General features: G+C 49.2%; 9 protein-coding genes, 3 long non-coding RNA genes and 1 pseudogene across 35 annotated transcripts; 10 read left to right on the top strand and 3 right to left on the bottom strand.

Moving 5' to 3' along the window:
* The first annotated feature begins 1356 nt into the window (after nucleotides 1-1356).
* On the top strand, nucleotides 1357-17923 carry NECTIN4 (nectin cell adhesion molecule 4). Of its 3 annotated transcripts, none has more exons than XM_019433244.2 (9): nucleotides 1357-1685; nucleotides 9974-10333; nucleotides 12100-12390; nucleotides 13333-13453; nucleotides 14343-14491; nucleotides 14730-14886; nucleotides 15325-15412; nucleotides 15799-15873; nucleotides 16166-17923. In XM_019433244.2, exons 1-9 carry the CDS (start codon nucleotides 1607-1609, stop codon nucleotides 16388-16390), a joined length of 1545 nt encoding a protein of 514 aa, XP_019288789.1. In that variant the 5' UTR covers nucleotides 1357-1606; the 3' UTR covers nucleotides 16391-17923. The 3 variants fall into 3 exon arrangements, with proteins under 3 accessions (XP_019288789.1, XP_019288791.1, XP_019288790.1); XM_019433245.2 differs by having other exon boundaries at nucleotides 1359-1685; nucleotides 15325-15400; XM_019433246.2 differs by lacking the exon at nucleotides 15799-15873 and having other exon boundaries at nucleotides 1358-1685; nucleotides 15325-15400.
* Nucleotides 17924-18823: 900 nt separating this feature from the next.
* On the top strand, nucleotides 18824-34678 carry ARHGAP30 (Rho GTPase activating protein 30). The gene is given in 14 exon segments (XM_053908916.1): nucleotides 18824-19044; nucleotides 24314-24416; nucleotides 26635-26779; nucleotides 27716-27798; nucleotides 27957-28064; nucleotides 28628-28755; nucleotides 29496-29667; nucleotides 29746-29849; nucleotides 29937-30014; nucleotides 30567-30968; nucleotides 31914-32164; nucleotides 32256-33137; nucleotides 33139-33291; nucleotides 33293-34678. Coding segments are annotated over 14 exon segments (3306 nt in total). The 5' UTR covers nucleotides 18824-18947; the 3' UTR covers nucleotides 33893-34678.
* A 960-nt stretch (nucleotides 34679-35638) lies between these two features.
* Nucleotides 35639-41358, top strand: USF1 (upstream transcription factor 1). Of its 6 annotated transcripts, none has more exons than XM_053908919.1 (12): nucleotides 35639-35767; nucleotides 36312-36512; nucleotides 37517-37609; nucleotides 38011-38060; nucleotides 38292-38407; nucleotides 38747-38848; nucleotides 39092-39287; nucleotides 39511-39598; nucleotides 39734-39792; nucleotides 39924-40018; nucleotides 40263-40391; nucleotides 40475-41358. In XM_053908919.1, exons 3-12 carry the CDS (start codon nucleotides 37602-37604, stop codon nucleotides 40664-40666), a joined length of 1035 nt encoding a protein of 344 aa, XP_053764894.1. In that variant the 5' UTR covers nucleotides 35639-35767; nucleotides 36312-36512; nucleotides 37517-37601; the 3' UTR covers nucleotides 40667-41358. The 6 variants fall into 6 exon arrangements, with proteins under 6 accessions (XP_053764894.1, XP_053764893.1, XP_053764895.1 ...); XM_053908918.1 differs by having other exon boundaries at nucleotides 36220-36512; XM_053908920.1 differs by lacking the exon at nucleotides 36312-36512 and having other exon boundaries at nucleotides 35643-35767.
* Nucleotides 41359-41562: 204 nt separating this feature from the next.
* Nucleotides 41563-91272, top strand: TSTD1 (thiosulfate sulfurtransferase like domain containing 1). Of its 4 annotated transcripts, none has more exons than XR_008424530.1 (5): nucleotides 41574-41754; nucleotides 41912-42034; nucleotides 42553-42715; nucleotides 42810-42920; nucleotides 91262-91272. XR_008424530.1 is itself a non-coding variant. In XM_019433254.2 (4 exons), the coding sequence occupies exons 1-4, from the start codon at nucleotides 41679-41681 to the stop codon at nucleotides 42859-42861; spliced, it is 414 nt and encodes a 137-aa protein (XP_019288799.2). In that variant the 5' UTR covers nucleotides 41574-41678; the 3' UTR covers nucleotides 42862-43006. The 4 variants fall into 4 exon arrangements, 2 of the variants coding, with proteins under 2 accessions (XP_019288800.2, XP_019288799.2); XR_008424531.1 differs by lacking the exon at nucleotides 91262-91272 and adding an exon at nucleotides 42964-43006 and having other exon boundaries at nucleotides 42810-42911; XM_019433254.2 differs by lacking the exon at nucleotides 91262-91272 and having other exon boundaries at nucleotides 42810-43006.
* Nucleotides 44045-61027, bottom strand: LOC109257278 (uncharacterized). The gene is made up of 3 exons (XR_002075943.2): nucleotides 60817-61027; nucleotides 60009-60500; nucleotides 44045-44240 (listed from the first exon to the last, which is right to left on the bottom strand). It is a non-coding gene; the product is annotated as an uncharacterized LOC109257278 (long non-coding RNA).
* Nucleotides 61045-85496, top strand: F11R (F11 receptor). 3 transcript variants are annotated; one of them, XM_019433286.2, is made up of 10 exons: nucleotides 61045-61203; nucleotides 80679-80747; nucleotides 80913-81020; nucleotides 81208-81354; nucleotides 81677-81879; nucleotides 82271-82373; nucleotides 82511-82618; nucleotides 82838-82850; nucleotides 83179-83227; nucleotides 83361-85496. In XM_019433286.2, exons 1-10 carry the CDS (start codon nucleotides 61143-61145, stop codon nucleotides 83394-83396), a joined length of 897 nt encoding a protein of 298 aa, XP_019288831.1. In that variant the 5' UTR covers nucleotides 61045-61142; the 3' UTR covers nucleotides 83397-85496. The 3 variants fall into 3 exon arrangements, with proteins under 3 accessions (XP_019288831.1, XP_053764898.1, XP_019288832.1); XM_053908923.1 differs by lacking the exons at nucleotides 82511-82618; nucleotides 83179-83227; nucleotides 83361-85496 and adding an exon at nucleotides 82667-82737 and having other exon boundaries at nucleotides 82838-82856; XM_019433287.2 differs by lacking the exons at nucleotides 82511-82618; nucleotides 82838-82850; nucleotides 83179-83227; nucleotides 83361-85496 and adding an exon at nucleotides 82667-82738.
* Nucleotides 91273-131049: 39777 nt separating the features above from the next.
* On the top strand, nucleotides 131050-161331 carry CD244 (CD244 molecule). 2 transcript variants are annotated; one of them, XM_019433274.2, is made up of 9 exons: nucleotides 131055-131532; nucleotides 149385-149717; nucleotides 149807-150076; nucleotides 151977-152084; nucleotides 152525-152592; nucleotides 155244-155303; nucleotides 157726-157788; nucleotides 159019-159075; nucleotides 160171-161331. In XM_019433274.2, the coding sequence occupies exons 1-9, from the start codon at nucleotides 131475-131477 to the stop codon at nucleotides 160249-160251; spliced, it is 1098 nt and encodes a 365-aa protein (XP_019288819.2). In that variant the 5' UTR covers nucleotides 131055-131474; the 3' UTR covers nucleotides 160252-161331. The 2 variants fall into 2 exon arrangements, with proteins under 2 accessions (XP_019288820.2, XP_019288819.2); XM_019433275.2 differs by lacking the exon at nucleotides 151977-152084 and having other exon boundaries at nucleotides 131050-131532.
* A 2675-nt stretch (nucleotides 161332-164006) lies between these two features.
* On the bottom strand, nucleotides 164007-192488 carry LY9 (lymphocyte antigen 9). Of its 7 annotated transcripts, XM_019433266.2 has the most exons (10): nucleotides 192303-192486; nucleotides 188401-188727; nucleotides 175519-175794; nucleotides 174719-175024; nucleotides 173326-173595; nucleotides 171897-172064; nucleotides 171026-171079; nucleotides 168485-168738; nucleotides 168038-168109; nucleotides 164007-164444 (listed from the first exon to the last, which is right to left on the bottom strand). In XM_019433266.2, exons 1-10 carry the CDS (start codon nucleotides 192424-192426, stop codon nucleotides 164376-164378), a joined length of 1920 nt encoding a protein of 639 aa, XP_019288811.2. In that variant the 5' UTR covers nucleotides 192427-192486; the 3' UTR covers nucleotides 164007-164375. The 7 variants fall into 7 exon arrangements, 6 of the variants coding, with proteins under 6 accessions (XP_019288811.2, XP_019288810.2, XP_019288813.2 ...); XR_002075939.2 differs by lacking the exon at nucleotides 164007-164444 and having other exon boundaries at nucleotides 171901-172064; nucleotides 192303-192485; XM_019433265.2 differs by lacking the exons at nucleotides 164007-164444; nucleotides 168038-168109 and having other exon boundaries at nucleotides 168119-168738; nucleotides 192303-192488.
* Nucleotides 192489-197585: 5097 nt separating this feature from the next.
* On the top strand, nucleotides 197586-198361 carry LOC109257210 (60S ribosomal protein L27a-like; annotated as a pseudogene).
* Nucleotides 198362-206958: 8597 nt separating this feature from the next.
* Nucleotides 206959-208880, top strand: LOC109257318 (uncharacterized). Of its 2 annotated transcripts, XR_008424756.1 has the most exons (4): nucleotides 206959-207696; nucleotides 208002-208267; nucleotides 208566-208610; nucleotides 208720-208880. It is a non-coding gene; the product is annotated as an uncharacterized LOC109257318 (long non-coding RNA). The 2 variants fall into 2 exon arrangements; XR_002075953.2 differs by having other exon boundaries at nucleotides 206959-208267.
* Nucleotides 208881-218412: 9532 nt separating this feature from the next.
* SLAMF7 (SLAM family member 7) lies at nucleotides 218413-234400 on the bottom strand. Its single transcript, XM_019433350.2, has 7 exons — nucleotides 234075-234400; nucleotides 224392-224724; nucleotides 222852-223124; nucleotides 222521-222637; nucleotides 221482-221585; nucleotides 220690-220752; nucleotides 218413-219934 (listed from the first exon to the last, which is right to left on the bottom strand). The coding sequence occupies exons 1-7, from the start codon at nucleotides 234124-234126 to the stop codon at nucleotides 219863-219865; spliced, it is 1014 nt and encodes a 337-aa protein (XP_019288895.2). The 5' UTR covers nucleotides 234127-234400; the 3' UTR covers nucleotides 218413-219862.
* Nucleotides 231888-242437, top strand: LOC109257313 (uncharacterized). 2 transcript variants are annotated; one of them, XR_002075949.2, is made up of 4 exons: nucleotides 231888-233023; nucleotides 233113-233433; nucleotides 233936-234114; nucleotides 242392-242437. It is a non-coding gene; the product is annotated as an uncharacterized LOC109257313 (long non-coding RNA). The 2 variants fall into 2 exon arrangements; XR_008424529.1 differs by lacking the exon at nucleotides 242392-242437 and having other exon boundaries at nucleotides 233936-234125.
* A 7860-nt stretch (nucleotides 242438-250297) lies between these two features.
* CD48 (CD48 molecule) lies at nucleotides 250298-261587 on the top strand. 3 transcript variants are annotated; one of them, XM_019433345.2, is made up of 4 exons: nucleotides 250298-250483; nucleotides 255210-255506; nucleotides 258927-259187; nucleotides 260321-260829. In XM_019433345.2, exons 1-4 carry the CDS (start codon nucleotides 250405-250407, stop codon nucleotides 260497-260499), a joined length of 816 nt encoding a protein of 271 aa, XP_019288890.2. In that variant the 5' UTR covers nucleotides 250298-250404; the 3' UTR covers nucleotides 260500-260829. The 3 variants fall into 3 exon arrangements, with proteins under 3 accessions (XP_019288890.2, XP_019288893.2, XP_019288891.2); XM_019433348.2 differs by having other exon boundaries at nucleotides 250301-250483; nucleotides 260397-260828; XM_019433346.2 differs by lacking the exon at nucleotides 260321-260829 and adding an exon at nucleotides 260842-261587 and having other exon boundaries at nucleotides 250304-250483.
* Nucleotides 261588-279267: the final 17680 nt, after the last annotated feature.

The following is a 279267-nucleotide window of genomic DNA, read 5'->3' as shown; positions in this document are numbered from 1 at the left end:
GAGAAAGCCCCACGGAAGACGTGGCCTGTGAGGGCAGCTTTGAAAGATGAATAAGATTGTGACAGAGTTGGGGGTGTGGGGTGTGGAGAGCACAGTCTAAGCAAAGTGACCCTCCCTTATTGCTCTCGAACCCTGCTTCCTGCCTCCGGCCAGACAAAAGGGTCCTGCTGCAAATTGTAACCTATATATATATATATATATATTTTTTTTTTTTTCCCTCACGTTTAGCTCAGTACTTTTTTCTTTTTCTTTTTTTTTTTCTTTTTTTTTTTTTAGCCCCAGTCTGACAGTGAGCTTGTGGCTCCTGGTCACTCAGTTTTCAGGGAGTTCAGAGCCTGCCCCCGTCCTCTGGCTATCCCACATTGGCCAGCAAGGTCTTGTGTCATTTGGCGGCTATATTGTTTGCATCCGGAATGGAAACCCGGGGGCTTACAGGTAGGAAAAAACTTACAGGGATACAGGGGCAGAGTATTTGAAATCGAGCTTGACCTTGCAAAGTCCAGACATGTGGTCTTGTCCCATGACCGTGGGATAAGAGGGTAAAATGACCGTGGAGTGTTGGGCTGGTGCACTTTGGGGACTCCTGGCCAGGTGACGAGGAGGCCTTGAAGTGGAGAGAGGATCCAGCGAGGGAGGCCAGGAACCCGCAGGGCTCATTTCTTGGTCAGTCCATCAGCTTCCATATACGGTGGCATTGGGGACGGTGTCACTTAAGCTCCTTCTCGGGAGTCTTGGAACCAGCCCCCTGTCTGAGGATACAGGCGTCTGAGAAAACCGTGTTCCTACCTAAGCTGTGTGTCCTCCAAGGCCGTTCCCCTCCCTGGGCCTCTGTTCTCACCTAAAGCAAGAGGTATATAGGCCAGTCCCATACTTCCCAGTTCTGGCCCTTCTCTGGTTCTCAGCTTCAAAGCCGAGCCCCTGCAGGAGACTGGGGAACTTGGCAAGGCCCCCGGGAGGCAGCGAGGCTGGCTGGGGTGTGGGATGCTTGGGCTCCTTTCCACCCACAAGGGCCTTGCCCCTGTTCCTCCTGGCCTGGTGCCTCCCTCTTTGAGCCACCCTGGGCCTTTTCCTGCCCCGCCCCCCGCACCCTGCCTCTCCCTCCCCAGCCCCTGCCACACTGCCCGGTGAAGCCTGGAGCTGACGATGGGATCCCCCCCCACCCCCCCCACCCCCGCCCCGCCGCCACCACCACCACCGCCGGGTCCTTCCCTCCTGCCCTCCCTCCCTGGCGCCCATTAGCTAGCCCAGGCCGTGGGGGCGGTGGCTGGTACGTCTTCGTGCCAGGCCCAACCCCCGGAGACGCACCTGTTCTGACCTGCTGAGCAGGTTCCCAGGTTTCTGCCGTCGTCGTTGGCCACGGCGTGGGAAGCAGCTCTGGGGGAGCTCGGAGCTCCCGATCACGGCTTTTCGGGGGTAGCCGGAGCTGGGCGGGTAGAGGAGGGCTGGGTCCCCAGCAGAGACCCTGGAGGGATAGGCAGGCGAGGCAGTGCCTGAGGACTCCGTGATTTCCTGCCTTCCGGGTCGCGCCCTACCCAGCTCTAGAGCCGGCTCCCAGGGAGAACTCAGGGGACCGTCAGAAACACTGGGCGGCTCTGCCTTTCCACCGATGCCCCTGTCCCTGGGAGCCAAGATGCGGGGGCCCGTGGCCTTGCTGCTGCTGCTGCTGCTGCTGCTATCGTTTCCAGGTAGGACTTGCCCGAACCATCGGGACCCTTGCTTCTGAGCCCGAGCCAGCACAGACACGCACACGCACGCACGCACACGCACACACGGACACACGCACACCTAAACATTCTCTTCCCTTTGACTCTGGACTGAGCAACCAATCTCTCTCTCCCACCCCCACCCCCCCACCGCCGATGGCGCCCCCAGAAGGGCCAGCCTCACTCTTTCCCTTCGCGCCCTCTTCCAGCCCCAGGCCACAGCCCTGCGTCTGGGGGCCCTGCCCGCCTCTGCCACAGCCTTGCCTCAGCCCGGGGAGCGGACGTGTCGACCCAGTGCAGGTGGGGCAGGGAGGTGGCACAGGTGGGGGACCCTCTCACCCCAGGGTTTCCTGGAGGCTCCTTCGCCTGCTCCCGGGGCTCCAGAAGTGCTGACTGGAGCTGGGCTGACTCAGGGCGGAGCTGGTGTCAGCAGTCATCAGGGTGCAGGAAGCCTGATGCCCAGACCGTGGCCAGGGCCCTTCTGTTCCCTTCTCCTTATGAGGTCCTACAGCACCGGCTTTGGAGCACCTGCTGGGAGACAAGGGGGGGAGCTGGGGCACCTTCCCTCGGGCCCCTCTCTTTCCCTGGAGACACTATTTAATGGGGGCGGTGATGCTTAGATGAGGGGAGGTCTAGGGTAGAGTAGCTTCTAGATAGGGTGTGGTCTCCTTTTGTTTATTCCCTGTCTCCTCATTTTCTCATCTGGATGCCTTCGGTTACTCCTGTCTAATGTGTATGTAGTAGATGTAAATTACAGGAATTGACAATCTCCAGAGTGGGGGACAGAATGCGTGTGTGTGCGTGTGTCTAAGCATGTGTAGGCACAGTGACACCACAGTGGGATTCCCTAGGCTCTTTCCAGAGTAATGAGTAACTGGGGAATCTTTGTCCTGGGAAGACAGAGCCCTGTCTGGATAGGCCCAGGAGCAAGGAAGTGTCATTGTCCAGCGGGGCCCGGCAGGGATTCCTTCTCCCTCCGTCACCAGCTGAAGCTGTCAGGAGCATGAGGCACAGATGGGGGGTGGGGGGGGGGGGGCACTGCTCCTGTCTGATCTTATAGTGGAGGGGGGATGCAAGGGCATCGGCCAGTCTCCAGTCACAGGGTCCTGAGCTCCAGCCCCTCTGCTTTCCACCCCTGCCTTAACTCCCATCTTCCAGACAACCCTCCTCACTTGCTCAGGCCCAGAGGGTGGGGTCTGGTCGCTGGGGCCAGAGAACTCGGCAGCCACTTTTCTGGGGGACCTGGCCACCCTTGAAGAGTGGAGCCACAATGTCTCAGGACATGGAAAGGGTCAGAGAGGCCGCCGCTCTAACTGCCTCATTTTACAGACAGCAAAACTGAGACAAACAGGCAAGCGACGTCTCAAGACGACTCAGTGTTAGCAGCAAGACCAGGGCGAGTGTCCAGGGTCTCCCAGCCTCCAGTCTGTTAAAGGCTAGTAGGTCTGAGTGTGCACGGGGCACAGCCAGGGGACTAAATGCTGGAGATGTGGTGGCAAACGGGACGTGGTCCTGCCTTCTTTTTCCAGGACGTGAGGCTGTTCTTTCTAAGAGAAGCCCAGGGAAGGGGAGAGGAGACCTCCTGCAGTCAGGGCATCACCCCGACCTTGCCCAATGCCCGATGGACAGGTGCCGTGGCTACAGGGGCACCCTAACTCCAGAATTATCCGGGGTAACTGGGGCCCGGTGAGCCGCCCCCCCCCCCATGGCTGCGAGGACCTGCACAGAGCTGGAGGGTGCTCTGAGGCCTGCAGCGCGGGCCCCAGGTTCCCAGCCTGACGACCACATCCACTGCCGCCCCCCTTCTGGCTCCTCTCTGTGGAAGCCCCCAGAAAGCCGGAGGTCTTGCCTCCGAAAGAGCTTTGGGCTGGGAGTCCGGAGGCTTGCGTTGTGGCCCCATTTCTGGTCTCCATTTGCTAGGTGACCTTTGGCAACTAAGAACGTAGACTTCGGCAGCCCACGAGGTGGGACCCCGGGATCTCTATGGGCCTTCCAGCTCTGCAGTCCTGTGGCGGTGTGCCTGTCCAGCCGCTGACCGAAGGGGGGTGCTGGGTGCAGGAAGAGGCGGTCAGTCTGGCTGCGGTGATGGCGGGGGGAAGGGTCCTGGCCCATCTCTCAGTGGGGACCAAGGTAGCTTTATGCCGGATGCTGCCTTCCGCCCCTGCCCTGCTGCAAATCAGTGCCCCCCCACTCCTGGGCCATTAGAGCTCTGAGCCCCAGGGCCCTGCCCCACCCCTGACAGGGAGAGGAGCCCAGGCTTGGGAGGTGCCTGACACCACAGTTCTTTGTCTCTCCTTAATGGGATGAATTTCCGGGTAAGGTCCCCTCCCTACTCCCTCCATCTCCTGTCCTGCAGCCGACCGGCTCAAATCTACAGACACCCCTCCAGTGGGATGCTAGTTTCTAGCTCTTTGTCTGGACCCGATTGTAGGGCCAGAGTGTTGGGAGGGGGGGTTGCCCTGAATTCTGTGCCCTCCAAAGATTAGGATCGGCTTTCTACCTGAGGTTAGTTTCCTAGAAAGGGAGGGGCCCCCATCCCTGCTTTTCTGTTCCTGTTTACAGAGGGGGGCAGGCCCTTTCCTGCAGGACCTACCCTAACCCAGGGAAGCCAGAAAGGGAAGCTAGCTTCCCCACCCAAGGTAGCGGGGACTAGGAGAATCACAAGGGAAGCCCCGTGGCCCCAGTGACCTTGGTCCCACCCGGTGTTTCGCGGGAGCTGGGCTCAGAGGACCCCAGCTACAGAGATGGCGGTGAGGAGTTTGTGGCACAGCGCATGGTCCCAGCTTCTGGAGCATCATCTCAGGACCCTGGAGTCCTCCAGGCTGAGGAGGACAGCCACTGTAGGGAGCTAGGCCTCGGGAGGAGAGACTGCCTGGGCTTTCCGGCCGCCAAAGCTTACTCTAGCACTGACCAAAGGCTAGCAGAGTAGAAGGCTGGGGGTGGGGTGGGGAGCTGAGTCAGGAGGGAAGGGAGGACAGGAGCCTAGGGGCTGAATCTAAAACCGCACGCGAAGGTCAAGTTCAGAACTGGGGCCGGGCCACCAAGCCTCGTAGAGGAGGGCTGTGAAGGAGGTGGTTTGGATCGTCTCTCTCTCTCCCTGGGACGGGGAGCCTCTGGCCCCAGGAACTTTTCCCAGCGTTTTCTGGCCACCCCCTCCTCGCTTGCCTTTGTAACTGGTGTCCTGAGAGCTGGGTTGATTTGGGGTCGGGCAGAGCTGGCCCCCACTTTGGGGGGAGGTGGCTGGCAGGATTTAGGGGTGCGGGGTGGCTAAGATCTCAGGAGTTTGGGAGAAGCTGAATTCTGGGTCTCCCACCCACAGTGTGGCTGTTGTCGTGACTCAGCCGGGCTCAGACTCTGGCTCCGGGGGGGTTTAGGGGACTTATCTGTGCTGGGAGCTGTGTCTGGGCCAGAGCCGGGCTGCCTCAAGGCCTGTCCTCCCCCCATTGTTCTCAGCTGCCTTTGTGATTGGTGTGGCCCCCCTCCCCAGACACTAATCTGTGGGTGGGCACTTTGCCCGGGTTGGGAAGCTGTCACTAAGCTGGGGGGCTTAGGACGATGGGGGCCAAGTGAGGGACGTGGATGAAGGCAGACGGAGAGTCTCCTGGTTTTCCAGGCTCCTTAGCACCTCCAAGGCCAAGGTTATGGGAGGAAGGGTGGAAGAAAAAAGGGCTTGCCGGGTGGTTGATGTCACCTGTCTTGAATGGGGGGCTTCAGGGCTCCTCCCAGGTTCTTTCTTACCCCAAACACTCCCACCCATTCCAGCTCAGTCTGGTAGAGGCTGCCACTGTGGGGCGAGGGGAGGCAAGAGTTAACAAAGGAGCCTGAGCCCCTGGACCGCTTGGACCCCTCCCCCTAGCCCTAAGCAGGAGTCCCCCCCCCCCCCCGCCCCCTCCCTTCCCACCAAACCCACACCAGACAACCCTCACCCCAGGCCCGGAGCTAGAGGAGCTAGAGCTGGTTTTTCTGGTGGTGGCAGCAGCAGAGACCTGACAGAGATTCCCAGGGAGAGGCCTCCTGGGGGGCCGAGGGAGGTGGTTGGGGGGTCGGGGGAGGGGGGGGAGTCCTTCTAGCAGGAGCCTGAGGAGCCAGGGGAGGGTGAGCCTCTGTTTTGCTCTGCTGAGGAGTCCTTGACGGCAGTTTCCCATCACCTGGAGGGACAGTGACCTCATCTCTGGGTACCTCCGCCTGAGATGAATCTGCCCTCAAGTCTGGGGTGAGGTGGGGAGGGGTGCCTGGCTCGGCTCCAGACCGAAGAGGGCCGCAGAGGCGAAGGGGCAGAGCCAACCCACCACTGACCACGGGCAGCTAAGACAGACAGACACGTGGAAGCCAGGAGGGACCAGCATCAAAACATTTACCCTGTGTTCAGAATTCCGCGGGACGGGAGCGCGCACGCTTGCACACAGACCACTCCGTGGCTCTTGTCTCTGGAGGCAGGCGAGCACAGACACCTTCCTAACAATAACACGTGAGCGCTTAGAAGTGCAAAACACCCCCAAGTTCAGTAAGGAGTCGGCCTCACTTACACCCCGCCAGGCCCTCTCCCAAAGTGATCAGACATTCACACGCAAAAGACTCATGCACAGACTCGTCGCCAGGACCCCTAGATGCAGGGGATACCGAGGGAGAAAGGCCCCTCACAGAGGAAAGCCTCCTTGCCCAACGACGCTGTTATCTGCAGCTGCTAGCCTCAGTTTCCCCTCCTGAGATCAGAGGCCAGGCCCCCCACACAGAGGAAAGCTGGGACCCAGAGAGCCAACCCAGACCAGGAATGGAGGGCCTGTCTGGGAGCGGGCGGGGTACACAGAGGGCAGGGCCCCAAAGAGGCCCGTGGGGGCCTGGCCAGGGGTGGGGGAGGCCGAGGGCAGGGATCCCGTCTGGCCAGTTGGGCCTGTTCTTTCCTTGCGCAAGGTGATGGCTGGTGGCGGCTGTGGCTGGGCCTGCTGCTCTGTGGCGGCATCTGAATCACCAGGGCTCCTGACCAGCGTCCTGTGCTCCCGGGAGGAGGGGTGGGGACGGTCAGAGGGAGGAGTGCCCAGCCAGCAGAGTCCACCAGCCTCGGCGAACAGTTCGCAGCAGAAGGGTCCGTGGGCTTGGCCCGGCCTGGCAACTACATGCCCGCAGGGTGACCTCACCAGGCGGGCGGCGTGTCTCCTTCGCTCTGGTGACATCATCATGCTGACGCCAGGCGGGCACTGGGTGGGGGAGAGAGGGAGGAGGCAGCGCCGGCCTGCCCTGGCCTGGGAGTCTGGGCTTCTGGGTCCAGTTTAGTCCAGGATGGGGATTCTAGAGCCCAAGTTCTCTCCTCCTTCTGTCGCAGCCCCTGTGTGTGTGTGTGTGTGTATGAAGTGTGAGGGGCTGTTGCCCGAAGCTGTGATGCTCCTGGTGAATAGGGGACTTAGGACAATGGGGGGCTGTGGGAGAGGTCCTGAAGGGGCTCTCCTGTTTTATTGGGTTCTTCATTCTGCGAAGCGTGGGCTTGTTGCTCGGCGGTGGGGATCTTGGACTTACGGGGAGGGACGCAGAGGACCGCGACGCGGGCATATGGTTTGTTGTGCCCTAAGGGAGACATATGTTGGGGAAAATGTGGGCGATGGGTTGTGGAGAGGGGCCGGATGGTTGGCAAGCATAGGGATAGGGATGGGAAATACGCCATCCGACGGTGTCCCGTAGAAGGGTCTGAGTGTCCCAGCGGAGCAGGGCTTGTGACCCCTGTGCCTGCGGAAACCAGTGCTTGAAGCAGAGGATGTGCTGGGGCTGAGCCCCCATCTCCAGCCCACCTCCAGCCCTTCCTTGGCAGCCCTGCTCCCTGCCAAGGAAGGGTGCGGGTGGTGAGCCGGACTCCCAGGCCGGGCTGGGTGGGACCCACACCAGCTTAGGCAGGTCAGGGCCCCGGTATCTGGCCCTGCAGGTCTGTCCCGTCCCGTTTGGGTCCTCCCAGCTCCTGACAGCACCCTCCCTCCCTCCGCCCCGGCTCACAGGGTCATGGGACCCCCTTCCTCTGGCCTATGCTCAGCCTCCCCGGAGCCCTCTGGTCCATCCGAGTGGACCACTTCCTCCCTCCATAACTGCCCCATCCAGCCCCGGCCTTCTCCCTGTGAGCGGTCAGAGCTGTTCCCTCTGGCATCGAACCCAGGTAGCCAGCCCAGCCTGCCTCCACCCCGGGCTGCCATGCCAACCCCCTCCCTGTCTGCCCAGCCCAGCCCAAGGTTCATTCCTGCTCGCTCTACCTTTTCCTTCTTCTCCCTGTCTCTCTCTCTCTCTCATTCATTCATTCATTCCATAAACATTCATCGAGGTCCCCTTATGTGCCAAGAAGGCAGACCACCTGCCACTGAGCCCTAAGTCAGAAAACCGTGTTTCCCTATGTGATGTGAGACCCAGCTTCTTCTCTTGGGCAGCTCCGTCCGGCGGGAGAGGCAGACGGGAAGCGCCCAAATGCAATCCAGGGGGGATACAGTACGGTGGCGAGGTCAGAGCAGGGCGCTAGGGCAGGACGGAGCGAGGGCCCCTCATTCTGCCTGAGGTGGGGGTGGGGTGGCGGAGGAAGCGTTGTCTAAGCGGAGTCTAAGGCTGAGTAGGAGTCATCCCTCCAGACACCGGGAGGAGCACCTCCCGGGAGGGGCCCGGGTGAGCCAGGCATGTGTGGCCAGAGGCAGGGGCTGCGCACTGCGGGGCGTTGCTGGATATACATCCCAAGGCAGAGAGCTCTTGGCTTCCCAGAGAGAACCCTCCCTCTGCCCCCAGCCCTGCGTTTCACATGCCTTATTCCACGAATTTATTTATTCCTCCTGGACCATGAGTTTCCCCAGGCCCCGCCCCCCCCTCTACGTCACTCATCCTGGAACCGGTAGGAGTTGTCTTTGTCCGGCCTCTCTTTTCTCTCTTTCTCTCTCTGGTCAGTGATCAAATCCTGCTGAGGGTCCTCCAGGACTGTCCCCTCCTCCCTGTCCCACAGCATGAAGGGTTCCTAGAGAGTCTCGGGGCTTCAGTCTCCCTGCTTTCCAGCCAGAGGGCACACAGCCACTGGCCTCTTGCCGCAGTGATGGCTCCCCATGAGTTCCTTCCCCTGGTGTGCAAGGCCCAAGCACGCATATCTGTCCTGCTGGATGCACACCGCCTGCCTTAGGTGCATCCTTTCCGCCCTGCTTCCTGAGCCAGCCAGCCTCTCCACCCCTCTGGGTCCCTCACCTGGAATCCCTTTCCGGGGTCTCCCCCTCCTGGTCCTACCCAGCTCATGCACGAGGCCCTCCCGCAGGACGCGGGTCCACGGTGACTGTCCCATCCCCCAAGTGGCCTGCAACACACCCCTGAGCACTAAATCAGAGACCGTCACGCCTTTCCATACACGTCCACAAAATGTGTCTCCAGACCTCAGGTTCCATGAGGACAAGACAGGAAAGGGATCCTTCTTTGAAAACAAGGTGACCTGATAGATGCCCCTGGGTGCTGCGTGCTGTCCTTGTCGATGCACAGAACGCTCGCCCTTCCCCGCTGGTCCCCGTCTCTGCCCCTCTGATTCCGGCTCGCTCGCCACCGTTCTGACCCTGTCGCTGGGTGTCTGCCCTGACCTCATCTCTCTGGGCTTCTGACCTGGGGCCTTTCTGTCTTCAGTGACTTGTCATTCCTGTCTCTGAGCCTCCGTTGCGGCCATTCCTCCCACAGAGAAGGCCTGCTCTCTGGGAATCCAGATCGGTCATCTTGAAGCCATGAAAAGAATGTTCCGAAGGGCCCCTTTCGCCCCCTACGTGCCCCATCCCAGCCGCCAGCTGCCTTCCATCCCTGCCTCGTCTCCCGGCCACACTTCCTGAAAGCGTTCACTTTCCCCCCCGCCCCCGCCCCCTCCTTGGTGGGTTGAACCTTCTGTGAAGGTTTGCCCAGGGCTTCCCCGGTCTCTACGCCCAAAACCCATTTTCGTGAGAGGACTGGGAACTCCCTGAGGGCGGAGGCTGCCTCTCTCCAGCTGCAGCCTCCACACTCCTGGGCTGAGAGAGGGTGTGGTTCTCCCACCCGGTGTCCCCGTGGCCTTAGGCAAGTCACTTCCTCTCTCTGGGCCTCAGTTTCCTCATCTGTCAAATGGCGATAATAACGCCCACCTCGGGAATGCTGTGTGGATCTAATGAGGTAATGGACTGAACGCGCTTGGCAAGCAGAAAGTGCTCCAGGAGTTCCGGTGGCCTCCTCGCCCCCGGGCGTCTGCATGAGGAAGTGCTCCCCCCGGGGTTCCCGCCGCGCCCCTAATCTAGGCTGCTCCTGTCTGCCCCCTGCAGGCCGCTGCCGGGCGGGCGAGCTGGAGACCTCGGACCCGGTGACCGTGGTGCTGGGCCAGGACGCCAAGCTGCCCTGCTTCTACCGAGGGGAGCCCGGCGAGCAGGTGGGGCAGGTGGCGTGGGCTCGGGTGGACGCGGGCGAGGGCGCCCGGGAGCTCGCGCTGCTGCACTCCAAGTACGGGCTGCACGTGAGCGCGGCCTACGAGGGCCGCGTGGAGCAGCCGCCGCCTCCACGCAGCCCCCTGGACGGCGCCGTGCTCCTGCGCAACGCGGTGCAGGCCGACGAGGGCGAGTACGAGTGTCGCGTCAGCACCTTCCCCGCAGGCAGCTTCCAGACGCGGCTGCGGCTCCGCGTGCTGGGTAAGTGGGGTGCCGGGCGCACGGGGCCACCAGGCCCTCGCCCGCGGCTTCGCAGGCGAGAGCGGGGGTGGGGGGCGCCGAGAGGCGTGGGGCAGCGGGCGAGCGGGAGTAAGAGGTGGGGTCCCGTAGGGGTGAGGGAGCCCGGCGCAGCCCATCCTCCCACCCAATCCAGAAATTCCCTCCGAGTGACCTCAGCAGCTTGCCACGCACACAGCGGTCAGCCTGGGGGAAGAGTCCACGTAATAGAACATTCTTCTGTTGACTTGCACCACCCTCCCTGGTCGCTGTCGCCCTCCGAAGCAAGGTGGCACAGGCTCATTCTCTCCTCTGCCCGCGAGCCTTTCGAAGAGCTGAGGACCTTTGCCATTCCCCACGCCCACCCCAGCCCCCAGTCTCCTCTTCCGGAAGTTACACTTACTAGTTCCCGCAGTGGTTCTACCAAAGGCACTGCTTCGCAGCCTCCCTGGCCATCGACGATTTTAAAATGTGGGGCTGAGATATGAACCACGGGGACCCAGCCCCCAACGGGCGTGGCTGTGCCTGACCAGTGGGGCTCATACCTTTCCTGGTCTGGACCTTCAGTGAATGTGGCTGGAGATCACAATCACCTTTTATTTTACCTTATTTTATTTTTAAGTTTATTTGTTTATTTTGAGAGAGAGAGAGAGAGCGAGCGAGCGCCTGCACCTGCCTGGGAGGGGCAGAGAGAGGAGACAGAGAGTCCCAAGCAAGCAGGCTCTGCACCGTCAGGGTAGAGCCTGATGCGGGGCTCGATCTCAGACCGTGAGATCATGACCTGAGAGCCAAAGTCAAGAGGCAGACGCTCAACCAACTCAGACACACAGGCACCGCTCACCATCACCTTTCTTTTTTTTTTTAATTTTTTTTTTTTAACGTTTTATTTATTTTTGAGACAGGGAGAGACAGAGCATGAACGGGGGAGGGTCAGAGAGAGAGGGAGACACAGAATCTGAAACAGGATCCAGGTTCTGAGCAGTCAGCACAGAGCCCGACGCGGGGCTCGAACTCACGGACAGTGAGATCGTGACCTGAGCCCAAGTCAGACGCTTAACCAACTGAGCCACCCAGGCGCCCCCACCTTTCTTTTAAACCACCATTTTGCGCTGTGGGCTCTTGTGGTCGATGGATGCCCTAGACCTATGGTCTACTTAAGGCTTTTGCATTTTGTGCTTGAGCTGTTCATGTCAAGAAGATAGAAATAAAGAACCTTCTTCAGTTTCCCTTGATCTGCGTGGAACTTAGTAACACTAGCCTTGGGGGTGAAAATCCTGAGTGTGAATCTGGGCCCCATCCTCCAACAGCTGACCATCTGGGACAAATCCTCTCACCTCCCCAACGCGCTGGTGTCCTGACTTGTAGAACAGGGGTAGGGATGCCCACCTCGCTGGCCCGCCGGCAGGATTAATGAGACAACATCGATCGAGTGTTTAGCACGATACCCGGCACATAATAAGTGCTCACTAAGTGCTGGCTATTATTATTAGCACAGAGATGTTATCTGGTCAGCTTTTTATTTACTTCATCATTTTTTATTAAAAAATGATCCCTGCTCATTGTAAAAAAAATTTTAAAAATCAAAACAATGGAGAAAGCTGAAAGCCTACCACTCATCTGGTGGTGTCCACGTTGGTGAGATAAGACAACGAACAGGGCCTGGAAATGTTTCCCTGCAAGACCGAGCTGGGACGGGCCAGGGCCTCCGGACGGGTGTGCAGACCGTGACCCCTGCCTCCTCCCCCCTGCAGTGCCTCCCCTGCCCTCACTGAACCCTGGTCCGGCGCTAGAAGAAGGCCAGGGCCTGACGCTGGCAGCCTCCTGCACGGCAGAGGGCAGCCCAGCCCCCAGCGTGACCTGGGACACAGAGGTCAAGGGCACGGCGACCAGCCGCTCCTTCAAGCACTCCCGCTCAGCTGCTGTCACTTCGGAGTTCCACCTGGTGCCCAGCCGCAGCATGAATGGGCAGCCACTCACCTGCGTGGTGTCCCATCCTGGCCTGCTGCAGGACCAAAGGATCACCCACATCCTCCAAGTGGCCTGTGAGTACTTGAACCTTGGGTAGAGACTCACCAGTCTGGCCAGGCTGGATCGTGAAAGGCGGCCTCGTGTGGCCGGGAGACCCCTAGTGCAAAGGTCGAAGACCAGGAGGCCGTCCCGGATGACCTTGACAGATCACTCAGACCTCTCTGGCCTTTGGTGTCCCGTTTACAAAGGGGGTTGTCCTACGCCACAGGGTTGTGGGGAGAATCCGGTACAAACACAGACTTGATAGCACTGTGTGACGCACACGAAGAGAGACAGCTTCGGGCCCCACAGCTTGACCCTGGTTCTGGTCGGACAGGCCCTCTTTCTGCCGTGCACCGGCTGTTAGTCAATCTTGTCCGTCTTCATTTTCCTCCGCAGCAGGAGTATAATTATACGAACTTTACAGGGCTCCGATGGGAATTAGAAACCACGAACGCAAAGCATCTCACACGACGCTGAGTGCTTGAATGGTCCTCAGTCCGCAGCAGATACCGTTTTCCCAGCACTAAGCTCAGAGCCTCTCCGGGCACAGGGCTGTTTTCTATTCATACGAACCCAGCATTTGGCACAAAGTAGGCCCTCGGCAAATGTTTGTCAAGGAAATGTAGAGAGAAGTAGGATGCTTACGTCTTTGGAGAATCAGGGAGCATTGACGGAACACCTGTTCCGCGACCAGCACTGTGCCGGAGGGACCACAGGGGATTCCGAAAAAGCGTGACTCTTTGCTGAGGGACTTCTAGGCTCGTTGCCCGGACAAACCACAGTGGGCTCTGAGCTCAGAGCTCCACACGGGAGCCGGGGGGCCAGGACCCGGCGGCCAGGCTGGGCTGGGCTGGGTTTGGAAGCAGATGAGAAGGACAGAGAAGGGCAGGGTGGGGCCCGAGCAGGGGGCTCCTGGAGGAGCAGATGATGGAAAGCCTCATTCCCCTTCTTCCTCCTCCCTCCTCCCACTCCAGTCCTCACCGAGGCCTCTGTGAGGGGCCTCGAAGACCAAAAGCTGTGGCAGGTGGGCAGAGAAGGGGCTACCCTCAAGTGCCTGAGCGAGGGATACCCTTCTCCCTCGTACAACTGGACACGGTAAGGGCCTGGCCCCGGGGGGAGGGCCTCGCTTGCGGCCAGGGTCCTTCCCTCGCAGGGCTGCCGTGTCCTCATTAGGGGCTGGGACGGTATATTCTGGACCCCGGATAAAGTGGGGCACGTGTTCAGGCCCACTCAAGAATACGTGTGGTCACCAAATATCACGATGGGCTTGCAGCCGGGGGCCCACGATGCACGCGGTCGTTGGGAGGGAACAAGCTAGTAAGTCCTTGGCTTTTCCCCCTAACTCTTCAATCGCGAGACATAGCGCAAGATTTAAATATTAATGTTTTATATGTTTACGTGAGTACCTGAGGCGGAGAGGACAAAAAGGCACTGCTGTGATCTTGTAAGACCCTTGGAAGCACCTTAGAAGTGCCAGCCGCCCGCCTCTGCCGGTTCCTTGGCTTTTTCCCGGGTCTCAGGTGTCCAGGGGGTTGGGGAGGGGTCAGGTGCACACGTGTGTGAGCCCCCGACAGGCACATTCTCACACGTGAGCGGATGAACCGTGCGTGTGGCCTCGTGCGTGCCCCGGGCTCCGTTCAGGTCCCCTGCCGCGCAATGTCGTGGGTGTTGGGGCCTGCGGTCACACTCTCCCAGTCCGTCTGAGCCCAGAGAGGGACGGGGTGTCCTGCGGTGTGGACCTCATACCGTGTCTCCCTGGTACCCAGTGCCGGGTGACGTGTGTGTGTGTGTGTGTGGGGGGGGGTGCCCGGGTCAGCCTGGGCGGCAGGGAGCAGGGGCCTCTGCCCAGACCTGCCCGGGGGAGGGAGGGGCACCGTGGGAACAGCCAGCGGCTCGGGTGACGTCACGGGGGCGGGAGGGGAGAGCTGCCCGGGCACGTTGGGTGGGGGCAGCCTCGGGCCGCCGCAGCCTCCCTGTCGTCCAGGTTGGATGGGCCTCTGCCCAGCGGGGTGCGAGCGGAAGGGGACACTCTGGGCTTTCCTCCGCTGACCCCCGAGCACAGCGGCATCTACGTGTGCCACGTCAGCAATGAGCTCTCTTCGAGGGATTCCCGGGTCACTGTGGACATCCTTGGTGAGCACCGGGGCAGACACGGGGGGGGGGGGCCCGGCCGAGAGCCCAGAGGGGCAACGGTGACAGACAGAGAGGGTGAGCTGGGGGCGGAGGCGGGGGGGGGGGCTGGACCGCGTGTATTTTGCAGAAGGTCAGGCTGAGGGGGTGGTTTGGGGGGTGTGTTGGGAGGACACGGGGGCAGGGTTGGGGAGGGCGGGGGTGTGGGCAGCCCCCCCAGACCGAGGCCTGTCTCCCGCAGACCCGCAGGAGGCCCCCGGGAAGCAGGTGAACCTGGTGTCGGCCTCAGTGGTGGTGGTGGGCGTGATCGCCGCGCTCTTGTTCCTCCTGCTGGTGGTGGTGGTCGTGCTCATGTCCCGGTACCATCGGCGCAAGGCTCAGCAGATGACCCAGAAATAGTGAGTCATGGCTGCTGGGGGGGGGGCGGAGCTAAGCTGGGGGCAAAGCCGGCGGGGCCGAGCGGGAGGTGGGGGCCGGCACCCAGGAGAGAGGGGAGAGAGGGGAGAGAGGGGAGGTGGGCGGGGGGGGGGGGTGGTGCTGATGGCTGGGGAGCTCATGGACCGGAGCTGGGCAGGGTCCTTCGGGGAGCCAGGGGGGCTGGGGCCACAGCTGAGTTGGGGGGGGAGGCCCAGATCCACGTGCCCGGGTATCCCCAAGCACACACACCCTAGCGGGGCTCACGCTCGCTCTGCAGCCACTCACTCACACTGGGAGGCGGGGGGGGGGGGACAGCACAGCCCCCACACCCTCCAGCCCCGGCTCACATAGGCTCTTGGCCTGCCCACCTTGGGAGCCACCAGTACCCTCAGCTCCTAACAAGGGCGTGTCTTTCCCAGTGAGGAGGAGCTGACCCTGACCCGGGAGAACTCCATCCGGAGGCTGCACTCCCATCACTCGGACCCCAGGAGCCAGGTGTGTGCCAAGGTCGGGTGCATCTGGGAGCGGGATGGGGGAGGGGAAGGGTGGGGAAGAGAGGTGGGGGGAAGGGGGGCTCGGGGGGCCCTTCTGCAGACGAGGAGGACAGACAGCCCTCGGCCAGGTCTGGCCACTGACTCGCGGCCTGGGCTGGGGGTAGGGCTGTTTTGGGGTCCACTCTGGGTCCACCTGGCCCCCCTTTAGCACTGGCCCCCGGGGCTGCTCGGGGAAGCCGCCGTCAGCCCTGGCTCCAGGGTGGGGCTGGGTGGGGGGGCGAGGACGGGCGTCAGGGAGAGCAGACAGGCAGACAGGTGGACAGGTCGGGTGGGGGGAGAGGTGATGACGGAGGAGGCTGAGCCCTGTTCTGACTCCTCCCCCATGTCCGGGCCCCACAGCCGGAGGAGAGTGTAGGGCTGAGAGCCGAGGGCCACCCCGATAGTCTCAAGGACAACAGTAGCTGCTCTGTGATGGTGAGGCCCCCCGGCCCCACCGGCGTCCCCACCACTGTCCTCAGGCCCCTCTCCTGCTCGGGGATGTGGCGCGCCAGCCGCCCCTCACCAGACCCTCTGTCTCGGGCCCGGCACCTCGGCTGTGCCTTTGTTCACCTGTGGCTCTCCTTCCCCCCCCCTCTGCGCCTGACGCTCATTCCTGGCCCCCGTGTCTGAGCCCCTGACCTCTGACCCTACGGCTCCCCACCCGGCCCCCCTCCCGTCTGGCTCCCCTGCCTCGGTTCCTGACTTGCCCTCTGCCCTTGGCGTCCAGAGCGAAGAGCCGGAGGGCCGTAGTTACTCGACGCTGACCACGGTGAGGGAGATTGAAACCCAGACTGAACTGCTGTCTCCAGGCTCCGGGCGGGCAGAGGAGGAGGAAGATCGGGACGAAGGCATCAAACAGGCCATGAACCATTTCGTCCAAGAGAACGGGACCCTGCGGGCCAAACCCACAGGCAATGGCATCTACATCAATGGGCGGGGGCATCTGGTCTGACCCAGGCCTGCCTCCGTCCCCTAAGCCTGGCTCCTTCTGCTGACCTGGGGATTTCTGTTCGGGGAGAGGGGGCTCTCTAAACACCCTATTTCTTCAGGAAGATGCTCCCCATCCCGACTGCTCGACCTTTTCCTCCAGCCCCTCTGTTCGACAAAGGGGGGGCTCTGCTGGTTGAGTCCTTCCCTGTGTGTGTGTGTGTGTGTGTGCGCGCACAGATCACCGTGTGCATGTGTGAGCGTTCGCTGACCTTGTGCCTGTGCGGGGGTGATGTGCCCGTGCTTCATGTCAGCCTCCAAGTGAACTGTGGTGGGTTTGCTGGCGTGTCGTGTGGCTGCGTGACCTCTATCTGTAAGCGCAGGTTATCTCCTCGGACCCCAGAGCAGTATTAATGACGCAGAGGTTGGAGGCGAGAGGTGGAGACGGTGGGCCAGACGCAGGTGCACAGGCCAGAGCTGGATTCTGGCCTCCTCTGAGCTGGGGAGCTGGGCTCCCTCCACTTGAAAGCCAGCGGGGGCAAGTGTGAAGGCCAGCTCAGGGGCCTGCCAGGCTAACCCTGTTCGGGAAGAAGCCCCTGGCCCTCTGGTGGCCTCTGGTGGCCTCTGGGCCCTGCTGCACCTGCCTATTTTCTATAAATAGACCCGCTGGGGGAGTTTCTGTAGGGAATACTGCTCCGAATACTGTAATAAGAGACACAAAAATTTGAATTTCTTTCAAATTGTCTTTGAAAGAAAATTTGCGCTGCCTCTGGATGTTGGTTACTGCTTGGACTGCTTGGAGTATGACTAGCCGACAACCCTGGGAGTCAGCCACTGGTCAGCCACCCCCCTCCCGGGAGACCAAGAGACTGTGCTCAGACCCCAGCAGGGGGCCAACGCCCATGGTTCTGAAAGGTGTTCCTGCTAAGACACTTTAATTTAGGCAGCCTCTTGGGAGGGAGCCTGGAGTTGTGGAGTCTGAGTCAACGGTGTGAGCCCCTGGGTCAGGGGCTGCAGGAGGACAGGGTGGGGTCCCTGGCCCTAGAGGCTCCCCGGTCCCTTCCCTACCGCGTCTTTTTTCTTAGTTGTGTCCCCAGTTGTTTGTGGTCCCTTGGGGGGGAGGTGCGGGGACTGGGTGACAAGGGCTCCTGGTTCGGAGTTGGTGTAAGGGAGAAAGGGTCGTGATTACGGACCAGGGCAGAGGGGGGTCAGGTGGGGCAAAGCTGCCGCTGGAGGCAAGAATGTCTCCTTTCCCCCAGGGGCCTCCGGGCCACTAGCCTGGGGCTCTTTTGGCAGTTTTGGGGGGGGGGTGCTGGGGTTAGATACGGTCCACCGTTGCCTTGCCCACCCGAAACACACTCAGCCAGAATGCCTAGATTTTGTACCCAAGCCCCACTTGGCCCGAAAACAGCTGGATTTCACCCCCTGCTCCCTGGCCAGCTCAGGACTTTGGATGTGGAGCCCAAAGATCTGGGGTCCTAGTGTGTACATTTTGTGTAAATATGTGCATATTTGTATATAAAATGATATTCTGTTTTTAAATAAACAGATAAAAGCTGTTCTGCCTGGTTCCTGTCTTGCCCCTGAGCTGTGTAAGCCTTGAACAACTCGATTTTCCCTCTGCATCGTCCTCCCTGCGGCCCCGAGTAGGGCAGGAGGAGAGAGCATGTCTGTGGCTGGGAGGTAAAGGGGAAAGACGTGTCCCCGCCAGACCCTCTGCCGTCTCCGAGTCCCCGGGTCCTTCTGGGACAGCCGGCGCCCTTGTGCGCCCTGTTGTCAATCCTGTGTCGTGCCCCAGCGTCACCAAAATGGGCCTGGGAGGCAGAATGCTGTGCACGCTCTTTCCAGACAAAGAAGCTGGCCCTCCAGTGAGTTCCGTGGAAAGAGCTGGAAGGATTAGAGATCACCTAGTTCACCCCCTTCCTTGTCACATGTGTGGAAACAGGCTCAGCGAGGTAATGTGACTCGTCACAGGCCCGCCAGGGGCCCAGCCTGGCATCCACCTGGGGGCTCCGCACGGCCCTGTGCCACCTCGCTCTCAGGCCGGCCCCCTGTCTCCGCCTCGGAACCCCGAATTCTGATCTCCGAGGGTGTCAGCCACCTGCTCACGCCCCAGGAGCCGCCACCCCACCCCGGGGCTCTGACATCACCTCCCCTTGACCAATGAGCGAAGTCCCAGCGCTGGGTTGAGGATGTGAATGTCGGCTGCCTCCCCCACCCCAGGCCCTGTGGTTGCAAAGATGCTCTAACAGGAAGCGGGTTTGAGGAGCCACACGGCTTCCTGCTCCCCCAGGGCTGAGCAGGGCCGGAGGGGCGAGTGCCAGCCTGGGCCACGAGACACAACTTCTTGCCAGGGTCCTGGCGGCTTCCTCTTCCACGGCCGCTTCCGTGTGGCCGGGGCCCCCAGAGGCGCGAGCTGCGGCCCGTGGCCCAGGCCACCCTCCACCCCGCCCTGGTTCGGAGCCCTGCCCCCTGGGGCCGGGCCAAGCCCAAAGACTGGCTTGGGATCCTATGGGGGACCGGTAGTGCAAAGGTCTTGGGGGGCAGAGAGGTGGCTGGGCCAGGACCTGGGGGCTCCAGCCATGAAGTCTCGGCAGAAAGGGAAGAAGAAGGGCAGCTCCAAGGAGAGGGTGTTTGGGTGCGACTTACAGGAGCAGCTGCAGCGTTCCGGCCAGGAGGGTAAGGAGGTGGCTCAGGGCTGCTGTTGGGTGGGGGGCCTGGAGCCTCTCCAGCCCGGTCCAGCCTCAGGGACGGAGGCAGCTCCCAGGTGCCTGTGGCGAAGGGGCAGTGGCTCGGGGTCAGCGCCCAGGCGGCTGTCAAGCAGGTGCGGCAGGAAATGTGGCTCGGCGGCCGAGGAGACAGGGGAGCCCCCTTGTGTAACTACCTGTGGGTGGGGAGGCCGGAGAGCTGGGAGACCGAGAGGCGTAGGCAAGAGAGAGGGGAAGGCATCACTGCTGGGGACGGGAGGCGGCGGGACAGGGCCAGGAGACGAATGGCGAAAGGGCCCATGGACGGGCCTTGGGTCTGAATGAAAGGGGACAGGAGAAGGGTGCCAGGAGAGTTTGAGGGTGGCGCTGGGGCGCACGGGGGTTTCCTGGTTGGAGGAGAGCACCCCAGGGCCGTGGTCGCAGGGCTCGGGGCCCTCTGCAGCCTTGGCGGGCCGCAGGTGAGGGTGTGGGCTGGCACCTCCCTCTGCCAGTCTCTGTGACTCTCCCTGTGCAAAGGAGGAGCGGGTTTGGGTTGGGAGTGGAGGGGCGAGGGCAGAAGCGGCTGAAATGTGGGCTGCAGGAAGGGTCAGAGAGATGCCCCGAGGCTGGTCGGAGGGCAGGGGTGCAGGGTGCAAGGAGGTGGGTGTGGGGCCTGTCGGCTGCCTCCCTGAGTTCCCTGGAGGGGCTCGGAAGCCAGCAGGACGGGGGACCACTCGGGGCTCATCCCCGCATGGAGTGGCCACTCACAAACTTCGCCTTGATTTGAAATTGAACACAGGTATCCCGGCTTGTTTGTGCCCCTCCGAGCTCCTCCCAGAGAAGGGCACGATTTCCACCCCCCCCCCACCCTACCCCACCCCAATCTGTCATTTCCTCTTCTCCGCTCTGGGTTGTGGTGCCTTCAGTCTGGGAGGGTGATGGTGGTTCCCGGCTCATTTCCTGCTCTTAGCCCCGCCCCCTCATCCCCAGACACCTCCTTCCCCTTTTCTCCTCCCCCAGGGGCCCCCATCCCCACCGGCCTCCGTTCAGGGAAACTCAGGGCCCCAGAGAGTCTTAAAGAGCTGAAGTCCCGAAGGCTTTGCTCTGCCTTTCTCTTCTCACCGTGAAGAGCCTGACTGCCAGCACAGGGCTGACTCCTTTACAAGGGATTCCTCTTGAGAATGATGACTTCTGGGCCAAGCAAGGGCCACATGATCCAATGGGGCTGATGTGCTTCCAGTTCTCTGCAAACCCTCAGTTCAGTCTCCTCATCCTGGGGCTGCCCTTCCCCGTGGCCCCCCCCAGCGCCATGTTGAAACATGGAACCCCCAGCCGGCCCAGACCCCACTCCTGTATCCCCTCCTGGCCTGTCTGCATTCCCAGCAGGTGAGGGGCATGTTCTCTAGAAGGTTGCTGGGGCCTGGTCCCAGAGGAGGAGAGGAGCACCCGCTTCCCTTCCCCAGCACCTCACCTGAGCCCAAGGGTGGAGTGATCTCGGGCCCCTCTCCCTATCCACCCCTTCCCTGGGCACAGACAGGTGGACAGTGAAAGGTCAGAGAGAGTCTGGTGATGGCTTCTCTCTTCAACCCAAGACTCATGGTCTGTGTTTCTGCTTCATTTATCCTCCCTGAGGATCTTGGTTTTCTCCATCTGTCTTCACTCTGTCTCAGCACCCTCTCCCAGCTCCTTGCCCCGGGGGCCATCTCTTCCTTCCCCAAGCCCTACCTCTACTGAGTTCTTTCTTTTCCTAACGTTTAGCTCTTTGCTACCCTGGTCAGGTAGCACTTCTGATCCTCGAAGTCTCTAAATTCTGGGCCCTCCTCTCGGACCCCGCCTCCGTTCCCCGAGGTCTCCAGCCCTTGACTCCATCACCTCAGCCCTGTCTCTTACTTTCGTCTCTGATGCCATGGCTCTGATCTCTATTTCCTTGACGCTCCCCCCGCCCCGCCCCGTCTCTCGTCTCTCGGCCTGTTATCTCTCCTTTCATCTCCATGACCCACCTCCTCCGTGGCTCTGACTCCTTAGGCTCTCTAATACCTTCTTTAAGGGCCTTTTCTGGAGATTCAGAATCAACAGAGAAGGGCAGGATGGGGAGGATCTGGCTTGGATGTAGTTCATGTGAAAAGGACCTAGGCCTTGGGTGACAGCGGACTATCTATGAGTCAATGGAGTAATATGGCGGCCAAGAGAGTTGGTGTGGCACTAGGCACCTGAGGAGGGTCCACCCCATTTCTTCAGTGCTGGGAACCTGAGGTCAGGGGGCCCTGGCAAATGGGCACAGGTCGTGGAAGGATAGATGGTGAACTGTAGGGCCAGGACTAAGGTGAGGCAAGAGAGGTGACCAAGGCGCAAAATTTAAGGAAGCCCTCGACCTAGGGCCACCACAGTACCCAGGGTGCCCCTTTCTTTGTCCCTCCCCCTTCCTTCCTTCCTTCCTTCCTTCCTTCCTTCCTTCCTTCCTTCTTCCATCCTTGCTTCCTTCCTTCCTTCTTCTGTCCTTCCTTCCATCCTTCCTTCTTTCCCTCCTTCCTTCCTTTCCTCCTTCCTTCCCTCCTTCCTTCCTTCCTTCATTCCTTCCTTCCCTCTTCCTTCCTTTCCTCCTTCCTTCCTTCCTTCCTTCCTCTCTCTCTCTCCCTCCCTCCCTCTTTTAAAAAGTTTACTTATTAATTTTTTTAGTACTCTCAATGTGGGGCTCGAACTTATGACCCCGAGATCAAGAGTTCCATGCTCTTCTGAAGGTCGTGTTTGTGCACAGTTGGCACTTGCACAGGTCTAGGAATGGGTGCTTCCATAAATTCTGCACCTGGGTCTTCCTTGTCTCACCCAAGTCCTGGCTCTGGGGTGGGGATGGGGGACAAAGGGTGTGGACACCAGGCCACATGAGGAGGGTTTACAATAGTGAATAATGGGTTTATTGATTATTTCCTTCACTCTATATTTCTCTAATTAATTACTTCATCCCACCAAGAACTTGGGATGGATGATTCCAAAAGCTAACACTTTACAAAAACATAGAATAAAATGACCGAGGGAATTGGGTTGAAGGGGGAATGAGAGGAAGGTCAAGATCCGTGCCCAGAAGCGCGTATCGGGTGATTCTACACGGTTTCTAGATGTGGGCTCTGAGCTTCCTGGTAACCAAAGAGGTGAACATAATCAGGTCTAAGACTCATAAAGCCCAGAAGGAAAAAAAAAAAAAAAAAGGAGAGACAGCTTTTCGTGACACTGACACGGGAGAGGGATTTCTCTAGAAAGTCTTGGTGAATCGAACTTAGTCTTTTGTCTTGGGCAATATTCTCTAGTTCAACCTCCAGGGGATGTTAGTCATCCTCATACCTGATGGCTTTCTTTCCCAAGTCGTCAATACACCATTATCAAGCACCTGCTGTTTCCACCCCGTGCTAGATGCTGGGGAACATGTCACTGGTTTTCAGAGGTGGAGACACAAAGGAAACCAGTGATAACGAAGTGTGGTAAGTGCCATGATACAGATACAAGCAAGGGGCTCAGAGTTGGAGGTGATCTTTGAGGCGTGTTTTGGCGAACGCATCGGAGTTCACCCGTCAAAGACAGAGGGAAGGGTATTTCCAGGCAAGGGAACGACACGAGTTACGGGGCCAAGGCGTGTTCACGGAGCAGCAAAAAGCCGGATCCTAGGGCTCGTCGGAGAGGCAACCGGAGCCGAGGCTGGGAGAGCAGCTGGGCCCGGCCTTTGCAGGGCCTTATGCACCAGGCTGAGGGGTTTCTATTTTATCCTCCATCTGTAGGCCGAGCAGTGAAGACTGGGCTGAAGCAAAGTGTTTATGGAGCAGAAGATTTAAGGCAGGGAAAGCTTTCGCAAGAGAAATACACGGCCTTCTGGAGACAGGGTTTCACACAGGGCGTTGGAAGATTTCCCGAGTCTGAGACATCATGTCAGAAAACATGAGGGATGTCGGGGCGCCTGGGGGGCTCAGTCGGTTAAACGTCCGACTTTGACTCAGGTCATGATCTCTCGGCCCGTGAGTTCGAGCCCCGCGTCGGGCTCTGTGCTGACAGCTCGGAGCCTGGAACCTGCTTCCCATTCTGTGTCTCCCTCTCTCTCTCTGCCCCTCCCCTGCTCATGCTCTGTCTCTCTCTCTCTCTCTCTCTCTCTCTCTCTCAAAAATAAATAAACGTAAAAAAAGAAAAAAGAAAACATGAGGGATGTCAAAATCAGTAACATTCTGTTTGGGCCTCAGAGAGGGTGCACACACACACACACACACACACACACACACAGAACAGGTCGCACTTAGATCTTGTCCTTCCGGAGCTTACGGTCTGGCAACAGGGGAGGGGGCCCAGGGTGGGAAAGAGAACGCGACTTTTGGCACCCCTGGATGGGAATCCTGGCGCTAGCTGGTAATGCTGGGCACTCGTTACTTCTCTGACCCTCTGCAGAATGGGGACTAGGATACCTAATGCACAGAGCTTGGCACATCGCTGCTTCTCTCCTGCCCCGACCTGTGTGCAGGTTTGCCGCGATCTTGTGCGCCTTCCTATGACAGACCTACTACGCACGCGCTGGCCTCCTGGCTTGACAACAGTCCCCGTCAGCCCTGCGCCTTGTGGGTCCGGACAACTCATGCTCCTTCATTTTCTATAGAGTGTTAAATAAACGTACTTTCCTTGTTTTTTTAAGTTTAGGTATTTCCTTTGAGAGAGAGAGAGAGAGAGAGAGCAGGGGAGGGGCAGAGAGAGGGGGGAGAGAGAGAATCCCAAGCGGGCTCCACGCTGTCAGCACAGAGCTCGATGTGGGGCTCGGACTCACGAACCGTGAGATCGTGACCCCGGGCCGAAATCCGGGGTCAGACCCTTCCTTGACTGAGCCACCCGGGCGCCCCTAAATAAATGCACTTTCGAGACCCGTCCTTTTACTCCGAGTCTCCTTCCAAGCAGACTGCTGCCCCTTCGAAGATTCTGGGGTAGCAGGTAGTAATTACAGAGAGACAGATTTCAGCTCAACAAAAGGCAGAACTTTCCAGCAGGAGTGGGCGGTCTGGACAGGCAGTGTGCTCCCCCCTCACCTGGGGCATTTTTGCAGACGCTCTGGACCCAATGGACGGAGAGACCGGGGGCTGAGGTCCTCTGAGCCTCCTTGCGACAGGTTGCTATTCCGCGAGCTCTGCCTTCGGTCTCCCCCAACCCCCGTCCCCGATGCTTCCAGCTCTCAGATCCCCTGCGGTCTCTGTCCTCCCAGACCTGCTGATCTCTCTTCTCTGTGTCGTCTGTGTCCCCAGTGCCACAGGTGCTGAGGAGCTGTGCAGAGTTCGTGGAAGAATACGGGGTAGTAGATGGGATCTACCGCCTCTCGGGGGTCTCCTCGAACATCCAGAAGCTCCGGTGAGTCAGGCAGGGAGGGGAGGGCTCCGTGGGCCCGGAGGGGCGAGGGAAGCGGGGAGAAGGAAGCGTGGACTCTGGAGTCTCCTCGGGAGGTGCATGTCTCCACTCCCATATACGCCCACCCAGTTCTAAAAAATTGCATATAACTCGTACACCATAAAACTCACTATTTAAACGTGTACGACGCAGGGGCGCCTGGGGGGGCTCAGTGGGTTGAGCGACCGACGTCGGCTCAGGTCATGCTCTCACGGTCTGTGGGTTCAAGCCCCGCGTCGGTCCCTGTGCTGACAGCTTGGAGCCTGGAGCCTGCTTCCGATTCGGTGTCTCCCTCTCTCTCTGCCCCTCCCCCGCTCTCTCTCTCTCTCTCTCTCTCTCTCAAAACTAAACAAAAAAAATAATTCTAAAAATAAATACGTATGACTCAGCGATTTTTAGTACATTCACAAGGCCAGGCATGCCACCATCACCACTCATTCCGGAACATTCATCAACCCCCAAAGCACTCGCTCCACATTTCCCCTTTCCCGCAGCCTCTGGCAGCCACGGGTCCACCACCTGGCTCCGCGGGCTTGCCCGTTCTGGACGTTTCATACACACGGAACCGTATTACCGTCCCCTTTTGCGTCTGGCTTCTTTACGTGGCGGGCCGGCAGGGGCTCTCGTGCACGTTGTCGCACCTGCCGCTACTTCATCTCCGTTTCCGGCTGAGTAAGCCGTCCGTGTGCGGCTCGACCACATTTGGTTCATCTGTACATCGGCCGATGGGCAGTGCGCCTCTTGGCTGCGAGCAACGGCGCGGCCTCGAACGTTCGCCCGCCGGTGTTGGTGCCGACGTGCGGCTTCGGTTCTCTGGGGTAGACACGTGGGAGCGGGCTTGCTGGGTCGCATGTCGAACTTTTTAAGGAGCTGCCGGACCGTTTTCCGTGGCCGGGCGTCAGTTCGCACCCCCAGCAGCCGGGCACGAGGGCTCCAATTTCCCCGCATCCCGCCGGCCATCCCAGCGGATGTGAAGTCATGTTTCACCTGGGTTCGCATCTTCCCTAACAGCCAATGACGCCGAACATCCTGTGTGCTTCTCGCTCACTTGTAGATCTTTTTATTTTTTAATTTTTTTGAGGCTTAGTTATGTTTGAGAGAGAGAGAGAGACAAAGTGTGAGCAGGGGAGGGGCAGAGAGAGGGAGGCACAGCATCCGAAGCAGGTTCCAGGCTCTGAGCCGTCAGCCCAGAGCCCGACGCGGGGCTCGAACTTACCAGCCGAGCTGTGAGATCGTGACCGGAGCTGAAGTCAGATGCTTAACCGACTGAGCCAGTCAGGCGCCCCTCCCTTGCTCGTTTTTTGTTTTTTTTTTAAGTTTATCCATTTACTTTTTGAGAGAGAGACAGAGAGCCCAAGTCGGGGAGGGGCAGAGAGAGAGGGAGAGAGAGAGAATCCAAAGCAGGCTCTGTGGTCAGTGCGCAAACCCGGACGCAGGGCTTGAACTCACGAAGCCATGAGATCACCACCTGAGCCGAAATCAACAGTCAGATGCTCAGCTGACTGAGCCACCCGGCCACCCCTCCCCCCACCTCCCGGCCTCGCTCATTTTTAAATTGGGTTATTTGTTTCCTTTGAGCTGTAAGGATTCTTCATACGGTCCAGATACTAAACGCTCCGGCAAATCTATGCTTCGCACATGTTTTCTTCCGTTCTGTGGGTTGTCCTGGCTTTCGTGACACTGTCCTCTGACGCCCAAAAGTTTGTCACGTGACGCTCCGTGTATCTGTTTGTCCTTTGGCCGCTTGTGCTTTTGGCGTCTTATCTGAGAACCTGTGGGCTGTAACCACGAAGGGTTACACTTACGTTTCCTTCCAAGATCTGCGTCCCCTCCACCTTTTCACGAGCCCAGAAGCACGTGCAGGCGCACCCCCCCACCCTTACTGGCTCGGACGCCCCCCTGCCTTGCCGCTCACCCCCCCGCGGCTCCATCCCCGACGCGTCTCCCTGTGCCCGCACGCACGGTCCCTTTCCCTACCCACCCGGCCGCCTGCACACCCCCCGGGCACCGCGACAGGTGCCCCTGCGTCTGCTGCCTTACGGACACACACGCCCCAACGTCCTCCTCCCAAGTCCCGAGCCTGCTGACCGCTGACCCTGCCTGGACCCACCCGCACAGCCCCCGCCTCTCCCACTGCCCCCGACCCCCCTTCCCCCACGCCTCACACTCCGCACCTCCCCAGGCAGGAGTTTGAGGCAGAGCGGAAGCCGGACCTGCGAAGAGATGTTTACCTGCAGGACATCCATTGTGTCTCTTCCCTGTTAAAGGCCTACTTCAGGGAACTTCCAGACCCTCTGCTCACTTACCGGCTCTATGACAAGTTTGCTGTGAGTTGAGAGGCCGGGGGGGGGGGGGGGGGGGCGGAGAAGACGAGGCTGAGGGGTGATCGTCCTGGCGCCGATGTCCCAAGTGGGTGTTCACGGCCGGACAGAGTGCTGGTGATCCCGAATGACAGAGACCACGTGAAAAGGAAAAGACCCCCCCGCTCCCGCCTATCTCCCCCCTCTTCTCTTCGCCTCCCCTCCTTCCCTTGGGGCCTGCGGCTCACGCACGGTGCAGGGACGAGGCTGGGGGACGTAGAACCCAGGCGGAGAGCAGAGGGCCCTGGGAAATCACCTGGGCCAGAGCTTCCCTCCGTGGGAGAGAAGGAGAACCCTTCTTAGACGTCAAAACTTGTCCCGGAGCGCGCCTCCACCAGCGGACTGGATGCTGGACAGCTTTTGAGTGAGGGAACCCGGGACAAAAATGCTATCTTGAGTTCAGTAGCATTTAAACAGTGAGTTGCATTTTGTCGAGCACGATAGGGTTTTAGGGGCCGGGAGCAGCGGCCCACACAGTTCAGCCCACACCGGCCAGACCGCGTGGGCGCAGGCCTCCCTGGGCACCTCGGAATAACTCCACGGCCCCTGGAACACCCGCAGGGAGGGACCACGGAGGTATTCCTGTACCGGAGCGGCACCGGGGGAGGAGGCCAAGGCAGAGCGGCAGGGAGTTGCTCGAGGTCACAGAGCTCTGGGGTGGCGGGGCTGAGACCCAGCAGCAGGTGCCGTGGGCCCCCCGAGCTCTGGGCTCTGTCTGCTCATCGCGTGGCTTCCGAAGAGCTGGGCTGGGGGATGGGGTGGGGTGCAGCACAGGCTCTTTCCGACGGTTGGGCTCAGTGCTCCGAGGAGTAAGCAAGGGCGGCGCGGGCCGGCTGACCTCCGAGGAGTCAGCAAGGGCGGCGCGGCCGGCTGACCCGGTTCTTGAACCTTCCTCCCCACCAGGAGGCCGTGGCAGTGCAGTTGGAGCCGGAGCGTCTGATCAAGATCCTCGAGGTGCTTGGAGAACTCCCTCTCCCAAACTACAGGTGCATGGGGTTCCTCCCTCCCCAGAGGGCCGCCCCGCGCCCCACGCAACCCTGGGGCGTCGATTTGTCTCTTCCCTTCCGGCTCCCAGACCTCAATCCGACCCCGGCCCTGGGCGTCCCCTGTGTGACCCCCGGCCCACAATGCCCCCCTTCTGCAGGACCCTGGAGTTCCTCACGCGGCACTTGGTGCACATGGCCTCGTTCAGTGCTCAGACCAACATGCACGCCCGCAACCTGGCCATCGTGTGGGCCCCCAACCTGCTGAGGTGGGCACATGTGCGAGCAGCCTGGGGGGGGGGGGGATCCTGGCAGAGCCCAGCCCCCAGAGGCTGCCCCAGGAGCGGGCGTGGCTGTGGGGGTGCCCTGGGGAGGGGGGTGGGGCCTCCTAGAGCCCGGTGAGAAACAGGGGGTTTCCCAATTACGTTGAGCGGGACGGGGCTTACCCACTGGACACGAGGACTTGTTCCTCTGGTGCCGTGTCCCCGAGCTCAGAGTCCTTGTTGAAGGTGTGTCGAGCAAACGTCTCGCGGTCTATTGGAGATCTGGCCTGTATATCACCCCCCGTGGTGTAAGGCAGACCATGAGAAGTCCTGAGAGTCATTATAACGAGGCACCCTCGCGTGCAAAGGTTAGAGATGAATTCTGACGGGAGTAAATTCCCAGAGGGCTTCCTGAAGGAAGGCATTTGAGGCTTGCATCACGCATGTGGTTTAAGAGGTGGGGACGAGGTTAAGGGCACGCAGGGGAGGGGGGGTGGGGGCATTTTTAGGGAGAATTCAGACGGGGAAGTGTGGTGGGGCTGGAGGGGAATAATTCCACGTCTCCACAGGTCTAAGGACATAGAGGCCTCGGGCTTCAACGGGACAGCAGCCTTCATGGAGGTGCGGGTGCAGTCCATCGTGGTCGAGTTTATCCTCACGCATGTGGACCAGCTCTTTGGGGGCGCTGCCCTTTCCAGTGAGTGTCCCTCCCAGCCACCACACCACCACCGTCTGTCTGGGGAGTCATGTCAGGGTCACAGGGGGCCTCAGAGGCTACCTCGTTCAGTCTCCCCGTTTTGCAGATGAGACAGCTGAGACTCACAGCTGTGGTCACACGGGGAAGATCCTGGAGAGGTGATGGCCTAGTCCGTCCTTGAGCAAACCTCTCCTGCATAGCCTGACCTTCTAATCACCATCCTGGCTCTCGGGGCCAGTGACCGATCATTCCTGCCCCAGCCCACCTGGCCGGTGGGCTGGGATCTCCTGACCCTTGTCCCCGAGGACGCCCTCTTGAGGAGCCAGACACAGAGGGTCTGTCTCCCAAGGCCTCTGAGTATATCCTTAGCCTGGCGGTCAGTTGGTGGGTGGGAGGGTGCTACAGGGAGCTGAAGCCCTCTTTCAACTCTTTTTAAAAAAAAATGTTTATTTTATTATTTATTATAATTATTTACTATTAAAAATTTTTTAATATGTATTTATTTTTGAGAGCGAGAGAGCGAGACAGAGTGTGAGCAGGGGAGAGGCAGAGAGAGAGGGAGACACAGAATCCAAGGCAGGCTCCAGGCTCCGAGCCGGCAGCACAGAGCCCGACGCGGGGCTCGAACCCACGAACCGTGAGCTCATGACCTGAGCCGAAGTCGGATGCTCAACCGACTGGGCCAGCCAGGCGCCCTGTCATCTCTGTTCTTGGCCGGCCAATTCCTCTTCTTTCCCTAGGTGGTGAAATGGAGAGTGGATGGCGATCACTTCCAGGGGCCCGGGCATCAGGCAGCCCCGAGGACCTTATGCCCAGGTCCCTGCCCTACAATCTGCCTAGCATCCTGCAGGCTGGTGATGGACCCCCGCAGATACGGCCCTACCACACTATCATTGAAATTGCGGAGCACAAGTAAGGTCTCCTTCCTGGCCCTCCTCCCCGACATTGACCGCCAGGCTCCAACCCCAATGATTTCTCCATTCCTTCCAGGAGGAAAGGGTCTCTGAAGGTCAGGAAGTGGAAATCTATCTTCAATCTGGGTCGCTCTGGCCATGAGGCCAAACGTAAACTTCCGCGGGGCGCTGAGGACAGGGGTGAGTCTGGAGGGAGGTAGTGGGGGTGGGGGGTGCTCTGCTGAAGGCGAGCAGGACCCTGGCCCTACAAACATTCATGTCTTGCAGAGGACAAATCCGATAAGGGGACTTTGCGGCCAGCCAAGAGCATGGACTCACTGAGTGCTGCGGCTGGGGTCAGTGATGGTGAGTACAGGTGTGCACGTGGTGTGTGTGTGTGTGTGTGCGTGCGTGTGCGCGCGTGCATGCAGAGGCTGGCGAACACCTGCGTGTGCGTGTGTGGGTGTCTCTGCAAGGGAATAGCAGTGTTACGGATGAGACCATTGTGTGTGCACTCCTGCGTGTTTGTCTGTCTGCACACGTGGCTGTGTGCTCGCTAATTTTAAAGAAAAATATACACGTAATGCGTGCTTATTATACACCAGCCACAGTACCCGATGTTGGGTTTACAATAGTGAGTTGATCATCTGATCAACAGGTGTGTTCAAATGAGCGTCCAAAGGGGGAGAGAGCGGGGTGTGGGTTTGTGGGGGGGGGCAGGGACGGCCGGAGGGACGGGGGGGGGGGGGTTCCTAAGTAAGTGTCACTGTGGAAGGTTCACAGCGGTGGCCAAGGGAAGCCGGGCCCGGTGCCTTCCAGGCTGTCCTAACTCTCAGGCTTGAGAAAGCAGGGCCCGCTCTCCAGAGCCTTCCTGAGGTGTCCGGGCCCCTCTGCCGCCCTGCGCTCTCTCCCGCACAGAGCCGGAGGGGCTGGCGGGACCCAGCCATCCCCAGCCGAGCGCGTTGCTGCAGGACAGCTTGGAGAATGACTCCGTGGAGGCGGCGGAGGGTGACCGGGAGCGGGAGCCGGAGGCGCTGGGCGGCACCAACTCTGAGCCTGGCACGCCGCGGGCGGGCCGGTCGGGGATCCGCGCCGGGAGCAGCAGCCGAGCAGAGCGCTGTGCTGGAGTCCACATCTCGGACCCCTACAACGTCAACCTCCCACTGCACATCACCTCCATCCTCAACGTGCCCCCAAACATCATCTCCAACGTCTCCTTGGCCAGGCTCACCCGCGGCCTTGAGTGCCCGGCCCTACAGCCCCGGCCAAGCCCTGCCTCTGGCCCGGGTCCTGGCCCCGGCCCCGGCCCCGGCCCCCCAGGTGAGGCCCCGGGGATTTCCCAGGCCTGGGAGAAGGGACTAGAATTCCAGGCTGAAGCTCTGATGCAAGGTATCTGTCCCGAGAATGGCAGACGCCTCAGTCCTCAGGCTCTGGGTGGTCACCTTCGGCTGCCTCCCTGACTTCCAGGTTGGGGGAGGGGGGGATCCGGTAATATTATCAGGTTCTGTGAAATCCACAGAGAGAGGACCCCCGGCAGTCTTCAGATCACTGATATACCCGAGACTGGGAGTCCGGGTCAGACTCAGACAGTAGGGATCACGGAGTACAAGGCGGGGCTGTGTAATAGACGCTGGTGGTAATATAGGATTAACACCAATCGCTAACATTTATTGAAGGTTTACTGTATGCCCTGTGCTGTGTTAAGGACTTTGCAGGCATTCGCTTGTTTTCTTCTTTTGCGATCTTACGACACCGTCATTGTTGCTGTGCTTCTGTCACAGCAGTGGGACTGGAGACCTAGGTTAAGTTATTTGCCATGGAGTTAGTTCAGAGGTTCTGAAGACTCACTGATGAGAAGTATTGAGGCAGCACAGGGCAGCGGGGAAGGACTCGGGCTACAGAGTTAAGTAGACTTGGGTTCAAAATTGGGCCGTGCCACTCACTGTTTGCGTGACCTTGGACAGACCTCTCTGGGTCTCGCTTTCCTCGTGTGTAAAATGGGGACAAATACCCTACATTATCGGGCTGTGTCGTGGGGGGAAGAAATAAGACAGCGCACTGTAAAACGTACAGGATGGTGCCTGGCACCTGGTGGGAGCGATAAGCCAGTAGGTAGGGATGCTGGTCTGAAAGCATTGGCCACGGACCAAATCTATGCCGGGGGCGTTGGTCCCGATACGGTAGCAAGGCTAGGAAGATCCATTTTGTAAAGGGTCAAGGCTGGTCTTGACCTGTGTGTTCCTGGGACTACCTTTCTCTCAACAGATGAGAAGTTGGAGGCAAGTTCGGCCGCAGGTCCCCCGGCGGACGTGGCCCCTGCCCTGGAGGACTGCCTGTCCCAGGAGGTGCAGGATTCCTTCTCCTTCCTAGAGGACTCAAGCAGCTCAGAGCCCGAGTGGGTGGGGGTGGAAGATGGGGAGGTGGCCAAGGCAGGAACTGCAGGAGCAGCCTTCTCCCCTGGGGAGGACGACCCTGGGATGGGCTACCTAGAGGAGCTCCTGAGAGTCGGGCCTCAGGTAAGAAGGAGCTGTGCTGGGTTTGGGGTGCCGGGGAGGCCAGAGGGTGGGCAGGGCCCCCCGGTCCTGAGCCACGGTGCTATGCCCGCAGGTGGAGGAGTTCTCTGTGGAGCCGCCCCTGGATGACCTGTCTCTGGACGAGGCACAGTTTGTCCTGGCTCCCAGCTGCTGTTCCCCGGACTCTGCGGGCCCCGGGCCTGAAGGAGAAGAGGAGAGTGGGGAGGAAGTCTTCCTGAGTGCCTACGATGACCTAAGTCCCCTTTTGGGGCCCAAACACCCAAACTGGGAGGGTCCAGGGAGCCTGGAAGAAGAGGCAGCAGGATGCAGGGGACGGGGGGCTCCAGGGCAGGCTGAGGGAGAGCAGGCCTGCCGGGAAGGTGGGGAGGACCGGGAGGCTGAGCCTGAAGGCAGATGGGACGTCCCAGAGGAGGCTGAGGGGAGTCTGGAGAGCGAGGTGGAGGATGGAGAAGCAGGTGAGGGAGGAGGGAAGGCTGGGGAAAGCCAGGAGATGATGGTCAGTGTGAAGGAAGGGGGTGGGGAAGAGCCAGAGGCCAAGGAAGAGGAGTCCCGTGGTGAGCAGGAGGAGGGCAGCATGGAGGAAGCTAAGTGTGCGGTGGGAACAGGAGGAGAGCAGGGTAAAGACGAGGAGAAAGAAAGGAAGGAGGGAGGGGAAGAGGCTGAGGGAGGAGAGGAAGCCCAGGTACAAGCCAGAAGGGACCCGGAGTGCGGGGCCCAGGAAACCCAAGTTGCCGAGGGGAGCTGGGAAGCTGTACACAAACAAGAGGCTGACGGAGGCAGAGAGGATGAGGCCAAAGGACAGCAGGGGCCTGAGAACCAAGGGGCAAGAGAAGCCCAAGGAGGTGGTGAAGACGGCAGAAGCCCTGAAGCAGCAGCTGGAGGAGGAGCAGGGAAGGTCAGCGAGGGACAGGAGAGTGGGGACGGGGAGCGTGAGGGAGACCAGAGTGCTGGAGGTGACCGTTGTAGAGAAGGACGCCCTTCCTGAAGGGTCACACGCAGAGCCCCTGGAGGTTGGCAGTGCCGAAGAGGGCAACCCCCAGTCCTCTGAGGCAGAACAGGCGGTCCCGCAGCCACCCCGGCCACAGGAGATGGAGCCCGGGGGGGCCGCTCGGTCCAGAGGGCTGCAACCCGTGTCCCTGTCCTCTTGGCTCAGCTGGTGGTGTGGGCATGCGCCTGGCTTCCAGCCTGGTCCAGGTCCAACAGGTCCGCTCTGTGCCTGTGGTGCCCCCCAAACCACAATTTGCCAAGATGCCTAGTGCGATGTGTAGCAAGATCCACGTGGCACCTGCAAACCCATGCCCGAGGCCTGGCCGGCTTGATGGGACTCCTGGGGAAAGGGCTTGGGGGTCCCGAGCCTCCCGTTCCTCTTGGAGGAACGGGGGCAGTCTTTCTTTTGATGCTGCTGTGGCCCTGGCCCGGGACCGCCAGAGGACTGAGGCTCAGGGAATTCGGCGGACCCAGACCTGTACGGGGGGTGGGGACTACAGCCTCGTCCCCAGAGCCTCCCCGTGTAGTGTGATCCCTGCCTATTCTCGGCCACTTAGCTGCCTGGAGCTCCCACCCGAAGAAGACACAGAAGGGTCTGGACACCGGAGTCGGCTTAGTCTGCCCCCCCGGGAACCCCAGCCCCCCGACCCTCTTCTGTCCCCCCAGCGCCGATCATATGCGTTTGAAACACAGGCCAACCCTGGGAGAGGTGAGGGACTGTGAGTAGGACCACAGTGCTGGGCAAAGGGGACAGTAAGTCGTCTTGAACCTCCAGATTCCCAGACCGGCTGTTTCTCCTGCAGCCTGAACGGCTGGAGTGTCCAGCACCATAGGCTTTGACCCTCCAGCTTCTCTTTTCGACTGTGGGAAGCATTGCCTCCGTCGGTTTACTTGAGCTTGTCTCAGACACAAAGCACTTATCCCTTAGGATATTCCCAAGGAAGTCACCGAGGTCCTGTTACCAAGGAGCGGGGGTCATTGGTCAAAGGGAACAAAGAGTAGGCAGAAAACTTAAGAGGTTTCTCGAAGTGAAGAATGAAGAGGGAACTCCAGCTAAGTTCCTGCCTCCTCTGGGGCCGGGCACTTCCCTTCATGGAAGCCCAGGGTGGAGGAGGGGAGGGTGGGGCCAGGTCAGAGGCTCTCACACATCAACACTTCCGAGTTGCCCATCCTTATTCTGCTCTTGGACCCTTGGGTACCTCCTGACTCTCCTAGCTCCAGATTAGGAGGACCACGTCAAGGAAGCTCTCTGAAGTCCTCAAAGTGTGTTGGGAGGGACTGGCTCCCTCTCCAGCATCCCCACCCTCTGCCTCCAGTCACCGTTAGGAAGAGAGATCTTCTGCAGATCTCCCTGGCTTCTCCTTTTTCCTTTGGAATAACTTCCTCCTATTTCAAGGAAGGGGAATAGCATAACTCAGGCCCTGGGACTGCTTCTCCAGACAGGCTGGGAACAGATGTTCCATCCCAGTAAGAAGCAATCTCAGAATAAAAGTTGTACTTTTATACCTACACAGCGTGAAGCCTCGTGGTTTTTTGTTTTGTTCTTTTTTTTTTTAACTAGAGTCTTAGGTGACGGGTATTACATTTTCATATTTGGCAAGATGTCTTCTTGCTGTTGCTGTTAGGGTGCTCTTCCTCAGTTGTTGTCATGGAGACCTGTGGCTAGAAACTAGAGCTGGGTTCATGGTGGTCAGGAAATGGGGAAGAGAAACTTTTATTTACATAATGCTCATGACCTACCAGTAGAGGCGAGGTATTCTACGAGCATAACATCTATACCCTTGATTTTACTTAGTCCGTATAACGATTCGGTAAGTTTGGTATTGGTGTCTCCATTTTACAGATGAGAGAACTGAGGCTAATTAAGCCAAAAGGCTTGCCAATGTTCTCAGCGGTAAGAAGCGGCAGAGACAGGTTTGAGATCCGAGTTTGGCTCCAGAGGCTAAACTCTTCTGATCACACCACACTGCTCCAAATCCATTAAGAGTAGGTCTTAACTAAGAAGGAATGGGAACCAAGATCCCTCTCACAGAACCTGAGGGCCTCACAAAAACTGGAAGTTCTGGGGGGGTCTTTGGGTGAGCAACTGCTGACGCTACTACAAAGGAATATACCCCAAATCTATCTTCGTCTCCAGTGGACACCAAAAAAGCGTCCCGACCCAAGATGGCCTCCCAAGTAGCCCTTGTTAAAGATGGCGCCTCCGTCCGACGTCTCCTCCCTTGATCTAAGCCAACCTCCCTCCCTTCTGCCCCTAAAAACGCCTTGTCCAGCAGAAAGATGGAAGCACGCATCAGTCGTCGTTCTCCCGTTCTTGCCGAATGCCGCAAATACTCCAGTGTTACTCTCCCCGGGCCCCAGGAAGTGACTTCTTCTATGCCCCGGCGACAGCCCCACCCAACCCGCTCCTTTCCTCAAGCGGCCAACGACCGGAAGTGGGGCCGCTCAGAGCCTGGGCGGGTCGAGAGAGACACTTCCGCCCCTCAGCAACATGGCCGCAGGCCGGGAGTGCGCATGAGCAGCCGTCCATGGAGCTCTCCGAGTCCGGAGAGGGAGAACACGGTCGGGGGAGATCGGCGGCTGAGGCCCGCTTGGCCGGTGAGTTCGGGACGGGACGCGAGCCGGGAGTCTAGGGGCTGGGTGGGCCGGCAAGGCAGGGCAGCGTGGGTTTTGTTCCCGTTTTCAGGTGGCGGACCTCCCGGGGAGGAAGCCTTTGTTTTGCGGGAGGGGGCCGAGCCCGGTTCTTTCTCTCCCGCCCCCCTTTGTGGGCCGAGCGCACTCCCCGCCCCCGAGCGCGCGCGTCCCCGCCCTCCTGCGCTGCCTGCCGCGGGGCCGGGACCGCGGGCCCGCCGAGCCCCGCGCCCTTTCCGGGCCGCCGAGCGCAGCGCCGGGCCGCCGGGGGAGCGCGGCGGCCGCCCGGGCTCGCGGGCTCCCGGGCTCGCGGGCTCGCGCCTGCTGGCTGCGGGGCCTGCAGGGACGCGCCGCGTTCTTGGGCAAGGTCGGGCGCCCGACTTCTTTCGGGACTTGGTCGTTCTCCCCTTTGTGTCCAGACGTAGCAGGGGCTCTTGCCGGGCCCCGCTGGCCCGAGCGTGCACGCCACAACATCCCGCCCGCGTTCCGTGTCGCATCCCCTAATGCTCAGGAAATGCTTCCGGATGTCCAACTAAGATTTGAATAAGCGGCCTGACCCCGTTGCTGGGTGTCCTCCGAGGCTGCCCCTGGCTGACAGCTGTGGGCGATAGAGACGCCTCCTGTGCCCTGCCGTCTCTTCCATCGCCTCCTCCTGCAGTCAGCGCAGCAAGCCTCGGAGGGGCACTTCCTCCGTAGGTTTGGGGATGGACAGGTAGGTGGTCCCGAAACCCTGGTCCTACTTCCCTTAGGGACTGGGATCTTCTCGCTGCGCTGCTTCCTCCGGACACTTTCGCTTTCGGTTCTTCTTTTTTTTTTTCTTCGCCCTTTGTTTTTGTTTGTTTGGTTGGTTGGGTTTTTTTTCTTCTCTTTTCGGTCAATACTTTCCTTCGATGCGGGCTTTTCAGTCATCCGCTGAAGATTTCCCTTGGGTAGGAGAGGTTTGGGGGACCTTTGACAAAAAAGCTTACCCTCTCGTGCGGGGATCGTTTTGTCGTTTTGTACGTGTAGCTGTATCTTTCTGGAGACATTTGTCTTCTCCGCTCTTTGTGTTTCCTGCCCTCCGGCCGGGTGTCAGGATCCTAAGGCGGGCCACCTTGCAAATGAGTTCCTTTTCCATTGTCTCTCCTTCCCGAACCTTGAGCCTGGAGTGTTGTTTTTTTTTCTCCCCCTTCTTGCTGGGATTCAGTTGATCTGGAGTTGTCATGGCAACATTTTAGCAACCCTGTTGTTCCATGGGAAGGCTTGGTGAAGAAAACAGAAGGGGCTTGTAGATGACACACTTGGACTCTAGGGTCTTGAACAGATGACACAAATCTGGACACCCCGAAACAAGAGCCCAAGGGGCTAAGCAGAATGAGGCCCAGGGGCCACGGATGTTCTTTATGGTTCAGGGAGGTTTGCCAATAGCAGTGGATTTCAGGTGTCCCCTTCCTAGATTTGAAAACAAATTTCTTGGTACAGAAATTTCTGTGGCCGAGAAGCGGGAAGAAGCATCAGTGCCCACGTGACTTGGAGTGATCGTGGAGGGCCGAGGAGCACTATCTGTAGAGTTACTTTTTCAAATACTGTAGCCCACCTCTCAGCATCAGAACGGGGGAAACTGTCCCCTGTAGATGACTGCGCTTTGTTCCTGGCTGAGTCTTCATGGAGCCTGGCTTCTTGAAACAGGCTGTTCAGTTTCCTGGCCTCACCGCAAACTCCCTGATTTTCTACCAGGACTTAACACTCTGGCCTGTGAGGCGGGAGATACAAAGGCTTCCAAAGAAGGACCAGCTCCTTGGATGTGCCCCCTTACAGAGAGATGAAGGGGTGAGTGGAGAAGAGGTAGGGTCTGGGGCGGGAGGTGGGAGGCCGGGGAGGACGCACAACGGCTGAGAGCACTGGCTCTGGAGTCAGGCAGACCTGGATTCCGGTCTCAGCTCCATCACCTACTAGTGTTGTGATCTGGCTCCCCATCTACAAAACGCAAGTGACGCTGCTTAGCTCATTGTGCTGTTCTTAGTATGAGCTAAAATAACGCGTGTTCAGTGCTGAGTTCGGTGCCATGCACACACAATAAACACTCAGTAAATACCAGTTAGATTGTTATTCTAACCTAACCCGGCATCTGTTGGGAAGGCCATGGGAGTTTGGGAGCCACATGTAACTGGGTCAGTGAGCTTTTTATTCACTTCCTGCCTTATTCCCCCCCCCCCCCCCATCACAAACAGGCAGCAGAAAACAGCTGAAGCGGAAGAGGGGACAGTGCAGATTCAGGAAGGTGAGTGGTAGAAACAGACCTGAGACCCAGAGCCCATCGCGGCCCTTCCCCGCCCCCCCCCTCCCCCTCCCCCTCCCTCCCCCCCTCCCCCTCCCTCCCCCCCCCTCCCCCCTCCCCCTCCCTCCCCCCCCCCCCCCCCCGCGGGCGCACCTCCTGTGCACCCTTGTCCTTCGTGGAACAGGGGGAGAAAGTCCATACCTCGCAGAGTTTTCCTTCGCTCTTTTAATTCAGGAGCGGTGGCAACTGGGGAGGACCCCACCAGCGTGGCCATTGCCAGCATCCAGTCAGCTGCCACCTTCCCTGACCCCAACGTCAAGTACGTCTTCCGAACTGAGAATGGGGGCCAGGTAAGGGAGGGGGCCAGGCGCCTGCAGGTGTTACCTGGGGTTGGGGTTGAGGGAGGTAATCGAACCCTCAGGGGGAGACCTGGCTTGGAGGTGGGGGTGGGGCGAAGGTGTGGACCCCTGCGGGGTAGGGAGGGGCTTGGAGGATGAGGTTTGGAGTAGGGATTGGGGGCGTGCTGACACTTCTGGGGAAAGAGGGGAGAGTGGCTGAATCTCTGTCTCTGACGCACTCTTGTTTTGGGGCATTATCTGAGAGAAGCTTTACGAGGGTCCTGGGGTCCCCAGCATTTACTCTCCTGCTCTCTCTCCCTCCCCACCGCTTCCCTTTCCTCCTGCTTCTAGGTGATGTACAGGGTGATCCAGGTGTCTGAGGGGCAGCTGGATGGCCAGACTGAGGGGACTGGCGCCATCAGTGGCTATCCTGCCACTCAGTCCATGACCCAGGTACCAGGGTACGGGCTGGGGAGGGGGCCCAGGGCTCCGTGGAGGAAAATGAAGCTGAGCCCATGGGCTGGGGCTGGGGCTGGGGCGGTGAGGCACCTGGGGCTGCTTTGTCCCAAGGTGCTAGGTTCTCCCTTTCTCGATATTTCTCCCTCCTTCCTCTCGGGGATAGGAGCTGTGCAGTGAGTAGTTCGGTGGGAAGTACCCGACTGTCGTTGAACTTTGTTCTCATGTTCCCTTTCCCAGGCGGTGATCCAGGGTGCATTCACCAGTGACGATACGGTTGACGCCGAGGGGACAGCTGCCGAGACGCACTACACTTACTTCCCCAGCACTGCCGTGGGCGATGGGGCCGCGGGTACCACCTCGGGGAGCGCGGCCGCGGTTGTCACGACGCAGGGCTCAGAGGCACTGCTGGGGCAGGCGACCCCTCCCGGCACCGGTGAGACGTGTGAGGGTGCGGCTGGAGGGACAAGGCTGGGGGCAGGGGGCCTTTCCTCATGACCCCCTAACGATCGCTAAGACCCGGGCAGGCAGTGAGTCTGGGGCTGCCCTTCCAGCAGGAGGAAGTGTGTCCTTCTTAGAGGATCCTAGGGCCTTGGCCTCAGAGCTCGATGAGGTTCCTGGTCCCACGTCCTGACAGAACCGACCCCGCATCTTCACAGGCCAATTCTTTGTGATGATGTCGCCACAAGAAGTGTTGCAGGGAGGAAGCCAGCGCTCCATTGCCCCAAGGACTCACCCTTATTCCCCGTGAGTGACCCCTGGTTCTCCTCGGCTGCCGTGGTGTTCTTGATCCCCGCCAACTCCTGTGTCGTCCCCTAACCCCACCTCCAATCTTCTCTCTCGTCCTTCCCTTACCCTGGCCGCCCTGGGCTCTGTCGTCAGGAAGTCAGAAGCTCCGCGGACCACTCGGGATGAGAAACGCAGGGCTCAGCATAATGAAGGTGGGTACTGCTTGGTGGCATCGGGGACAGCGTGGTGTCTGAGCGAGAGAGCTTGGGGAGTTGGACAGGGCCGGGGGTGGGGGTGGGGGCGGTTCTCACAGAGTCGCCTTGACCTCCGCTCTGCCCCACAGTCGAACGCCGCCGCCGAGACAAGATCAACAATTGGATTGTGCAGCTGTCCAAGATCATCCCAGACTGCTCCATGGAGAGCACCAAGTCTGGCCAGGTCACGGGAGGGCCCCGGGAGTGGGCCGGATGCCTGGGTTCTGTCTCCTGGTATCGCCTGCAGAAATGGTGGCGAGGGCACCCGTGGCAGGAACCCGTGCTTCTCTCTCTCTGAGGTTCCCCGTGTCCTTGTGAAAGGTTACCCCGCCGTCCTTAGGGGAAAACGAGGCCCAGGGTGTGTGTGCGCTTTAGGAAGGCCAGGCAGGGAGCACCTTAGTCCTCATTTTGTTGGCTTCTTCTTGCAGAGTAAAGGTGGGATTCTCTCCAAAGCCTGTGATTATATCCAGGAGCTTCGACAGAGTAACCACCGGTTGTCTGAGGAACTGCAAGGGCTTGACCAGCTGCAGCTGGACAATGATGTGCTTCGACAGCAGGTCAGACCCCTGTCCTCCGTACAGCCCTCCTCGACTCCAGGGCCCCCGAGCCAGTTTGGGACTCCCTCCTTTGGTTTCCATAGAGCGGGCCTCATCCTCTTCCCCTCACTAGTGGATGCCTGAAGAAGGTCAGAAAAGTGCCAACTTTTCTATTTACTCTCCTCATCGCCTCCTTTCCGCGTCAGGTGGAAGATCTTAAAAACAAGAACCTGCTGCTTCGAGCTCAGTTGCGGCACCACGGAGTAGAGGTCGTCATTAAGAACGACAGCAACTAACTATGGGGACTCCGGGGCTTTGGGCCCTACAGCCCCTTTCTGAGAACTACAGATAGCCCAGGAGCAGCAGGCCAACCCCGTGCCCCTTTCCTTCACTGCCCACTTCTGGCGTGGGACCAGGGGGAGTCAGAAGGCGTGGCTTTGAACTGAGGCCCTGTGACCGAGCAGCCTGCAGTGGCCTGAAACACACGCGTGGGCGGGCGCGGACAGCCTTGCCCGGCCCCGCGCCATGCAGCCCCTGGGCCCTTGTGCCCCTCTTGCGCATGCATGTGCTGTCTCCGTGCTGGATACTGGACACACAGAACCGGGGGTGGGGGGAGCTTGCCCCGTGCTCGCTTAGAGTGCCAGCAGAGGGTCCGCTAACGAGTGATGCTCTGGCCTGCCCCAGGACTCTGGCGCTCTCTTCCACTGGTTCTTCCTCACCCTGGAGCTCAGATGTGCACCTGAGGACTCTGGGGAACAGGCTTTAGCGAGAAGTGGGGAAAAGGATGCTTAGCAGCGGCCGCTGCCCCCAGGAAGAGGAGATTGGCCGGCAAGCATCTAAGGCCTATGCAGAAGTCTCTGGAGCCTGGGAGAACAACAGACAGGGGCCCACTTGGGGCCTTCCCCCTTGTGGGGACGGTTTTTCTTTTACTTTCTTTTCTTTTCTTTTCTTTTTTTTTTTTTTTAAAGATAAAATGTTCAGAGCCACATTTCTCTCCTGGTTTTCCTTTTTTGTGGGCCCCAGGGCGGAAGGGGGGGGGGGCACATTGCACTTTGCCCAGTAAGGGTTGGTCGGCCCAGGTTAGGGTGGGGTGCCACTCCCGTGTTCATGACTCTGAGTCCCGGTGCCTGGGCCAAGCCTGACCGTCCGCGCCGGGCAGTCGGGCAGTCGGGCAGTCGGGCAGTCGCAAGAATCTCGGGCCGGCGGGGGTATCAGCTGTACCGCGCGCGCGAACAGGTGCCGAAGGGGCAGTTCGGGAGGCGGTGCCTTCGCTTCCGGTTCCGGTCCCGGCTGCGGGAGGCGGGGGAGATGCTGCGGGCACGGAGGGGGCGGCCCGGGGCCGCATTCCTGCTGCTCGCCGTCGCGGCGCGCGCCATGGCCGGAGGTACCTGCGGGGAGACGTGGGGCCTCGCCCCGACCCCCGGGAGCGCGCGGAGCCCCCGGGAGGAGGCGCGGCGGCGGGGGGCGCGGAGGTCCGCGCGCTCTCGCTCCCGGGCTGGGGCGCCGCGCTCCGCTCCAGGCTCTCGTGCCTCCCTCCTCAGCGCCCACGGTCTCGCTCCCTGAACTGCGTTCGCTCCTGGCCTCGGGCCGGGCCCGGCTCATCGATGTGAGATCTCGGGAGGAGGCGGCAGCGGGGACCATCCCGGGGGCGCTCAACATCCCGGGTATGGGGCCGAGGGGACGCCCGCGCGGGTGGCCGAGAGGCCGTGCAGGAGGGGCGTCTAGGGCGGCGTGGGGGAGACACGGCTGCGGGGGTCCCGCCTTGCCTTAAGCCGCCCGCATCCACCCACCCACCTACCCGCCCACCTCCCAACTTCCTGGAGAAACGCTGGTGGGAGGCGGATCCTGGCAGCGCAACCGGCCCTTCCAGTTTGAGCCGATCGCAGGCGGCGAGGAAGGGGCGGACCCGCTGCTCCGCGCTTGACCTCCCCGAGGCCGGGCGCCCGCCCGCCGCTCCTCCTCGCCGCAGGGGAGGTGGCCCCCGTTCAGCTGTGTGCGGCCGCCTTCCCGCGCGGGCGGGCCTGCCTCGTCCTTGAGGTTGGGGTGTGGCGTGGTCACCGGGTGTGGTTTGGGGGCGCTCCGGAGACGCGCTCGGGCCGCGGGAGCCAGTCCTGCCGGGCCCGGTGTGAACCTGAGATCGCCAGCTGCCGGCTTCCCATTCTGTCCCCTCGACTCCTCCCAGTGTCTGAGCTGGAAAGTGCCCTGCAAATGGAGCCCGCCGCTTTCCAGGCTGTGTACTCCGCCGAGAAGCCGAAGCGGGACGATGAGAATCTCATTTTCTTCTGCCAGATGGGCAAGCGGGGTTTGCAGGCCACGCAGCTGGCCCAGGGCCTTGGATACACAGGGTACGGGGGAGGTGCGCATCGCCAGCTGGGGGTGACTGGGGACTGCCTCCCGGGCCTGTCCTTCCCTCACCCCCTCCCCCTTTTGTCTCCACAGGGCTCGCAACTACGCAGGGGCCTATAGAGAATGGTTCCAGAAAGAAGGTTAGGTAGAAGGTGGCTTACTGATGGCCCCCTCTCCCTCCCCACCGCGGCCACCGTAACTGCGGCTGGTGGAGGGTCTGACTCCCCAGCTGGCGCACTGCTTACAGTGCTCTGCGCGCAAAAGCATCAAATAAAGACCGTTTACTCGAAGCATTGGAAGCAGTTTGTCAGGTGCACTGCGAACACTCCCAATCTTGATCTAGACTTCACTTCAGCCCTGGGTCCTTCTCCAGCATTCTCTGTCCCCCACCCCCACCCCCACCCCAACCTCCCAACCCCCTGCAGTTTCCTGAGAGGATGATTCTCCTGGAACAACTGTTTTCAGCTCAGGATGCACATCAGAATCAACTGGTACCTTAAAAAAAAAAAAAAAAGTTTGGGTCCCCTTCCAGATTTGGAATCTTGCGGGTGAGACCTGGGGAGTGGTGGTTTTATGAGCCCCCGAAGTGATTTTTTTAAGTGTTGTTTACATTTCTTTTGAGAGAGAGAGCGCGGGAGCGAGAGCGGGGGTGGGGGGGGGTGGGGGGGATGGGAGTCCCAAGCAGGTTCCATACCAAGCGTGGAGCCCAATATGGGGCTGGATCCCGCGACGCTGGGATCACGGCCCAAACCGTGAAACCAAGAGTTGGATGCTCAAACGACTGAGCCACCCAGGTGCCCCTCTCCCCCCCCTACCCACCCCCCAAGTGATTCTAATGTGCAGTCAGGGACCAGAACCACTGCTCCAGAGGGCAGCCGACTGGGGCTTGGCTTGGCCTTGCTGCCATGACTGTTCTTTCCACGTTGTCTGTGACTGCTTTTGTGCAAAATGGCGGCATTGTTGTGACAGGGACTCTATGTTCTTCCAGTCCTAACATTTTTACTATCTAGTCCTTGATGGCCATAGTTTGCCTGCCCCTGCCCCTGCCCTTCGGGTCCCCAGCCCCCACCTCACCTCCCTCCGGCTTCGTCACTGGGTTGAGGAAAGGAAAGGGCAGCTCCAGGCAGTGAGGGACTGAACAGATGTCACCCTTCATGCCTACAGGTGTGTCAAACACAGGTTACAAGTGTGAGGTTACACCAAAGACAGGCCCCAGCTTCTAGCAACACCGTCCTTTGATCCCACGCTGGACTGAACAAAATTTAATTGGTTAAGGAAAATGAGAAACACACACTTGCTGACAAAACTCAACACGGTGTGTTTGTACCTTCCCTCTGGTGCGGGGCATAGTTTGATGCATGTCCTTCCAGACCTTGCAAATATTTTCATGCCAGAGTTCCAACTTCCTAAGTTTGCTGTCTTAAAATTTTATTCCTTGAGGCGCCCGGCTGGCTTAGTCGGTAGAGCCTACAACTCTTGATCTTGGGGTTGCGAGTTTGAGCCCCACGTTGGGCGGGATGATTCCTGAAAAAAAAAAAAAAAAAAAGAAAACTTAAGAGGAGTGCCTGGATGGCTCGGTTGATTAAGCCTCCATTTCGGGATTTCGGCTCAGGTTATGATCTCCTGGTTGGTGAGTTTGAGCCCCACATCGAGCTCCGTGCTGACAGCTCAGAGCCTGCTTGGGATTCTCTCTCTGCCCCTCCCCTGTGCTCGCTCGCTTGTGCGCTCTCTCTCTCTCTCTCTCAGAATAAACATATTTAGTTACAGAGAGGAAGGGAGGCAAACCCTAAGAGACTCTTAAATACTGAAAAACCTAGGGTGGAGGGGGTGGGGGAGACGGGAAAGTGGGGGATGGGCACTGAGGAGGGCACCTGTTGGGATGAGCACTGGGTGTTGTATGGAAGCCAATTGGACAATAAATTATATTTAAATATAAACAATTTTTTAAAATGAAAAAAGATACAATCTTAAAAATAAAAAATAAATAATACAATTCTGTTCCTTTATTGGTGGAAGAGGAAGTTGGACCCAATTTTCTGATTTTTCAAGTTTCTGGAGAAATGCCTTCAATTCCCTGCATTCCTTGCCTTCCTCTCCCTCCTTTTCTCTCCCCTTCTACCTCCTGGGCTGTCCCCAGCCCTTCTGTGCCTTATGTCACAGCCTACCGTGCACCTCCACAAGATCTGTTCTTCTGGGTTCTCCAGCTTCTCTGTCATGGCTCTCCCATTCTCCCTGGGCTAACCACAATTCCTTCCTTCCTTCCTTCCTCCCTTCCTCCCTTCCTCCCTTCCTCCATTCCTCCCTTCCTCCTTTCCTCCCCTCCCTTCCCATGCTTCCCGCCCTCCCTTTCCTTCCTTCCTTCCTTCCTTCCTTCCTTCCTTCCTTCCTTCCTTCCTCCTTCCCTTCCCTCCACTCCTTCCTTCCTACCTTCCTTCCTTTGTTCTTTTTTTCTTTTCTCTTTTCTTTCTTTCATTAACGTTTACTTATTTTTGAGAGACAGAGACAGACAGTGCACCAGCGGGGGAGGGGCAAAGAAGAGAGAGGGAAACACAGAATCCAAAGCAGGCTCCAGGCTCTGAGCTGTCAGCACAGAGCCCGACTCGAGGCCCGAACCCATGAACCATGAGATCATGACCTGAGTGGGAGTCGGATGCTCAACCGACTGAGTCACCCAAGTGCCCCAACCACAGTTCATTTCTGTCCGCACTTAGCTGGACAGCGTTGGGTCTACAGATAACAATCGAAACATGTGAGTCTGGGCTAAGTTCTGGCAAATCGTCCCTCAAACACCCACCTCCCTTTGGTTTTCAGACTGCTTGGAAGGTTTTCCTGGGGTCTAATTTCCCTCCTTGTTTGACTCTCAACTGCTCTAGTGTTCTTTTTTTGCCTCCTCAAATATTGTAATTGGATTATAGCATTTCTTTCTTCCTTTTTTTTTTTTTTTTGAAGCATAATTTACCTCCAATAAAATGCACAGTTCTTAAATGTACAGTTCATTGAGTTTTGGCAAGCGTATGCTCACTTGTAACAACCACCCTGATAAGATCTAGAACACTGACATCCCCGAGGTTTTTCTGGGGCCCCTTTGCAGTCAGTTCCATCCTTAATCTTTTTCTAGGCACCATTGTCTATCTTCTATAGCCGTAAACTAGTGTTTTAGCTTCCTTCTCAGCCTGCCAACCTACATTATTTGCTTTCTTCAGTTTAGCTGATGAGGGTCAGAGAGGGCCCCGGAAGTAAACTGGCCTGCGCTCCATGACCGACCATGCCCCCTGGCTTGGTCATCATGAAGAGATCTTTCCTCTTTCTCCCTCATTAACTGTTTGGTTCATAAACTTGATAAGGCTGTTCCAACCCATTCCTTTGCCCTTTAAAATTCTTCCCTTTCAGGGGCGCCTGCGTGGCTCAGTCGGTTGAGCATCCGACTTCCACTCAGGTCACGATCTCATGGTTCGTGGGTTTGAGCCTCGAGTCAGGCTCTGTGCTGGCAGCTCAGAGCCTGGAGCCTGCTTTGGATTCTGTGTCTCCCTCTCTCTCTCTCTGCCCCTCCCCAGCTCGTTCTGTGTCTCTTTCTCTCAAAAGTAAATTTAAAAAACATTAAAAGGTTGTTTTTTTGTTTTTTGATTCTTCCCTTTCCTCATAGCTAACTATTTCAACAGGTGAGGCCGGGAGCTCGAGCGGACCAGCTGTCTGTCCCCTTGCCTTCTGCCTTCCTTTCCAGACTCCACTGGGCTCCTCCCTCTCACCAAATTTTGCCCCACGTTGTGTGGACCAATACCTGTGTCATATCTGTCACCCTCCATTTTTGTTGTGAACTCCTCCCAGTCGGTTTGAGCTCCTTAAAGACAGAAGTGCCCCAAACGAACGCGAGTTCTCAGTGGGTATTTGTGGAGCCTCACTACCCTGCCAACGTTCAGAATCTTCTGACTTCAGCCTTTTGGAAACACCGCTGGCTGAGCAACCTTAAAATAACATTTTTGGGCGCCCAGCTGGCTCAGTCAGTAGAGCATGCGACTTCCCGACTCAGGGTGAGGAGTTCAAGCCCCATGTTGGGTGTGCAGCTTACTTAAAACAACAAAACAACAACTGGTTCCTTGGGGTGTGTGGCTGTGGCTCAGCTGCAAGACCATGTTGCTCTTGATCCCAGGATTGTGAGTTCAAGTCCCACTTTGGGTGCAGAGATTGCTTAAAAATAAAATCTTTTTTTTTTTTTAATTTTTTTTTTTTTGTTGTTAATGTTTATTTTTGAAGGAGACAGACAGAACGTGAGTGGGAGAGGGGCAGAGAGAGAGGAGACACAGAATCCGAAGCAGGCTCCAGGCTCTGAGGTGTCAGCACAGAGCCTGACAGGGGGCTCGAACTCACGGTCTGTGAGATCATGACCTGAGTGAACTCAGTCGCCCAACTGACTATTTTTCATTTAAAAATAAAATCTGGGGCTCCTGGGTGGCTCCGTCGGTTAAGCGGCCGACTTCGGCTCAGGTCATGATCTCATAGTCTGTGAGTTCGAGCCCCGCGTCGGGCTCTGTGCTGACAGCTCGGAGCCTGGAGCCTGTTTCGGATTCTGTGTCTTCCTCTCTCTCTGACCTTCCCCCATTCATGCTCTGTCTCTCTCTGTCTCAAAAATAAATAAACGTTAAAAAAAAATTAAAATAAAAATAAAATCTTTTAGTGGCAATTGGGTGGCTCAATCGGCTGAGCGTCTGACTCCTGATTTCGGCTCAGGTCGTGATGCCAGGGTTGTGGGATCAAGCACCGTGTCGGGCTGAGCTTGAATTCTGCTTCGGATTCTCTCTCTTCCCCTCTACCCCACTGGTGCACTTTCTCTCTCTCTCTCTCTCTCTCTAATATAAAATAAATAACTAAAAATAAATTCTTCAAAAAATTTTTAATGTTTGTATCTTTTATTTTTGAGTGAGAGAGAGAGCGTGCAGGCATGCAAGTAGGAGAAGGACGAGAGAGGGGGACAGAGGATCAGAAGTGGGCTCCGTGCTGACAGCAGCAAAAGCCCGTGTGGGGCTCGAACTCACGAGCCATGAGGTCATGACCTGAGCTGAAGTCGGTCGCTCACCTGACTGAGCCACCCAGGTGCCCCCGAAATTTTTTTAAAAATTAAAAGGGGGCGCCTGGGTGGCTCAGTCAGTTGACCGTCCAACTTTGGCTCAGGTCCTATCTCACGGCTCGTGGGTTCGAGCCCCGTGTCGGGCTCTGTGCTGACAGCTCGGAGCCTGGACCCTGCTTCGGATTCTGTCTTCCTCTCTCTCTTCCCCTCCCCCCACAATAAATACATAAATAAACATTAACAAAATTAAAAAAATTAAAAGAATAACATTTTATCTTATCAGTCAGAGTCGATAATTTTACAAGAAGTCCTTGTTGCCTACTGGCTCGGGCACGCATCGTGGCCCGGCCTTCTGAGCAATCTGTAGCCTAGATCTGGCGTCACCCTGCCTTTGCAAACTTCCTCTTCAGCACCTGCCCCCACCAGGCTGGATTTTTTTAGGGGACTAAGCAGCCTCTACTCCCTCCTCCCCGTGGTGGCGCCTGCTTACCATTTCCCCCCGTTTGGGAAGCTTCCAGGCTCTTTTGTGATTACTTTGAATTTCACAAGAATTGGAAGAATGTATTTGGCAGGACACTGGCTGTCCTCATCCAGAGGGCTTTAAAACTAAAGGAGGAGGGAGGAAAATAAGTAGATGATACTGTATCACTGAATTCCACAAAGGCCATGAGACCAGGAGGACAGGGAGGAGGCACGCACTTCTCATGCTGTGTGATAACTTGCATGGATGGCTCGTTGCTTATGTTGACTCCATTTTTGTGTGGCCAACAATTCAACCAGCACCTGGCTCGGAGGAGGTACTTCCATAAACGTGGAATTTTTCCTGAGGTATTGAGTAACTGTCAGAGGGAAAAATGCAAGGGGAGAAAGTTGGGACTAATACTCATGAAGGGTAGCACGTTTTTCTGTAAAGAGGAAAGGCTAGTGGTCACCGCTAACTACTTTTTAACTATCCCAACCCTCACTTTCTTTATCTGTAAAAACGGGGGTTAGAACACGTCTCTTTGGATAGTCGTGGAAGTTTATTTATTTATTTATTTAATGTTTATTTTCGAGGGAGCGTGTGAGCGGGGGAGGGGCAAAGAGAGAGGGAGACAGAGGATCCAAAGTGGGTCCTGCGCTGACAGCAGTGAGCCTGATGCGGGGCTTGAACTCGAACCGTGAAATTATGACCTGAGCCGAAGTCAGATGCTCAACGGACTGAGCCACCCAGGTGCCGGGTTGTGGAAGTTGATTAAGATAACATATGTAGGGGCACCTGGGTGGCTCTGGTCTGACTTCGGCTCAGGTCATGATCTCACAGCTCGTGGGTTCGAGCCCCGCGTCGAGCTCTGTGCTGACAGCTCAGAGCCTGGAGCCTGCTTCGGATTCTGTGTCTCCCTCTGTCTCTGCCCTTCCCCTGCTTGCATTCCCTCCTTCTCTGTCTCAAAATTAAATAAGCATTAAAAAAAAAAAATATTTTTTAATGGTAACACGTAAAGTACCTGCCATGTAGAAGGTGTGGACATATATATGAATAATAAACACAAGAAGGTAAATAAAATTGCGTAGGTATTTTGAAACTTGATGGAAGGGAACATGTGACAGGCCGTGGGAAAGTATGTCATATTAAAAAGAAAATATATTTAATAGAACAGCCAGACTTCATAAGCGTGCAGCTGGATGGATTTCTGCAAAGTGAACACCCTCATTTTACCACCCCTGTGCTCAGAAAACATACATTGCATGGACAAACTTAAACTCTGTTGTGACTGGCTTTATGGCCAATTGTGTGGTCAATTTTTGTAGATGTTCCATGAACGCTTGAAAAGAGGGTACAGGGGCACGTGGGTGGCTCACCCGACACTTGGTTTTGGCTCAGGTCATGATCTCACGGTTTGTGGGTTCGAGCCCCGTGTTGGGCTCTGTGCTGACAGGGTGGGGCCCGCTTGGGATCCTGTCTCTCTCCCTCTTTCTCAATAAACAAATTTAGGGGCGCCTGGGTGGCTCAGTCGGTTAAGCGTCTGACTTCAGCTCAGGTCACAATCTCGCAGTCCGTGAGTTCGAGCCCCGCGTCGGGCTCTGGGCTGATGGCTCAGAGCCTGGAGCCTGCTTCAGATTCTGTGTTTCCCTCTCTCTCTGCCCCTCCCCCATTCATGCTCTGTCTCTCTCTGTCTCAAAAATAAATAAACGTTAAAAACAAACAAACAAACAAAAAAAAAAACAAATAAATTTTTAAAAATTATTTGCAGGGGCGCCTGGGTGGCTCAGTCGGTTAAGCGGCCGACTTTGGCTCAGGTCATGATCTTGCGGTCCGTGAGTTCGAGCCCCGCATCGGGCTCTGTGCTGACAGCTCAGAGCCTGGAGCCTGTTTCAGATTCTGTGTCTCCCTCTCTCTCTGACCCTCCCCCGTTCATGCTCTGTCTCTCTCTGTCTCAAAACTAAATAACTGTTAAAAATTATTTGCAAAAAAAAGAGGGTATATCCTGCAGTTTGGGGGTGCAGTGCTCTCTCTATGTCCGTTAGGTCCAATTTATTAATTATAATTATATTTATTAATTGATTATTAATTAATAGATTGTTCAAATCTATTTATGTCTCTAGAATTTTCTTGTCTACTTGTACTCTCAGGTTCTTACAGAGGTATGTTTAAATCTGTCACTATGATAGGGATTTGTCTATTTCCCCTTTAGTTCTGTTACCTCTACTTTGTATATTTGGAGACTGTGGTATTAGATTGTACACAGAACTGTAACGCTTCCTCCTGATTGGATTCCTTTCTCATTAGGTCCCCTTCAACTAGTTTCAAAGTCTGTTTTGTTTCATATCAGTGCAAATATACCAGCTTCACTACAGGAAGGGGCACCCGGGTGGCTCAGTCGGTTCAGCATCCGACTTCAGCTCAGGTCATGATCTCACGGTCTGTGAGTTCGAGCCCTGCGTGGGGCTCTGTGCTGACAGCTCGGAGCCTGGAGCCTGGAGCCTGCTTTGGACCCTGTGTCTCCCTCTCTCTCTCTGCCCCTCCCCCACTCACACTCTCTCTCTCTCTCTCTCAAAACATAAACATTAAAAAATTAAAAAAAAAAGAAGTGGACTCTAGGAAAGCAGATTTTAAAACTGAAAGAAAACATAAATTCATTGCTAGAGACCCCAAAAAGAATATGAGTCAGGAAAATGTCATCAGGTTATCCGGAGGGACGTCCTTCCCACTCATTCACTCTGCTTCCTATTCCTATTCCTATTTGTCACCACGTTCCTCAACCTACCAAGTCATCCAATTCATCGACCTTACCAACATTTTGCTATTTATTAATTTCCTCATGCCTTTGTATTCCTCCTAATGCAGTAGATTCTATGCATGGGTCATTGCTATCACCGTTCCTTTGCAGAACCAGGGATAAACTTATCAAGAAAGCTCAAGCTCAAGTCCATGGGCGCCTGGCTGGCTGAGTCGTGGAGCATGTGACTTTTTTTTTTTTTTGAGAGTGGGGGAGGGGCAGGAGAGGGGAAAGAGAGAATCTCAAGCAGGCTCCATGCCCAGTGAGGAGCCCAAGAAACGTGCTCTCTTCTCTCTTTCTCTCAAAAACAAAAACAAACAAACAAACAAACAAACAACGCAAGCAATCAAAAGCCTTCTGCCTGCATGGCAAAGACAGGCAAACATCACAGAAATCAAGTCAAAAGACAAGCAGCCAACTGGGGGGAAAATCAACTCAGTGTGTACACAAAGGTCTAATTCCTGACTATATAAAGAGCCCTTACAAACGGATAAGAAAAAGACAATTACTCCAATAAAAAATGAGCGAAACATATGAAGAGAAATGAAAAACAAATGAAGAGCTCACAGAATACACAGGACTCTTGAAGTTATGGGGATGCTCACTTTGAGATACACAAGTTACACTAAACCCCGGGGCGGCTGGGGGTTCAGCCGGTGAGGCGTCCAACTCTTGATTTCGGCTCAGGTCCTGATCTCAAGGTTTTGAGATGGAGTCCGCATTGGGCTCCATGCTGGGCTCGCAGGCTGCTTAAGATTGTCTCTCCCACAACAGATGCTGGCGAGGATGCGGAGAGAGAGGATCTCTTTTGCACTGCTGGTGGGAAAGCAAACCCGTGTAACCCCTCTGGAAACAGCATGGAGGTTCCTCAAAAAAATTAAAAATAGAGCTACCCTACGACCCAGCAATTGCACTACTAGGCATTTATCCAAGGGATACAGGTGTGCTGTTTCAAAGGGACACATGCACGCCCATGTTTATAGCAGCTCTATCAACAATAGCCAAAGTATGGAAAGAGCCCAAATGTCCTTCGATGGATGAATGGATAAAGAAAATGTGGTATGTATATACAATGGAGTATTACTCGACAATCAAAAAGAATGAAATCTTGCCATTTGCAACTACGTGGATGGAACCGGAGGGTATTATGCTAAGGGAAATTAGAGAAAGACAAATATCATGTGACTTCACTCATATGTGTAATTTAAGATACAAAGCAGATGAACAGAAGGGAAGGGAGGCAAAAATAACATAACAACAGGGAGGGGGACAAAACATAAGAGACTCTTAAAGACAGAGAACAAACTGAGGGTTGCTGGAGGGGCTGTGGATGGTAGAATGAGCTAAATGGGTCAGGGGCATTAAGGAATCTACTCTTGAAATCATTGTTGCACCATATGCTAACTAACTTGAATGTTAACTAAACTAGAAAAAAAAAAAAAAAGACGGTCTCTCTAAATAAATAAATAAATAAATAAAAATTAAAAAGATAGAATGTCTCCCTTAAAATGTCTCTCTTAAAATTTTTTTAAACGTTTATTCATTTTTCCATAGAGAGAGACAGAGCGTGAGTCAGAAAGGGCCAGAAAGAGAGGGAGACACAGAATCTGAAGCAGGCTCCAGGCTCTGAACTAACAGCACAGAGCCTGATGCGGGGCTCAAAGTTATCACCTGAGCTGAAGTCTGACGCCTAACCGACGGAGCCACCCAGGCATCCCAAAAATGTCTCTCTTTTTTAAAAAAAAGACACACAGGGCACCTGGGTGGCCCAGTGGGTTAAGCCTCTGACTCTTGATTTCCCTTCATGTCATGATCTCACGGTTCCTGAGTTCAAGCCCACATCTGGCTCTGCCCCACTCTGCTGGCACTCTCTTTCTCTCTCAAAATAAGTAAATAAATAAAATTTTGAAAAGACGCTAAAAATGACACGAAAAAACTAAACTCATTTTACATTAATCAGGTAAATGCACTAATGTAAATTGTACTTCAATTTACATTGATCAGTTTAGCCAATATTCAAATGTCTGAGAAAACTCTCTTTTGCAAGACTGTGGGAGAACAGATATGGTAATAGTTATGTCGGGGCACCTGGGTGGCTCAGTCTGTTGAACATCAGACCTCAGCTCGGGTCATGATCTCAAGGTCGTGAGTCTGAGCCCCACAAGGGGCTCACTGCTGTTAGCACCGGAGCCCGCTTGGGATCCTCTGTCCCCCTCTCTCTGCCCCTTCCCCGCTCACTCTCTCTCTCTCTCTCAAAAATGAATAAACTTTTGGGGCGCCTGGGTGGCTCAGTTGGTTGAGTGTCCGACTTCAGCTCAGGTCATGATCTCACAGTCCATGAGTTCAAGCCCCGCGTCAGGCTCTGTGCTGACAGCTCAGAGCCTGGAGCCTGCTTCAGATTCTATGTCTCCCTCTCTCTCTGACCCTCCCCTGCTCATGCTCTGTCTCTGTCTCAAAAATAAATAAAAACATTAAAAAAAAAAATGAATAAACTTTTAAAAAAATAAAGTGAAGATTGAAAAAATAGATTACGTACATACAAATTGGTACACACTCTATGGGAGGGCTCTTTGTCAGTATCTGCATATACCCTTTGACCCAGCACTCACATTTCTGGAAGCTTTCTGGAAATAAGCTTCCACCCATGTGAAATGACACGTGTACCTGTTTATTCATTTCATTACTTACGTTAGCAAAAGACTGAAAGCAATCCAAGGGTCTCTGAGTGAAAACTGGCTGAATCAACAACATTATAAGCAAACAACAGAATATTGTGGAACTGCAGAAAAGAACGAGGAAGCTCTCTGTGTACTCAGGATCTCCCAGATTCATTGTTAAGTGGGAAAAAAGGTACTATGCTATCTTTTGTGTTAAAAAAAAAAAAAAGTAGCTCAGTTGAGCGTCTGACTCTTGATTTCGGCTCAAGTCGTGATCCCGGGGTCATGAGATTGAGCCCCAGGTTGGGCTCCACGCTGAGCGTGAATCTGCGGAAGCCTGCCCCTCCCCCCGCCAATTTCCAGGGATGTGCACACAGTGAGCGCGTGCCCTCTCTTTGAAAAAAGGCTTTTCGTTACATGTTAACGAACTTGAATTTAAACAAAATCTTGAAAGAAAAAAAGGAAGACAATATGGACATGCGTTTGTGTGTGTATATCCACACATTTACTTATTTATTTGCTTACTTATGTGTAATTGCTTATGTTCGCAAAAGGAAGGCTCGGAAGGACACAGAACTAGTAAGAACTTGTAAGAGATGGAAACCCCTTCTGCATCCTTGCTGTTGTCTCCATCCGCTTGCTTAGGAAAAACCCAACTATGGTCAAACCCAACGGCTTACTCCTTCCCTGCAGTCAAACAGCTGGGGTAAAACTCACACCTGTGTGAAGGATCTCTCTTTAAATCTGTGTCCGAAATATCTAGTAGGCAGTTGACACAGCTCACTAGTCCCGATACACTTTCTTAGTGTGTGTTCAGTTCCTGTCTCCACTTCTCCCCACCCTGTATTTTTTAATTTTTTTAATGTTTATTTATTTTTGGGAGAGCGAGCAAGCACGAGCAGGGGAAGGGCTGAGAGAGAGGGAGACACAGAATCTGAAGCAGGCTCCGGGCTCCGAGCTGTCAGCACAGAGCCCGACAGGCGGCTCGAACCCATGAACAGTGAGATGGTGACCTGAGCCAAAGTCAGACGCCCAACTCATTGAGCCACCCAGGTGCCCCATTTTTTAAAAATATCTTTAATTAATTGATTGATTAATTTTTATTTATTTTTTTAACACAAGATTCTATTGTCTTCAGAATAAAACAAAATGAGGATTGGAATTGGATCACAGGGCCCTTCCTTTTCTTATCTCCTCACAGTTCAAAATGTTCACATCTTTTTTTTAAAATGTTTTTATTTATTTATTTTGAGAGAGAGAGAGAGAGAGAGGTGGGGGGGGGGGCGGGTAGAGAGCAAGCAGGGGAGGAGCAGAGAGAATCCCAAGCAGGCTCCCCGCTGTTAGCTCGGAGCTTGACAAGGGGCTCGAACCCATGAACTGTGAGATCATGACCTGAGCTAAAACCAAGAGTCTGATGCTTAACTGACTGAGCCACTCAAGTGCCCTCAAAATGCCTGTGTCTCTTAACAGCCAGCATTCTCTTAGATTTGCATCTGGTTTCAACACCTTCAAACCTCAATGCAAGCTGCTTCGTACTTTTACAGCCTTTTACTGGAAAATGATCTTAGTCTGCCCGCTGTGGCCACCCTGCTTCCTGTCATTATGCCGCTTGCCCTGAGCCTACAGAGGATCTTTTGCCTGTCTTGTCCTGTGTCACTTTGTGGGCTGGCGCTTCCCACACTTCTCACAGAAAGCCTGGCAGGTTCTAGGAAGGCTCACCATGCTTGCAAGGGTGCTACCTGCACAGGAGGTCCCCCCACTAGTTAGATCCCCTAACCTTCCTTTCCCCTGTGCATTTGTTGCCAATGACTTTGCCTCCTACTGAACTGAGAACAGAAGTCAGACGGAATTTCCATCATCTTCCCGTAGACGAGTAACGGATGACCAGCTGTACCGATCAATTCCCTCTTGTCACGGAGGATGGTTGGCTCTGTTCCTTTTTAACACCCACCTTGAACCCTGGGTCCCATCCCCTCTCTCCTCAAGAACTCGGAAGTGCCGCTGTCCCCTCTTTCTCACACGGCGCTGATTTTTTTCTTTCTGCTGGATCATTGCCATTAGCATAACAGTGTTTCCATGCAAAAGTACTAGCTCTGCCTTCCTCCAACAGCCCTCCAGCTGCTGCTTCTTTTCTCTGCTGCCCTCTCAGCAAAATCTCAGTTGACCTGTCTGTAGCCACTGTCTTTATTTCCTCAATTGACAGAGCCCAAGGCAGGGACTGAATTCCCGAACCGTGAGATCACGACCTGCGCGGATATCAAGAGTCGGAGGCTGCACGCATTGAGCCGCCCCAGTGCCCCCGGATAAAAGATTTTTCAAAAAATATGTCGAGGTAAAGGGAAAATTGAAGAGCATACTCAGGATAGTCAGATGAAGTCAGATGGAGTCAGGAATGCGTATCAGTTTTTGGACTTGAATTGCCAATTTGGATTTGGTCTTCCTAGAGACTAAAGCAAAATGACTAACAGGAGTTGTTATAAAATTCAAGGTATCCATTAGACAAATACGTGGCAGAAACACGGTGTCTCTCAGCAGGAACATTTGGGAATATCAATACCTAGAATGCTAACAGTGCCAGCTTGGAAAGAGGTCACTTCAGGATTCCGTTTTCAACTCTGTCCTCGTTCAATATTTTTTTATCAACCTACTGGGTTAGGCCACAGAAAGCACGTTTATGAAACTTGCATAGAACACAAATTCAGGTGCAATTGCTAATATATTGGATGACGCGATCAAGATTTACGTTTAATAATCCCTTCCAGTTTTCAACTTTGCAGGCAAACTCACCAGCCTGACGTTTACAAATCTGTTCCTTTTTAAAGAGACTATAAGAATCGAATGTCAGGGCGTCTGGGTGGGCCAGTCGGTTGAGTGTCTGACTCTTGATTTCGGCTCAGGTCATGATCCCAGGGTCATAGGATCGAGCCCGCGTCAGGCTCTACACTGTGTGTGGAGCCTGCTTAAGGTTTTTTCTCTCTCTCTTTTTCTCTCCCTCTGACCTCTCCCAGCTCTCTTTCTCAAATAAAAAAACAAAATTGAAAATTAAAAAACAGAAACAAATGTCAATGACAATGAGATTCATAAACTGGTTTATATAAGCAATTTTATGAGAAAAATAAATATATGGAGAATAAAAAATCATTCGCATGCCGTAAAATTACGTTCATGCTTTATACTTGTATACACAAATATTTTGTATAGAAATAACTGGGATGCATACTGTTTGTATTTCCTTTTTTTCAATTAACATTAACCATTAACATTATCTCATGTATACTTTTGTATATATGAATATTTCATTTTCAAAACAAAAAAATATGAACTTGAATGAGGTTAAATGCAAATGTACCATAGTTAAGAAACAACTGTTGGGGCGTCTGGTTGGCTCAGTTGGTTAAGCGTCTGACTTCGGCTCAGGTCACGATCTCACAGTTTGTGAGTTTGAGTCCTGCGTCAGGCTCTGTGCTGACAGCTCGGAGACTGGACCCTGCTTCGGATTCTGTGTCTCCCTCTCTGCCCCTCCCCTCCTCATAAATAAAAGAAAACATAAAAGAAAAAAGAAACAACTGAACAAGTACAGGATGTGAGAGACCTGACTTAATAGTAGTCCAATGGAAAATAAAGGCTCGTAGCACTATCGACAATAGCCAAAGAATGGAAGGAGCCCAAATGTCCATCGACGGATAAATGGATAAAGAAGACGTTGGGGCGCCTGTGTGGCTCAGTCGGTTAGGCGGCCGACTTCGTCTCAGGTCATGATCTCGCGGTCTGTGAGTTCGAGCCCTGCGTCGGGCTCTGTGCTGACAGCTCAGAGCCCGGAGCCTGTTTCAGATTCTGTGTCTCCCTCTCTGACCCTCCCCCGTTCATGCTCTCTCTCTGTCTCAAAAATAAATAAACGTTAAAAAAAATTAAAAAAAAAGACGTGGTATACACACACACACACACACACACACACACACACACACACACACTGGAGTATTACTCAGCAATCAAAAAGAAAGAAATCTTGGGGCGCCTGGGTGGCTCAGTCGGGTAAGCTTCCGACTTCGGCTCAGGTCATGATCTCGCGGTCCGTGAGTTCGAGCCCCGCGTCGGGCTCTGGGCTGACAGCTCGGAGCCTGGAGCCTGCTTCTGTTTCTGTGTCTCCCTCTCTCTCTGCCCCTCCCCCGTTCTCGCTCTGTCTCTCTCTGCCTTTCAAAACTGAATAAATGTTAAAAAAAAAAAAATTAAAAAAAAAAAGAAAGAAATCTTGCCATTTGCAATGACGTGGATGGAACTGGAGGGTATTATGCTAAGTGAAATTAGTCAGTCAGAGAAAGACAAAAATCATATGATTTCACTCATATGAGGACTTTAAGACACAGAACAGATGAACACAAGGGAAGGGAAGCAAAAATAATATAAAAACTGGGAGGGGGACAAAACATAAGAGACTCTTGAATATGGAGAACAAACAGAGGGTTACTGGAGGAATTGTGGGAGGGGGGATGGGCTAAATGGATAAGGGGCATTAAGGAATCTACTCCTGAAATCTTTGTTGCACTATATGCTAACTAACTGGGATGTAAATTTAAAAATAAATAAATAAAATTAGAATAAAAAAAAAAAAGGTTGGTTAAAGCCCGAATGTTAGGAAAATGTAGATGAGCTTATGACAACAAAAGTTATTATCTATGTAAAAAAAAGAAGAAAAGCCTTGTGGGTTTGACTTTGCCACAAGTTGGCTGTAACTAACTCAGCGGTGTAATATGGCTATTATATTTTGTGAATGCATTCTTGTGCTGTAAGTTCAAGTGATGGAAATAGCCATCACCCCAGTGCTTAAAATGGACCAGGTGCTGTGCTTAGCATATTGTGTGTGTTATATTATTTAATCCTTGTTTTTGCTGTAAGGTATTATTGTCATCAGAACTACCTTCTGGATGCAGAAAGTTTCAGAGGGATGTGAGCTGGCCAAGGACTCGCTAGAAACTGGGGGACCGGATTTGAACTGAGATCTGTCTGTCTCGTGGAGAGATGGTTTCTCCCGTGCCTGGCGGGGGGTGAGGGGGGCGGAAGATTGCGAAACCATGCCATATGAAGACTCTTGAAGGATTTAATGATGTTTAGCTTGGAGAAGGAAAGACTTAGGAGGCTCATAATAAGTATATTAAAATACTTGAAGGAAGGGCTGTCATTGGCAAAGAACAATGACATTATTTTGCGTAACTCCAGAGAGTAGAGGCTGGAAGTTACCAGTAAGCAGATTCCAGAAAGTATATATACATACTTTTTTATGAGGGGTGGTAGGGGCAGCAGGAGAGAGAGAGAGCATCTAAAGCAGGTTCCATGCTCAGCGTGGAGTCCTACGGAGCGCCGAGGAGCCCCACGGATCCCCACTTGGGCTTGAGCTCACAACCATGAGATCATGACCTGAGCTGAAATCAGAAGTTGGATGCTTAACTGACTGAGCCACCCATGTGCCCCCAGAAAGGATATTTTAACAGTTAAGAGCTGTGCAAAAAAGCAGAATGGTTTGCCTCGAGAATTTTTATTAGAGTTTAAACAGAGGATGTATAAACTCTCTGTGGTTGGGCACCTGGGTGGCTCAGTGGGTTAGGGGTCCCACTTCAGTCAGGTGATGATCTCACAGTTCATGGGTTGGAGCCCCTGCATCGGGCTCTGTGCTGACAGCTCAGAGCCTGGAGCCTGCTTCAGATTCTGTCTCCCTCTCTCACTGCCTCTCCCCTGCACATGCTGTGTCTCTCAAAATAAATAAACATTAAAAAATTAAAAAAAAAAAAAACACTCTGTGGTTGTATGAGCCTTCCTATGTAGGGCAAGAGAATGAACTAAACGACCTCTAAGATGACCCTTCCATCTAAAGACTTCTGACCAGTATCAGAGTTCCTTTAACTGCTGCTCAAGTCCCCCCGCCCTTAAAGTTTTCTCTGACACTCGCAACCCTGAAGTTGCGAGTTGCGGGTCCCTTTTCCTAGCTCATCCCTCCCCTTGTATCTGCCTCTGTCTCCAAGACCTTAAATTCCTTTGAGGGTAAAGAAGAGAACTTTGCCCCTGGCAGGCACGGAACATTTGTTTCAGTTCAGTAACATGAAGTTTCTTTTGGTTACATAATATCTTGTTTCTGTATCAGTCTTGGGAGTAGATTGTCGGTCATGTGAAGTCAGAGACTGGTTTATATCGATCTGTTTTTCCCTACAGCATCCACTAGGTGCTTAAATAACCATTGCTTCAGATTGGGTGGGACCAGAAGCGATGTGGACAAAGGACTGAGAGCAACAGTGCAAGAAGCAGAAGGTCAAAGAATGCTACCTACCGGTTTGCAGAAAGGTGTGGACTTTTCACTCAATGAAACCATGTTCAGGAAGTTTTCCACTTGGCAAGAACAGTTAAGATGAAATCACGGTAAAGCAAAAGCTAGAAATAGTAAAGGTGGTGAGCGTGAGTTTCAATTAATAAAAAAAATGACACAACAATATAAACATTAACAGAAAGCTCGAGTGTTAACATAGTCTATAGCAAGAGGGGCTTAGTCAGCACCCGACTGTGAGTCACAGAGAGAGGATAAACAATTTTGAAACGTAGCGTTTCGCTGACACATCGGACGTGCGTAAAGGGCAAATCCTGGCTCTCACGGTGATGTCTGCGGGGCATCTGCCTGTGGGTCAGCTTGTATTATCCGGGTGTGGGTGACCCCATCGGATGTTTAAAGTTCTTGAGAGAAGGTAATTCTGCTTTTCCCGCCTCGGAGTTGAGGGCTCCCTTCCCTTTCCTCCTCTCCGCGCGCCCCCTCTCGAAGCTTGTGATGCTGCGGATGGGGCGGACGGAGGATGGCGTTTTGGGGCTCGCGTCCTCTTCTCTCCGGGTCCCTCTGCCCCCCCCCCCCATATGAATGTGTGGCTTTCACCTGCCAAAGGACGAGGGCCAAGGTTCCCGCAGCACCCGGCGATGTACCCGCAAACCCACACCCAAGCCACGGAAAGCAAACCCAGCCGGGTGTCCACGAGGCCCGCAGCACAACTCCCTCCCCGCCCTCCCCCGGGCTCTCCCTCCCGTCCTGACTCGGAAGCAGCCAGTCAGAAAGTCCCTACTTGAGGAACGCCGACCAATCAGGGCGTCCTCACCTGCAGAAGGTGCGCACTGGTCCCCGGACGCGACGGGCCCGCGGGCCAATCGGAGGCGGCTCGGGCTTGGAAAGGCGCCAAGCGCCGGGGGGCGGGGAGCCGGGGGCCGAGGTCGCACCTGGCGACGGTGAATCACTCAGCGGGAGCGGCGACTCCCTCCGCCAATGGGAGCGCGCAGGGGCGGGGCGCCGGCCAATCGCCGTGGAGGGCGGGGCCGGGCGGGGCTCGACCTGGCGGCTGGAGTTTTAGTCCGCGGGTGGCTGCGGGGGAATCTCTGACTCTCTCCGGGGCTGCAGCGGCCGCGTCGCGTCGGGGTCCTGATCGCCATGGGGACCGAGGCGAGAGCCGGGAGGAGACAGTTGCTCGTCTTCACGTCGGTCGTCCTGAGTAAGTTCCCGGAGTTTCGGGGGGAATCGGTGGGTCGGGTCAGAGGTTGGAGGGAGGCGCTCCCCACGCCCCTCGCCCGCGGCAGCAGAGGCGTTGAGAAACCCGCCAGCCTCACCCAGCGAGTTGCCTTTCCACGCCTGGCCCTTCCCTGTTTCCCCTCCCCCTTCCCCCCCCCCCCCCGGCGGGTGGCCGGCTCCCCTCCCCCACCCCCTGCCCCGGCACCCACCGGGAGGGGGTGGCCCCGCTTTTCACAGCCTCGCTTGCCGGCGAGGGCCCTGCACGCCTCTGCCCAGGCGCACCCCTCCGCCCGCGCCGGGGCGGGCCATCCTGCCCCGCAACGCGCACCCGACACCCGCGCCCAACCCGGGAGAAGCCCCGAGCCCCGCACCCCTGACTCCTTTGGCCCCTGGGTGGTCTGCTCCTCAAGGGTCGGCAGGGCAGACCTACCGGAGGTGAGGTGGGGTGGGAAACCACCGGGAGAAGTGTCTGGGTGCAAAGTCCGAAGAAGAAATCCATTCGAAATCTGAACTTTCTCAGCACACAGCACTTCAAGTTCCTTTCTGGAGTAGCTACCTTGAGAGCCCTTGGTGGCTGTTGTTGACCGAGGGACTATTCCCAGGGGAAGGACCTGCGTGTCGGTTGGCTGGAGGCTTCCCAGAGCCAGGGCTCTGCCCTCCCCCTGGCCGCCTCTGAGAGTTTTTGTTTCCTTTGTAAACTCCCTTTCCTGTGGAACAATGAGACTCACTTGCTGGGGCTTGCCTCCGTCCAGAGATAGGTTTGGGCCTATGGGCCGGGCTGCGTGGATGCTTTGGGCCTTAGTTCAGGCGACCCGTGTCAGCAGCTGGACGTGGTCCGCCAGGGTCTTGAGGGTCTGTGCCTCTGTGGGTCGTGGTGCGGGTATGCGATCTGTGGGGGGATCTTCGTTGGTCCCTTGAAGAACGCAGCTTTAGGAAGTGTGAAGGGAACGAAAATTAAAAACAAAAATCAGCATCGGTGGTTATACGGTGGTTCACTTTGCCCAGTTGCGAAGCGTGGAAATAGGTTCCCTGCCCTTGGACGGATGGATGGACAATTTCTTTGTCCCTCATCACAAAAACATAAAAGCCCTTGGGGTGCACTGGACCAGAGGCAAGTCTAACCCTCGCCCTATTGTACAGACAAGGAAACAGGTCCGGAGAGGGGAAATGACTTTTCCAGATGGATGAAAGGACCTGGGAATGGCACCAAAATCTCCTGAGTCCCTTTCCTTTTCCCACTCCCGGGTCCGCGTCTCAAGCACCCTGTGGCACGGGAACCGCGACCTCAAACATCAGCCTGGGATCACGCTCCCGGGTCCACCCTCTTACCTTTTCAGTTCCCACTAGAGTCTTCTCTCACTTGTCTTCTTCATTCTATGTCTCCATTTTCCTTTTTGCCTCACTTTCCAGTCTTTTCCTACTCTTCAGCTTTTTCATTTCTGCCTGGGCCGTAGAACTGCTTGTGACAACCATGCCGGTTCCGTGTGGGGCTCCTACTGGTACTCGGCCTCGTGCTGCGCCAGTGCTCCCTTCCCCAGACCCAGAAGTTTCTCAGTGGTGACTCTATTTGTGACAGAGTGTGTCGGGTTCACAAGCTTGCTGGAGCCACAGTCTTCTTCCTCTTCGTCTTCCCTTTTCTCTCTTCCTACTGTTGTGCGTCGTGACATCCCCCAATAATCTCATACTGGCACTGAAAGAATTGTGGTAGCACCGTCCTGAGCTGGGGGACGTCCTCCAGTCTCTTCAGGGATTCAGGTGGTTTGCAGGGAACCTGATGTGATGTTGCATCAGCTTGACAGGACTGTGGGTCCTGGGAAGTAACATGTCCGGGGGATGGGGGAACCGACCATGTCACATTAAAATTTTTTTTTTTTTTTACATTTATTTTTGAGGGACAGAGAGAGATAGAGCATGAGCAGGGGAGGAGCAGAGAGAGAGGGAGACACAGAATCCCAAGCAGGCTCCAGGCTCTGACCTGTCAGCACAGAGCCTGACCTGGAGCTCAAACCCACAAACTGCAAGATCATGACCTGAGCCAAAGTCGGATGCTTAACCCGCTGAGCCACCCAGGCACTCCATTAAAGGCTGTTTTTCGGGTGTCTGGTCTGTCCTGTGACCCAGGGATGTCTGCATCATATGTGGGTGCCCACATGCTCTGTCTTCCATCAGGGCTGCTGCCCATCAGAGAGGAAGAAGAAAAAGGGCAGGATATTATCCAAGTCAAGCAAAGGTCCAGCCCCAGCCTGGGGAGCTCAGCGGAGAGAAAGGCCCGGGCTGTTGGCCAGGGATTGGAGCCCAAACACTGAGGGAACTGGGCCTGGGGAAAAGCCAACCAGTGATGGAGAACACGGTCTCCCTCTCCCTGGGGAACCTGCACTTAGAAGTTTCCAGCCATCTCCCAAGCAGGGAGGGAGAGGCATTTCTGCTTAGCAGGGTCCTGTGTGACGAGGATGACTTTTGGTGTCACCACGGGGAAGAAAGGGGAACCTGGGCTGGAACCCTGGTCCTTCCTCCTCACCCCTCCTTGAGGGTGGTGTCCCCACTGAGCCGTTCCCGGAGGGAGGGGCTGCTGGCCCCCTGTGTCTGGGTCCACCTGTGAGCGCTGGTGTTCTCCAGGGACGGTTCCCGCCCAAGCCCTTCCAGCTTTACTGTTGAGCTTTGCTAGCTTTACCTCAAACTCCACGTCGATGAGTCACTTCTCCTTTCCCCTCCCTCTGCCTGCCAGTTGCTACTCCCAGGAAAGAATTGTTCCCTGGAAACCTGAAGCCTAGTGGCTGATGGCAGCAGGAACTAGGAACTAGGAAATGAGCGGGGCTGGGATTGCGGTGTCTCTGCCTCAGTCTTCACCTCCGGGCCCCAGGACACTTTCACTTCACCATGTTTCTGTCTGGTTTCTTTCACTGGTTTGCCAGGGATCTCCGGCCTGGTTTTGGTTCGGGGTAGAGCTCCTGCAACGAAAAGGAACAGGTTAATACATTGTTTGAGAATCAGAAGGATGTAGAAGGTTCAGTCCATGCCCCACCCCACCCCCCCCCACCTGATTCTTATGTCTCTTTCCAGTGTTTGGTTTTTTTTTTTAATTTTAAAAAAAAATTTTTTTTTTAACGTTTATTTATTTTTTGATACACAGAGAGACAGAGCATGAACGGGGGAGGGGCAGAGAGAGAGGGAGACACAGAATCCGAAGCAGGCTCCAGGCTCTGAGCCATCAGCCCAGAGCCCGACGCGGGGCTCGAACTCACGGAGTGTGAGATCGTGACCTGAGCTGAAGTCGGACACCCAACCGACTGAGCCACCCAGGCGCCCCTCCAGTGTTTTGTTACACAGGCACAATTACATATAAATATGTATTTGTTTCTGCCCTTTCTTGCACCAAATGAGGCAGACTACAGATTTTCTACTACATCAGGCCCCTTGTTTCATTCGCTTTGGGATACCCTGGAGATCTTTTCCTTTTGGGTGCCGTGGCCTTGGTCATTAGGACCCACCCTCCCCACCCCCCCCAAGTCCACCGGGTTGAGGGCCACCTGTTCTGTGGACACTGGCACCCTTGCTCAGAGATAGGTTTAAAAGCTGGAAATGGTGGGCCTGGTTTTTCGCCTCTGTTAGCATCGAGGAGAGGAGACCTTGGGGGCCTCCCGACTCAGACGAGCTTCCTTTGCCGCGGTCCAGGAAAGATGTGGATGACGGCCCGTCAGATGTCATTGTGGACGAGGGTGCGGCGTTGTGAGGGGGCTGGGGGGGGGAAGCCGCGTGAGTGGACGCACGCTGGGCTTTGCCAGGCATTGAAAACTCAAGAGTTCATCTGTCTGGGACTCCCTGATAAGCAGGGTTTCTGTCTAAAGTCCGGCTGTGGTATTTGTTTTGCAATGTGGGGATAGGACAGGAGGAAGCAGCTGGCCCGACCGGGAAGTGTGATGCCAGGCCCCTGGAGGGAGCAGCCCTGGGTGGGCGGGCACAGCCTTGTAATGGGGAGATGGGTGGGGGAGGGGAGGAGCCCAGCAGGTAGAACTGGGAATGCTGCCGAGCGAGGTCGGGAGGGAGCCTTCCAGTGAGAGCTCTCCTGTCCCACGCTGCCCGCCCCACCTTCTGCCCTCCTGAGGGCCCACCGGGCCAGCCACTGATGTCACTCTAAGCGCAGCCAAGAAGGGCTGTTTAGACTTAGCCCAGCCTGTCGGGCTCACAGAGCCTTCCTCTTGCCCCTGCATTCCTTATCCGTCCTGCCCTAACCCCCAGGAGCGAGTTCCGTCTCTACAGGGTGGCCGGTGGGGAGGAAAGGGCAAACCGGGGGTGGAAGCCCTAGGGCCAGGTCCTGATGGTATATTGCTTTGTCAAGTTCATTTGTTAATCCGGTGAACATTGGTGTCTACCGTGTTCCAGCCCTGTGCTAGAGAGTAGGGACAAAGCAGAGACCACACCTGCTATCTAGAAGTTCTGAGGCGATGGGGCGCCTGGGGGGCTCCGTCGGTTGAGCGTCCGACTTCGGCTCAGGTGATGAACTCGCGGTCCGTGAGTTCGAGCCCCGCGTCGGGCTCTGGGCTCGGAGCCCGGAGCCTGCTTCGGGTTCTGTGTCTCCCCCTCCCTCACTTGTGCACCCTCTGTCTCTCTCTCTCTCTCAAAAATAAGTAAACATTAAAAAAATTAAAAGAAAAAAAGTTCTTAGGAGAGCTGGGGGTGTTGGAAACAATTGGCTCACATCAGGAAACCCGGGAGTAACCTTTTGGAGGTAAGGGCTCCCCCTCATTCTCCAGCTCCTGCCACCCCCCCCCCCCCCCCACCTCCCGTGGACCTCATATGCCTGGAGGCGAAGATCGGAGGAATTCATAGAGAAGACCAGAGAGACTGGCTGGCTGGTTTCCCTCCTTTTTCTTCCTTTTATTAAAAAAAAAAAAAAGGAATTCAAACAAACTCATGGCAGAAAAGCAACTTAAGGAACATTCTAATGGACAGGATGCGTAGAGGAAACAAAGTTTTCTTTCTTTCTTTCTTTTTAAGTTTATTTATTTATTTTGAGAGGGTGGGGAGAGGCAAAGAGGGAGAGAAAATCCCCAGCAGGCTCTGCCACCAGCTGCACAGAGCCTGAGGCAGGGCCTGATCTCTCCGACCCTGAAATCATGACCTGAGCCGAAATCAAGAGTCAGATGCTTAACCGACCGAACCACCCAGGCGCCCTCAAGGTTTTCTTAATAAAGTAGTAGAAGGAGGGGCGCCTGCCTGGGTGGCTCAGTCGGCTGAGCGTCTGACTTCGGCTCAGGTCGTCAGGTCATGATCTCGTGGTTCGCGAGTTCGAGCCCCGCATCAGACTCCGTGCTGACAGCTCAGAGCCCGGAGCCGGCTTCGGATTCTGTGTCTCCCTCTCTCTCTGCTCCTCTCCTGCTCACACTCTGTCTCTCTCTCTCAAAAATAAATAAAGATTAAAAAAAGAAAAAAATAAAGTAGTAGAAGGAAGTAGCTTTTCTGTGGCGGATCTCGTCTACATGTACAGGGATGCTTGCTGGCTTCTGTTAGCTGGAAGCCTCCGCCCTCTGTGACCACCTTGTCCTCACAGCGTGCTTCAGTTAGGGGTCATGGAGCATCTTCGCTGGCAAGGCACCGTGCTAGGAGCTGGGGACCTACAGATTCTCTCCTCCAGGAACTACAGACGTAGACTGACGAGGGGGTGCCAGCGGCTGCACTCAAAGTACAAAATGGGGAGCATAAAAGGGAAGAGATCAATTTTTCAAAACAATAAATTTTTATTAAGAAACAATAGGGGTGCCTGGGTGGCTCGGTTGAGCGTCCGACTTCAGCTCAGGTCATGATCTCACAGTTCATGAGTCCGCACATCGGGCTCTGTGCAGACAGCTCTGAGCCTGGAGCCTCTTCAGATTCTGTGTCTCCCCCTCTCTCTGCCTCTCTTTCTCTCTCAAAAATACATAAACATTAAAAAAATGTACATATATGCTTCTTAAAAAAGAAGAGAGAGACACGATATGTGCTCAGTGTAGAAAAATGGGAAAACAGGAATATGGAAAAAAGAAAATCACACGTAGGCCTATTATCAAGAGATAAATACTTACTGTTCGTGTTTAATTGTAGTCTTTCCTTTATGAATAATGTAGTATCTGTGTATATTTAAGCAAAATATGCTTTAAACAAAATCCATTCTATCGTATTCTACTGTATGGCTGTATCATAATGAACTGTTCACCTTTTGTTGGACTTTGAGGTTTTCTTTTTCTTTGCTGTGCTAAATAACATGAAATTGTTCCATCTTTAAGCTTAACTCTTGAGTGTTTTCTTAGGCTACATTCCTAGAAGTTGGGGAAGATTAATTTTGACTGGGAAAAGTCATAGTGGGGCAAGGGGCATTTGAAAAGGATCTTGAAGGATGAGTAGACTTTTCTTGCTTGTCTGACGGAGATGCTCTGTAGCATCATAGTTTATTATTATGATTATGATTATTATTATTTTGAGTTTTAATGATTATTTAGTTTTGAGAGAGACAGAGCACGAGCAAGGGAGGGGCAGAGAGAGGAGACACAGTCCGAAGCAGGCTCCAGGCTCCGAGCTGTCAACACAATGCCCAATGCGAGGCTCAAACTTATGAACTGTGAGATCATGACTTGAGCTGAAGTTGGATGCTTAACTGACTGAACCACCCAGGTGCCCCTTTATTATTATTATTTTTTAATGTTTATTTATTTTTGAGAGAGAGAGAGAGAGAGTGAGCGGGGAAGGGGCAGAGAGAGAGGGAGACAGAGGATCTGAAGCGTGCTCTGTGCTGTAAGAGCAGAGCCCAATGCAGGGCTTAAGCCCAGGTACCATGAGATCATGACCTGAGCCAACTAACTGACTGAGCCCCGGTAGTATCATGGTTTTAGAGCCTCGGAATTAGGCAGACTTGGGTTAAGATGCCCTTCCCACCATGGAGCACCTGGCTGGCTCCGTTGGTAGAGCATCCGACTCTTGATCTCCAGGTTGTGACTTTGAGCCCCATGTTGGGCGTAGAGATTACTTAAAACAACAACAACAACAACAACAACAACAACAACAACAACAACAAGATTCCCTTTCTACTTTGCTGCTTATAGCTGTGTGATTTGGAGCAGCCGTTCTAAGCTCAGTGTTCTCATCTGGAACATGGGATGGTGACAATAGAACTTGTGTCTCATGGGGTTTTTGCAATTAGAATCTAAGGACACAATGCATATGGCACCCACCTTCATGGGAGGGCTCACTGCGTCATTTCTCCCATTACACTCCATTGGTCGAAGCAGTCACAAGACAGTGCCCAGATTCAAGAGGAGGAAACCTAGAATCTACTTCAGTCACAATGTAAGAAAACCAGGTGGGACGAGATAGATCCGTGCGTCTGCTTCTGGAAAATAATAACTTGCCACGGTTGTTTTATTATTCAGATACATGGTGGTTTTCAAGAATTGTATCCTCAGTCTTACAGATTTCTACGCCACCGACTCTCTTCTGAAGCATATGAAAACATGTAGGGATTGATTTAAGTATTAATGGCTGCATCACTATCTGTCTCCCCTTCTCTTTATCCGGTTCACTTCTCTTCCCCGCTCCCACCCCCTTGAGCCACTCCTACCGCCTATCTACTTCCCCATTGTCAACTACAGTGTCTCCAAGTCGCCTTTGCTCTCCTTACCTCCTGCCCTTTTTCTCTCCTTGAAATTTATCAGACTCACCTGCACTGTCCAGGATCCCGATGGTATAGTACTCTCATATTTCTTTCTCATCTATTACCTCATTTCACCTTTAAAGTTTTGTTTAATCAGGGGCGCCTGGGTGGCTCAGCCGGTTAAGCGCCAGGCTTCGGCCCAGGTCATGATCTCACGGTTTGTCGGTTTGAGCCCCGCGTCGGGCTCTGTGCGGACAGCTCCGAGCCCGGAGCCTGCTTCGGATTCTGTGTCTCCCCCTCTCTCTGCCCCTTCTCGGCTCACGCTCTGTCTCCCTCTCTCTCAAAAATAAATAAACGTTAGAAAAAATTAAAGTTTTGTTTAATCAACGTTTTTGCCTCTCCCTTTTGGCTTTGTTTCTTCTTCTCTGCTTGTGATCTGATTTTCTTTTCCCCCTTTTTCATCCCCTTTCCCCCGCGTTTTCCTCTAAATTAAAACACTTAATCCCGTGCTTGCTGATGACACAAATATAGAACATAGAGAAGAAAAGCTGCCTGCGGTCTCAGGTAATATGCACTGTCTAGTGCTTGGAATCTGTTCTTAGAGATTTTGTTATGCATATACTCAGATTGTTTTTATTATTTATAAATATAGGGTCATATTCTACATATTGCTTGTACATTTTGGACATACTTCTGATCTACTTTGACCTTTGAGATGGCAATATGTATTTCTTACATAGTTTTTGATAATGTATCATACTGGAGCCAGATTCCCAGGGTTAGAATCCTACTCTGCCACCTATTAGCTTTGTACTTGAGCAAATTACTTAATTTACGTGCCCCAATGAACTCATCTGGAAGATGAGGGCAACAGTAATGTTTATTTCATGGCATCATGGCAAGGATCAAATGAATTAATCCTGTAAAGGGCTCAGAAGAGTCCTGCCATGTGGTGAGTATTCGAGAAACGCTAACTGCTATTATCATTTTATTCTTGCTCCTATGTTATTCATTTGGTCATGGTCAGTAATGTGTGTCTAGAATTTAGATATGATTACAGTTGACCCTTGAACGACGCATGGGTTTTGGGGTCTCAACCCCATGGAGTTGAAAATGTGTGCAGGGGAGCCTGGGTGGCTCAGTCAGTTGAGCAGCTGACTTCGGCTCAGGTCGTGATCTCGAGGTTCATGAGTTTGAGCCCCGTGTATTGAGCTCTGTGCTGACAGCTCAGAGCCTGGAGCCTGCTTCGGATTCTGTGTCTCTCTCTATCTCCTGCCCCTCTCCTGCTCACTCTCTGTCTTCTCTCTCTCTCTCTCCTAAAAATAGATACACATTTTAAAAAAAGAAAGAAAGAAAATCTGTGCATAACTCTTTGACTCCCGAAAAACTAGTAACCTACTACTGACTGAAAACCTTACTGATAACGTAAATAGCTGATGAACACGTATTTTGTTATATGTATTATATAGTGTGTTCTTACAATAAATTAAGCTAGAGAAAAAAATGTTAAGATCATAAGAGACGATACATTTACAATACTGTACTGTATTAAAAAAAATTTGTGTATAACTAGACCCGTGAAGTTCAAACTTGTGTCATTCAAAGGTCAACTGTAATTGAAAGTATAGGACAAGTCTTATAAAAAGGTTTTCAGGAGTTCTGTTGATTCTTTCCTTTTAATTATTTATTTATTTTTCTTGTTGACGTAGCCTTATATTAGTTTCAGATACACATCATAATGATTCCATATTTCTATAGATGGTAAAATAATCACCACAGTAAATCTAGTTAACATTCATCCCCATACATAGTTACAGAATTGTTTTTTCTTGTGATGGAAACTTTTTTAAGATCTACTCTCTTAGCAACTTTCAGAGATATAATACAGTGTTATTTAAAAAAAAATTTTTTGACGTTTATTTACTTTTGAGAGAGAGAGAGACCGAGCACAACAGGGCGGGGCATAGAGAGAGGGAGACACAGAATTGGAAGCAGACTCCAGGCTCTGAGCTGTCAGCACAGAGCCCGATGTGGGGCTCAAACCCATGAACCGCGAGATCGGGACCTGAGCCGAAGTTGGATGCTCAACTGACTGAGCCACCCGGGCGCCCTGCAATATAGTGTTATTAACTATAGTCACTATGCTGTACATTACGTCTCCATGACTTACTTACTTTATAACTGAAAGTTTGTAACCTTCGACCCCCATCAACCATTTTGCCACCCCCCATCCCCCACCTCTGGGAACCACCAATCTGTTCTCTGTATCTGCAAGCTTAGTTTTGTTTTTAATTTAACCTTTATTTATTTTTGAGACAGAGGGAGACAGAGCATGAATGGGGGAGGGTCAGAGAGAGGGAGACACAGAATCTGAAACAGGCTCCAGGCTCTGAGCTGTCAGCACAGAGCCCGACGCGGGGGTCGAACTCACGGACTGCGAGATCACGACCTCACGACCTCAGCCGAAGTCAGAGGCTTAACCGACTGAGCCACCCAGGCGCCCCAGTTTTGTTTTTAATTTAGATCCCACATATAAGTGAGGTCCTATGGTACTTGTCTTTCCATGTCTGACTTATTTCATGTAGCATAATGGCCTCGAGGTCTACCCATGTTAACACAAATGGCAAGGTTTCATTCTTCTTTACGGCTGAATAATAAACTGTTACATGTGTGGACCACATATCCTTCATCCATTCATCGATGGACACCTAGGTTGTTTTCATATCTTGGCTATTGTAAATAACACCGCAATGAACATGGGGTGCATATATCTTTCGTAAGCAGTGGTTTTCTTTTCTTCAGATAGACACCCAGTAGTGGAATTTCTGGATCATACGGTATTTCTATTTTTAATTTCTCAAGGAATGCCCACACTATTTTTCATAGTGGCTACAGCAGTTTACATTCCCAGCAGCATGCACAAGGGTTCTCTTTCCTCTATCCTTGCCGGTGCTTGTTACTTCTTGTCTCCGATAATAACGCGTGGTGAGATCTCATTTTGGTTTTGATTTGCGTTTCCCTGATGATTAGCGATGTTGAACATCTTTTCATGTACCTGCTGGCCATCTGGATGTCTTCTTTGGAAAAACATCTATATGGATCCTCTGCCCAGTTTTTAATTGGATTGTGTTTTGTTCTTGTTGTTGTTTTATTAGTGAGTTGTGAGTTCTTTGTATGTTCTCAATTTTCTTGGATATTAATCCCTTATTAGATAAGTGATTTACAGATATTTTCTCCCATTCAGTAGGCGGCCTTTTCATTCTGTTGATGGTTTTCTTTGCAGAGCAGAACGTTGATTCTTCCATTGTGTGGAAATGTCATCATAATTACCTAAGTCAAGGCTGTAGTTACAGGGGATTCAGCCAGAATGTTCACTGCTGATGTCCAGCTGAGACCTTTCTATTCATCTGCTTGGGCCATGGTCACGATGTATCACAGACAGACAGGGATGGGGAGAGTGAGGGTGGGGGCTTAAACAACAGTGACTGATTTTCTTACAGTTCTAGAGGCTTGAAGTTCAAGACCACTGCGGTGTTAGGGTTGGTTTCCTCTGGAGGCTCTCTCGTTGGCTTGCAGGCAGCCACTCTGTCCCTGGTTGTCCTCTGTATGAGCACCTTGGTGTCTCTTTGTATAAAGGACACCAGTCACACTGGATTAGGGCGTGTCATACGGGCCTTATTTTAATGTAATTGTCTTGTGACAGGCCTTGTCTTCAGATACAGTTACATTTTTTTTAAGTTTCTTTATTTTGAGAGAGAGAGAGCCTGAGTGCAAGCATGTGAGTGAGCATGAACAGGGGAGGGGCAGAGACAATTCCAAGCAGGCTTCACTTTGTAGCGCAGAGCCCGATGCAGGGCTCGAACTCAGAACCCAAAAACTGAGATCATGACCTGAGCTGAAACCAATAGCTGGTGGCTTGACCGACTGAGACGCCCAGGCGCCCCGATACGGTCACATTTTGAGGTACCAGGGATTCAGGCTTTCACATAGGAGCTGAGGGAACACCATTTGGTCCATGACAACCGTAAACCGTGTTGAAGATACCTTTGCAGTGAGAGCAATGCCCTACCTGGCCAAGGCTTCTTCCCCAGCTGACTTGAACCTGCTTGGAGTTCCCTGTTGTGGTCATGAAGACAGTGGGGATTTTTGTTGTTGTTGTTTATTTTTATTAAAAAAAAATTTTTTTTTTTTACATTTATTTATTTTTGAGAAACAGAGAGCGTGAGCAGGGGAGGGGCAGAGAGAGAGGGACACACAGAATCCGAAGCAGGCTCCAGGCTCCGAGCTGTCAGCACAGAGCCCGAAGCGGGACTCGAACTCACAGACCGTGAGATCATGACCTGAGCCGAGGTCGGACGCTCAACCGACTGAGCCACCCAGGCGCCCCCAGTGGGGATGTTTTCAATGGATTCACATCCTTCCCCCACTTCATGCTGCTGGTTTAGACCTTGCATCAGAAAACCTCCTGCAACTTCCTCTTTTGTCTCTGCACACCTCCCTGGATGCAGGAAAGCAGTCTGTAAGCACTGCGACCCACGCGGAGAAACGAGTCCCTCGGGGCGCCTGGGTGGCTCAGTCGGCTCAGGTCATGATCTCACCGTTCATGAGTTCAAGCGCCGCATGGGGCTCTGCACTGACGGTGCAGAACCTACTCGAGGTTCTCTGTCTCCCTTTCTCTTCCCCTCCCCCATGTGTACTCTCTTTCTCTCTCAAAAAAAATTAATAAACTTAAAACAAAATTAGTCCCTGTTGCAAAATGCCACTTGGAAATTGCTCATGTGCAGAGTACTCTGATTGTATTCCAAAACTATGAAGCAAATTTAAAAACACTTAATTTGGGGGCGCCTGGCTGCTCAGTCAGTGGAGCGTGTCTCTTGCTTGGGGCTGTGAATTCAAACCCCATGTTGGGTGTAGAGATTACTTAAAAATAAAAAAAATCCTGGGGTGCCTGGGTGGCTCAGTCGGTTAAGTGTCCGACTTCGACTCAGGTTGTGATCACACAGTTCATGAGTTCGAGCCCCACACTGGGTTCTGTGCTGACAGCTCAGAGCCTGGAGCCTGCTTTGGATTCTGTGTCTCCCTCTCTCTCTGCCCCTCCCTTGCTCACGTTCTCTCTGTCTCTCAGAAATAAATGAATGTTGAAAAACAATTAAAAAAAAAAAAAAGATCTTGGGGCGCCTGGGTGGCTCAGTCGGTTGAGCGTCCGACTTCAGCCCACGTCATGATCTCGCAGTTTGTGGGTTCAAGCCCCGCGTCGGGCTTTGTGCTGACAGCTCAGAGCCTGGCACCTGCTTCAGATTCTGTGTCTCCTCCTCTCTCTGCCCCTCCCATGCTCATGCTCTGTCTCACTCTGTCTCTCAATAATAAAATAAACGTAAAAAAAAATTTTTTTAAATCTTTAAAAAACCCCACAATTCTTAGGGTGCCTGGGTGGTTTAGTAGGTTAAGGGTCCCATTCCTGGTTTTGGCTCAGGTCATAATCTCACGGTTCATGAGTTTGAGGCCCACACCAGACTCCACGCTGACAGTGTGGAGCCTGCTCTGGATTCACTCTCTCTTCCTCTCTCTCTCTCTCTCTCCCTCAAAAATAAACTTAAAAAAAAAAACCACTTAATTTTTATGTTCTGAAACTAAGTTTTTACAAAAAGATTGATGGAATAGTCATTCCCCGCCCCCCCCCCCCCCCGAAGGTAGAATAGTTTCTTAAACTTTTAAAAAGATAGAGCTTTGGATCAAATTTGTTTTTTCCTCATTTGGGCGTGCCCCATCTGCCAGAGTGAAAACTGGGGTTATCTTTGTAGATAAACCTTAACAGTAGATGTTATGGTGAATGGTCTGCTAGGACCTAATTGTTTAAGGCTCCGTGTTGTTCAATGTCAAGTTGTACCAGGCATTCTGCTGAGCGCGGAGTACTCAGAATAATAAATAACACCTGGTCCCTGTTCCCTGGGGGGTTAACTGTCTGCTAGGGGAGACTTATGTGCACAGATGACGTCATTATAACGTGGGAAGTACTTCACCCGTGTGTTGCATGGGGTAGTTCAAGCCTCCGGAAGAGGTCTGAAGCTGGCTCTGGTAGGATCGGGGGTTGGTAGGTCATTTCCTGGAAAATAACGTGGATGAATAGCTGACCAGAGGGAGAAAGAGGGGAAAGGGTGTTCTGCAAAGCTGGAACGGCAGGAGCAAAGCAGACGTTGTGAAATGGCTCTTTGCTGGGAATTTTAAGTCCTCTGTACTGCTAGAGGGGAAACACGCCAAGAGTAGACAGCCTTTCAGAGGGTCCGGTACTGCTGGGCCTCTGCCTTGATGAAGAATTTGGTGTTTTTTTTGTTTTGTTTTGTTTTTACTGTTTATTTATTTTGAGGGTGAGGGGTGTAGGGGGGGAAGGAGAGAGAATCCCAAGCAGGCTCTGTGCTCTCAGTGCAGAGCCCAACGTGGGCTCGATCCTATGAACCATGAGATCGTGACCTGAGCTGAAATCAAGAGTCAGGTGCCTAACTGGCCGAGCCACCCAGGCGCCCCCAACACGTTGAATTTTATCTGAGAGGCAATGTGGAATCCTTGAAAGCTTGAGGCGAGTGTCAGATTGGCATTTTTAGGAAGGCTGTGTGGTGGATTGGAGCAGAGCACAGCCCCAGGAATTGCCTGGATTGGAATCAGCACCAGCACTTTGCTGCTCGGGGCCTCAGTTTCCCCGTGTAGAAAATAGAGGTGATGGTAATAAACAGTATCGCCCCACTCCCAAGGTGGCAGGGATGAAGAGACAGACCATACAATATGCTTGCAGCACTGCCTGGCACAGAGCAAGTGCTCAGTAAATACTAGCCCTTCCTCCGGCCCTGGGATGGAGGGTGGATCTGAGTGGGTTAAGATTAAATGAGGCAGAGACACCCGAGTGTGCTTGAGAGACGATGATGGTGCTAAGAAGTGACGGTCACAGTTTGAGGGAGATTTGGGAGGGGACGATGCCAATGCTTGCTGTTTGAGGAGGGGAGACGTGGTGGCTGCTGGAAGGCTTCCAGTTTGACGGACAATGACGGATGGAATACATGGGAATACACCGTGACACCACCACCGACCTGGGGGAGGAGGAGGAGGAGGAGGAGGGAGCAGGCGGCAGACGGGGAGGGGTGTGGGGACTCCGGTGATGAGGGCAGGAGCTCAGGTGGGAGGCGGGGACTGGAGGTGGCCGCGTGTGGGTGCAGATGAGTTTTGGGGTGGTGTTCGAGATTTCCTGGAGAGAACGTGGACAGGAGAAAAGGCCCAGGATAGAATGCTGGGGAGCACTCATGTTAAGGGATCCACAGAGGAAGCACGGTTCAAGGGAGAGAATGAGAAAACTCGTCAGTGGTGGGGATGACCAGAAGGGCGGCACGCAGAAACCAAGGGGCGGCGTGACTTCTGAGGAAGGGAGTGGTCGGCGGGGCCAGGCCTCTTACAGGGGCCCCTGAAGGGAACTGAAAAAGCCAATTGTGGCTGTCCTTAATTCTAAGACTACTTCAATGTTTTGGAAATTGGGATGCGACGTACAGCCTAACTATACATTTAATATGATGTCCCCACCCCCCAAGGAGCTGTTATTAAATCGCTGTTCTATCGTATAATCAGGGCGTCGTAGAGTTGAGGAGCGAATGACTGGTGATCTTAGTAAAAGCAATTTTCATTCCAAGGTGAGAGCCAAAGACATATTGCGGGTAGGTTAGGCGGTGATTGAGTGTGTTGGGCTGGGAACTGTGTGTAGACGCCTTCTTTGAAGAAGTTTGCAGAGGAAGGGCACCCGGGTGGCTCATGTTAAGCGTCTGACTTTGGCTCAGGTCGTGATCTCAAGTTCCATGAGTTTGAGCCCCTCAACGGGTGAGCACAAGCCTGGCTTTGGGTAAAAAACATGAGCCTCAGGTGAGCCCCCCCTTGTCTGTCTGTCTGTGTCTCTCTCTCTTTCTGCCCCTCACTCGCTTGTGCCCTCTCTCTAAAACAAACAAACAAACAAATAAATAAAAGTTTGCGGAGGAAGGGAGGAGAGGAGTCCCTCTAGAGAGGTGTGCGAGATTGAGTGCAGGTTTTCTGTACACAAAAGGGTCCAAAATCTGTTGATGCCTTTGACTTTGTGGCTTTTCTTACTGCGAACTTGTAGTAAATTAAGCATCGTGGTGAAAGGGTGAACTTTCCTTCTATTTTGGTTTACTGTGTGTGTCATTGAGCCAAGTATAGGTCTGGGGGGTGGGGGGATGAGGAGGCAAGGGAAATACAACATAGATGAAGGCCATGGGCAAGAGCCTGGGTGTCCTGATGGAGATGGGGTGCAGTGAGGGGAAGCCCTCCGCTCTGCTGGTCTACCTGGGAAGGTTCTAGAGAAGAGTTAGCTTTTCCAAGACAATTGCAATGATAGAGGAGAGGTGGTTTGGTGGGCTGGAACATAAGCATTTTTCAGGCAGTGTTTATATTTATTTATATGTCTTATTGAAGAAAGTTTTAAAGTCAACAATTAAGTGTGTGGAGAAGAACCTATGGGCAGATGATGATGATGATGATGATGATGATAATAATAACAATGATATAATAGTTGTTTGCTGCTTCCTGTTGTAAAGCACTTTATTTGTATTAGCTTGTTTAACTCAACCACAGCCCTTTGATGTAGAAACTGTTATTATCCCCACTTTACAGATGGGTGAACTGAGGTTCAAAGCGACTTAGGTAGCTTGCCCAGCCACACAGCCTAGTAGGTACCGGAGCTGGGATTTGAATCAGGCAGCTTGGTTCCAGAGGCTTATTCAGGGGCGAGGTGGGAGGGGGTGGGGGGAGGCGTGGACCACGGTGGCTGAGGTGTCCCACGGTGAGGAGGGAGCACTGGTGAGGCTGAGTATGACACATGCGACGATTCACAGGCACAATAGAGCGAGAGTGTTGACAGGCCACAGACAGTCAGCTGCAGTCCTGCCTCCGAGGGAGGTGGGATGGCATTGAGGGGCAGGCCCTATGTTTTATTTTATTATTATTTTATTTTATTATTTATTTATTTATTTATTTATTTATTATTTTTTATTATTTATATTTTATTATTATTTATTTTATTTTATTATTATTATTATACATTTACTTATTTTTCACAGAGAGAGCAAGAGAGTGAGTGCGAGAGGGGAAGAGAGGGGGGCGGACAGAGGATCCAAAGTGGGCTCTGTGCTTACAGCAGAGATCCCAACACGGGGCTCGAACTCGTGAACTGTGAGATCGTGACCTTAGCCGAAGTCGGATGCTTAACCGACTGAGCCACCCAGGCGAGGGGCAGAGCCCGTGTTTTAAACCAGAGAAGGCTGGACTAGCCAATGGAGGTCAGGACACTGAGGAGCTGGGGAGGACGTGTGTGTGTGTGTGTGTGTGTGTGTGTGTGTGGTTCCTGAATGTTTTAGATCCGGAGGTCTGAGAGGTCTCAAGAGAACTTTAGCTGACGTCAGAAGTGATGCGGAAACAATCACCAAATTCCTGTGCTGTCATTTCTTTTTTGGCGGCCCTTTATTTCAAACGCTAGTTTTTAGTGGAATTAGAAGCTCTTCCTGATTTGGGTCGTGTCATAGGTTGGGTTCTAAGGAAGCTGACTCTGAGATGTCCTTTATCGTGCCAGGACATTTATTACGGAGGGCTCTTGGGGTCCACAGCTCGGGAAGGGCAGGGGAGGGAAAAGAAGCAGGGTTGGGCAGAGGGAGAATTCCGGCTGCAGAGTAGCTTCAACCTATTCCCCAGGGAGCTTTACGGGGTGGGAATAGCTTTTCAGCGTTGTTCTGAGCTGGGGGGTGGTGGGGTGGTGGGGGGGGATTGGGGCAGTAGACCTGGGGTTCCCTGGGGCTTCCCTCCTCTCATTCAGTGATGAGGCATTGGATGCCAGCTGCCCCTGTCCCTGCCCGGGTGGACCGCATGCCCCTGGGCCCCGCAGTGTCCCGGCTGTTGTCCCCGAAAGGGCTGATAGGCCGAGGGCTTTGATTTGGCAGAAGTCCCAGAGGCTGGATGACAACAAGTCAGTCCTTCATTCCTGAAGAGAGATCTCGTTCGAGCATCGCACTGCACATCATGGGTAGCAAATTGTAAAATGTGAGGATCTTAGAAAACAAGTGCCCATCGTTGAAGCAGAGAAAGCTGATCCGGGCGAAAATCAAAGCATTTCATTCTCCGCGTTCCCCCCTCACAGCTGAGTAAGAGACTCCCATGGGCTCAGTTTTCGACTTAGGGAGGGCTATCTGGTTTAAGTTTCTTACGTGTTATTATATTTGATTATGCATTTGACATTAAAATGTAATGCCAAATGCACACATATAAGGTAATATTAGTATAAATAGCTCACAGATAAAAGAATGGCATTTATTACATAGTCTGCCCCCCATTAAGCCACGGCCTCTCTGAGAAACCGCATGGTTTATAAAAGTCTGACATAATGAGGGAAATGGGGGTGTAGGGGGAACGTGTGTTTTCCTCTCAGCTCTGCCGTTTCATAGCTATGAAAACTTGGGGCTAGATGCAGAACTTTTTTTAGACACTTAATTTTCTCATCTGTAAAGTGGGAGAGAGAATACGTACCTGGACGAAGTCACAGTGTTGTGTCAGATAGATATCAATGTATGTATAAAAGTCCTCATAGATATCAATGTATGTATAAAAGTCCTCGTTAGACATTAACGTCCCCAAACCCCCCCCAAAAAACCCTAAAGGACTTGAGCGAACATCTAGTCCAAACCTTTCGTGTTCTGGGTGAGAAGAGGGCGCTTCAGAGGTCACGAGACCGTATTCAGTTATGCGAGTGATTACGTAAAGGAAAAATGTGCTTGCATTTATCTAAGGAAGACGGGACTCTTAGGGATATAAGGAAAGCCCAGGTGGTGAATTTGAACTTGGAAAACATGGACGGGAGTGACTGTCCAAGGGCAGGTTTATAGCAGAGCCCGGCTGTCTGAGCCCAGGCCCTGGTGCTTCGTTTGGAATGCTGGACCCTCCAGCGACCCTGTCGTGCAATCAGCCTCGTCTCTGTGCCCCCAGCACATGCCACCCCTTCTTTTCCTTCTCCACTGGGCACGAGGAGATCTCGTGTCTAGATCTAGGAGAGGATCTAGCCCAGTTCTGGTCCCGACCCCAGCTCAGACCCAGCTGCGTGATCTTAGGCACGATTCTTTACGTCTCTCTCATGGGCTTGGTTCCTCATGTAAAACTGGGATAATAACACCTGTCCTGCTGATCTGTCATTCTGGTTTCGAGGATCAAACAGCGTAAAGTAGGTGAAAACACTTTAAAAAGCACAAAATGCCCTACAAATGTTGAGTATTGTTATTATCCTCATTACTGCTCCTCCCCTGCCTCCTTGTGTCCCTCCCTGCCCCCCTGCCCCCCCTGCCTCCCTCCCTGCCTCCCTGCCTCCTTGCCTCCTTGCCTGCCTGACCCACCTCCCTTGCCTCCAGCTTTGCTGGCTTCCTGCCAGGAGTGTCTGACAAGTGACTGCAATTAATTATTTGTTGAGAAGCTTTCTCTGAACCATGAAAAGTCATTTGGGAAGCTGTTCTTGGACTACTAGGAATCTAATTAGATTATTGGGAGTTGCAGAGGGAAAAATAAAAAAATGAAAGACATTACCTCTGAGAGAAATATTTTATTTCCATTGATAATGGAAGTATTGGCCTGCGATTGTGGCAAAAAGCATTTGAAGGTATTTAGGGTACTGGTGAGGAGGCGTGAGACCCAGGGGGAGCCTGGATCTCCTGAGTCTCTTCACCTTGGAGAAGCCACGAGAAGGGCCTCAGGAGCTCCTTCAGCTGGGCCGCTCTGGTGTCTCCCTCCTGATGGCCCACCCCTCTCCTCCTCAGGCTCCCTGGCGTTGGGCAGGGGCGCAGTGTATACTTCTGAGCCCGATGTCAGAGTTCCTGAGGACAAACGTGAGTTGTGGGCGGCTGTGCAGGGGGGTGGGGCGGAGGGGGGGAAGCAGGTGCGCCTGGGGCCTGGAGGGCGGGCAGCGCAGAGCCCCCGACGCAGTTTGGGGCCCTTCTCCTCCTCCGTTTGCCGCCGCTCCTTCGTCCCGCTCACTTTTGCGCTGCCCACAGCCGCCAAGTTGTCCTGCTCCTACTCGGGCTTCTCCAACCCCCGCGTGGAGTGGAAGTTCGCCCATGGTGACATCACCAGCCTCGTTTGTTATAAAAACAAGATCACGGGTGAGTTGCCCCACCTCCTCCCCGGTGGCCTAGGTTGTGGAGGGGTCGACGGGGCCGGACCCCCAGGGGAGGGGAGCACCCTGGGGCCCAGGTCCCGCGGACTCTAACGCGGCCTGCCCTGCCACCACCCAGCTTCTCGTGGCCCCGCAGCGCACTCAGCCGGCCGCCCCTTCCTCTCTCCTGGTAGCCTCCTATGCAGACCGAGTCACCTTCTCGCACAGTGGCATCACTTTCCATTCGGTGACCCGGAAAGACACGGGGACGTACACTTGCATGGTGTCTGACGAAGGCGGCAACACGTACGGGGAGGTCAGCGTCCAGCTCACTGTGCTTGGTATGTGCCCACGCGTTTTGTGTGTGGGTTTGGCATTCATTGCTTCCCAGGTCCTCAAGGGGCTTTGCCGAGCTTTGGAGCTCACTGATGGCCAGGGCGCTGGGGCGGGGGGGGGGGGGGGGGGGGGGGGGAGTGGGGAGTGGTGGGGGGCTTCAGTCTCTGTGCTGCAGAGGCGACGAGCCCTGCCCCTCCCCCTCCCACAGTGAGAAGCGGAGGGCCTGGTAAGGGATGGAGGCTGGAGCTGACCTATGGGGTTGTCTTCCGCTTGGCCTCTAGGCGGCGCTGTCTGAACTTGTGCTGGGCCCCTTCTGTCCCTTCGCAGTGCCTCCATCCAAGCCCACGGTCCACATCCCCTCCTCTGCCACCATCGGGAGTCGGGCAGTGCTGACCTGCTCAGAGAAGGATGGCTCCCCCCCTTCTGAGTACTACTGGTTCAAGGACGGGGTCCCGATGCCTTCGGATCCCAAGGGCAACCGCGCCTTCAGCAACTCTTCCTACAGCCTGAATAAAAAGACAGGGGAGCTGGTAAGGATGGGGTGGTGCGTTAGGGTAGGGGGGGGGGGGGGGGCAGGGCCAAAGAGCCCTGGAAGGTGGGGAAGACAAGCAGCAAGATGAGCTTGGCGTTAGGGTCAGAAGACTAAAGATGGGGGCTTGGATGCTTCTCAGGATGAGGGTGTCATAAGGTGCACAGATCCCTCTGCCGTGCACCCGAAACCCCAGTGCAACAGCGTATGTCCACGATACTGCAATTTAAAAACGAGGATGGGGGGGGGGGTTGCTCCTGTAGAGCCTGCGGCTCTTGGTGTCGGGGGTCGGGAGTTCGATCCCCGCGTCCGGCGTAGAGCCTACTTACAAAACACCAGAAGTAGGTGCTTGGCTTCTGTAGGCAGGAGGCCAACCGATTTCCTCCCTTCAGGTCTTCGATCCCGTGTCAGCCTGGGATACGGGCGAGTACACCTGTGAGGCGCGGAATGGGTACGGGATGCCCATGAGGTCAGAGGCTGTGCGCATGGAAGCCGGTGAGCAAGGCTCTAGCAGGGGCTTGAGCTCGGACCTGGGGTGGGGCCCGGGGTCTGCTTTCCACCCTGGCTTTGGTGGTGTTGTCAGTCACGTGAGTGAGCCCCCAGAGGACTGACCTCTCGTTTGTGTCTCACAGCGGAGTTGAATGTGGGGGGCATTGTGGCAGCTGTCCTTGTCACACTCATTCTCCTTGGATTCTTGATTTTGGGCATCTGGTTCGCCTATAGACGAGGCTACTTTGACAGTAAGTACTTGCCCTCAACGGCTCTCCTTTGTATCGTCCCCATTCCAGGGCACGGTCCTTGGGTGCCATCTGAGTACTGACCTGATAGTGAGCCCACGTGTGCAGGGGTTCTCTCCCGGGTGAGCACCAGTGACCTATTGAGTGCCATTCCCCCCAGCCTTCTGCGCCCGGCCGGCCCCTATCCCGCTGACGCTCACGGTCCCCTTTCTTCTTTTTCAGGAACAAAGAAAGGGTGAGTGAGCCACCTGCCGTCCTGGGAGGTCTCCAAAGGAGGTTGAGAACAAGGATGCGTGTGGTTTGAAGCGGAGACGGGCCCCGGGGGGGAGGGGCTGGAGGCAGAGGCCACCCTGGTTGGGTGGCCATCTGTGTGTCTGCCTCTCCCCGTTCCCTGTGACCTTGCACTTGTCGGGTCTCCCTCCACCCACCCCTCCCTACTGAGAGCTCTGTGCTTCCGTAGAGTTCTCGGTCGAGCCTCTAACGTTGGCCAGCAGAGGTTAAAGAGAGCACGGGTTGGGGGGGGGGGGGTTGCTGAGCGTCTCCGTCTTCTGGCTTGTCCGCAGGACCTCGAGTAAGAAGGTGATTTACAGCCAGCCCGCTGCCCGCAGTGAAGTGAGTGTGCTCCCCTGGGACCGGGAGGGTCTCCCTGAGGGAATGAGGGGCTCCTCCCCTGTGTTTACAGGTTCAGGAGCTTATCAGCTAAACAAGAGTGTACAGGGTTGATTTGGGCGTTTTATTTCTCCAGGGGGAATTCAGGCAGACCTCGTCATTCCTGGTGTGACCCTGGTCCGACTCATCTCCTGTCCTCCGTGCTTGCCTTCTTCCGGTGCTACCAGACTCCGGCCCGTGGCGTCTGTAGTTTCACAGGGTCCCTTACGCGTCTTCTAGCCCCCACAGGGGTCCCCACGTTTATCTTAGTTAGGATGTGGTTGTGTACACTTTCCCCCTGCATCCCGCCCTTCCTTTCCCGCCATTGCCGAGTGGCCCGGGACTTGTTTAAAAGCTTTCGTCCCCCATCCCTACGAGGGATCAGGGAACAGCCCTGAGCGTCACGCCCCTTGACTTCCCTTCCCAGAACGTGGCAACAGTGGCGGGGCACTCGATACCCCCTGTGTGGCGGCGGCCCCTCCCCCCCGAGTAGGGATCTGGAGTTTGGTCCCTCGGCCCTTTCCTCCCGTGGTGAGGAGGGACGCACTGTTCCAGAGTGGGGACTGGAGACCGAGCCACCGAAGAGGTTGCGGGGTGACAACACCAAGTCTCTCCCGCCCCTGCAGCCCACTCCGCTTTCTTCTGTCTTCCCACGGGAAGTGCCCCCGAGACCCTCTTGCACCGGCCTGAACGCAGGCGGACACCATCTGTGTCTGTAGAAAGAAACTGGAGCTTTGTTATGGAGAGCATGGGGGGGGGGGGGGGGGCTCTCAGGGGACACTGAGCGGAAGGGTTTTAAAACCCCTGATCTAAAGAAAAGGAAGCTGGAGCTGGGAGCTCCGACCATCACCCTTCCCTTGGCTGGAACAACTGGATGGACCCTTTTAAGATGTGTCTGCAGGGCCGTGCGGATGTGCGCAGTGGTCTTAGCTCTTTGCTGTGGGGTGTGGGCGTGCGTGTGCGTGTGCGTGTGTGCGCGCGCGTGCACATTCGCGCGCTCGGTCCTAGCTCTCTGCTGAAATGCGGTGTGTGTCCAGGGCGTCTTCGCTCTTTGGTGAGACTGTTGGTGTGTGTTTGGATGTAGCCGGATGTTGCTGGTTTGTCAAAGCCTCTCGTCGCGGGAAGTTGGGGAAGTGAAAAGTTCCTGGGCTCCTTTGTACAAACAGGAAGGCGCCTGGAACCCTGCTTCCCAACAACCTGGGTTGGTCCTGGCCCCCTGTCCCACCCCTTCCTGGCTCCCGTCTCAAGGCAGAGCTTCTGAGCTTGGGGCCCTCATTCCGGAGCCCTCTGGCGGCGGGAGGAGTGCCCTCGGCTGCGGGAGCACACCCGGAGGAAGCCGATGCTGTGCCCTGGGGTTCTCGCTGGTCTGGTCCACTGAGGGGAGAAAGTGCCCACCCTCCCCTCCCCCCTCTGCCAACCAGATGCATCGAAAGACTTCTCTAAGGAGAACAGACTGCCCCAGAGCAGTAAAGTAACCACTGCTTCACTGGAGCGGAGTTGGGGGCTGGGGTGCTGTTTAGAGGAAAGGTAATTTGAGACCAGGTGGCCAGGCCACCCGTGTGTGAGTGATGGGAAGGTAGGCCTGCCTGACGTTGCTTTCCTTTGTGCGTCTGGACAGCCCTTTTTGCCCTTAAATTTCTGTTTCCCCCTCTACCATAGTCGCCCGGTCTATTAACGAGCGAGAGGGCGAACACCGGGGGGTCTTCAAGGGTTGATTTTGCTTAACTTCTTTCTGTGGGGGACGCTAAGCCCCACTTTTCCAGGTTTTATTCCCTGATCTGGAAACCCCTGACAGAATTGAGTTTTCTATCGAGAATCCAAGAGGAAAAACAAGCCTAGCCAAACCATCGGTTAAGGGTCATGGGCCAATAAAAAAAGAGCTTTTTCAGATGGAGATAAAATTTAATTAAACAGTAAAAGCAGAGATGATGAAATGGTTCAGTAAGAAAGAGATTTTTAAAGCGTGTTTCAGCCTCCTGGTTGGGAGACGGGGTGGGAGGGACGCGGAGACAAGGCCACAGGGAAGCAGAGGTGACTCATTGTCCCGTCAGGTCTGAGGTGAGTGGTTCCTCACCCTCTCGGTCACTTGTGGTGAACAGAAGTCATGCGTGACCAGTCTTGGAAGTCACCTCTCCAGCTTACCACAGTCCCCTTGAGTTGGAAAACACCCTGCCTGCTTTCATTTCGAAATGTCAAGGCTAATTTTGTAATAAATGTTTATTTTTCACATTGAGTTTGTTTACAGCCTGAAGTTCTGTGTGGTAAACGAACTGGGACTTCCAGAGTGGTTTGGAGATTCAAAACCTTCCCGATAGTCTTAAGAGATTTGAGATCTCCTTCCACGGAGACGGATAGTTAACTTTTCTCCCCAAATTACCGTTGGCCCCGTGCTTGAATGGGAATGACTCAAGTGGACGTTTCTTTCCATTGACACTTGGAGGGAGGAATTCTATGGGCGTTGGTGGTTTGAGACACGAACCCACTGTAATTGCGGATAAAATGCTTGTCAAGGATGTGTTTGTTCTGTCTTAACAGAATCTACAGATCAAGGGGAGGGGAAATGGGTTTGGTCCCTTTGAAGGGAGAATATGCTTTATGGGGCATGGGGACACCTTAAGGGGGGGGGGGTGTTAAGTGAAAAAGTACAACTTTAAGGAAAAAAACTTAATTTTTTCCTTAAAGTTTATTCACTTTGAGAGGAGAGAGAGAATGCATGCAAGCAGGGGAGGGGCAGAGAAAGAGGGAAAGAGAATCCCAAGCGAGGTCCATGCTGTCAGCACAGAGCTTGAACCCTCAAACCATGAGGTCATGACCTGAGCCGAAATCAGATGCTTTAACTGACCGAGCCAGCCAGGTGTCCCCCACCCCCCCACCCCCAACAAAAATCTAACATGAAATGGAAGTTTTTCTTTTTTGAGGGGTACCTTGTTGAATGATTATCATCATCCATTAACTTACTTACCGGCTATTATTAATACCCCTAGGCCACAGATGGGGAAAAGAGGCACAGACATGCCAAGTTACTTGTCCAAATTCACAACCAGTACTGGACAAGTGGGAGGACTGGGCTCGAGAGAGCTGGGGAGAGAAGATCAGATAGACCGTCCCACTCTCAGTGACCCTGAATGGAAAAGAATTCAGGAAGAGGAGGAGGAGGAGGAGGAAACAAGGTCTCCTTCGAAGTGGCCCTGTGGGTGTCAGAGAGGACCCTGAAAGCAATGATGTTTACCTGGGGTTTCCTCTGAACCGTGACTTCACTTGAGCCTGCCACCCCAACAGGATCCAGGGGACGAAGTGAAACAAATAGGAAGCTCTTGGTAAAATGGAGGGCCTATGAGTGCCACCTTCTGGAAGGAAGGGCAAAGCCCACTGCATTTTTGCCAGTGACCCAGGTGAAAATCAGAAGGCGTACATATCGTATTCGTGGATGGCAAAAGAGAACAGCAACTTAGGCTGCAGAATGAGAATTCAAGCATCTCAATAGAACAAACAGAGGGTTACCAGAGGGGCGGCGGGTGGGAGATATAGGTGAGGGGGACCAAGAGAAGCGCACTGAGTAATAGATGGGATTGTTGAACCACCGCCTTGTGCACCTAAACTTCTATAACACTGTTAACTACCCTGGAATTAGAATTAAAAGAAAAAATCTTAGCACAAATGATACACTCCGTCTTCTAGACCAAAATTCAGTAGCAGTAAGTGGACGATTCTGCCTCTGGGTCCAAAAAAGTTCAACAAGTCATGAATAAAGATGGAAAGATACAGAGCGTCTAGACCTAGAGAGGCAGGCAGTCCGCTCATGGCACTGGACCCCTGTATCAGGTCGCTTTAGATGCTACACTTTAAAGCGCTTATAGGCCAACTGGAACGTGTTCATAAAAGTGTTGTGGATGGTAAAGAGACCAAGAGTCAAGCTGAGAATCAAAGGTCCGGCAAGACAAAATGGCAGCCTGTAGATATTTGAAGATTACTGTATGGATGGCCTCACGGAGGATTGGGACCAACGGTTGACTGTCCAAAGGGGACTGGTTATGGGGCGTCTGGGTGGCTCAGTCGGTTGAGTGTCTGACCGCTCAGAGCCTGGAGCCTGCTGCAGATTCCGTGTCTCTCTCTCTGCCCCTCCCCTGCTCATGCTCTGTGTCTCTTAAAAATAAACATTAAAAAAAATTAAAACAACAACAACAACAACAACAAAGGAGACTGGTTATAATTCAGAATGTGCCCTTCAGACCTCTCAAGAGGGTGTCGGGTACTGGAAAGACTGCCAGCTTTGAGGTCGCAGACCTCGCCTGATTCCAGCCTTTGATGTTGGCAAGGTTTTCTCCCGTCAGTCTCTGTCACCTAAAGGCCTCACCCAATGAAGTTTTTAGAAGCAAATGAGGCAAGATTTGGGAAGCACTTTATGTCACCTCACACAAGAGCTGTCCGTGGTCTCTTTGTGAATTTCATAATTTCCACATGTCCTGAAATAAGGAACTTTTTATTCCCTGCCCCCCCCCCCAGCCCCCCAATCATTTAGAAGTGTAAAAAGCATTCTTAGATCCCAGGCTGCACAAAAACAGCGGGCTAGCAATGGCTGTTTTGACTCATCATTGGAGTGAAAAGAAAGCAGTCGAACCCATTTGTCTTCTAGCTAAATTATCTTAATTCCAGTATAGTTAACACACAGTGTTACATTGGTTTCAGGTGTGTATATAGTGATTCAACATCACTCAGGGCTCATCCTGAGAGGTGTTAACCCCGGATGCAGAGTTTAAGATGCCTTTGGTCACGTCTGCGGACATCCCCGGGGAGAAAGGAACTCAGAAGACAGTGGGTGGTAGCAGCTAGACAAGAATAAAGGCCAAAGCCTCAGAGACTGCAGGAGAGAAAGGGGTGGGTGGAAAACCAACGTGCCAGGGAGCAATGATGCAGGGGGGAAAACGGAACCGGAGGAGAGACCCACACCCACTGAGTCATTTTAGAACAACACTTATACCCAGTTTCTGTTTCTAGTTGATTCGCAGTAGGTCATTAAACTACGTAGAAATCAGGGCGGGGCGCCTGGGTGGCTCAGTCGGTTAAGCGGCCAACTTCGGCTCAGGTCATGATCTCGAGGTTCGTGAGTTCAAGCCCCGCGTCAGGCTCTGTGCTGACAGCTCAGAGCCTGGAGCCTGCTTCGGATTCTGTGTCTCCCTCTCTCTGACCCTGCCCGTTCATGCTCTGTCTCAAAAATAAATAAACGTTAAAAAAAAAAAATTAAACTACGTACAAATCATGCAATAGTTTTCTGCCACAAATCTGCTCCTTAGCTGATGTCACCAACTTCCTTAAGGGCAGGGAGCTTGTGTTGTTCTGTTTGTTGTATGTACCCAGTGTCTGGCACTCTGTGCCCATCAATAAATGGTGACGAATAAGGATCCGTTTACAAAACTCGAATGCGATAAATCCCGAAAACCTAGGAGCTGCTGCGGCTAGTTGGCTGTCACGGGCTGTCACGAGCGTTGTTACCTCTCGTTATTCGTGTGCAGGCCAAGTGAAAAGTGGAAGACGGATGGGGGGACAGGGGGTCCCACATCCCGAATTTTTACTTTTATTTATTTATTTTTAAATGTTTTTAATGTTTATTTATTTTTGAGAGACAGAGACAGAGCACGAGCGGGGGAGGGGAAGAGAGAGGGGGAGACACAGAACCCGAAGCAAGGCTCCAGGCTCCGAGCTGTCAGCACAGAGCCCCTGGGGGGCTCGAACTCACAAACCGTGAGATCGTGACCTGAGCCGAAGCCTAACTAACTGAGCCACCCAGGTGCCCCCCCCCCCCCATCCTGAATTTTTAAATGCTGGCATCACAAACGTTTTGTTTCCTCTGGGTATGGGGGCAGTGGAGTCAGCGGAGGTGGGTGCAGGGCCAAAGAAGAGAATAAGTGGACCCATTTACTTATCTCTGGTATGCTGAGTGCCTTCCAGGGTGCTGGACTTCTGGCTTCAGCCCTAGTCCTACCTTGGAGCCCAGCCCATGGTTTAAGGCGCTGAGGTGGCCAGTAAGGACCACACTGAAACTCCCCCGAGGGAGACAACCTCCACAAAAAAGGCTAAGTGCTGAGAATGAGACCCTTTATCTGCCTGGGAGGGAGCCTGGCCGGGCTGTGCAGCCAGGGGGACAGATAAGGAGCAGGGACAACTCCTAAGGCTCCCAGGCCTTCCTCACCCTTTCTCACCAATGTTTTAGCAACATTCCTAACAGGCTTGTGACTTTAATTGTTTGCACACACGACACCGGCAGTCAATGTCGTTTCTGTAGGGGAAGAAATAAAAAGTCGTTTCTCTTCTCATCTACCCTTGTGGGTTCTCAGGTCGGGGACTGTGAGGCAGAGTGACAAAAGACAGATGAACAAGCATACTAACATACGCGTCGTGCATTCACACGGGAGCGCTCAGAAATGAGTAACTCACAGTGGGTAGAACTCAGGCTTCTAGGAGTTTGAGCTCCATGTTGGGTGAAAAGGTTGCCCAAAACAAAACAAAAAACAAAACAACACAACTTGGGCTTCTGTGGCATCTTCACAAAAGAATAACACATTTTTAGGGAAGTGATAGGACAAAGCAAAAAGGAAAAAGGCTTGAATTTCTAGGGTGGCAAATTACGGGAAAGTAAATATGGGGAGGGGAGAATAAATGGAAGAGAAGGGCTACCTTTTAAAAATATTTTTTTCTTGGTCTGTATGTGATCACTTTACTTATTTATTTTTAAAAATCTTTTCAGGTTTTATTGATTTGTTTTGAGAGACAGTAAGAGCATGCACGAGAGGGGCGCCTGGGTGGCTCGGTCGGTTAAGCGTCCGACTTTGGCTCAGGTCACCATCTCAAGGTCCGTGAGTTCAAGCCCCACGTCGGGCTCTGTGCTGACAGCTCAGAGCCTGGAGCCTGTTTCAGATTCTGTGTCTCCCTCTCTCTCTGCCCCTCCCCTGTTCATGCTCTGTCTCTCTCTGTCTCAAAAATAAATAAACGTTAAAAAAAATTTTTTTTAAATAAAAAAAAAAAGAGCATGTGCGAGAGAGGTGCAGAGAGAGGGAGAGAGAGAATCCCAAGCCAGTGCAGAGCCCGATGTGAGGCTCGAACCCACAAACCGTGAGATGGTGACCTGAGCTGAAATCAAGAGCCAGATGCTTAACTGACTGAGCCACCCAGGTGCTCCCTTATTTATTTATTTTTAAAGTAAGTTCTACACCCAGTGTGGGGCTTGAACTTATGAGCCCAAGACCAAGCGTTGCATGCTCTACCTACTATGCCAGTCAGGCTAAGCGCTACTTAGTAAGGATTGTTACATTTTATCTTCTGGTAAGGGCTACTTAGTAAGGATTATTACATAGAATCTACTTAGTAAAGATTGTTACATACAATCTCTGGACTAAGGGTCTAGAGTTGTTGCCAGTGATGAACTTCTCCCCTTCCTGAGAAGGGGAGGGGGGGGGTGGGAGTGGGGGGGGGTGAAGGATGGGGGGAGTGGGGGGGGGGATGGGGGAGTGAGGGATGGGGGTGGGGGATGGGGGTGGGGGGGTTGAGGGGGGTCACCTTTATGAATTGATGTCCTGCTTTTAGGCCAATAGGGAAAGGGCAGAGAGCTTTTCTTGTACCTATTTCTTACTTGCCTTCAGCTCAAAATGATCAGGATGCCAAAATGGCGTCTTTAGGGTGGCATATTCTGCCCTGTCTCAATGTCTTTCTTTGGAGGGCAGTACCCCACGAGATACAGGTTGAAATCCTTAAGGATGTCCAGGCTGAGAAGGGGTGGCATTATTAGTGTTTATTTATTTTTTCAGAGAGAGAGAGAGAGAGACAGAGCATGAGCAGGGGAGGGGCAGAGGGGACGACACAGAATCCAAAGCAGGCTCCCGGCTCTGGACCGTCAGCACGGAGCCCAACGCGGGACTCGAACTCATGAACCTGAGCCAAAGCTGGAAGCTTAACCGGTTGAGCCCCCCAGACGCCCCTCCAGGCTGCTCTTGTAGGAAAAGTAAGCGCAAAGGCACGAATTCCTGCAACCAGACGCCACCGCCAGGTGGAGCTAGAACCTCCCGGGAGGCGCTTCCAAACCTGAGGGTAAATGACAGGCGTGGTTTGCTGGAGACTCGGTTAAGAAGGAGGGATTAAAAATGGTTAATCTCATCCATCAGATTGGCAAAAGTTAAAATGTTTGTGTAGGGGACGAAAAATAATCGTCCTTTACCCTTGTAGGCTCCTGGTGGAGACCCCCCCCCCCCCCCATCGTCATAGAAGGTAATTTAACAGGAGAAAAACAAGTTCAGTAACACGTGTACCTCCCGTAAGCATGAGATGCCCGGGAAAACTGAGTAACTCCCCCAAACGGTCCGAGCCATCATCTTAAATATTATCTCTAGCTAAAGACAAAGATGTTGGGGGCGGGGGAGAGCCGGTTAAGGGAGGTTTTTCAGGTAATGCACAGTAAACAAGGGTGAGGAGGTCATGCGGATTTCAGTCGTTACCTTCTCCATCAATTTCTAGAGATCAGGTCCTCCTCCTCTTCCGGGTTCGGGGAGGGAGACACCCGTCCTTGCAAGTGGAGATTTCCCTTCCGAATGCAAAAGTCTCTTACAAAGGGTCCCTGCCACCTGGTTTTCACAGCTTCTCCCGGATTCACTGTTTTCTTCAAGATAACCAGCTCAAGATAATCCTTATGCCAAAGAGGCACATTTTCGGGGTCACGTATTCCGCTTCCCCACCTGGCAAGGCTGTGGGGAACGAGTAACGCGGATACTGTGCGGCGGGCACAAAAAAAAGGCATCATTCTGATGAGGAGCATTTTGGCAATATCTCAACAAAACCACAGATACACGTAACGTTTGACCTGGCAACCCCACGTCTAGGAATCGACCCTGAGGCTACACCCCTGACAATACAAACATCCGCACACACGAAGTTATCTGCAGCATTCTTTGTCATTGCAATGTATTGGAAACTGCCCCCAAAAGTTCAAATATAGGCAATTGAGTCAATAAACTCCGGTGTATTCCCACAATGCAATAGGTTGCAACTGTAAAAAAAAAAAAAAAAATTGAAGATCTTGGAGAAAAATACACCACCCCAAAATGCACCTCTGGCATATTGATTACTTAAATACTTAAACTGTTTTTTTTTTTTTAATTTATTTATTTTGAGACAGTGAGAGAGAGAGAGAGAATGAGGGAGGGGCAGAGACAAAGGGAGAGAGAGAGTCCCCAGCAGGCTCTGTGCTGTCAGTGCGGAGCCCAACACGGGCCTTGATCCCACAAACTATGAGATCATGACCTGAGCCAAAATCAAGAGTCAGATGCTTGAGCCACCCAGGCACCCCTAAACTGGGTTTTTGTTGTTGTTGTTGTTGTTGTTGTTGTTTTTTAAGGAACTCAGACAAGAGAGAAGCTGTGAAAACTTGAGAAATGATCTTTTTGTAAGAGACCTTTGCATTCATAAGGGAAATCTCCATTTGGAAGACTGTCTCCCTCGATGTACCAGGAGAAGGGTGTGTGTGTGGGGGGGGGGGCTAATCTCTAGAAACTTCTCAGTGGAGGAGACCACCAAGTAAACCTGGATAACAACCTCACTCCTGTTTACTGTGCTTCTCCGGGTCACCTCCTGTGACTCCCCATCCCCAACACCTTTTTTTGTTTTTAATGTGACAGCTTCAGCCTTTTCAGGGAGTTATTCAGTTTTCCTGGGTGTTCCCTTGTATACAGGAGGTATACATGCCATTACATTTCTGTTTGATTTTTTTTCCTGTTAACCTGCCTTAAGGGTGCCTGGGTGGCTCAGTCGGTTGGGAGTCTGACTCTTGATTTCAGCTCAGGTCATGATCCCAGGGTCGTGGGTTCGAGCCCTGCACCGGGCTCTGTACTGTGATCATAGAGCCAGTTTAAGATTCTTTCTCCCTTTGACCCTCTCCCCTGCTCTCTCTCTCAAAAAACAAACACACAAAAAATCTCAATCTCAATTTAATTTTTAGAACAGCCAAAGAACCTAGAAAAGAATGAGGAAAAAATTTTCTTCCCCTAATTGTATTAACTGACTTGAAGTATGTTCCGGGACATATTTTTAAATGAAAAAAAAAAAAAAAAAAAAAAAAAGCACAAAGCTACATTTTGGTAGGAAAAGGAGATAGAATAAGAAAGCACACTGTATTGTTTTTGCAGAAACATACACAAGATAGAAGATAAAAATTAATGAGATTGGTTACCTACAAGAGGTGATAGGATCCGGGTGAAAGAGATAGGCGATGAAGTTTCACCTCCTGGGAGTATACTGTTTCGTCTGCTTTCGACTTTTGGAACTGTTAAATAGCATTCAACCGAGTAAATTTATTTTAATTTTTAAAGTTTATTATTTATTTATTTTGAGAGAGACAGAGAGAACAAGTGGGGGAGGGGCAGAGAGCCAGGGGAAGAGACAGCACAAAGCCCAACGTGGGGCTTTGAACTTATGAACCGTGAGATCATGACCTGAGCCGGAACTAAGACTGGGATGCTTAACTGACTGAGCCCCCCAGGTGCCCCCCGAGCAAATTTTAAAGATCTAATGGGCTTTATTAATCGATTCAGGAATCAGGAAGCGTCCCATCTAGCAAGTAGAGAGGAGCTCCAGAAAAGGAAAGTTTTTTAAAGGTAGAGAGTGAGGAAAAGGAAATAAGGAATCCATCGTTTCGGGCGAGGTCGCCCTCCTTAGAGGAGCAGGAGGGGTCTAGCAGTAAATTCATAGTGCTGACCAGGAAATCCCATGTTGACTGGTTAAAGGTTACATTTTAGGGGGTTGAAATTACAGTTAGGTTAGGTAGTAAGTCTCGTTTTACCGACTTGGGGCCTTAACCTAGGTGACACTATTTGGGGCCCATGGTTTTAACAGAACCATGTTAATGGTTTTCACATAAAAAAAAAAAAAAATCATGGGAATGCAAACTGGTGCAGCCACTCTGGAAAACAGTAAGGAGGTTCCTCAAAAAATTAAAAACAGAACTACCCTACGACCCAGCAATTGCACTACTGGGCATTTATCCAAGGGATACAGATGGGCTGTTTCAAAGGGACACATGCACCCCCATGTTTATAGCAGCGCTATCGGCAATAGCCAGAGTAGGGAAGGAGCCCAAATATCCATCGATGGATGAATGGATAAAGAAGATGTGGTCTATATACACAATGGAATATCACTTGGCAATCAAAAAGAATGAAATCTTGCCATTTACAACGACGTGGATGGAACTAGGGGATATTATGCTAAGTGAAATGAGTCAGAGAAAGACAAATATCGTATAACTTCACTCATATGAGGACTTTAAGAGACCAAACAGATGAACAGAAGGGAAGGGAAACAAAAATAATACAAAAACAGGGAGGGGGACCAAACAGAAGAGACTCTTAAATACAGAGAACGAACAGAGGGTTGATGGGGGGGGGGGGGGTTGTGGGAGGGGGGATGCGCTAAATGGGGAAGGGGCTTAAGGAATCTACTCCTGAAGTCATCGTTGCACCATTTGCTAACTAACTTGGATGTCAATTTAAAAAGCCAATAAATCATTAATAAAAAAATAAATCAATGAGGAAAAAAAGATGAATTCCGTGGGAGTGTCTGGTAACAGTGGGAAAGGAGCTGCGGGCTGACCATGCTGGAGCTGTGGCAGTCTTGAAAGAGACAAAGAAAAGCAAAGGTCTCAAGTCACGACCGCACATTTTGGGAGAAGGTGTTTCTTGCGACCGTTGAACATGCTGGGTGACGAGCCGGACCTAAAAACCGCTAGGTGTTTGACTAAAGGGAAAAGGTGCTGGAAGCCGAGAACTAGAAAGTAAGGAGTCTCAAATGGCAAACATAATACAATTTAGTAATGAATTCGATGTCCTTTATTTTACTGGAAAGCAATTCACGGGCGGGGGAGAATGTCACAGTAGAGTCTGGTCAAGGAGAGTCTGCATCACCTGGCCCGTGTGGGCAGTGCTGTCTCAGGCCCCAGAGCCAGCGTGTGGTAGGTGAACAGTGACAGTGATGAGGGAGCATGTGGCAAGCTGGGGGCCAAGTACAAGCTAGCAACCCTCCCCCCCCCACCCCCGGCTCCACCCCCCGGGTGGGATATGTGTGATATTCCTCAGACACTCCCAGCTACCCACATGCAAAGAAAAGGGGTTTGAGTGCTTGCCATGGTGATATGGGAAACTAAGGCAAATGAAAAATTAAATTCCCTTACTGCCTACAGGCCCCAATGACAAGTCCTTGAAACTGGCAGAGTGACCTCCTTCTAGAAGCTCAGCTGCCTCCATGATGACACTTTGCTAGGGGCAAAAGAGAATCTTAGCTTAACATCATCCCAACCTCGAGGTTCCTGGAAGTCTACTTCAACATAAAACTTCCTTTGGAAACTTCCTTTATCTCAACTCCCCCAAGATACATGCTGGCAAACATAATCCAAGCTTATGACCCCCTGATATACATCTGAAGGGTCTCATGGCTGAGGTTTTACTAAACAGTAATAAATGGCATTTTTTCTAAAGCACAGCTAGCCCCTCAAGGTCCTGGAAACCTTGCTTCCAAAATGCCTTAGAGACTTACTCTGTCCCTAACGCCCTCCCAACCTGAGGGTATATAATGAGTTACCCGTCACGACCCCAGTGCAGCTCTTCCTGCCTACGGGTCCTGTCCCTGTGCTTTAATAAAATCACCTTTCTGCACCAAAGACATCTTCAAGAATTCTTTCTTGGCCGCTGGCTCTGAATCCCTCACTGTCACCCCAAAACTTCATCAACGTGATTCTTGGCCCCGTTCATAACATGCATCAACAACCAGGCAAAAGCAAGCACCACTTTGGAGGCCGTGGGGAGAATTTCCACAAGTTGCCAGCCATCGGGATACGGAGGAACACGGAGGGAGGCTCCGTGAGAAGCAATACACTCGGGAAATAACAAACAGCATGTGACTTTTGCTACTCAAACTCCTGCTGTTAATTAAGGAAAAATTGTGGAGGATTTGGAAATGCGCGAATACTGAGCATCCTTCCCAGTGGGATACTAGGATTCTTCTAGACCAGAGGACCCCCTCTGTGGAGTTTCCTGATTCTGTGGGGATTTGCATTCCTCATTGTCTGACTGTTTTGCAGCTCTGTAGGGAGAGAAGTTTACGGAGAAGACCGATGTTGCAAATGACCCACGTTCATAGAAACGCAAATGACTTTTGTCTGGTACCCATCTGATTGCTTTCCGGTTGAGAAAGGAGATGATTCGGGGGCCTCTGGGTGGCTCAGTCAGTTAAGCGTCCGACTTCAGCTCAGATCACGATCTCAAGGTTCGTGGGTTTGAGCCCCGCGTTGGGCTCTGTGCTGACAGCTCAGAGCCTGGAGCCTGGTTCTGATTCTGTGTCTCCCTCTCTCTCTGCTCCTCCCCTGCTCACACTCTGTCCTACTCGCTCAAAAATAAATAAACATTAAAAAAAAAAATAGAAAGGAGAAGATCCCATAAATTACATTTTTGCTGTATAGGAGTAATTAATGGGTAATTGTTAATGCGCTCATTTTATATTTCTATGATTTTACTTTAAAAAAAAAAAAAAAAGTCTTCCAGGGTGCCTGGATGGCTCAGTCAGTGGAGCATGGGACTCTTGATCTCAGGGTTGTAAGTTTGAGACCCACGTTTGGTGTAGAGATGACTTAAAAATAATAATAATAAAATAAAAATCTTTCAACTGCCTAGTGGGGGCCGAGGGGGCTGGCAGTCAGTAGCAGGTGTGGATGTAGATTTGGTGGGTGTTTAGTTTATACAAGTTGCGTGGGGGAGGGAGGCTCCTTAAGAAAAATAACGCATTAGGTAGAAGGCCTTGGAAGAGGTCCTGAGGCGTAACCTTGAACATCACAGTGAATCTGCCTCTTTACCATTGCTGAAAGACAATTTTCAGAAAAAGGTAAAATCATGAATGCCCTACAAGATATAAAAATGATCCCAGGTTAAAGATCTTATTTTACTCATAAGGGAGAATCAAGCGGGGCAGCATAACTGGTTTAAGCGAGAATAGAAAAAACAAATCTATCTGGTTTTTCTTTATTGAGTAATTTCTACACCCTACGTGGGGCTGGAACTCACCCCCCCAAGATCAAGGGTCCCAGGCTACTCCCACTGAGCCAGCCAGGCGCCGGGGGGGGGTGGGGGGGGGGTGGGGGGGGGTGGGGGGGTGGGGGGGGGGGGAATTTAAGGGGCAGTAAAAGAATGTTGAAACGAATCCTAAGTGGTGGTGACACTGATTTGGGGGAGGGGAGAAAGTCGTAAATTTTACACGTCTATCAATTGCCTCCAATTTGAATACTTCAAAAATGAAAGACTAGACTCTCCTCGCCTAGAAGAATGGAGACAACACAGTCTTCCCCTTCTGTCGGAGACCGCTCTCCTGTCCCAGGGGTGTGTACCTTTGGGGACCTGGGAGGGACGCAGGCCTGACTCCAACCCCCCCAAAGATGAAGCTGCCGCAGTGAGGTCGCGGGTGCGTTCAAGGGGGTCTCCAGCTCCCGCGGGGGCCACTTGTCGGGGGCTAGCTGAGGGCTCTGGCTGGACACCACGCTCCCTAATTTGCTCCCACTGGGGGCGGGGAGGGGGGCGGCCGTGAAGCCCGTCCCCGGCCCCAGCTGGGGACAAATGAATACCGAGACTTGGGGGGCTGGCCGCGCCCTGCGTTTCTGTGGTGAAGCAGAGGGGACATCTAGCGGCTGCTTCTTTTCCTGTTTCTTTTCCTCGTGGTGCCCAACATCGGTCCCCGTGGGGATCAGTCCGCGGAGAAGGTGCGGGTTCCGGGCGTGGTGGGAGAAGGGCTCCGCCGCGGCTCCCCCAGGTCTCCGCAGGGAGGAGCCCCGGGGAGGCGGCGGGAGCTCCCGGGACGCTCGGCTTCTTGGGGGGTGGGGGTGGGGATGCGGAGGCGGGCTCGGGGACCCCAGGGCAGATCCGATCCCCCAGCCAGCCTCCTTGCTGCGGAGGGCCTCCCGCGCCCACGACACCTGCTGCGCCGCACTGCAGCCGCCGCCCGGTTGTGCGCCCCGGCCCCCCTGCCCTGCGCTCGGCGGTGCGCCCCGGCCCCCGGGCCCTGCTCTCGGCGGTGCTCCCCGGCCCCCGGCCCCTGTGCTGGGCGATGAGCCCCGGTCCCCGGTCCCTACGCTCGGCCGCGCGGAGTCACAGAAGCGGCCGATGCGGAAAGCCCGCGCCAGGAGCGTGAGGGGCCCACTAAACCCACGTTACAAAGCGCCTGGCGGGGAAGCAGCGGGGAACTTGGGTGCGCAGGTTGTTTTTTGCATGTGGACAGAATGGAGGGGGGAAAGGGGATTACGAAAAGACTTTGTGATAGTGAGGATTTATCCCCTTTTAATGTTCTTTGCAGGACAATATAAAGAGGGATTTTTTTTTTCCTAATTATTTTGTGCCCATCTTCATTGTGATTTTGTAAATACTATCCCTCCGGGGGCCCTTAGTCTTACCAACTTAAAAAAAATTTTTTTAATGTTTATTTTTGAGAGAGAGACACACACAGAGCGCGAACAGGGGAGGGGCAGAGAGAGAGAGAAAGAGAGACACAGAATCCAAAGCAGGCTCTGGGTTCTAAGCTGTCAGCGCAGGGGGCTCTAACTCAGGAACTGCGACATCACGACCTGAGCCAAAGCCGGAGGCTTGACCACTGAGCTCCAACCTTACCCTGCTGGGGCTCATTCATTTCTCTACAGCTAAGGCTGTTTCCTGTGGAAGTCGTCTGAAGCTTACATTTCCCCTAGGTCGGTCCCTCCGTTCCAATGGGGAGCTCCAGACGAGGAATCGTTCTTGTGATAGATGCCCCAGAGCGCCTGTTCTACTGTGGAAGCAGAAAGAAAACAGGAAATTATAAGCAGCATTTACGTTGAGAATCTCTTTTGCATTGATTACTTTATAGCAAAACCCAGACACTCTTTCAATAAGGCAGGGGCATTCTGGGAAAGGGCACATTCATGAACTGGTGGTGTGGTGTAAATGGTTACAACCCCCCCCCCCCCTTTTTTTTTTTGGACACATAACAGCAGCACCTTTCAATGGCCATAAAAATGTTCACACCATGAAGGTCAGTAATCCCTCCCCTGGGAATCCACCCTATGGAAATAATCAAACAGAAGCAAGAGGTCATATACATATATGTGTGAAAGATGTTCATTGTCGCATGCTTTGTAAGAGTAAAAAGTTGGCAAGAAACCAAATTCTCAACAATCAGCAAGTTAAGTTAGAACACAAAAGCCCATGAAATATTATGCATCTATTAAAAATGATAATTATGAGGACCATGGAAAAACATGAACAGTGTTTATGATTTTTACATATATACCTATTAAGAATGCAAAATAGCACCCATTTTATAATTATATCTGTGTGAAAAAGTCATAGTCAAAAATTGAGAGATGAGGGTTAGTATCCAAAATCTATAGGGAATTTACCAAACTCAACACCAGAACAACAAATAATCCAGTGAAGAAATGGGCAAAAGACATGAGTAGACCCTTTTCCAAAGAAGACATCCCGATGGCCAACGGACACATGAAAACATGCTCAACGTCACTCATCATCGGGGAAATACAAATTAAAACAACACTGACATAACACCTCATACCTGTCAGAATGGCTAACATTAACAACTCAGGCAACAACAGATGCTGGCGGGGATGTGGAAAAATGGGAACCCTCTTGCACTGTTGGTGGGAATGCAAACTGGTGCAGCCGCTCTGGAAAACAGTGTGGAGGTTCCTCAAAAACTTAACAATAGAACTACCCTACGACCCCACAATAGCACTACTAGGAATTTATCCAAAGGATACAGGGGCACATGTACCCCAATGTTTATAGCAGTGATTTCAACAATAGCCAAATTATGGAAGGAGCCTAAATGCCCATCAACTGATGAATGGATAAAGAAGATGTGATTTATATGTACAATGGAATACTACTTGGCAACGAAAAATAATGAAATCCTGCCATTTGCAGCAACGTGGATGGAACTGGAGGGTAGTATGCTAAGTGAAGTAAGTCAGTCAGAGAAAGACAGGTATCATCTATTTTTGCTCATATGTGGAACTTGAGAAACTTAACAGAAGACCATGGGGGAAGGGAAGGGGAAAAAATAGTTACACAGAGGGAGGGAGGCAAATGATAAGAGACTCTTAAATACAGAGAAAAAAACTGAGGGTTGATGGGGGGGTGGAGAGGGGAAAATGTGTGATGGGCATTGAGGAGGGCACTTGCTGGGATGAGCACTGGGTATTGTATGTAAGTGATGAACCACAGGAATCTACCCCCAAAACTAAGAGCACACTGTATACGCTGTAAGTTAGCCAACTTGACAATAAATTATATTTAAAAAATTGAGAGATAATAAGGATGAATTAAAACAATTTTCCGGGGCACCTGGGTGGCTAAATTGATTCAGCATCTGACTTTGGCTCAGGTCATGATCTTGCGGTTCGTGAGTTCAAGACCCACATAGGGTTCTATGATGACTGCTTGGAGCCTGGAGCTTGCGTCGGATTCTGCCCCTCTCTCTGCCCCTCCCCTGCTTACATTCTGTCTCACTCTTTCTCAAAAATAAACATTGAAAACAATAAAATAAAACACAAAGGAACAGGTGAAATTAACACATTTGGGTGTGTGTAGCCAAAATATGTAGCCGATATAAAAATTTATTTTCTTGTCAACTCTTTATTTTTTAATTTTTAAAAAAATTTTATTTTTTATTTTTTAAAATTTACATCCAAATTAGTTAGCATATAGTGCAACAATGATTTCAGGAGTAGATTCCTTAGTACCCCTTACCCGTTTAGCCCATCCCCCCTCCCACACCCCCTCCAGTAACCCTCGGGTTGTTCTCCATATTTATGAGTCTCTTCTGTTTTGTCCCCCCTCCCTGTTTTTATATTATTTTTGTTTCCCTTCCCTTCTGTTCATTTGTTTTGTCTCTTAAAGTCCTCATATGAGTGAAGTCATGATTTTTGTCTTTCTCTGATTAATTTCACTTAGCATTAATACCCTTCAGTTCCATCCACGTCGTTGCAAATGGCAAGATTTCATTCCTTTTGATTGCCGAGTAATACTCCATTATATATATGTATGTTTTATATATATATATATATATATATATATATATTACTCCATATATATATATATATATATATATTACTCCATATATATATATATATATATAAAATGGAGTATATATATATATATACACATATATATAATGGAGTATTACTCCATGTATATATATGTATATATATATATAAAATGGAGTATGTATATATATATATATATATATATATATATATATATACCACATCTTCTTTACCCATTCATCCATTGATGGACATTTGGGTTCTTTCCATCCTTTGGCTATTGTTGATAGTGCTGCTATAAACATGGGGGTGCATGTGTCCCTCTGAAACAGCACACCTGTATCCCTTGGATAAATGCTTAGTAGTGCAATTGCTGGGTTGTAGGGTAGTTCTATTTTTAGTTTTTTGAGGAACCTCCATACTGTTTTTCACAGTGGCTGCACCAGCTTGCATTCCCACCAACGATGCAAAAGAGATCCTCTTTCTCCACATCCTCACCAACATCTGTTGTTGCCTGAGTTGTTAATGTTAGGCATTTTGACAGGTTTAAGGTCGTATCTCATGGTGGTTTTGATTTGTATTTCCCTGATGATGAGTGATGCTGAGCATTTTTTCATGTGTCAGTTGGCCATCTGGATGTCTTCTTTGGAGAAGTGTCTATTCACGTCTTTTGCCCATTTCTTCACTGGATTATTTGTTCTTTGGGTGTTGAGTTTGATAAGTTCTTTATAGATTTTGGATACTAACCCTTTATCTGATATGTCATTTGCAAATATCTTCTCCCATTCTGTCGGTTGCCTTTTAGTTTTGCTGATTGTTTCCTTCACTGTGCAGAGGCTTTTTATTTTGATGAGGTCCCAGTAGTTCATTTTTGCTTTTGTTTCCCTTGCTTCCTGAGACGTGTTGAGTAAGAAGTTGCTGTGGCCAAGATCCAAGAGGTTTTTGCCTGCTTTCTCCTCGAGGATGTTGATGGCTTCCTGTCTTACATTGAGGTCCTTCATCCACTTTGAGTTTCTTTTTGTGTAAGGTGTAAGAAAGTGGTCCAGGTTCATTCTTCTGCATGTCGCCATCCAGTTTTCCCAGCACCACTTGCTGAAGAGACTCTCTTTATTCCATTGGATATTCTTTCCTGCTTTGTCAAAGGTGATTTGGCCATACGTTTGTGGGTCCATTCCTGGGTTCTCTATTCTGTTCCATTGATCTGAGTGTCTGTTCTTGTGCCAGTACCATACTGTCTTGATTATTACAGCTTTGTAGTATAGCTTGAAGTCTGGGATTGTGATGCCTCCTGCTTTGGTTTTTCCTTTTTAAGATTGCTTTGGCTCTTTGGGGTCTTTTCTGGTTCTATACAGATTTTAGGATTATTTGTTCTAGCTCTGTGAAGAATGCTGGTGTTATTTTGATAGGGATTGCATTGAATATGTAGATTGCTTTGGGTAGTATCGACATTTTAACAATATTTGCTCTTCCTATCCAGGAGCATGGAATCTTTTTCCATTTTTTTGTGTCTTGTTCAGTTTCTTTCATAAGCTTTCTATAGTTTTCAGCATATAGAGTTTTCACTTCTTTGGTTAAATTTATTCCTAGGTATTTTATGGTTTTTTGTGCAACTGTAAATGAATCGATTCCTTGATTTCTTTTTCTATCACTTCATTGTTGGTGTATAGGAATGCAACCAATTTCTGTGTGTTGATTTTATATCCTGCAACTTTGCTGAATTCATGAATCAATTCTAGCAGGTTTTTGGTGGAATATTTTGGGCTGTCCATACAGAGTATCATGTCATCTGCGAAGGGTGAAAGTTTGAGCTCCTCCTGGCCGATTTGGATGCCTTTTATTTCTTTGTGTTGTCTGATTGCAGGGGCTAAGACTTCCAATACTATGTTGAATAACAGTGGCGAGAGTGGACATCCCTGTCTTGTTCCTGACCTTAGGGGGAAAGCTGTCAGTTTTTCCCCACTGAGGATGATATTAGCTTTGGGTTGTTCATATATGGCTTTTATGATCTCGAGGTGTACTCCTTCTGTCCCTACTTTCTTGAGGGTTTTTATCAAGAAAGGATGTTGTATTTGGTCAAATGCTTTCTCTGCATGTATTGAGAGGATCATATGGTTCATGTCCTTTCTTTTATTGATGTGATGAATCACGTTAATTGTTTTGCGGATATTGAACCAGCCCTGCATCCCAGGTATAAATCCCACTTGGTCGTGGTGAATAATTTTTTTAATGTATTGTTGGATCTGGTTGGCTAATATCTTGTTGAGGATTTTTGCATCCATGTCCATCAGGGAAATTGGTCTATGGTTCTCCTTTTTAGTGGGGTCTCTGTCTGGTTTTGGAATCAAGGTAATGCTGGCTTCAAGAAAGAGTTTGGAAGTTTTCCTTCCATTTCTATTTTTTGGAACAGCTTCAAGAGAATAGGTGTTAAATGTTCCTTAAATGTTTGGTAGAATTCCCCTGGAAAGCCATCTGGCCCTGGACTCTTGTTTTTGGCAGATTTTTGATTACTAATTCGATTTCCTTCCTGGTTATGGGTCAGTTCAAATTTTCTATTTCTTCCTGTTTCAGTTTTGGTAGTGTATATGTTTCTAGGGATTTGTTCATTTCTTCCAGACTACCCATTTTATTGGCATGGAATTGCTCATAATATTCTCTTATTATTGTTTTTATATCTGCTGTGTTGGTTGTGATCTCTCCTCTTTCATTCTCGATTTTATTTATTTGGGTCCTTTCCTTTTTCTTCTTGATCAAACGGGCTAGTGGTTTATCAATGTTGTTAGTTCTTTCAAAGAACTAGCTTCTGGTTTCATTGATCTGTTCTGTGTGTGTGTGTGTGTGTGTGTGTGTGTGTGTGTGTGTGTGTGTTCTTTTTTTTTGGTTTTGATAACAGTAATTTCTACTCTAATCTTTATTATTTCTTGTTTTTTGCTGGTTTGGGGTTTTATTTACTGTTCTTTTCCCAGCTCTTCAAGGTGTAAGGTTCGGTTGTGTACCTGAGATCTTTCTTCATTCTTTAGGAAGGCCTGGATTGCTATATACTTTCCTCTTATGACCGCCTTTGCTGTGTCCCAGAGGTTTTGGGTTGTGGTGTTATCATTTTCATTGACTTCCATACACTTTTTAATTTCCTCTTTAACTGCTTCGTTAGCCCATTCATTCTTTAGTAGAATGTTCTTCAGTCTCCAAGTATTTGTTAACTTTCCAAATTTTTTCTTGTGGTCGATTTCGAGTGTCATAGCGTTGTGGTCTGAAAATCTGCACGGTATGTTTTTGTACTTACTTAGGGCTGATTTGTGTCCCAGTATATGGTCTATTCTAGAGAACGTTCCATGTGCCCTGGAGGAGAATGTATGTTCTGCTGCTTTAGGATAAAATGTTCTGAATGTATCTGTTAAGTCCATCTGGTCCAGAGTGTCATTCAAAGCCATTGTTTCCTTGTTGATTTTTTGATTAGATGTTCTGTCCATCACTGTAAGTGGGGTGTTGAAGTCCCCTACTAATATGGTATTATTATCAATGAGTTTCTTTATGTTTGTGATTGATTTATATATTTGGGTATTTCCACATTTGGCACATAAATGTTTACAATTGCTAGGTGTTCTTGGTGGATAGACCCCTTGATTATGATATAATGCCCTTCTGTATCTCTTGATACAGTCTTTATTTTAAAGTCTAGATTGTCTGATATAAGTATGGCTACTCTGGCTTTCTTTTGTTGACCATTAGCATGATAGATGGTTCTCCATCCCCTTATTTTCAGTCTGAAGTTGTCTTTAGGTCTAAAGTGGGTCTCTTGTAAACAGCATATAGATGGATCTTGTTTTCTTATCCATTCTGTTACCCTATGTCTTTTGATTGGAGCATTGAGTCCATTGACATTTAGAGTGAGTAGTGAAAGAGGAATTTATTGCCATTATAATGCTTGTAGAGTTGGTGGTGTTCTCTGGTCCTTTCTAATCTTTGTTGCTTTTGGTATTTATTTATTTATTTATTTATTTCTATTTTCATCTTTTCTCCCCTCAGAGAGTCCCCCTTAAAATTTCTTGGTTTAGTGGTCACAAACTCCTTTAGTTTTTGTTTGTCTGGGAAACTTTTTATCTCTCCTTCTATTTTGAATGACAGCCTTTCTGGGTAAAGAATTCTTGGCTGCATATTTTTCTGATTCAGCACACTGAATATATCCTGCCACTCCTTTCTGGGCTGCCAAGTTTCTGTGGATAGGTCTGCTGCAGACTTGATCTGTCTTCCCTTGTAGGTTAGGGACTTTTTCTCCCCTTGCTGCTTTCATGATTCTCTCCTTGCCTGAGTATTTTGTGCATTTGACTATGATATGCCTTGTTGATGGTCGGTTTTTGTTGAATCTCATGGGGGTCCTCTGTGCTCCCTGGATTTTGATGTCTGTGTCTTTCCCCAGGTTAGGGAAAGTTTTCCGCTATGATTTGCTCACATAACCCTTCTACCCCTATTTCTCTCTCTTCCTCCTCTGGGACCCCTATGATTCTGATGTTCCTTTTTAATGAGTCACTGATTCCTCTAATTCATAAATCGTGCCCTTTTGCCTTAATCTCCTTCTTTTTTTCTGCTTCATTATTCTCTATAAGTTTGTCCTCTATATCGCTGATTCTCTGTTCTGCCTCATCCATCTGTGCCACCGCTGGATCCGTCCGTGATTGCAGCTCAGTTATAGCATTTTTAATTTCATTCTGACTATTTTTTACTTCTTTTATCTCTGCAGAAAGGGATTCTAATCTATTTTCGACTCCAGCTAGTATTCTTATTATCGTGATTCTAAATTCTGGTTCAGACATCTTGCTTGTATCTGTGTTGCTTAAATCCCTGGCTGTCGTTTCTTCATGCTCTTTCTTTTGGGGTGAATTCCTTCGTTTTGTCATTTTGAAGGGAGAAAAGGAATTAATGAGGTAGAAAAATTAAAATTAAAAAATTAAACACACACACACAAATCGAATAAATGATGCTAGATCCTAGGTGTGTTTTGGTCTAGGTGTTGAAAGTGGTTTGACAGATTAGAGAAAAAAAGGGGGGAGGAAAAAAAGGAAATCGTTTGAGAACTTGAAAAAATGAATACACTGAAGTAGACTAAAATGAGATGACGGGAGTCAAATAGAATTTGAAAAGATATACACAAAAGTAAAGAATATAGTAGAAAAAATTAAAGAAAAATATTTTTAATAAAATTAAAAATAAATATGAATTTTTTTCTTTTTCTGTATTCAAGAAAAAGAAAAGAAATGAAAAAAATGAAATGATTAAAAAAAGAAAAAAAGGAAATCGTTTTTGAAAATTTGAAAAAGTGAATACACTGTAGTAGAAAAATAAAATGATGGAAGTAAAATAGAATTTGAAAAAATTTCCATAAAAGCAAAAAGTATAGTCAAAAAATTAAAGAAAAATATTTTTAATAGAAATTGACAGTAAAAATGAAGTTTTTCTCTTTCTGCATTCAAGAAAAAGAAATGAAAGAGAAAAAAGAGAAAGAAGAAAAAGAAATCGTTTGAAAATTTGAAAAGGTGAATACACTGAAGTTGACTAAAATAAAATGATGGAAGTAAAATAGGATTTGAAAAAATTTACACAAAGTAAAAAATATAGCAATGAAAATTAAAGAAAATATTTTTAATAAAAATTGAAAATAAAAATGAATTTTTTCTCTTTCTGTATTCAAGAAAAAGTAGTGTAAAATAGAAAAAAAAAAAAAAGAAAGACAGTTGCATAGATGGACCTGCTAACAGATTGAAATAGGATTGAAATTACTTCGTTTTCCCGTAGATGTCAGACTCTGAAGAGCTTTATAGTCCATAAAGTAAGCCGGCAGTGAGACTTGTGTTCTTGAAGAGCGAAGTTGGCCCGGTTGGGCGGGGCTCAGTGTAACGGCTCCCGTCTCCACTAGATGGCGCTGCTAGCCTACTGGGGTGGAGTGTTTTGGCGCTCGTAGGTGCGTATGCGCATGCGCGGGAGCGGTTAGAATGGCGCCACCCAGCTGCTCGGTCTGTTCTTCCGGATCAGCGCACCTGTCCTCTGCCTTCAGCTCTCGTCCACTCCCTGCTTCTTCACTCTCCGTGACCGGGCCCCCAGGCAGCAGCTCTCTCCCGAGTTTTGTCTCAGACGTGGCTGTTTTCCCCCGGCCCCTTACTTCTGAAGGACTGCGGCCTTGACCCGCTCCGCCCCTTTGCGGGAGGGTCTCCCCGACCAATGGCCAAATGAGCAATGGCCGAATGTCGGCTGCACCCAGGGACGCCCGCTGGACCCTGCTGCTGCTGGTGCCCTGAGACTGCGCCGAGGTGCCAGCCCGGCCCAGAGAAACTTCGCGAGATAGGGCAGCAGCAGCGTTTCAGGGATGATGGGAAATCACAACACATCAGGCACCAGGGTCCACCCCCAACGACCCTGTTCCAGCACCAGCGAATGTGGCCGTTTTCTGGGGTCTGCTGGGCCCAGGTGGCCTCACAATCTCCACCAAATGTCCTTCTAGCAGTGGAACCGCCTTTCCCCGTGTGGCCCGAGGACCTCCCGGCCTCCACTCTGCTCCTGGGGATTCGCCCTTCCCACCAGAGCACCGCCAGGTAGGGAGCTGCGGAGTGGCAGCCTTTGCGCTCCCCTTGTTTACGGTCTTAATGGAATTGAAACCCTCTCCTTTCTCCTTTCTCCTTTTTTTAGTTTAGTCCCTGCGGCCGTTTCCAATTTTCCACTTTCTCTCCAGCTGCTTTTGGGGAGGGGTGCTTTTCCCATATTCTCCCCCCCTCCCCAGTCTCCGTCCTCTCTCCGCCCGCAAAAGCGGTTCCCTATCCTCAGCGGCTTCTCGCTCCCCAAATTCACCTCTCTGCGCCGCGTACCTGCTGAATGCTGTGGTTCGGGTTGTGCAGATTGTTGTGTTCACCCTCCGATCAGTTGTCTAGGTGTGTAGGATGGTTTCGTGTCGGTCTGGCTGCATTTCACGGACGCGAGACACACAAAAAAACTTCCATGCTGTTCCGCGATCCTGGCTCCTCTCTCTCTTGCCAGCTGCTTAAAATCCAGTGTGTATTTAATACAGCTCAGCTCAATTTGTACTCTAATTTTCACCAGAAACTGTTGATCTGCATTTAGATTTCATAAAATTTACAGCTGAAAAAGGTGTTGCTGACATAGTTAACAACATACTTGAAACTTCCCCAGTAACTGAACAGTATCCAGTTTTTATTTTATTTTTATTAAAAAATTTTTTTTGATGTTTATGTTTGAGATAGAGACAGAGAGCAAGCAGGGGAGGGGCAGAGAGAGGGAGACACAGAAACTGAAACAGGCTCCACGCTCTGAGCTGTCAGCCCAGAGCCCGATGTGGGGCTCGAACTCACGAACTGTGAGATCATGATCTGAGCTGAAGTCGGATGCCTCACCGACTGAGCCACCCAGACGCCCCGATTTTATTTTTATTTTGAAAGATTTTATATTCTTAAATTGTGGCCGGAACTCACAACCCCAAGACTGAGTTGCATACTCTACTGACTGAGTCAGCTGGGCACCTGAAAAGTATCCAGTTTTGAAATTTAAATTTAAATTAATAAAAATTAAATAAAGTTAAGCATTCGGTTGTGCTCACAGGACACCTGTGGCTCATGGTTACAGTAGTGGTCAGCCCAGAACTAGAGAATTAGATAATCTTTGGGTGAGCCTCTTGGACTGTGCTTTTGTGTGACAGTGAAAGGACATGGGATCATCCTTTTACCTTATTTCCAAATTTCGGATAATTTTTGTTAAGAGTTCTGAGGGTATATCAGTTTACTTAATATATATATATTTAAGTAAACTCTTGTGATGTGGGGCTCAAACTCATGAACCGTGAGATCATGACCTGACCGAAGTTGGTCGCCTAACTGGCCACCCAGGCACCCTAAGATTTTATTTTTAAGTGATCTCTACATCCAATGTGGGGCTCCAACCTATAACCCTGAGGTCAAGAGTCATATGCTCTAGGGACTGAGCCAGTCAGGCACCCCAACCTTGATTTATTTTTATTTTTTAAGTTTTATCATTTAAGTAATCTCTGCACCCAGTGTGCGACTCCAACTTGGGGAACAAGAGTCACATGCTCTTCCCACCAAGCCAGTCAAGTGCCCCTTGATTTTTTTTTTTTTTAAAAAGCATTTATTGGGGTATAATTCACATACCATACATCCCACTCATTTAAAGCATACAGTTGAATGGTGTTTTATATATTCACACAGTCCTGTAACGAACACCATAGTCCCTTTTTGAGTATTTTCATTACCCCCCCAACTCCATACTCAGTGCGGTCACACCCTGTGCCCTTGCGCACCCCCTACTCCCCCCAAGCCTAGCCAACCACTGATCTCCTTTCTGTCTCTATAGATTTTTCTCTTCTGGACATTTCATATAAATGGTTCACCCATTTTATAGCCTGTATCAGTATTTAATTCCTTTTAATCACCAAGTCATCCATTTTGTGGATTTGCCATATTTCATTATCTATCATCAGTTCATGTGAGACAGAACAGGCTCTGGACTCGGGTCCCCTCAACCCTGACCACAAAATGCAGCATTCTGTGGCTGTCTCCCTAAGGGGAAAAAAGCTAACGCTCACTGCCTCTTGAGTCGCATCTGGGCAAGATGGCAAGGACAGACAGGAGAAGACCCATCAAACCAGTCTGTGCCCAGAGGGACCCCAGTGCTGACCTTTCACTGACTTTCCCCCTCCGCCTAATGCTAAAAATCACCCTCAGGGGTGGAAATGGGACTTGCTAATTGACATGTGAGGCTCGCCTTAAAGGCATGACCTTTAAGTGCCCAGGTGCTAATGAATCCCGGCCAGTACATGCTTCCAAGGGACCCTTTTCCCACCCATGTTTCTTTTAAAAACCCTCCCTGAGGGGCGCCTGAATGGCTCTGTCCGTTATGCGGCCCACTGTGCTCAGATCATGATCTCACGGTTCGGTTCATGGGTTCGAGCCCCGCGTCAGGCTCTGTGCTGACAGCTCGGAGCCTGGAGCCTGCTTTGGATTCCGTGTCTCCCTCCCGTCTCTGCCCCTTCCCTGCTCACGCTCTGTCTCTCTGTCTCTGTCTCTTTCTCAAAAATAAATTAACATTAAAAAAATTAAAAACAAAACAAAACAGAAAACTCTCCCTGACCTCTCCTCGGGCAGTCAGCCTGAGGATTCTTTGTGCTGCCTCCCTTGTGCTCAAGCCAAAGCCCCGGTAAAGCCTGGCCTGAAACTCCCATTCGTCCTCTTGTCAATTTCTATTGCTTAGGGAGCCCAAGGGCGCGGGTTGGGAGCAGGTGGACATTTGCATTATTTCTCTGGATTCTGCGTGTTGACTGAACAATGCGTATCATCAGTCGTCAGACAGGTGGCTTACGCAGCTGTATTCAGCTGGGAATTCGCCCCACGTCTCTCTCTATGTGGGCCTCACCCTCCAGGGCCTCATGACGGGACCCATCTTTCTCCAGCAGGAGAATTCCACTTCCGTCTCACCAGAGGCTGGGTTCCAAGAGAGCAAACACAGAAGGTGCTGGGCTCAAGGGCCAGCCTGCACCTGTGTCATTCTGCTACATTCCATCGGTAAGAGGAGGTCACGATGCCAGCCCAGATTGAGGGAGAGGAAAATAAGCCACACTGCTGATGGGAGGAGTGATGTCCGCCTCCGGGGAGGGGCTCGGGGTGGTATTTTTGGATTCCATCCACCATGGCCACATTTACCGGTCCTCTGGAAATAAGGTGGGGCCATTCGGCCAGTTGTGGGCAGTGAGTTCTGAGCAAAAGGTTTCAGCTCCAGGCCGAGGCAAAGAAAGGCCTGCACCAGCCTCCAGATGTGTCATCCCTTCTGCAGCCACGATAGCCTCATGGGAGACAGTCACCACGCACTCATCCAGACCCGCTGCCTGCTTTGCCTCGGCAGATGATATACCTCTGTTCTGTTAAGCCCCTGGGGTTTGGAAATTGTTTGTGAGGACGGTGTAATTGAGCCCATCCTTATTCAAATACATGGCTTACGTCCTTACCTTGCCCCTAAAGCCTATACGGATGCTGTCTCTGCAGCTCTGACTTTGGGCTCCCTGTTGAACTTGCCCCTTCCTGCTGTTGCTTCTGACTTCTCTGGAGAAAGCTTTTGCCTAATGCAGCTTGACCCTGGCGCCTTACGTCCCTAGTTGTTGGTGTACCTGACAGATTGGACTTGGACTCCGGCCCCTCCCCCCTCCATCATTGGGTTCACGGAGAACAGAGGGAGGGACAGCCAGGTGACCGACATCCTTGCGGTGTGAATTTAGACTTGACCGAGTAGGCAAAGGGGAGCTGCCAACGTTTTTAATGTGGAGAATGATTTGGGGGGGCGGGGAACGGCATCCCCAAAACAGTTTGTTGATGAGAGCAGGGTACGTGGCAGAGAGGGGAAGTTGAAGAGGGCGGTCAGTTAGGGAAATGGTGGTGTAACTAGCTGTTAAGGCCAAAGGTGGTAATAATTAAATTGGTATAAAGCTTTATAGCTTTAACTTACATCATTCCTTGTAATTTTTTTTGTTATTTAAATTAACTTTATTGAGGTAAAATTACGTAATATAAAATGTGCTGTTTGTCTTTATAGTAAAGTGAGTTTTGACAAACGTGTGCATCATGCAACCACCATGACAATTAAGATACAGAATATTTTTTTAACTCTGAAAGTTATCTTGGGCCCCTTGCCAGTCTATTCGGATCCCATATTCCTGGCCTCAAACAGTCACTGATCTGTTTTCTGTCACTGAAGTTTAGATTTGTATTTATAAATGGAAAGCATACAGTACAGCAATACTATTTTGTATTTGGCTGCTTTTATCCAGCACCGTATTTTTGAGATTTATCCATGTTGTTACATTTACTATGAATATGTTCCTTTTACTACAGAGTACATGTCTACTGAATGGATATACCACAATTTATCCATTTACCTTGGTTTTTTTGTTTGTTTTTATTGTTGTTTCTTTAGAGAGAGAGAAAGCAAGTTAACTGGGGAGAGGGGCAGAGGGAAAGAGAAAGAATATATATATTTTTAAATTTAACTTTTTATTTTTTAAAATTTACATCCAAATTAGTTAGCATGTAGTGCAACAATGATTTCAGGAGGAGATTCCTTAGTGCCCTTACCCGTTTAGCCCATCCCCCCTTCCACAACCCCTCCCATAATCCTCAGTTTGTTCTCCAGATTTATGAGTCTCTTCTGTTTTGTCCCCCTTCCTGTTTTTATATTATTTTTGTTTCCCTTCCCTTATGTTTGTCTGTTTTGTCTCTTAAAGTCCTCATATGAGTGAAGTCATATGATTTTTGTCTTTCTCTGACTAATTTCACTTAGCATAATACCCTCCAGTTCCATCCACGTCGTTGCAAATGGCAAGATTTCATTCTTTTTGATTGTCGAGTAATACTCCATTGTGTGTGTGTGTGTGTGTGTGTGTGTGTGTGTGTGTATATATATATGTATGTATATATATGTATATACCACATAAGATGTATATACCACATCTTATTTATCCATTCACCCATCGATGGACATTTGGTCTCTTTCCATACTTTGGCTATTGTCGAGAGTGCTGCTATAAACATGGGGGTGCATGTGTCCCTTCGAAACAGCACACCTGTATCCCTTAGATGAATGCCTAGTAGTGCAATTGCTGGGTCGTAGGGCAGTTCTGTTTTTAGTTTTTTGAGGAACCTCCATACCGTTCTCCAGAGTGGCTGCACCAGTTTACATTTCCACTCTTATAAATCTTCATAATCCTGTAAGATAAGTCCTGTCCTCGCTTTGCAGCTGGAAATCCACGGCTTGGAGAGGCTGGTGATTTGCAGTTACTAAGAGGCAAAGCACGTACTTTGATGACTTTCATTGATTCATTCATGTAGTTTTATTTGATTTAATTCAAAAATCGTTTTTTGTTTTTTGTTTTTGTTTTTGTTTTTTTTTTAATCTGGCCGGGTCAGTGCTTCCAAACCTTTGCATCCTGGCCCTCAACAGAAAAGGATAACATGTGCCTGGCATCCCTGGGGGAGGTGCTTCTTGGTGGAGCCCACAGGGCGCGCCCTCTGGTGGCGAAGGTTACAACTGCAGTCTTCTGCCGAGATCATCATGACTGAATTTAGGGAGTATACGGAGGGAACCATACAAATAATAATCCCATATAACTTTGCCGTAAACACTTAAGTGGTTGTGGAAACATGGCTTTGGTTTTTGCATCGCTATAAAAAATTTCTAACCATCAGCAGGACGGGGGTGGGAGGGAGAAGAGAGAAGACAGTCGAGCCGGTGACCTTACGCGTGTCGTTTTTTCTTTAGACAAGGACCAGATTCGGCTTTCTGCTGTTCCCCTCTGTGGCCACCAGAGGGAGCAGAGCGGGCCGCAGTTCCTCCCGCGCACCCCTGGGGCGCAGTGTCGTGCCGTGCGGTGGGGGGGGGGGGGGGGGGGGGGGGGGGCGGGGGGGCGGGAGCGGAGCTGGGCTCGATGCGGAGGCTCAGATGACGAGAAGCTGCGCTTTGCAGCCCTCTTGTGTGATGTGGGTTGCTGGCTTCTCCTGGGGTCCGGCCTGCAGCGGTCCTCTGTGCCGTGTGCCCGCGAAGGGGGGTGGGGGGGTGGGATGGAAAGGACGGTGTGCCCTCTCAGCTACTCCTGCTGGCCTCGGGGTCTCCAGAGGGAGCTGGGCGGTCACTGCTGTGTCCAGGGAACATCTTCCAGCCCTCTGGTCCCTACCCTCACAATTCCATCCCTCACCGGCAGCAAATGAGTTTTCACTTCTAGTTAGCTGAGCAGAAGAATCCGGGCATTGAGCCTGTGACAGTGGGTTGGACAGGCCTGACAAAAGGGGGGAAACCTCTTATCCTAATCTGGAAGACCTGCCTAAACCCTGTTTGAGAGGGGACATTTTTTCTTCCACTTCCAGCAGCCAAGTTCAGTCCCTTCTATTAAGTCAGCAATTGAAGAATTTCCCAGTGTTACTGTTGGTTTAAACTTTTTTAAAAAATTTATTAAAAGCATTTTTAAAATGTTTATTTTTGAGAGAGAGAGAGAGAGAGAGAGAGACGGAGTGTGAGCAGGGGAGCGGGCAGAGAGAGGGAGACACAGAATCCAAAGAGGGTTCCAAGCTCTGAGCTGTCAGCACAGAGCCAGACATGGGGCTCGAACTCACGAATCGGGAGATCATGACCTGAGCGGAAGTTGGACGCAACACTCTATCAAAAGCGATGATTTACTCCTTTGTTGTTGTTTTTTTTAAATTGTATTTTAGAGAAAGAGAGAGCACAAGCAGGGGAGAAGGGCAAAGGGAGAGAGAGAGAGACGATCCGAAGCAGGCTTCATGCTCAGCACAGGGCCTGATGCGGGGCTCGATCCCATGACCCTGAGATCACAACATGGGCTGAAATCAAGAGTCAGACACTCAACGGACTGAGCCACCTGGGCTCCCTGATCTATTCCTTCTTTTACGTTCTTACCAACCCTACCCCACCTCCCCACAATTTCCAGCTTGTCACCACGCACAACCCAGCCTCCAACTCCGCCATGCTCCTGCATTTAGGCTGTTGCATGGCGGAGAAGACTGGGTGGCTGCCATGGGTACCTCCTAACCCCTCCCTCACCCCCCCGCTCCTCTCCACTGCCCGTGCCTTGACATTCCTTGCCGGTTCTCCTGTTACTCTCCTACCTTCTCTCCCCGATTCCTGTCTTCCAGTGCACACAGAAGTTCAGTGAACAGAGGAGTTGACCTAAAATGTATAAAAGGCCCAAAGTGGGGAGGAGAAAGGCGGAGAGGGCCAGCGCGACGCATTCCGGCAATCCCGCCGACCGACAGCAATGGAGTCACTGTTCCTTTTGGACGTGTGAGCAATCCAGCTGCAAAATCCCACCCCGACAGCCTGTTTCCAGAACCGTTTCTGGTGCTGTCTGCAAAGGAAAGTCTGTGGCAAAAGTTCTCTAAGAGATGCGGAGGCAGAGACCCGAGAAGTGTGTGCCCCGCGTCCCGTGGAGCATTCTCCAGCCTGGAAGAGAGTGGCTGGAGAGTGGTTGCAGCATGACGAACAGGGACAGCTGTGGGCAGAGAGAGGAAGGGGTGTGACAGAGGGAAAGGTGAGGAGGTAAAGAAAGTGGAGAGCAAAAGAGGAAGGGAAAGGAAAGAGGGGAGTGGCAAAGTTGAGGTGCTGAGCAGAAGGGTCATGGGGGAAGGAGAGAAAGATGGAGAAGTGACTGAAGAAAAGGGGGGGCATTCGTATGTCCCCAAAACGCGCCGTCCCACTGAGCTCTGTTCACACTGCAGACTCACGAGCAAGAGGCGACGATTGTCTTCAGCCGCTAAGTCTCGGAGTGCTTTGTTATGCACCAATAGGTAACCGAGACACAGCTCGTGTGGTGTGGAGTTTGGACTTGGTGCGAGATGCTCTTGCAGATGCTGAGAATGCTTTCCTGGGATTGTGGAGGCGGTTAGTGTCTTAGAAGGATCTCTGTTGGCAGCCGTGTGGACAAGGGATGGAGGTGGGCCAATTCTGGACACCCAAGAGGATTGGAAGTGGTCAGGAGGCCATTTCAGACAAGGGGGCCACAGGAGGGCCTTGTTATAGGTCACCAACATCAATCCCAGGTCCAGATGATTGGTTCGAGGCGATCATGGAAGTCCCACCGTCCTGGCCAGAGTCTGGTTCAGGAGTGGGCTTTTTTTTTTTTTTTTTAAAGTAAGCTTTATGCCCAACATGGGTTTTGAACTCATGACCCCGAGGTCAAGAGTCGCATGCTGTACCGACTGAGCCAGCCAGGCGCCCAAGGAGCGGGCATCTGACCCATCTCTGGCTAATGAGACATGAGGAGAAGTGTGCTGTGGCCTCTGGGAAAAGCATCCCCTCTCCTAAAAGGAGCCGCAGGAAGAGAGGAGCTCTCTTCCCTCTGGACGTTCTTTTGGTGCATAGATTATGAGTTGAATTGTGTTCCCCCAAATTTGTACGTCAGACCCTCAACCCTTGTGCCTCAGAATGTGACTGTATTTGAGGACGGGGTCAGCAAAGATGTGATTAGGTTAAAATAAGGCCATTTGAGTGGGCCCTAGTCGAATCTCAGTGGTCTCCATTCATTCATTCATTCATTCATTCATTCATTTATTTTTAAGGGTTTATGTATGTCCTTGTTTTTGAGAGAGACAGAGACAGTGTGAGCAGGGGTGGGGCAGAGAGAGAGGGAGAGAGAGAATCCCAAGCAGACTCCATGCTGTCCACACAGAGCCTGATGTGGGGTTCGAACTCACGAAACTGAGATCATGGCCTGAGCTGAAACCAAGAGTCAGACGTTGTAATTGGCTGAGCCACCCGGGGGCCCCTCACTGGTGTCCTCATAAGAAGACAAAGTTTGGATACACAGAGGCACTTGGGACGTGTGCACGGAGGAAAGACCGTGTGAGGCCCCAGCGAGGAGGCTGCTGTCCGTCCGCAAGCCAAGGAGAGAGGCCTCAGGAGAGAGCACACGTGCCCAACACCCTGATTTTGGACTGGCCGCCTGCAGAACTGTGCGAAAATACATTTCTGTTGTTGAAGTCCCCAGTCTGGGTATTTTGTTAGGGCAGGCCCTGGCAAGCTGATACGCAGGCCATGCTCAGAACTCGGCCGACGTCTTACGCAGCTGGCGAAGCCAGCACAGGGGGAACGAAGGGGTCCTCGAAGGCACGGCCGCGCTGATGAGTAGATCAAGCCTGAGCTGCCGTGTCTCGTGCCATCTCATGAGGCAGTTTCTTCACTTTTTGTTTAAGCCACTTCGAGACGGGATCTCTGTTGGTCACAGCTGAAAACACCCTCGCCGATCTAGACCTGAGCCAAATAAACATCGGCACAGTGGGATTTGGGGGAGGTGGTGGGGGGAACAGATTGAAGAGGGGGTAGGAGGTGAGATCGATGGCACACAGTCGTGGGTGGCGGCTGGGTGGCGGTGGTCAGAGGGGTGACGTCCCTAAGATTAGGTCTGCTGTCCTCCCAGACTCTTAGGTGCAGTCAAATAAGTCATTCCACAATTTATATACCACTAAAGAGGAAATGCGGAATGATATTAAAAACGTCAAAACGTGAACACATGTGTCTTAAATCAATAAAAATACAAAAGAAACGTAAATTTTCTTTGGAGCTTACTTTCTTGGGCGCTGTTCTATTTTCTTTTTTTTTATTATTTATTTTGAGAGAGAGAGCATGAGAGGGGCAGAGAGAGAGAATCCCGATACAGGGCTTGAACTCACAAACCATGAGATCAGGACCGGAGCCGAAATCAAGAGTCAGACACTTAACCAACTGAGGCACCCAGGCGCCCTGGAGTTCTCCTTTCTTTTATCAACATATCTGAGTATTTGGTGTGAAAGCAGTACTCTGAGCCTACAAAGATAGAAAAGATTATCTTAGCGAAAAAGAGACAACCTTTTCCTAAGCATTGCAATATTATCAGTGCTATGATAATATGCATTAGGTACATGGTGTCACCGTGGAGGGCCTGATCAGTTCTCTTGCAGCTGAAAGGCGGTCAGAGGAGGAGGTCAGAGGCATCAGGGGGCAGGTCGTGCTGACTTATTCTCAAATGTTGTCTCCAGACTGGCAGTCACCTATAGTAAATTTTCACTAGTTTGTGGCAAAATGAGAAAATTAAGAACAAATTCGGGTCTTTGTATGGAGCTCAGTTTAATTCAGCTAAAGGCTTATATTTATTCTGAAATGATCACGTTCCTATCTTGTTGTTAAAATTTCCTTTTTAGGGACGCCTGGGAGGCTCAGTCGGTTGAGCGTCCGACTTCAGCCCAGGTCATGATCTCACGGTTCATGAGTTCGAGCCCCGTGTCAGGCTCTGTGCTGACAGCTCAGAGCCTGGAACCTGCTTCGGATTCTGTGTCTCCCCCTCTCTCTGCCCCTCTTCAGGTCATGCTCTTGAAAGGGCGGGCCTACACAGGCCGACTCCATCTTGTTCTGTGTCCTTCCCCTTGACCACGCCTCCTGCTCTTGAGTAACCTCCCAGTCACCTGCCTAACAGGACTACGACCCTTCCCCAGCCAATCGGCTGAGGCCACAGCCATTACCTCACCAACTGCCCCTAGACCCCTATAAAACCTTTGTGCTTTTGAAACTCGCTCTCTCTCCCAGGCATTTCACCGCTGGGTCGGTGCAGGTAGGGGATTGAGCTCGAGCTAGCTCGAATAAAGGCTCTTTGCTTTTGCATCAGACTCGGCTCCCTGGTGGTCTTTGGGGATCACGAATTCTGGGCATAACACTCTCACTCTGTCTCTGTCAAAAATAAATAAACTTAAAAAAAAATTAAAAGAAATTTCCTTTTTAAATAAAATGATAATGTTGGTAGATATTTAATTAAAAAAAGGTTTTTCCTTGTAAGAAAGACCCACAAGGGGCCCTGGCTGGCTCAGTGGGTGGAGCGTGTGACTCTTGACCTCGGGGGTTGTGAGTTCGAGCCCCATGTTGGGTGTAGAGGTTACTTAAAAAAAAAAAAAAATCTTAAAAAAGATACAAAAAACCCCAAAGCGATATCAACTCATACTGGTCTCCTCAACAATTTTCTTTTGGGGAAATATAGAGGTCCGTGAATTCCCCAGTCGAGGAAGCTGCTCCCAGGGGCCTGGTCTCTCCTGGGTCAGAGGCAAGGTCTTTGATATGCACCAAGGCCACATCCCCCTGCAGACTTGAGACGTGGGCTGACTGATCATTTCTTACCCCTGGTGTTATCTGACCTGTAGCTGTTAGGGTGTAGGCTGGCTGAGTGTCCTGGGCCCATGCTCTGCCTCCGTGTGGCCCTGAGGGGGTCTAGTAGGAGCTCCCAGCCACTCCCCACTTCAGTGGCCTTGGGATTTCCAGATGTGGCTGCAAGGTCTGTTTTGTGCCTGTTCTCTTCACATTGAGTGAGGACTTCCTCCACAAGGTCAGTAACAAAGGCCTTTGAAAGATTCGCATTTCTTGTCATTGTTATTGATCTTTTTTTTTTTTTTTTGAAGAACCAAAGCATGTTTCTAAAGATCATCTCACCTGACCTCCACAAAATCATGTGTACCAGTTTCATTGTCTCCATGCCTTGCTGTCTCCCTGCCTTGAATCCCTTTTTCTCTCTACTGGTAAGTCATATTTATTCATTCAGAATAAGCTAAGGTGTCATTAGGCTTAGGAAGCTCGCTCTGATGGAACCCTGAGGACCTTTTCCCTGACAGCCACCTGACCCCCTGCGGGCCTCTCCATCCTCCTGTCCTGTCTCCACGTCTTTCTGCTGTTCTCCTGGGCTGGCCTTTCATTTATTCTTCTCAGTTTACTTTCCTGTTGACTTGTCAGCAACTCCCTTGAGACACGAGTCCTTTGAGGGCATGTCTTCTTACCTTGAATGCCCCGTGCCCTGGACAGGGCCCAGCACAAGCGTGGAGATGTATGGAAAGAGGCAGGTAGGAAGTCTGTGCTGTGGGGTCAGAGGCCCTGAGTGGATACGACGCTGGTTCTCTCAGGGCCTTGCAACCCAGGCTGCGCTACAGACGTGGGATGGTTCGGGGCTGGTGGCGAGGACAGGCTGGTCTTGTGTCAAAAAGGTAGTGGGACCGAAACTCTGCGTATTCTCTAGCTGTGGTCACTGCCGCACCCGAGAATGGACCTGTCCTCCTTTGTCTCCATCTCTGCCCAGAGGCTGCAAGGAAATCAAAGAGGGATGCCTTCATGCAGGAGGTGGAATGATGAAGGGTTTTTTTTAAGGGAAGGGAGGGGGTGGGAGGAGAGGGAGGGAGAGAGAATCCCAAGCAGCCTCCACCCTCAGCTTGGAGCCCGATGCATGGCTGACACGGGGCTCCGTCCCACGACCCTGGGATCGTGACCTGAGCTGAAGTCAAGAGTCCGACACTCAACCTACTGAGCCACCCGGGAACCCTGAGTGATGAAGAATTTAAATAGAGCCCAGTTGGGGCAATCAGGTTTTTTGTCTTCTGGGAGTTATTATTTAGAATTGTGGTAAACTATACATAATACAAAACTTGCTATTTTCATCATCTTTATGTGTACAGTTCAGCGGCATTAATCTCTTCACACTATCGTGTGGCATCACCACTGCTTGTTTCCAGAACTTTTCATCACCCCAGACAGAAACTCTGTACTCACTAAGCAATAATAACTCCACATTCCTTCCATCCCCCAGCCCATGGTAATCTCTGTTCTTCTCTTTACGTCTGTGAATTTGCCTGTTCTAGGTACTTCCTATAAATGGAATCATACAATACTTACCCGTTTGCGTCTGACTTATTTCACTTAGCATAATGTTCTCGAGACTTATCCGCGTTGTGGCGTGTGTCCCAGGTTCGTTCCTTTTTATCCATCTTAGGTATATAGTACATTTATCATTGCTGATGGACACTGGGTTGTTTCCATCTTTTGGCCATTGTGGATAAGGCTGTAATGAACACTGGTGTAGGATATCTGAGTCTTTGTTTTCAATTCTTTTGGGTCCATGCCTAGGGGTGGAATTGCCAGATCATGTGAGAAAGTGACGTTTCAGATTTTGAGGAGCATATTGTGTCCTGGAGTGAGTCACTGGGTGTAACACAGAACATGCGAGTCCTTGTGGGGATCGAGGGCACTTGTGTCAGGTTGTTGGTCAGTGTGCGTGTGCGTGTGTGTGTGTGTGTGTGTGTGTACGTGTGAGGCTGGTATGCATGTGTGGGAATGTGACCTTTCCTTACTCTTTGCTGAGTCTCAGGGCCAGAGCTGTGGGACCCTCTGTTCAGGTACAGACATTCTGTACCTTTGAGGACTGAACTGCAAGGGTTAGGGGCTTCGAAAACACCATTTCAGCCTCGTGATGAAATAATATTAGTGGTCCTTTCTTGGTGGTTGTAACAAATAGCAGAGATGCATGGGAACTAGGGCATTCCTCCCTCTCTGTGTCCCTCCCTCTCTCCCTGTCTTCTGTGATGCAGTAGACATCTGTGAACCACGGCACAACCCAAGGGCTGGGATGTCATTATTACCCTACTCCTATCCGTGTGCTTCTCTAGATCACTCCACCTCCCCTCCCCCACCTTGCTTCTGCCTCAGCAGTAGCCACTGTCTGATTTTGTGGTTATCATGCTGTTGTTTAAGTTACTTTTTAACGATCACACACATGTGGGCACACATCACACATATGCTTAAGTGATACATTGTCTAAATCCTTTGTTTTCAAAGTGTATGAAAATGCTAACATGTTACATGTTGTCTTTGGAACATCCTTGTCCCCTGTGATAGGTAACTATGATTATCCTATGCGGTGACACATTCACATGTTCGTAGTCAATGCTATTTCTATATATCACTGCACGAATATGGCACAATTTTCCTGCTGTTCCGTTTTTGAGCATTTGTTTTGTTTCCGGGTTTGTTTGTTTGTTTCTTCCCCCCGGTGAGGAACAATGCTGCTGGGGACATTGTTGAGTATGTCTCCAGGTATCCCTTTGCTCAAGTTTCTTTTGGGTATGTGACTAGAAGTCAAATTGCTGGATCATTAGACTTTATGAATATTCAGCTTTGCAAGATACTATTAAGTTAAAGAAATCGTACCAGGTTACACTTTCATCAACAATACATAACGATCCAGTCTATCCGTATGCTCTTGAGCACTGCGTATCATTAGACTTCCTTGTTTTTGCCAATTATACACTCTGAATTGGCATTTCTCCACTCCTAGGGAGGTTGAATATCTTTTCATGTGTTTATTGGCCATATGTGTCTCTTTCTCTGTGGAATGCTTGTTCATATATTTTGCCAGATTTTCTATTGGATTATCCTTTTCTTATCTCCTTATTGATTAATAGAAATTCTTTAAGTATTAGGATTGACACCAATCTTTTGTTAGTTACTATGCGGTGTAAGTATATTCTGTCAATGTCTAGCTTTTATTTTTACTTATTTAAACAATTTTCTTAGATGTTTATTTATTTTTGAGAGAAAGAGAAACAGCATGAGTGGGGAAGGGGCAGAGCGAGAGGGAGACACAGAATCGGAAGCAAGCTCCAGGCTCTGAGCTGTCAACACAGAGCCCAACTCAGGGCTCGAACTCATGGACCGTGAGATCATGACCTGAGCCGAGATCAAGAATCAGATACTTAACTGACTGAGCCACCTAGGCATCCTTTTAATTTATTTTTTTAAAGTTTATTTATTTATTTTGTTGGAGGGGGAGAGAGAGTGAGCGAGTGGGCCTGGGCGGGGGGGGGGGGGGTGGGGGTGGGGGGGAGAGAGAGAGAGAGAGAGAGAGAGAGAGAGAGAGAGAGAGAGAGAATCCCAAGCAGAGTCCGTGTTGTTAGTGTAGAACCTGATGCAGGACTCGATCCCCCGAACTGTGAGATCATGACTGGAGCCAAAATCAAGAGTCGGATGCCTAACTGAGCCCCCAGGCACCCTGAGAGTGAAAAGATGATTATCTCTTGTTCACATTATCTTGAAATTTCCAAACGGTGAATAACTGTAGTATCCTATAACAAATCCCCTAAGGAATGGGAAAAACCCACTCGACTCTGAAGACTGTCTCCATCCCTAACGTGGTTTCTCTGCTCCACTTTCTCTGAATAGAAGCCAGTGGCTTTCGTTCTCTATTCAACCAAGTCTTGGACGGTCAGTAATGGTTGACAGGATAGGAAAACAGGAATCCCGTTTGTGTTTCCTTAAGCACTGTGTATTGATCATGGATTTCATCAGTAGTATCTAAAAGCTCAGGCTGGTGGAATTCAAACGTTTTTTCTTCCCTCAAGTGGGGTGGAAGGTTTTACGTAATTAAACCCTGTGTCAAGCTTACTTGTTTTAAGTAGTTAAAACTGTTAAGTAATTACTTGTTTTAAGTAATTAAAGCTATGCTGTGTCACTATATATGCATACATATGTATAGATGTATATGTGTGTACATACATATGCATGTGTATGTACAAAAACTATTTAAGATATATTACCAGCACGACCATGCTAAAATAAATGTGTAAGCAGAACTGGCAAGTAGACTGCAGCCAGGAAAAAAGGCAGAAATTTAAAGACTTGACAAATTAAGAGCGAAAAGAGGAACATGGTGGGAGGAACCACCACATTTGGAAAAGCGAGTGGCCAGAAGTGAAAGATGAACTTATTTTTAAGACTTGACTACGGGGCTGGGAGTCGAATTTCTAGGGTCCCAGACGCGAAAGTTGGCCTTTGATATAGGCTGAGAAGAATGACCAAAACCAAAACGCAAGGTGGCACGAGTCTCTGCTAAGGACGCGTAAACCTGAAATGATGCTTAAAAAGCATCCGTTGGAATGAAGCTGTTGGATTTTCGGCATTCAGTGGCGTATCTAGGTGTGTGAACTTAGGCTGGGCTGTACAGCTGGGATGGGAGGCGGGAAAGACGCGTCAGGGAACAGCGTGGAGCAAGGGCAGGTCAAAGCGTGTGATCTCAAGGCTCCGTCCCAGCGAGGGAAGCCCAGGGGTGTGCTAAGGAGCAGCATCAGAGCCACCCAGAAGGACAGGTCTGCCAGAAAGACCCTGAGGACTTTGTGAGGAAGTCACGTAGGGGCGTGGGACGGAGGCACGGTTGGGGAAGGTAAAGGTAAAGGGGAATCCTTGCGGGAACAGGAACTTCAAGTTAGGCTCTTCATCCTCGTGGGGTAGCGAGTGGGCGTGTGGGCATGTGGAACCCGTGTGGGAGGTGTAACTACACACAATCGGGGAAGTGCCAACACGGATATGGATTACACGTGACAGATGATAACATGAAATAGAATAAGACCCTCCATGCGGTGCCCGGGTGGCTCAGTCAGTTAAGCGTCCGACTACAGCTCAGGTCTCTATCGCAGTTCGTGGGTTCGAGCCCCGCGTCGGGCTCTGTGCCGACAGCTCCGAGCCTGGAGCCTGCTTCCGATTCCGTGTCTCCCTCTCTCCTCTGCCTCTGTCTCTCTCTCTCTCGAAAATAAATAGACATTAAAAAAAAAAAAAAGAATAAAACCCTCCAGGATGAAGTTTTGCCATGTCAAAACAATGTTATTTATGGTCCGTTGTGAACATTCATATCATTGAAATGAAAAGTCAGCTGGGCTGTGTTCCAGATGACAATGCTGAACTGTGAGCCATGCACTTGTTTTTGCAAAGTGAGAGAGAACACCGGCTTGCACAAATTACCTCACCATCAAAGCCTCCATTCTGATCTTCTTCATTATAATTCACAACACAGGTATAGTTCACAAACTAGGTGGCAGGGCACTTGGAGTCATTGTTGTCTTTTTCTTTTTTTGCAAAGCACTCTGATCTATTAACACATCAAGTATAAAAATCTCACTCTATAATTTATACTCGTCAGATCCTGATTTATACTATATTAAGACATTCTTAAATTTTTTTTTTTAAAGTTTACTTGTTTTTGAGAGAGAGAGAAAGAGAGACAGAGCGTGAGCAGGGGAGGGGCAGAGAAAGAGGGAGACACAGAATCTAAAGTAAACTCCAGGCTCTGAGCTGTCAGCACAGAGCTGGATGCGGGGCTTGAACCTACAAACCCTGAGATCATGACCTTGGCCAAAGTCAGATGCTTACCTGACTGAGCCACCCAGGCGCCCCTATATTAAAAAATTCTAGGGGCGCCTGGGTGGCTCAGTCGGTTAAGCGTCCGACTTCAGCTCAGGTCACGATCTTGCGGTCCGCGAGTTAGAGCCCCGCGCCGGGCTCTGGGCTGATGGCTCGGAGCCTGGAGCTTGCTTCCGATTCTGTGTCTCCCTCTCTCTCTGCCCCTCCCCTGTTCATGCTGTGTCTCTCTCTGTCTCAAAAATAAATAAACGTTAAAAAAAAAAATTAAAAAAAAAATTCTAGTGTAGAAGACAAATTTATATTAAATTATCAACTGTGTAAAGCAATTCACTGATGCATTTCTCCTGCAGCTTGTGAAAACATCTTCATTCATTTTTTATACAGAAACACTTTTATTATAGGGATTTTATTTTTACTTATTTATTAAGTAATCTCTACACCCAATATGGGGCTCGAACTCACAACCTGAAGATGAAAATCATCGTCACGTGCTTCACCAACTGAGCCAGCCGGGCGCCCCTGTAGGAACATTTCGTTCCAGCACAGAGAAGCAGAGATTGAGCCCCATTTCCTCAGGAGCTGATTGGTGGCCTGTCACCCTCTACACCTGGAGCACCTACGTATTGACTGGGAGTGTCTCCCGCTGTCTCCCTGATGCCCACAGGGTCGTTTCCCTTTGCATCTCAGCCTGGCATCTCTTTTAATTTACGGATCTGGGGCCCCAGGAAACAAGCCGGGAGCTCCACCCAGCTCAGCCGCTATCGCGGGCTGGGGGATTCACTCCTGCATTTCATCAACAGGTTCCAAGGCATTTTCTCTAGTTTCGGCAGAGATTCTCAGCGAGGCTGGGAGACATGGCTTCTAGCAAGAGGGAATCATTACTGCCGAATTTCCCTTCCTTTCCCCTGCGTTTCTCACTCAGCAGGAATATGTAAAAGTTCTTATTTTCAAGCAGTTCCCTTGGCGGGGTCAGTTGTTGCATAATTAATGATTCCGTGCTCAGGCTTTGCACTCAGTCCCGGGTTCAAGTCCCAGCTCTGTCCGAAACCTGGTTTTCTCACCTGAAAAACGGGGCTGTCAATCAGCGTGGAGTGTCTGGTAGTTAACGAGGACTCACTTTTTTGTCACCTGTGGTTCGTATCTTTTCCTTTTACAGCCCTTACAGACACTACATCTGTCTCTGAGCCCTAGCAGTGCCTTACCGCATGGTCTCCTGTCCAGTAAAACCCAGGCTCCATGCTTCCCCGGGGGTCATGAACTTGCCTCCTGCCTTCTTTCCTCCCCTTACCACCTTTTAGCTGACACATTTCTTTTCCTCTGGTTTCCATCCAGCAGGCTCCAATGTGCTTATGTACGCACGTATATATGCACGTAGGCTCCACAACGAATGCGGGGCTTGAACTCACGACCCTGAGATCGAGAGCCCTATGCCCTACCGACCAAGCCAGCCTGGTGCCCCGGGCTGAAACATTTTTCTTACACTGCAGCCCTCAAGCTTTTATACTCTTCCTTGCCTCATCGTCCCCCACCACTCGGCCCCACAAGCAGTGACTAATACTGTTGGTGATCGAGACCTTGGCTTTACTTACATCCTTCAGCGTTCTAAGGCTAGCAGCTGGTAGGGAAGCCCCCCTCAGGAGTAGGTGGGGAATGTGGGACTCCACAACTCTGACAGGAAAGAGCAAAGGTCAGTGTCCTGAGCTGGATTGACATAGTTCACCTTTTCTAAAGAGCCAGAAAAAGCAGACTGACTGGCGACGTGAGTTCTGGACTAGGAACACGAAAATACTGTGTCAGTGCGTAGGGGTATTTTAAAGTTTAATGGAATTTTGGGGCACCTGGGTGGCTCATTTGGTTAAGCGTCTGACTTCAACTCAGGTCATGGTCTCGCGGTAAGTGAGTTCGAGCCCCGTGTGGGGCTCTGTGCTGTGACAGCTTGGAGCCTGGAACCTGCTTCCGATTCTGTGTTTCCCTCTCTCTCTGCCCCTTCCCAGCTCATGCTCTGTCTCTCTCAAATAAATCAGTAAACATTAAAAAAAGATAAATTGGTAGACTGAGTAAAGCAGACGGCTCTCCCAATGTGGGTGGTCCCTATCCAATCAGTTGAAGGCCTGAAGAGAACAAAAGGCTTACCCTCCCCCGGGTAAAAGAGAATTCTCCTGCTTGATGGCCCTCGAACCAGGACATTGGCTCTGCAGATTTCGGACTCGCCAGCCTCTGTAATTGCATGAGCCAATTCTGCGTGATAAATCTCTACTTCTATCTTTATGTGTTTCTCTATCTATGTCTCCTAGGTGGCTCTGTTTCCCTGGAAATCCCTGGCTAATGCATTGGTCTCACGTTACGTACTTGAAAACCTGGGAACTTGGGGAACTGTTATTTCCGATCATCACACGTGTAACATAGCCATTGTAAAAAGTTCCGAACAGAAGTATAGGTAAGAACAAAAAGTCAGTCACCCTCTCACTCACCCCTCCTGAAAATTCTGTTTCTTTATCTAAAGGTTACTGTCACGAATGCTGTCCCCCAGGCACATTTCTCTGCCTTTACACCCGCTCAGAGAACACAAATGCACACACTCAGTTCTGCCCACCTGAATAGAATTACATTATGCAGATTGTTTTGTGAATGTCTTAGAGCTCTTTTAATGTGAAAATGTATATACTTTGGTCTTACTCTGTTTCTTAATTAATTTCTTTGAGAGAGAGAGAGAGAGAGAGAGCGCGAGTGCAAACAGGGGAGAGGATCAGAGGGAGAAAGAAAGAGAATCTTAAGCAGATGCCATGCTCAGTGCAAAGCCTGATGTGGGGCTCCATCCCATGACCCTGGGCTCATGATCTGAGCCAAAATCAGGAGTCGATGCTCAACTGACTGAGCCACCCAGGTGACCCTGTCTTACTCTTTTCAAAGCCCTAAAAAAAATTTTTTTAATGTTTATTTTTGAGAGAGAGAGACAGACAGACAGACAGAGCATGAGCAAGGGAGGAGCAGAGAGAGAGGGAGACACAGAATCTGAAGCAGGCTCCAGGCTCCGAGCTGTCAGCACAGAGTCCGACGTGGGGCTCAAACTCGCGAACTGTGAGATCATGACCTGAGCCGGAGTCGGACGCTCAACCGACTGAGCCACCCAGGTGCCCCTAAAGCCTTCTTAATATACTATAGTATAGAATGAATACACCATTTTTAAAAATTCCCTACTTAGTAACATTTTGGCTATTTTCAGTTTTTTCACTGAGCAGTGTTGTAAGAAAGAAACTTACTTATCTTTGGACATTAGTGAAAATATTTTTGGTGCGTTGGAGTACTTCTGTTGTATGAATTCAAAGAGGGGGTATTGCTAGGTCAAAGGGCATAGGTATCTCACATGTTAATGGTTGTTAAAGCGACTTCTAGTGAATTATCAGAACCGAAGGGGGTCGTAGGGACACCAAACGTGTAATTAATCTTACAAGTGGGTGGTCTTGGTGACTTGTGACTTCTGCAGTTGGGCTCAGATACAAGAATGACCCTGACTCAGCGAAACACGATGCCAGTATGGTTCGAGAAAAAGAAGGATGAGAGGGAGGGCTTGATGAACCTGTACTTCCTGGATGGTCACTGAATTTTCGATGTCCCAGACTCACAGAGACCTGGAGACTATGCATGGGAAGTGGGGCTATGGGAGTCCTTGAGTTCAGGTGGACTTTGTAGGGGTTTGGTTCTTCATGCTAAAGTGGCCGAATTGCACAGAAGGGCCCTCCGTACGAGGACCCTGCAGGACAAGTTATAAACCCCATGAAGGCAGGATGGCAATGGCTTAGCTCACCAGCACTATCTCAGGATGGATGGAAATGCTTTCTTTAGGGAAATCACTCATTCCTTCAGCCCTCAACACTCTGTAACTGACTATTAAGAACCAGACACTGGCCCAGACTAGCTAGGGAGAGCACAGACTTCATGATGAATCACTCAGTGTCAGGCAGGGCAGCGTGGAGACGAATAGCAGTTATCATGTGGTAGAGTATGGTTAAGACTGTGACCGAACTCAAGAGGCTCGCTGCTTGGGGTGCGTGCACTGAGTACACCCCAAGGAAGTTTGAAAACGAAGAACTTTTCATTACTTGCTACAAGTAAGGAGACAGGGGAGAGCTCTCGAAGGGCTGTCTCCCGTGGGGTTAGTACAGGAAGCCTTCATTCAGTGTGTTAGGAGACTTGGGCAGGGAGCTTACAGAACCGCTTCAGTTCAGTCGCACACGCCTAGCGTGTTAACAGGCTGGTGCATACCACATATGTTCGAAGAGTGCAGAAAACTCTGCCCAGAGGAGATCTTAGTATTATGATGAGCTAATGGTAATTTCGGGACAACTTAGGGGGGCTTCTGCAGGGGTCCTCAGCTCCAATCCAGCTCACGCTGGCTTGCATCAGGGGCTGATCAGGCGAGGCACACCTAGCTGGGCATCTCTTTGGGCAGAACTGTTAGTTCTGCAAAACAAAACACATTCCTTCCCTGCTTTTGTCCCTTCCCCTCCTCCCTTCTGCTGATAGCTTTCAGCTCTCTGATTTGAGTAACTTCCCGTTGCATTCTAGCTGACAAGACCACAAGACCCAAGTGGTATGTCTGGTCCCAGTTCAGTTTCCAGGGGTTGGTGGGGCATCCACGCAACTGATGGAGACAGGATGGAGCTGGTGTTGGGGTCGGGACCGGTGAAGCCGGTTCGTAAGTGTTGCTGGTTAGTTGCTTTGAACGGTTGGCTTTTGTCCCCCATCTTTTGTGGCAGGAAATTTACTCTTATTGCATCAGTCTTGAGCACCCCTTCTTGAGGTCAAGGGCATGGCCTGATGGGCTCTGGCCTCATCTAAGGGTGGGGGCTGCCCCTTGGGAGGAGACATAGAACAGCACAGTTGACAGCCATGGCACCAGCTGGAATAAGTCACGCAGGGCTACATTAAGAAAAATAAAATAAAAAAAAATAAATAAAATAAAAGGGGGGCGCCTGGGTGGCTCAGTCAGTTGAGCGTCTGACTCTTGATTTCAGCTCAGGGCATGATCCCAGGGTTGTGGAATCGAGACTCGTGTGGGGCTCTGCCCTGAACATGGAGCCTGCTTGGGATTCTTTCTCTCTCTCTCTCTCTCTCTCTCCCTCCCTCTCTCTCTCTCCCTCCCTCTCTCTCTCTCCCTCCCTCTCTCTCTCTCTCTCTCTCCCTCTCTCTCTCTCTCTCTCTCTCTCTCCCCCAGCCCCTCCCCTACTCATACTCACAGGCTCCCTCTTTCTCTCTCTCTAAAATAAAAAAAAAAAACAAAAAAACCATGGAACCTTACCTGTGTCCAGAGTTTTTTTCATGCATACTCTCAGCTACAGTTGTTGATTTGATCCTGAAAACTAGCCTGCGAGGAACCCGAGCCAAGGACCGACCCCACAGGCTTGGAAGGTAACTTGGCCAGGATCACACAGGCTGTTAAGTTGCTGACCTGACACTCAAGTATACTATGTCTTTGCCTCCAATTCTGCGCTCTGTCCAGAACACTCTGCTTCCTTCCTCGGTAGCCAAGGCTCTAGTCTGCCTCCCTTCAGCCCAGCTTCAGCTGGGGTGATTGGAAATGGATCAAAGGATGAAAAAAGAACGGGACTGACCTAAAGGGAACTGAAAGTATTTGCTGCGAAGGGGAAATCAGAAGAAAGAAAAAGGCAGGGGGCCCCCGGGGGAAGGCCTCAAAGCAGATGCTTTCTGGGGAAGGTGGGACCACCGCCTGTGCCCCTCCATGGGGGCATAAGAAGGATCAAATCTGCCTGGGCTTCCCGGAGGGTGGAATTGAAGTGTGGGCGGGGAGGCACAGCAAAGGCAGGTCTGTGTCCTGTCTGGGTGACAGAAGGCAAGAGAGGCAGAGAGGACGCCGTGGGAAAGTGGAAAAAGAGGAAAGGAGGGGATATAGAGGCACAGATAGGAAACAAGCAAAAGCAAGTCTAGGTAAGGACGTTGCAGTTGGCTTGTGCTTAGACCTGGGTATCAACTTGCAGAGCTTACCCAGCTCTTCGACCTCCCTGGGGTCCCCTGCTCCTTTCCTGCCACATTTCACCCCCTTAGGCAGGGCTCCACTTCTCAGCCCACGCGCCCCCAGCCCTCCCACCTTCACAGTGCCTGTTGGAATGGGGGCAGTGTGGGATAATGGCTCTTGGGTCCCCATGCAGCCTTCTGCACGCTGCCAGGAGGTGGGAGAGAACCGGAACACGTCCTGGGAGTCTGCTCTTTGAACAAGGAAGCCTTGCTGGGGCAGAGCGATGGACAGGATTTGGAAGCTGGTTTTGTGAGTCACTGTGAACTCTCAACACCCGCCCACTTGAGGCCAACTTTGAAAGCTCAGCTTGTATGAACTGTCGGACCAGGTCCAGGTACTGGGACTTTCTCAGTGGCCTTGTTAGCTCTCAGCCGCCGAGAACAGCCTTGAGTTGAGGAAATTGTGGCCGGACAAACAGCAAGGCAGTTCTGCTCCCCTGTCAGTCACTCTGCTGCTGGCTGGCTGCAGCTGAGCCCGTGCCCAGCAGCGTGTCTGGCGGGAGAGGAGCCGGCTGACCCGTCTGTCCTCTGGGGATGTGGGGGCTGGCTCTCGTCCTCACGCTTTTGTTCCTCAAGGGGCTTCAGGGCCAAGGTAAGGAGGCCCAGCCTGGCGTGAGTGGGGGAGAGGCTGGACTTGGGACCGGGGCCCGCAGGGGGAGTGGAACCCTGAGCCTCTGGATCGTGCCCACTTACGTGGTCACCTGCAAGTGTGAGTCTGGGTGGCTCCTGACAGCTCCGGGCGGGCTGGTTAGGACAGAACGGGCTGGCCCTGGTGTGGGAGGCCCCTGAGAAGCCTGTCTGTCTGGCCATGCCTTCGGCAATCCAGGCAGCCCGGGGCAAGGCGATTCCTTTCCACTGGCTTCCATTGACTTTTCTGTGTAGTGGGGAGAAAGCGTCCTCTTTGCTGGCTGTGAGAAGGACAAAGGAAATCTGCTCTAATTTGGTATGATTACCAACAGAGAGAAGTGACCCCTGGGCTTGGGTTTCTCTAAGGAAGTTGGGTGGTTCTGGAAAGCGGAGACTGATAGATTGCTCCCCAAGGCAGGGAAACAGCACAGAGGGAAAGGGAGCAGCCAACAGCCACTTTGCATGAATGGCCTGGTCCCTTAGGCTTTGGCAGCCTCCAGCAGCCCAGAGGCTATAGGGACCTGAGCATTATTATTATTTATTTATTTATTAAAAATGTTTTTAATGTTTATTTATTTTTGAGAGAGAGAGAGAGAGAGACAGAGTGTGACTAGGGGAGGGGCAGAGAGAGAGGGAGACACAGAATCCGAAGCAGGCTCCAGGCTCTGAGCTGTCAGCACAGAGCCCGATGTGGGGCTCGAACCTACGAACTGTGAGATCATGACCTGAGCCGAAGTCCTTCACTTAACCGACTGAGCCCCTCAGATGCTCCTAGGGACCTGAGAATTATTCGGGAAATGTTGGCTTGGGTCAGGCGGTCGGGAAGTGGGGGAAGAAGGAGATGGTATCCGGAAACTTCCAGAGCTGAGGGCTGCCCCCCCCCCCCCCCCCCCACTTCTCCGACGTGGAGTCCAGGGTGCTCTGAGATGGGAGCCTGCATTCTAGATCAGTGGCTCTTCAAGGGACATCATGGCTGAGAAAGTAAGAGGAGGGCCCCCTCTGGGTGCAAAGGGCAGAGCGTGGGGCATTGGACGGTGTTTGTGCAGGGCCTGTTAGAAGCCCGTTCAAGACCCATGTCAGGCACTCCTGCGTCCTTAAAGATACAGTCTAGGTTCCAGAGGACTGGGGGGTGGGGGCTGTAAATATAAATACAAATGCCTTTGTATTTACAAATCCATAACAAATACAGGCAGAGCAGGGCAGAGGGTGCTGGGAACAGGTTGCAGAAGGGAGCTTTGGAGCCTGGGTTCCCGTGTGTGCACTTGTGGGACCCAGTGACCCAGGACCCTCGGCAGGAGAGGGGGGTTGGAACCCTGTCTTAGGAGCCTTGGAAGCAGCTGGGAAAGCCGAGACAGGACTGACGGGATTTGGTGCCTGGCTTTGGGGATGGGAGTGCCAGAAGTGGAGGCGGTCTGAGATGGTGAGCCTGTGTGACCGGAGAAAGGGGTGGCCCCGTGCCCACACCTGGGGCCGTGGCACCGTCTCTGGGCACGGCTGAGCCCACCCACTGCAGGGAGAGCAGGAGCCGGGCTCTGGGGCCCATGGACTTTGGTCTCAAGGAACTTTTTTCTCTTCTTGCTGTGCCCTGCGTCTGTGGGACTGGCCTGGTGTAAGCTGATTGAAGCTGTCCTGTTTATTTGCTGTAGTTTTTAAGCCCTTACAAAGTTTACAATAATAAGCTCAGAGTTCCAGAGAAGTTGCAAGCATAGGACAAAGGATTCTGGTGTTTCTTTCACCGAGACTCACCAGTTGTTAACATTTTATCACATCTGCTTTATTTCTTTCTCTCCATATGTGTATATATATGTGCGTATAAATGTATAATAATAATAATACTTTAATATACAATATATATAAAATATATATAATATAATATATATAATATAATAATAATTTAATATAAAATATATATAAAATATATATAAATTTTATATATATTATATATAATATATTTAATATGATAATAATTTTTGCTGAGCCATTTGAGACTGAGTTGTAGACATTGTGCCCTGTCACTCCTAAATTTTGTAGCGTGTATCTTCTAAGAACAAGGGCGTTCTTATATTATGTCAGCACAGTTATCAAACTTAGTAAATTTAACATAGATACCATCAAAGACACAGTCCATATTTACATATTACCAGCTGTCTCCAAAACGTGCTTAATGGCATTCCTTCTTCCCGGGTGCGGAATCCCATCAAGATCGTATATTACATTCAGTTATGTATTTTTTTGTTATGTCTTTTGTTTTTTTATTAAAAAAATTTTTTTTTAAGTAGGCTTCCGCACCCACAACTTACAACACCGAGATCAAGAGTCAAATGCTCTACCGATTGAACCAGCCAGGTGTTCCTTCTTTTGTTTTGGGGGGGGGGCAGAGGGAGAGGGAGAGGGAGAGAGAGAATCCTAAGCAGGCTCCAAGCTGAGCGTGAGCCCTGATAAAGGGCTCGATCCCACCACCCCAGGATTATGACCTGAGCTGAAATCAACAGTTGGACACTTAACTGACTGAGCCACCCAGGTGCCCCTGTTATGTCTTTTAATCTACAACTGTTCCCTAGCCTTTTTTCTTCTTTCATGACTTTGACATTTTTGGAGTACCAGACATTGTTTTGGTGAAACGCTCCTGAATCTGAGTTTGTCTGAGGCTCCTTTGTGTGATCCAGGCTATGCATTTTGGGCAGGAATACCACACCAGTGATGCTCTATTTCAGAGCATCCCATCAGGACATATGATGGCAGTGAAACCCTTGAAAAAAAAACTACAAAACTTGGCTTACTGAAGAATTTGATATGCATAATATATATGTAAGAAGTTTCTATCGTTCTCGAGCTTTGCAAAGCTTTTTCCAATGGCTTCTCCAGGCTCAGTCAAAGCCACACATGTCACAGTGGCCTATGAGATCTGGCCTCCCTGACCCCCGACCCCTTCCTCTCTCCCATAGCACTGCATTCAGCCTCCCCGACTGCTACGATACATGCACGAAACACGTGCCATGGCTCTGCACTCTGTTTTCTCTCCTGGGATGCCACTTCCCTGCTGGCCGCCTGGCCTGCTCCCGCAGCCCCTCAGGATTCTGCTCAAATACCACTGTCTCAGTGATGGCCTCCCACTAAGAGTGCCAACCTGCCACCCTGCAACGCCTTACCTCCCTCTCCGCTTATTTTTCTCCACAGTTCTCATCTCCCTTGTGTGGGCTCTACTGTTTGCTTCTTTATTTTCCGTCTCCCAGGCGCCTCTTTACCTCGCTGGAACGTAAGATCCTCGAGGCCAGGGCTTTCCTCTGTTTTGTTCATGGCTGTATCCTCAGCCTCTAGAACAGGATCTGGCACAATTAGAGTCTCAGTGTATCCTTATTGGTTGAATAGATGGGTGACTACTGTAAAGAATCCGTAGAATAAAGTGAGAGTTTATTTGTCTACTGGAGAGTTTCACTGGGAAAAGCTGTTCTAGATTTTAGGCTACAGACTACGCCGTGGCATTGAGGACGTTAACTAACCTCTTGTTTCTCAGTTTTTCATCCACAAGGTGAGGTCAACAGCGGTGGCTGCTCTATTGCGATGTGTGAGCGTTAGGGAAGGTATGTCACGTGCTTAGAAAGGTGTTCTTGTACCGAGCCCCCCAAAATGATCCCTTGTGTTACTCAGTTCTTTGGAGGCAGGGACTATGTTTCGCTTACTTTGGTGATCAGACTCAAGAAGAGACACTAATTTGCTGGCTAATTCATTGAGTCAAAAGTGAATTAGAGAATTCTGCATGAGATGATAAGTTTTAACGAGGGACCCTTTTCTGAGGGTTTTTTCACCGTCATAACCAGGATCTTTGGGAGAATGCAACATTTTTTTAAGTTTATTTATTCATTTTTGAGAGAGAGAGATAGAGGCGGGGGGGGGGGGTGCGGAGAGAGAGTCCTAAGCAGCTTCCACACTGTCAGAGCAGAGCCTGACGCAGGGCTCCACCCTATGAACCGCGAGATCATGAGCTGACCCGAGATCAAGAGTCAGATGCTCAGCTGACAAAACCACCCAGGTGCCCCAGAGAAGGCAGCATTTTTAACACACAAGAACACGCATTCAAGACATTCAGTGCTATTATTATGTTGTATTGTAAAACATTCTAATTGTTTCCACACTCTTGATTCCTGCTCCTTCCCTGATGTGCCCGAGCGCCTCTGGGCCAGGCCCTGGGCTTAGGTGTTGAGGATTCAATGGTGAATCGTTACATGGGCGCTTTGTTCACGGAGCTGACATCTGTCACGGGACTCGGTCTATAATCACAGCCGTGAACTGAGCGAACCCCAAAGGACGTGCTAGACTGTGAATGCCCAGGGGCCGTGGACAAAGCAAAAGGGCGGGGCAGCATTTCATGGATTCTAGACTCTAAGGCTTGCTTGCTGGCTGCTCTTACAGATTGTGTTGAATTTTCACTTCTTAGGAAGGAGCCTCTGATTCCGACCCCTCTGGCTGGGATCCAGGCAAGTTCTAAGATGGCTGCCGTTCCTTTTATTTCTCTCTTCCTCATTGCACCTCCCGTGAGGCAAAGTGAACGGCGAAGTCATCGGGCAGAGGGGGTGGACTGGGACTCAGAGAGCTCGGGGCTGCAGCACCATCCTGGAGGGAACTGGTTCCAAAGACATCACTCTAGGGATAGCCGGGCCATTGTCTTCGTAAACAGACATTTTTATTGAAGTGTGACACACGTACAGAACAGCGTGCAAAATGAGAAACGTACATCTCAGTGTGTTACTGTGAAATGAACACGCTTGCGTATCTACCACACATTCTCTCCACTTGTTAGCTCTTCTCTCTTTCACAAATACAACCATTAGTGGCTCCTGGGTGGCTCAGTCGGTGAAGCGTCCGATTTCGGCTCAGGTCATGCTCTCGTGGTCCGTGGGTTCGAGCTCCGCGTCTGGCTCTGTGCTGACAGCTCGGAGCCTGGAACCTGCTTCGGATTCTGTGTCTCCCTCTCTGTCTGCCCCTCCCTTGCTCGTGCTCTGTCTCTCTCAAAACAAATAAATAAACTAGCAAAACAAAACAAAACACCAAATACAACTATTATTCTGACTTCTGATATTATAGGTCGGTTTGATCTTTATATAAACAGAATCATGTGCTATGTGCCCTGTGTGTGGCTTTTTTGCTCGACATCTGATGAGATTTATCTGTGTTATTACTTGTAGCTGGTATGATATGACTCTACAGCTTTTCAGTGTATGACTATATGTATGAGCTTATTCGTCCATTATGCTACTGATGAATCTTTGGTTTGTTTTTGGGGTCCTTCCCCTATTATAATAATGCTGCTGGGAGCCTATTGTACATGCTTTTTGTTTACATGCATCTGTTGAGTATATGTGTAGACTCGTGGGGGTATGTGTGTACTCTTACAGCAGATGCTGGCAAACCATTGGCCAAAATGTTTGAACCGAGCAGTATATGAGAGTCCCATGATGCTTCAGGGCTGCTGGCTTTTGTTTTGAGGCCCTACAAATGGGAAGTGAAGGCTCGAGGGTGTGGAGCCTGGAAGGCGAAGGTCACAGCCCAGGGAACCACCTCTCTGTGGAAATCCCTATAGTAGAGTCCTTTCTGGCAGTTAGCCAAGATGCATTCTTGAATTTAATTGATTAAATAAATAACTTCACTAAGGCTTTACTGTGTTCCAAGAACTTCGAGAGATTCTGTGGGTGAAGCACAGATGGAACCTGTCGATAGTATCCTTCAGAATCTTTCAGACGGAGGAAAACAGGCTTGCGCAGCAGCGATGATAAGGGAAGACAGAAAACGCTCAGTGTCACTGATGGGCAAGATTCGTTTAGAACACAGCGGGAGCTCTAAATGGAGATTGCTTCTGGGGGGAGAGGGGAGCCTGGGGGTGGCCTTAAAGGATGAAGAATTGCTTAGGAGTTGGGGATAAGGTAGAAAGATAATGTGAGCAGAGGGACAGCTGAACGGATGTAGGGAAAACACAGGGTTTGAACGGGAAACAAAAAGCAAGTGCACCTGTTACCTTGGAGAAAGATAGCAGAAATGAGCTGATCCATTTAACTGATACAAGGAGTCGGGGAGCAGGGCATGGGCTGAGTAAGGTCGACAGAGGTTAGGGGGTTGCCTTGTCTGAGCAGAGGAGTCGATATAGCCAGCGAAGCCCCCAAGGGTGGGGCTAAGTCAAAAGGAAGACAGGAGGGAGTGTGGGACGTGGGCCCTGGAGGGTGTTTTATCTACTTTATGATTTTGCTTTGACTGGAGCCGGCCCTGCCCCAGCACTTTTGGGATCTCGCTGAGCTCTGTTCACTAAGTCCCCAGCGGCTGCCCTCTGCGTCGCCTTCACCCCGAGCCTGGTGGCACAACCCTGAGCTGAGAAAACCTCAACATCCTTTTGTTGGCTGGTGGAAGCAAACTGCTCCGAGCCTCTCCCCCGCCTGCCTCCCGGGCTCTCAGGCCGCACCCCTCCTCCACCAGCAGGTCCAAGGCAGAGGGAGCCGACTGCAGACGCTGCACGGCTTTAGAGGCTGCAGCTTCGGCACCCGGGCTCCGGGCTGAGCGACTCCCTGGAGTCCTTGACCGCCCTCCGTGCGGGCTGCCCATTTCGTCCCGAGTTGGCGGTGGGGATCAACCTGTCCTCTGCCCTCCCTCTGCAGAACTACCGTTTTACTCCATTCGCTCTTAACCACCGGAAGAGGGGCCCCAGAGCTGCTAAGCAGTAGCAACAGCAGTGGTGGTGGCTCCGGGGGCCTCCCCTGACCACCGGAATTTGCTGTGGCTTCTCCCCTCTGAACAAGCCAGCCCTCCCTGTCAGACCTTCTCCATCTCTCACTCAGCAGGGCTGACCTTGTGCGAAGGTTCTGTTTTCACACTGGCATCTCTTGGGTCTCCATTTGGCGTATAAGCCCCCCAGGACAGGGACTGAGTCACAGCACCCAGTATACAGTACCTTGCTTGCTCACTTTTCCACTGTACCTTCCCCACGACACCCCGCCTGCATCCCCTTCCAGCCCCGGCCGGTTCCGACCTCCTGCCTCCCCCGCAACACCAGGCTGGTGAGGGCTGCAGAGGGTAATTCAGCACCAAAGAGCAACCACCGATTCGGAGCCTCCAACCTCAGCGGAGCAACACGTGTGTTGGAAATCCTTGTTTCTGGCTCTCAGCTCCTCCTGTTCCCCAGAAAGCTGATTCCAGACCTTCCGCATCTCACCCAGGGTCTGTGCCACTGACACAGGCTTCATTCATGGGCCTACCCCCTCCTTCTGCGAGGAAGCAGATGCCAGGGAGGGATTCCAGCAACCCGCCGCCATTCCCCAGTGTCAGAGACGCCGGTGAGGGGCTCCCCAATGTCAAGCACCTCGTTTACCCCCACGAGCAACCCCATCCACCTCTGCCTTTCCGTGACCGGTGCTTTTCCGCGTGCTCTGGGCATCACCACTTCATCCACGAGCCCGTCCAACACCCGCTTGACCCCTGATGACATCTCTGACCTTCAACTGCTCCGTTTCTGCTGGCTTTCCACTCCCAGTTCATTCCCCTCACATTTCAAAAAAACTGTGTTGGAACACCACCCAGTTTCCCCCTCTTGTCTTCCTTTCCCGTGTGTCTCTGTCCCTACTCACACAGAACGCTTTGCTTCTGACACTCCCAGTCACCACCTGCGTGGGAGTTTTCCCAACCCATTCTCTGTGACTCCAGCTTGGTGTCCGTCTTATAATTCAACTCAGTTCTGATGCTGTCTACCCAGAGATAGCGTCAGATCCCACAGGCTAAGGGCTCAGTCCCACAAGACTACGCGTCAGTCACAAACCCAGGTTGTCACCTGTGCTTCCGAACAACTGGTTAGAGACCAAAGGTTCCAAGGACCACCCCCCTCTTCTGGTTCGATTAATTTGCTGGAGCAGGGAAACACTTATGTTTAGCAGTTTTTTAAGGGAGATGATGAAGGATACCGATGAGCAGCCAGATGAAGAGACACATAAGGCAAAGTCTAGCGTGGGGGGTCCTGAGTGTGGGACCTTCGGTCTCCATGGAGTTGGGCGGTGTGTCATCCTCCCGGTGTGGACGTGTTCACCTACCTGGAAATTTCCCACACCTGTGCTATTGGGATTTTTTTTTTTTTAAACAAGGATTTTTAAAAAAGTGTATTTATTAATTTTGAGAGAGAAAGAGAGAGAGAGAGAGAGAGAGAGAGAGAGAGAGACTCTGCACAGGTGTGTGAGAATAGGGGAGGGGCAGAGACAGAGAGAATCCCAAGCAAGCTTTGCACTGTCAGTGCAGAGCCCTATGTGGGGCTCAAACTCACGAACCGTGAGATCATAGCCTGAGCCAAAGTCGAGAGTCGGATGCTTAACCGTCTGAGCCACCCAGGCGCCCCTGTGCTACTGGGATTTTATGGAGGCTTTCTCACACAGACGTGATCAGTTATTAACTCTGCTTCCAGTCCTGTCTGCCCTCTGGGGGGTAGGGGGTGGGGCTAGTTTGAATTAATACCAACTCAGCTTTCAGAGAATACAAACCCTCCTGTACAGCTCTCTCTTCCCCACTTCATGTTGTCACAAGTCGCGTCTTTATACGTTGTGAGCCTATTAACATAGATTTATAATTGTTGTTTTGAGTATTTTCTTTTTTTTTCACATCAGATAGGAAAAGAAGAGTTACAAACCCAGAATGCAATGATACCGGCTGTTATCGTTATCTACGTAATTCCCTTTAGCGCCGTTCTATATTTCTTCACGTGGCTTTGAGTTACTGCCTCGCATCTTTGTCCCTTCAAGCATGCCTTGCAGGACAGATCTGTTGGCAACGGTTCCCAGCTTTTGTTTGGGAACTTCTTCCTTGGTCCTTCATTTTTCATGCAAGATAATTTTGTTGGATGTACAATGCTTGGTTGGCAGCTTTGTTCTTTTAGCACTTTATATATGTCATCTTACCACCTTCTAGCCTCATGGTTTCTGCAGAGAAGTTGGTTGTTAATCTCACTGGGGATCTCTTGTGTGTGACAAGTTGTTTCTCTCTTGTCGCTTTCAAGATTCTGTCTTTGGCTTTCGACAATTTTGATCTATTTAGTTTGCTAGTTTTTGCTTAGGATTTTTGCACCCATGTTTCTGAGTGAAAGAGCCTTGAATTTTCTTCTCTTGTGATATTCTTGAAGATTTTGGTGTCAACCTGATAAGTATGTTAACCTAATAAAACAAATTTGGAAATATTATCTCCCATCTCTGAAAGCATCTGTGTAAGATTGGAGTTCTTTCTTTTAAAATATTTCTTCGAGTTAACTAGGGATGCTAACTAGGTCTGGAGTTTACTTTGTGAGAAGGTTTTTCAGTATAGATTCAGTGTACTTAATAAATTTTTCTATTTAATCTCAATTATAAAAAATTATTGATGGAAAGCAGTTTACAATTCTTAAGATCTTTTTTTAAAATATACATTTTAATTAATTAATTAATTAATTAATTTGGAGAGACAGAGAGCACAAGAAGGGGAGGGGCAGAGAGAGATGGAGAGAGAAAATCCCAAGGAGACTGTGCTGTCAGCGTGGAGCTCAATGCGGGGCTCGAACTAATGCAACTGTTGAGATCATTACCTGAGCCAAAATCAAGAGTCAGTCGCTTAACTGACTGAGCCACCCAGGCACCCCTACAACTCTTAAGGTCTTAATATCTGTAGGAACTGTGGTGATGACTTAAACCCTGATGTTGCTTATTTGTACCTTTCCACATTTCTTTTGATCAATCTATCTATGCATTAACCATATTTTGATTTTTTTATAAAATAAAAAAAGGCTGTTGATCCACTGTTGTGTAATTATTTTCCATCTCCTCTTTCTCTGCATCCTTTCTCTTTTTTTGAACTTAATTTGTTGTTCCTTTTGTGGGTTCTTGAGATTGATGCTTAAATAATTGATTTTCAACCTTGTTATTTTTATAATATATGTATTTATATGTTTTTTTATAATATATGTATAATATATATAATTTCCCCTTTAATCATGGCTTTAGATGCATCTCATGAGGTTTTATTTATTTATTTATTTTTTCGGTGCAAAATTACGGTTTTATTAAAGCACAGGGACAGGACCTGTGGACAGAAAGAGCTGCCCCATGAATTTTGATATAGTATTTTCACTATTAATTAGTTCAAAATATTTCCTAATTTCCATTGTGATTTCTTATCTCTCTTTTGAGTTTAGTCAAACAAATAGAAATTTTTTATAAGGTATCTTTCCTTATGTTGATTTCTAGTTTGAAAATCGTTTTATGGCTCTACCTATGGTTCAAATTTTGTAAAAGTTTATGTACTCTCTCTCTCTCTCTCTTTTTTTTTTTTTTTGTAGGATTTTATTTTTAAGTAATCTTTACACCCACCGTAGGGCTGGTGCTTACAACTCCAAGATCAAGAGTTGCATGCCCCACTGACTGAACCAGCTAGACTCCCCAAAATGTTGATATACTTTTGAAAAGAATGTAAATTTTGACATTAATGGGTGAAGTATCCTAAATAGGTTATCTAGGTCAAATTTGTTAATTAGTTTTGTTTTTCAAATCTATATCCTTACTGATTATTATTATTATTTTTGGTCGGCTTTTTCCATCTGTTACTGGGGGTATTACTGGTAGCTCCTGCTATGACTGTGGCTTTTTTCCATTTTTCCTTTTACTTCTGTAAATTTTAAGGCTGAAACAATTTTAAATTGTTCAAACAAATTTACTGTACATCTTCCTGGTGTATTGGACTTTGTGTTTTTATTAAGCATTCTTATTTGTCTTTTTTAATTTTTTAATGACTTAATTATCTGTTTTAAAATTAAAAAAAATTTTTTTTAATGTTTATTCATCTTTGAGAGACAGAGAGAGAGAGACAGAGCATGAACAGGGAAGGGGCAGAGAGAGAGGGAGACACAGAATCTGAAACAGGCTCCAGGCTCTGAGCTGTCAGCACAGAGCCTGACGCGGGGCTCGAACTCACGGACCGCGAGATCGTGACCTGAGTTGAAGTCGGATGCTCAACCGACTGAGCCACCCAGGTGCCCCTGTTTTTAAATTTTTTAATTAAAAATTTGTTATTATTAAAGTATAGTTGACATATGGGGCGCCTGGGTGGCTCAGTTGATTAAGCGTCCGACTTCGGCTCAAGGCATGATCTCGAGGTTCGTGAGTTCGAGCCCTGGTCAGGTTCTGTGCTGACAGCTCAGAGCCTGGAGCTTGCTTTGGATTCTGTGTCTTCTGGTCTCTCTGCCCCTTTCCTGGTTGCACTCTGTCACTCTGTCTCAAAAATAAATATTAAAGTATAGTTGACATCCAGTGTGATATTAGTTTTAGGTGTACAACATAGTGATCCCTCTTGATCTTTAATAATGCATTTTCCCTTAAAGTTCAAAGTAGACTTTAAGTGTCAGAGTAGGCTAATCTTAATATAGCTATACCAGCCTTCTTATGGTTAGTGTTTGTATGAAACATATTTTTCATTTTCTTAAAGTTTATTTATTTATTTTTTAATAATCTTTACACCCAGTGTGGGGCTCAAACTCATGACCCTGAGATCAAGAGTCGCATGCTTTTCTGACTGAGCCGGCCAGGCACCCCTGGAACATACTTTTCATTAAAAAAAAATTTTTTTTAAGTTTATTTGTTTATTTTTGAGAAAGAGCAAGTGGGGGAGGGCAGAGAGAGAAGGAGAGAGAATCCCAAGGAGGCTCCACACTGTCAGCGTGGAGACTGATGTGGGGCTCAAACCCATGAACCATGAGATCATGACCTGAGCAAAAACCAAGGGTTGGATGCCTAACTCTCCGTGCTACCCACGTGCCCCATGTATTTTTCATTTGTAAGAAATGTTGAAATGGTGGGGCGCCTGGGTGGCTCAGTCAGTTGAGCGTCCGACTTCGGCTCAGGTCATGATCTCACAGCTTGTGGGTTCGAGCCCCACGTGGGGCTCTGTGCTGACAGCTGGGAGCCTGGAGCCTGCTTCGGATTCTGTGTCTCCCTCTCTCTCTGCCCTAACCCACTCACATTCTATCTCTCTCAAAAATAAATAAACATTAAAAATTTTAAAAAAAATGTTGAAATGGTGCTTGTAAGAAGCATGTAGTTGGGTTTATTTTTTAATACTGTCTGATCGTCTTTGCCTTTTATCTGAGTATTAAGTCTGTTTATATTTAATGTAATTACTTAGTGTTTTGGATTTAAAGCCACCATATTGCTGTTTACCTTCCCCGGTTCCACCTATTCTATACTCCTTTTTTTTATTCTTTATTTTCTCCTTTTGGATTGATTACATTTATTTCTTCATTCTTTCTTCACACTATGTATTAACTTCATAATTACATATCATCTTACTCTTCATTTAGGTATTAGCCTACAGATTAGAGGATGCCTTATTGGCTTATCAAAGTTAATATAAAGTAATAGTTTTTTGTCACTTCTGGACAAGGCACTTTAATTTTCTTTGTCCTATTTTCAAATTAAGTGTTATTATTGTTTGTATGTTAATGCTCTCAATATTTTAACTCTGCAAGACCTCATTGTTATGTGTTTACACAGTCAGCATTCATTTATGTGTAACTATGTATTTATGGTTTCTGTTGCTCTTCATTTATTTATTCTTATCTTTGAGTTTCCATCTTGGGTCATTTTCTGTATCTGAAGGGTATCCTTTGGCATTTTCTTTAATACAGATCCGCTTGTGACAATTTGTCAGTTTTTGTTTTTCTGAAAATGCCTTTATTTCATCTTCATCTTTGAAGCATTTTTTTTCACTGGTATAAAATTCTAGGTAGGTAGTTATGTTCTATCAGCACTTTGAAAATATCATTTCATTATCTTCTGGTTTTTATCTTTTATGTTTAAATGTCAGCGGTAAATTGTTTCTTTTGTGAACACGATTTAGTTTTTTTCCCCTTTGGCTATTTTAAGATTTTTCTCTTTGCTTTTGGTTCGCATAATATTTAAAAGTGTGCTTAGGGTTTTTTTTGTTTTGTTTTAATGTTGCTTGGGATTTGTAGCACATTTTTTTTTTTTAACAAGTTAAACATGGGGCTTGAACTCATGACTCTGAAACCAAGGCCTGAGCTGAGATCAAGCATCAGATGCTCAACCAGCTGAGCCACCCAGGTGCTCCTGGTATTTGTAGTACATTCTATAAATCTGTCTTAGAGAATTTTTTTTTTTTGTGCTCTGGCTTATTATCAGTTTCCTCATTTTATTTATATTTATTTATTTTTATTATTTAGTTTTTTAATTATTGAACTACAGTTGATATACAATGTTATATTAGTTTTAGGTGTGCAAAGTAGTGATTTGACAGTTCTATACATTACACAGTGCTGACCATGATAAGTATAGTTGCCGTTGGTCAAATGCAAGGTCACTACAATATTATTATTATTATTATTATTATTATTATTATTTAAATTTATTTATTTTGAGAGAGAGAGAGAGAGAGAGGGAGACAGTGAATGGGGGAGGGGCAGAGAGAGAGGGGGAGAGAGAGAGAATCCCAGGCAGGCTCTGCACTATCAGTGTGAAGCCTGATACGGGACTCAAACTCACAAACAGTGAGATCATGACCTGAGCCGAAACCAAGAGTCGGATGCTCAACGGACCGAGCCACCCAGGCACCCTGGTCACTACAATATTATTGACTATATTCTCTATGTTGTACTTTTCATCTCATCTTTCATCTCTCTGACTTATTTTATAACTGGAAGTTTTATCTCTTAATGCTCTTGACCTATTTTTGTCCATCCTCCCATCTCCCCTCCTTCTGGCAGCCATCAGTTTGTTCTCTATATTTATGAGTCTGCTTCTTACAAATCTGTTTGATGGCTGTCGGTTTTAGAAAATTCTCATCCATTATTTCTTTTGAATTTATCTCCCTGTCCTCTCCTGGCTCTCCAATTACGCTTCGGTTAGATTTTTTCACCGTATCTCAGACGTTTCTTACACTTTTTCTTGTATATTTCCATCCTTTTCTTTTTTTTTTTTTTAAGTTTATTTATTTTGAGAAAGAGAGAAAGTGCATGCGTGCAAGTGGCAGAGGGGCAGAGACAGAGGGAGAGAGAGAGTCCCAAGAAGGCCCTGCTCAGCGTAGAGCCCCATGTGGGGCTCAATCTCACGACCACAAGATCACAACCTGAGCTGACATCAGGAGTTGGATGCTTAACCCACTGAGCCACCCAGGCACCCCCATTTTTGAAATATATGTTTTTTATTAAGTAAACTCCACACCCGACATGGGGCTTGAACTCACGACCCTGAGATCAAGAGTCACGTGCCCTACTGACTGAGCCAGCCAGGTGCCCCACTTTTGTTTTTCTGTAATTCAATCTGGATATTTTGTTCTGCCTTATCTTCCAGTTTTCTGATTCTCTTTTCAGTGGCATAAATGGCTTTTATATCTTTCCAATGAGTTCAGTTCCAATTTTTCAGTTATTTTGTATTTCATTTTTACAATTTTCCTTTGGTTCTTAAAAAAATCCAGTTTATCTGATAACTGTTGCTGCATAATGAACGACCCCAAAACTTAGTAGTTGAGAACAACAGTGAATGTGCTAGCTTGCGATTTTGGCTGGGCTCACTGGACCATTCTTTTGGTTTCTGCTTGCGTCACTCGTGCATATATGGTCAGCTGTCAGGTTGGCTGGAGATGGCAGATCTAGGGTGGCCTCACTTGTGGTTGTTTACCTTCGCTCTGTGTGATCTCTTATCTTCCAGCAGGCTATCTCAGACTTCTTAACATGTCAGCTAGACAAGGTTCCTAGAGAACAAGTAGAAATGGGCAATGCCTCTTCAGACATAGGCTTAGAATCGGCACAACCTCATTCTTGCTGCAACGTATTGCAAAGGCCAGCCCAGTTACAGGAGATAGGGAAACGAACCCCATCTTTTGACGAGGGGAGGAGCTACAAAGTCACATTGCAAGGGGCATGGCCAGATTTGCATTCTATGACACTGATTTTCTGCTGAAATTTTCAAACTTTAAATTTTAATTCCTTGAAACATTAAATACAATTACCTTAAAGTTTACGACCGATACTTCTGTTATCTGGATGCCCCTTGAGGCTGTTTCTATTGCCTATATTTCCTTTTGGGTTTTGGACATGTTTCCTCTTCTTATGCTGGCTTGTTTTTTTATTTCATTTTGGACACTATGCATTAGAAATAACTTAATGCCCGTGTCGATGTTATTTTCCTCCAGGAATAACTTACATTTGCCTCTAGTAGACAGCCAGGTCAGAAATACTGGAAATTCTAGATCACTTTAATCCAGTTCAGAGTTGAGATCATTCAAAACTAGGCTTCAGTTCCTGTGAGATCTTGTCTACTTCTTGTTCACTCTTACTCTCAGAGGGTAGCTCTTCGTGGTACTACCACCAAATCTGATGGATTTTAGGTACACCCACTTCTTAACACGAGGTCCCTGAACCCCATGTTCTTTTAGTTCCTTGAGTTTATTGCAAGCCTCCAGGAATAGAAGTAAAAAATGCTGGTCTTACCTCTCTGAGTTGCCTTCTTCCGGATCTTGGCTCCATAATATTTCCCTGTTTTATTAGCTCCCTGATGCCTTTAGCAACATGCTTTTATATTTTGCTCGGTTTTTTTTTCCTAGTTTTTCTTTGTGGGAGGGTTGGTTAGCAGGTATTAATGTGGTCTTCCATTATTAGAATTAGAAGTCTTTAGGGGCACCCAGGTGGCTCAGTCGGTTGAGCGTCTGACTTGGGCTCAGGTCATGGTCTCACGGTTTGTGCGTTCGAGCCCCGTGTCAGGCTCTGAGCTGTCAGCACAGCATGTTGGAGTCTGCTTCGAGTTCTGTGTCTCCCTCTCTCTCTCTGCCTCTCACCCCCTCATCCTGTCTCTCTCTCAAAAATGAATAAACATTAAAAAATAAAAAAAGAATTCTTTAGATGATTTTCTTAACTCTTCAGTGCATGCTGTGAAATAAAAGTATGTTCTGCTCTCAGATCACAAACCCTCTGGAGTCAGGAAGCGTGTCTTAAACACAAAGAGGCCCCACCTCTTCAGGGCCCTGGTCACACGGGGGATTGTAACCAGTGGGGATTGTTCTCAGGATCTCTGTGCAATATTTGATAGGTTGGCCTGTTCTCATACATAGGACCATAGGAGACAAAGGCACAATGTCTGTTTCAAGTTTGGCAATGGGCTGAGCCAGTTCAAATCATGAGACTATGCATCGGAATCCCATGTGTTTTCTTTGTTTTTGTGTTTTTTTAAAGATTCTTTTTTTAAAAAAAGTAGTATCTACACCCACCATGGGGCTCAAACTTACAACCCTGAGATCACGAGTCGCATGCTCTACTGACCGAGCCAACCAGGTGCCCTGGAACCCTATGTGTTTTATTCTTAGGAGTGTCAAGATCAAAGAAACAGAGTCTATCAACCAAATAGTAATTAAACTTTCTTTGATTATTTACTCCGGCTCTGAGGAAATGCCAAGGTGAAGGTGTGGTTGGGAGTGAGGGCATTTATAATGCATGTAAGACATCTAAAAATCTGCTTCTCCCTTGCTTTCCCCTCAACGTCCTCTATGTTAACAGATTTGTTTGTATAACAATCCCCATCTCTTATTCTCTCTTCCAAATTCTTTCTGACCCTCTCTGGCAGACCTTTTTATTTCCTGCATCCACGGGGCCATGCCACATAGCTCCCCTGCCAAAAATGGCCACTGGAACTTCTGTTTTTCTTCACTGACAGCACTAGGCTTTCCTAGGTCAGGCAACAGCAAGCAGCTCTGTGACACCCCTGTTAATTATCATACATCTCGATCCCTGTGGAGGACAAGTGCTGGGATATACCAAGGCAGGGTGCTTTTATTTGTCTCTAATTCTTCTTTTTTTCTTAAAAAAAATTTTTTTTAATGTTTATTTATTTTGGGGAGACAGAGAGACAGAGTAGGAGAGGGGCAGAGAGAGAGAGACACACACACAGAATCTGAAGCAGGCTCCAGGCTCTGAGCCGTCAGCACAGAGCCCGATGTGGGGCTTGAACCCAGGAAGCGCGGGATCACGACCCGGGACGGAGTCGGACGCTCAACCAACTGAGCCACCCAGGCGCCCCTTTCTCTAATTATTCTTTAGGGATCAATCCCCATGGAGACTTCCTAGGGACTAGAAACTTGGCAAACATTAATAAGTAATGACCGCAGTTTGCTGTGCTACGTGCTACAAGAGAGGGTTATGAAACTCGCTCTGTGGGAGGACAGCGGAGCGAGCTATGGATTCAGCTCGGAAGGCCAGGCTTACTGGGTGTGGCCCTTCAGAATTTCCAGCAGTCACCGCTGGCCAGTAGTGGCTGCCTCAGCACCGCGGGGAGGGAGTCAACGTCGGATATGGTGTTTGTAACATTGTGGTTAAGAGCCCATCCTGTAAAAGCAAATTGAGTGCATTTCAAGCTCATTGTTCTTACTGTGTAGCTTGGGCTAGTTACTTTTAAGTTCTTTCTAACTCAGTTTTTTTTTTTTTTTTTCACCTGTAAAATGGGGATAAAACTCTCATAAGGTCACTGTTAAAACATGTAGTTAAATATAGTTAAAACACATGAAGTGTTTAAAATCTGCTGCCCACAGTAAGAAGGCGAGAGAGTTTAGCTATTATTACTGGCCGGTGGGCTCCTTTAGACAAGGGGCACAGAGCTTGGGGAGAGGGGAGGCAGGAAAGGGAAGTACACCTCTAGGCTCTCTTGGCCTCTGGTCTCCTCATAGGTGTCCCCATCTTCTTGCCACAAGGGAAGTGGCATCCGATTGCCCACAATGTTCAGGGCTGATGCCCTTCCTACCTCCTCCAGCCTGAGTTGTCTTCTCTGGAATCCCTAGATTCTGCTAAACGTGTGGTTGGACTCTCAGGAACATGTCTCCGGTTATGGCCTCCCAAGACACTGGCAAAGAACGTAGAATCTGTTCAGTGGAAGAGGCCGGGGCCCTCACCTTCAGAATCTTCTGTGATACTGACATGGAAGTGTGAGTCTGATCATTGCAGAGATAAAAATTGGACTTTGAATCATCTCAACAAAAGATTCGGTTTTATAACCCAGAACTTAAGTCTCACCATCGAAGCAGCTCAGCAGCAGGACAGCGGCTTCTACATCTTTGAGGCGACTGATGAGCATGGAAAAGTTACGAACTACACGTTCCAGGTTTCTGTATTTGGTGAGTCCCTAGAACAGCGCCGCCTGCCCCGCGGACTCCTGTAGGAGTTTTATTTCCAGTGCCTTTCTGATCAGAATCTCTGCTTCCAGATCACGTAGGGGAGCCCCACGTACTACAGGACTTGAAGGTCCTGGAGGGAGGGAGGTGCCAAGTGACTCTGTCCTGCTCGGTCCCCAGCGGTGATAATGTGAGCTACGATTGGTATAGAGGGAGCGTGCTGATCGAGACGGGAAGGAATCACAGCACACTGGAGGACTGGATCGATGCCAACAGCTCGCACATATATACCTGCAATGTCAGCAACTCGGTCAGCTGGACAAAGCGCACCTTCGTCCCGCACTGTCCGGGTGGCTCCCAGCGTAAGTGGAGCACTGTGGGCTCTAACAGGGGCTGGAAGCGTTGGAGCCCACAACCAGGCTCACGCCCGAGATACCTGGGCATGAGATCCCCCGGCTGCCTTGCAGCATCTCCTTGGGGCAGTCCTCGTCTCTGGGCACACAGTTCCCATAAACCAGGCCTATCTTAGTCTGGGATGAGTTTCGTCCCCATCAAGCATCTCCCAGAAGATTCGAGTTTTTCCTTCATTTTAGGGAATGCTGGTCTGTCTGATGAGTCACAGCCCTGCTGTGGCTGCTGATTATCCCTTCCTGGGAGAGACGGACGGGGAACCTGTTTCCTCCTCCCAAGTGAGAACTCCCCCAGGCCATGTAGTTCCCCAAGAGGTAACAGCAGTGTCCTGGGGCTGTGTCCTGGAACATCAGGATGGTCACAGGGGTTCCTGGAAGAGTTCTTGGTTTATTGCTTACGCACATCCTAAGAGTTACCCTGAGTTAAGTTTGCACCGATTTTTATCAGATAAATAAAGACTTAGTGCGCCATCAGCACGGGCACTGCAGGTAAAAACCTACCTGCTGTCTCTGTCCTTAAAGAGCTTACAGCCCAGCAGGGGCCACAAAACTAGGCATTCCTGGGCGAAAAAGAAACGAGCAAGCCGAAGTGATTTGGAGTGACAGGGACACTGGCTTTTGGGTCATGTCAGCTACGGTTTCATGATTCACTAGCTCTGTGATCTCAGGCAGTTTCCCCAACCTCTCTGAGCCTCAGTTTTTCTGCCGGGTAATATGGGGATGATAACAGGTACCTGGCAGGACTGCTGGTAAGATTAGATGAGGTAACGCTTGTGAAGAGCACGTAATTCCTTTCCCTTCTCCCCTTGCGGGCGGGCTGATACAGCAGGCTGCATGTGTGACACCGACGTTAAATGTGGAAGTTCAAATGAGGAAGAGCAGCGGAGGCAGGAGGGGCAGGAAGGGGAAATGGGAGAATTTCGCGGCACATAGTGGGGTGCAATACGTTCTGTTCAGTTAACAAAAGAATGGACAGATGTAACATATGCCGTGCACATATCAGATCATGTGGTCAACCCCCTTATGTAGATGACATTATCTCCTTTTTAAAAAAGCGTTTATTTTTGAGAGAGGGAGAGAATGTCAGCAGGGGAGGGGCAGAGAGAGAGAGAGAGAGAGGGAGACACAGAATCCAAAGCAGGCTCCAGGCTCTGAGTTGTCAGCACAGAGCCCGATGGTGGGGCTCGAACCCACGAACCGCAAGATCATGACCTGAGCCGAAGTCAGACGCTTAACTGACTGAGCCACCCAGGCGCCCTGCCCCTCTCCTTTCTTTAAAAAAAAAAAAAAAAAGTTTATTTATCTTGAGAAAGGAAGCAAGAGCACAAGGGGGGGAGAGGCGGAGAGAGAGGAGAGAGAGGAGAGAGAGGAGAGAGGGGAGAGAGAGAGAGAGAGAGGGAGAGGGAGAGAGGGAGGGAGAGAGGGAATCCCAAGCAGTGTCTGCACCAGAAGTAAGGAGCCCAATGCGGGGCTTGATCCCACGAACCGTGAGGTCATGACCTGAGCTGAAATCGAGTCAGATGCTTAACTGACTGAGCCCCAGGTGCCCCAACATTGTCTCCTTTTGTAAGTGAGAAAATGGAGGCTCAGCAAAGTTAAGGGAGTTGCCCAAAGGCACGGAGCCAGGCCTGTGAGACAGTAGTATCCACACTCTTAGCATCACTCGGGGGAGGTCACGCTCTTAGCATCACTCGGGGGAGGTCACCCCACCCCACTGCACAGAGAGCCAGCCTCGCTGACGAGCTCAGCGGGGCCTGAGAGAGGAGTGTGGGTCTGAGGCAAGTCGTGTGTCAGACGGGAAGGGAGGAGAGAGAAGGCTGAGTGCTCAGGCCTCACGCGTCCATGTCCCCAGAGGACAAGTCTCTGCACTTGTTGCTGATCATCGTGGTCCTTCTAATCACGCTGCTCCTGGGCACCCTCACCGGCTTCTGTGTGCGGAGGAGGAAGATGAAGCAGTCACGTAAGTGGAGGGTCCCCGGGACGTGCTGTTGTCCGACCTGCCATCCCCCAACGCACCCGCCTGGGAGCACAGCACCTGCTTCTCTTCTAGAGCGTTGGGACGTGTGTGCGTGCACGTGCGTGCGTGTGTGTGTCTGGGGGGCCTTTCTCCCAGCTCACGCCTTCCGGGGTTCCTCGAGGTGCATACAGCCCAACGTGCAGATTCACCTGCCGGTGGCCGGCTTGCTGGGGTGCGGCCCGGGGCCTGACGGGGTAGGTGTGTCGGGTGGTTGCTGGTCCCGTGCTGGCCTTCTGGGGAGAGCACCCGTCTGCCTCCTTTCTAGAACCTTTCTCGAGGTCTTGGCCACCTGGGCTGGAGGTGGGACCGTGCGACGCGGAAGCTTGGACAGGACACCCTCGGGAGGTCTCTGCATCTCTGTCTCTGCTGCTTTTCTCTCACAGAGGACGGCACAGAGGAGTTTCTGACGGTTTATGAAGATGTCAACAACGTGCAAATCAAGAGGAATCAGGTACGGTACCCTAGGGCCCGGGGTCTCTCTTCACTAGCCTGGGAGATGCTTCTCGGGAGGATGGCCATCAGGAGCAGGGACACTAGTGTCTTTTCCAAGTGACCCGTGGCCTTTCCGTCTGTCTTCCCCACCAGCCTGCTAGCTCTGGCTGTGGAGGAAAAGCAGAAAACAAGAGAAAACCTGCTGAGAAGGACAGAGCCCGACAAATCCCCAGCAGATGGCAGAGCACTGCTCTTGCCTGGCCAAATGGTGCCCCGGCGTCCTCCTTTCTGCCCAGCCTCTCCAGCTGGGCTAAGCCCTGGGAAGAATCCAGCTGTCTCGTATTTTGCGCCTGGCCACAAATTCTCGTGCCTTGCAAGTCCAAGTTTGCTTTTCTGGGTCCCTGGGCTGTCGCCCAGGCTGCGGAGGATGCCAGGCCGACCAGCCAAAGCGTAAGAGCGTTGTAGCTGGCCCCGTGGTCTGCGTTCACGGCATTTTGGGAAGAGGCCTGAGTCCGGCTGAGGTGCTAGAGAAGGGAGCTAGGTTAGCACGAAGCCGCGAAGCCGGCGTGGCCTCCTTGGGAACCTCTCCAGCCAGCCTCGGCAGGCAGGGGCCAACTCCGCCTGGTCCCCGGGGGGTGTAGCGAAGAAGGGAACTGCAGAACGGTGCAGGGTGCCCCCCACCGCTCTGCCCCTGGCCAGGGCAGGAAGTGGTGACAGACCTGGGGGAAAGGCAGTGCCTAACCGAACTGCCCAGTGGGCAGGGTGGGCCGGGGGGAGGAAGGCCCTCTTCCTATCCCCATTCCTGGAGCTCAGCCTGAGAGGGCAAGGCAGGAAGTCACAGGGGCTGGGCTCCTCTGCGTGAGGCCTTGTAGAACAGAGAAGCCACTTCCCTCAGGTCTGGGCTCGGGGGGAACCACGAATCGGGGCAGCTACCCCCGCCCCCGTTTCCTTGCTCAGCAGTGGAATAACGGGGTAAGAAACACAAAGGGGTCTTTTTTCCCCCCATCACTACCATTTGCTGGGACAAATTCCTGAGGGCAAGTGTATCTAACTGCAGTCACTGAAGCCCATGCTCATGACAAATTGCCTCTCCTTTCAGTTAGGTCTTTGAAGGAGAACAGAGGAAATCTATTAAAAAAAATTTTTTTTTTAATGTTTTATTTATTTTTGACAGACAGAGATAGAGCGTGAGCAGGGGAGGGTCAGAGAGAGAGGGAGACACAGAATCCGAAGCAGGTTCCAGGCTCCGAGCTGTCAGCACAGAGCCCGACACGGGGCTCGAACTCACAGACCCGCAAGATCATGACCTGAGCCGAACTCGAACTCGGCCGCTTAACCAACTGAGCCACCCAGGCACCCCCAGAGGAAATCTATTTAGAGTATAAGAAACCTCGTGGGGGACTCAGGCTTGTTTCTCTGCTTCTGACTCAGGAGCGCCTCCCTCTGGGAACTCCTCCCTTGCTGGCTTTTCCCTCCTGGCTCCAGGGTTCTGTCTGCAGGCCTAAATCTCAAGTTCATGTGATCTTCCTCTGGGGCTTGCTTCTGACCTCTCTGCAGACACTTTCCTCAGGTCTGGGCAGAAAAGAAAAAGAGGAAGCTCCTGTTTCTTGCCAGATGCCCACAACTCTTTAGCCCTCCAAGACGGCTGCTGTTTTTTTGCTCTTAGCTTCTTCCTTGTCCAACGAGCCCTGCTGGCCTCCTCTCACTTCCTCATCAGAGCCCAACTGGAAATATGTACTCAGGAGTGGGCAGCACAAGACACCTTCAGCCCCGTCTCCTGTGGGCAGGAAGAGAACAGGAAAAGGCCCGTGCCTTTGGCCTTGTGTCCAGGACTTCATCCAGCTCTGTAGCTGCCCAGGCGCTGGCTGGAGGCCAAGGGCAGACTAGCTGCTGAGGCTGGATCTAGAGAGGGGGCTTCGAAACAGTGAAAACCTCTGAATGTGAAGGCCCTGACGTAAGGCTCAGAGCTCAGCCCTACTCGGAGCTCAGCCCGTTATCGATGGTTATGTGGCAAACGCAAGTTTCTAAGTTACCGAAGTAAAGCAAGTGGCAGGAGACCCCTTGGACAGGGTCACTCGGTGGGATCCCTTCACGCCTGGGTGGTTCCTTGCACGTGACACTTAATGACTCCAGTGTGAGTTGCTTTTTCTACTGTTTTCCCCCATCCTGGGGTGATTAATGACCACCTCCTTCCAGGAGACCCTCTTTAAAAAATTTTTTTTGGTAATGTTTGTTTATTTTTGAGAGAGAGATGGGGGGAGAGGCAGAGGGAGAGGGAGACACGGAATCTGAAGCAGGCTCCAGGCTCCGAGCTGTCAGCACAGAGCCCGACGCGGGTCTCGAACCCATGAGCCGTGAGATCATGACCTGAGCTGAAGTCGGACACTTAACTGACTGAGCCACCCAGGTGCTCTTTTCTTTCTTTCTTTTTTTTTAATGTTTACTTATTTTGAGAGAGAGAGAGAGGGAGAGAGCAGGCGGGGGAGGGGCAGAAAGAGAGGGAGAGAGAGAATGCCCGGCAGGCTCTGTGCCATCAGTGTGGAGCCTGACGCTGGGCTCGATCTCGCGAACTGTGAAATGATGACCCGAGCCAAAATCGGAAGTCAGACGCTCAATAGACGGAGCTACCCAGGCCCTTCCCCCACCCCCCTTTTACAATTTCTTGTGCAGGAGCAGAAGCCGAATCCCCCTGGAGAAGGGAGCACCATCTACTCCATGATCCAGTCCCAGGTACGGCTCTGTTTTCTCGAATCCATTCCATACCTGTCTATGGGTCTTCCTGATGCCTTTCAGAAGCTCGCACTCTTTTAAAAAAAATTTTTTTTTTTAACGTTTATTTATTTTTGAGACAGAGAGGGACAGAGCATGAATGGGGGAGGGTCAGAGAGAGGGAGACACAGAATCCGAAACAGGCTCCAGGCTCCGAGCCATCAGCCCAGAGCCCGACGCGGGGCTCGAACTCACGGACCGCGAGATCATGACCTGAGCCGAAGTCGGACGCTTAACCGACTAAGCCACCCAGGCGCCCCAAGGGAAGCTCTCACTCTTGAACGGCAAAATAAGAGCCTGGTGCTCCTAGAGTCTGCGTTAAGTTGGTGGAAAGATCCATGTGGTTCTGAAGTACCTTGGCAGAGCTGAACAGAGCGGGGGAGACCGGTGCAGGCATTCTTTCTCTCTCCATGCCTGGCAGCAGGCGTGGCCCAGATAGTCAGCAGGAAGAGGGAGCTCGTCAGGGGACCCAGCTTCTGTTCTCCCTCCCTTCTACTGCCAATACTTGGGGCCCTTATAGTTTTTCAGAAAATCTCTGCTCTTTATTATATGTGTTTTCAGGAATGGATCTGGATTTTTCTCTTTTATTATGACTTCACGATAACATTTATTAAGTCCTTACCGTGTCTATTTTCACTCCTTTAAAGTTTATTTTATTTAGTTTGAGAGAGAGAGACAGAGAGAGAGCCCAGGATGGGCAGAGGGAGGGAGAGAGAGAGAATCCCAAGCAGACTCTGCACTGTGAGGGCAGAGCCTTACATAGGGCTCGAACTCGTGAACAGTGAGATCGTGACCTGAGCTCAAGAGTCAGACGCTTAACCGACTGAGCCACCCAGATGCCCCCACGTCTATTTCCTTAATGAATCTCACAAAGCAGCCTCACAAAGTAGGTCTCACACAACCTCCATTTCTCAGATGAGGAAACAGACACAGGTTAACTAACGTGCCCCAGGCCACAGACTTGGGTGGTGGCAAAGCTGAGCTAAAGGGCTTCTGAGCCTCCACTCCACCTGCCCCTCCCCACCTCTAACATGCTGGGATTACAGACATTGGCCCCTAAACTGGAGAAACATCCTCTAATTTCGACAACTAAAACGACATTACAACCTAGGCCAGGGTATCTCCTTCAAGGGTGACACTGCCTCTAGGTGGCAGTGATGAAAAGTCTCTGATAAAGATGGCTTAAAGATTTTTAAGTTTCCATTTTTAAAAATTAAAAAAAATTAAAAGCAACTCTTTTTTGTAAACAATGTTTCTTTAATTTTGAGAGGGAAAGAGGGAGAGAGAGCACGATAAGGGGAGAGGCAGAGAGAGAGGCAGAGAGGAAACCCCAAGCAGGCTTCCCACTGTCAGCACGGAGCCCGATACGGGGCACAAACCCACAAACCGTGAGATCATGACATGGGCCTAAATCGAGGGTCAGAGGCTTAACCGACTGAGCCACTCCAGTGCCGTTAATTTTTTATTTTTTAAAGAATTAAGTCCGGAAGGAGCAACCTCTCCAATTTGGTGGCTAAGCTGCGGGGCAGAGAAAATCCTTGGGGGATGGTGACAGGCTTCAGAGAAAGATCAAGAGAGGAGGAAGAGAGAAAGTGAATGGGGTAGAGGGGAAGGGAGGACAATGAAGGAAGAGGGGAGTGGAGGAAGAAGGGAGGGGAGGAGGGAGAGAGGTGCTCAACCCTCATGGCCACTTTGGAATTCCCAAGCTGGGCGTTTCCTCATCCTGCTCCCCATAAGATAATGGGATTCACTGGTAGTGGGTCCAAGTCAAAGCACCTTAAAGAGAGATGTAAGATATCTGCCAGTTTTCTGGCTTTAGCCACATTGGATTCCCACGAAAGGAGTCTGAGTATATGCAAGGAAGAGCTCATCCCAGACTGAGAGGTTGAGTGAGTGAGAAGGAGCCTGTTCTTCTGGAGTTCTTAGAAGGAAGACGGTTACCTGCCTCTGAGGACACCTGGTTCAGGTGCAGAAGAAGGAAGGCATGTTGCCAAAGGGAGGCACTTGAGGGGCTGAGGAAAGCGCTGTGGAGAGTCTGGGGTTTAAATTCTGCTTCTCCTGCGAACATACTGTCTGACTTGGGCCATTTTCCCTTTAGGAACCTCATCTGTCGAATGGGGCAAATGGTGATCGTTCCTATCACAGGGGTGTATTATAAGGGTTGGGGGACCCTACAGTACACAGTAAGTGCTAGCAGCTATGTTTACTGACACAGCAGGACCAGCATCCAGGCTGTCTGACCTCTTGGAGTCCAGGGCTCCTTTGAATAACATTTTCAGCTCTGCCCGGGCAGAACTGGGGGGAGGCGTGGAAGAGGTGACCTCCCTCCCTAGGATTGTCCTGGATCTATGCTTCTGAAATACTTTTCTTATCTTCTCATTAGCCTTCTGCTTCCACATCACAAGAAGCAAATACCTTGTATGCATTGGTACAGCCTTCCCGGAAGGTGAGTCTTTTCCCACAGGGGGTGCTGTGTATTTCACGTGTGCACAGGCAGGTGCGCGTTTGCCGAGTGTGGTGTGTGTGCTTCCCTGTGAGTTGTCTTCTGCTATGTGTGTATCTGAGCCGCTCGGGTTCAGGGGCTCTACTTAAATGTTAATGGGCTAACTAGAAGTCTATTTGGAGAAAAAGAACAGGTCGGAGTCTAAGAGAACAGTGGATTAAAGGAGTGTCTCTAGGAGTTTCTGTGAGACAAGTACAATCAGAGACAGAAGGGCAGTGCTTTGTGCACAGGGACCAAGGAGTCCTTAGCAGGTCAGCCGAGGCTATGGCGGAGAGAGACACCAGAGGGGTTACCAAGGTGGGAGAATATAGCCCAGAGCCAGAGGAGCAGCCAGGACCTAGAGAGACGCAATGGTGACTTTCAGGGAACCAGAAAACGGTTCTGGCCAGTCATCTGCTGATGGGGGGCTCCAGGCTGAGGCAACCCATCATGGTCCTCTCGAACCCTGCTCCAAGCTGAGCTCGCAGGTCTTATGTGTACCTGGTGCCCACGGTCATCTTTTCACCTTGGGTGGGAGAGGGGTTGGAAGAATGGCATTTCCGAGGTTGGAGTCACAGTATGAAGACACAAGCTTAACATGGTGGGTAGTATGGGAAGTTGGGAATGTGCCAAACTGCGGAAGTGTTGAGTACATGCAGGTCAGGGTCAAATGGGGGGAAGGGTTTCAAACAGGTTTTCAGGCTTTTTTATTCACTCTCCTTCCAATAAGCCATTCAATCAACTTGGCTTCCACCTCAAGGGATATTTGCATTTAAGTTCTGCGCCGTAACACGTGGACATATGGATGGTCACAGGCGCCAGGGTCACATGCTTGGTGTTGTTTGGGAGACTACGTATTACTGAAAGTGCTTCTGAATTCCAACGTTTCCAGTGTTTCACCGTGATCAGGGTCAGGGTATGTGTTACGGTTAGTTCTCACGTGTGTTCTAGAACTGCTTACGCTGCGGGGGTGTGCATATTACGTGTTGATGAGATGCATGGTCACAGGTGGTATTTGCATCAGGTCTGTCTGAAGACACGCGCGTATGTGCTGGGAATGTGTACACGTGCGGGCCTGAGGGGTACGTGGGCGTGGGAAGTGGGTTCAGAGGTCTGTTTTGGAGCCTCACATCAGTTAGGAGTGGGACATTTCCCAACTTGAAGTTAAGTACTCTTTACTGTCTGAATTTCCAGTCTGAATCCAAGAAGAAGAACCACGGCTCTTCCCTCAATAATACTATCTATGAAGAGGTAAGATTCTGGAGCTCCTTCCGGAGGGGTCTAGTGCCCACAGGATGGCCTGGAAGTTGTACGTTTGTGAAAAAGTCATGCATAGGGTCTCAGAATCGTAGAGGTTTTAGGGATCCCCTAATCCAAATTTTCATTTTAGAGACAAAGAATCTGAAGTCGAAGGAAAGTGAGGGTCTAATTCAAGGTTGTATCATGTGTTGGTGTTGGACTCCTACTGGGGAGCTTGGGTTTTAAATTAGGGCTGTCCTCTGGCTAGTCCCCAGTTGTGGGCTGCACATTGGACACGTCTCCTTTCCAAGGGTGTGTAGGGCAGGAGTGTGGAGAAGGGAGGAAAAGTAAATCTAAACGATTTTCTAAAGTTCGCAAGTAATTGGGAACCATTCTAGGACACAGGTCATCTTAAGCTGCTGCTGGGGGCGGACACTGTAAAGTGACCATTGATCCTGGTAGTTGGGTGGATTCCCATCAGGCCGCTTTAAGGACTGGAAAACAGAGACTCAACAGTTGAGGGTATATCGGAGGTGTATTAGGTATATTGTAGCCCGACAGTGGTTTCAAGTTAATGATCTCATTTAATCTTCACAGAATGCTATGGGGGTAGAGATAATTGTACTTCCCACGTATACTCAGAGAAACGAAGGCATGGAGGGCACTCCCACCCACTAGGCTCACGGTACACCAGAGCTTCCACCCGTGGTCCAAGGAAGATGTTGCCAGTGGTCGTGAGGGAGAAGGCGGATGGGTGTCTGCTGGGATTCCTGGCACTTCAGCTGTAGCCCCACATTAACGCCAACTGGACAGCCCAGGGGACAGCCCACTGTTGTAGGGGACCCTGAGTGGGCCAACGCAATCTAGGATGGGGTCGTGAAGAACGGGGGTGTGGTTAAAAAAAAAAAACCACTAGGATTGGAGCCAGAGGAACTGGGTTCAAGCCCCTCCATTGCTTCATATTCGTTGTTGAGGCTGAGTTATTTGTGGTACGACTCCCAAGTTTCACCTTCTTAATCTGTAAAATGGGGGTAACAGTTCATACCTCACAAGGGTGTTGTGAGGCTCTCCTGTGGGAGGGTCTGAAGTTCTTCTTCTCTCCCGCAGGTTGGAAAGAGACAGCTCAAAGCCCAGAACCCTGCTCGACTGAGCCGCAGGGAGCTGGAGAACTTTTCTGTATATTCGTAGTTGCTGCCGCGGGTCCCCTTCTCTCACATCCCAGTATCTGCTTTGGGACTCAGCCCAGTGGACGATACCACATGAGTCTACAGAACGGTGCCTGGTCTGGAGAGGATACGGGAGTTCGTTCAGGGTCTATATCTTGTTTTTAACATGATTTCTCTCAGCCAAGACTGTTAAATAATATCTCTCAACTTACAGACTGGACAAGACTGGGCGGAGAGGTTGGGTAGTTCGCGAAAGACTGCAAAGCAGGTGCTATGCAAATGCAGGGTGTTGTATTATTAGCATCGAGATCCCTTCCCCTGGATTTCTAACGTGTTCCTCATCTTCTCCTCTTCTTTAATCTGAGATGACCACATTGCTAGACCCTCCCCTGCCCCAGGCCCCTCTTCCAAAGGGGAAGGAAAGATCATGGTGACTCAGGGGGAGAGAAACAGCTCCACCCCACGAGGATGAACTAAGTAGCTGTAAGCTGCCGGCAGGTTCTCCAAGGGACCGGACCTAGGCTGTCCTCAGATACAGAGGAAAAACTCCCCCGCCACATAGTAAACCTTTACCTCTGGCCGCTTGGTCACAAGGGAGAGGGCAGGAGTGAGAGTAGATGGTACAAAGTAAACCCATCTCAGAGTGGAAAAATCACCGTGAGTCCACGCTGTTCCGGTAACTGGGCCGTGGGACCAGTTTTGTCTGCGGTATGATGTGTGATTATTAACCCGTTATTGATTAAAAACACATGTTCAGAAATCTGTCTTGGCTTCTGCACAATTAGAGACCGTATTCTGTTCAAGTTCTGAGTGCCGATGAGCGCTCTCCACGACGCTTGCTGGAGGGAGGGCTCAGCCAGCCGAGCAGCTGCGAGCTAGGCACTCTGCTGGGCTCCCAGCGTCCTCGGGCCAGACTCTTCCACCAGGCTGTGGGGCCCAGGCCTGAGACTCTGGCTGAGCCCAGGAGACGGGTGAGGGTGAACGGGAAGAGGTCCGACTCAGAGACCAGACGCCCTAAGGCAGCACGTGGAGCCTGGTTCTTCAATTACCCCGCTCTGTATGTAACATATGAATTTAACAGAAGACTATGCTGTTATTCGGAGGCAATCTAAATTTCTTTTCTGAATGCGTCCCCTCCGTATTCTGTACTTTTCCTCTCTGTCATAGTCAAAGGGCAGTTGCGCCCATCACTAAACACATGTGTGTTTCATTCCTACGGAGAGGGGTCTGGACTCCTTGCAATCTATCGGGGTCTCCCAGCCTTGTTCACACTGGAGCAGACGATCCCGGGATTCCCAGATCCGGGGCCACTCAGTCTCGTGGGGGAGAGCCACACAGTACACACTTGCTCAGGTCCTGCCTGGTCCCTGTCCCCTGGGGGCTGTGTGGCCGGTTGGCTGGCTTCCTCCTGGAGACAGATGTGGACAGACCACATTTTGGAGGAGGTGTCAGGGCTAAAAACCAGGAAAACATATGCAAAAGGAGTCTGGGGGTTTGGGGCACGTACTGGGAGCTGAGTTGCAGTGGCAGGAGTCTGGAAGCAGAAGGAGCCAGAAATGACGGGTGTTGGAACAGCTCAGATGAACACCAAAGACATTCGCCACTGACTTGGCCTTTCATGCATCCTGAGTCGTGTAGATGTTGAGCTGGCCAGATTTATCTAAGCAGCAGAAGAGACCCTAGGGGCCCAGGGCTTTTGGGGACGCTGTATTCTGGGGTGTAATAATGTACAACATCATCATATTATGTGTCTTCATTGAGCTTCTGAAATAATGCCTTACAAGGATAATTATCCATGCAACGACCAGCCAGCGAACAAGCAGTAATTAAGCTCCTGCTGTGTATGGAGCACTGCTTGGCCCCCGGGGGGTACCCACTGTAGGACACAGAAGATTTACTGACTCCACGGCCACGTGCAGGAGAGTATGACAGCAGAATTCCAACGTTAAAGGACATAAATGGGCTTTGAGATTCCTGGGTGGCTCAGTCAGTTAAGCATCCGACTTCAGCTCAGGTCACGATCTCGTGGTTGGTGGGTTCGAGACCTGCATTGGTCTCTGTGCTGACAGCTCAGAGCCTGGAGCCTGCTTCAGATTCTGTGTCTCCCTCTCTCTGCCCCTCCCCTGCTTGTGCTCGCTCACTCTCTCTCAAAAATAAAGAAACTTAAATTAAAAAAAAAATGGGCTTCGAGGTGCATGTGACACAAACGTACACTATAGTATCATGAATACAAGTCAAGGGTAGAACAACTCACAGGGGGATAAGGCTGTGCTACAGTCTGGGGGAGAGGAGACATACTATGACTGTTCTGCAGCCGGACCTGACAATAAGGAGGGAAGTTCCTTTGGGTAAATATGGGAAGTTTATGTGGAAGGGGCATTTTAAGCCCTTAAAAAAGATATCCAAAGAATGATACACACATATGATTAAAAAAAGAAATCCGAGGTACAAAAAAGTATACAGTAAAAACAACAACCTAGTTCACTCCCCAGAGGCAGCCCCTGATAAGTTTTTTTGTTATTTTCTTTCAGAGCTTTTGCATGACTACATAAGCATACAGATCTACATTTCTTCGTTTTTATTTTTTTTTTAACATGTATTTATTTTTGAGAGAGCGAGAGAGAGAGAGAGAGGGAGAGAGAGAATCCCAAACAGACTGTGGTGCCAGAGTAGAGCCCGATGTGGGGCTCGAACCCACGAACCATGAGATCATGACCTGAGCCGTAATCAAGAGTCGACTGCTTAACCGACTGAGCCACCCCGGTGCCCCGATACACATTTCTTCTTTATCCAACTGGTAGCAAGTGACACATACTGTGTTGGACCCTGTTCTTTCTGTTCTTAGAGCTCATTTCTTATTAGCACACACTGGTCTTTACTTTCTTTACAAAAGTGGCAGGGCTTGCTGTTGCCTGGATACGCCATTGGGCATTTAGCCAGATTCTTCCTAAATGGACATTTAGGCTATTTCTGTTCTTTCATTCAATTTTTTTAAGTTTACTTTTTTATTAAAAACATTTTTTTTACATTATTATTTATTTTTGAGAGACAGAGAGAGACTGAGCACAAGTAGGGGAGGGGCAGAGAGAGCAGGAGACACAGAATCCCAAGCAGGCTCCAGGCTCTGAGCTGTCAGCACAGAGCCCGATGTGGGGCTTGAACCCCCAAACTGTGAGATCGTGACCTGAGCCGAAGTCGGACGCTCAACCGACTGAGCCACCCAGGCGCCCCTTTTTTAAAGTTTATTTTTGACAGAGACAGAGCATGAATGGAGGAGGGGCTGAGAGAGCGGGAGACACAGAATCGGAAGCAGGCTCCAGGCTCCGAGCTGCCAGCACAGAGCCTGACGTGGGTCTCGAACTCATGAACAGCGAGACCTGAGCAAAGTCGGCCACTTAATCGACTGAGCCACGCAGGTGCCCCTCTGTCCTTCTATTTTATTTTATTTTATTTTATTTTATTTTATTTTATTTTATTATTTTTTTTTTTAATTTTTTTTTTAAGGTTTTATTTATTTTTGAGACAGAGAGAGACAGAGCATGAACGGGGGAGGGGCAGAGAGAGAGGGAGACACAGAATCGGAAGCAGGCTCCAGGCTCTGAGCCATCAGCCCAGAGCCCGACGCGGGGCTCGAACTCACGGACCGCGAGATCGTGACCTGAGCTGAAGTCGGACGCTTAACCGACTGAGCCACCCAGGCGCCCCTGTCCTTCTATTTTAAAAGATACTGCAGTGGACATAATTTTACACAGATCTTCGTGCCCATGAGTGAGAATATCTGTTGGATCCATTTTATCACCTGTTTAGAAGATGGGGTGAAGGTCCAGGGCCCTTTCAACCACATGTGGCCAGCCTTGGCAAAGCTCTAAGGTGGTGCATCTGAACTGAGGGCGGGAAACTGAGCCTGCGTGGAGATGGATGGAGCAGGGGCCTCTCGAAGGCCAGGGACTCCCAGAAGGAGCCTGTATCTGATCTGTTCATGAGCTTGGGAAGTTACAAGGGTGAAAGGAAGGGCGAGGGTCAAACCCAGGCACCTCTGAGACGCTGAAGGCAGTTCCGAAGTGCTCTGTCTGGAAGAGTGCCAGGCCCTACGCAGTCCAGAACCCTCTCTGACCACAGGGAGGGAAGCAGCAGCTGCTTTTCTTTTCAGTCCAAATTTTCATAGGTAGGGGTTTCAGGAGACTCCAGATCATTCTGCTGTGGTGGCACCACCACCTGTGAGCCAAAAGACACACAAGAATATGGTTAATAAAGCCTGGGAGGCCCTGGTTTCCTCACCCCTGTGCCGGTGAGAGAGGGAGGCGAGGCCAGGTCCATGGTGTAGAAGTAGGATCATATGGACTGGCCCAGCAATGGAACAATCCATCGAGCTGACGGCAGGCATTTATGGGGACTCTCCTAAGGGGAAGTTGGCTAGGCTCTCCGTGAGGGAGAGAGAGGACAGTTTAGCGCTGCAGGGTGAGGGGCTACAAAATGACAATAAAAGGCCTCGCTCTCAAGAAGCCGTGGTCTAATGAACTCAGCCTCTGCCCCAGCTGGAGAATGTAAAGATGTCAAGCTATTTCGGGTGGCAGAGATTATGGATCAAAGTCATGGCCCAGACCAGTAGGCCTTCGTGGTCCCAGGGTTCTGAGGACTCCTTGTCGGAGACTGTTCAGGGAGGGCTCTGAGCAGATGCAGGGAGCAGGGGAGGCGGGGGGCCGGCAATAGCTTGACGGTGGCATAAACCTTCGAGATGTCGTGCCGGGACTTGGGTCCGAAAATAAGTTTGAGAATTTCCTGCCCAAGTGGGCAACGAGAGCCTTAGGGGACCCAGAATCAGGACGGGTCCTCAAAATTCTGAAGGCAAGGGATAAATCCTGTTAAGACCTTGGCTGGGGAAACGCATTGCTTTCCACTTAGGCTGTGGATGAGGGTGGCTGCAGGGGTCTGGAGTCCCTGGGGTGGGACCCACGTACCACTGACCGGACACGTGGGGACTCCAGGCCATTCTGAAACTCAGAGCAGGGACTGACGTCCCTGACTTTAAGATTGACCAGCGTTGGCCCAAACACAGAGGGCCAGGTCAGAGAGAATCCAGCGAAAAGTACAGGTGTGGCCTCAAGGCCATAGGTGACGTCCCTTACTGGCTCAGCATAGGCCACGTTCCCACAAGACAGGACAGGAGGCCAATGCTGGTTGAACTGAGCTACACATCTGCACAAACTTTTACTGAGCAAATTCTGTCCAGTTTTTCAAGTTTATTTGAGAGAGAGAGAGAGAGAGAGAGAGAGAGAGAGTACATGCGGGTACCCGAGTGGGGGAGGGGCAGAGAGAGAGAGAGGGAGGGAGAATCCCAAGCAGGTTCTGCACTATCAGCACAGAGCACGATTTGGGGCTCAAACCCACGAACCACGAGATCGTGACCAGAGCTGAAGTCGGATGTTTAACGGACTGAGCCACCCAGGCGCCCCTCTATCCATCTTTTAAGGTCTAATTCAAATTAATTTTTTCGTGGAGCCTTTCCTGTCTACCTCAGTGCAGTGGTATCTTCCGCTTCCAATGTCTGGAAAACGCTTGGGAACTGCCCAACTAATGTAGAGTCTTTTCCTTGCCCCTGCAGGTGACTGAAGCGACTCCACTCCTCCACCAAAAGCCAATAAGACAACAGGTCTTCAAGGTTAAGGATGGTGCCTTAAGCACATCTGAATCCCCAGAGCCCTCAGCCCAGTTCTGGGCAAACAAAAGGTGTTCAATAAATGTCTACTGATTGATTGATTCATCAATCACAGGGAAGTAGCATAACTGAAGAGCTTTGAGGGTTCTTCTTTTTTTAAAGTCTTGTTTTGGGGGTACCTGGGCAGCTCAGTTAGTGGGGCATCCGACTCCTGGTTTTGACTCAGGTCATGATCTCAGGGTCGTGAGATTGAGCCCCGTGTTGGGCTTCACGCTGAGCTTGGAGCCTGCTTGGGGTTCTCTCTCTCCCTCTCTCTGCTCCTCCCCTGCTTGCACGTTCTCTCTCTCTCAAAATAAATAAAATACACGTGAAAAAAAATCTTGTTTGGACATGTTAAAACAAGGAGGAAAACAGGGAATTCTGGAGATTTGAAAGCAAAAGTATATATGAACCCAATGTTCTCAGGGAAGTGAAAGTGAAGCAGGAAGCTAGATTCAAGCCAAGGTTAATTGTTTAAGATTACTCAGGATTATTTTAAAGCTCCTTGTGGTTTTTAATAAAGTCCAACTACTATCTGTATGACTTTAGGCAAATTTAACTTCTCCGGATCTCGGCTTCAGGATGACAGCACATTTATAGAGCTGACCTAAGGATCATGCGAGAATATCAATGTTTTGTAAACTGTAAAATTTCGTGTTAAAGTGGGTTATTATTATTATTTAATGGTAAGTTCTACCATTAAGGGATCTTTTAACACCACAATAAAACCAATGTGTTGTAGTTAATGGCACATTCTCCAAAACATCTTGGCATTGGACTCTTGGCTAATTTCTAATTATTTGGGGAAATTGCCATTTTGGTGGATTGAGATGGGTTAGCTATAGATTTAGGAGGCATGTGGGTGGCTTAGTTGGTGAAGCATGAGACTTCAGCTCAGATCATGATCTCACGGTTCGTGAGTTCGAGCCCCACCTTGGGCTCTGTGCTGACAGCTTAGAGCCTGGAGCTGATTCAGATTCTGTCTCCCTCTCTCTCTATCCCTCTCCTGCTTGCTCTCTCTCTTTCTCTCTCTCTCCTCCTCTCAAAAATAAGTAAACATTAAAAACAACAATAACAACAACAACAACTTGTGAAGCATTTAGCACAATTCCTGGCACAACGTAAGCAATAAAGATTAGCTATAGAAAAAGGAAAAAAAAAAGAAATAGATTTAGAAATATACATAGATTATACACTATTTGTGTTTGCAGCCCCTTATGCTAGTTAGTGGTAAGAATAATCAGTATAAAATATTATTAATTCAATTAGAAATGTTCAGCCTTTGGCCAAACAGATATAAATCGGAAACATTTGTGTAAGCAACTCTATTGACCACGGAGTGTGTCTGGGGGTGGACAGTGGGTAGGACTTAAGCTCCTTTGCCATGGGAATCTAGGACTTTCAGTTAAAATGGTCTGCACAAGCCGCTCTGGAAAGCAGTGTGGAGGTTCCTCAGAAAATTAAAAATAGACCTACCCTATGACCCAGCAATAGCACTGCTAGGAATTTATCCAAGGGATACAGAAGTACTGATGCACAGGGGCACTTGTACCCCAATGTTTATAGCAGCACTCTCAACTATAGCCAAATTATGGAAAGAGCCTAAAGGTCCATCAACTGATGAATGGATAAAGAAATTGTGGTTTATATACACAATGGAATACTACATGGCACTGAGAAAGAATGAAATATGGCCTTTTGTAGCAACGTGGATGGAACTGGAGAGTGTGATGCTAAGTGAAATAAGCCATACAGAGAAAGACAGATACCATATGGTTTCACTCTTATGTGGATCCTGAGAAACTTAACAGGAACCCATGGGGGAGGGGAAGGAAAAAAAAAAAAAAAGAGGTTAGAGTGGGAGAGAGCCAAAGCATAAGAGACTCTTAAAAACTGAGAACAAACTGAGGGTTGATGGGGGGTGGGAGGGAGGGCAGGGTGGGTGATGGGTATTGAGGAGGGCACCTGTTGGGATGAGCACTGGGTGTTGTATGGAAACCAATTTGACAATAAATTTCATATATTAAAAAAAAAATCTAATAATAAAAAAAAATGGTCTGCACAATAATTCCTTACTTTAAGAGCCTCGGGATACAGAGAAAATTGTTCTCACCTTCTGGGGTGTCTGGATACAGCTGTAGATTGTGGCCAAACCCTCTTTCTGCTGAGGAGCTAGGGTCTTTCCCTGTAACAGATCAACATCAGACTATCTGTACTCACCAGATGAGAGCTTTTCAGGGGGTCACTCTCAGCCCCTAAGGAGAGGGGACACCCCACCAGGTTCAGATTTCACACAGAGGGCGGTGGCTGTCTTAGTGCGGTGGGTACAGCGCTTCTGGTTGTTTGACATCTCCCTTATGAATGGCCCAAGATTGGGAGCCGAGGACGAGCTCCTTCACTCCAAGGGAGCCCAAGGTTTGGTTAACATGAGCAGAGCCACACTTGTCCGCTCGTGTGCTGCTGGTCCTGGCTCCCCGTGTGGGGGGACTAAGTCATCCAGGACATTGGATGGTGTTAGAACTGGAGGAGGAGGGAAGGTGTACTGGTCGAAAGGGCTCACCTGCAAGTTGAGGAATACTTGCGCATACACCGTGTTGTCTTGGGCCGTAGGTGCAGGTGCATTCCTCAGCATGACGAGATCGTACTCTGCTGGCCTCTCAGAAGCCGAGTCAGGTCCAGTGTCCTCCTGGCATCTTCCAGCCTTGACCATGTCTGTCGTCTCCTCGGTTGTTGCACTGCTGTCAGAGCTGCTGGCAGAGGGGGGCCTAGACCGTTGCTTGGCAGTCTTGAGAAGAGTGTCCAGCTTCTCATACCCTTGGGAGAGCATGTTGCACAGTGTGTGGCCAGCGGTGAGTTTTGAACACATTGTGCAGGGTCGGTAGGAAGTATGGCCGCCCCCGCCTCTTTCTTGTTTTGTGGAAGGAGCCAAGCTACTCTGACTTCCACCCCGGGTGAGGCCTTAAGAACTGGAGGAGAGGTTGTTCTCCAGTCTTCCCTTAGGGGGTTCCATCCCACTCTCCCTTCCTCCTTCCCTTCAAGCATTCACGTGTGACGACTTAGCAACTCTCGGGGAGCAGAAGTGGCCCCATTGGGTGAGCCACCCTAAGTGCCATGATGGGTACTCTGGGAAAACACAAAGGTCATTATGCCTGCTCTTCTTTATTTTATTTTGTTTTTTTCTTGAGAGAGAGAGAGAGAGAGAGAGAGAGAGAGAGAGAGAGAGAGAGAATGTACATGGGCATGTGAGTGAGTGGGGGAGAGGCAAAGGGAGAGAGGGGAGGAAGGATCTTAAGCAGGCTCCTTGCCCAACCAGGAGCCCGATGGGGGGGCTCCATCTCACAACTGTGAGATCATGAACTGAGCCGAAATCTAGAGTCAGATGCCTAAACAACTGAGCCACCCAGGTGCCCCAGACCTGCTCTTGAAGGAGGAGGGATAGAAAGGAGAAGGAATGGCCAGTTAGGAAACTAGTATGCTATTTTAGGGAAGAAGTAACAAGGAATGGGAATGTCTAGTGATGAGGTCTGGTGAAATAAATTAAGGCACATCCGTAGGATGGAATAAATGGGAGTCAGTCTTCATATACATATGTTAATATTCCTAGGATATTCTGTTAAATTCAAAAAGCAAGTTTCAGAAAAATGTTACAGATTGCTTCCATATGTGTAATTAAATGAAGGGCACCCACCCACGCACCCACCACACACACGCACATGCACACACGCACAAATATATCTGACGCCTGTAAATGCGTTAAAAGGCTCTGAGAGGATTTAGAAATACATCCTAACAATGAAGGCCGCTGGAGAGACTAGGAGATTGGGATTTGGAGGGAGATTTAATTGTATACCATGTGACTATATGAGTTTTCAATTAAAAAAAAAATCCTATTCAATAAAACAAAAAAAAATGGTGACAGCATGAACCTAGGCAGTGACAGAAGATGGAGAGGCTTTGGAGAGATGGTGGAGAGGCTAAAGAAGCAGACCATGGGAGTGGAGGAAAGGGGCGCTGGGGAGGGCGGAAGGGCAGGGGTGACAGTGGTGTCCCCAGTACTCCCTTACTCCTCCTACTGTGCCCGGGGTGCCAAGGAATGAGGGCACAGGCTGGCGGAGACCAGGGTCTGCCCTGCCAGCTGTGAGGAGGTAGCTGGTGGGAAGCTCCACACTTAGCCTCCGTCCTGTTTCTTGGCCCCTTTCTCTTGGTTATACTTTTCTTCAGAGAAGCCTGCACTGTTGGATTATTTGAGCCCCTGGCCTCCCACCCAGTCCCTCCTCTTAGTACATCTCCATGGGGGGATCTCCTCCGGGAGGGGTTACCAGGGGTTTTTAAAAGCAGGATTTGTTTGAGTGGGTAGAGTTTGGGGATTCCTTAGAACTCCAGAGCTTAGAGTTCAAGGTGGTAATTGAGGACACCAAGGGATGGGAATGGGGGTGGGAAGGTAAGATGCAGGCATCTCAGCTCACCACCCCAACACCTGTCAGGACAGGTGCACCTTCACACACTTTGTGCTGTTGGGGTGTTGCGCTGTATTTCGTTTGAAGCAAGCATGCCTTAGCTTTTTCAGAAATTGGGAAACTGCTTCCTCAGTGATGCTCTTGGGTCATAGGTGTCTAGACAGTCTCACGGGCTTAATTTTCATTGGGTCTTAGTTTGGCTTCTGCCGCGGATTTGCCATTCTATCTGGCCTTTGTGTCTCCATTCTCAGAATGAGGAACATGACTCCGCCCTCATCGGAGGCCACGTTCAAGTGGTAATGATCAAAGCCTGAGGAGCTCTAGAGACCCCAGAGGGCAGGCCGCCTCTCCTAGCTTTGGTCACCTTCTCTCTGGAGTCCATCCTCATTGTGGTTTCTGTGCCCCAAACCGCCTTCCTTCTCCAAACCACATTATTTCTCAGACTTTAACAGGTATATGATTCACCTTGTGAAGATGCAGACTAGAGCTCAGTATTCTGGGGCGGTGCCCAAGATTTGCGTTTCTACCAAGCTCCTGGGTGATACTCCTGTCGCTGGTTGGCAGACCACATAGAATAAATAGCCAGGCCTTGGAGCTTCCATCGGGCCCAGGGACCCCATAGCCTGTGTCATTGGTGATATTACCTGGCGCATCCGCTGGGGTTTCAGCTTGGTTGGAGCTGGAGTCTGGGACTGAGTCTGAGAAACGAAGGTAGAGAAGATTTATCAGTAGGGCTGTGAGGAGAGAGGCGTCTGATTTCGTGAGCGTCGAAACAGACGGGGAGAGATTTCTGGGGACACCGCCAAGGAAAAGGCTTTAGGGAGGAGGTGAACCCTGATGTGAGCAGGAACCTACGTGAAAGGGCGACCAGAGTCTAAGGTCATCTCCAGCTGAGAAGAAGGCCCTGGAGCCTCCTGCCATCCCTCGGCCCCATCTGTGGTAGCCCCTCCTCAGATTGGTTTGTTGGCTCGCATCAATTATTCCAGGGATCCTATGTGTTCTAACCAATAGGCTTTTTCTGGCAATTAGTCCATTTCCACTGCAATATGAGATTCCGAGGGAGCTGCCAATCATAATAGCTAATCCCCTTGGCCACGGTGATTGGGCCAAGCCATGGTCACATGACCCGAGGCCAGGCCAATCAGAGATCTTTCAAATGAGAGTTGGAGGGAAACCTCTTTTTTCTCTTCCCGGTGGCTATCTCCTAGTAGGTGTGCGTCTGGAGGCAGCAATTGCTGTGTTGTGGTACACTCCACCCCACCCGTCAGCTGGGGTCCGTAGGAAAGAACTAAGCTGGCTCGAAGGACAAAGTAGGGGTGAGAGATGGAGAGCTCTGGTCATTTTTGAGTCTCTGGTAACGTTTGTCCCTAAGGCCAGCTCCTTCCCTGCCTTCCCCACAACGAGCACCCCTCCTCCCCATCACTCTGAGAAGAAATGAGGTCTTCGGATAGACGGAGGAGGGGCAGGGGGCGGGGGGAAGGAGTGTGGGGGAGGGGGGATCATGAGAGGACAGACAAGCCTGCAAAGGTCCCAGGATATGGTCTAGGGCAGATGCCACTGATCTCAGAAACCCACGCCGTCCTTTTTGCTTCCACATGCACCACCAGATGGAGATCCCAAAGCACAGAAGAACAAGAGCCACCAAGGAGAGTCCGATGTAGAGCTTCATGTTTCTCTCCTGCCCTTTAGAGAGGAAATGAATGGTATTAGTATAAATAATGGTAGGGAGGTTGGAACAGTCAGTGAACACAGCATAATGACCATCCTACCTGCCTCTTAAAATTTCATGCTATTACAGAGCATATTCCTTTTCATTCATTCTACAACTATTCATTGAGCAGGTATTGTTCTGGACAAGAAGCTGTAGTCTGTCTGATGACAGACACTGTCTCTAGGTAGAGCCCCTTGCCCGGTGTCGCAGAGAGTTCATCCTGAACAGGATTTGAACGTAGGCTGCCTGATTCTTAAACACCCTTATCCATCACACTACACCGCTCCTTTCTGTCAATGATATAAGGGCAGTTCCGGGCTCAAGACAGAGTCAAAATTCCCACCTAATTGGGCTCTAAATCCATCTGCTAGCCTGACCTAGCCTCGTCACATTCTAGGTAAACCTTCCTTTTTTTCTACTTCCTTCGAGAGCAGAACAGGGCACAGAACTCAGGGTTTCAATCATGCTTTTGTTGTGTGGCCTTGCTCAAGTCCCTTATACTTTCTGAGTCTCGGTTTCTTCATGTAATGGAGAATAATAAGAACATTTGCCACATAAGACCATTGTAAAGCTGACTGTGTTAAAACTCACCAGGACCTAGACTAGTGCCGGGCCTCTAGTAAGAGCCACCAGGGCTTCATTTCTTGCTTCTAGTCTCAAGTATAGTGGCCACGAGCCATGGCAGGAGCCATTGGAATGTGGCCAGGATGACTCTGGAGCTGAATTGCTTATTTTATTTAATTTTTAAAAATTGAAATTGAAGTGTGGCTATTCAGTTTCTTATTGAAAAACCTGATAAGTAGGTTTGGAGCAACTTGGATATGTGAATCTAGCTTCTCAACTCTAAGTTTTATGAAATCTGAATACAGATCAAGTACTTCCCATGAAAATTTGGCATCTGAATTGAGATGTGCTGTTACTGTAAAAACGTACCGGATTTCAGAGACTTAGCACAGCATGAAATGTAAATTATCTCAAGGATAATTGCATATTGGCTACATATTGAAATGATGATATTTGGATATAGTGGGTTAAGCAAAAGATATTACTGAAGTTAATGTTACTTGTTGCTTTTTGCTTTATCTAATGTGGCTATTAGAAAATGTGAATTGCGTGTGTGGTTTCCATTATATTTCTATTGGAATGTGCTACTCTAAAGTACTCTCGCCCACACTCCCTCGCTGCACTTCATAAAGAACCACTCAGAATGCAGACTCTTGGATCCAAGGCAACCTGGGCAGATGTCGCCGGGAAGAAATGACTGGAAGCTCTTGCTGACAGGGTTCCTGGTGGTACATGTGAAGTTGGGATGATTTTCATCACTTCTCCAAGAGATATTGAGGTGAGATCCCCCTTGGGACATGACAGTTCCTTTCTGTAGGAAGGTCCATAAGTATGTCACATTGTGTCCACTGTCCTCCACTGAACATGTCAGGCTGACCCTGCAGATGCCATCCTCACTGAGCTCAAGGCTCCCGGTAACTTTTGGCTTCTTCAGCCTCCCTGTGTGAGGAGAAAGACCTCATGTAGAGTCAGGCCCACCCACTGGGCAGTCGCCACATCTTTACTCATTCAGAATATGCTCATGAAATTGTGTGTTGGAACTGCCTTAGGGCTGAGAAAGTGCCTCCAGGAGTCACGGACATTTTGGAGTGCACTTGGCCTTTCCCTTAGTGGCCGTGAAATCTCAGACATATCAGTTCAACTCTTGGATGCTTGGATGCTTGGATGTTAAAGGAGTTAATAAAAAGTAGAAAAACAAAGATACCACATCATTCTATAGAGTACCCTGTGAAGGACGAGCAAGTAAGCACAATATTCCACTTCCTTCCACACAAGTAAGCACAACATACCATGTGCTCCAAAGACTCTTCAAGGCTTATGTGTTGAGGTGCCATCGTCTAAGTTTTTTTTATTCAGGAGATAAAGTGTAGAGAGGTGAGTGCAGCACTGACACAGAGTTAGTGCCCAATAAATGTTAGCAATTTTAACAGAAATGTAAGATGGGCCTCAGTTGTTCCCGGTGCATTATTATTTTTACTAAATCTTCTCGCTTAAAAAAAAATTACATTTGAGTCACAGCTGCTATCGGCGTGGACTAGCTGACTCCCAGCATACTTTAGCAGGACCATGGACAGTGACTCTTTTCAGCTACTTAGACATCAACAAACCCAGGCAGGGGATGTGATGACAGGAGAGCCAAGCGGCCCTCGTGGGGGGGGGGGGGGTCAGAGGGTCTTTGGACACTAAAGGCTTTCTCCTCAGTCTTCTCCAATTCCACTCCAGCCAGCTGTTCTCTTATTCAAAAATGATAATATTCTATATATATAAAAAAAAAAAAACGATAAGCAATGCAGGAAAACAGTGGCGAGTATTAAAAGTTGGATGGTGGAGACCTAACTGGAAGTCTAGAAGGGGGACATCGGTTGGTGGATTTTGCCCAGCTGCCGGTTAAAAAGTTTTCCTCCTGTGAGTTGACTGGTGTGGACCCAACAGTTGTTCAGGTGGCCTGAGGCATTTTGGTAGGAGGAGAGGCTTGAGGGAAGCAGGAGGCAGGGAAAGCAGCAAAGAGGAGAAACCTTTCAGGGAAGGCATCTAATGCTTAGCGCTCTGCTCAGAAACTCACGGTAGATGAGCAGGGTGAAATGTCTTCTGCTGATGACTCCGGAGGCCTCTGAACACACGTAGGCATGGTAGTGGCCGGCATTCTCCATCTTTAGCTGGCCAATCTTCAGGGAGTAGTCTTGGCCAGAGTTCTCGTCAGGAATCTTGGGCTTCACTTCCTGCTTTTTGGTGATAATAGATGTGTTAAACATCCAGACAATGTTATTCACGTAGCGACTGGCCGAGAGTGTTAGGGGGAGGGTGACTGACTCCCCGAGGATCCCCACCACTGTCTCCCCCGTTGATCCTCCTCTGGAGGCTCCCGGAGCTGCAATCAGAGATGAGACATGGTGACTTTAGTTACTGGCCCTATTAACCCTCAGCCTGCCTGAAGGAGACTGAAGTCCCACGTGCTCTCCTGCCCACACCCCCTTTCCCTTCCTATCATGAGGCATCCCTGCGGAACACTTGTCACAGACAGGTATGCACCTGGCTCTGCCTTTCACATACCCGGTCCTCTCCTGCCCTTCCTGACCTTCTGAGGAGACCCCAGGGGATACCCCCACCCAAGCAAAGAACCAACTGGATCCCTTCATCCAAACTCTCTTCCCTTCGCTTGTTCTACCCTTAGAGTTTCAGTTCCCTGGTAGTTCCTACATGCCCCGTCAGTCTCTCTCAGGCCTCAGATGGTAGAGTATAAGGGGTCTTCAAGCCTATCTTCTTGCTTCCCTATTCCACCCGTGTCCTGCCAGAACCCTGGCAGGGTTCCATAGCTACTCAGACTTTCTGGAATCGCCAGGAGGGCCTAAGTGGAACCTGTACCTGTACAGAACTGCCGGGCATGGATGGGGCCAGAGGTGCTCTGGCTGACTGGGTTCCTGGCTGTGCAGGTGTATGGCAGGTCTGGGTCACACGGCATCCAGTAGATGGTGATGGTGGAGGCCCCATGGGATTCAGAAGCATGGGTGTTCTTCGGGGTCCAGCTGTACAGAACACTTGTCCCTGCCCTCTCCACAGAGCAAGTCAAGGTAATGTTGCAGGAGGCACTATCAGACATGTTCACGGACTTCACGACAACTCGAGGCACCTGCACCTGCTCTGTATGGACAACAGCAATGAGACTACTCACATTCCTTCTGCAGCAGGACAAGGCTGAGAGAAGAAGGTGATGATGACAGGAGAGCTAGGCAGAGAAGGAAGAAGTCAGCATCCTTCAAAGGGAAGTTTTCAGGCTAGACTGCCTCTTTTCTGCATTTCCGTAGATCCTCGACAGGTGTTATTTCCATGACGCAACATGACTGATTACTCCTCTCCCCATCAGTATCTGAACTACTTGAGGACAGGGCCAATGCCTGTGCCTGGACGTCTAACACAGGCTCGGCCCATGAAAGTCACTCTTGAATGTTTGGTGAATAAATGGATAAATAAGTCAGCCCCAAACACTGTGGAGTAGGGAGCTCTGCCTCTAGATTCTTGAGTTCCTTTTGTCTTTTGATCTGAATTTATGACCCATTGTGTTTCCAGAACTTCTTCCTAGTCCTTTCCTTCCCTTTTGTTCCATTTCCCCTATCCACTGTGTGTGTGTGTGTGTGTGTGTGTGTGTGTACAGGTGTGTGTTTAAGTTTGCTTTTTTGGGGAATTAGTAATACATAAAATTGAAAAGATACACGAAAGAGTATATAATTTAAAAAGCAAGCTATCTTGTCCCAGACACCTATTTCCTCTCCCCAGGAATTATTCCGAGGCATTTCTTGTTGATCTTTCTAGAAATATCCTAGGTATAGATGCATACATGATAGCATACTATATATACTGTTCTGAACCCTTTAAAAACCTAACAACATATTGGATTTCTGGGGAAGATGGCAGAGTAAGAGGACCCCAAGCTCACTTTGTCCCATGGATACAACCAGGTAGCACCCACATCAACGTAAATAACCCAGAAAACGACCTGAAGACTAGCAGAACAAACTCTCCACAGCTAAATGTATAGAAGAGGTCACATCAAAGAGAGGGTGGGGAGGGCAGACATGCAGTTGGGAGCTAAATGGACACACAGGACAGTCCAAGGGAGGGAAGGTGCAAGAGGGGACAGAAACAGACTCTCATACAGGGAAGATGAGTCCTCATAACATTTAGTTTTGAACAACAGTGGGACCTAATTTCATGAGTTCTTACAATCAGTGGGGCTTAACACCTGGAACTTAAACATTATTTTTTAATGTCTAATTTTGAGAAAGAGAGAGACAGAGCATGAGTGGGGGAGGGGCAGAGAGAGAGGAAGACATAGAATCTGAAGCAGGCTCCAGGCTCCGAGCTGTCAGCACAGAGCCTGACTTGGGGCTCAAACCCACGAGCTGTGAGATCATGACCTGAGTTGAGGTCAGATGCTCAACTGACAGCCACCCAGGTGCCCTAACACCTGAAAGTTTAAAAGTCAGTGGGCTCAGCTCTGGGAGGGGGAGAGAAAACTGGTACCTGCCCTTAAAAAGGCAGCACCACAAACGGCTCTGGAGATACAACATAGAAGCAGCAGTTTGAAACCCCTGTAATATATGGGAAAGACATTTGTTTACTAATCTCAGAGTGTGTGCTGTAGGGGGCAGAGATTGTTGAGAGCTTCTCCAGGAACAAGGGAGCTGGTGGAAATCATATCCCTCCCTGGCCCGCCAGCCCAGACACATGGACACCTGTGGGAACCAGTGTAGGACCAACACTTAATACCTAACTTGCTAGCCGCACACTACACCCCTGCATTCTCCCATAGATATGCCCTCTCCAGTTATGCCTCTGTTCTAGGTCCCCTCCCACGGCAGACCTGAACAAACCTTGCTAACGCCAGACACCCTGTCCTCCACACTAATCCCCCCTCCTCCGGCCCCACCGCTTTTGCAGATCTGTCCCCTCCAACCCAGCCTGCCTGGTTCCCATTGGCTACAGGTCCCCTTCTGCAACCAACCAGCGCAAACCTTGATGATGCTGCCAAGCCTGCCCCTGCTTTCTCTTGTGGCCCTGCCCCCTCCAATGCACTCTTGGATGGAGCCCATCCAAAGTGAGGCCACAAGCCTGGCAGTGTGCAAGCAGTGCCAGCAGGGGCCAGCAATGGGCCGGGGACAGACATTGGTCTGACTACAGGCCCTGCCCACCAATGAAAGCTTTTCTGGAAACAAAACAAGGAAAGCATCCTGCAGTTCAGTGCTACCGCATCTCTGGCAAATGCTTGGTCTGAATCGACTCAAGGCCAGGGCCCCAGATTGGCCCACTAACAACGCAAGGACCAAATCCTGCCCACAACAGGAAAGGACAGCCACTGCAGATGACTGGACTGAAGGCAAAAGTGGCTCAGCCACAACAGCAGGGCATACACAACACACATAGGAGACACCCCTGAAGCTCCAAGTTCTGGTGAACAAGGGACACTGCACTGCAGGGCACTCTAGGTCCTCTTCTTCATAAAGCCACTACTTTTTTCAAATGTTTATTTATATTTTATATACACAGAGAGACAGAGCACAAGCAGGGGAGGGGCAGGGAGAGAGGGAGACAGAATCTGAAGCAGTCTCCAGGCTCTGAGCTGTCAGCACAGAGCCTGACATGGGGCTTGAACTCATGAGCTGTAAGATCATGACCTGAGCTGAAGCCGGATGCTTAACTGACTGAGCCACCCAGGCACCCCAAGCCACTACTTGAAGAGCAGGAGATGAAACTGACTTTCCTACCACATATAAAAAGATACAGAGAGTTAGATAAAATGAGGAAACAGAAGACTATGTCCCAAATGAGAGAACAAGACAAAATCATGGCAACAGAAATAAAAGAAATGGAGATAAGTAGTATGTCTGATAAAGAATTTAGAGTAATGGTCATAAAGATACTCACTGGACTTGAGAAGAGTGGAGGACCTCAGTGGAGTGGAAGACCTCTCTTTAAAAAAGAGATAGAAAACATAAAAAGAACCACGCAGAGAAGAAGAACTCAACAACTGAAATTAAAAATACACAGATGGAATAAAAAGACCAGAGAAAGCAGAACAGATCAGTGACATGGAAGACAGAGTAATGGAAAACAATCAAGCTGAACAGAGGAAAAAAATAATTAGAAAAAAAGAAAATAGACCGGGAGCTCAGCAACACCATCAAGTGTAATAATAGCATTATAAGGATCCCAGAAGGAGAAGAGAATTTGAAGAAATAATAGTAAAAACTTGCTGAATCTGATTTCTGAAACAGAAAGCCAGATCCAGGAGACACAGAGAGCCCCCCAAAATCTCCCAAGGACGTCCACACCAAACACATAGGAATTAAAATGGCAAAAAGTAGTGATAAGAGAATAATTTAAGAACACCAAGAGAAAAGAAAACAGTTACATGCAAGGGAGAATCCCATAAGGCTATGAGCTAATTTTTCAGTAGAAACTTTGCAGGACAAAAGGGAGTGGCATGATATATTCAAAGTGCTGAAAGGAAAAAACCTGCAACCAAGAATACTCTATCAGGCAAAGCTATTATTCAGAATAGAAGGAGACACAAGGAGTTTCCCAGACAAATGTTAAGGGAATCCATGACTACTAAACCAGCCCCGCAAGAAATGTTAAAGGGGACTCTTTGAATGGAAAGGAAAGATCATAAGTAGGAGTGAGAAAAGTAGGAAGCACAAAAGCAATAAAAATAAATTTATCTATAGAGATCAGTCAAAGGATTCACAAAATAAAAAGATGTAAAGTATGGCACCGTATACCTAACACGTGGGAGGGAGATGAGTAAAGAATAGGTTCAAATTTGAATGACCATTAAATTAATACAGGCTGCTATATGAAACAGATGTTATATATAGACCTAATGGTAACCACAAATCAAAAATCAGTGATAGATATGCAAAGAAATAAACAGAAAAGAATCCAAGTATATCACTAACAAAGCCAACAAATGGTGAGAGAAGAGAGCCAGAGAAGAAAGAGAACTACAAAAACAACCATAAAACAAACAACAAAATGGCAACAAGTACATACCTGTCAATAACTATTTTGAATGTAAGTGGACTGAAAGCTCCAGTCAAAAGACATAGCATGGCAGAATGGATAAAAAAAGCAAGATCTATTTATATGCTGCCTATGAGAGACTCATTTCAAACCTAAAGACCCATGCAGATTAAAAGTGAAGTGATGGAAAATCATTGATTATGTGAATGGACATGAAAAAAAAAAAAAAGCTGGCAAAGCAATAATTGACATGATTGACAAAATGGGCTTTAAGACAAAGAGTGTGACAAGAGAAAAAGGACACTATGTAATCGTAAAGGGTACAATCCAATGAGAATATATAACAATTGTAAATATTTATGAACCCAACATAGAAGTACCCAAATACATAAAGCAGCTAATAACAAACATAAAGAAAAGGAAGTAATTGATAGTAATACAATACTAGCAGGGGCCTTTAACACCCCACTTACATCAATGGATAGATCATCCAAACAGAAAATCAACAAGGAAACAAGTGGCTTTGAATGACATATTGGAACAGATGGGTCTAATAGATATATTCACAACATTTCATCCTAAAACAGCAGAATACACATTCTTTTCACATGCTCATCAGCATTCTCCACAATAGGTCACACACTTGGCCACCAAACCAGTCTCAACAAACTTAAAAAAATCAAAGTCATATCTGCATCTTTTCTGACCACAACACTATGAAACTAGAAATGAATCACAAGAAAAAGTTTGGAAAAGATACAAACACATGGAGGTTAAATAACATGCTATTAAACAATGAATGAGTCAACCAAGAAATCAGAGGAAATAAAAAAAAATACACGTATAAAATGAAAATGAAAACACAACAGTCCAAAATCTTTGGGATGCAGTAAAAGTTGTTCTAAGAAGGAAGTTTATAGCAATATAGGCCTACATCAAGAAGCAAGAAAAATCTGACATAAACAACCTAATTTTACACCTAAAGGAGCTACAAAAGAAGAACAAACAAAACCCCAAACCAGTCGAAGGAAAGAAATAATCAAGATGAGAGCAGAAATAAATGAAATCAAAACTTCAAAACAGACAAACAAACAATAGAACAGATCAATGAAACCAGGAGCTGTTTCTTCGAAAAGGTCGACAAAATTGATAGGCCTTTAGCTAGACTCAGACAGATAGAGAGAGAGAGAGAGAAAACTCAAGTAAACAAAATCCGAAATGAAAGAGGATAAATAACTGACACACAAAAGTACAAAGGATTATAAGAGAATATTATGAAAAATTATATGTCAATAAATTGCACAATCTAGAAGAAATGGATAAATGCCTAGAAAATATAACCTCCCAAAACTGAATCAGGAAGAAATAGAAAATTTGAACAGACTGATTACCATCAATGAAATTGAATCAATAATCAAAAAACTCCCAAAACAAAAAATCCGGGACTTGACATCTTCATAGATGAATTGTACCAAACATTTAAAGAAGAGTTAATGCCTATTATTCTCAAACCATTCCAAAAAATAAGAGAGGAAGGAAACTTCTAAATTCATTCTATGAGGCTAGCATTACCCTGATTCCAAACCAGATAAAGACACTACCAGAGAGAGAGAGAGAGAGAGAGAACTACAGGTCAATATTTCTGATGAACATAGATACAAAAATCCTCAACAAAAAAATTAGCAAACCAAATCCAGCAATACGTTAAAAAAAATCACTCACCATGATCAAGTGGGATTTATTCCTGGAATGCAAGGGTGGTTCAATATTCACAAATCAAATGACATGATACATCCCATAAACACAGAAAGGATAAAAAGCATCTGATCATTTCAATAGATACAAAAAAAGCATTTGACAAAGAACAACATCCATTCATGATAAAAATCCTCAACAAGGTAGGTGTAGAGGGAACACACCTCAACAAAATAAAGCCCATATATAAAAAATCCCACAGCTAACGTTATACTTAATAGTGAAAAACTGAGAGCTTTTCCGCTAAGGTCAGGAACAAGAAAGGATGTCTACTCTCACCACTTTTATTCAAACTAGTACTGTATGTCCTAGCCATAGCAATTAGACAACAAAAAGAAATAAAATGTATCTGAATTGGTAACAAAAAAGTAAGACTTTCACTATTTGCAGATGACATGATACTACGTATAGAAAACCCTAAAGATTCCACCAAAAAAAAAAAAAAAGCCACTAGAACTGATAAATGAATTCAGTAAGGTTGCAGGGTACAAAATCAATATACAGAAGTCTATCGCATTTCTGTACACTAATAATGAAGCAGCAGAAAGAGAAATTAAGAAAACAATCTCATTTACAATTGCACCAAAATTAATAAAATACTCAGGAATAAACTTTACCAAGGAGGTGAAAGATCTGTACTCTGAAAACAGTGATGAAAGAAACTGAAGAAGACACAAATAAATGGAAAGATATTCCATGCTCATGGATTGGAAGAACAAATATTACTGAATTTCCAGGTTAGTCAAAGCAATATACAGATTTAATGCAATCCCTGCCAAAATACCAACAGCATTTTTCACAGAACTAGAACAAACAATGCTAAAATTTGTATGGAATCACACAAGAACCTGAATAGCCAAAGCGATCTTGAAAAAGAAGAACAAATTTGGAAGTATCATGATACGAGATTTCAAGATATACTACAAAACTTTAGTAATCAAAGCAGTATGGCACTGGCACAGAAATGGACACCTAGATGCATGGAACAGAATAGAGAGCCCAGAAATAAACCCATGATTATATATCAATTAATCTTCGACAAAGGAGGCAAGAATATTCAATGGGAAAAAGACAATCTCTTCAATAAATAGTGTTGGGAAAACTGAACAGCTACATACAAAAGAAAGAAACTGAGCCACCTGCTTACACCATATACAAATGTAAACTCAAAACGGATTAAGGACCTAAATGTGACACTTAAAGTCATAAAGATCCTAGAAGAGAGCACAGGTAGTGATTTCTCTAACATTGGCCATACCAACATTTTTGTAGTTCTGTTTCCTGAGGCAAGGGCAACAAAAGCAAAAAGCAACTATTGGGACTACATCAAAATAAAAAGCTTCTGCACATCAAAAGAAACAACGAAACGAAAAGACAACCTATTGAACGGGAGAAGATATTTGCAAATGATGTATTCCATAAAGGATTAGTGTCCAAAATATATAAAGAACTTATACAACTAAACACCCAAAAAACAAATAACCCAATTAAAAAATGGACAGAAGACGTGAAGAGACATTTCTCCAAAGAAGACATCCAGATGTCAACAGACACATGAAAAGATGTTTGGGGCGTCTCGGTGGCTCAGCTGTTTAAGCGACCGACTCTTGATTTTGACTCTCGTGATCTTATGGCTCTGCTGACCATGCAGAAACCCATGTTTGGCGTTCTCTCTCTTCCTCCTCTTCCCCTCCCCTGCTCATTCTCTCTCTCTCTCTCTCTCTCTCTCTGTCTTTCTGTCTCAGAATAAATAGATAAAAAAAAAAAAAGAAAAGTTGGTCGTCATCACTCATCATCAGGGAAATGCAACTCAAAACTACAATGAGACATCATATCATACTTGTCAGAATAGCTAAGACAAAAAAACACAAGAAACAACAAGTGTTGGTAAGGATGTGGAGAAAAAGGAAGCTTGTGCACTGTTGGTGGGAATGCAAGCTTGTGCAGCCACTGCAGAAAACAGTATGCAGCTTCCTCAGAAAATTAAAAATAGAACTAACATATGATCCAGTAATTCCACAACTGGGTATTTACCCAAAGAATATGAAAACACGAATTCGAAAAGATATATGCACCTCTACGTTTGTTGCAGCATTATCTACAGTAGCCAAATTATGGAAACAGCCCAAGTGTCTATCGGTCGATGAATGGATAAAGAAGATGTGGTATAGGGGCGCCTGGGTGGCGCAGTCGGTTAAGCGTCCGACTTCAGCCAGGTCACGATCTCGCGGTCCGTGAGTTCGAGCCCCGCGTCGGGCTCTGGGCTGATGGCTCGGAGCCTGGAGCCTGTTTCGGATTCTGTGTCTCCCTCTCTCTCTGCCCCTCCCCCGTTCATGCTCTGTCTCTCTCTGTCCCAAAAATAAATAAAAAACGTTGAAAAAAAAAAAAATTAAAAAAAAAAAAAAAAAAAAAGAAGATGTGGTATAGATAAGTGAATATTATTCAGCCATAAGAACAAATGCAATCTTGCCATTTGTAACAATAGATGGCTCTAGAGAGTATTTAGCTAAGTGAAATAAGTCAGTCAGAGAAAAACAAATACTATATGATCTCACTCATATGTGGAAATTAAGAAACAGAATGAACAAGGAAAAAAAGACCAACCCCCTCCCCCCCAAAAAAAAAAAAGATGCTTAACTACAGAGAACACAATGATGGCTGGCCAGAGGGGAGGTGGGTAGGCGATGGATGAACTAAGTGAAGGGGATTAAGAGTACACTTACGATGAGGGTGTCTGGGTGGCTCAGTCGGCTGATCATCTGACTGGCTCAGGTCATGATCTCACGGTTTGTGAGTTCGAGCCCACATCAGGCTCACCGCTCTCAGTGCCGAGCCCCCTTCAGAACCTCTGACCCCCTTTCTCCCGTCCATTCCTCCACTCGTGTGTGCTCTCTCTCTCAAAAATAAGTAAATAAACGAACATTTAAAAAAGACTACACATGTGATGAGCACCGGGTGCTGTATGAAGTGTTGAATCACTGCTGAGTCACTGAAACTAATATAACAGTGGATGCTAACTATGCTGGAATTAAAAAAAAATTAACACTATATCTTGGGAATTGTATGTCGGTGCACATCGATTCATTATAGAATCGATCATTGATTCAACAGAGTTGATTCAGTCTATTTCTATTCGCAGCATAGAATTCCATTTCTTTAACATATGCGGAGCCCTCTACAAATCAATTTTTAAAAACCTACCTGATAGAAAGATGGTGTCATAGGCTGAATTGTGTCTTCCCAAAGTTCAGATGTTAAAGCCCTGACTCCAAGTACCTAAGAATATGTTTTTATATGGATATAGGACTGTGTTTGGAGAGAGAAGTCATTACATTAAAATGAGGTCATTAGAATGGTCCCTAACCCAATATGACTGGTGTCCTTACACGAAGAGGGGGCAACTGAGTGGCTCAGTCAGTTAAGCGTCTGACTTCGGCTCAGGTCACCATCTCGCGGTCCGTGAGTTCGAGCCCCGCGTCGGGCTCTGTGCTGATGGCTCAGAGCCCGGAGCCTGCTTCGGATTCTGTGTCCTCCTCTCTCCCTGCCCCTCCCCCGCTCTCTCTCTGTCTCTCTCTCTCTCTCAGAAATAAAATAAAAACATTAACACATTTTCAAGAAGAGGAGACCGGGACACAGACAGCACGGACAGAATGACAACCGTGTGAGAACCCAGAGAGAGAAGGTGGCTATTTGCAAGCCAAAGGGAGAGGCTTTGGAGGAAACCCAACCTGCCGACATCTTGACTGGTCTCCAGAGCTGCGAGAAAGTAAACTTCTGTCGTTAAGGTTACTGTCTGTGGTACTCGGTTATGGCAGCCTTAGCAAACCAGTATGGATTGTGGTACCAGACATGGGTTGCTGCTGTAACAAACACCGAAAACTGTGGAAGTGGCTTTGGACTCGGCTAATGGATGCAGGTCTAGAGGGTTTTGAAGCGTGTGTTAGGAAAAGCCTAGACTGTCCTCAAGAGACTGCAGAAATGTGGATGTTAAAGTTGGTTCTGGTGAGGGCTCAGAAAGAAGAGAGCAGAGCTGAAGAGGAAGCTTCTGTTGTCCTAGAGTCACACGGGGTATTATCATGAGCAGAATATTGGTAGAAATATGAGCCCTACAGGTGTTTCTGGCGAGGCATGAGATATAACTGAGGAACATGTTATTGGACACCAGAGGAAGTGACCCACTCGTCACAGAGTGGTGAAGAATTGAGAAAAATTGCGTTGCAGTGTTTTGTGGAAAGTAGCAGATTCAGGGGTGCCTGGGTGGCTCTGTGGGTTGAGCGCCCAACTCTTGATTTCAGCTCGGGTCACGATGTCATGCTTTGTGGGTTTGAGCCCTGGGTCGGGCTCTGCGTTGACGGTGCAGAGCCTGCTTGGGATTCTCTCTCTCCCTTTCTCTCTCTCTGCCCCTCCCCTGCTCACACACGCACACTCTCTCTCTCTCTCTCTCAAAAGAAAGAAACTTAAAAAAAAAATTTAAGAAACAAACTTTAAAAAAAGAAAGCAGCACACTTAAATGATAAATTTGAGTATTTCGCTACAGAGATCTCTAAGCAAAGTATTGAGGGCACTATGTGGTTTTTCCTTTCTGCTTGTCGTACAATTTTAGAGGAGGGCCGTAAATTGAAGAAGGAAGTGTTGAGAAAGAAGGAGGCAGAACTTGCAGGTTTAGAAAATTCTCAGCCTATAAGGCGTGGCTAGACGACATTTGCTGAAGAGATTACGGTGTGACTGATGGATTTAGTCAACTGTATCAGCGGAAGTGTTTCCAGCCTGGACTGAAGGGACAGAGGTGGGACAAAATTAAGAGACGCTGTCACACTTGTGGGATTCTACAGGATGGGCCAATAGAGCTTGTCAGTTGAGATCATGCCTTATCCTTCGAGAAGAGGGAAGAATATGCCCAAGAGCAGTTCAGGGGTGGATAGGGCTGCCACTGCCTTTGCCCCCCCTGGCCTAGAGGGCCCAGGCCCAGGGGCAGTCGGTGGGGCGATTTCCTCCTTGGTTCCAGGGGTCAGGGATGCTGCCCAGGGCCAAGGAGTGGGGGGCGGCCACCCAGGGGGCCCAGAGGATAGAGCATAGGGCCAAATAAGATTGTTCTTAAAGGTTAAAATTTAATGGGATTTGACCTGCTAGATCGCAGACTTCCTTGGGATCCATGGCCGCTCTCTTCTTTTCTATTGCTCCCTTTTGGAATATGAATGTCTATCCTATGCCTATCCCACCATCCTAGTATGGAGACAGATAACTTGTCTGGTTTTCCAGTTTCACAGCCAAGGGGGGGAGTTTTGCCTCAAGACAAATTACATCTTGAGTCTCACCCATAATGCTTTAGATGATATCTAGATAAGCTTTTGGACTTAGAATTGATAGTGGGGTGTCTGCTGAGATGGAATGAATGTATTTCGCACATGAGAAGGAAGTGAGTTTTGGGGGGCCAGAGGGCAGACTGTTATGAACTGAATCGTGTCCCTTCAAAATTCATATGTTGAAGCCCTGATCCCCGGTACCCCAGAATGTGACTCGATTCGGAGACAGAGCCTTTCAAGAGATAATTAAGGGGGGGGCGCCTGGGTGGCTCAGTCAGTTGGGTGTCCTACCCTTCATTTCTGCTCGGGTCATGATCTGATGGTTCGTGGGACTGAGCTCTGCCCTGACAGTGCGGAGCCTGCTTGGGATTTCCTCTCTCCCCTCTCTCTTCCTCTCTCTGCCCCTCCCCCACCCATCTAGCGGGCGCTCTCTCTCAAAATACATAAACAGACTTAAAAAAAATATAAAGAGGGAATTAAGTTGAAATTAGGAACCAAGGAACAGACTCTCAGCCCTACAGGACAAATTGCTGGTCACCAGAAGGGAGGCGTGGTGGGGGAATGGGTGAAACAGGCGAAGGGGACAAAGGGAACAGGTGACACTCATATTGGTGAGCACTGAGTAACGTACAGAAGTGTTGAATCACTATATTGTACCCTGAAACTAATATAACACTGTATGTTAACTATACTGGAATTAAAATAAAAAACCTAAAAATAAAGAATGACTTACATGGATTATACATTAACCAGTAAACGATTTATTTAAAAGAACACTTTTTAGCTTCTCTTTTCTTTTTAAAATTTTTTTTAACGTTTATTTATTTTTGAGACAGAGAGAGACAGAGCATGAATGGGGGAGGGGCAGAGAGAGAGGGAGACACAGAATCAGAAGTAGGCTCCAGGCTCTGAGCCATCAGCCCAGAGCCCGACACGGGGCTCGAACTCACGGACCATGAGATCGTGACCTGGGCGGAAGTCGGACGTCTAACCGACTGAGCCACCCAGGTGCCCCTAGCTTCTCTTTTCTTGATAGGACCGTGTGAGGACGTGTCGAGAGGGTAGTTATTGGCAAGCCTGGAAGCCAGGCCGCAGGAGAAACCCAACCTGCTGATATCTTGAGTTTGAACTTCCAGCCTCCAGAACCGTGAGAAAATAAGTTTCCGTTGTTTAAACCACCCCGTCTGTGGTATTTGGTTAATGTCAGCCCTAGCAAGCTAGTATAGATGGGTAAAGGGTATTATAACAGGGTTACAGAAAAGAGAATACAAATGGCTTTTAAACCTATTTTGTCTGTGTTTTCACTCTGACGTCTATATTTATGGAACCGGATGAAAGTGACCAACAAGATAGTCCTATCTGTCCTCGAGGGATAAACTGCTGGAGAGAGAAAAAAAAAAAATCTGCTTTTAAAAATAAAAGATCAGGGGCACCTGAGTGGCTCAGTCGGTTGAGTGTCTGATTCTTGATTTTGGCTCAGGTCATGATCTCACTCGCAGTTTGTGAGTTCGAGCCCAGCGTCGGGCTCTGTGCTGACAGCGTGGAGCCTGCTTGGGATTCTCTCTCCCTCTCCCTCTCCCTCTCTGCTACCCTCTCTGTCAAAAATAAAGAAATAAACATAAAAAAAATCCCAAAAGATCAAAACCCACAGAAGCCCTCTAGAACTCACCATAGACACGCAGGATGAATTCCTCATCAGCGGTGACCTCAGAATTCTTGCGGTTTATCTGGGCTTTGTAGGATCCCGCGTCTTTCAAAGTCAGGTTGCTGATAGACAAGGAGTAGTTCCAGCTGATGTTCAGTCGGTTCTGGTAGCTTTTGTCCATAATGATAACTTGCGTTTCTGTGACTGCTAAAGCAAGGGCTTTTTGGGGACCATTCCAGGTGACGTGCTCAATCTCTGTGTCCACTGAAATGTTCAGGGAGAAAGTCACCGACCCTCCTAGAATCCCTGGCACCACTGTTGGGGGTGAGTCCTTTCCAGAGGCTTCTAGTCCTACAGCGACAGAAGAGGGACTGGAGGAGCAGTTGGACTTTCAAGACAGCCTTCATTCATTCATTCATTCATTCATTCATTCACTCATTCAATAAAAAAACACAGTGAGAATAAATCCCAGATGATGAGAAATGAAATAAAATTCCAGCCCTCCTTCGTCTAGGCTTGTTGCCTAACAAAATCATTCATTCATGCCCCAAATTAACTTTCATTCCCTTTCTCCCATGAATGCATCTACAATAATCAGGGAAACAGACATTCTAGGTTTCTGTCCCAGCAGGGAAACTAGCCTTGTGGCTTTGGGTGAATTTTTGAATTTCTTTGAGAATCAGTTTACTCATCTATGGGACAGAAATGTTCATTATGGGTGTGAATGAATACAGATGGCAAAGTTGGAATAAAATCACGTTGCTGCAAATCATAAAGAACAAAAGAGGTAAAAAAAAAGGAGCACTTTTTTAAAAATTAGATGGCAAGATGGATGCCTAGCAGCGTGGATAGATGGATAGGTGTGTGAGAAGGCGAGTGAAATGAAAGTGATGGGAGATCCAGGGTGGGAAGCATATGAGTGTTGGTGTAAAATTCTTTCAAGCTTTCCCTGTGCTCAAGAATTTTCATAATGAGATGTTAGCAACAAAAGGAGCCTCTGTCTCACTCTTCCTTTCCCTCATGGCCCAGGGGATCTCAGACTGGCTTTGCCTTGGCCGGGGAGATCTGGTCTGTCCTTAGGAACAAGGTTTGGGGTTCGGGACAGTAAGTAGCGTCGAATCCTCTCCTAATTGCCTCATCTCGGGAAAGACCAAGATCCCCGATAAACATTGTTACCGCGGCTTCCAGAGGCCCGGCATCTGTCCGAGGCAGCTCATTTCCTTGTAGGGGCCCTGTGAATGTCGGCTGGGTGACCCCAGCCTGAATTCCCAGATTCAAGGACTTCTGAGGCTCTGGAGAGTCCTCTGAAAATTCCGGACTAAGTCAGATGGGTTCAGGACCCAGATTACTCCAGGAATCTGGGCGGAAACATAAGTAAAAAATGTTAGAGAGAGAGAGAGAGAGAGAGAGAGAGAGAGGAAAGGCCCAGGTACAGCCTGGACTGATGGAAAAAGGCCGAGGCATGCTCTGAATACCCAGAGGGTACAGAATCATGCAGACACAGAGAAGAGACTCCCAGACTGGTGTAGATCAGGTGTGTGTGGGGAGGGTTCTCTATCCATCATCATCCAAGCACTTGGACCTTGTGGAGAGGCAGCTAGGAAGGACGCAGAGCTAGGGACCTTGGACGAGCTAGGCTAGGTCGCTTCAGGTGAATTCTGGGGGGTAGTCACAAGGGAGAAAGTTGGTTGGTTTTGATGCTGGCTTGAAGTTGCCTTGCAGAGAGCTCTTCTCATCTGGAAGATGCTGGCGATTGCTACGTCATGGAGAAATCACCTCGTTCAATCCTCAAAATTACCTGGTGACTAGCCACCCCCCCCCCCACCTTTTTGTTCACAGATGAGGAGCTAAAATTTCAAGCGTTTAAACTATTTGCTTGAGACGACAGGGTCGGTCAGCTCTCTCTTCACATCAAAGATCAGCAAAGGTCCCCAGACTGTCAGCAAGGGGAGAGGGAGGCGGTTCGTGGCGGTCAAACCCTGTTACCTGGTGAAGCAAACAATGCTACATGACAGGTATCAGCCACCTTATTTCGAACTACTTATTTTGAATTATTATTGTGGCAAATCGTCAAATGGCATTCAACGGTCGTGATAACTGAATTTGGCTTCTCCGTCTTTACTAGTTTCCAAATAAGCCACTTAGTGATTGTAACAATCAGCTTCTACCAACTAGGTACCGAGCACTGACATGTATCCTTTTTAATCTATTGAGAGAGTCTTGCATGATCCAATTTACGAATCACATTCTCTACTGAAGACGCAGAGACTCACACAGCTAGGAAGTAACGGAACAAGGATTTAATTTCAAATGTTTCTGACTGGCCCAAGGTAAGCCACTTTGGCATGAAGGTTATTCTGAGCTGAAGGCGATCGAGACCGTGTGGGCTCAAGAGAAACTTTGCCCCCCGCTTCACTACACAGAAGACTCTAAGTTGGGGTCTTTCCCAGGATAAGGGTTGTGAGCAGAGATAAATCTGATCTGCGTGACCCATCTGTATGGCACGGCGAACATCTAATTACCAAACATCTGTTCTCTTTGTCGCCCTGTGAACTACTTGCCTCCCCTCGGAAGTCCCAGACCCCTGCCCCCTTCTCCCTAGTTTGGGATGACATACAGACCTCATTTTGCCTGTCTTTGAAATCCCGTGTCTGTGTGGATTCCCCATACATACACTATTAAGTTGTATTTTCTCCTGTTAATCTGTCTCATGTCAATTGGGTTCTTAGTCCAGCTGGAAGGACCTTGAAGGGGACAGGAATCCTTACCCTCCAAACAGGGGACAGGACGTTCTGCTCCCTGACATACTAAAACGGAAGGACTTTTCACCCTACTGTCTCCTAAGTTCCTGAAACCACTCCTTGGATCCACAAGAGCATCAAGGTAACTCCCTGCTAGACCAAAACAGGGAAGTTTGAGGTTATCCCGTCTGGTGGAGCTAGACAGAGGGAGAGGTGCCTCTCTGCCTGGAAATTGACTTGTTGGTCACCTGAGGCTTGGGTGACATCGCACTGGCTAATTTCGGGTTTATCCAACACAACCAAGAAGCACCCCAAAAGTTGGGTGTGGATATAAAGAGCCGTGATGCTTCCGATGTTTTCACGGTGAGCAATGATGAAAATGGAAAATGAGGACAGTTCAGACTTGACCTCAGCCCTGGACTCTAGGCCCCTCTCCTCCATACATGCATCTGGGAGTTCTTCTAGAACTCCCCTCACTGCCTACGCCTCCTACTCCCACTACTTTCCGGGTCCCTATGCTACTGTACCGTGCTCCAAGGCCCTGGGGAAAATGGGATTACCAGGGGACAGTAGATGCCACCACACCGGGTGGCTGAGACATTCCCTGGGGTAGTGGGTCAGCTCTGCCTGCCGGCCATGCTGCTGAGAGACGTTTCCCAGAAACCTGCAGGACTTGGGCCTTGATGGGGAGGTAGGATGTGAGGAGAAAAGGACACTCAGAGAGCAGCCACCTGGCCCAGTGCCACCAGACCATCTCCGGATCCCCAGGGAAGCCTGAAGTTTGGGATAGAAGGTAAGCATGACAGAACGTAGAAAGAAGTTCCAGGAGTTCTATGTGCCCCTAAGAAAGGGGGGTGGCTAGTCATCAGGGGAAACTTCCGTATCTCTCTGTGCATTCTATCCACACTGTGTGGGGAGCAAACTCACCACTCAGCATTTCTCAGCAGGAAAACGTGAGGGTGAGAGGAACACAGTCTGAGCCCAGACTTGAGACTGGGGCTAGGATGCCGTCTGCTCATGGTGAGTGACTGTGCATGCACTCACACACGGAGACACAGCTGGGAATAAGGTGGAACCCGCAGAATGACCACGAAGAGAAGAGTTTCCTGAGTTTGCCAGCAAAGAATGTGACCGGCCCCAGAGGGACACCACGAGCAAGCGGTGGTGGCCGCAATGTGGACTTACCCACGAGCAGGAAGAGGAGATGTGTCCACAGTAAGGGAGAGAATACGTGCGGCTGACTCTTCTGTGGTTTCCTGGAGAAGGACCGTAGCACCCAGTCATCCGGGTGTTTCTTTGGACCCGCCATGATGATCTTCTCTCAGACCTCAGGCTGAAAGAGGAAGTGCTTACCACAGCTTCCCTGCTTGTGCACGCGCGCGCGCACGTGTGTGCGTGTGTGTGTGTCCCAGGGAGGGTTGTTTATATCTGGTACCACAGACTCCTCCCACATGCTCAGGCTGGGGTAGGGGGTCCCACGTCTTTTCAGGGCCTTCATGGGATTTGCACATCCATGGGGGGTGGGGGGGAATCACCTTCTTCAGCATCGGGAAACTTGGGTTCTAAACTCGGCCCTGAAGGTGGCCCCTCAATATCTCCACCTCCTGGTATTCATGCCCGTGTGTAATCACCTCTTTTTTTTTTTTTTTTTAAGATTTTAAGTCATCTCTACACCCGCTGTGGGGCTCGACTCATAACCACGAGATCAAGGGTCGCATGTTCTGACTGAGCCAGCCAGGTGCCCTGTAATCACGTCTTCTTGAGTGTGGGCTGGATGGAGTGGCTTACTGCTCGTGAGCAGTAATAAGCTGTCATTTCTGAGATGAGGTTCTGGAAGGTTGCGTTTTCATCTCGGTCTCTTTCTCTCCCTCTGTCTCCCTCTCTCTTTCCTACTCCCCGCTCTTTTTGAGGAGCCGGGTACTATGCTGTGAGCGAAAGACTTCGAGACAAGGAGCCAGGGAGACCACCAGCCAAAACCCGACGAGGAAGTGATGTCTTTGCGAACAGATCATGGGGACTCGAGGCTGCCGAGAGCTACAGGGGTGAGGCGGGTGGTACTGGCCCCGGGAGGACACCTTGACCAGTGAGGGATCCCACCAGCTAAGCCGTGCCCGGATTACCGATCCACAGAAATGGTGAGATACAAGATGCTTATTTTCAGCTGCTGAGTTCTGCAGTTTGTTGCACAACAGTCGATAACAAATATGGTCCGATGAATTCACGGTGTTGCTTAAGCCAGTTTGCATTGGCTTTGAGTCACGTACCACGGAGAGACTTTTAATTTTTTTAAGTTCATCGATCGGGAGGGAGGGGCGGGGGGAGAGACTGGAGGGAAACTGGAGACAGAAGAGAATCCAGAGCGGGCACGGCACTGTCGATGCAGGGCTCCAGCTCACAGACTGGGAGCTCGTGACCTGAGCTGAAATCAAGAGTTGGTGGCTTAACCGACTGAGCCACCCAGACGCCCCTGAAATTTGATTTTTTTGCTGTTTGTATTCTGTTTCGAGTTCCCTTATATCCCTGTTGATTTTTAAAACATTTCCTCTTTCAAGTTTCTTTATTCATTTATCGATTTTGAAAGAGAGACAGAAAGAGCGGGTGGGGGAGGGGCAGAGAGAGAACGAGAGAATCCCCAGCAGGCTCTGCGCTGACAGCTGCTACAAGGCCGTAGCATGAGAGGACCTGGAAAGAAAACTTCAGGAAGCGGGCACGGGTCGTTTCCGGTGACATCCAGTGAGTACCTGTCAGGTGTGAGACCCTCTCGTCAGACTTGACGTGCACGGATCCGTTTAGCCCTCACAACCGCTTTATGAGACAGGTATTTTTTGTCACCCCCATTTTATAGATGAGGAGACTGAGGTACAACGAGGGTAAGTAGCTTACTTTGAGTTTTATAGTTAAGAGCTTGAACCCAGGAAGTCTGGGAGGAAGGGGGGAGACAGGGGACGAGTCGGATGGCAGGCATCTCCTATCAGAGGGCGTCTTCAGAGTTGCGTGCAGCACAAGCCTGAGGGTCAGGACCTCCTCAATTCTGTGCAGCAGGCACCTCTCTTGCCTCACTCTAGTCCTGGCCCTGTGGCTACAGCATGATTGTCCAGAGAGAACTGCAGGGCATGTGGCCAGATGTTTCCGCAAGAAGCCCAGATAAAGGGTCTTATAACCCAGGTGTCATGGACTCAATGTTTGTCCCCCCCGCCCCCCCCCCCAAAAAATTTATATGTTGAAGTCTTATCTCCAACGAAATAATATTAGGAGGCAGGACCTTTGGGAGGTGATTAGGTCATGAGGGTAGAACCCTAGTGAACAGAATTAGTGTCCTTGTGGAAGTGGTCCCAGAGCTCGCCCTCACCCCTCCCTCCATGCGATGTGGCAATGGGAGAGATGGCCGTGTCTGAAGCAGGAAGTGGGTCCTCACCAGATACCGAATCTGCTGATGCCTTGGTCCCTCCACTTCCCAGCCTCTGGGAACCGCCGGAAGAAAAGTTCAGCTGTTTATAAGCCACACAGTCTATGGTGTTATTGTTAGAGCTGCCTGAATGGAGCAGGACATCAGACTAAAGGCAAAGAGCATCCAACGGGTATTTTTAAGCAGGCGTGCAGGGTTATTCCAAGACCTTTTGGAAACTTGCTCCAGCAGCGGGGGGAGGGCATGGAAGGGAGGGGACTGCAGCGAAAGCACAGGGAGGGGGCTATTAAGGAGCCTGGGTAAGAGCAAGAGGGCAGCCAGTCTGAGTGGGAGGAGAGGGCAAAGGTGGGAGAGGGTTCCAAGATACCGATAGTAATAAGACTCGTCACTAACCTGTATTGAATAACAACGACGAGTGACGCTTCGTGCTTTGCATATATTTTCTTTTGCTCCTCAAATCAGCCCTATTTGGTTGTGCTGTCAGCCCAGAGCCTGACTTGGGGGCTCGATCCCATGAACTGTGAGATCATGACCTGAGCCGAAATCAAGAGTAGGACACTTAACCACTGAGGCACCCAGGTGCCCTTAGTTGGTACTCTTATTGAGAGTACTCTTATTGAGTTGAAAAAACTGAGGTTTAGCAAGGGAAATGTCACTGGAAAAACCTTCTTTGTAGTGTGGACACAGGTGGACACGGTCTTGTGACGCGTAGAATCCAACTGAAGTATTAGCATTTAAGAACCATAAAACCTAAAAGAACGTGAATTTTGATATAATGCAGTTGGCAAAGGTCCTGTACTCGCTCAGTCCCTATCTGCACAGAGGGAAGGCGAATCTTCTCACTGAGCTGCGGACACAAAGGCACCTCGTGTTGGGAATCAGGGAAGAGGCAGGTTGGCTTTGGTATCTCCAGTTTCTCAGTGTCCTTGGGCCAGGCCAGCCAATGTGGACAAACGACTGGAACATTTCTGGAATCCCTGCTACTGTCCCAAGAGTCCAGCTGGCCATGGGTGCCGGAATTGCCCATCTCCTGGGCATTGCCCCCAGAGAGCATCAAACCCCAGCGTGGGCTGCAATTCGGATCCTGTAGCCACTGTCCCACGTTCTGCTGCACAGGCTCACTGCCAGCCCCCAACCAGCCCTTCATTAACTTTGCAACGAAGGTGACCCTGCATTTTACACGATTACATTTTTTGACTTCACTTTGGATATGATATGGGGTTTTAACACGTTTCTACTCCTGCAAATTCGAAGAATATGAAAAGAATACAGAATTTCAATAAGGTTAAAACTCTTTACACCCAAACAGAAAGACACTTAAAGGTCTTAAGAGCGAAAAACAACGCAACATCAAAGCAAATGCTAGGGTTACAGTAAAGGGAAGACTTAGGCGATATCGCTGTGCAAGTCGAATCTAGGGACATGGGCTATGAGACCAGCCTGTTAGAGGACGTCGACAAAGCAGGTGAAGGGACCTGGGTAGGGACGAGCAGTTAACGTCTCAGTGATGTTTCTGGTCCCTAAGCAACCTTAGCTGGTGGAGAAGGTGCCCTAGAAAACAGCTGGAATTGAGATGACATAACTGGGTCCTTGGTGGCTACGTTTTCAATCCTGGAGAGAGAAGGAATTCAGAGTAGGCGTGCTCAAGGTATCAGTATTTTTTGCTCACATATATGTATTATTTGAGACATCTAGCCTTTTAAAGTAATGGGTAACTCTGTGGTTCTGATCTGAACTATGTAACTGAGTAATTGATTTACCTTTGCGATTTTGTTTTTTTTTAATTAATTAATTTTTATTGAAGTAGGGTCGACACACAATGTTACATGAGTTTCAGGCGTACGATATGGTGACTCGACAAGTCTCCACAGCATGCTGTGCTCACCACACGTGTGGCTGACATCTGTCACCACTTAGCGGTGTTACAGTTGAACCCAAGTTTATATGAAGTATAATGCCTTAAACTTGTGAGCAAGTTTACAAGTCAAAACCACACTGAGATACCACCTCGCGCAGGTCAGAGTGGCTAAAATTAACACTCGGGAAGCTACAGATGTTGGCGAGGATGCGGAGAAATGGGAACCCTCTTGCGCTGTTGGTGGGAATGCAAACGGGTGCAGCCGCTCTGCAAACTGGTGGAGGTTCCTCGAAAAATTAAAAATAGAACTCCCCTACGACCCAGGAATAACACTACTAGGAATTTATCTAAAGGATACAGGAGTGCTGATGCATAGGGGCACGTGTGCCCCGATGTTTATAGCAGCACTATCAACAATAGCCAAATTATGGAAAGAGCCTAAATGTCCATCAACTGATGAATGGATAAAGAGGATCTGGTTTATATACACAATGGAACACTACTTGGCAGTGAGAAAGAATGAAATCATGCCATTTGCAACAACACGGATGGAACTGGAAGGTATTATTTTTTAATTTTTTTTTTAACGTTTATTCATTTTTGAGAGACAGAGAGAGACGGTGTGAGCGGAGTTGAAGCAGAGGGAGAGGGGGACACAGAATCCAAAGTAGGCTCCAGGCTCCGAGCTGTCAGCGCAGAGCCTGACATGGGGCTCGAACTCATGGACCAGACCTCGAGATCATGACCTGAGCCAAAGTCAGACGTTCAACCGACTGAGCCACCCAGGTGCCCCGGAACTGGAGGGTATTATGCTGAGTGAAATAAGTCAGTCAGAGAAGGACAGATATCATGTTTTCACTCATATGTGGAACTTGAGAAACTTCACAGAAGACCATGGGGGAAGGAAAGGGGAAAAAATAGTTATAAACAGAGAGGGAGGGAGGCAAATGATAAGAGACTCTTAAATACAGAGAAAAAACTGAGGGTCGATGGGGCGGGGTGGGGGGGGGAGAGGGGAAAATGGGTGATGGGCATTGAGGAGGGCACTTGTTGGAATGAGCACTGGGTGTTGAATGTAAGGGATGAACCACGGGAATCTACCCCCCAAACTAGGATCACACTTTCCCCAGTGTATGTTTAGCCCATTTGACAATCTATTATATTAAAAAAACCAAAAACCAGCTCTTTCCTCTGGGCTGCCGACATGCCATCCAGACCGAGGAAGACCCGGAAACTTCCGGGCCAGGTGAGCCATGGCCATGGCCACATCGACAAGCACCAGAAGCGCCCAAGAGCCTGGGGCAATGCTGGTGGCATGCATCACCACGGGATCAACTCTGACGAGAATCATCCAGGTTACTTTGGAAAAGTTGGCACGAGGCATTAGCACTTAAGGAGGAACCAGAGCTTCTGCCCAACTGTCAACCTTGCAGAGCCTGTCATCGTGAAGGCCACGATCTTCAGTAGAAGAGCCGAGGAGATCAAGGGCGTGGGCGGAGCCTGTGTCCTGGTAGCTTGAAGCCACGGAGGGAGGTCCATTAAATACTACCAAATGCTTGTCTCTTCCGGTCTGAGCACGAGCTCTCTTGCACCCCTACCTCTCTCTCTCTCTGTGCGTTGGAAAGCCACCTAACAGATTCCAGGAGTAAGGGTATGAGCGCCCGGGCTCCCCTGCCAACTCACCTCACAAAGCGTGCAAGAGACAGCACCAGCACTTAGAGGCCTTGGCCCACGACGTACCTTGAACATTTTCATCTGTAAAGCGAGAATATCCGTCACTAGCATGTGTGTGTGTCTTGGAGTTGAAAGGCCTGTTTTGTATCGGGTCCTCTGAAAATACGACGAGTGGGAGAATAAAAAAAACAGAACCTAGAAACAAAACCAAAAACGTATGAGTAAGTTTATATGAAGCATGCAATACTTTAAGGCAATTTAAGAATGACCGTACTTAGAAGCTTAATGTACTAGATTTACAAGCCTTCTTTTTCTTTTTAAGTTTATTTATTTATTTTCAGAGAGAGAGAGAGAGAGAGAGAGAGAGAGAGAGAGAGAGAGAAGCCTAAGCAGACAGTGCTGTTAGTGCAGGGCCCGACTCGGAGCTCGATCTCAAGAACCGTGAGATCATGACCTGAGACGCTTAACCCACTGAGCCACCCGGGTGCCCCGATTTGCAAGCCTTCTTTAAGTATTTGGGGAATCTTATTTGTTGGTTCAAATACTTCGTCCAAGGTGCTGGGGGGATGGGGGACACCGGAGGTGCGGATGAAGGTGTGCCCCTGCCGTGCACAGCATCATAACCCTGCATGGTAACTCTACTGGAATAAAAATAATAAAAAAATAAAAAATATTTATATCTTGTGTCTTAAAAAAGGAAAAGCAAGCGGAAGAGCTGTATCATAAAATCTGTTTTCAACCTTGAAAAAAAAAAGAAAACACTTTAAAAGGAAACTAAACATATTACATTCAACAGTGGGATTTAAAGTCTTTAAAGGAATAGATTCATACATTTGTAAAGTGAGTCAAATATTATCAATAGCCCCCAAGAAGGGGGTTAAGGGTTGCCAGATTTGTAAATAGAATGTGATTTCTAAGCTGAACTGCCCTTAAGGCTGGCTTTTTTTTTAGTAAATTGAATTTCTTTTTTTAGTAAATTGAATATGAATTCTTTAAAAAAAATTTTTTTTTAAGTTTACTTTTGAGAGACAGAGAGAGACAGAGCACAAGCAGGGGAGGGGCAGAGAGGGAGGGAGATACAGAATCCGAAGCAGGCTCCAGGCTCTGAGCTGTCAGCACTGAGCCCGATGCGGGGCTTGAACCCACAAACCATGAGATCACAACCTGAGCTGAAGTGGGACCCTTAACCAACTGAGCCACCCAGGCGCTCTGAATATGAATTCTTTAAAGCAATATAGCCTATGGATAATTAAAAAAAATTTTTTTAAACATTTATTCATTTTTGAGAGAGACAGAGAGAGCTAGAGTGCATGCAGGGGTGGGGCAGAGAGAGAGGGAGACACAGAATCCGAAGCAGGCTCCAGGCTCTGAGCTGTCAGCACAGAGTTTGATGCGGGGCTCGAACTCACGAACCGCGAGATCCTGACCTGAGCCGAAGTTCGACCCCTAACTGACTGAGCCACCCAGGCGCCCCTATGGATAATTTTTTAATGCACAAAACCCATCTCTTAGGAAATAAACGATAATGGGGAAGTATTATTGCCTGCGAAGTCGTTTGCTAAGGTCATCAGTAGGCAGCAGAGGTGCGATTCAAATCAGAAAGCTTCGCCTCCACACCACAGTATCCAGCCCTGAGGCTAAACCATTCCGCGTTACTTTGTTTTTCTATCAACGTGATTTTCTTTCCCACTAGCCTGTGAACAATATGCTTGCAGAGACTTCCTTTCCTCTTTGGACGCCCAGACCCCTGCACGGCGCCTTGGTGGCGCCCGGCAGGAGCTCATGTGTATGGCAAAGAAATGAGTGAAGAGAACTCAGTGACAGTAACATCCAGAAGTCCAAGAGAGGAGAGACTTTCAAGCAGGGGGGGTCCCACTGTCAAATTTAACCGGTGGTCATACAAGATGAGGACCAAAGGGTCCGCAGGCTGTGGCCGAGGAGAGGTCAGTCGTACCTTGTTAAAAGCAATGCGGGTCCTCTTCAAGTCTTGCCGGGGCACCTGACCTCTATGCCCTGAAGGCCAGGGAGACCCTGGTCAAAGTCTGAGAAGTACGGGGCCCGACAGGAGACACCAGTCACGGTTACATCCTCACGGAGACGCCAGCGGTCTGCCCAGCCCAGCAAAGCCTTCGGGACTATTTGGTGTAGAGAGGTGGGGGGAAGGGGGGGCCACGCCTGTGCCAGCTCTCCCCTCACCCCTCTCCCCGCGGATCAGGACCTTCCTGCAACTCCTTCAACCTCGCCAGCAAAAGGACAAGAGAGCACAATAACATCTGACCCAGTCTTTCATGGCTGGAGGTAGAGGTGGTCCCAAGGGTCTTGTCCCCTGGATTCCTCTGGCCTGGGCCCTGGGCTAAGAAGCTACAGCTGGCAGCCCGTGCCTTCCACCTTTCTGTCCTTGGGCCATCTGTGCTTGAGCTTCTCCGCCTGCTGACTGCTGTCTGCTCACGGGCTCAACCAAGCACGCAGGAACCGAGCCCTTACTCTGTGCCGACGCTGAGCTAGTCACTGGGCATTGCGAGAAGAGAGGGGCAGGCTCCTACCCTCAAGGGGCTGAGTGTACTTGGGAGAACGTGCAGGTGAGCAGGTGTTTATATACAGTAGAGATAGATGTCATGACAGAGGTAGGCACGGGGGACCCGGAGAGGCCAGAAGAGGGCGTCTGTTTTAGCCTGGGCCTCCAGGAGAGTCTTTCCCACGGTGGTGATGACATTGGGGAGGGGCAATGGGAGCCAGCTGGGGCGAGGTAGGTGGGGTAGGTGGCAGAGACAAGGGCAATGCAGTAAGCAGTTGGCGGGAGCCAGTTTACGGGGGTGAGGAGCCCTCGGGGCGGTGCAGGGAGACTCTAGAAGCAGCACGCAGCGGCCTGGAGTCCAAGATCTGAGATGTGGTGACGCGGCAGGAGGCCAAGGTCATCAGGAAGCAAGAGAACGTGGAAGGCCTCGTCCACCAGGGCTGTGAGCCCAGGCTTTGCCTTGTAGGGGACGGGGGACCTCAGAAGGGTCTAAAGCACGGCTGTGAGCATCATCGGCGTTGGCTCTTAAGTAGCTCACGGCGGCCTCCCACCCTTCTTTCTCCCGTGTCCTCTTGTCTCCGCATCTTGTGACTCCAAAGCCACATGTGATTATTGTGGTGAACCCTAAAAACAGGAAATGACTGGGGGCTGATATTCACACATTCACAGTTCGCCCAGCTGTCGGCAGGCAGGCCAGTCTGCCGGTGAATATTATGGGCCTTTCTCTACCGGGGTCCCTGCTCCTGCTTGGTCTTTTCGTCGGCAAGTCTCTCTCTGCCGCTACACTCCAGGCGCCTCCAGCTGCCCGTGCAGGGTGTTGCTCTAGCCACGGGTAATTTTCACTGAAGATGCTGCTTCCCAGGAGCCAGGCTGTGTGTGTGTGTGTGTGTGTGTGCGCGTGTGTGTGTTGCACATGCTGCCGTCTCAGACCGTGCAGGCCCAGACTGTGTCCTTGTCACCCTCACATTTCTTCTGCTGATGAGTCACAGGGAGCCCGGGTGTCCCTACCCTGGCTGATGGCGGGGTCATGGGATCGACGACCTGCCTCTTCGTCTTGCCGTTTCACGCATGACCTTCTGGTGTCCCAGTCCCCTTCCTCCCTCTCCCACCAGCCCCTGTGAGTCACCCTCCATCATGAACTGACTTGAGGAGGGGATCTCAGGCCTGGCACTTAGCAGCTGTTTCTGTCCCTCTAGATTCGCACTGCTCGCTCCTGTCGCCGAGGACCTGAGCGGGGGCAAGAGACAGGCTTGGGGACCAGAGGCCCCGGGGGAACGAAGCTCGCGAGAAGCCTGCGGTGACTGGGCCATGCTCTTTCCGGTCTAAGCAAGTTTCAAGCTTTCGCTTTCACTCTCCTTCGGAGGGGAAAATGAGGGCCCAGTTTTGAAGGTCACCTGCCTTCAGGGTTGTCCGCACCCCGGGTTTTAGGGGGGCCCCTAGGCCCCAAAGATGGATCCCTTGATGCGTTGAAAACTTGGCGGTGAAGGGAAGGAAAAGTTCTTCGCTACCCTCAAGGTCTCCCACCCGAACTGACAATTACATCGATGTGAGACAGATTAACAGGAGAAAAAAACACCCTGAGTTTTAGGACGTGCATATGGAGACCCCATAATGAAATGGAGACCTGCAGACCTGCCCGAGGAGGCAGTTTTTATACTTTTTAGACAGACGAGAAATCTGCGAGGAATTGAGCGGACAAAGAACGCTTAGCTTTGGGGCTTTAATTAGTAAAGAATTCTAAACAGACGTTGGGCAGGGGAGTAGGTTAGTGAAAAATAGTTGTTTATTTTTCCTCACCTCTGGTGATAAGGATACTCTTCACCTCCTGATCCAGGGAAGGTGCCTTTCACATGGGAGATTTACTTCCTGTGTTCAGGGGTCAGAGGAGGGTCTGAGAATCCTTGCACTGGCTGCCTCTTAAGTAACTTATTTAAGAAAAAACCTTTTTTTAAAGTTTATTTATTTTTGAGAGTGAGAGAAAGAGAGAGAGAGAGAGAAAGAGAGAGAAAGAGACAGAGCGCAAGCAGGGGAGGATAGGTGAGAGAAGGAGACACAGAATCCGAAGCAGGCTCCAGGCTCCGAGCTGTCAACACAGAGCCTGATGCGGGGCTCGAACCCAGGAGCTGTGAGATCATGATCTGAGCCGAAGTTGGACACTCAACCGACTGAGCCACCAGGGCGCCCCAGTAACTTATTGAAATAACCAAATAGCGACACCTGGGTAGCTCAGTTGGTTGAGCGTCCGATTTTGTTCGGCTCAGGTCATGATCTCGCGGTCTGTGAGTTCGAGCCCCGCGTCGGGCTCTGGGCTGACAGCTCGGAGCCTGGAGCCTGCTTTGGATTCTGTGTCTCCCTCTCTCTCTCTCTGCCCCTCCCCTGCTCGCGCTCTGTCTCTCTCTCAAAAATAAATAAACATTAAAAAAAAAAATAAGCAAATATGCCCAACTGGCCCCTCTTGGGGTGGCCTGCCCTTGGTCCCTACAGCCGTTTATAAACAACGTCTGCTTAAATTAAAAAAAAAAAAAAAAACTGATCCCCACGACAAACTTGTGATAGAGATAAGGCAGACAGTATTACACACACCTTGCGGATGATGGACTGAGGCTCAGAGAGATTAGGTGACATCTTCGGGGACACACAGCTGGCGATCTGTGAAAATGGAGGTGAGGGGAGCCCAGGAGCGGCAACACGGAAGCTCCCAGAACAGCGTCCTCGACGGAGGCAGCAGAACTGGCATGGAAATTCATGTCGGGTTCTCCTCACCCCTGCTTTCCTATTCCCTCACAGAGCAAGCCCATCTGGGAGCATTTCTCTCTCCAGGCCAGGCTCTGAGTGGCCCCTGTCCACAGGGACATCTCCCAGGCATATGGCAAAATATGGGTAAGACAGGTACTGCCTTAAAGATAGGGCGCCTTAAGGGAGGGGCGCCTGGGTGGCTCAGTCAGTGGAGCGTCCAGCTTCGGCTCAGGCTATGATCTCACGGTTCGTGAGTTCAAGCCCCACATCCGGCTCTCCTCTGTCCCCCTCCCCACTCTCCCTCTGCCCCTCTCCCGCTCACACTCTCTTTCTCAAAAATAAATAAACACGAAAAAAAAAATGTTTACTTCTTTGGTTCGGCTCGGTTCTGGAAACATCTATTCATGCTTTTGTGTCCTGGGTCCTGTGCTGCGTGTGTGGTGAGGACAGGGGTCAGCGGGACCCCGGGGCGGGGGGGGGAGGTGGAATTAAGGATGATGAAAGCCCATCATTGGCACTATGGTGGAGTTGACAGAGTGCCAGCGGTGGGGTCACACGAACTTGGATTTTCATATGGACTCTGCTGCTTCCTGGCTGGTGACCTGGGGCAAGTGTCTCAAGAGCTTTGAGTCTCGCGATCTTCTCTCTACAGTGGGAATAAGAACAATCACCTTACGGGTTTGTTGGGACGCGCTTCCCCTACTCGGCACGGTGTCCGGCGTTTGGGGTTCGTGTCCTGATCTGATCCCCCCCGTGCCTCCCTTCACTTGAACCAGAAACAGGATGCAGACCGAGAAGCCCTATGCGCTCCCAGGGCACCTACCTAACCCAGAGGCCGAACCACCCCCCTGCCTTGTTCCCTCAGATGCTAATTTCCTTCTTCCTTCTCTCCTGGGGCTTGTGAGCCACCAGGAGAGACCCGCACGCACGGGGCCCTCTGTATGCGACAGGGCGAAGCGAATGCTTAAAACCCAACAAGTCAACGAAAGCACGGGCTGAAGGAAACCGGGGTGGGGGGCATGGCTGGATCACGAGTACGGAGCCCAGCAGGGAAGCGGCACTTGGGCGAGGCCTGATGGGTCACTGCACTCCAGGCGACGAGGACGGGCCAAGCTGCTCAGCCAGGGAGCAGGCCCCGGGGCCAGCGCGCCCACACCGGCCGCCTCGGTAGGCTTCCCGTCGGCGTGTATCATTCTCCAGGTGGGAGCCGTCACAGCGCCACACAAGTGGACCCCAGGCTGTCCGGCGGATGGCGTGGCGGGTTCACAGGACGCTGACCCGTCCCCGGCTTGGGGCGCCTACTCCCACGGGGCAGCAGCCCCTCTCCCACCCCTTGTCCCCACAGCCACTGTCCCAGGACATCCCAGGTCAACTTTAGACAGAGACTCAGCACCTGGCCTGGGACCAGGGACGCAGCTGGTGCTTTTGGATCCCGTTCTGAATCAGGGTCCGGAGCCTTCTGGAACCAGGCAGCCTTTTCTTTCTGAGTCACTGTGCAGCACACCTGGGTCAGTTTCGAGCTTTCTGTTTCCTGGGACTGGGTGTCAGTGTTGCAAGAATTTGCCCACAGAGACGGGTCATGCTACAGAGCAGCGGTAGCTTTCATTTCTCGACAAGGGTGCTGGCTAGTTGTTTTTTTTTTTTTTTTTTTTTTTTTTTTATGTTCATTTTTGAGAGAGAGAGAGAGAGAGAGAGAGACAAAGTGCAAGCAGGGGAGGGGCAGAGAGAGAGGGAGAGAGGCAGACACAGACTCTGAAGGAGGCTCCAGGCTCTGAACTGTCAGCACAGAGCCCGACACGGGACTCAAACCCGCGAACCATGAGATCATGACCTGAGTCGAAGTTAGATGCCTAACCGACTGAGCCACCCGGGCGCCCCATGGCCAATTTTTTTTTTTAATAGTTTCATTTATTTAAACTAAGCTCTCCACCCAATGTGGGGCTTGAACTCACGACCCCAAGATCAAGAGTTGCTTGCTGTATCCACTGGGCCAGCTGGGTGCCTGGGTGCTGGCTAGTTTTGGCGAGATGATATTCCAGCGATGTCAAGAAGGTTCCACAGCAGTGAGGACGGCCAAGGTAGACTGGTGTGGCCAGTAGAAGTAGAGTAAGGCTGGGGCGCCTGGGTGGCGCAGTCGGTTAAGCGTCCGACTTCAGCCAGGTCACGATCTCGCGGTCCGTGAGTTCGAGCCCCGCGTCAGGCTCTGGGCTGATGGCTCGGAGCCTGGAGCCTGTTTCCGATTCTGTGTCTCCCTCTCTCTCTGCCCCTCCCCCGTTCATGCTCTGTCTCTCTCTGTCCCCCCCAAAAAAAAAAAAAAAAAGTTGAAAAAAAAGAAGTAGAGTAAGCCCATTTTAGAATCATATTACGACTCATTTAGAAAGTGTTATTATTACTTATTACTCATATCGATACTAAAAGAGTAACCCGGGTCCTTCGCACCAGAAGGAAAGGCAAATGGGGTCAGTTGAGCACAGTGCTGGTGGTGGTGGGGTCGGAAGCTTCGTCCTGAGCGGGTAGAGCAGGAACGTCCTTCCTCATAAGAAACTGACTCACCCGAATGCCTCCCAGTGGAGACAGAGAGGTCCGTGGAGCTGGCTTCGGGGCCTCACAGGCCACTTTCCTCTCGTGCTCTGGGAGGATCGCAGGGCATTTTGCCCAGACTCAGATTAGCCCGTGGTTCCAGCCTTTGCCTGGGTGACACGGGCAAAGTCACCGGGGAGCCACGGCAGAGCGGTTCCTCCAGCGGGAAGAAAAAGCTAAGGTTAGCGAGTGAGGATGAGCACGTGGAAGCTGAGTGTTGGAGGGAAAGCTTCAGAGAAGCTTCTCGGGGCTGAGTTTGTGTGATAGGAAATATTCCTATTTGATGAGGCATTAAAAACAATTTTTTTTTGGAATGGTTATTTACTTTTGAGAGAAAGAAAGAGAGAGACGAAGAAGGTGCGTGCAGGGGAGGGGCAGAGAGAGCGAGACCCAGAATCCGAGGCAGGGTGCAGGCCGCGAGCTGTCAGCGCAGAGCTGGATGCGGGGCTCGAACCCACAGACCACGAGGTCATGACGTGAGCTGAATGAAGTAGGACGCTTAACTGACCGAGCCAACCAGGCACCCGCCCCACCCCACCCCCGCCCCGCCTCCTTTATTTAAGTGCAGGAAGATGCCTTTGCTCCCTGGTCAGGTTCCCATGGTGGGGGAGACAGCGTTTCTGCCATAAATCAGGCCCGGCCGGCCATGGCCTTTTCTCAAACAGGGCAAGGGCACTGGGGCTTCTGGGACGTCGGTGGGACTCTCGAGTAGGGTGGGCCCAGCGCTGTGGGAGAGCCCCTCTCGCTATGCTCCAGCGGGGTGGCAATAGCGAAGACAATAGGCCAGACTTTTGTCCTTCACAGGGAGTTTCCCAAGTCACCGAGGCCTCACGACAGCCCTGCAGCTGGCAGGAAAGGGGTTTTTATTTCTAAGCTGCTGCAACAGTCTGAGAGAGAAAAAACGACCCCGCGACAAAAGTGGCAGAGCCGGGAATAGAACTTATGCACCTTGTTGCCACATCCTGCGCTTCTGGTTTGTCACTGCATTTATGTGCTGCAGAAGGAGTCGTGGGGGAAGGGTGTGGGGCCCAGGCTGGAGGAGACACAGCGGGGGTGGGGGGAGGTGGCAGCCTGCCTTCTCCCCGGGGGACATTCTGGGCTGTGTGGTCCTCTCTTGCCCAGTTGAGCCGCCCCTGGGCTGCCATGGGGAGGGCCCCAGGGCTGAGGCCAAATGACAGAGCAGGCTTCTCGCGTGCCTGTGGCCTTCTTGAGCGTCCTGACTGTCCGTTGTCCGCAGCTGCTCTCCCTGCAACCCCCAAGGCTCCTGGCTCTGGCCTGGGGAGGCGAATAATGGCCACATGGATATCTTCTGGAAGCATCTGAGTTCCTGGTCCTGGGGGAAGAAGGGATGGGGTGTGGGTTGAAGAGAGCACAAAGGAGCGAGCGGGAGAAACCTCAAAGGCACAGGGCCCAATCTTGGGGAAGCCTTGTTGGGCGCCCGGAAACTCAACGTATGCTGCAGAGACCCCTACTGGGGAGAGATGTAATTACAACACGGTTCCGCGCTTGCGCAGACACACAGGGCCTGCAGCAGGTCCGCGCAAGGGTGGGAACCCAGGCTTTGGGGTCCGAGCCACTGGATTTGGGTCTTGGATCAGTCACGCAATGGCTGAGACTCTGGGCAAGTTACTGGAAGCTCTCTGAGGCTGTTGAATGGAATAGGCACAAAACCTCCCCTATCTATTTCGTAGGGTTGTTCCGGGGGAATCAAAGCATACGAAGCTGGGGCCCCTGGGTGGCTCAGCCGTTAAGCGTCTGACTTCTGCTCGGGTCACGATCTCGTGGTTCATGAGTTCGAGCCCCGCTTTGGGTGAGCCCTGCTTTTCTCCCCACCCCACCCCTGCCCCTCATGGGATTCTCTCTCTTTCTCTGCTCCCCTCGCTCACTGGTGCCCTCTCTCTCTCAAAATATAGTGGCCTCTCTCTCAAGGCCACTGACTTGGCCTTGAAAGCTCAAAGCTCTCCAACAGACGTGGGCAGACTCGGCCTCTGTCTCTCCCTGTGCGTACTCAGAGTGGTGAACCACCTCGGTGTCAGTGCCTCGTGCCTTCTGCCCGGTGAAGGGAGCGCCCAGGGTAGCTCTGCAGTCTTCCCTTGGTGAGTTTTGTACACGCAGCGCAGCTGGGCCGGCCCCGTGTCACACCGAGCCCCAGGATCGGTGACAATGGACACTGCATCTTCACCCTGACTTGGGTGCCAGAAAGCAGAGGAGCCTCTGTGGCCTACAGCCGGATGCCTCTGGGACCCCGGACCGCTGTGTCCCGCGGAGGGTCTGTCCTCGGTGTCTCCTTGAGGCCCCGGGGACAGTGCCGTGGCCTCACTGCGCGGTCCAGGACGGTAACAGCGGCTCCCTCCCCGTCTCAGCACCGCCCTTGTGTGCAGGTACCTGGCCCCCCCGGAGCACACGCCCTGTGCCGCAGCTCTGGAGGGGACGGAAGGTGGAGGACGGAGTCCTGGTCCTGTGCAGTCCCTGGGGAGAGGGGCTAACGCCCTCGAGAGAGGGCGTCTGGGCCAGTGTGGTCGGGGGAGAAGGAGGAGAAGGCCTACGGGAGCCAGTGGGGAGGTTGGAGGGGTTTGGGCAGGAGGCGCTCGGAGGTGGGGGGTGGGGGGGGTTGCTGGGCTGCCCTGAGTGCGTAGGGAGACCCCGGCACTGAAGCTGTGGTTTTCTGTCTGTCTGCAGGTTCAGGGATCCTGGGAGGGGACACGGTAGGGGAGACAGTGTTCGGTAGGTATCCCTGGGGAGTCGGCCCCTCGGCCCCTGGAGGTCCCAGCCGGGCAGGAAGTGGAAAAGGTTACCCGGAGCTCTGGACAGCTTGTCGCTGTTTTGCAACTAGGACCCGGAGGCAAACCAATCCTGGCTGCTGGGACTTAGGGACCTTACAGCGAACGACTGTGTGTCCTCTCTGCAGATCAGGTCCCCAAGGCTGCAGGGCCCTGGCCCCTCCGGAGCCTGGATGACTCTGCCTATTTGTCAACGCCACCAAGGATTTCACCCTGCGGGTCTGTGGTGAGGGGGGGGCGGAGGGCTCACATCTGAACTTTGACCTTTCCGCTCTGCCCTGCCTGACCAGGCCAGAGTCTCCTCAGAGCTCAAACTCTTCCTTTCGCGCACAGAGAAGCTGCGGGAGCCTGATATCGCTGCCGGTTCCCGGGTGGTGAAGGGTGGGGCCCGCTGTGTCCCCCTGACGGGCTCCCTGCGACAGGCCGGAGAGGACGTGCGGTACAGTCGGGCCCCGCTCGGCCGGGTGGCGGGGGTGGGGGACCACTCTCAGCATCACCTGGACTTCTGGGGTCGGCGACAGCTATCGCTGCTCGGCCAGGAACCGGTCAGTCAGAGCTCAGGCTCAGTCCCCACCGGGCCCCTCTGCGCAGGTAACCCCCTCCTGTGAGCCCCCTCCTTGACAGCCTGGGCCTAGGTGCTTAGCATCCCCACCTGGCTTCCTGGGGACTCCAGGGGTGGTCGAGGAAAAGGCGGGCGGGATCACTGAGAGCAGTGAGTGTCTCTGGGGTGGCAGGAAAGGACGGTTCTGGTGCCATCACCCCAGGGCCTGCTGTCCCGCTTCTGTCTGTCAGCCCCAGACCCTGCGCTTGGCTCACTCCTGGGTCTCCCCCGGCCCACCTGCTCCTGCAGACCCACTGAGGAGGAGCCCCAGACCTTGGCCGCGTCCTCAGAGAAGCCTGGAGCTGCTCTGAGAGGGAGATCCAGGCTGCGGCTCCTCTGGCATCCAGGACGGCCTCCCCCGGTGTCCACAGGCCGCTGCGGGAAACCGCTTCGGTCCACATTCTGTCCCTCTCTCCTCTTCTTGGCCGACTTCTGGACGTCTCTCCGCTCCCTGTCTCTGAGTCCCATGCTCCCCCCACCGAGCCAGCCAGGCGCCCCCCGAGCATGTAGAAGGTGCCTGTGTTGTTGGAGGCTTCGAGGAGAGGTCTGGCTACATCGCCACCCCTCTGGGAGCTCAGTCACAATTGTTACAGTTCGCCCCTAACCCCACGAAATGACTTGAGCGGGGACTGAGCGAGTTGTACGAGAGCCTTTGTCCGTGTCTGGCTTCTCCATTGAATGAGACCAACGCTCATTCTTAGTTCCTTCTGTGTCTCCAATATACAGCATGGAATAGGCGTGAAACATGCGACTCTGACGTGTATTTAGGGAGCAGCCTGTGCTGGGTGTGACAGGACCCAAGGACACATGGTCACGGGTTGCAGACGCTAACATTCTCCCGGCCCTTCCAGGGCGTCCGGAGGGCAGTCCACCTCCTTCCCCCTGATTCGGCTTCCTTAAGGGGCCTCCAGCCCACCCACACTTCTGACTTCTTTTCTTGGAAATCCCTTCCCCTGTCTGCCTGTCTTCCATTTCTTCTCTTTCCTTCCTTTTGCTCCAGTTCCTAACCTGTGGTCATTGTTTCATTCAGCCTCCTTCCTACTTTGCTCCTTGAAGAAAGAATTTCTTCTCTTCTTGGTCCTGGGACCTTTGCTGATTGGATACATTCGACCTTGACACGTGGAGAAGTCAAGAGGAATAATGCGAGGAGGGGGTCACCCTGTGAGACACAGACATGAGTGCCACCTGCTGCCGACATCTCCCGGTGAGAGAGGGACACCAGTCCCGAGTAAGACATAAACCCTATTTCATTTGCAAACGGAGTTCGGAATCGCCAACAAGCTGTGACACAGCTTCGGTTTAAAACAACCTGTTCGGGGGCACCTGGGTGGCTCAGTCAGTTAAGCATCCAACTCCGGATTTTGGTCCAGGTCACGATCTCACGTTTCGCGAGTTCGAGCCCCACGTCTGCACTGACAGGGCCGAGCCTGTTTGGGATTCTGTCTCTCCCTCTCTCTCTCTGTCTGCCCCTTCCCTGTGCTCTCTTTCCCTCTCTCTTTCAAAATAACTGAACTTAAAAAATAAAATAACCTGTTTATGTTTTGTTTAATCTTATTTTATTTCATTATTATTTTTTAATGTTGATTTATTTTTGAGAGAGCCAGAGCACGAGCGGGGGAGGGGCAGAGAGCGAGGGAGACACAGAGTCCGAAGCAGGTTCCGGGCTCCGAGCTGTCGGCACGGAGCCCGACGCGGGGCTCGATCCCACGAACCGTGAGATCGTGACCTGAGCCGAAGTCAGACGCTCAACCGACTAAGTCACCCGGGTGCCTCTGTTTAATCATACTTTAAAGTGTTCAGAAAGAGAAGAGGGCTTATTCATTTTAGAAAAGTCGAACGTTTGAAACATAAGAAGGTTCACGAAGTGATTAAGTGTTGTGAATATGTGTGTTCATCTTCTGTTAACATTGAAGGAAATGGGCCCAGAGGCAACTTCAATTTTATCTCCTCGGAGCAGCCTTTTGACCACCTTACTTAAGCAAATCTTTCCTCTTATTCATAATCGTTGTACTCAGCTCAGTTTGGTCAAATTATCACAATCCGTAAATAAATACTTATTTGTTGGTCTTTTTGTTTACCGTCTCTTCTCCCCCCGCAAGACGCTCAGCCCCATGAGGACAAGAGCTGTATCTGTTTAACTCACAACTGCAAACTCAGAGGGCAACAGAGTGCTTGGCTTGTGGCAGATATTTCAGTGTTTTTTGAATGAATGAATAACCAACGGATGAGAGTTGAGAACATGTTGTCTTAAGTTCAAAGACTGTCAGGTGTCGTGAAAATCTGGGACCTGTACCATTGTGTGTGTAACCGTGTGTGTGTTTTCTTTCTGCTTTTGAAAGAAGGAAGGACATGGAATCCTTATCCTGAAATATCCTTCATAGGGGCCAAGGTCAGGCCGTCCTCAGGCAGCCACTTTAGCATTGAGATTATGCTGAGCTGAAAACATAGGCCCAAAAGACTCGGGAAGAAACTTTGAACTCCCCCCTCCCCCACCAAAGAATTTTTTTTTTTTTTTTTGAGAGAGAAAGAGAGGGCACAAGTGAGCAAGGGGCAGAGAAAGAGAGAGAGAGAGAGAGAGAGAGAGAGAGAGAGAAGTAGGGTTCCCCCCGAAGCAGGGCTCGAGCTCACCCAAAGTGGGACTCAGGCTCAGCCGATTCTCCCTTACCAAAGGATTTAGACAGAGGACCTGTTCCAGGAAGAGAACCATTAGCATAGAGGGATACAGCATAATATGACCTAGGGGTGGCACACAGGGAGGAACTTGGTTAGCAAAGTCTGTGAGAATTCTTCTCTGTGTCCCATTGTTTCTGTATGGGCCAGCAGACATCTGTTTACCCAAAATTTACTCTTTTTCATTTTTCTGTGAAGTGACTTCCTTCCCTTTGAAGTCCCAGACTCCTATCCCCTTCTCCTTATTTCCAGATGACATAGATACCTCATTTTGCCTGTCTTTGGAATGTTCCATGCACATATGGATTCTCTGTATGTACCAAATTAAGTTAGATTTTCTCCTGTTAATCTGTCTCATGTGTAGGGACCAAGAACAGGCTGTCCCCAAGGTGGGCTACTTTGGCGTGAAGATTATTTTGAGTGAAAAGCAATCAAAAGCCAGCAGATTCAGGAAAAGCTGTTTACCTCCCCCTCAACTGCCTGCCTGTACCAGGAAGAGCTTTATTTTATTTTATTTTATGTTATTTTAGAGACAAAGCATGAGTGGGTGGGGGAGAGGGGCAGAGGGAGAGAAAGGGAATCTTAAGCAGGCTCCATGCTCGCTGTGAATCCCCATGTGGGGGCTTCATCTAATGATCCTGGGATCATGACCTGAGCCGAGCAGGACGCTCGACTGACCGAGCCACTCAGGTGCCCCAGGAAGTGAGCTGTTAACAGAGATTCCTTTTTACCTAAGAAACGTACGTGCCTAATAGGGCATATTTGTTCTCCAAACCTTTCCTCTCACCTTCCCGCCAACGGCCTTCCTCCCCTTTGTGTCCTCAGTCTCCTACCTCTTTCCTGAGCTCACATAGGCTTCGTGTGGCCTCACTGTCTTTGGAATGCCACGTCTGTGTGGCTTCCCTGCGCGTAGCAAACGGAGTGGATTTTCTCCTGTTAATCTGCCTCCTGTCAGTTTGATTCTTAGTCCAGCTGGAAGGATCTCGAAAGGCAGAGGGAATTTTTCCTTCCCAACACCTTCTAAGTAGTTTGTTGGCGTCTAGCCTTGACACCCTATAATCGGTTTCTTCCGCTGAAATTCTAGAAGCACCACTCCTTTGGTCCAGATACACTGACTTTCTTTCATGTCCTCTCACCATGTCGAAGGGTCGTGGCACAGGCTCTGCCCTCTGCCCTGGCTCTGCTTTCCTGTAAGTAGCTCTTACTCGCGGTAGATCTCAGCTCGATCATTGCCGTGTGGGAGAAACCTTCCTGGATCCTGGCAGCACCCCTGGTACAGGTTACCACTGCACCATGCATCTTTCTTTCATACAAGTCATTGCCACTGCAGTGGTATTTGAAGAATAATTTGACTCTTGGCCTCTAAAAAGGAAACTCTTTTCCCTCTCTACCGCACCAGCTAAAGGAAGCCTTCTCTGTTCTTTTCTGCTCAAAGCGAACACGTCTGGCACTAAATTTTGCGTGGCTCTTTCACCCACACCAACCGATTCTCCAACACCAGCGAGGAGTCCTACAGTTCAAAAAACTTTTGATACTATCAGCGTTAGACCTGACAAGTGAAGGGCTCAGTCCCAAGAGACCGCCCACTTCAGAGGCCAGTGGCAAGTTTGGGCGTGCCATACTTCTGACCAGCCCACGGTGGTCTAAGGGTTCCCACAACCCTCTCCTAGGAGTCAATAATTTGCTAGAATGCTTCACAGAACTGAGGAAACACAGTCTTTGTATGGAGGTGTCATTAGGTGGGCATGATCGATTAATCGTTGGACATGGGTGACAAAACCTTATCTCCAGCCCCTCTCCCATCCCTGGATGTTGGGATAGGAGGTGGGGAATTTGGGGGAAACGGGGTTGAAGCTCCAACCCTCTAATCATTTTGTTGGTTCCTCTGGCAACCAGCCTACACCCTGAGGCTATCTGGGAACCTTCAGCCACCAGTCACCTCATTAGCTTACAAAAAGACACTTACCTCTTTGAAGATTCCAAGGGTTTGAGGAGCTGTGTGGAAGGAAACTGGGAGGCAGACCAAATTTATATTTATTATTCTCTCTCAATATCATAGCCTCTCTCATTAGAATTAAGCGCCCTGAGGACAGAGACCTCTGTTTGGTCCCTGCTCTGTTTTCTGTGTTCAGCACAGTACCTGGTACTTAGTGATGCTCTTTAAGTCCCGCTGAATGAGTCAGTAATAAATGCATGCATGCCTGGGTAAGTGAATACCTGCCTGACACCTTTTTCTCTCCCCAACCAGACTTTCTACATTTGAGAATCCAGTATCAGCAGCTCAGAAACCCCAAACCACACTGCTTTGGGTGCTTGCTGCCTTTGATGACTCTTGATGTGAAAGATGGCTTTCTGTCCTAACAAGCAGGCGGTTTCCTTTACCTGCTAGTTGAGCTCATGAGGCCAAGCCTTTTTCTGTACGTGGGTTTGGTAAAGGTCTTACTGAGGGTCCAGACTCCAGATCTATTGGTATTCCTGGGCTCATTTTGTCACTGGTTTAAAAAGGGGGGCCAAGTCTAATTATTTCACCGTTTGAACCGGCTTAAAGGAGAGGGGGTGGGCACGGATGCATTCTGAAGCCTGGCAGTCATTACTCTCCCCTCCCAAGCTTGCCGGCTCTAAAGCTACTCCACCCTCAAACCACCTTCTCTGAGGCAGAGTAATCTTTTCCTCTGATCATCACTGTCCTAGGGGCTTGTCTCTTCTTCTCACCTCATTCTTATCTGGAGGAGGCACTTTCCATCCTCCTCCACGGCACCCCGCCCCCAAGGTAGGGGTCTCAGACTTTCCCCTCAACCCCTCACAGTGGGTTACACCTCTTTATTCTCACCGAACATTTATTTAAAACTTCTTCCACTCCATTATGTAAGACATGATTTCTCCTTAAAGAACACTTGGAAAATGAAGATAAGCAGAAGAAAACTAAGCCACCTAAGATATCACTTGCCCCGCCCCACCCACCTCCAACCAGCGTTAATATTTTGATGTCTTTTCTTCTAAGTTTTTCCTTGCAGCGGTATTTTTACAACATAGTTGTAATCATACCTCACATTAAATTTTACTTTCTACTTTTTTTCACTTGTGATGTTGTAGGGGAGGGAAAATAATCTCTATCCATTTCTGGGTTCTGTGGCTGAGACCCTCCACCTCTCGGACCAAAAGATTAACAAGAGAAAAACAAACAGCAGTTTAATAACGTATATACAGGGGAAATACCCAGGATACTGAATAAAACTCCCCCAAATGGCCCAAGCCACCATCATTAAATATCATCTTCAATTAAAGGCAACAGAAAGATGTTTTGAGGGAGAAGCCCTTTACGGGAAATTAGCAGGAAAAGTATAATAAAGAGTATGGTTGTCCTGTAGATTTAAGTTGGTGCCTCCTCTGTTGATAAGATTCTTTTGTAATTCAGAGCCATCCTTCTCTTTCTGGTACAGGAGGGAGACACCTGTACATATGGAGCTTTCTTTTATAGATGTAATTGTCCCTTACAAGAAGGACAAAAGATCTTCTCTGTCTGCGCTTTCTTAAAAATAATCAGCTCAAAATAATCCTTATGCTCAAGAAGCATACTTTGAGGTGGCACATTCAACGACCCTTCAAAGTCAAAGTCATAACATTTTCTAGTTTTATAGCCCACAATTCCTAATGTCCCTGTTCACTTCACCTTTCCTTGTGGGTAGACTCTTCGGTGGTTTCCAGAATTTCACTATAATAAATGGGAAAATAATGCATAATCTTTGTATGTAAATCTCATGGTGTCTTTTTGAGACAAGATGATTCTCAATCCCATTCTTTGCCAGGAAGCTTTTTTTTTTTTTTTTTTTTTTTAAGTTTATTTTGAGGGAGGGAGGGAGAGAGTGTGTGTGCATGCTTGAGTAGGGGAGAGGCAGATAGAGAGGGGAGAGAGAATCCCAAGCAGGCTCTGTACTGTCAGCAGCGAGCCCGCCATGGGTACATGAATTCATGAATCGTGAGATCATGACCTGGGCCAAAACGAAGAGTCCAGGGTCTAACCAACTGAGCCACACAGGTGCCCCGGGAAGCATTGTTTCCAAGTTCTTTCAACACTTGGGGGAAAATAAATTCCCATTTCCCCCATCTCTTCCTGCCCCCTTTGCTGTAAACCAGTGTTGAAATACACTTCTAGGTTCAAGATGGGCCACTTCTGTTCAAGGCACCACAGAAGCAAATCAAAACTTGAATACCTTTTGTGTCCCTGCAAATGTTCCACTTGATCAGAAACTCGGTGGCATTTCCAGTCAACCAACCTCCAAATGCCAAGCCAGCTTGGGACCTTCTCGCTCCAAACAAGGCTGGCTATGTGGCTCTAGTCAATCAGGTCTTTTCTATTTTTCTCTTCCTTGTTCTTTATTCTTTTTTTTTTTTTTAAATTTTTTTTTCAACGTTTTTTATTTATTTTTGGGACAGAGAGAGACAGAGCATGAATGGGGGAGGGTCAGAGAGAGAGGGAGACACAGAATCGGAAACAGGCTCCAGGCTCCGAGCCATCAGCCCAGAGCCTGACGCGGGGCTCGAACTCACGGACCGCGAGATCGTGACCTGGCTGAAGTCGGACGCTTAACCGACTGTGCCACCCAGGCGCCCCTGTTCTTTATTCTTTATCCTATAAAGGCTTCCTGCCTTCTACTCCATTGTGCAGTTCCCTGATTGGAGACTGCCCACTTCATGAAGTGTTTAATAAAGTTGGTTTGTATTACCTACTTTTTGTTAATTATTTTTTAACTCCAGTGCAGGGAAGCAGAATATACCACCTCAAAATGTGCCACTTTGGCATGTGGATTATTTGGAACTGTCATCAATCAAGACCCAGCAGGCTCAGGAAAAGCTTTTTGCCTCTCCAAATTCTAATTCTAGCAGAATTTAGGAAGGGGGTCTGTACCAGAGAGAGAGCCACGACCAGAGGTAATGTTTTCATCCAAGAGACTTCTCTACATGGCAGGGCAAACATTGTGTACAAAACATTTGCTCTTCTCATCCTCCTGTGAATCACCTTTCTCCCCTTTGAAATCCTAGACCCCTACCCCTTTCCTTAGCTCAGGATAGTATTAAAGCCTCAATCACCTGACAGGCTGGGTCTCATATTTTTATGTGGCCCCCGAACATATGAAACCAATTTTTTTCACCTGTTAATCTGTCTTGTCAATCTAATTGTTATACCAGCCAAAGAACCTAGAAAGGAAGAAGTGAAAGTTTCTCCTCCCCTACACCAGACACCTCCCTCTTAAGGGCTGATCCTCTATTTTAATGCTTCTGTATCTTATCCAAGTTGACATGTAGGAAGTTAACCATTTTTTCCCCCTGTATTATTCCCTTCCCAAGCATCATGAGCCATATATGAATCTTGTACTCCATACCACGCACTTAATACTGGTTTCATATAATCCCACACTGCAAGCCCTATAATGGCTTTAGAAATAAGAAAATAGAAACACGAAATGAGAAAATGGTCTTTGGCAAAGGTCACTCTGCTAGTAAGGGCTTTTGACTCCAGACTGCTTGTCTCCAAAGCTATGCCGTTTCCCTCATGCTCCACTTGGGAAGAGGGGGATCCACTCCTCTCTAGCCTTTTTTTTTAAATATCTATTTCTTGTGAGATACACACACACACACACACACACACACACACACACACACACAGAGTGCGAGCAAGGGAGGGACAGAGAGAGAGGGAGATATAGAATCTGAAGCAGGCTCCAGGCTCTGAGTTGTCAACACAGAGTCTGACGCAGGGTTTGAACCTATGAACCATGAGATCGTGACCTAAGCCGAAGTCGTATGCTTAACTAACTGAGCCACCCAGGCGCCCCCACCCCTCTCTAGCTTTGAGTCCCCATCTTCCTCATCCTCTGGTGGATGATGGGTGGTGGAGGGGGCACTGCTTTTTTTTCTAGCTTTGGTTGTGTATGGCAGTTCCTCTTTGCCTCAATTTCAACATTTGTAGAGTGGACACAAATACCTAGGCCAGCTTGTCCTGTAGGAGTCATGTGAGGACCCATAGGATAAAACTTCACTTTACATGAAAGCAACTGGCTCCTTGCAGGAGATTGTGGGATGTGGAGGGGGGTGGGAGAGGGGCGTCATAGAAAACTCACCTGTTGTTGGGATGTTCACCTGACTCAGGAAGTCCCTACCCTCCTAGCCAATTATGCCCTGTTTCCATGTTGCCTCTTCAAATGCTTTATAAAATTTGGTCTTTTCCCAAGTCCCTTGAGAAGAGTTTCCACTGCTTGTGAGTCACTGTGCTCCCCCAATCCGTGGGTTGCTTTCTTTTGAATGAAAGACATTAAACAAAACTGTTTTCGTTTTGTGATTTGGCAGTTCAGGCCCCCTCAGACCTGGAGCATCAGATCCCTTCCCACCATTTTCCTTCAAGATGCGTCCATAAATATATCAAAAGTAACTATCCTCCTCCCCACGTTTCTCATTTCATTAAAAAGGGAAACTCTACGAGGGGCGGGGATTCCATACATTTTATTTGCCAGACTGACCCGGCGGGGATTCTCAATAAATATTAGTTGAATGAATTACGCAACTTTAAATATTTATACATGATCACCTCTAGTTCCGCGTCTTTTATAATAGATTCGAAATGTGTCTTCAGGTTCAGTGTCTCCATTGAGATGGGCTTTTGTACAGCCCTAAGGCACGACCTTCTCACCTACAGCACGGAGTGTAAATAGAGCTGAGGCAGCAGTCCTTGTCTTCAGTCCAGACATACTTTAGAATTTCCATCCGGCCAAACTGGCTTCTCTGTCCTTGTGTACTCTGACCTCCAGGTCCTGTGGATCCACACTTGGCTCTCCGGTTATTGGGAACTTGTGGTGAGACCTGCTCCTAACGCCCACAGAAGTCATTCATGAGGAACCAATTCCATAAGGGCAGAGATCACACCTGACCAAAATCAGTGTAGGCTCAGCACAGTGCCAGGAATACGGTTAATGCGTTGGTTAGTGAATCCATTTCTGGCTACTACGTCTGCTTCTTCTGGAAATGTCTGCCATTCCTATATTCTTGCCCTTTTGGCTGCCAGACTCTAGGTCTACTCCTGACCTCCAAGCCCTAGAATGGGAGCTGTCATTCTTATGATGGACGCTGCATGTACATTTTGTGGAGACACTTCTAAGCCCCTTGCTTGGGGTTGGCTGATAAACTCACCATCACATTTCCAGGAAGAGATGGTTACCCATTCATGGTTTGAGGACATTTCTCAGGAGTGGATGGAATTAGGAACTCATCTGAAGGACCTCAAATCTGAAGATAGTCGCTCTGGAAGGAAGTCAGTAATTCATTCTTCCTTGATATTTCTGGTCAATTCAGTGATTTTTTTTTTTTTTTTTTACCATTTTCTTTTTTTTTTTTATGGTGAAAAATTTTATATTTATATTTAGCCAGCTGGACTCAGTTTAGATGATCCCAATTTTGTTGGCAACATCCAAAACATCATAGTCGGGAGCCAGTCGAACATACGTTTCCTTTTCTCCATCAGGCCTGATCAGAGTGTTGACCTTGGCCACGCCAGTATCGTAGAGCTTCTTCACGGCCTGTCTGATCTGGTGCTTGTTGGCCTTGACACCCACAATGAAACAAGTGTGTTGTGTCTTCCATTTTCTTCTTCACGGCTGACTCGGTAGTCAGGGGGAGCTTGATGATGGCACAGTGGTCAAGCTTGTTTCTCCTGAGGCTGCTCTTCCCAGGATATTTGGGCTGCCTTTGGAGACGCGGTGTTTTGGGCCGCCGGAATGTAGGTGACGTGCAGATCTTCTTCTTTTTTTATGACTGTGGACACCTTTCAGCACTGCTTTCTTGGCCTTCAAAGCCTTTGCTCTGGCTTTGGCTTTGGGAGGGGCAGGGGCTTCCTTCTTCTCCATCTTCATGAGGCAGAAGCAATGCACTGCTGTTTAGTTGACGATCTCATAGGTAAATAACGTTGGTGTGTCTGGGGATATGGGTGTAGAGTGGGGCTCCTCCATCTGTTAGGCAGATATAAAGATCAGAGGTAGAGGTGGGAGGGCTCTGGATCCCACCAGAAGACCCCACCATCCCAGACACTCTTCCTAGCCAGGGTCACCCAATTATTACTTAAGTTCCAACCACATTTATCTTGTTGAATGCTTAATGAACTGCACTTTACTTCCAATAATCCTATTGCTTTCCTAAGTAAAGTGCTAACTAAGCAAAGTGCTTTGCCCAATCTCATCTTTTCTGATCTGGTTGAGAGGAGAGACAAGACAGTATCACTACTTCTTCGAAGCATGATCTGTGAAGGATTAAGCTTTAAAGCTTAGCACGTTAGTAGTCTGACTAGGGAGAGGGTGCAAACACGATGCAACATAGCTAGACCAAAGAAAAGCAGCAGAAATTTCTCCCACCTCCGGCTTACTGGTGGCTCAGCAGCAAGCTGGCATTGCCTCCCCAGCCCTCTGAGGCATGACCCAAGCCTTGGACTTTTCTCAACCCAAATCTTCAGGATCCTGCTGATTTTCCCTAGAACTTCTTCTCTCCCTTTCTATTTGTTCCATATTACCCCATTCAACTCCTAACACATAATTCTCATTTATTCTGTTTATTCTTGGGTAACCCTCAGCAAAGAGAATGGGAACATACCGGGGAAACGTTTAATACCAGAGAATACAAGATCTTTGGGGCCCAAGACATTTTTCGCTAAGCTTGAACCAGGAAAAAGGATGAGACAAGTAAGGTGAATCTCAGCTCTAAAGCTTCTTACCTTTTGAGGTATTTGCACTGAGAAATAAAGTGTTTTTTCTGGATTTTCCTCTGGAATAGTTTTCTATTAAAAAAAAAGAAGAAACCATAGGGTCAGCTGGACAAGGCCAAAGAGACACCCAGAGTCTAGAGAAGGGAAAGCAGAGATGGGAGAAGGGGCAAGAAGGAAGAGAGGTTCTGGACCAGGAATGGGGAAAGGAGAAGCTCTTGTTGGTGAGTGTTATTATAATTATTAATAACTTCTTTTCAAGAAGGCATTGCCTGATTTTTAAACTGTGTTGTATTTAAATAAGTTTAAAAATGTGTAAGATATAGAAGTCCCGTGAGCTATGAGCAGCCTAAGGTGATGGACGTATAATGGGAAGTAATATTGTTAAAGTTGCAAGTAAATTTTTCCATTAGCCTGAAGCGTCCTTGGAGCAAATATGTGAGGATCACTGATGGGTCAAAACAACAGAACTACATTATAACTTAAACATCAGGCCAGAGTCACGCTTTTCTACCTGCCGTCCTTTGAAAAAGAAATTGGGCCTGTTGAGTGGCCCTTGTGAACTGTGGAGGGAAGGGAAGATTCCATGGATCACATGGTGAGCATTACTGGCTGGGTCAGAAACAGAGGCCACCAAATCCTGCACAAGACAGAATTCATAAGGACTTGGGGAGACACATGGGGTTTCAAGGACTATACATCCTCATACCCATGTTACCCAAGTCCATGCAGAAATTTCAACTAAAGCAAGAAGGGCCTTAGAGAATAAGATCAGGCTCCAGGAAAGATAGAAAAAGGACTCACATCAACGCAAGTGATTGTGTCGTAAACTGGGGTCTCTCCAGACGGGGGGTGGTAGTTAGGAATTTCCTGATGAGTGTCCATTCCCTTCCTCTCTTCAATGGACTCTGAAAGTGAGGCGGGAGAGGATCAGGGCCAAACCTCCTTCCACTCACCACCCCCACCAGCTCACCCCCTGGAAGACCCACTTAAGGTTACTGCCATGCTGAGTCCCTACAACTGAAGGGTGTTTCAGGACATGGGACTCTCAGTGCTACACTCAGGGACATCCCACGATGAACTGGTTACTCTCAGCACTTCACTTCCCAATTTTTGGGCCAAGTCAGCCAAAAGGGGAAGCAGAGCAAGTCAGAAATGCCTTCAGAGCTCTTTCAAGAGGGAAGAAAGATTTTGACATTTGCAATTTATACACAACTGGTGCTTAGGTCCCTCCCCAACACCCCACGCGAACAGTATCAGTGGGAACCTGAGGAAACAAATCAGCAGGGTTTAGGGATGCAGAGCCTGGGATATGGCATGGAAAGAGGCAGAGACAGACATCTCCAGGAGGAATGCATCTAGACTGAGGTACAGAGTAAAGAGAGGTCTCTGGAATTGGTCCGGTGACGAGGGCCAGAACTGGTTTGGGGCCTCTGACAAGGATGGGGATTGGAAGCGCTGATTAGAGTGTGCCGCTCTATGGGACCTCAGAGTTGGAGGCTGTCACCTCCCGGGTCGGGGGAGCAGAGTCAGCAGTGTGGGGTTTGTGTCATCCGGAGAGCCAGCAAGTCCCTTTGGGGGAAGGGTAGGGGTGGCACTGGGGAGGGAACTGGGAGGAGTTTGGTCTTAGGGGAGGAGTTAAGGACTCCGGCACTCGCTTACTCCAGAACTAAGGAGTGAAGGTTGATTGTGTTCTCCTTGAGGACACAGAGTATGGCTTCTTCATTTCTGTATCCTTAGTGCCTAGTATTGAGCCTGGCACACAGCTCAACGTATGTTTGTTGAATAAACGAGGGGGCACACGCACGGGTGAGGCTGAAGGCAAAAAGAGTGTACGCTCTACCTTTTCTTTTTTCTCTCTGCATAATCAACAGAAACGGCATCAGTGCAAAGGCAATGATCAGCAACAGCACCCCCAGGGAAGCCAAGATCATGAAGGATTCTGAGTCAGCAGCCGCACCTTTAAAGACAGAATGGGTGGAGGCACAGGGAAGGGAGAAGAGTCAGATAGGGAAAATGACCCAACTTTTGAGGCAAGTGCCACCTCCCTCCCAGTCTGGTAAGTTCCCGGGGGTCTCCAGTTTTCACGGGCTGTTCCCAAGGGGACCAGGGACTGAAGAAGGTATAGGTCCTGAGACCAGAGGCCCCTGGAGAGAGAGAGGAGAGAGAGTCACCTTCACAGAGCTTCCAGGCAAAGATGGGGTTTGAAGAGTTGCTGCTGATGGGGTTCCTGACCACACAGATGAAGATCGTGTCCCTTTCTCCCAGCCTCCAGGATATGGGGAGGATGGAGCCATTATGGGACTCATTGGCTGCCTGCCCCAGGGACTCCCAGCTGTAGGTCACATCCTCTCCTCCCTGGTCCATGAAGCATGTCAGATTGGTGAGACAGGTGCCATTCTCATTGCTCTGCAGACCCATGGTAACTTTGGGCTTTGATAGGTGTTCTGCAAAAGAGAAACAGACCACCAAAGGTGGAAACTATGCCTTTTCTGAATTATTCTTGTAGATCTCGGACTGAATCTCTGCGGTGCTACAGAGCAGAGAGGGAGCAGCAGTTCAGGGAAGAATTCTTATTCTTGTCTGGGAAGGAGCTACCTAGGTCTGCTTTCCCACAGCTACCTAAAAGCACCGATAGCAGTAGAAATAATAATAATACAACAAGAAAGCAGCTGCCGTTTTCAACGCACAGCTATACGGCCAGCCTTGTGCTAGATGCATTGTGGATGTGAGCTAATTTTATCCTTTCCAGAGGCTCCCCATTCTTCTGTCCTCAGGCTTCCTTGAAGCGACTTTCGCTTTACTCTCCGGGAGAGAATAGTGTGGGAATAATACCTCTGGTCCCCCCCCCCCTTCTGCTCACTGTTCTCCCCTAGAGAATGAGCAATTTGCTCATTGATGAGAAGGTGAGAGCCTGACATCCACCCTCTACATTTCTCTACTACATCTGTCTACTTTGCGCTGTTACGATTTCTGTTTAGATGTGGTTTGACCTTTTCCCCCTCCCCCAGCTAGTCTGGCCACATAATGCGTGTCCCCCTGATCCCCTCAATTATGTCCATATGGAGGGCCACCTGGCTCAAGGTCCATAGCCTACATCTTAAGGGCAAACCTGGAGGCCCATCTCCTGGCATCCCTTGTACTGTAGCTCAGTGAGTGAGACAACTATTCTTACAGCTGCTTGAGTCATTGTTTTGTAAGTTCATCTTCCCTGAGTGATCTAGAGTTGGGGGAAAATATTTCTCCTATCTAGCTTCGTCCGAAAAAAGAACTGATATTTTTATCTTCCTCCTGATTCTTGTGTCCGTTTCTCAACTGGTTGGCGTTGGTAGGGGAGAAGGTGTAATTGATGTTTATACACAAAAGTCTTTCTAAGATAGGGATCACTTTCTTCCTCATCACAGATACGGAAACGAAGTTTCACAGAGCTTAAGTAACCTGGCGAAGGCTAAGCAGTTAGTAGGCAGAGCAGCCAGCATTTGGCTTGTGTGGTCGCTGTGTCCCACATCATCCATTGTCTATACTGCATTGCCTCTCACAGTCTCTGAACAGGAAGGGAACTTAGGGGTCAACTACATTCACTTCATCCATGCAAGAGTTCCCTCTTCCACATTCTTGCTAAGAGTTCATCCAACCTCTGCTGGAACAGCTCCAATATCAGAGTTTACCACTTTATGAAAACAGTCATCCACTTTGGGAACTGATTCTGCTCACCATAGACACGCAGCCTATACTCCTGGCTGAAGGAGTCTTTGAGGGAAGAGCTGTATATCACCATGCGGTAGTCACCAGAGTCATTCTTACTCAGTTTGCTGAGCTTCAGGGAGTAGTTTCCTTGTAAAAACTTCACCCTTTCCTTGTTATGACTGTGGGTCACTATGACGTTGGCTTGTCTGTCTGGCATTTTTGGCTCTATGGTGACGAGAGGGGTTGTGTTGAACGTCCAGACGATAGTGTCTATCTGAATTCCTGGGAGCTTCAGAGGGAAAGTCACAGACCCACCAAGGTTACCAACCAGCTCCTTCGGGGCTCCAGAGGTTGCTGGCCCTGCAGAGACAGAGAACCGTAAAATAAAGCCATGTCCCTGCCCTTGTCACCAATTAGTCGCCTGCTTTGGGTCCTGGGAAGGTCCTGAGAAACCCTGTGGAGCCAACCCAACCAACCTCTGGGAAACCCTTTGAAACCTCACTCACACGAAGGCACTGAGGTCAGAGCGCCTTGCCTGAAAGCAGTGACTGCAGGCGAACCCATCCCTTCCCAGAGACCTCAGTCTGGAAAGACCACACTCTGAGGTAGGTCATAAGGCCCAGCTCCATCCTTGACAAGTTCCCGTTAGGGGACAAGTGGGGAGCTTACTGTCCCCGTCCCCCAGACTCCCTTGGGAGAACTGATTTGGATGCAGAAGCACAGACCAGACACTGGGGAGGGAGCTCTAAGTTCCTAATGATAACAATATCTGGGAAACTTGGTCTTCTGTTTTAGGGTAGACTAAGGTGCATTCAAGATCATCCCTGAGTGAGGTTCTCATTGACCTGAATTTCAGTGTCCTTCGTTGAGTGGAAAGGCAAGGGGTGAGTTACTGGTTGCTCTGCAGTATGTCCAGGGGCACCCGTGATCCTTACGTCCAACAATTAGGACTTGTAGTGAGGCTTATTTAACTCTTAAAACAATGCTTAGAGGAAGGATTCATATATATATATATATATATATATATATATATATATATATATATGGAACTTGAGCCACAATGAGGTTAAATGACTTGTTGAAATTACAGTCTGTAAGAGGGAAAGCCCACATCAGTACCCACAGGGTCGAGGTCTTATAGGTCACTGTTTACAGATGAGAGAACTAAATGCCAGAGGCTGAGAGAACTTACTCAAGGATCACAAATAGCGGTGAACCAAAACCAGAACCCAAAGCTTCTTAAAGGTGTTCTCCGTAAAAGCACAAAACCCAGTTTTCTTCCCTTCTGCCTCTTACCGTAATGCATCACGCTGAAATTTCTAAGAGAATTTTTATTAGTTCCATCACGGAAAGCACAAAAAGGAAAAAAAAAAAACAAAACGAAGAAAACCTTTTTAAGTCATCTCTCTGCCCAGTGTGGGGCTGGAACTCATAACCCCGAGATCAAGGGTTGCATGCTCTACCTACTGAGCCAGCCAGATGCCCCAAGAAAATCTCTTTCAAATCCAACAGAGCAGCCAAACTATAGGTTCCTGACCATTGTATTATAATGAGGTAACTGCTGGTCCCCATTATGACTTTTGTAGGCTGCTTGCACTTTTGCCGTAGTTGGTCCTTCGACCATAAAAATTATATTTTATAACGTTTATTTATTTTTGAGACAGAGAGAGACAGAGCATGAACAGGGGAGGAGCAGAGAGAGAGGGAGACACAGAATCTGAAACAGGCTCCAGGCTCTGAGCTGTCCGCACAGAGCCCGACGCGGGGCTCGAACTCACGGACCGTGAGATCATGACCTGAGCCGAAGTCAGACGCTTAACCAACCGAGCCACCCAGGCGCCCCCAAAATTATATTTTATGACTGCTTTGGCATAACGATGAATTGTAATGCCAGCTGGATTCATTATTATATATTAATTGTTATCATTATACTTGCTTTTCTTCTGATTCTGAAATTAAAACTATCGTAGGTCCCGGGCACTGTGCCTCAGTGGCTCTGTATGATTGACCAAGCATCCAGGTTCTATTTCTATATGTTGCCATATTTTTTAAATCGAAGTGGAGTTTCATATTAGTTTTAGGTGTGCAACACAGTAAGCCAACAATTCTATACGTGACGCAGTGTTCCCTATGATAAGCATAGTCACCACCTGTCACCAGACTAAGTTATTACAATATTATTGACTCTAATCCCTGTCCTGTACTTTTCCTCCCTGTGACTTATTTATCTTATAGTTCAAAGTTTGTACCTCTTAATCTTCTTCACCTATTTCACTCCACCCCTCAACCTCTCTGGCAACCACCAGTTTGTTTTCTGTATTTATGAGTCTGTTTCAATTGTTTTGGTTTTTGGTTCCACATATCAGTGAAATCATATGACGTTTGTCTGTCTCTGTCTGACCTCTATCACTTAGCATAACCCCCCTGGGTCCATCCATGTGATTGCAAATGGCAAGATCTCATTCCTTTTCATGGCTTAGTAATATTCCATCATGTATATACATCACATCCTCTTTATCCATTCATCTATTCATAGTCACTTGGGTTTGCTGCCACATCTTGGCTATTATAAATAATGCTGCAATAAACAAAGGGGGGGGTGTATGTATCTTTGTGAATTCGTGTCTTCATTTTCTTTGGGTAAATACCCAGTGGTGGAATTACTGGGTCATATGATATTTCTGTTTTTAATTTTTTGAGAAAACGCCATACTGTTTTCCACAGTGGGTGCACCATCGACATTCCCACCAACAATGTGCTAGGATCGCCTTTTCTCCACATCCTCACCAACACTTGTTATTTCTTGTCTTTTGGATCCTAGCCATTCTGATAGGTGGGAGGTGATATCTCAGGGCGGTAGATTTGCATTTCCCTGATAATTAGTGATGTTGAGCATCTTTTCATGTGTTGGTTGGTCATCCCTACGTCTTCTTTGGAAAAATGCCTCTTCAGGTTCTCTGCTCATTTTTCATTGGATTATTATTATTGTTATTTTAGCATTGAGTGTTACCATAATATCTTCTACCCCTGTGGCACCGCTGTAACTTATCCCTCTTCTAGTAAAATACAAATTCCTGTACTGGCCTCTCCAGATATCAAAAATGGCTGCACTATTTTTTCCATAGTCTCTGTTACAACCCAACTACTCTGACAGAGTTCCCAATATAGTTGCTATGTATTAAGGTTGAATCCGTGCCCAACCCTTGTTGTAAAGATTATGCCTAATACGTAAAACGATTCTGAAAACTTGGAATTTTGATCCCTTTGCACAGGGATCAGCAACCTATAATCCATGGGCCAAATGTGGCCTGCTGCCTGTTTTGGTAAAGAAAGTTCAAATTGAACACAGCCATGTTCTTGTGCTTACATAGTGTCTCTTGCTGCTTTTCCATTACCAAGGCTGACTTGAGAAGTTACAATAGAGATTATATCCTCTGCAAAGGCTAAAATATTGACTATCTGACGCTTTACAGCAAAGGTTGTCAGCTCATGATTGGATGAGAAAACCGAGATTCAAAAAAAAAAAAAACCTAAGTAACTTGTCCAAAGGCACAAAGCTAGTAGGTGATGATTTGTTGAGGATTTAACCCAATGTCCCCCCATTGGTTTAGTCTGAAGGCCCTGGGGCATTTGTGCCAGCTCTAGCCCTCTCCCCTTCATCAGCTCCCAGGAGGGCTCAGATGTCAACCCTGAAGACTTTGGGCCTCACAGATCCTGGTTTCCCCTTCATGTCCTTCGGTGAACTTCCCTCAAGCCCGAGCTGAGCTGCCGGTGCCCCAGAGTAAGGGAATCTGATGCCACTAAATGTTCACCTAGTCCCCCTAGTCCCTCGATCACAGTTTTGGGATCTTGACCAACCTTTTTTTTGGGGGGGGGGGTAAATTTGTGTCCAAAAGTACTGGCTTCTTCCCAACCTTTTTCTTTGCGGGCGCGGGGGGGGGTAAATTTATGGCTTCTTCCCCTGGGCAAATGCCTTTTGAGGGGCTGATTCCTGTTCGAAACATTTCTGGCCCCTTGTCCCCATAATTTATCAGTCAGTGCATATATATTTTAGATCCATCAACCATTTATTAAATCATTATGTTAAATAATCTGATTTTTCAAAAAGCTTCTCCCCTGCATCTCTAATACTGAAGTAGGATGGTTTCCAGTGGCTTAACCATCTCAACGGGTGTCTAAACAGTCCCAGTACATGCAACAGACAAAGTCCATTTCGTTTTCAATTTTTGACTGATCAACTAATGTTTGTGTCCTTTTACTTCAACAATAAGGTGAATATTCTGCAGCCAAATGAAGGTCGGGTATCCCCTGGCCCTAAATAGGTGCAGTCCTGGATTTAGGGCACCTTTGACTAATATCATTTTCGCATGAGGTCTGGGGGGAGATGCGTAAGCTGGGGAGGTGGCAAAATGCAAGGATGTGGCTTTAGTGGCTGTGTGCACCCATTTAGGCCATGCACGATTATTCTTCTCACTTGTTCACACATGTGGTTCTATTTTTTTCAGGCTGAATGTCAAGAGATGCAAATTTCGTGTGGCAATATACATAAAAAAATTCATTGCTCCTTGTCAGTATGAAATTGGAAGACCTCATGGTGCAAATTGCCCACAGGAGCCTAGAGGGAGTCTATCGTTCTACCTTAATTGTATCTTCAGGATGAAAAGACAGGTCATGAAAGAAGAAAGTGGTTCCATGCCATTCCCCAAATGTGAGTTGAGAGGCTAGGGGGCCGGGTGGGTGCGTCCTAACCAGTTTTATTTCCTCCTCTGTGGAAAGACCTTCCCAGAGTTTCACAACTCGGTTTTTCAGAGTTGGTGGGGGGGGGAAAAGGGATCCAGAAACAAGAGACTTCTCTTCTCAGTATGCCAAGACTGAACCGGAGCTTCGCGTTCTGTGGTTGGCTTTTCCACCTGCCCTGATCCTATCGAATTTTACCATGCCTAGGTAGGTCATGGTTTCCTCTTTCAGTCACTCCTTCCCCTAGCAAGGATTTATTTTGTTCCACATTTGTGCCAGGAGTTCCATATTTGTGTCTAGGAGCTGAGGATATAACTAGGGAGCAACTCCTCCTCATGGGGTCAGGAGATAGTCGTTAATTAACTACCTGTATGGGTTATAAAACGGGATGTAGCAGGCGCTTGGGGAACCTACAGTAGGGAAAGTGAACTCCAGAGATTGAGTGGATACGAACACCCACCAAAAAGGCCCAGGAGGATTGGGCCTCAAGAGACTCATCTACCCTCCCACCTGGAGGACCGGCGCAGTGACTGTCCTAACTCGCCTCCTCCTCATCCACTTTACCCTTTCCTCATTTTGCAGCAGCTGCATGGGTTGGGTAAGACTGACAGGCGCCTAGCTCAAGGGGTAGCCTTCCTCTGGCATGGTAATGAGCTCAACAGTATCACGTGACCTGGGCTGACTCCTCAAAAAGGTCCAGGGCTTTTGCTCAAGGGCAGGATGACCCTATGATGCCGTGAGAAGACATGACGTCACTGACTACCGCCGGACAAGCAGCCAGCCTCCCTCACCCGACTCCCGGTTTACTTTGTACCCCACATTTTTTTTGTGCTTTATCCGTCTCTCTGCCCGTCCAAGTATTATTCAAGACCCATAAAGCCCTTCCCGGAGCAAGCTTCCACTTTTTTCTCACGTCCACCCCCTGAAATTTACCACACTTGATTTTCTACTTTAAAGTCCCCAGAAGGAGTTATTCCCCTGGGTGGTGGGTGAACGTACCATTCGTTGACCAATAACTGGTCACCTGGTGGTGAGGTCCGGGGTCACACCCAGGGAGGGATGGGGATGGCCAGGCCGTATGGAACAGTGTGAAAGGGGTAGTGCTCTGGCCTAACCGGGAGCCAGGAGACCCGGGTTCATTCTGGTTCCTCTGTGATAAGCAACAAACACTCGGTATCACTCTTTAGCTCCTAAACTGGTTTAATGGGCGTTAGGCTTTTTTATTTCTGAAAGTAACTCCATGAGATAGAGGTTACTAAAACTTCACCTTACTGATGAGGACACTGGGGCTCCAAGATGCTGAGTGATTTCCCCACGGCCCCGATCCGAGAAGTGGTGGATGTGGGACGAGAAGCTAGCGGGTCCTTCTGTCTCAGAGGCCTAAGCTCTTCACACGGCTGCCTTGCCACTGAGCACTTTGAGTTTCAGTGTTTTCAACTCTCATGGAGAAAAATAACCTTTATTTGCCAGAATTTGGGCTGGATGAAGGGGCGACATGGATTTGAAAGCATTTTGAGAAGTTCAGAGCCGTCTGCCAATGGGGGATGGGGAGGGAAGCCGTGTCTAGGAGACAGGCCTTGAGAACGCTTCTCATTTTTACTTCTCATTTCCCTAAGGATGGCTAGAAGCGAGAAACAGATTTCCCCAAACTTCTTTGGTTGGCTTCTCAGCAGGATGCACTTCTCAGAAGATGGTCTGGAGCCTAATGCTTTTGACCATTCACCGGCTAATTCACGGCAGAATGGTTATGCCCAATCACCCCGCATGGTAAGAACTCCCGCAGCAAACGTCCCCTGCCAACCTGCCTTTGGAGTTGGGGGGGGGGGTGGAGCTGGAGCAGGAGGCCCTCTGCCTTCTGTCCCGGCCAAGATTCAGATGTTTTGACAGCAGGAGCATCAGCCCTAAGACACTGTTCACAACAGGAAGGGACAACAGCTCCTCCCCTTTGTCACGTACCTTTCCTCTGGGTTATCACTTCCTCCACCATAACCTGTTTCCCCCCACAAGACTTAAGAGATGAGTGGAGAAGGGGGGAGCTGGGTGGCTCAGTTGGTTAACGGTCCATTAGCGGTCCATTAGAATGTACCAGCATCTCATGGCATCCTCTTCATGGAAGCCAGAGCATCTCAGAGCCGGGAGAGACCTTAGGGACTACGAAGTCCTATCCCACCTCACAGATGAGGAGACTGATGCTCCCTCCAAGGGTCACGGTGACGTGTGCTCTATCAGTGGAGCCAGGACTCCCAAGGCAGGGCTTCCCAAGCTATGCCCCCGCCACCCCTGAGGCCGGTGGCAGCGCCTCAGGGTGTTTCTGGAGAGCTGAGAGAAGGGCCAGGGGGTGAGAGATGGGGAGGGGCGATGGGAAGGAGGCTGGGGAACTCTTCTTGCGACAGGGAGGCTTCCACGCCGTGCAGGAATTTACATGTTTGATTCTGCATAAGGTTGTGTTTCATAAAAGCAGACTGTTGCTTAAGAAAGAAAAACACCAATTTTGGAAACTACTGTTCTTTACCCAACTTCCCCTTACCTCATGTGCCACAGAAAGAAGATTTTAAATCAGCACCATGTCTTAGGTACGTGAGACAGAGGTTGCCCCTCGGTCATCTACACCCCCACTCCCTCTTGGCTCTTCTGGTCTTTTTCAACATCTCCTCAATACCTGCTCACCCACGTTTTCTGTTTTCCTTTCTTTCTTCTTTTTTTTTTTTTTTTTTGGAGAGGGGTGGTGGAGGGGCAGAGGGAGAGAGAGAGAATCTTAAGCGGGCTCCACGCCCAGCGCGGAGCCTGACGTGGGGCTTGATCTCATGACGGTGAGACCCTGACCTGAGCTGAAATCAAGAGTCGGATGCTTACCTGACTGAACCACCGAGGGTTGTTTTCCTTCTTTAAATTGTCTCCTCGGGGCGCCTGGGTGGCTCACTCGGTTAAGCGTCTGACTTCGGCTCAGGTCACGATCTCGCTCGTGGTCTGCGGGTTCGAGCCCCGCGTCGGGCTCTGTGCCGACAGCTCGGAGCCCGGAGCCCGCTTCGGATTCTGGGTCTCCCTCGCTCTCTGCCCCTCCCCCGCTCACGCCCTGTCTCTCTCTCTCACTCTCTTTCTCAAAAATAGAGAAACATCAAAAAATTTTTGAAAACATTGTCTCCTCAGCCCCGCTGTATCACTTAGTCCTCCCAAAATCTGTGAGGGAGAAGCGGACCATTGAGCCCATTTTCCAGATGAGAATCCTGAGTCCGCAAGAGCTGTTTCTTGGCCCCTCTGAACGTGGCCAGGGTGGTTCCTGTTGGTACATCCACATCCTGAACCTGGAGTGACCTGCTCTCTTCTTGGGCATCTTCAGTCCCTACCTTGGCCTCGGGTAGCTGGAGAGGTAAGGAATCTCAACAGCTCTCCTGGGGAAGATTCAGCTCAAATCCGCAATTACTGAGGGCTTCTCCGGGGTCCAGCGCATTGTCAGGCAACTGGGTGTGATGAAAAGAACACTAACTAGCTTTGGAAACCCAGTCCCTGCCCTACTTTTTAACGGCTGTACCACCTCGCCCAAGATACCTGACCTCTCCAGCCTGAGTTTGCCCATCTAAGAACGGAGGGTGATGACGTCTATCTCACAGGCTCACGAGGACACGGTGTGACAAACGCCTTGGACGTGCAGCAGGAGCGTAATACATGCGATTAGTACTGTACTTGTTTGGTACCTGGTATCTCATTTAAAACATCACAATAATTCTGCAAGTTAGGCTGTGCGCTCGCGTACAGAGGCCGAGGACCTTACTCACGACAATACGATGAGGTCAAACCCGGGGGTCCTTGTCCAGGGCTGGCACTGCTTCCTCTGCCCTGCCCACTAGAGGCCCTAGGACAATCGTGGACTCCCTTCAACCACGGGGGGTGTGGCACCCAGTGCTGCCCACAGCTCGCGTTCCAGGTAAGCACCTGGGGGTTTGAAAAGCCCTGCTGTTTCCTCCCCCACTTCACATTTTTCAAGTTCCACTTCTGATTACTGTTTCTATTCAGGGAGCCGTTTGTAAAGCGAAAGCCACGGTAGGACCACCTGCTTCGAGCCAGGAGCTTCCTAAAAGCATGCAAAATTCTAATGAACTCGGGGAAGGCGAGGGTCTGCTGATGCTGAACGTTCAGTGAGGCCGGGAAGGATTGGGAGCAGCGACCGACTGTGTGGTCTGGGGCAGGTCACCGCAGGAAGTCGTGGGGCGCCCACAAACGGACCACCTGTGCCAAGTCCCCCGAGGGAGACCTCATGGGGGTGCCCTGCGAGTTGGGTGACTGGAGAGATATTCCTAACTGATGGGGCTCCAGGTCCTTTCTGAGAGCTCTGAGGTTAGTAACATCTTCAGAGAGTAGAACCCTTGGGACCGGAGAAGCAACAGCCTCAGTCCTTCGTGTTAGTAAACATAAAGTGCCTACAGGAGGAGCCGCTCTTCTGAGTGGACACGGGTTGAATTGGCCCGGTTAAGGGAGAAAATTCAAATCTTTCCTGCCATTAGCCTCCCTGTTATGCACAGTCACTGAAAATATCTTTCTAAGTATATTTAAAACCTATTTTTAAATATGTACTTCTAAATATTGAAAAAAATATATACTTATAAATAAGGAAACATTCTCCAGTACGCTCTCATTTTGATTTTAAAGTTGCCCTCCAAGGGAAGGAAGGCTGAGGCTCGGGGAAGATAACATCTTTTATTTAATTCATGGCAGAACACAGGTCTTTCTGATTTCCAGCACCCTTCCTTCAGCCCTTCCTTCCCTGGGACAGTCAGAAGGGGCGACGGTCCCCAGAGCCATTCTTTCTCCTCTCGTTTCTTCGTGTCCTCTGATTTAGAGGTCACGAGATGCAGAAAATAATATGAGATGAGGGAGCAGAACTTCCTGAGTTGGCCAGAGTCCCAGAGTGGACTCCAAAGCCTAGAGGTGTACAGGATGGGGAAGGCAGTCAGGAGAACAGGACGGTCTGGACTCACCCGGATGCTGGCAGAGAAGGACAAGGATGAAGCATGCTGGGTAAGCAAGCATGTTGTTGTCTGGATGTCAGTCACTCAAATGATTCCGCCTCCTTTGCACAGTGCACACACCTCTCCTTTAGCTGACGTTTTTATAGGAGGGACCGTGAAAGTGACATGTGACCATGAGCTGTCTCTAGTTGTTTTTTTTTTTTTTCATGCTTGTTTCACTTTAGTTGTAGGTGGTCAATGAAAGGTGTCAGGAGTGAACTGAGTCCCAAAGGTGATGCAGACCCCATTTTACAGAGAAGAAACCAGGCTCACAGAGGCTAGGAATTGATTAAGGCCACGCAACCAGTCTTTTCTGCTATATTACATCATCTCTCAGATATTCAGAACAGAGGAAATGGAAGCAAAGAGAAGGTCAGAAGGAGGAACAAAGGGTGGCACAGGGAATAATAACAATATATATTGGGCTTTGCTAAATCCCAGGAGCATATGCATTTTTTTTTTTTAATTCCTGTGAGATACCACCATAATTCTTATTTTCTAGACGAGAAAGTGAAGGCTTGGACAATATTACAGCAAAATTAAAAAGTTATTTTAATTAAAAGAAACCATTATGAGAGGCAAAAAGGCAAGCCATATAGTCTGAAAAGGTATTTTTAATACTTTAATTCCACAACAGTCTTATATCCATAATCCATAAAGAAGTCTTACAAATCAATAAGAATTAGGCAGACGACCCAATGCATAAGCGACTGAAATAGATACTTCATTAAAAAAATTTTTTTTTAAGTTTGTTCATTTATTTTGAGAGGGAGAGAGAGAAAGAGAGAGTGGGGGAAGGGCAGAGAAAGAGGGAGACAAAGAATCCCAAGCAGGCTCCTCACTGCCAGGGCAGAGCCCAACATGGGGCTCGATCCCACAAACCGTGAGTTCATGACCTGGGCTAAAACCAAGAGCTGGATGCATGACAATCATAAATGTGTCTCAGTAGTAATCACAGATCTTCAAAAAGCAGAAAAAAAAAGTTTCTCTTGGATAGAAGCCCAGGAGTATGATTGCTGAGTCAGATGGTAAATGTCTGTTTAATTTCTTAAGAAACTGACCGACCATTTTCTAGAGTTGTAACATTTTACATTCCCACTGGTGCTTTGGGACAGCTTTGAGTCTTCTATATCTTCATCAGCATTTGCTATTGTTACTATATTTTATTTTAGCTGTTTTAATAGATGTGCAGTAGTATCTTATTGGGGTTTTAATATTTAGTGTTTAAATCTCAGATCCATCTTGAGTTGATTTTTGTATAAGGTGTGAAGTTTAGACTGAGGTGCATTTTCTCTGCCTGAAGATGTTCAATTATTCCAGCACCATTTGTCGAAAAGATAATCCTTTCTATATTTAAATGATTTTGCAATTTACGGAAAAATCACGTGGCCATACTTGCATGGGTGTATTTTGGGTTATCTATTCTGTTCCATTCATTTACGTAATGTGATCACTGTTTTCCTAGAGCCCAAGTCTACTATTTTATTATTTCTTTGCTTCTTCTTCTTTGTTGCCATTGCCGTTCTTCTGTTTTACTTTCTTAGTCATTCTGTGGGTCACTTGAAATATTTTTTAAATGTCAGTTCATTCTTTTTTTTTTTTTTTTTTTAGTATTTATTTATTTCTGAAAGAGAAAGAGCATGAGCAGGGGAGGGGCAGAGAGAGAGGGAGACAGAGGATCTGAAGCGGGCTCCGTGCTGTCAGTGCAAAGACCAATGTGGGGCTCGAACTCACGAACCGTGAGGTCATGACCTGAGCAAAAGTCAGACCCTTAACCAACTGAGTCACCCAGGTGCCCCTTGAATATTTTTTATAGTTTCATTTTGATTTATCTACAGTATATATATTTTTTAATGTTTTATTTATTCTTGAGAGAAAGAGAGAGCACGAGTGAGGAAGGGGCACAGCGAGAGAGGGACACAGAATCGGAAGCAGGCTCCCGGCTCTGAGCTGTCAGCACAGAGCCCGACGTGCGGCTCAAGTCCACGAGCTGTGAGATCATGACCTGAGCTGAAGTCGGACGCTCGACCGACTGAGCCACCCAGGCGCCCCATATCTACAGTGTATCTTGAACAGATTTCTAAATGGCTGCTTTATGCATTTTATTATACATACATAAGTTATGGTCTACTGGTATTGACATTTTACCAGTTCAACTAAAGTGTAAAACCTTACTTGTATTAGATTCTTTTACTGTCCTTTCCTAATAACTTATCTTAAATATATCCTTTATATACATTGAGGACCATGTAAGGTAATGTTATAGTTTTTGCTTCAATTATCAAATATAATTTAGAAAACTCAAGAGGAGAAGGATAGTCTATTATATTTATCCATATATTTAAAAAATGTTTGTTTATTTATTTATTTTGAGGGGGGAGGGACAGAGAGAGAGAGAGAGAGAGGGAGAGAGAGAATCCCAAGCAAGCTCCACCCTACGTGGGCCTCAAAACCCACAAACCGTGAGATCATGACCTGAACTGAAATCAGGAGTTGGACGCCTAACTGACAGAGCCACCCAGGTGCCACCTCTCCAGCTTTTAGAATTATCTTGTGGTTGTGTTTTATATATAATGTCCAGTATTTTTATCTGTACTTAGTGGGGAAAATAAAGAGAAATGTGTCTACCTCATCTTTTCTGGAACGAGGAACACAATCATGTGTTTTTATATCCTTTCTCTCTTCTGACTCCAATGAAATCATGGTGAAATCTTGTAAAAGGACTTTGTTAATTTGTGAAATGAATTCAACGTGGATAACTTTTCTTTTCTTTTTAAAAAAATTTTTTTTAACGTTTATTCATTTTTGAGACAGAGAGAGACAGAGCATGAACGGGGGAGGGGCAGAGAGAGAGGGAGACACAGAATCGGAAGCAGGCTCCGAGCCATCAGCCCAGGGCCAGATGTGGGGCTCGAACTCACAGACCGCGAGATCGTGACCTGAGTCGAAGTCAGACGCTTAACCGACTGAGCCACCCAGGCGCCCCATGGATAACTTTTCTTATCTGACTTGCAAAACACGGTAATGATAGAAGAAACATTTTCAAATCTTTTAAAGTCTATAGCCTTGTTGAAAACTAAGATAAACATACATCTAAAAGGAACCTTGATACCAAATTTATGAAAAGACAGGATAGGAAAATTATAGACCTGCGTCCCTTTTAACATAGTTGCAAAGATCCTAAATGAAACATTAACGAATCAAATCTAGTGGCGTGTCGAAAATATGTCATGATTAAATATCACTTATTCCAGGAATGTGAGAATAGGCCAATACTATTCGTTAATGAACTAGTGTCTTAGCCTGAGCAATGAGACAAGAAAAATAAATAAGCTGTATGTGGTTTAAAACAAGAGAGAAAAATTACCACTCTTTTCTGATCACATCACTGCTGATATAGGGAATCCAAAAGAATCTGCAGACGAACTAGGAGAACTGATAAGAGAGTAAACAACGACGCCAGCAGACAGGCATAATTTTACACAGGTAATTTTTCTCACTTGGCTTACAGGTTGACACCTGTTTACTTATCTTGATCTAGTTTGATGAAGAGATAGAAGGGTATTTCACCCAATGTTACACAGAATTTTATTAACAGAGTCAGAATACAACACAAATATTTTGGCTTCAAGCCAGTGAGTTTTCCATTATGAGGTATCACCCATTTGTAAACATACTTCCACAAATGTGGAAATGGCAGAGACAGCAGCTTTGAAATACTGCGATTTCGAATGCTGACATTCTTGGCAAAAAAAAATGAGGTTGGAGAGGAGGTGTTTCACTGAAATCCGTCCAGCCATGGTTTTGAAGCAGATGCCTCATTCTCATTTAATTTCACTTTAGTGATTCCCACCATGGCTTTCCTTGTCCTAGAGCTGACCAAGCCAAAGTTTATGGGAAGGTAGGAAAAGAAACTATTTTGATACGAGAAGCAGCAGAATTGGGCAGAATGACATCAGTGAAAAATCCTGGGGCACCCCATCAAGCCACATGTGGAGAGAGAAACTAAAACAATCTTTGGGCTGTGCTGAAACAGAAAAAAACTGCTTTTGTAACATAACACATATTAGCAGCATGTGTCATTTAATCATTTTCTCTTTTTAAATTGGCCCATGAGACCCCATTCTTTCTTGGTTGTCTCCTACCCAAGCCTTCTCATTTTCCTTTGTTTAATGATGCAAATTTCCCCCGTCTATGAATATTGAAAAGTCTCCGGCTTTAGTCCTTAGACTCACTCATTTCTTTTTTTTTTTTTTTTTTTAATTTTTTAACGTTTATTTATTTTTGAGACAGAGAGAGACAGAGCATGAATGGGGGAGGGTCAGAGAGAGAGGGAGACACAGAATCGGAAGCAGGCTCCAGGCTCTGAGCCGTCAGCACAGAGCCCGACGCGGGGCTCGAACTCACGGACTGTGAGATCATGACCTGAGCCGAAGTCGGACGCTTAACCGACCAAGCCACCCAGGTGCCCCTCATTTCTTTATTTACCCCAATTCCTTAGTCAAGTTCACTCAGTCTCTTGGTTTGAAATACCCAATTTTGTTTTCAGCTCTGACCTCTTTCCTGAATTCCAGGCTTGTGTATCCTACACTGGATCTCCATTTGAATGTACGAGGCATCCCAACCTCCCCCTGTACCAAATCAAACTCTTGCTTCCCTCCCTTTTTCCTCCCCCTCCACTTGTTTTCTTCATTTCAGTAAATTATAGCTCTAGTCATTAAGGTTTTCACGCCAGAAAATTACAATTATCCTCGACTCCACTTTCTCATATCTCATATCCATTCATCAGCAAATTCTATTGTCGTTACTTTGGAATATGCTCAGAAACAGACTGCTTCTTATCAGTCTTACCAACCATCACCACCGCCGTCTCTTGCTTACATTATTGCAAAGGCTATTTAACTAATATCCTTGCTTCTACCTTGGTCTCCTGGAACTTATTCTTCACAGGTCACTAGAATGATCATTTTTTTTTTCTTTTTGAGAGAGAGAGAGAGAGAGAGAGACCTCGTGAGCATGTGCATGAGTGTGGGAGGGGCAGGGGGTAGTGTGTGAGAGAGAGAGAGAGAGAGACAGACAGACAGAAAGAGAGAGAATCTTAATCAGGCTCCATGCCCAACTCAGAACCAACTCAGGGCTTGATCTCATGACTTGATTTCACGACTGTGAGATCATGACCTGAGCTGAAATCAAGCTTAACTGACTGAGCCGCCCAGGTGCCCCTAGAGTGATACGTTTAACACGTACACTGAATCATGCTATCTTCCTGCTTACCAGATCACTTAGGGTAAAATGCAAAGTACTTTTCAAGGCTTCTGACCCTACATGATGGCTCTTAGTCACCTTTCTGATGTCATCTCCTAATTCTTTCCCCCAGCCTGTTCCCCGCCCTTCACGCTAACCACCTCACTGTTCCTGAATGCCCCAGGCACACCCCAAGGCTTTTGCACTAGAGGAAAGCTCTTCCCTCCGATATCCACGTGGCTTTCCCTTCCTTCAGATTTACTCAGTATTACTTATTACAGGGGGTTTCCTTGTCCCCTTGATAAACTATCACTCCCTGATCTTTTACTTTCTTTTTTTAAATTAGAAACAGTTTTTCTTCTTAAATGTTTATCTATTTTGAGAAAGAGGGAGGGAGGGAGGGAGGGACGGACAGAGAGGGAGAGAGAGAATCCCAAGGAGGCTCCACGCTGTCAGCACAGAGTCCAGCTTGGGGCTCGAGCTCACGAACCGTGAGATCATGACCTGAGCCAAAATCAAGAGTCTGACGCTTAACTGCATGAACCACCCAGGGATGAGATTTTTCAGGGACTCAGAACTCTATCGCGGCAGAGCGGAAGGTGGGGGAAGCCTCTAGGGGATGAGAGAAAATAATGCTTGTATCTTTCCAGGGGGAAATCTGTGTCGTCTCAAAGCGAGAAATGGTTGTTGCCTTAAACCCTGACAGCCTGACAGTACTGTTACAGCTCATGTCGTTTTAGAAACGTCCCTTTCAAGATTATTTCTTTTTCAAAACACCCGTGATGAGAGTATGTTTATGCAAAGTGACCATGCAGCAAACACTGCGGAACTTTTCCTATGATGTGATTTGGCACCCAATTATCATTTAATGGTTTTCTGTGTGAAATTACTCGGCGTGGCATTAAAACGTGGAACAGAGACCTCCAGCTTCCGAGCTAAAAACTACACGGGAGCATTTTGAGAGCTTTCTCACTGATACACTTTCACCACAATTTCACAGGATTTTTGGACATCTTCAATAGCATGCGTTTTCCAACTCACCGTAAAATAGTGACATTAGTGTTCAAAAGCCCCCGGGAATGCACGTATTTAATAGCCTGATACTCGGAGACTTCATAGAAACCGGCTGCGGTCTAATGAGAATACATGACTTTCTCACTGGCCCGCGGCTTCCCTGCAACCCAGCCGTAGCGTCTATACCCCTGGTGGCAGAGCCACGCTGAAATTGCCAAGCCCAGTGCTGGAAGCTGGGAGCATATTCCTTTCTTCTCTGGGCCCCGGCTCCCTTCCTGACGGCTCACAGGTCTGGACTCCGGTAATTGCCGCGTCCGGTGGTATCAGCGAAGTTTCAAACTGTGACTACGCTTTCCTGAAACTGTCTCCAGTTTCCAAGAGTCACCTTAAGCGGCCAAAGGTGAGAGAGAATCATTACCAGATCTCACGTGTCTTTCGTGCATTCTGGTTTCTATGCCGCTTAACCTGTATCAGTTTCACCGATCGCGCGGCATGTCCTTTGGGGAAGGAGGCTCTAGAAAGGAAGGCTTTTGTGTGTGTGTGTGTGTGTGTGTGTGTGTGTGTGCGCGCGCGTGTGTGCCCAGATGTGAGCAGATTCCCACACGCTGACATCGAACACCCAATGATCTACCTCAATTACCAGGTATGGCAGGGGACCCTCTCGAAGCCCACACCCCTGGCTGGTGCTCCTCATCTGTCCTTGACGCAACTTCTATCACCCGCTGGGTCAAGGGTTGGAAATACCGTCGAGAGAAATGGGTCTGCCGTCACAGAAACCGAGCTCTGTTGGGGGAAATACACACACAAGACAATAACTACCATGCCGAGGGCAAGGACTGCGATGGGTCAAGTCCAAGCGCAGGGTAGTCCTAATGCGGGGTCTGGCAGCATGTGTCACCTTGCTCCTATGATTCATTGTTTCTTCAACCGTGGAAGTAAAATAATACTGCCTCCTCATACCTACCTCATGGGTTGTGGTGGGGGCAGAACTGCAGTGGGCGTGAAAGAACTTTGTAACTCTAAAGGGCGATAACACGGTGACTACAAGGCTTGCAGGGTGGCAGTGGGAGGGCATGGCCTCATGACAGCTGTCCTACACAGGGATCCTAAAGGTTTCACGGCGTGTGGAATTATCCAGATATCTAGAGCTCAGACGGGTCCCCGGGCAGTTCAGAACTTCCGAAACGTGAAAAGCAGAACCTGAGAAAGGAGAGCAGAGGAGCTGTGCTAACCCCGGTCTGGTGCCTGAGCCGGTGGAAACTCACTCAATCCCCAAAGACTGGAAAGTAGTCTCTTTAGGCAGGGGCCGGTCCCGCCACCCCTCCCCCCCCCCCCCCCCCCCCCCGCTGGTCTTCACTCTGGTGTCTCAGAACTCGGGTCTTCTCTGGGTCTAACCTCTATTTCCCCTGCTTTCATGTACCATCTTTCCTGTTTGGTTGGAGGAGAAAACCATTACAAGCTTTCTCTGACATTTCTCCATTCAACCCCTTTGACAGGATGGGACATGGGGGAGGAGGCGAGGTAAGAAATGTCCAATACGCTTGCTGTCCATCCGTGTGCCCACAGATGGTCCATATTCCTTGTCATTCACACCAGAGCTGTCCCGCTTGCCTGGCTCAGCATGACTGATGTCTCTCCCTCTCTCGCGCTGGCAGTGTTGCCCAGAGAGTGGCTAAGCAGACAGATGTTCCAGCCACGTGGCCCACACTTGAGTCCTAGTTCTGTCCCTCCCTCCTTGTTTGGCCTTGAGCAAGGTGACTGATGTTCTATGCCTCAGTTTCCTCGCCTGGGAAATGGGGATAACCGTAGTCCTTAGTCCACAAGATTGTGAGTATTAAATGAGATCATCTGTATTGACACGGCATAAAGACTACCTCATAGTGAGTCCTCAATAAACATTAGCTATCTTTTTAATCGGCTCGTTTAAAACAGCTTCTAATCACTTATAGAGAGCCAGGCACAATTAGATGAAGTTCCAGACTTCATGAGAGGAATCCTGACGAACCGCATGCCTGGATTGTCTCTCCAGGTGCCTTCTGCCTTCAGTGTCGGTGTTCCAACACCCCCCCCCCCCCCAACTACAGAGAAGGCACCTCACCTGCCCCCTTCAGGCAAGCCACAGTCCCTCTAACTAAAACTCATCTCAGATTCCGTGACTCTTTGCTGCCCTCTGCTAACAGAGGTGTGCCAGGATTGGGGGGGGACAGATGGGGGAGGTTAGTGCGTGGCTGAGGGGTGTGTGGGTGTCAAACGTGCAGATGTCTGCTATACCTCATCCCTGTTTTCACAGGGCTTGGGCCACCAATTGCAAATTCTGACATTATATTCGTATCATGTAGATTTTCTACAAAGAAGAAAGAGAGTTGGGATGTGTCACCAACGTAGAAGCTCCTGGAATCTCATACTATTGGGATTTTTATGGAGGCTTCATCACGTAGGCATAATCAATTATTAACTCCATTTCCAGCCCCTCTCCCCTCTCTGGAGAATGCGGGATGGAGCTGAAAATTCCAAGCATCTCATCTTGGCTTGGTCTAGAACACAAAGCCCCAGGATTCGCAGTTTCCACAATCTAAAAAGAAAATCACAGCTTGAGTGATGTCTTTTTGATATTGGCCCTGGAAGGTCTAGAATGCCTCATTCAAGTGTCTAATACATTTGATTTGGGAGGACATCTTTGGGTTTAAGGGAGAAGAGAACATGACAAAATTAGTTTCCCTACATCACAATGTGTTTGTGCCAGGTGGCTGATGTGTGTCAATATTAGGGAATCTCTCTTCTTGGGAACCGAGAGCTGTTTCAACAAGGGAACTAGAGGGGAATGCTGTCCGCACCCCCTCCCCATTTCACTCTGCTTCTGAGACCTTCCGCTAGTGACATTTTCACCTCTGCCCCATCCCCAAAAAGTGAAGCATGTTAACAACCACAGCTTTCAAAGAACCTAAAGCAGGGGCGCCTGGGCAGCTCAGACAGTTAAGCCTCAGAGTCTTGATTTCGGCTCAGGTCATGGTCCCACGGTTCCTGAGATTGAGCCCCGCGTTCGGCTCTGTGCTGACAGCCTGGAGCCTGCTTCGGATTCCCTCTCTCCTCTTTCTCTGCCCCTCCCCTGCTCGTACTCTGTTTCTCTCTCTCTCTCTCTCTCTCTCTCTCTCTCTCTCTCTCTCTCTTTCTCAGAAACACCTTTTCCCGTTGGGTGTCTCCTCTTCTTTCTTTGCAGGAGCCTTTCTGGCTTGGTTTCTGGCTTTGCAGGAAGGGTGTTAGCAGACACACTGTGGTCCTTCTCTGTGGTCTTTCTTGGTTCTCTCACCATGAACTTTGCTCTTGGGGGATCAGAGGGGGGGTCAGAGGACATAAATGTGGGGTCGGGATGGGCGGTGGATGACAGGCTTTGGCCAGTCTGAAAACTGCTTTCCTTTCCCTTCACACTGTTCACCGTTGTTTAAAAAACCAATATTGTTGTGAAGTTTAGACTTTATGCACTTACCTCTTCGCGTTCTCATTTGTTTCTCTACTCAATGCAAACTGAGATTTTCTCCCAGGATTCATTTGAAATTGGTGATTTATTAAATCCGATGGAGGCCTTATTCCTTTTGAATACGAAGGAACAGATGAGAATAGGAATGGAGAATGAGAATGTTTATTGTAAAAAATCAAATCATAAAGGGTAAAAACTACTCAAGCTTCCCACCCTAGCGGGAGACAGACACTAGTTTTCAGTTTTATGTAAATTATTTCAAATCATTTTGTATTCCTATGAGCTATATTATACACAACGCTCTCCACGTGAATAGATTGTGACAAAACAGGAGTGTATCATATGTATTTGCTTATAATTTTTTTCCTCAACAATATATCATAGACATTCCTTTTAGATGAAAACATTCTGTTCTGTCTCATTCTGTATCATGACTCCATATTGTCCCACGGATGTGTTTATGTTGGAATTTTTCATGCAGTCTCCTTTTGGTTGGTATTTGTAAGTTATTTCCAACTTCTTTTATTATAAATTCTTTTGTAATGAACATTGTTTTATGTTTCATTTATCCGCACGAACATTGTTTTATGTTTCATTTATCCTCGTGCAATTGTGCCATTATGTTTCTATATAGATTATTACAAGTAGAACAAAGTACGAAGGGTATTATATAGTGAAAAATTTGACAGGTAACACCAAATTTCCCTCCACAAAGCTTGCATAATTTATATTTCCATAAACAGGGTATGTGTCTGGTTTCCTCTAATTTTTTTCATCACTGGAATCGAACAATTTTTTTTCTAATTTGATAGTTAATATTATCATTATTTGTTTAATTTCCATTTCCCTGATTCCCAGGAGGAAATGCGCACTTTTCATGTGTATTGGGCATTGTCTTATTTTCATCCTGTAAATTATCTGTTGGTATACTTTGCAATAGACACATCTCTGTAACCTTATTACATTTCATTTCTGCAGCATTTGATGTTGTGAATGTCTCAATTCTTCAAATTCTCTCGTTTCCTGTGAACTTCCTATGCTCTAGTATTCTTCCCAGTTTTCTTTTTTAAAAAATATTTATTTGGGGGGGGGGGCGGTTAGAGAGGCAGAGACAGAGGGAGACACAGAATCCGAAGCAGACTCCAGGCCCTAAGCTGTCAGCACAGAGCCCGATGCGGGGCTCAAACTCATGAATGGTGGGATCATGACCTGAGCTGAAGTTGGATGCTTAACTGAGCCCCCCAGGAGCCCCTTCTTCCCAGTTTTCTAGCGGATCTTTTTCAGTCTCCTTTGTCTTTGCCTTTTTCTTTACCATTCCTTAAATATAGCACCTGGTATTACCAGGGTGCTGTAGACTGAATGTTTGTGGTCCCTCCCCACCCAATTCATATGCTGAAACCTGATCCCTAATGTAATGGTATTCGGATGTGGAGCTTTTGGGAGGTGATTAGGTCATGAATCCTCATGAATGGGATTGGTGGTTTTTTTAAAATATAATTTATTGTCAAATTGGCTAACATACTGTATGTATGGTGCTCTCTTGGTTTTGGGGGTAGATTCCTGTGATTCATTGCTTATGTACAACACCCAGTGCTCATCCCAACAGGTGCCCTCCTCAATGCCCATCCCCCATTTCCCCTCCGTCCCATCCACCCTCAGTTTGTTCTCTGTATTTAAGAGTCTCTTATGGTTTGCCTCCCTCCCTCTCTGTTTGTAACTATTTTTTTCCCCTTCCCTTTTCCCTATGGTCTTCTGTTAAGTTTCTCAGGTTCCACATATGAGTGAAAACATATGATATCTGTCTTTCTCTGACTGACTTCTTTCACTTAGCATAACACTCTCCAGTTCCATCCATGTTGCTGCAAATGGCAGGACTTCATTCTTTCTCATTGCCAAGTAGTATTCCATTGTATATGTAAACCACATGTTCTTTATCCATTCGTCAGTTGATGGACATTTGGGCTCTTTCCATAATTTGGCTATTGTTGAAAGCACTGCTATAAACATTGGGGTACGAGTGCCCCTATGCATCAGCACTCCTGTATCCCTTGGGTAAATTCCTAGCAGGATAAATTCCTATTGCTGGGTCGAAGGGTAGTTCTATTTTGAATTTTTTGAGGAAACTCCACAGTTTTCCAGAGCGGCTGCCCCAGTTTGCATTCCCACCAACAGTGCAAGAGGGTTCTCGTTTCTCCACATCCTTGTCAACATCTGTTGTCCTGAGTTGTTAATTTTAGTTACTGTGACTGGTTTGAGGTGGTACCTCGATGTAGTTTTGATTTGTATTTCCCTGATGAGGAGTGATGTTGAGCATTTTTTCATGTGTCCGTTAGCCATCTGGATGTCTTCTTTGGAGAAGTGTCTATTCATGTCTTCTATTTATTCACTGGATTATTTGTTTTTTGGGTGTTGAGTTTGGTAAGTTCTTTATAGATTTTGGATACTAACCCTCTATCCGATATGCCATTTGCAAATATCTTTTCCCATTGCGTTAGTTGCCTTTTAGTTTTGTTGATTGTTTCCTTTGCAGTGCAGCAGCTTTTTATCTTGATGAGGTCCCCATAGTTTATTTTTGCTTTTAATTCCCTTGCATTTGGAGACATGTCGAGCAAGAAATGGCTGTGGCTGAGGTCAAAGAGGTTGTTGCCTGTTTTCTCCTCTAGGGTTTTGATGGTTTCCTGTCTCGTATTTAGGTCTTTTGTCCATTTTGAGTTTATTTTTGTGTCTGGTGTAAGAAAGTGGTCTAGTTTCATTCTTCTGCATGTTGCTGTCCAGGTCTCCCAAAACCACTTGCTAAAGAGACTTATTTCCATTGGATACTCTTTCCTGCTTTGTCAACATGATACTCTACATGGAAAACCCGGAAGACTCCACCAAAAAGCTGCCGGAACTGATATATGAATTCAGCAAAGTCGCAGGATACAAAATCAATGTACAGAAATCAGTTGCATTTCTATACACCAATAATGAAGCAACAGAAAGAGAAATCAAGGAATCGATCCCGCTTATAATTACACCAAGAACCACAAAATACTTAGGAATAAACGTAACCAAAGATGTAAAAGATCTGTAGGCTGAAAACTATAGAAAACTTACGAAGGGAATTGAAGAAGACACAAAGAAATGGAAAAACATTCCACGCTCTTGGACTAGAAGAATAAGTATTGTTAAAATGTCAATGCTACCGAAAGCAATCTACACGTTCAATGCAATCCCAATCAAAATTGCACTCGCATTCTTCTTAAAGCTAGAAGAAACAATCCTGAAATCTGTATGGAACCACAAAAGACCCCAGGTTAGTGTCTTTTAAAAGAGGCCCCAGAGAGCTCCGTCCTTTCAGCTCCGTCCTTCCTTCTACCACACGAGGACACAATGAGAAGATGGCCATTTATGAACTAGTAAGTGGGCCCTCCCAGATACTGAATCTGTTGGTGCCTTGATCTTGGACTTCCCAGCCTCCAGGGTATGAGAAGTAGATATTTGTTGTGCAAGTCTCCCAGGCTTTGGTATTTTTGTTACAGTAGCCTGGATGGACTAAGACATGGGGAATTCCCTGCTCAATCTCCTTTTCACTTTACGTATTCCTCCCAAGAGAGATCCTTCTTGTACATGATAGGATTTTCCACCACAATTTGTGTGCTGACTATTCACATTTCTGGGAGGTAGCTCAGATCTCTCTCTTGAGCCCCAGGTGCACATATTCGACTCTGTTTCAGACATCTTAATCACAACATATCCCAAACTGAACTTATCTCTCATGTCCCACCCACCAATTTAGTCCCCCAAGCCGACAATCGGCTCTTTCTTTTCCCTTTCCCTCCTCCTTCTCCCGCTAAAAAACCAGGTATGGACTTCTGCTGATTCTGACTTCTTCCCATCACCCACTCTACTGCTGCTGCTGCTGCCGAGTCCTTCATTATTGTGTAGCTGGAATCTTCTAACATCTCCTTACCTCTAATCTCATCCTCCTCTTCATCAGCGTTCTTTCTAATCCGTGGAATGAAGCACATCATCCATCAGCCCAAAATCCTTTACTTACTTCTCCTTGAAAGGGGTCGGGATAAAACCCAAACTCCTGACCACACACACAAAAGCCTTATTGATCTGGACCTGGTTTCCTTTTTTTTGTTTGTTTCAGTCACACAACATATCCTCAGTTTCCCAATCTAGCCACGTTCTCTGCCTTCGCAGATGTTATTGTATTCGTCTTCCTTATGTAACACACTCCCTTGCTCTTCAAAGGAGTCACACCTATTGTCTGTCTCCCAGCAGCTTCCCCCGATCACACAGTTTGTGTTGGGTGGTCCATCCATGTGGTCCCATTATTCTCCATTTCAAAACCATATTTACACATGAGACCGTGAGCTGCTTAAGAGCAGGCAGGTGTAGGGGCGCCTGGGTGGCTCAGCCGGCTAGGCGTCCGACTTCAGCTCAGGTCATGATCTCGTGGTCCGTGAGTTCGAGCCCCGTGTTGGGCTCTGTGCTGACAGCTCAGAGCCTGGAACCTGTTTCAGATTCTGTGTCTCCCTCTCTCTCTGACCCTCCCCCATTCATGCTCTGTCTCTCTCTGTCTCAAAAATAAATAAACATTAGAAAAAAAAATTTAAAGAGAGCAGACAGATGTATAGCTTTCATTTGTACAACTTCAGATGTAGCCCAAGAGATATCTAATAGGGGTGACTGGGTGGCTCATTTGATTGAGCATCTGACTCTTGATTTCAGCTTGGGTTGTGATCCCAGGGTCATTGGTCTTGGAGTCTGCTTAAGATTGTCTCTCTCTCTTCCTCTGTCCCTTTTCCCTGCTCTCTCTTTCTTTCCAAAATAAAATAAAATTTAAAAAAATTTAAAAAATTTAAAAAAATCTTTAAAAAAAAGGAATATCTGATAGATAGAAGGAAAAAGGAGAAAGGAGAAGAGGAGAGGAGAATCTGGTCTCTGCTCCCCAAAATGGCTCTCACCAAGATTAAGGTCACTAGTGAGCACACAATTATTAAATACAATGAGTACAGTTTCTGCTAATCCGGATACAGTTTTTGAAACATCACTTTCTCCTAGACTTCCCTCTGTCCATGGTGGATCCTTCTCATTTTCGTCTTTAGGGTCCTTTTCTTCTGCTCACCTCTTAGGTGAGGATATTGTCCTGGGTCCCCTGCTCTCTTAGTCTCCTTGGGATGTGCCCAAGTTGGAGCCTATGCGGACACCTGCAGTGTTGTGCTGCCTCCTACTGGAACTAGGGAGGTTGGGAATAAATCTTGTTATCCCCCCCAGGGTTAGCTTCAAATGTTTCCGAGAAACACAGAAACACGGAGCAGTAGCCCTTTTGAAGACTCTCTGGAGAGTCCAGGTCTGAGCAAAGCCCACCCACGTGTGGTTTCTTTCGCTTCCTTCTTTTTCTCTTTCTCTGCCCTTGTGACTCTGCCTCCTCCTCCCACGCACTTTGTTTATGGTTCTGTTTAAAATCTTCCCTAGCTAAGTCCACCTCAAGTTCCCTCATTCTACTCCCGTCTCATCGTCTCTTCTCTAGTCCGCAGATTTCCTGTAGCCCATACTGGGGAAGGAGCAGAAGACTGGGGTGGAGGAGAGCTGAACCATGACCTTATTCTGACTCAAAATCTCAAGTATAAAATGCAGGCAATACTGCCTGTCCTTCTCACCTCACAGGGCTCCAATGTGATCAAGTGAATGGGGTGTCGTCCGTAGTTTAAGGTATTGAGCTGACTCACTTTCCCCAAGCTGATCTTTTGGGGGAGGGTAATTCCTTTCATCAGAGGAGTTCGCAGATGGAGACGAGCCATGTTTTTATCGGTGCCCTCTCTGTTGAATTGGAAACGTCTCCAGTTCAAAAATAGTTACAAATAAGCTGTATTAGGGACTGTGGCTTGCTGTTTGGGTCCCCAAAGGGCCCTAGATGGGCAAATAATTCATTTAGGTTCAAGAGGGATGGGCCTGAAATTTCTGGGAAATCCCTCCTTTTGGACCAAGTGATCTTGCTTTTTCAACTAACGTTCCGTGGATAGGCTAATGTAAAGGTACAAGCAGTGACTTTATCTTTAAGGAGGAAGAGCCTGAGGGTGGGGCTTAGGGCATGGGGGACCTGATTTCCCAGACATTCTGTCCTGAATGACACTTATATATGACCTACTCCTCTCATGACTTAGACGTGGCCCCGGCCGGAAATCCCCTGCAGGTTTGGTGGGCCCTGACTAATTTTACCTTCTGGATTAATTGGGGTGATTCCTGCCTGGGAAGCCAAAAGCAGATATTCTCTATCAGGGAACCCTAATCATTTTTGAGCACTGGCCCTTCTGAGAACCCAGTAGTAGCTATGGATCCTCTCTCGAGAAAACAGAACCAACTGTGCCTTCAAAGTAGCTCACTTCACCGCTGTGTGTCACATATGGTGGCTTCCTGTTTTTGACCTCCAAACTCCACCCATGAGCCTGCTTTTGTAAAAGCAAAAAGTGGGTGTTTTCCTCTAAACTTGGGCCATGATTTCAAGGGCTCTGGAGCCCTCGGTCCGCTGCTAACGTGGGGTCTGGCCTGTCTTCAGCGTTCCTGGGACATAACATGTGTCCCCAAAGGCAGGAGTGGTTTATACCTCTGGGACTTCTACTGCTGCCTCATTTGCTCCTGGCAAACATTCAAGGTACTTTACGTGCGTCGTGTGCCTGTGATCGTATATGGGAGGCACGGTGAGATGGAAAAGGGGGTATGAGGTGGGGCTTAACCCCGGGAGTGGAGTGTGGTCTCCACACAGCAGGTACACCTGTGTTGGTAGCAGCACCGTGGAGAAACTTCCTGAGCCTTGGAGATAAGGCTCTCTCTTTTCCTATGGGGTCATGACAAAAACAGGGCCCTGGGGAGACCGGGAAGTAGGCTTCTTATATTTCGTTCCACGGCTCGAGGTCTGGGAAGGTCTGGTGTTTTGCTTTCTGTTGTTGTTGTTGCTTTTTTCTTTTCTTTTTTTTTTTTTTGCATTTTGTGTTTATTAATTTTTATTTATTTATTTATTTTCCAAAACGTTTTTATTTTTTATTTTTGGGAGAGAGAGAGAGAGACACACACAGAGTACAAGTCGGGGAGGGACGGAGAGAAAGAGGGAGACACAGAATCCGACGCAGGCTCCAGGCTCCGAGCTGTTCGTACAGAGCCAGACTCGGGGCTTGAACCCACTGACCGAGAGATCATGACCCGAACCGAAGTCGGACGCTTAACTGACTGAGCCACCCAGGCACCCCCTCCTTTTTTTTTTTTTTTTTTTTTCCATTTTGAATATCAGCTCCAAACTGAAAGCTGCCGCATTTTCTGCTAGTTACACACTCTGCTCCCTGTGGCATTCTCTGAGACCTCTAGCCAGGGGCTGTGTCCTGAGCAAAGATAAATGATGTTGTCATTCCCAAAGAGAGATCTAAATTGTAGGAAAAAAAGCTTGCCCTCTCTAGGGTCTGTGAATGAGGATCTGAGCAGAGGCCTTGGGAGCCTCAGTATCAAAGGAACCCCCAACATCTAGTTGTTAAGAGTTAAAGGCCATTCCTCTGCCATGGGCTTGTTCTGGTTCCCCTCACGTGCTCCGGGACCGAGCGAACGTTCCTTTCTGTTACAACTACTCAACCTCCCAGTACTTTTCTTTCCAGGTCAGCTGAGAAGCGAGAGGTAAGCCATTGCCTTTCTCACTATTCCTCCGAAGAAGTATTCGGGCATTATTATATTGTACATCTGAAACGAACGTAGTGTCGTATGTAAATTACACTTCAATTTTAGAAATTACTTCCTTAAAAGGTTTGTATAGCTTAAAATAGTTGACCTTATCAGAGAGCTCGTGATAACTCCATATTAGTACCTTAAAAACTCACCTCTTTCCTTCCTTCATAATTTTGCTGGAAACCATGTGACTTCAGAGTGGAGAGAACTTCCTCTGTAGGGCCTCTTTTGCCTCCCAGAGCAGACTCTTAGGTATGAAATGATGATTCTTTTGGTCTGAGTCCCCGTGTTCCCCATTTTAAATTTGCTTCTGTACTGACAAGAAATCTGGGTTGGCACAGGAAAGAGCTGCTTCATTTTCTATTGTAAACTACATGTAAACACAGGTACTTTATCCTCAGCATCCAGAGACGTAACCAACTACTTTTTCCTGTTAGAATTAAATCAAAATAGGGGTGCCTCAGTGGCTCAGTCGGTTGTGTGTCCGATTCGTGATGTCGGCTTAGGTCATGATCTCATGGGTCATGGGATGGAGCCCTGCGTCGGGCTCCATGCTGACAATGCGGAACCTGCTTGGGATTCTCTCTTTCCCTCTCTCCTGTCCCTTGCCTGCTCTCTCCCTCTCTCTCTCTCAAAACAAATAAATAAAAACTTTGTTTTAGGTTTAAATTTAAAAAAAAAATTAAATCAAAATAGTAGCCTTCTTTGCGGTTATTTCCCTATCTTCTAACACATGTAATTTTGAGGAAGGCAAATCAAGATTTTGTCAGTGTACTTTAAAAATGGAAAGAATACTTAAGAAGTGTATTATAGGTAAGAAAGATCAGTTTATCTGAATTTAGTAGACAATTATCAGACTAAACCGCCATCTTCATACCCCAAATTGTATTACAACACTTCTTTAATTTTGCAATCTATATATTAGTAAAATTAATCCTTATTTCTTCCTTAACTTGTGAATGAATTATAGAAGCCTTTTAGATGACTAGAATATCTTTTACTTCTTTTTAAATGGCCAATCAAGCATTCTTTCTACTGCTGCTATCTTGAGGTTTATGTTGCTTTTCCAGGCCACATTTTCATTAGTTAGTTCAAAACAAAATTCTCCTTTCCCTTGTTATTTTCAAGCCTGATCTCAGCCCATCTGAGGCTGCTGGTTTTATACTTCAAGGTTTCTTTTAGCTGCTTTGCATTGATTTTTGGTATCTGAAATCTTGAATGCTCTATGTTTTTATGTTTTTGGATTTTTTTTTTTTTTGAGATGTCCCAAGCACCTCCTCCCCTACTCCTCTGCTTTCTACATCATAATAGCCATCTTTTATTCATTTATCAGGATCCAGCCACAAGACGGGAGTCTACTGGCCCAGTTTGGGCACCTATCATATTTAAGAAACACAGTTCATTGCTTACGAGTAATTAAACAGTAACTCAAATTTCTACTTACGGTCTCTCAAAAAATGTTAAAGGAAACCCAATGTGTGAACTGGGAGCACTTATGTACACATTTTGTCCTGTCCGTCCGTCCGTCCATCCATCCATCCACCCGTTGGGTATTAAATACCAAAATGTCAACCAAATATTTTGGGGATTTAAAATTGAGCAGGACATGGTCTTCGCCTTCGAGAAACTCACAAAATTCGCGACTGTGTGTCTGCTACAGTTTCTCCACGTCCTTCACACTAAATTTTGAAGTTCTTTTGAGCACGTTGGGGATACCCTTGCCAGACATGATCTTCTTGTCCTTAGAAAGCAACACCCATTCTCACAAGGAGAAAGATGCAGGGTATAACTGGGCCCGGATCATACCTTGAGTCTACGTGCTCTATAGTCTTCATTCTTTCTCATTGGACTCATCCCCTTTGCTCTTTCTCCAAGGAAACTTTAGGGAAGTTCTCTGTTTCAACAGAGGTGCTGGGTCCTTTCTGTCTCATCACCACATGTCCTAGGCCAGTGGTGCGGTTTTGTGTTATCTCTTGTGCATATCGAGAGACCTTTCAGACCTTTACCGAGAAATAAAGTGGTGGCTGATTGCGGGTTGAGCTGTCTTCCTGAGCGTATGTCTGACCCTTGTTGGAGAGTCTGCCCAGGATGACCCAGGCCAGTAGCTCTCAGCTGGAATGGGGGTGAGACATTTGACCGGATCTGGAGACTCTTTTGACCGTCACATCTGGAGAAGTGCTGCTGGTATGTAGCGGGCAGGGGCCAGGAATTCTGCTGAACATCCTGTAATGCACCAGGACAGGCCCTACAACAGGGAATGATCTGGCCTAAAATGCCAATAGTGTGCCAAGTCTGAAAAACATCGATCTAGGCTCTCTCTTGCCACCACTTCCATTAATTCACGTGGAAACAAGTAACAGAATGAGAACAAGTCCAGGACATATGTCTGGCGATTTGAAAATCCTGGGGGCAGTGTCCTGATTTGCTGCACGCCCCGAGAGACCAGAGTTCCTGTCTGCATGGCTGATATCAGAGCCTCGCACAGTGCCAGGCATACAGTGGTTCCAATACCATTATTGGCCCTGAATTGATTATGTCACAGAGATCATAATGTGTGGAATGGCTCAATCAGAAGGGCCGTGCAAATGAATGCCGAAGTATGTCTGGAGAGGCACTAGGCACAGAGTAAGTGCTCGAAACATGTTTGTTGAATGGAGACCTGGATGCTTGGAAGAACTAATGAATAGAAACTTGAAAGCTCTGGGGACACAGGCAGTTTTAATCTTTTACGAGCTGAAGAGAGTGCTTTTGGAAACGATAGTCTTGTGGAAAGTGAGCAGCGAGATATCTACATAATGTTCAACAACAAGCTGAGGTTTTGCGTGGTGGAATACGAGGCCAGAGTTAATGTAGATCGTACTCCCTCTTTCCTCTACCAGTAGGTTCTTTCTACTGCTTTTTCTCAGCCTATAGGTAGATACTGATAACTATCTATCCACATCTGTCTACTTTGTTCTTCTCCCTCCACAATGAGTCAACAGATCTCCCCTTCCTCTTGCACCTTCCTGGTTATCATCTTGTCTTCTCCTTGCCTTAGCCAAACAAGGTTTGGGTGCCCGCATGAAAAAAGAACAGAAGAGCAAACACAGATAGGAACAAACATGAGGTTAGTTCGAATGAGAAAAGAAGTCTCAACGTGTCACAAGTTTCCCAAAGCTGAGAAATACTACAAAAATTACGAACGCCAGAAAACTAGCATCATCTCGCCATGAACGAAATGGCTTCATGCTTCTAGAATACGTTGACACTGAACAGCTCTGACTCTCATTCGTTTCGAACTTTGTGTCTTCTTTACTTCCCACCTGCTTCCTAGAGAATTCAACTGAAAGATCGGGGAACACAAGCCCAGAGAGGGGATGTGACTTGTCACCATTTTATTTGAAAATCTACTGGTATGAGAGCAAGGGAGAGAGCGGAGGCCAGCCTCAGTGACATTTTTCTGTCTGGTCTGGGGCAGAACTAGGTGAATTATCGGCAACTTCCCATTGCCCATTCCTCAAGCTGCAGCTTTCACTGAATTCTGGATCGGGGGCCAGGCCTCCTAGTGAAAACCATACTCACCGCTTCCAAGCAGAAACCCCATCCTTCTTCCCTGTCCCACCCCTCAGGCCAAAGCCTGGGCCACCGGGCCGCTCTGCCCTCTCTAAGACGGCTCTCACTTTCATTCACAGATGCTTCAGATCAAATGACTGTCATCTCTGGCAGCAACGTGACTCTGAAAATCTCCAATGTGATTCCTGACTACAAACAATTAGCCTGGTTTTACAACGACAACCAGAAGATTGTAGAACAGGAGTCCAAAGCCCCTAAATACTTCAAGTCTCAGTTTAAGGACAGGGTCCGTCTTGGTGTTGACCACACACTCTTCATCTATAATGTCCAGAAGGAGGACAGCAGCACCTACATCCTGAAGGTGTTGAAGGAGTCTGGGAGAGAGATATCTAAGTACATCTCACTGGAGGTGCTGGGTGAGTTTGGGGAGCCCCACTCCAGGGCCCCAGATGGACCACTGGGAGGTTTCCCTGGGCTCATGGGGACCCTCTCTGGGAGGAGGAACTTCAGGACAGGCTTAATTCATTTCTCCCGGAGCCCGTTCCTCTGGGGAGTGAGCCTGGGCCGGCAGAACCCAAACTGAGAGCCTTGGGACATTTAAAACCGTGAAGAGAGGGAAAACCACAGAAATGGTTTCTTCTCTCTTCTCTTCACGCTCTTCTGTGATCAACCCAAATCAGTTCTGAGCTTATCTTAATGATATACCTGAACACAGACTTCATCAGACTCAAGGAGAAAGGTACAAGAGATACAGAATGGGGCAGGGAATGTTAAAGCAAGGCTGTTTACCTTTCAGAATGGATGGGACAAAAACTTCCACTCGTAGCTCCAGCCTAACTGGTACATGTGGAATAAGGACTAATATTATATTTGGAAGCAGACAAACCTGGGTTAAACTCCGGTTACTAGCTCACTTACTAGCTCTGTGACCTTTGGAGAAAGATCTTAACATCACCATATTAGGTAAATTTCTTTTGATGGCAAAGTAGCAGAAACTAGTTTGATGTAAATTTGGCAAAAAAAAAAAAAAAAAAAGTCTATTAAAGAAACTAGACCTATTTAAAGCAATTCAAGGGACCTAAAAGAGGCAGGAAGGGCTGAACAGGAGGAAGAATGAGGCCAGTCTAGAGTCCCCACCCTCAGGAATCTGTAGACTAGGCCTCTGGATCCCTGCCATTTACATGACTTACTCTCAAGGCCTAGACTTTTGTAACTCTTGGTTTAAGTTATCAGAATTTATTTATTATTATTATTTTTTTAATGTTTATTTATTTCTGAGACAGGGGTAGAGCATGAGTGGGGGAGAGGCAGAGAGAGAGGGAGACACAGAATCCGAAGCAGGCTCCAGGCTCTGAGCTGTCAGCACAGAGCCCGACACGGGGCTCGAACTCACAGACCGTGAGATCATGACCTGAGCCGAAATCGGTCGCTCAACCAACTGAGCCACCCAGGCGCCCCTGAATTTATTTATTTTTTAAAGTTTATTTATTTATTTTGAGAGAAAGAGAGAGCATGAGCGGGGAGGGGCAGAAAGAGAGGGAGAGAGAGAATCCCAAGCAGGCTCTACACAGTTAGCACAGAGCCCAACATGGGGCTTGATCTCACGAACTGAGAGATCATGACCTGGGCTGAAATCAAGAGCCACTTAATCGACCGAGTCACCCAGGCACCCCTAAATTCTCAGAATCTAAAGAGAGAAACTGATTAGCCCAAGTTGGTTCAGATACGTGTATCCGATGAAAACATTTACGGCCCGAAGGGTCAGGCTATAAAGCAGAAACATGGCTCCTGGGGACCCCTCCCTGGTGTTGAGGTAAGCAATTATTAGAGAAGAGGGGCAGGGCAGACATCCCAGACAGGTGAGACCTGAGAGCTGTGGAGTCCCCATATTATGAGGATAATTATATCTTGCTTTTAGGATGTCGTGAGAACCAAAGTCAATAATGAGAGTAAAACATCAAAAAATGAAAACAAGGGTTCCTTTCCAAACCAAATCATTTTATCATGCAGTTTCCTTCCACCAGATAATTACCAAAAATATAACCACAAAATCTCTAGAAAATACTCAGAATATGTCTGTAATGTTCTTTCTCCCCCGAAACAGTGTAAATGAAGAGCGTCATGTACAATCGGGTCCCACCGGCTCAACCGTCCCTGTTCTAAGAGGCTGGAGGCCCCTTCTTTCTCACTTCCTCTAAGTCACATGAGCCTGAAAATTTGGGAGGTTTTTGAAGGTTCTGGGAACAGGAAAGAGTCAAAGTCTCTTACAGTGGTCTTAAGAAAAAGCCCAAAGTTGTATCATTTACCAATTTCTGTGGTAAATAGTCCCCCCACGGCCAATTCCAAGTTCCTAATGGTTTCATAATCAGCTTGCAACATTTCTGAATATTTTAAATTCCCAAAGCTGGTGTGAGGTAAGCGCGTGTGTCTGAAGATAAGACCATCAGGAAACTCATTCTTCAGTACAGACCTTGAATTTCTGATAGCTCAAGGGGGGCATCTTAGAGGCAGCCTCTCTGCTGGCTCAAAAAATCCCATCCACAAAGTGCCCCAGTGCATGCTTCTCGGCGTGTAAAATGTGGACGATATGGAAGACAAGGCTAGACCACAGGAAATGCCAAAAAACATTATGAAAATGTGCAGGGGAAGTCCAGCAATCTGAGGGGGATTTCACACTGGAGATGGGCCTAGAGTCAGGGAGACCAGACAGGCAGAACCCTCCCATCTCACCCCACACCCTTGCAGCCAGAGGCAAGCTCTGGGCTCGTCAATTCTCTGACGCATTTAATCCTTTGACACCTGAGCGGCACTGACTTTGCAGGGGTTTCATCCATGGCCGCAATGGAAAGGCGCCAGCGGGTCTCAGGTAAAGGGGCCATGGCAAAGGAAGGAACAGATGCTGAGATTACTTTTTAGCCCCTCTGGGGGCAGGATGACAGCAGTAATGATGATGTGACCTCCAACACGCATATAACACTTGTGCCCTGCAGAAAGCACTTCCCCCTGGAGGATGCCATTTTATCTCACTAACATTGTGCTATGAGGTGGAGTCAGTTTACCAGTGGGAAGGAAAGTTGAGGGGTTAATTATCTTGATGATGTCACTCCACGAGAGCCAGGACCCAGGCTGGTCTCACTCCAAAGCTACCGTTTTGTCCTTTGTATCTCATAACTACTCCATCCATCCATCCATCCACCCATCCTTTTGTCACATGCTTCCGGAATTCCTGCTATGTGGCAGGCACTGTACTAAACCCCGAGATACCAAAGATAACGGATACAATGCTGTGCATCATGGCTTATGCGTGCTGGGAGTTACATGAGGCTCTTCTCTGTAGCTCTGCCAGGGTCCAGGAAAGGGCTTTGCAGTGTGCCGGGTGGCACCTCTTACCCCAGGACTCTTGCTGAATCTGAGCCCACGTGCTCTGGAAGGACAGATGGGCCAAGATGCCAACTCCGGGCTGGTGCTGGAGAAGGATCCCCAAGGAGCTCAGACAGTTGGGATACCAAGTCTGATGCCAACCAATCTCTGCTGTCCTTTCCGGCCCACACATAGTCATAACCCCATTTTGGTTCTGGGGTCGAGGCTTCCCCCACCCCCAACATACATACCGTCTCCATTTTAGCGTCACCCCTAAGGAGCAGCCCTTCCGGTCTGAGCCTCCAGACGTCAAAGCTGCTCACTGGCTCCCTCTGTAGGGGCCTCTTCTCCATGACACCACTTCCTGTCCCTACCTAGCTCCCTTTTGTATTTTGTTAGCCAAACGCTTGTAGCATCAGCGCCTCATAAACGCATAAACCCATCGTCTCATCTTACAACATCCTCCTCGTCTTCAGATCCAGTACCTAAACCTGTCATAAAGTTTGAGAAGACACAGGAAGAGAGCAACAGATGTCATCTGAAACTGTCATGTGGGACCGAAGGCCTGTCTGTAAGCTGGTATGGGGACTCGAGACCATTTCCAAAGGAGATCCATAGTAATGTGCTTGAAATCACCGTTAATCCACAGAATTACTCCAGGAGTTACACCTGCCAAGTCAGCAATGCTGTGAGCAGCAAGAATGACACAGTCTACTTCACTTTACCCTGTAGTCTGGGTAAGAAATATTCCCAAGGGAGCCGAGGCGGGGTACGGGTAACTAGTTTGCTCTTGATTCAAGAAAGCTGTGGGAATCCTATTCAGCATCCTGCTTGGGTGGAGAATCCCAAAGGCATCTGTGAGACCTGGGAGACGGGTTCTACCCCGGGCTCTGCCACCGCCTCTCAGCAAGCTCGCCTGGCTTTTGTGGAGCTTATCGTCCTTGCTTGCAAAGGGGGGCTGACACTCCTACCCAGCTCTAACAATGCAGGGTCCTAGAATCTGAGGTCTGGGGAATTGTAGGACAATCAGATGTCAGCAAGTGGGAGAGCAGACCAGACCCAGTTGAGCAGGTGCATAGAGGGGTTTCTGGGAGACGGCCTAAATTAACAAAGGCAAGAAGGGCCGGGTAGATGAGCACAAGCCAGAACAGGCGGTAAACAGGAACGAGGGCCTTACCCTAAGGTAGAGACTCTCTGCTCTTTAGAAAGACAGACTCTGGGTTTCATGTTTCAGATCCTCTGTCTCTTGGGAGGATCCATTCACTTGAGCATCTCTCTTGGCTCTCTATCAAGCCTACGCAAGTCCCGTAGAGTGGTAGCTGGGATCAGGCTGTAAGCTCGTAGGCTTTAGAGTCAGACACCTGGGGTGAATCCCGGAATTGTCACTTACTAGTGAAGCAAGTTACTTCGCTTCTCCAAGTCACGTCCTTCGCCAAGTCGTGTCCTTCCTAAGAAACAGGCAAAATAGTAATCCTTATCTCATGCTGTATAAGGATTAAATGAGATAGTACAGATAACCTGCCTAGCACAGTGCCTGATGAGTCTTCAATGAATGGTACTTAAATTACGCCCAGTTCCTTCAATTCTGGAGATACTAGGAGTTTGGGGGACCCCTTAATAAATTTGAATTACTATCTCCAGCATTCTGGGTCCTGTACTTTCCATACCTCTGAAACCACATCCCTGAGAATCTATATCCATATCCATATCCTTCCAGAATAACTCACGCCCGTGGTGCCAACATTTACCTGAGTTTCCTGTCAGGCACCAGGGATCATGGCCCTCGGAGACACTGCTCTTTCACGGTCCTCCCGGACCCGGTCTACTCTCCCACCTGTACTGATTTCTTCACCTCTGCTCCCACATGCAGACTATGGACACTGTATACTTCTTCATTCTTCCCAACTGACTGGCCATGCCTCTGCTAGTCTCTCCTGCCACCACAGACCTGATGGGACAGTTTGGGGTCTGGCCGTGAGACTACCTTCATATCACCAGCACAGCCTGAGAGCCAGAAAAAGGAAGAAACACAGCCCCTGTCCTTTATAAAATGAGGGTGACCGCTCATCTACAGAGAGGAGGAAAACAATAATATAGCCCTTTTTATTTTGGAAGTGCTACACCACTCTAGTCACTTGTTAGCCACCCAAATTATTCTAGAAAAGCATCCCCAATTTATCACCCATTCTCTTTGTCTTTTAATTTTCTGCTCCCTCCTCCCCTCTGTTCTTACCCCTTCTCTTCTCTTCCCTTCTCTTCTCTCTTCCCTTTCTCTTTTTTCCTCTTAGTAGGTGCGGATGGTGAGTGGGGTGGAAAAACAGAGAGGGGAAGTAATCCTTCCCTCCCTGAACTCTAGACACCTAACTGATTGGCATTTTCTTTCTCTTTCAGGCAGATCCACTGGAGTAGCCTGGACTGCAACGTGGCTAGTGGTCATGGTACCCATTGTTCCTGGCCTCCTATGGCCCTGAGATGAGCTCTTCTAACTCAGGAGTGAAAGCTGAAGATGGCTGGGTCTTGCCTTCATCAGCCAGACAGGAGCTCTGGTTATACGGGATGGAAGAAAGTGTGCTGTTGGGGCATCTACAAGGATTTTCAAATTAACTTTTAAAAAATTAGAGTTAAGGGGTGCTTGGGTGGCTCAGTTGGTTAAGCATCTGACTCTTGGTTTCGGCTCAGGTCATGATTTTACAGTTTTGAGAGTTCAAGTCCCCTCATCGGGCTTTGCACTAGAAGAGTGGAGCCTCCTTGGGATTCTCACTCTCTCTCTCTGCCCGTCTCCCACTCAGGTTGTCTTTGTCTCTCTCAACATAAACAAATAAACTTAAAAACATTTCTTTAAATGTTCATTTATTTTTAAGAGAGAGAGAGAGAGAGAGAGAGAAAGGGTGCGAGTCAGGGAGGGACACCGAGAGAGGAAAACACAGAATCCGAGGCAGGCTCCAAGCTCTGAGCTGTCAGCACAGAGCCCAATGTGGGGCTCAAACCCACAAACTGTGAGATCAAGACCTGAGCTGAAGTTAGATGTTTAACCAACTGAGCCGCCCAGGTGCCCCAAAATAAATAAATAAACTTAAAAACAAACAAGCAAATAATTAATTAATTTAATTAAATAAAAAACTACAGTTGATATTTTATTTTATATCCTTGGTTGTTTCTCAGCGCCCATATATAGATACACATGCATTCTTCCCACCAGAAGATGTGATCAAACGATGTTTTCTTGTTTCAATAAAGATTTGAGAGGACCATCAACGTTAAACTGTCGGCCAAGGCCTGCTCCATTGGCCTGGACAATCGAGACACAAAGGGGAAGAGCCTGGGCTCGTGGGCTCCTTCTGGCGTTTCAGTGTGTGTGAGGAGTTAATTTGTGTTATCTCTGACCCTTGCTCCCACATCCATGCCCGATTTTCTGGGGTTTCAACTTCTCCCCACCCCAAATTCTGGCCTCCTCTCTGAGGAGCATGCTCATTAGGTTTCCTGGGAATATGGGGTCAGGCTCACCCCTCAGGAGTGAGCAAGAAACTTTGCCACATAGAAAGAGTCCCTCCCAAGCCTTTCCTGGGGGAGCTGAGCAACCCTACTCCCTTTGTGTGCAACTCTTCAAGTCCTACCTGTGTCATAGGAGCTAATAAAACCATCAAATGGGCAAAATGTTCTCACTAGTGTCTTCCATTGCAGGAAGGTGGGAGGCCCCAGGCCTGGCGCTGACAAAACACACATTTCTGCTGTGTGTTGCCCTCCTCCAAGGCTTGTGTGGGCCTAGAGCTGAGAAGGCCCTTCAAGGATGTGCTCCCCATTCTGGGCCCTGCCCCCCTATAGGTGACTTTCCTTCTACATCAAACCAGCCTTCCCTGCCGTCTAGCCCTCTTCTGTGGAAGAAAATATCATGTGTTCGCCACTCTCCTTTTCCTCCTGGGCTGTCCCGGTTAATTTTCTGTGTCAACTTGACCGGGGCACAGCGGTGTCCCGATGTGCAGTCCCACGCTATTCTGTGTGTGTCTGTGAGGGTTTTCTGGGTAAGACTAACATTTGAATCAGTAGACTGAGTAAAGCAGATTATCCTCCCTAATGTGTGTGGGCTGCATCCAATCAGGTGAAAGTGTGAACAGGCTCACCCTCTCACAAATATGGGAGAATTACTTCTGTCTGACTCCTTTTGAGCTGGGACATTTGTTTCTTTCCTGCCTTCAGACGCCAACAGCAATCCTGGGTCTCAGCTCTTGGGACTTGTCAGCTTGCATAATTACATGAGCCAATTCCTTATAATAAATCTGTGTGTGTGTGTGTGTGTGTGCACCTCCTATTTGTCTGTCTCTGTAGAGCCCTGCCCAATGCATGGGCCAATAAAAAAGCTACCTTTGTCAGCTCCTTTTTCATTTAGTTGGGGCCATGTGACTGGTTTTAGCCAATAGAAAATGGATGGAATTGATGGGACAGGAAGCGAGGGACTCTGAGAATTGGAGCCACATAACGAAAGGGACCTGGGTCCAAGCCATTGCATGGAAGGCAGCTGCCTGGTTTGCACTAAACACGCATAAGAAAGCCTGGGTTTTGTTTGTTAGCCTGGACAGGATAGCCTGGACTCCCTAAGACACCGACCATCCCCTTCAGCCCTACCTGTGGTCCCATCCCGGCCTCACCTCTGATTAGCTTGCACCCTCCAATGGGACTGTCTGCTTTCTGCATGCAGTGTCCTTCCCTTTTCCCTTGCTCTTTCTTGGCAGAAGAAGAGGTTTTCTTGAGGACACACACACACACACACACACACACACATCAATGGAATCAAAGAGCATCTCTGGGGGAAAGCAGTAAGGGAAAAGAAATGTCACTTTATACCATAAATAAGCATAGTCCTCGCTGCTAAGGAACAGGCACACCTCTCCCGGGATCGAGTTTTGACTGGGTCTAGTTACTTGAAGACCTGAGGCAAATCCTCACCTTTGACGGTCCAGATCGCCAACACCAATTATTCCCTGCCTCTCTCTCTCCAGGCAGTGCTAGATACTTCATTTGTTGGACTTAGTGCAGAATGAAAATGTAGGACCCCACCCCACCCCCACCTTGTTCAAAATGCAGGGAAAAAATGCCATTAAATGCACTAAAATATAAACCTTTTCCCTTTATTCTGCAGTCTTTCTGTATTTGGGATGTTTTTTTTAAGTTGCTATTAAATGTTCTAAGTAAAGGAAATTAAACGTTAATGTTATCATTGTGAATTTTATTGTTTATATTTGCAACGCCAGTCAGTTTTGAGTGAGATATAAGAATATTTAATTCATTTGTGGGATAACTGAAATTACTCAAATCGTGTTTTTTTAGCTTATAGATACATGTGCATTTTGTCTTTGCCAGAGCGATAGAAATAATGCAAAAAAACCACCTCACTTAACTGTTTTATTTATTTTTATTTATTTTTTAAAGTTTATTTATTTTTGACAGAGAGAGACCAAGCATGAGCGGGGGAGGGGCAGAGAGAGAGGGAGACACAGAATCCGAAGCAGGCTCCAGGCTCCGAGCTGTCAGCACAGAGCATGACGCGGGTCTTGAACTCACAGACCGCGAGATCATGACCTGAGCCGAAGCCGGACGCTCATCCGACTGGGCCACCCAGGTGCCCCAACTGTTTTATTTTACTTCTTTGTTTTTATTTTTGTTTGTTTTTTTAGCGTTTTTGTTTATTTTTGACACAGAGAGAGACAGAGCATGAACAGGGGAGAGTCAGAGAGAGAGGGAGACACAGAATCGGAAGCAGGCTCCAGGCTCTGAGCCATCAGCCCAGAGCCCGATGCGGGGCTCGAACTCACGGACTGTGAGATCGTGACCTGAGCCGAAGTCGGACGCTCAACCGACTGAGCCACGCAGGCGCCCCAGTTTTATTTTACTTCTTGTGCACACACGTTTTTCCAACACTCTCTGGAAGCCAGTGGGTTTCGTGACACAATTCCTTTGTAGTCATTTTGAGTCTCCGTGAACTCCTACGCATCGTTGATCCACTGAATTCTGTACTCATGGGGTACCCTGAATGCTGCATTTGGAGGAGGCAGCCAGAACAGGATGGACCATGCATACTGCACTGTAAAGGACTTCATTCAAAAGACACAGGTGGCAAGGTGACATTATTGAGAATGTAATAATATCAAGATGGTGACAGCAGAGCACCAGACCAAGTGTTCTTGCACCAAAGCCTCTGAACAACCCAATTGCAGCTGGGTTGGCCTCAAGGATACCTGACACCTTACACCGAGACAATACCTTCTCTGGGAGTTCCAGTACAAGGACCAAGCCTGGTTCTCACGGATTCCCCAGCCTCTCATGTGTTTCCATACATCAAAACTTAGCGGGGTGATTATCAGCGAACTCAAGTGTTAAAAAAAAAAAAAAAAAAGGAGGAGCACCTGGGTGGCTTAGTTGATCAAGTGTCTGACTTTGGCTCGGGTCATCATCTCGCGGTTCACGGGTTCAAGCCCTGTGTTGAACTCTGTGCCGACGGCTCGGAGCCTGGATCCTGCTTCAGATTCTGTGTCTCCCTCTGTCTCTGCCCCTCCCCCACGTAAGCTCTGTCTGTCTGTCTCTCTCTCTCTCTCTCAAAACTAAATAAACATTAAAAGAAAAAGAAAAGCAAAACCACCCAAAAATGGAGTCACTTGTGCCCATGTTGCCAAACCAAGACTTAATACTTAACCACAGTTTCCACCTCTCCTAGGTTGAACCAGTCAATCTGGAATTACCTCATTACTAGTGAAGTCACCTGCCCGACGGACCCTTGCTGTCCCCTAACGGAAGGTGATCTTGCCTGAAACGATCCGGCTCTTTGCTAGTAACTTGTCCTGCTCCCTTCTGCCTGTGAAAGTCGCTCATTCTGTGCTGCTCCTCAGAACTTTTTTCAGCTTGCACAGGGAATGCTGCCTGACTCATGAATAAAGCCCAAAAAGATCTTTAAAATGTACTCGGCTGAATTTTTCATTTTTAACTTTTGACACAAGCCGTTTGTCTTCGTGCCAAGAAGATATCCCAGCATTTGCCCAAAGGTCTCACCAAGAACTGCCTCGTGTGACGTCCCCAGCCGTCCTCCCTGTGGCCACTCTGGTGAGCTCTGTAATACTGCCCTCTGCTGTCTCCACTGCAGCCAGTTGGGTCCGTGCTACTCAAACTTTTCACTTTAGCTGCAGCCAACCCGGGCATTTTGTTAAAATGCAGACTGAGTCAGTAGGCCTGAGGTGGGGAGGGAGATTCTACATTTTAGAGAAGATTCTAGGAGATGCCGGTGTCATTGTCCACAGACCATTTCTTTGAGCAGTAAGGCACAAGGTGTCCCTGAGCTCTGTTGTTCTGACTTTCAGCTCCCTGGTTTCTAGGTCTGTCCAAGGGATTCCCTTCTCTCCCACTTCCTGCCCTGCTCTGCTCCTGGACACCACACTCCTTTCCCTTCTCAAGTTAACGTGTCCGGTGGTTCCTCCCAGGTTCCCATGATCCCCAGGTGCACCACTACGCCACCGGGACCAACTTGGCTCAACGGGCAGCACAAGATGGCTCACAGAAGGTTTGCAAGGCCAGGATCTCCTGGGAAGTAAGAGAATGAAGCCTTCGTATCTGGCTCTGCACAAATCAACAGCTTGGATCGGACCCCGGTGATGGGACCTGGACCATTAAATTAGACCTGGACCCTTCGGCCAATGAGCTCATTCATTCCGTTCCGCTATTTCCGCTATTTCCCAAGCGCTTGGCCGTGCTGGGTGCCTGGGAGCTGCTTAATGAAAGGTACCATTGACCGAGGCCCATGTGCCTGGCTCTTGCTGAGCAATTTACCCGAACGCGTTCCTTTGAGGAACGGGGATGGGTGTTGGGAGGGGGAGTCTTTCCAAGCTCTTAATTAGGGATTTGGATTGAGGTGGCTTCCTTGACCCTGTTCATTCTACACAATTCTTGCTGACGCCAAAGCAGTCTTCGAAAGGCCCCATCCTTCATGGTTACTTCGTATCCAGGAGTAACAGATCAACCTCCTCCAGTGCCTTTGGGCTCTATTCAAGTGCATTTGTTAAAGTGGCAGTCCCTGCGCCAGGAGAGGTGTGCTCTCCCCTCCCCCTGCCTGCTGCTATTGTCCCCCCACTCCTCAGGAGACTGCATGGGGGGGGGAGAGGACAGATTTAACCCAGAGCCACCTGCATGAGCTGCAAAGTGGTAAGGATAGATCCTTATTCCCTTTCACCTGCTGCACTGCCCCTCCCCCATGCTCTGCTGTTGCCTCCTTTTCTTTCTACTTAATTTAATTTAATTTAGTTCATTTTTTAAATTTACATCCAAGTTAGTTAGCATATGGTGCAACAATGATTTCAGGAGTAGGTTCCTTAATGCCCCTGAGCCGTTTAGCTCATTCTACCACCCACAGCCCCTCCGGCAACCCTCGGTTTATTCTCTCGTTTTCTACGCCTATCGTCTTCCTATCTCTTATTTTTTTCATTCCTGTGGTCCACCTCATCCTGCAGATGGTTTTTTCTCTACTTCTGCCTCATGCAGCCATTTCTGCCTCTGACATTCCATCTGCCCACAAGGGTCTGCGCAGCCCCGATAGGAGATGCCGTAGTTGGTTTCTTTCCTCTCCTCTTGCAATAGGAAGTGTGATCCCCTCCGTCGTGCCTTCCAGCGCCATGGCCTCTGTGCCTGGGGGCTTCAGCTCGGGCAGAGCTTCCTTTGGAGCAGACAGCGCAACAAACACACCGGCTCATTCTCTCAACAGCTATCTGTGATGGGATTCTGATGGCACTTTTCCTTACACTTCAAATTTAGAGCTGGGCCCAAGAGACGTCACTTTCTCAAGAGAGCTACAGATAGGTCAGGGGTAGTACCACTTCCAGGGGCGACTGAACTGATTTGGATTTAAGTGGCTTAAACCCAGCACTTCTCATCTCCATTCCCAGGGTGGGGAGAGAAGAGAGAAAGGGGACCATCGGGACTGAAATTGTTACAGTTGGGAGAGACCTGTGGCTTTTCCCTCTCCTCTCCCCGAGCCAGGTGCCTTTCTCATGATGCTCCTTGAAAGGGACCTCTCTGCAAGCACCGCTTGAGAGATTCAAGATATGCAGAAGAAATAGATACTAATGTCTCCCTTCCCGGTCAGGCAGTGGATGACACGGCAAGGACCTGGTTTCTTCAGAGGATGCTACAGACCAACAACAAGACCTCACCAGGCAGGCAGATCCCAGTGATCAGAGGTTGCTGCGTCGTCAGCGGGAGCCTGCATGGGAGGAGAGAGGGCCAGAAGAGGCCAAGCCCCAGAGCCTGTCCCACATCAGCACCCTCTCCAGCGGAGGGCTCCTGACCCCCACCAGCCTTGCCGAGGCTCCTAAAGCGCTGGCACCGTGCTTCACAAAGGAGCCAAAGTCAGGTGTCTGTTATGGAGGCATCTGCCAGTGGGTCAGTGTCAGCCAGAGCAACAGAGATGGTCAAGAGCAGTTGGGTAACTACAAAACGGTTTGGTTCTCTCTTCCCTGCCCTGAGCCACTTGAGAAGCTGGAACTGGAGGAGGTAAAAAAAAAAAAAAAAAAAAAGGAGGGTGGGGGAGCTTAGATCATACCTCCCTCCCTATTACAGAGTTTCTGGGCCATGAGACAAGCCTGAGCTGGAGTGACAGGAAGAGGTTAAAGGGGAGTTTTACTTCGAACTGTACTCTTAAATTACTAGAAGTGATAAAAATGAAACCGAGGGATTTTCCCAAAACATCCTAAAGTGATAGAAGACAGATTTGACATAGACCTGATATGAAAGGGGAAAAGAATCACTCTTTGATGTTAACTCCTGACCAACTGAGTTCAGAATATTAAAAAGAGTGGTTGTATGTATTTATTAAACGATTGCTAGGAATCAAACACGATCCTAGATGTCGTACTCAGAAAGACAGACATAGATCTTGTCTTCATGCAGCTGATACTCTGGTATAGAAGACAGCCCTCGCCTGGGTGGCTCGGTCAGTTAAGCGTCCAACTTTGGCTCAGGTCATGAACTCACAGTTTGTGAATTTGAGCCCCGTGTCGGGCTCGGTGCTGACGGCTCGGAGCCTGGAGTCCGCTTCGGATTCTGTGTCTCCCTCTCTCTCTGCCCCTCCCCTGCTTGCGCTCTGCCTCTCTCTCTCTCTCTCAAAAATAAATAAAGATTAAAAAATATTGAGAAGACACCCTTCAGGAAAATTAGTGATTTAATTTCAATTATGACAGAGGTACGGGTATCAATATGACAACTTCTAGACAGAAGAGCTAGTGGGGATAGAAATAATGCATATCAGGAAGATGGAATCTGGTTTTGAGGGTCAGACAGAAATTCCCTTGGGAATAAGAGACTGAAAAAATGAGCAGGCCAGGAGAGAGTGTGTGGAGAAGGAGCCCTCAAGAAGGAAGAAAGGAGCACGAGACAGGGATGCTCTGGAAGGAAAACACCAACCTGGTTGCTGGAGAGATTTGAATAAAAAAGTATTAAGGAAAGCTACGGCCACATTTCTAGATGGCAAGTAGTCATCGCGGGTGGTGGTCCTTGAAAAATAAGCCAGTTCTCAAAGAATTGAATGTTCCTTAGCATAATAATTCTGGGGCTTTAATCTCACAAGAGTCGGGGTTGCACCAAAGAAAAATTGTCATTTTCCTGATAGGACTGAGCCTGCTTATTTCTTAGAAAAACTAGTAAGAAAATCAGCTGTAAAATTTCACCGGCATGAAGACTTGATTCAATGGAGACCCATTTTCTCCCTCATCCTTTAGACTGGAGTTTACCTTTCCCCACTCCAAAACCAACTTTGATTGTACAAAGGAGAATTTCAGTCAGCATCAGGCCAAAGCCAGAGGATTTGTACTCACAAAAGGCAAGGTGGGGGAGGATTTTACTGAAGGGTTTGGGTATAACTGGAAGAATCATGGGAAAAGCTAAACCCTGATGTCTAGGTAGCAACGTTTAATGGGCAAATTTTTAGGGTTCCCCATCAAGATGAATCAGTTCTAATTGTTTTCCAGACTTGTGACATTGCTTTGTGTGCAAATTCGTATAACTAACCACTGTTTCTTCTAAAGTTCCCTGGGCTTTTGAGATCTATTGGGCAATTTAGTAAAGGCTTTTATTTGCATCCACGGCAGGGCAGTGTTTATTTTTCTGAGAAAAACTGGAAAAACGGGAGTTACTCTGAAAAGGGCCAGTAATCCCTTTGCAAGTTCTGGTGAGGGCACTTGGAGAGGTAAGGTTGGAGGAGAATCAGCCCCACCCTCTTGTGAATCTCCAAGCAGAGTCGGCAAAGATAGTTATTGGTAGCTTTGGCAGACCCGTAGGCCAGGACCTACATAGACACACTGCCATAATTCTCACCTCCTACCTCCCCTGCTTTGCACCAGCACCAAAGATTCCAAACTGAATCCAGGAAAGCCTAACTCAGCAAAAGGAGGAAAGCCTTATCATTCCTGAGATACAGACGGAGAGATCAGTGGGTCTGGGAGGACTAGAGAAAGCATGGCGGGAGAGGAGACTGGTGGGGTAGCAGCACCCATTTCATACAGGGTCTTGGGAATTTTATCCCAAGAACATTGGCAAGCCAATGACGGGCTTTCAGCAAGGAGGGTGCATGGCCAGATTTGTGTTTTGAAGATTGCTTCCATTGAGTATGGAAACTTTCAAGAATGTTACAGATGTTGATAGAAGTGATTCTAGATGAACTTTCTGCAGGGTGAGGGGGCAAATTAGCAAATTTGAAATATCTCATCGGAAAATTCTGGATATCAATTTGGTTTTGTTTTATGAAAATTTTTTCCAGATATGGGATGATTAATGTAATGCGATACTGAAGTTTTAGGTAGGCATCAGAAATGATTGTGGTAAATATATATACTTTCTATAAATTTTATCATGTATTTACATATGGTAGTAAATACTATAAATATATTTACATATTAAATAATTGCATATGTCTACATATACATATGTCTACATAAAAGAGAGACAAAATGGTTTTGAAATGTGGCTAAACGGAGACAACTAGGGAAGGATTTGAAGTTAAACCTTGAAGACAAGTGTTTTCTCAGAGCCAACTTTTATGACTATCTTTCTTTACTGGAATATTATATGACTATCTTTCTTTACTGAAATATTATATATGTACTGAAAAGTGCATGGTAAATTTCTACAAAGTAAACATACCTCTGTAATTATCACACAGATCAAGAAACTTATGATTAACTTTTAATAAACGTAAGGGATAAATTCTGTTGTGACATGCTCATCGAGAAAGGCGGTTGAGTACATACCTTGGTGGATGTCCCTCTCATTCTCCTTGACTGCCAAGCACATATATATGCAAGCAGAGGCACAGGTTCACCTTCTCATACATCTGATTACCAAGATGCCCCCTCTTATGATCAAACCATTCTCAGTGTGGCAGGGACTACGAATTGCTCATTAAATAAATACTTATCTTCTCTTTTCTCAAATCAACCAGGCTGCTTGCATGTCCTGATTCCTTCACACATAGATAAATTTTAGCCATTGGTATATAGGCAGAATTGTGTGGGATTTCTGGGAATGGGTAGGAAAGTATTTTCCATTTCTTCATTTACCTTGCTACCAGGGACAAAAATGCATGGATGGAGTTTAGCCATTTTGAACCATGAAGACAAAGGCCATGATAGAACATCATATCCTAGAGTTATCCCAGATATCCTAGAAATATCCAAAAAATCATCATCCAATCTAAACTACCTACCTCTTCTTTTAGTTGAGAGAATAGTAAACATGTATCTTGTTTAAAGCACTCTTTTTCAATTCTCTTTAACTCATCTAATATTAATCTTAACTGATTTTCATGTGTACCTTCAAATAGATTTACTGACTCCCCAATAGAAAACAACTAAAAGTCATAGCCAACTCTTGTACATAGAAGTCATGACATGGATAGTCTTCTCTGAGTTCAGTCACCCAAATGATGACTATTTTTCCTTTAGTTCTCTTTATTACAAGCCAATCTTACTTGCGAATAGAAATTCTAAGTAAAATATTACCAAATTGAATTCATCTACATAATAAGATATGCCAGAGGACTTATCATCCCCAGAATGCTAAGATGGCTTAACTTTTAAAAATCTGTTTATGTAATTAACCACATTGGCTAATTAAAGGGGGGAATGCAGAAATCACTTCAATAAACAAAGAAAAAATATAAAATACTTATGACAATTAAAATAAATCAACTTAGGGGCGCCTGGGTGGCGCAGTCGGTTAAGCGTCCGACTTCAGCCAGGTCACGATCTCGCGGTCCGTGAGTTCGAGCCCCGCGTCAGGCTCTGGGCTGATGGCTCGGAGCCTGAAGCCTGTTTCCGATTCTGTGTCTCCCTCTCTCTCTGCCCCTCCCCCGTTCATGCTCTGTCTCTCTCTGTCCCAAAAATTAAAAAAAAAAAAAAAAAAAAAAAAGTTGAAAAAAAATAAAATAAATCAACTTAGTGGCTGAGAATTCTCTTAACCTAATAAAATTTCACACATACACATGCACACACACACACACACACACACACACAGTACATGCTAGCAAAAATGGCAGAGAAAGGGCCTCCAAAAACTCTCTCATCTGTAAAAGCAATAAGAAAATGAGAGAAAAAAAATAATCAAAATCGGCCTTTTCAGAATTCTAGAAAACAACCAAAAGCTTAACAGCAATTCAGAGTGTTTATTCAAGAAGGATGGCTGAATCCCAATAAGAACAGTGACCTCTGGGGTATTTTAACTTGTCCTTCACCCATCCTACTCTGTCTAGCCTCTCTCTTGCCTTTAAAACCAACAGCCCCAAATCATGGTGAAAGCCAACAGTCTGGCAGCTGCTGGAGGGGCAGAAAGGGGTTGAAACTCCTTTGAAACTTCATTCTCAGAGAAGTGTCCTTATTTGATATATGTGCTGGTTGCTTGAAAGACCCCACTTGCAAGGCTGTCTTTATTGGACCTGACTTGAAACCACACAGTGTGAAAGTCTTTATCCTGGGAGTGTTTGTCAAAAACAATTAGAGGCAACTGATTAACTTTGAAGCTCTCTGAGGTGTTGGAGAACAGTTCCCTTGTTCTTATTTTGTTGAGTCCATCAAGAAGAGAAGAAAGCTTCCATGAATAACAGATAGGTAGGGGTTATAGGTTGGTTGTAGTTCAGCAGGGCTCTGCCCCACAAATGTCTTTCCATTCTAGTTCCCAGGCAACAGGAACAGCTTCTCTCTCTGTTGTGCTATTCTTTGGCAAAGGGTATGACTATAAAGTAGAGGGTCACCTTTAAAAAGGTGGGGGGCACCTGGGTGGCTTAGTCGGTTAAGCATCTAGCTTCAGCTCAGGTCATGATCTCGCGGTTCGTAGGTTCTGGCCCTGCGTTGGGTTCTGTGCTGACAGCTCAGAGCCTGGAGCCTGCTTCAGATTCTGTGTCTCCCTCTTTCTGCCCCTCCCCTGCCCATGCTGTCTCTCTCTGTCTCTCAAAAATAAATAAACGTTAAAAAATTAAAAAAAAAAAGTAGAGGGTCTTTTTACTTTTATTTAAAAAAAATTTGTTTTAACATTTATTTATTTTTGAGAGAGAGCGAGAGAGAGACAGAGACAGACAGAGAGAGAATGAGCGGGGGAGGGGCAGAGATAGGGAGACACAGAATTGGAAGCAGGCTCCAGGCTCTGAGCTGTCAGCACAGAGCCCGATGCAGGGCTCAAACTCACGTATGGTAAGATCATGGCCTGAGCTGAAGTTGGTCGCTTAACTGAGTGAGCCACCTAGGCACTCCAAAGCAGAAGGGTCTTTTTAAAATACAAGTTTGACTGTGACATCTCCACGCTTAGAATCTTCAAAGATAGGTGCTTTAAAGGGCCTGAGGGTGACTACTAATCCCTACATGACTTGGCTTCTGTGGATTTCTTCTGTCTAATTTCTAGCCTGGCCCCTCCCTTGCAACAAGGCTGCAACCTTCCCGAACTACTTGTAGTTCCCCAAATTCACCCAGTGCCTTTACTCAAGCTTTTGTATTTCCTGGAATCTCCCCTTCCCCCACCCTGCCTTGTTTGCCCAAAAACTCCTACTCATTTTTCAAGATCCAAACCAATTGTTGCTTCTCCAAAGCCCAAAAACCACTCCTTGGGGATGAGACTCTCTCCCTCCCCCATACATTATTTCTTTTTGTCCCCTGTTAGGTGGAGATGATTATTACAGAGGAGACTCGGAAATCATCAGCAGGGAAGCCCACAAAATTTGTATTTCCCCATATTTTCTTGAATCCTGGAAGACCAAGAAGGGGAAGTGGCATGCCCAAGTCCATGTAACAAGTTACCAGCAGAGCTGACGCTGGAAGTCAAAGATGCTTTCTCTCTCCTTTGAGATTTGCTGATGCCCACTGAGAGCTCTTTGGGACTTGATCTATTTTCTCTCCTATGTTCATAAAGTCTCCTGGATTCTCTCAAACCCCAGACCACTGAATTTTGCAAGACTTGCTAAAATGGCAGCATTGGAGGTCTTGTTGGCACCTCAAAAAAGCACTGGAATGAGTTCCACTTGTAGGCTTATACCTAACATCTGGAACCACCAGTGGAAGCCTCTGGAAGAGCATCAACTCTAGAGTCGGACATCTTGGGTCTGAATCCCAACGCCCACCAATTACAAGTTTTAGAACCTCAGGAAAAGTGAACTTTCTAGTCTCAGTTACCTCAGGTGAGAAAAAGTGGATGCTTTTTTCCATCAGGATTAAATGAGTTTACCTTAGTAAATCATTCAGCAAAAATCTGGCATACAGTAAATATTCCATAAGTATTAGTTGTTCTTCTTCTTCTTCTTCTTCTTCTTCTTCTTCTTCTTCTTCTTCTCATTCTCCTTCTCCTCCTCCTCCTCCTCCTCCTTCTTCTTCTTCTTCTTCTTCTTCTTCTTCTTCTTCTTCTTCTTCTTCTTCTTCTCATTCTCCTTCTCCTCCTCCTCCTTCTTCTTTTCTTCTTCTTCTTCTTCTTCTTCTTCTTCTTCTTCTTCTTCTTCTTCTTCTGTCTCATACTGTTCCCTCCTTTTTCCCAGGCTCAGGACTTTAATTTGAGTGAATCGAGACAAGATCTCTTGGCCTAACTTTTTCCAAGGATAAAATAAGAGGAAATTGATTACGTGATCTCTGTACCTAAAATAATACTTTCTTTCTATCCTTCTTGCTTCTATCAATCTTCCATTCAGGTCTGTGGACCCCGCACAAAGCTTGCCCCTGGGTATGACCTGCACAATAGAGGTTTTGCTCTCAGAGGAAGTAGAGGGGAATTGGAAGGTACCTGGGGAAATGCAAATTTGGTGGCTAAATAGGACTTCCCTAGGTCTGATGACTTCCAAGATGCTGTTGAGATGTAATTCCAGTGATGATGTGAAGAGGAGAGGCCGACCCTACCTCAGAGAATGGTTGTAATTAGCATGTCTATCACACAAATATTTTAAACACCTACTGTATGTCAGGCATTGTTAGATTGGGGAAATACAAATATAAATAGAACAAAATGAAACTCAGTGAGGGGGTGGGTTTGTTGACCTAGACTGAAGAGACCTGGTTTCTGGTCATGGCTTTGTAAAAACTGGCCATGTTGCCTCTGGCAAGTCCCTCCGAAGTGTTAACCTCTAAATCTCAGCTTCCTGATGGTGAGAAGAGGGAGATAGAAAAATAGCTTCTAAGGTTGTGTGTGTGTGTGTGTGTGTGTGTTTCCCCACATTATACCTCTCCTCTGAAATTGAGCTCTGTATGTTCAAGTACTCTCTGGAAAGCTCTATCTGGATGAACCACAGACACTTAAACTGAACATACCCCAAGCCAACAAACTAATCTTATACCTTTGCTCCCAATCTTGTCCCAAAGTTATCTTTACTTCCTATACTTCCTATCTCAGAGACTGGCATTGCTATATGCCTAAAGACTACACCATAATCTAAAGGCCATTGTATACAGTCCCCTCTCTGTCCAGTCAGTCACCAAACCCTACAAAATCCACCTGCGAAATGAGTCTTCCATGGACTACCTTGTCTCCCACCTCTATCACTTCCTTAGTGGAGAACCATTATTCTAATCACCTCCCTGCCTCCAGTTTTACCTACATCTCTCCCATACTGTGGCTGAAGTAATCTTTCTGAAGCAGAAATATGAAATATGGTCACTTAGCAGCTTACAACTTTTGGTGGCTTCCATCAAGAAGATGAGCAACTTTCCAAGAATGTGTTTAATTATTTGTGTGTGAAAAAGAGCTTTCCGATCGGGCAGAAGAAGGGACATTGCCTCCTGTTGGAAGGCCTCGGTTCTCCAGGCAGAGTTTCCTTAGGAATGAATGAAAGATGAAACAATGAAGGAAAGGAGGGAACTGACAAATACCGAGTGCCCATGTTATGTCAAATGCTGTATTTCATATACACTATGTTGTTTTACCACTTGGAAAATATACAAATATATGAGACATTTAAGGTCAGGTTCCCCCCAGAGTAAACTCTGAGATGGAGACTGGTGAGCAGGAAGTGTACCCCAGTACTTGTGAAGGTCAATACCTGTGGGAAGTGAAGGACAAAGGGTTGAGCAGAGGGGAGGGTTGAACTCTGGAAACAGTTGGAACAAAGGCCTCACCTGACTATCTGAGGACCTCCAGAGCTGGGATGCCTCCTAAAGGCCACTCCAAATCGTGGCAAGGGGACTAGCCTTTTCTGTTCTTTCAGTGGCCACCTGAGCCGTTGTTGGATGTAGGTGGCGCTCAGGGAAGGAACAGGCTGAGGGCAGGTCCCGAGGAGGGACTCCCCCGCTGCTTCCAGCAACTGGGAAATGGTTGCTTTGGTTCTCAGACCCGGGCAGCATGTAGTGGCATCTGTGACATGAGGAAACTCGCAGTGCACTATTTTATAGATGGGAAAAGTGAGTTTTACCAATAATGTGATTTATCCCAGGTCACACGACTAGTGTCCCTGTAGGTATAATTCATATTTTTCTGACTCCATGCTCCTTCAGCTACAAATATTTCTGCAATTAAAAAAAGCTTCACTGGGGTCAGGTCAAACCTGAACCCTCAGGGACTTTGGGCGGCAGCCTGAGTTATCACATGCAGTGATCGTTAGAGGAAGAATTAGAACCGGCTGCTGGTGGGGCCAAATATTTAAGGTCTTAGAGATTTCTGAGAACAGACAGCGTAAGTTTCAAGATCTGAGGGCCTCAAGGTGAAATCCAGGACAAGCAGAGCAGGGCCATGCTTACGGCAGGCCCAGCATGGGTCTTTGTAGAAGACTGGTAGCTGAAAAAGTCAGCAAAGCACCGATCATGGATGGGAGCCAGAGGCCAGAAGTGGCCTGCAAGCTGGAGAGTTCAAAAGGTTGATGGGAGTGGGGCCAAGGGAGGGGGAAAGAGAAGACCTTAAGGGCAAACGGAGGCAGTTCCTAAGAAGAGAACAGGAAATACCAAAGAAGTCAAGAGTCAGAGATAATGATAAATACGTTAGAATATGGGGTGCAGATACTAGGTATTTATCCAAAGGATACAAGGATGCTGTTTTGAAGGGACACACACATCCCCATGTTTATAGCAGCACTTTCAACAATAGCCAAAGGATGGAAAGAGCCCAAATGTCCACCGATGGATGAGTGGATAAAGGAGATGTGGCATATATATACAATGGAGTAGTACTTGGCAGTCAAACAGAATGAAATCTTGCCATTTGCAACTCTGTGGATAGAATTAGAGGGTATTATGCTAAGCAAAATTAGTCAGTCAGAGAAAGACAAATATCATATGACTTCACTCATATGAGGACTTTAAGATACAAAATAGATGAACATAAGAGAAAGGAAGTGAAAATCATATAAAAACAGGGAGGGGGGCAACACAGAAGAGACTCATAAATCTGGAGAACAAACTGAAGGTTACTGGAGGGGGTGGGGGAGGGGGGATGAACTAAGTGGGTCAGGGGCACCAAGGAATCGACTCCTGAAATCATTGTTGCACTATGTGCTAACTAACTTGAACGCAAACTAAAAAAATAAATCAAATAAATAGAAAAAAAATTGCAAAAAAAAAAAAAAAGAATATGGGGAGCAGAGCCCAGAAAGAATGATAAAGACTTTGCTAGGCAGCATGTAGCCCAGGCCGGTCTGGCAGGAGGTGGCAGACCTTAAGTTCCAGTGCTTTCCCTGTTTCTTATTCATTGCGTGGCCTCAGGCAACTTTTTAGCTCTCTAAGCCTCAGTTTCCTCATCTGTGAATTGGGGATAGTAATCGGAAGATCTAGACCCACTACGGAGCTCGTGGGAAAGATAAGCTGTTCCTGTTATGGGATTCTCCACACCCGTGACCTGGCATTCTTGTGTGAACAAGCTGAACTTAGAACCCAGACTCTTCAAGTAGACGCTTGTATTTTGAAGAAGTCAATAAGCAACGTAGGAAGCAATGTGATTGCCCCTCTTTCTCCCAGACTTCCATCCCAGTGCAGAATGGTGGACCCTACAGGATGTGGGGAAGTCCCTGTGAGACGTGCTGTCCAGAAGGAAAGCTGGAGAAGGACAGCTAGGTCTCAGGGTGCCATCTGAGCACACAGGGTTTAATATCCCAGCCGCGTAGGGTCCAGACAAGGCCAAGGATTAGCATTTTAATGGCCTTTACCCTGGTTCTATGGTCAGAACAGGGAGCTGGGAGCCATCCTTCCTAAGGGCAATAGGTCCCACGGGATGGGACCCGCTCCTTGTTATTTTAACTCTGTTATCAACAAAGCAAACAGGTAAAACTAAAGAAGGAAGCCTCCGTCTCCAGATACGGTCTACACTCTCGCCCCACAGAACGCCTTCTACAGCTTAACATTTTTTTTAATGTTTTATTATTTATTTTTGAGAGAGAGAGAGAGAGAGAGAGAGAGACAGAGTGCGAGTGGGGGAGGGGCAGAGAGAGGGAGACACAGAATCCGAAGCAGTCTCCAGGCTCCGAGCTGTCCGCACAGAGCCCCACGCGGGACTCGAACCCACGAGATCCTGACCTGAGCTGAAGTCGGACGCTCAACCGACTAAACCACCCAGGCGACCCTACAGCTTAACATTTTAAACAACCTCATGATCTTCTTTGGCTCTCCTTTCAAGGCAAGATAATTAATACAAAACTCTCTAAGAAATCATGGGTCACGAAACCAGGCAGCAGCCCCTAAGAATACATCCTTATGTCTTTCGTTAATTCAAAAAGAACACAGAAGTGTGCGCACAGAGGTTGTTGTAATTACAGACGTGCTCATGGAACGAGTGGACGACTGAGGCAAGAAGAAACTGCACTTAAGCCACAGCTCAGGAAGGAGGGTCGGTCGCTTTCACAGCCTCCACGCTGGGCACCAGCATCTGGACTTCAGCCATTACTTAGAACTAGTTCAACTATCCGCTGTTCGCTTGTGATCGTACCCAGAGGCGTTTTTTACTTGAAATTTCATAACACAGCAAAAGAATACACTGAGGTGACCAGAGCCATCCTACAGAGCGAGAGCTCGACGGGCATTTTATGTAGTCACGGGATTTACATTACACGATAACCGTAATTACTATGCTGCATGCTTTGGACTTCAATCCCTCCGCACGAGGATTCTGCGAAACTGAATCAGGTGTGGCCAAGGGCTCGGTTCACATTTTCATTCTGTTCCACATTTTCTGTGCCGATTTACATTTAATCGTATCGTGCCTGTTAACGTTTTAAAACACTCGTTGGTATTTTTCTCAATGAAATGTGATCTTCGACACCGCGATGTCCAACTCCTTAACGCCAGGGCTTTCAAGCCCTTGTGGCAGAAAATTCACCTCTCTGTCTGAAATTGCTAACGGTTCTTTATG

Source organism: Panthera pardus, unplaced genomic scaffold (genome assembly GCF_024362965.1).
Source record: "Panthera pardus isolate Hobbes unplaced genomic scaffold, ASM2436296v1 HiC_scaffold_21, whole genome shotgun sequence".
Taxonomy (NCBI): Eukaryota; Metazoa; Chordata; class Mammalia; order Carnivora; family Felidae; genus Panthera; species Panthera pardus.
The sequence above is the reverse complement of the archived record's forward strand: the minus strand, read 5'-3'. Positions and strand labels throughout refer to the sequence as shown.

Excerpts from the sequence above, each read along its gene's own strand:
- NECTIN4 (XM_019433244.2), top strand. The coding sequence starts at position 1,607 with ATGCCCCTGTCCCTGGGAGCCAAGATGCGGGGGCCCGTGGCCTTGCTG. Across the intron at positions 10,334-12,099 it reads GCTGCGGCTCCGCGTGCTGG|TGCCTCCCCTGCCCTCACTG; the intron begins GTAAGTGGGGTG and ends TCCCCCCTGCAG. Across the intron at positions 12,391-13,332 it reads CCACATCCTCCAAGTGGCCT|TCCTCACCGAGGCCTCTGTG; the intron begins GTGAGTACTTGA and ends CTCCCACTCCAG.
- USF1 (XM_053908919.1), top strand. Across the intron at positions 38,061-38,291 it reads GACAGTGCAGATTCAGGAAG|GAGCGGTGGCAACTGGGGAG; the intron begins GTGAGTGGTAGA and ends CTTTTAATTCAG. Across the intron at positions 38,849-39,091 it reads CCACTCAGTCCATGACCCAG|GCGGTGATCCAGGGTGCATT; the intron begins GTACCAGGGTAC and ends TCCCTTTCCCAG.
- CD244 (XM_019433274.2), top strand. The coding sequence starts at position 131,475 with ATGTGGGGGCTGGCTCTCGTCCTCACGCTTTTGTTCCTCAAGGGGCTT. Across the intron at positions 157,789-159,018 it reads TGGTACAGCCTTCCCGGAAG|TCTGAATCCAAGAAGAAGAA; the intron begins GTGAGTCTTTTC and ends CTGAATTTCCAG. Across the intron at positions 159,076-160,170 it reads ATAATACTATCTATGAAGAG|GTTGGAAAGAGACAGCTCAA; the intron begins GTAAGATTCTGG and ends TCTCTCCCGCAG.
- TSTD1 (XM_019433254.2), top strand. The coding sequence starts at position 41,679 with ATGCTGCGGGCACGGAGGGGGCGGCCCGGGGCCGCATTCCTGCTGCTC. Across the intron at positions 42,035-42,552 it reads GGGGGCGCTCAACATCCCGG|TGTCTGAGCTGGAAAGTGCC; the intron begins GTATGGGGCCGA and ends GACTCCTCCCAG. Across the intron at positions 42,716-42,809 it reads CAGGGCCTTGGATACACAGG|GGCTCGCAACTACGCAGGGG; the intron begins GTACGGGGGAGG and ends TTGTCTCCACAG.
- LY9 (XM_019433265.2), bottom strand. The coding sequence starts at position 192,426 with ATGGCGGGTCCAAAGAAACACCCGGATGACTGGGTGCTACGGTCCTTC. Across the intron at positions 188,728-192,302 it reads TCTCCTCTTCCTGCTCGTGG|GACTAGAAGCCTCTGGAAAG; the intron begins GTAAGTCCACAT and ends CTGTCGCTGTAG. Across the intron at positions 173,596-174,718 it reads TTTCACCCTGCTCATCTACC|GGAGGCTGAAGAAGCCAAAA; the intron begins GTGAGTTTCTGA and ends CTCCTCACACAG.
- SLAMF7 (XM_019433350.2), bottom strand. The coding sequence starts at position 234,126 with ATGCTTGCTTACCCAGCATGCTTCATCCTTGTCCTTCTCTGCCAGCAT. Across the intron at positions 223,125-224,391 it reads GTATAGGCTGCGTGTCTATG|AACACCTATCAAAGCCCAAA; the intron begins GTGAGCAGAATC and ends TCTCTTTTGCAG. Across the intron at positions 222,638-222,851 it reads TGCCTGGAAGCTCTGTGAAG|GTGCGGCTGCTGACTCAGAA; the intron begins GTGACTCTCTCT and ends CTGTCTTTAAAG.
- F11R (XM_019433286.2), top strand. The coding sequence starts at position 61,143 with ATGGGGACCGAGGCGAGAGCCGGGAGGAGACAGTTGCTCGTCTTCACG. Across the intron at positions 81,880-82,270 it reads ATAAAAAGACAGGGGAGCTG|GTCTTCGATCCCGTGTCAGC; the intron begins GTAAGGATGGGG and ends TCCTCCCTTCAG. Across the intron at positions 83,228-83,360 it reads AGCCCGCTGCCCGCAGTGAA|GGGGAATTCAGGCAGACCTC; the intron begins GTGAGTGTGCTC and ends TTATTTCTCCAG.
- CD48 (XM_019433345.2), top strand. The coding sequence starts at position 250,405 with ATGTGTCCCCAAAGGCAGGAGTGGTTTATACCTCTGGGACTTCTACTG. Across the intron at positions 250,484-255,209 it reads GCTCCTGGCAAACATTCAAG|ATGCTTCAGATCAAATGACT; the intron begins GTACTTTACGTG and ends TTTCATTCACAG. Across the intron at positions 259,188-260,320 it reads CACTTTACCCTGTAGTCTGG|ACTATGGACACTGTATACTT; the intron begins GTAAGAAATATT and ends TCCCACATGCAG.